Consider the following 288358-nt stretch of genomic DNA (forward strand, 5'->3'; position numbering starts at 1 on the left):
GGAATGGGATGGTTGAGAGGGGAAAAACAGGGAGGGAAAGCAAGGAAAGAGATATCTTGCTAGAAGGAGCCATTCTGGAGCTAGCAAGAAAGTTAGCAGTAGTGAAATTTCCAGGAATCCACAAGGATGACCCCAGGTAAGACCCTGAGCAATAGTGGAGAGGGTGCCTGAACTAGCCTTCCCCTGTAATCAGATTGGTGACTACTCTAATTGTCATCATCGAACCTTCATCCAGCAACTGATGAAAATAGATTCAGAGCGACGGCCTGAGCTCCCAGAGTCCAGTCAAAGAGAAGGAGGAACACTAATATGAGCAAAGGGGTCGAGACCACAGAAACAGCTGACTTGAGCTATTGGGAGCACATTGACTCTGAACTGACAGTGGGGGAACCTGCATAGGACCAAACTAGGCCCTTTGAATATGGGTGACAGTTGTATGGCTTGGGCAGTCTTTGGGGCCACTGGTAGTGGGACCAGGATTTATCCCTAGTGCATGAACTGGCTTTTTGGAGCCCATTCTCTATGAAGGGATATCTTGGTCAGCCTAGGTATAGTGGGGAGGACCTTGGTTCTGCCTCAAAGTGATGTGCCAGACTTCATTGACTCCCCATGGGAAGCTTTACCATCTCTGAGGAGTGGATGGGAGGTGGGCTGGGGGGGGGGAGCAGAAGAAGGGGAGGGAGTGGGAACTGGGATTGGTATGTAAAATGAGAAAAGATTGTTTTTAAAAATATTTTAAAAGCAAATAAAAAATAACCAAACAAAATATAAAACCACAAAGACAGTAAGCCCCAGTCTTGCTCTGTAAACAATGTCCATTCATATCCTGGCACCCTTCAGGGGGGAATGGAGCGTCTAATTGACAGCCTGAGCATGCATGTCTGCTCCCCACCCCCGGCCCCTGACCACCCTCATTCTCCAATTACAGTGGAATAACAAAAATGATATCTACAACCACAGTTTGGGCATTTTGAAGATTTGTGTGGATAGAATTCGACAGACCAATAAAGAAAAGCCAAAGGAAGGCTGCAGCAAAAATCAATGTAAACACGTATGTACTGGAGGGGCTTCCAGCTCAGGGTTGTCAGAGTCAGTTCATGTAGGGCTTAGTCAGTGATTATCTGGCCTATAAACTGGAAGATCACATTGCAAGCTCCCAGGTCCCTCTTATGCTATAGCTCTGAAGGAGTTCTGTTGGCTCCCACGCTAAAGCCCTGACATTTGCTTGAAACAGAGAAACAGGAGTGTCCCTCAGAGGGGTCTTCTGAGCAGAGATGCCATCCAAACAGAACAACACTCTTGTACCTAAGCTAGAGGTGGGGTGAGCAAAGAAGTGGGGAGAAGGCAAGAAATCAGAGGCTTCTTCTGATATCAGAGGTTCCCAGACCTCTTACTCTGGGAAGAGGAAGCTCCTGGACCAAGGCAGTCTACTGCAGACGTGACAGTCCTACTCTGTGTCCCAGAAGCTGGCTCGTCCATCCCAATCTTCGTCCCCTGGTAGGCTAAATCAGCCGTTTGGTAGAAGTGCAACAATGTGGAAGAAACACTCAGACTTCGAGATCATTGAAGACACTACTGTATAAAATCGGTGCATATGCCAATAGACACATGAATATTAAATTAGCAAGGATGCGGGCCACCAAGCTCTCCTGGAAGATGGAGATTTTGGAAGCTTAGTATCTGTCTCAGATTTTGCAAGGGAGGGGGCGTTTAGAAAGAAAACAGAGACGACCTCTCCCATGCCTCAGACAATATAAACTCTCATTATAAACCTTTTCTTTATACTTTGATACATTTCAATCTAAGAAGTAGATAAGAAACTTTTGCCTTCAGATTATCCTTTTTGGCGGTAGCACCATTCACAACCAGGACAATTTTGGTCCCCAGAAGATGTGTAATGCTGTGAGAGGTGGTGTTGATTGCCATGGAAATAGGCCAGGGTCCCTACTAAACCTGGTGCAACGCACAGGAGAGTTCCTCCTAAGACATCCTTAGTGCCAAGGCAGCCGGGAGGCTGCATCCCCTTGGGGTACTCCCTACCCCTTCCCTGCTTCCTCTAGGCACCCCCTCCAACTTTAGTTAACTTCCTTGCTTTGGGGTTCAAAATTATGTCGCCTGTTTTTTGTGACTGAGACATTCAGACATCTCGATTCTGATGCTTGGTGTCTTTTGGGAAATAGTCATAGTTCACAGTCTGAGCACAGCTGAGGCTCTTTGCCGCTGAGCTCTCGTTGCTTCTGAAAGCTTCCTCTGTGCTAGGTTACATGCAGTTTTAAATAAATAAATCAATAAATTATAAATTAATAATTACTTAAGTTCCAATTTAAGGTGATTCATATTTTTCCCAATTCTTTGATTTTTATTTCTATTTCATTTCTCTTGTGCTGGAAATTTTGGTTTTCATTATATGCACACTATATATAATATATAAAAATTTAAATGTTATGAACAACACTATGATGCGTTTTAGAATTATTTGTAGATTTTGTCTTATAGTAGGATCTCTCCCATTAAGTGGAAATCCTTATTTTATGTTTTCTTTTTTTGTGCATATGTGATCTTTTATTATTTTATTACTTAAAAAATACCAGTCCAAATTCCCACTTCCTCCCCTCTTCCCACTGCCCTCCCATTCCCTCCCCATCCCCCTCCAATCCTAGGAGAGGGCAAGGCACCCTGCACTGTGGAAAGTCCAAGGCCTTCCCACTACATCCAGATTGATCAAGGTATACATCCAAAGAGAATAGGATCCCAAAAAGCCAGTACATGCAGTAGAGACAAATCCCAGTGCCATTGTCATTAGTCCCAACTGTCAACCACATTCAGAGGGACTAGTTTTATACCATGCTTGTTCACTTCCAGTCCAGTTGGAGTTGGTGAGCTCCCATTAGCTCAGGCACATTGTCCCAGTGGGTGAGCCCCTCATGGTCTTGACCTCTTTGCTCATATTCTCACTCTTCCCACTCTTCAACTGGACCTTGGGAGCTCAGTCCAGCGCTTCAGTGTGAGTCTCTGTTTCCATCTGTTGTTGGACTAAGGTTCTATGGTGATATTTAAGATAATCATCAGTCTGACTACAGGGCAAGACCAATTCAGGCACCCTCTCCTCTATTGCTTAGGGTCTTAGCTGGGTCATCCTTGTGGATTCCTGGGAATTTTTCTAGAGCCAGGTTTCTTGCCAACCCCAAAAAGGCTCCCTCAATCAAGATATCTCTTTCCTTTCTCTCATATCTGTCTTTCCTCCCTCAATTGCTTACTTTATTTTATGTGGTAACCCTGATAGGAATGTAGATTTATTCTATTTTTCCTTTGAAAAACAGAAGAAAAAAAGGCATCGTTTCACTTACTAGTCTTGGTTTAGTTTGGATTTTAACCATGTAAGGTATGTATCTAGTGCCAGCATCAAAACTATTTTTGAAGGGCACGCTCAAGTCAGGCTGATTTGTCATCAAGCTGGTTCTTCCCACCTGCCTCTCTGGCTCCTCCTAAAAGTAATTAACTTAAAATTAAATTTCTTTGCTAGTTCGTTTCTTTTTGAAAACACAGGCATGCCCACAGATATGTTTTCACAGGATCCACTTTGTTGTTTATTTTGCCCTTTTATGAACACATCCTGGAGATCAAATCTGTATAATGTGGAGATATTTCTTATTCTGTTTTACACTGGACTTGACAGACGCCATACAATGCACAGGAGAGCCCCAGACACAGAGGATTAGGACTCAAAGCATCCAAACAATAGAGGCTGCTGGGAGCCGTTCAGCTTGACTGCTGTCTCTCTAAGCATAACCTCCGAGTTTCTGATATTTTGGTGTACCCTCATTTGCTAATTGGGCCTTGTAGTTTCCTTTCTCTTCATGTGATAAAGCACAAACCAAAACCAACTTAGGAGAAGGATGGGGTTTGTTTGGATTACAGGTCTCAGTCCATCACTGAGAGAAGAGCAACAGGAACCCAAGGTAGGAGCCTAGAGTCAAGAGCTGAAGCAGAGACCATGGCCATGCTTGCCTCAATCCCTAATCAGGAAAAGGCCCCACAGACTTGTGTGCATGGCAATCTGATGGAGGGAACGCCTCAGCTGAGGCAGCTTTTTCCCAGGTGATTCTAGTTTATGTCAGGTAGACAAAAAGCTAACCAGACCCCTTTTTCACTCACTTGACTATTTCCAGTCGTGGACAGTCACAAACAGGGCTGCTGTGCTAATGAGATCTGTACACTGGTAATTTTACACTCTGCCAGAGTATCCTGAGAATCCATTTCCTCAAGGGCAACTAGATGGTCAGAAAGAACATGTAAATATAAATTGCTAGATGCTGTCTTTCTACCAGCAATGTAAGAGACAGCGTTTGTGGTCAGACACTTTGCCAACAGAGCATGTGGTCATGAGAATTTTACTAGTCTGATATGGAAGAAAACATGTTTCACTGTTTTCCTGGTATAAGTGTGGTTGAACAACACTTTAAATAGCTCTTTTCATGCCTCTCGTCTATTTGTCTGTTTCATTTATTTTAAGAGCAGGTGAAATTGGTTATTATTTGGCATTAATGACAATGAGAAGACAGCACGTAAATTTGTGGAATTTGAGCTGAAGTGACAAGAAGATGTGTGACTCTAGTTATATGAGAAAATAAGATTGGAAATTAGCATTCTCCAGGCAAGTCTGGAAAAGAAGGAGAAAACTCCCTTCGAAAGTCAACTGAAGAGATTTTTAAGGTTGGATGCAAAAATGCTGAAATACAAAATTAATTTTAAAAAAAACAAAGCCTTTGAAAGTCCTGGCCAAAGCAGACTAAAGGAATTATTGATAGTAAAAGGAGAAATTCCTAAATGAAAACATGAAACAAGGCCTTTTTAAAAGAGGAAATCCCTGGAAGGCCTACGTGCTGCTTCTCAGTGAGGATCAATGTGAACAAGGCTTTGAAAACATCTCGCAGAAAACAGAGGTCCGGGCAGAATCATCGAGAACATAGAGTGACGGCATCAATGCAGAGCTGAGCATTGGAGACGGGAAACCATGAGTAAACACTACATAGAGCAGCATACATACCGCGCATATATCAACATGCCACACCGTGTGTACTATGCGTGTGTATAGCTCAACTGTAAAACTGGCAGACAATACATGGGATGTTTCTATGAAATTGTTAATTATGAAATTTGATTTAGAAAGAGGAAAGCTTTAAATTTACTAGAAGAATTTGAAGATCTGTTAAAAAAAAACAAAAAAAAAAAGCTAAAAAAAACCTGCAGTTCAAGGTGAGCGCCTTCAGGGTGACCTGGGACAGAAGGCCTGCCTAGCCCATGGCTGAGCCCAGGAAGTGTGCCTCTGAGGACCACACCATTTAGGAAGATTAACTCAGCTACAACTTTAATATTATTTACTTTTATGTGTATGTGTGGTTTGCCTCCATGCATCATGTCTGTGGACCAAACAAGATGAGAAACTTGTTTTAGAAAGAACTTACCTTCCAATGTAGTCTCCACAAACCAGAACAGACGTGATTTCTCCAGATCTCTGGGAAAGGGAAAAGAGTCCACCTCCCATGGCTACCCCAGAACAAGATAGGAACCTCACACTATGGCAAAACCTCACAAGTTTATATCCAATGGCATCATGGCTAGGGACTTGTAAATATGACACATCTCTGTCTACAGACATGACAAGATCCAAACATGAACAAACTTGACAGAATCGGGAGCAGGAATGCCCACCTGAGTTTTCAAAAATTGCTTGAAAATGGAATCTATACTGATTAGCAAGGGGCTTGACTTGCAACTTCACAAGCTCAGTGCTGTGGGACCACATCTCAGGGGCCCCATCCAGTTCCAGACCTGCTCCGGGTCCTTGTCTTGGTGACTTTCCGGTCACAGTGGGCAAGTGAGGGGCTGCCTCCTTCCAGTGCCAGAAATTCCTTGACTTGCTCTTTGTCCTTTGCCGGTGTCTCAAACCTCCCTTCCGTTCAATCTTCTCCTGAGTGGGGGAGGGAGGAGGGGGCGGCAGAGGAAAAGGTTTAAAAGCAAAGAAAACAAGAAGGAGGAGGAAGTGACCAGCGCTCAGTGAACCCTCAAGTGTGAAAGGTTAATCCCGAAAGCACTTAGTAATCACCACCATGAGGTCAGACTGGGTGGCATCTCCTGTTGCGCACACGCTGCCCCCTCCACCTCCTGCAGAGGCTCGCTTCCTGAGCCCAGGTGACCTTCTGAAATCCGCACCTCTGCCTCCGTGCCTGGCATCAGGCCCTTCCTGTGCCACCGCCTCCAGCAGCTACCAGATGCTTCTGAGTTACCCCCAGCCTGTTTATGCACCCTAGAGACAGAAGCTTGGGTGTAGAGGACTGTGCCGTGTCTTAGGGCCCTGTCTGTGTGTACTGCAGAGTGTGAGAAACACACACACACACACACACACTCACACACACACACACACACACACACACACACACACACACACACACGCACACACGAGTCAATTAATTTCCGGTGTATTCTAATGTGAACCCAGAGGCCAGACAGTGCCTGGAACTCAGCGGCACACAGTGTTCAGAACAGTGTTCATGGGTCTGTAGTGCCCAAGGGAACAGTGTTGAAAGTCATTTACGTCTTAAGACGTTTGGCTGATGGCCAAATAACATGTTGCTGTTGTTAGGTCCAAATGAAACACCGATTCCCCAAACTCCAAAAGGAAGTTCAGATATCCAGAAATGAACTCAACCTGGCCCATAGGAAGATTTCTGGGGGTTAGATAAAAGCCAGCATCCCTCAGCTTGTGAAGCCTAAGCTGGTTCTTCACCAAAAGGAGCCAAGTCCCTTATCAATGGCAAAAGGGGACTAATGGCTGCCTGTGCTATGATTAGCATGCCAAAGGGTCATGAGGCTTGAGGCTCCCTCAGTGTCACAGGTGCCTGCTATACATTTCAGAGTCCATGCTAGCTAGCCTCCTCCCTTATCCCCTCCTTCTCTACCCTAAACTGCCCCCATCTTCTTATGACCCCCCATTTTTAGATACGTATTTTCTCTTTGTCTCTCCCTCTCTCCTCTCCCTCTCTCTTGTTCTGCTTCTCTCATGGCCAGGCCCAGTCTGCTGGTCATGGTCAGTCTACACCTTTCTCTCTCTGCTCTGAGCTCCTCCAGATGCCTCTGGCTGTTCTAGCTCTCATATCTACAATTAAAACCTTCCCTTTAACCACACACACTCGGACACCAAATTCTCAGCACAAAGGAGATTTTATTACCCTTGGGGGAGGGGGCCTGGCTTTGGGCTAGGGGGCTGCTTCTGGATCAGGCAAAGACAGCAGTAGGTGTCACTGCTGAAGTGGTTTTTAAGGAGAAAGAGAGAAGTCTGTGCTAGGGTGAGTCAGTAAGTCCTTATTGGCCCTGTTAGCCAGTGTAGCCAAATTCTGATTGCTGTTTTGTTTGGTGTTTTGGTAGCTGGATGAGTTTTAGTTAGGCATAAGGTAATGGCCAAAGGAATTAGACCTTGGTGGCTGGCTTTAAGAATGTAATCTAACAGTGTAGCAAGGCAAAGCAAGGGGGCCTTGATGCCCTATCTCTCATCAACCTCCTAAAGTACTCTGTACCCAGACACGGACTTTTCTTTTATATACATTTTCTATGAAGAAACTGGCCCTTCCTTCTCCTGGTGCTTTCTGGATTTTGCCGTATTTCACCGAAATTCTTAGGAAGACACCACTACCGCTTCTACCACCACCAATACAACCAGACACTGTTCGGGAGTGGCAGGAGCCATCCCTGCAATGCTGAAGAGGAAGAAACCTATCTGGAAAACCATGTCTTTTGTTGGCGCTGAAGGAGGGCGGGATAGGAAGGTGTTCATTTGCTCCTGTGTTCCTGTCGCCCCAGGGACTGAGCCTGATCTGCCACCCTCCGCAGTCGAGTTCCCATATTTATACAACCCAAACAAGCTTAGTTCCATGACGGCCAGTGCTCATCATGAGTGCTCCCCCTTCCTTACCTGACATTTAGTATTCGCCCCAGAATCCTACCATCAATCTGAACTTGGGACCTAATCTTTAGTGACAACCTCAGTCAGGAACCCTGGGGTTTCTCATGGCTTTGGGGACCATCGGTGATGATGACGATGGTGAGGAAGAGCACAGCCCACTTTAGCAGGGTGCTGTGGACCAGATCCTGTGATAAACATAGCACTCATTACTTTGACTTCTTAAATCCTAATGGAACTGGTTTATTTCTCTCTTGCTACCTTCAAATATGTCACAAAAATGTAGCAACTTAAAGCAGAGCATGTTTATAATGCCGTAGCTTGTGTGATTCAGGTTTGGAAGCTGTAACTTCAACGGCTCCTGTTCTCCAGGGTTGCGTAGGCCGAGTGCTGCTTGAATGCCTTCTCCAGAAACGGTTGCGAAAGGAGTTGCTCCTCCCTCTGTATGCTTGGACCGGAGTGTCCTTCTACCTGGTTGATGAGCTAAGGGCTATTAGTGAAGGGTTTGTCAATGACTGTTGACTAAGAAGGTGCTCTCAGTTCTTTGCCAGATGCTAGTATGGCAACCTCATGCTTCAGAGTTAATAATCTACTAGCAGGGTGGATGATTCCCTTCTTTTTAACCTAATCATGGAAACAGCTATCATCTCTTTCTTATTCTACTCTCTAGAATCAAGCCACTAGGTCCAAGCTCACACTCAAATGGAAAGGATTACTTATATAGCAGACAGGAGTCATAAGTGACCATCACAGCAACCAGAACACCAACTGCAGAAAGAGGAAGTCAAAGGCTAGACTGCAAAGACAATTCCAGGCATACAAGATGGATGTAGTTCAAGGTTAGAACTGAAGCTGACATATGTCGGGGTCAGCGGGTAGAAGGACAAAGCGCCTGCCATTGTGTTTGATCTGCAGCATCTTCCTGTCTCCCCTAGCCCTAACACAAAGGCAGAACTAAGGAAATGGTGGGTACGAGGGGAAAGGATATTAGTAGAGATACCACGACGCTGCATAGATAAACACCGTCCCATTGGAAAAGCAGACGACAATGGAGGAGTGTAGAAAGCATCCAGGCGAAAGTGACCCGGAAGCCCTGGTGGGAAGAAGTCTTTTGACCTGGATGTGCCAAGGTATCAACAAAGGTATCAAAGGTAGGAAGCAAGGTGTGAAGCGGATCTAGAATAAGGAGTTTGTAACCAGTCTGACAAGAGGAACAAAGCAAACTTCAGGCAATGTTACACAGAGCCAAGCTGTAGGGGAGAGGGCGAGGAACATTGGCAGCATCTGCAAAGATAACTTTTACTTGACATATCTTAGGGGGAAGGCTTCAGATATTTCAGGGCCTTCAATCTGCTAGTGTACCATGGGAAGCTGTGTGGGGGACAGAGGGTGAGGAATGTAGTAGGAGAACTTTCCTGACATGAACTTTCTAGGGAGACACGAGGCTACAATGTGCTGCAACCTTGTAGGGAATGCTCTTAGATCCAAGGCCTGTGGATCTTTGTTGAGAGCGGGAAGAGACTTGGGTAAAACATTTATCTTGAACCAGGAATGGTGGCCTGCACTCAAGTCGTATAGAATAAATGCTAAGTACCTGTCAGCCAGTGGTGACGATGGGATGGTAACATATGCACCCCAACAATGGGGGATGATTCCAAAGTAGGATTTAAACAGCAGTTGTCACCCCATCCTCTTTTACAGCCATCCCCATGTGCCCCCACATAGTCCCTTCTCCAGAATGTTCCTTTCCTAGAATTCTCTCCTGTCAACAGAAGGATCACCCCCCTGGCTTGCTCCTGGGGAATTTCCCAATATCAGAGCCTTGGAGCAATGAATGGCATAATCACTGAAGTAGCAAGACAAAGACATCCAGAGTCACAGAGAAATGTCTTCTTAGTACAGAAAGAGAAAATGAAATCAGGAAAGGATTCCTTGCCAGCCAACAAAAGCAATAGTTTCTGGAGAGATGTTAACTTCTGCAGCTTTTGGCGGTGAATCACTACAGTGAGGATTGAGAGACCAGTGCCTTCTTAATCCAAAGGTTTAGGGCCTCTCCTCCAGCACCTGGGAGCTCCTACCCACGCACCAGGAGCAAACTGGCTACGTGCAACCTCCCCTTCCTGGAGGACACCGTGTGATGTTTCCAGGTTCCCCCTGGAGGATATTACAGTAACTTTCAGTGGTTAATGAATAGCTTCCTGGTGCCTGCTTCACTTAATTGTTCAAAGGCCATTTATTCCTGTGTATAAGACTGCGACCTAGCTAATGAGTGTACTTCCCTGAGAAAGCCTGGAAGCAGAGGAGTGGCGGAGTCAGACGGGCTCTGGAGAAGCAGGGATGCAGAACAGGGCCAGTCTAAGCCTCTGTGCCCTCTTCCTCCTCGCAGGCTTTCTGATGATCTGCTTGGGGGGCTACTTCATCTCCAACTCTGTAGTCCACTCTCAGAGGAATCTGGTCATGGCCTACGTGCTTCTGCCTATGGGGTTTATGATCCTCCTGAGTGGAATTTTCTGGGCCACTTACCGCCAAGCAAATGAAAACAAAGAGATGTTCAACTACGTGCTGAGACAGCACCTTGCATCCCAGGACCTGCCCCTGGCCACAATCGACAGGTACGTGCTGAGCACCGGAGGGCATGAGAAGGGCTGAGATGAGCTACAATGAGGGAGGGAAGTGAAGTGATGTTTAATTGCACAGTGGATCCACTTACTATAGGGCTGTTTGCTCTGGGGTCACAGTGTGGAAGAATACGGCTGCTATTGGGGAAACCAAGGAGGCAAGGGGGGATTTTCTTAGGGTAAGATCCTCACACCCCTAGTAAAAACTCACATACAGCAAGCATATTAAGGGGCACAACTCCTAGGTTCTTCTTACATTTGGGGGATGATTCTAGTGAAAGGCAGATGATGACTAGGTGGTCCCTATAACCCGGTTACTGAGTTATAAAGAAAGTCCCAGACCAAATTCCACCCACGATAGGTGAGCAAGCAGACATCAAGTCAGTCATCAACTCCTGTGACTAAGGGAAGTTCTATGTGTCCTAGGTCCTTTTCAGTGTTCTGCTCTCACCTTACATGAAGGATGCATTCCAAGCAAGATGATAACAAGTCCATCAATGATGGAAAAATAAATGACAGCACGGAACACATATACATTGCAATATTAATCTATCTTAAGAGGGAACAAAATAATTGATACATGCCGTAGGTGACTACACACTGGAAATATTATACTAAGTGATCCCCATTTGTCAGAAAGGACAACCACTAGACCATTCCACTTACACCAAGTAGCCACCGCAGAGAGGAAACGGGATGGTGGATCCTAGGCCTGGAGTGTGTGTGTAGGGGAGTGAAGAAGAGTTGCTATTTGGTGACTATGGGGTTGGAGTTTGGAGAGATACAGAAGTTCAAGAGATGCTTTGCAGCAATATGAGATCACTCGACACCACTAACACCCTTACAAGCAACACACGCCAAGATATGTGTATTTTACCAAAACAGAAAAGTCAAGGATTTGGGTAACCTTGTGGTCAGTTAATTTAGCATCAATCCTCTGACTCTTGTCCAAACACAGGAACACCGTTCTTAAGAATCTATAGGTCCTTTTGTGCTCTTCACGCAAGAGTAGGAAGTCCATAAAACGTCTTCGTTATCCCATGCACGTTGAATGAGAGTCCTCTCGCCCATGTCTATGCATTGTTATTATCTGTTACGCCGCTCACACGTGTTTCCAAGGTTAATTAGACTAACCAGGAAGAAGCTCTTTGGGTTTAATAAAAAATTAAGATAGCAGGAGAGATTTAGAAGGTGCTTCTGGAGTGATCAAAAGAGAGAGAGTGTGAGTGTGTGTATGTATCTCACCTCTTCAGTGTAAATATTTCTGCTAATAGTAATTGAGCGTCTTCAGGATGCACCTGAAATTTACTAACACAGTCGTATATATTCTCTTGTCTGGAGTACTCAAAAGTAAATAATGGCCATCTTGACACCCTATCTCACTGTCCTTCCCGCTGCATCCTGAGATGCTCAGCCCACAGAGTTAATGGGGAAAAATATCCCTATCTCAAAAATCTGCACTTCAAATAGCAGAGGTATCCAAGCGAATGTCCCTCCGGTGTTGGAATTCATGGCAGCTGTCCTCCTGGAGTCTCTCATGTGGTTCCAGGGAAGGACTCACCTTTCTGTCCCTATGACTCAGCCTTAGCTATTCCCAGGGAAGGTCGAGACTTACGTCGTACAGTAGACAGCTCCTTCAGCGATTTGGCCTTAGGCCTTGTGACATTTGGAAAGGAGCAGTGGCTCCAAATGGCAGACGTTGTAGACCTCGTTCTGTTTTGGTTACTCACTATAAACACTCCGCTGGGCACCGGGTAGATTACCTCTATAAATACACAACTCATGCGTGCTTGCCCTGGCTCTCTTCCGCTCACCCCACCTCCACCTTCATTCATGGCGGAGGAGCCAGAAGCGTTTAGTAATTGCTTAGATGGGCAAGATGATGAACAGGTCCATCAACTGGGGTGAATGACCTTAACCACGGCAGGCCAGCCTAGCAATGCTGCAGCTGAGCGCCTCCCAAAGCACAAAGCTGAAGCCTCTTGAGGCCTGAGCATGTTTCTTGGGTTTCCTCTGAAACCAGCTGCCCAGGGCATGACCATGTGTCAGGAGAGAGTGGTGGCATCTCTTGGGTCAGGGACCTGCATGGAGTTGGTTTCCCTTCTTATTTTGTTGCTTGTGAGGGTCAGAGGCCTTGAGAGCAAGGGAGTGGAGGATGAGGTGTGTTAAGGATTGAGTACTGGCTAAAGAGAGGTTCATGGTCAAAGTCTCCGTGTCACCTAGGGACGCGCACTGATAAGGATAGCGCACCGAATGGCTGCTTCCTGGACTCTTTCAGCAAACAAGGAGGAATAGCTTGGCATACCTGTTTCGAACAGGCGGACGGCTATGACTGGAAGGGGTCAATTCCACAGGAAGGGTGTGCAGTTTTTAGAAACTGGCGGCGTCAGAAAAGTACATCTGTTTCAAACTCAGTGTTTCCTAGCAGTTTAGCTTCACACGACGTGAGCTAAGAGAGGCAGACATATGCTTCTTCACCACCGAGACCTAAATAACACATGCATCTCTGTGGCATTTCATCTCACAGGCCCAGCTTTTATCCCCCGACTTATGAAGAAAGCCTGGATGTTGAGAAACAGGCCTGCCCTGCAGGCAGAGGCCTCCTGGGATTTCCTCCTCCTCTATATTCAGCAACAAACCTGGATCTTGTAGATGAAGACGACCTGCGACCCGAGGCCCCACCACCCTACCAGGAGTGCACGGCAGATGCAGTAGTGTCAGCAAAGACACAGGATGCCGAGGGACCAAGCACAGAGCCAAAGGCAGGGCCTGCTCTCCAGCCCTCTGAACTCACCAGCTGCTGAGGGGACAGGCCGGCCAGGGACTGGGAAGCAGCTCTGCCACCCTGCTTTAGAGCAAGGCCACCATGGCTTCAAGGGACTCGCTTTCAGCCTTGCCAGGGCAGTATGGAGTCCTTGAAGGGACATAGCCACCAACAGGAAGTTGGTGTAGAGAATTCCCACTAAGCCCAACCCGGGTAAACCTTAGACTGAAGAGAAGGTAGAAGGCCAGGCTCCCTTCTAACCCCGTGATCTCAACTCAAGCCTGGAGGGGCCCTTGCTGTGGGTGGGACTGAGACAGCCCTTCACATACTGTGTCAAAAGAGTCTCAAAGGGAAGATGCCTGGGAGGCCACATTGGAGTCACCCACTGACTGTGCTACCTGAGGGACACCATAGCTCACACATACCATGGGAGGGGCCCTAGGAACCAAGGAACGTCATTTTGTATAGTTTTATTTTAATTATCTATATTTTCTTTCTGTGTGAAAGGGAAGAGACTGCAATATTTGTTTTCAAATGGTTCGAACACAAAGTGTGGAGTTATCTCTTAAAGAGGTTCTCATATAGACACATACGGGTTCTTACAGATTCAAGCTGACTAGACAGAATACTTAATTCATGATCCGGGGAGTCAAGGGTGATGCTGATATACAACTTATTACAAATCTTGAGAAGTTTAAAAAATGTTTATAGGCAGTTTCCCAAGATGCCCCCCCCCCACTTTCAAATTCAGAATGTCAGAGATTAAAAACTGTAAGGCCGTATTTCCATTACCAGGATGCTTTCTGTGTCTCAAGATAGAGAACTAGTGGCCGGGCGGTGGTGGCGCACGCCTTTAATCCCAGCACTCGGGAGGCAGAGGCAGGCGGATCTCTGTGAGTTCGAGGCCAGCCTGGTCTACAAGAGCTAGTTCCAGGACAGGCTCTAAAAAAGCTGCAGAGAAACCCTGTCTCGAAAAACCAAAAAAAGAAAAGATAGAGAACTAGACTTCTAGACTTAAGAAACACAACGGTCCCTCCTTGGCTTTATTTTCTTCGTGGGAGATTTTAAAATCAGAGAACAGGTTGGGTGGGAGAAAGTGACAGGACACTTTCCTGATGCTTTTACACGTGGATGAGGATATCCATCTCCCGGCCTCGTGTTCTTTCTCTACCGAGTAAGGCATCTGGATCCAGACTGGTATCTAACAGTTATAACATGTCTTTCAAGGGGTGAGTAGACTCGCCTTCCCATGATGTTATTAGCCCCCACCCCATCTTTAAGAGGTGGATGCTACAACCATTCCTGTTTTAGGGATGTGTCAACCGAGGCTTTGAGCATTCAGGAAATGTATTCAATGAAACAGTGGCCTCAAGAAAGGTGAAGATTAAGGTACATGAGAGGAGTTACTTACCTCAGAATTTTGAGCAGGTAGGCTATTTTTTTTTCTCTTTCCAGGACACAGCTTAGATTTCTTGCTCCATGTCAAAAGTGACCCCTAAGAGAAAGCAGTGTTCCAGGTCACTGCTGTACTATCCACCCCTGAAGAAGCAGCTGAGGTGGCTTTAGGATTATTTGGCTTCTTGGTTAAAATATGCCAGACTGTTTCCTGCCTGTGAAATGAGCCCTCAGAGTGCAGTTTTCCTGAATCCTCCAGAGGATAGCCGCCATGACGGGCACAGGAGAAGAGCCTTTGGAAACTCACAGGGAACATGGCATCTTTCAAGAAGAGTGTCATCAAGGTGGGACTGGGTGTCCATGGTCTCCACTCCTCCACTGGTGCAGAGATAACACATAAGAAGCAAAGAGCAAAGCCCTGGTCCACGAAGCACACCTTTGTGAATCTCCACGTTGAGTCCTTGACAATGAGGGAACCACTGGATAGGAAGGCCACTGATGACTGTTGAGCAGGAAGGTGACCATTTATTGACAACACAATTTGTCATTCCTTTCTTGTCATCTCTTTCCATCCCCCTACCAAGCAATTTTCCCTACTGGCCGGAATGACCAGCATTATTGGACTTCTACCCAGATTTGCACACAGAATAGATAGTTTTTCTACCACTAGGGGTCAGATGAACCCAGTGTTCAGTCTGGTTTGCAAACACTATGTTAGTCTCCGCAAGGCAATAAATTTTGTATTTGAAGTCTTTTTGTAATTTATTTTGTGGGTGTGTGTTGTACATGCGCGTGTATGTGCCCAAGCGCATGTGGGTGAACACGCATGGGATAGTCGGGGCTGTTGTTTCAGATAGGCTGGCTGGCAAGTGAATTTCCAGGGATCTTTCTGGGGTTCCGGGCACAAGTGAGGATTTAAAGCTGCCCTCACACTTTCACAGGCAATGCACGCTAACCCTAAGCCACCTCTCCAGTACCTGACGTCGTCTTCCGAATCCTTTCAGAGATCCTACTCAATCTCCAATGCTGTCGCTGAACTTCGCGGGGGGGGGTGAGATACGTATCGTCCTTACTCATAATCCCGAACTCTGTGGGTTTTGTCTATTCTTGCTGTCCTTCGAAGTACTCTTCCTTCCTTCCTTCTCCCTCCCTCCCTCCCTCCCTCCCTCCCTCTCTCTCTCTCTCTCTCTCTCTCTCTCTCTTTCTTTCTTTCTTTCTTTCTTTCTTTCTTTCTTCTTCCTTCCTTTGGTCACTTTTTGTATCAGAAAAAGAAATCAGTAGAGGACCCTAAGTCATAGTAGCATTTTCCACATTGTATCAAGATGAGTTTATATTCCTACAACCCCAAACACGACTGACACCAGCGGCTGCTTCAGAAAACAACCTGGTGCTTCATTTTTAAAAAGAACAGTAGAGTCGGACATGGTGGGACACACTTTAACTCAAGCACTTGTGAGGTAGAAGCTGGAGCATCAGTTCAACCTTGGAAGGGAGGGAGGGAGGGGGAGAGGGAGGGAGGGAGGAAGGGAGGGAGGGAGGGGGAGAGGGAGGGAGGGAGAGAGAGAGAGAGAAAAGAGGAGAGACAATAAAGAAAAAGAAAAACAAACCAGCACTAAAACATAATCCTTGACATGTTTCTAACACATGTACTCTGATTCAGGAGTCAAGACCTGGGTATCATGAAAAACAATCTTTGCTTTTTGAGTCTCAGCAACTAAAATCCACTGGGCAACCAAACAAATGTGTCCTGCTGTGTGTAGCCAATGGCACATTATTATCCTCGGCAGGATGCAATCAGGGACAACAGTGCTGGCATCTTTCTTCTTTCCCAGGAGTGTGATAAATGAGATGTTGCTGGATTAGGAACTGTGGTCCTGTGGATACTGAGGAGGGCATTTGGACCATGAGACAATGGAGAGAGGAAAGTCTCCATGGCAGAGGACCCTTACCATTCTTCCTCATCCCCAGTGTGAATCATAGTGCCCCCCCCGCCCCCAGTGAACAGTTTCATGTTGTTCTTTTGATCAACAAGTTTAAATAATTGCCACCAGCACCTAGAAGATCAGGAATGCACTTTCACTATACAGTACAATGATGCTGGATCTTTGCATAGCTGAGATGGACTGGCTCTGTCTTGACCCCTCCATGCAAAAACTCACAGGTTGTTCTGTTTGTTTTGTTTTTGTACTGACACACCTGTTTGTCTATGGTTTTTGAAGCATCATTCAAGCCCACCTATGGGGCACGGCACATGCTAGGTGCTGAAAGAAATGGAAAGAGGAGAGAGAATCATGCAAGTGTTACTCCACTGTGGTCTCTCAAGCTCCATGACAACCCGGGTGACTCACACAATAGTGAGCTGGCTATTGCAGGGGCTATTTCTGCGGGTAAAGCCTCCAGCTGGTTGAAGCAGTTGAGCAGGCATTCCGCTAAGCTCTGCTGTCTCAGCTGAGCTCCTACTGTTTGTAACTGTTGATGATCCAAACGCCGACTTAACTACTCATGGGCATGGAGTCGTCTTTCTGTCATCATCAGTTCCCACAAATGCTTTGTCATCTTCTACATCAGTCGTGGCTCATGGATCGGCCACCCAAACTCCCAGGTCATAATACTATGATTCTTGCCGTGATTTAGTGTGGCCAAATCTAGCATAGGGTTCCACCAAGGAGCACTATAAATTTAAGGATTCTTGTATGAAAGCGTTCCTGACCTGCAAATATGGTGGACACATCCTGCAATTTGGAATGGAAAGATCTGATTAATGTTCTCTCTCTAAAGATGGCTACCCTTTCATGTATGTGTACATGCATGTGTGTACATACATGTGGAAGCCAGGGATGCATGTCAGGTGTTCTCCACCTTAGTTTCTGAGACACCTTACCACCTGAACCTTCTTCCTAACCCCCTCCCGTTTTTTTAAAAGCATGATGAAGAAGTTCAAGAGTCTTAGGTGAAACAAAACAACCTTTTGTTTTGGGGGAATGGCTGACATGGCTGACACCTGGCAGGCAGGGTATTGAACATCCAGGTGCCCCCCCCCCCCTTAAGTGCCTCCCTGGCATATATGCATCTAAGGGATCTCCAAATCCCCTAGATGAATTGAATTGGGCACTGCTTTGGTAAAGAACTACTACGTGTGTGTGTGTGTGTGTGTGTGTGTGTGTGTGTGTGTGTAGTGGTGGTGGTGGTTTGCCACCTTCCAGAGCATACATTGCAACGAAGGAACCCCTGAGTTCTAGAAGATCTCCAGAGGGGCCCTAATAGTTACCTCACTACAAAATAGCCTCTTGTATGATTCACTATGCTGATTCCCATAAAATTCTTGTATATCTCATGTCACTTACTCTTAATTAAAAAAATATTGTCTGTGTGAGTGTGTGAAGGGGTGGTGCATATGTCAAGCCACACAGGAAGGCCAGAGGACAACTGTAGAGTCAAATCTCTCTTTGAACTCAAGCAGTTCAGTAGCCATGCATAGTAAGCATCTTTACCTGCATACCCCAGTCATCTCACTGACCCTTGGGTCATTTGATCTTAAATGCTGGCTCTGACTCTCCATCTTTAACAAAAGGAATATCATATAGTGTGGTTTGCTAGCTTTCATCCCTCATCAGAGTGATGCAAGAATTCATATATGCAATATTGGGTTAAGGCAGTATAAACTTGAGAGGGCTCGAACACAGGCTGTGTCCTAGAATCACTAGAGACCTGCTCTTTGTTAGCACAGCTGAGAAAAGATGATAGCCATGGAGATTTTGTTCCATTTGATGCTATATCCCATGTCTGCACAAAGTCCAACCATCACCAAACTCTGGCCCTCAAGGTCAGCCTCTTCTGTAAGCCCTTGACTATTCTGTTTTGCTGCTTCCATTCAGCTCTGGTAAATTAAGCAAACACTATTTCCCAAGGAACCCTATTCTTTAGGAGGTGTCTCCTGTTCCCAGTGTCCCACTATTCCGGAGTCAATTATTCTCCACGTGTTCCCATAGCTCATGCTCACACTTCTAATGCAATATCAACACCTCCCCAATGACTCGTGAGTATTGGTCACAGCCATCTCTTTCCATAGAGTAAGTTCCTAAGAGCAGAGATAACTCCATACATCTTCCTGTTACATCTGAAAAAAAGAATGTGCCTAGAATAGATATCAACCAGTGTTTGCTCAATGGAAGAACAGATGAATGAATGAATGAATGAATGAATGAATGAGCAAATGAACTGATGGGTAACTATACATTGGGCTACTACACATACATAAAAAAGGGAACCAGACTGTTTAAGTTGAATAGCTTGAACTTAAAAATCAGTGATGATTTTAGTTCAGGAATTTGAGGCAAAAGTAATTGCATACCCAGCCAGAGCTGACATGCCAAAGGACTTGTCACATTGCATTGACAATGGCCCCAATGGATGAATGGATGGAAGTTATCAGGGACCTTTATTCTAGAGATAGTGAGAATGACAGCTGCTACGGGTCAAACATTTTCCATTCCTATTCTATCTTCTATAATTTTTTTTCATAATCTCAGCTCAAAGCCATCTTCCTATTATTCTGGAATAAAGACTATAACAATGAAAGAACTAGATGCCATTTTCATTTTTGCTGATTCCCCAAACCAATTTTAAGCCATTCGTTTTTTTTTCTGTCCTATTTTTAAAAATCCAACCCCCAAGTCATTAGAGTGACCCCCAGTCTTCGCCAGTGCTCTGCAAGGCTGATTATCAGTACAGGTGACCACTCCTGGAACTGCAAAGTGGCAGGGGGCACAAAGGAGCTGAAGCCCACAATCTTGTATGGAGGTTAAAATAATGAAGTTTGGTTTTATTGACTACTAAATGTCCTAGCAAGTTTTTCCACAGAAGCACAGAGAGAAAATGGAAACAAACACCTTTCTGGGAATGTTTCCTTGCTGCACTGACCTTGACTGCAGCAATCGCGCGGGCTTAACAGCCAAAGGGCACTAGGTCATCTCCACACAAGTCGTGATAAGTGAACCTGTAGTTCCCAAGGAAGCCAAACATAAGCAAACAGATCCCGTGTCTGACTGAGGACTCTGCCCTAGTCCACGTGCCTGCTGGAGCTGCCAGGTTCCCTTTCCTCACAGGCAAAGAAAGCTAGGTGTGACAATCCACCTGTCTCCTAGGGCCACAACTCTCCCACTAATTATTTCCGCCCCTCCTGGTCTCCTTCATCTAGCCACTGTGAACAAGATGAGACCACACAGTGGTACTCTTCCTTGGAGGATTTATACAAACCCACGTACTGGCTTCCATGACATAATCAAGAAAGCTTTTCCCATCATGCTCAGTCTTTTCCAGAAAATCCTTCCCAACCTGCACAGGAAATGACAACATTCAGAAGGATGCAGCCAGCTTGGTAGCTAAATTAATACTATATGTAAAATAAGAGAAGAAAACACCCTTTTATACGTCTTGTTGGGGGCGTGCCATTGCGAGTCATAGAAAACTCCAGAAGATGTGAGGGAGGCAGTGTATAGATGGTGGGAGGCTGGGGAGAATGGACCATTGGGTGGCTGGTGGGAGAGGCGTGTGTCCTAGACGTTCTAACCCTTTCACCTTGGTAGAACTGATTAGGAGTGCAAAGTTGAGTCCTTCTCCACGTTGGTGAGGTCTTCTGCTTACCCAAAGTCCTTCGAACATAAGAGTCTGTCTCTCTCTCTCTCTCTCTCTCTCTCTCTCTCTCTCTCTCTCTCTCTCTGAATCTTTTCTCACAAGACACCAGATATACACAGGGGCTGATTGATAGTTTCCTAGTGCAGCTGTCTCTCTCCAAGGAGGGAGCTCATGGGTGTGGTGAAATACAGATACCAAACAATAGTGAAGCTTTGACAGACAGCTAAAGACCCTGCTGCATTTGGAGGAACTGAACAAACCAAACCAAGACGAATGCTTACCCTCCCTCCCCACCCTCATTTCATCTTACCCCCTCCCCCAACAGCAAAATAGCTTTTGTTTTCCCAAAGTCCTAAGAGGCACAAACAGGAAGCAAGAAGGCACGGTGAAGCATCTCTCCTCTCTCGTCCCTCGGGGTGCTCTTCTGCCCAGTGCTCAGGTGATGACGGTGGGCCCCCTCCGGCCAGTTCTCTCGTGAATCTGGGAGATTTTCAGCGCGATGGCTATGAGAGGGCTCAACACTGCCTGCAAAAGGAAGGAGGACAATCATCAGCTTGCAATCAGGTACAGCATGGGCTTTGGGATGGGACTCGACCTCAGGCATGGACTAAGATTGCCTTTTACAGCCTGCAGGCAGTGACTGGAATGGGCAGGACACAGAAAACTACTCTGTGAGGTCTCACTCAACCCCAGAGAAATTAATTCATGGTGGGACAAGCATGAGCTTCCTGCTAGACAAGGCTGTGAATTCGGGAAAGCTAGAATCCAAGGCTATCATAATCCGAGCGGTGGAAATATTAATCTAGGTGCATGTGGGGTAAGGTATTACTTTAGGGGCTATTTTATATAATTAAACTGTGTAACTTCAATAATGAACAGCCACAAAATAATTTCACTTTGTTCAAATAATTATACTGAAATAATTTCAATTCAATTTCCCAAATAAATAGTAAGATATGAGTACACGTATAGACGGGTTTTTCTTTAAAAATGAAATTTAGTATTTTAGCGACAATAGAGAATGGTGATTACTTTATCTGCCGAATTAGATATGCATGAAATACGGTAAAGTATCAAAGAGAAATCAAAAAATGTAAAAAGAATTCTTCAGCTTGTTTCACGATCACACTTAGGTTCTAAAGGCACTAACTAAATAAGAATAAAAGCCAGATGTTATAGAGGATGGAACAGAACCACAATCCTAAACAGTGTGCTCATATTCAAAGAAAATTGTCCTGACTCGAAACTAAATGATTGGGAAGTGAGCAATAGATCTGCATATGTGGCTGCAAAGACACAGTGAACAAGATATGTATGCATCTAGTAACTTCTCTGAAGTCAGGGCTTCAAAGACTCAAACTTGTCTCTTGATCTGATTGCATCAGCCACGAGGCCATCAGTGACAGTTATGCTCCCAGAAGTTAGAGCAGGGCCCCCCTTTACCCTTCATGTATTAACTGGGCAGCCCTTACTCAAAGTATTTGGAATCATGCTTCTGTTTTTTTTTTTCCCTTTTCTATTTATTTGGGATTATATGCATAAATAATGAATTTCTTGGGGGTAGAATCCAAGTCTAAAGACAAAATTAACCCCAGGCAATTTCATACAATATTCTTATTACAACTTCATTTTGACCAAAACCATATCACATGAGACAAGGTCTAGAATTTCCCACTTCTAACACATCAGGTTCAAACAGTGTCAAAATCAGGGGCATTTTAGGCCTTGGGATTTGGGGTTCAGTGTGCTACACCTACGCCTACACCACGCTCTCCACTGGCAAGACGAGAACACTTTTCGTTGAGTCGTTCCTCCTTCCTAACCCACTGGCAGTCATCAAGCCCTCTGACCTTATTCCCATAGTAGCTCCTCGACCATGGTTTTCCCTAACAATTCCCTATCATCCATTGCTCATGGGCAACAGTCAGTTGCTCCCAACCTTGTCACACCGAGCTTCTTTCTGGGGGTGTCTTCTGATGTACAAGTCTCAGGTGGCCTCTCAAGCTCTGTGGTCAGCCATTATCACTCAGTCTGGCTGCTGGGCTCCTGATGTTTGGTAATCCCTACCGCTCCTCCTGCTTCGTGCCATATAACCTAGCTCTATTTGAATGCACCTAAAATTAACCAAGTCAACAAGGAAAAAATGCCTATAGATAAGTCAGAATTTAGAGCTCAACTCGGAGAGAATTTGTCTTCTCCAAAAAACAGACCTCTATAAAAATGCTTCTGAGAGGAAAACCCCTCTCTAGACTGAAGCAGATGAAATACTTCCAAAGAGATGTACCACCCACAAAAATCACACAGGCAGGTGGGATCAGCCCCTTCTCTACCACTTTTCCCATTGACTTGGGCCCTTACCTAAGAGGTGGTATTTATATTACAAACTAACAAAAATATGAGAACCATGAAGACACCTGTCCTATTTATTCAGATGTGAGCTCCATTTGGCTCCACACATGGAGGCCTCTGGAGAACACGGGGTGGGGAGTAAGTCAATCGTCTGGCCAGCTCTCTGGGTTCCACAAGTGGCCAAAGGACACTGGGCTCCTGCCCTTGGAATCCTGCTGTGTAGATATAAACTAGCCCGCAAAACGTCCCATTTTAATCCTCATAGAAGTAATCCCCTGCTCCAAACTTCCCCTTCCCTCCCTTCTCTGCCTGTACCCACCTAATTTTTCCTGCCGCCAAGAGCATTGCAAAGGGATGGGGAATTAGCAACTGGTTCAGATCCCCACATGCCCTCCCAAAGATCCCCACTCATGTTTCTATTCACTGGGTTTGTCCACAGCACACTTCAAACTTTTCCTCTGTGTAGCATATACTTGCTAGTTTAATAGAAAATGACCTCTTACCTCTGGCAAAAATTTGTAGCAGAAATAAAAGAACTTAAAGAAAAAAAAGACTGCAATCCATAGAGAGTCTTTTTTCCCTCTCTAAGGCTGCGGAAGCTGAGATAAAGGTTACTCTGTCACTTACAGCAACCTGAGTTCCTGCAGCTGCAACACTGACATGCTTCAGCTTGGTACTCTGCAGAAAGTCGAAGTCCCCACAGGCCTACCTAAGGTTTTCCAGCAGCCTGCTACCCAAGGAACAGCCAAGAATCACCCAAGGGTACCGCTGTGGGTTCTAGTCAGAGAGATGGAGTATTCGTGTTCCTATGAATCCTGGAACGTGCAGCTCTGACAAGCTTCCCAGATGATCCTGGTGCATACCCAGGTCTGAGACCCTCACTGTGTATCCTAGAACAGGCAGAACAGGACAGCGGTGTGTAGTAGAGAGGCCGCTAGTTTGTTTCCTGGTTGCCCAGATTCCCGAAATAATCACACAGAAACTATATTATTTACAATACCGTTTGACCAATAGCTTAACTGTATTGCTAGCTAGCTCTTACATCTAGAATTAACCTATTTCTATTATTTTATATTTTACCACAGGGTTCGTGGCCTACTGGCAATTGACAGCCTACTTCTTTCTCCTTTGGCGGCTCCATGGCAGCTCCCTGACTCCGCCTTCTTTCTCCCAGCATTCAGTTTAGTTTACCCCACCTAGCTCTACTCTATCCTATCACAGGCCAAGGCAGATTCTTTATTCATTTACCAATAAAAGCGACACACATACAGAAGGACTTCCCACACCAGTGGTGAAAAGACTCTGAAGTCAAAATTCCCTGGATCAACTGGCTCTACCTCTTATGAACTGTGTGATCTGGGTAAGTCACCTCACTACTCTGAACACCAATTTTAATTTTGTGGGCTAACAACACCTTCCTCACAGAGGTGAGAGGCTAAGCGAGCTGGTAAGAAGGAAACAGGACAGTCACAGGCACGCAGGGCAGATACATAAGTGATCGTTATTAAAAACTGGCAGTCAAAAGGCTGCTTGGTATACTCTGTGATCTTTTATTATAAAAATCAACCTATACTTTCTCAGATGTCAAATGTATGCCTCTGGTATGCACCCCAGTTGAAAACAGCACCTTTCTTTGGTCCGGTCTCACTATCCTTTTTGCTCTGGTGAGTTATCAGCCTGCCATTTGGATCTCTGACCCCAGGGACCGCCAAAAGGACCATTCTCTGCATTCATCATGGTTTTCTGGAAAGCTGGCCTCTGCAGTGATACGGTGGGTGTGTCAGTGGTGTGGCATATACAAGAACTCTGCTGTTCCTCAGTGCAGCTTCACAGTAAATATATCCTTGAAAGTTGTTGGCCAGAAACAAGTTCCCTGGCTGGGGCTTTAGGGCTGTACAACCCATGCTATGGTTTAGATATGGTTTGGGTTTGCCCCCTTGTGTGTTAAAAGCTTATCCTTGGGTGGTGATTTTGAGAGATGGTGGGCCTCTCTAAAACCATGTCTTCTTACAAGAAAATTTACTGGGAAATTTCCTCATAATGATGCAAAGTTGATTAATACACTAAATAAGGGATACAAATAACAGTAGTTTACATGGCTACACAACCATTGGCACATCTCACACTAGGTGGGGGGTTTGGAGCTGAAGAGATGGTTTAACAGTTAAGGGTCCTTGCTGCCCTTGCAGAGGACTTGAGTTTGGCTCCCAGCACCCATATGGTAGTTTACAACCATCCATAACTTCCATTCTCAGGGATTTAATGGCCTCTTCTGACCTCCACAAGCACCAAGCATTCAAGTGCTGCATCACCATACATACAGGAAAAACACTCATACACATAAAATAAAAGGGGCAGGTTTTCTTTACCCAGCCTTGAAATATAGCACGCTTTCGCGTTCCAGACATAGAGTTCAGAAATGACGCTATGTGACTTTACAGGCTGGGTTCCAAGGAGGCCCTGCAGCGTCCCACCAAGCCCTTAGCAGTCATGTCAAGAAACTTGACTCAGACCCAAAGCATGACTATGAAGATTCCTCCAGAGCATCCCAGCGTCAGCCGTTGGGGTCACCCACCATCCGTTTTCCCACCAGACACTGACATCGTAGAGGTGGGTAGGGCAAGCTATTCCAGAGCCATGTTCAGATTCCTGGCTGTCAGGATCCGCGGGCACACAGAGTGTGTCCTTGCAGTGTGCTGCTAAGTTGTGAGGAAGCTTGTTGAGTAACACCCACTGATGACAGCAGCCAAGGTCACAGGGCTTCCTTAGGCGAGGAAAGGGTTAAGTGTTGAATTATACAGGAGATTCTATGGTAAGAGGCTGACTGCCTCTATAGGGTGAGGTGAGCACGGGCTGGCTTAATTTCTGCCTCTAGCACGAACTAGACAAGACATTTAATCTCTTGTGTCTTACTTTTCCAATTGGAATCTAATAATAGTTCCTACAACCCAGAGTCATGAGCATGGAACCGGATGATGTATGACAGTACTTAGGACAGTGTCTGTCACACAGTCAACATTCAATTAATAGTAGATATTTACACATTATAATATCATTACCAAAGGCTCCTGGGCAGTCTTAAGTCATGATACTTTTGCAAGTATTAAGGGGCTCTCAGATAACAGAATGTTTTCTCTATGGACCGGCAATTTATAAAATCCACATCTGAAAGCCGTACCCTGTCTGCCTTTAAAGCGACACCAAGCCACATTTCAGAGCTGTTCTTGCAAATTGATCCTAAAGAGCACTGGCGAAGGGATCTTTTGATCAACGTGGCAGGGGTCCTCTCGGTCAACACACTCCACAGCTGACAACAGCATTACAAAACAGGCTGGCATCATGGTTACTAGGCAGGCAGATGTGTAAGCAGCTGCATTCCCAGCAGCATCCTACCCTGCAAGTCAGGGCTGGCAATGGGTGGCCAGGAGGCCTCACCCAAGTACATATGTGAATTTGGAGTAGGGACACCTTGCCACCCACAGGAACATAACAGCCTCCACAAGGCAGTGGACTGAAGTATTGGGTTTTTCTTCTTCAACAGCTTTCAGTAATGGACACCGAGTGCCCGCTATGACTCCAACACTACTCTCAAGCCACGTACCAATCACATCACATTTTAGATGAGGAAATTGAGGTCTGGAGGCCGGATTGGCTAGTGCTCTGATCTGAGCCTCCCAGTTGGGCTATTATTAGCAGAGAGATGCCTCATCCACAGGGAAACTTTCCTTTCCTAAAAGGTGTGTGTGTGTGTGTGTGTGTGTGTGTGTTGGGGGGGAGTGTTTTATGTTTTGTTTTTGTTTTTTGCTGTTGTTGTTATTATTTTTAGAGTTGTCTGAACGCCTGTAGTGTAAAAGCGTTCTGTTTCAGGTCTGGCATTTGAAATCTGCCCTTTAAATAAATGTGAACCATTGTAACTCCAGTTCCAGGGGAATCCAATGTCCCCTCAGGGCTTCTGAGGGCATTGCATTCTTGTGGTGCACAGACATACATGCACACAAAGCACCCATACATATAAAAGAATGGTAAACTTTTATAACCACAGAGGAGTTTATTGTTTAATCTACTTGAATTATATGTGAAATTGATGTCCGCACTCTGAGGACAGCCTGAGTGGTTTCACCTGGTTCTCCCTTAGCTGTACAGTCGGCAGCACATACTGCCTGCACCGAGAGACTAAAGGCTTCTCTGGCTCCCTTCAGAAGAATTTTAGCCATAAATGAATGACACATCTTATCAAATGCATTCTGTGCTTTTTTTATTGCTTTGTTTTCTAAGCTAATTGCCTTTGTGATAGTGGCAGAAGCCTTTCACTCCCATCTATCCATAGTTAATGTTTACAGGTGTCTCTGTGTCATGCAGAGAATGTTTATGCCAATTGGGGAGGTATCGATATATGCCCATTAAGTTGGGTGTGTTAACTAATCTATAGTAGCACTAATAGTATGTTTGCTTGGTCTAATAATTACTGAAGCAGGGTTAAGAATATCCTAGGATTAGAAAGGATTTCTTTAGCTTTTTTTCTTATACTTTCTCTAGTCTTTTGGTTTAGAGATTTACATTTGTATTTCCTGGGAGAAATTAAACCATTTTGAAGAGTCCCTCTTTATCTTTAGCAATGAGTTTGACCTTAAAGCCTATCTTATCTGAAATGACAAATGCTGTTTTTGTTATTAGTTGTAAGCACGTACACACGGGTGTGCGCGCACGCGCACACACACACACACACACACACACACACACCTCAGTTTTAAAACACTTAGATTCTGATTTTTTTTTAAAGATCTCTTCCTTTTAAAATCTCTTTTGTGGGGAACGTAAGGAATCTTGAGTGAATGTGTATTGTTTACAACAACACAACCATATCAAGGGCCCCAATGCCTCAGATCCATGGAAATAACAAAGTCTTCCCTGGTAAGATTCAGAGGGAATGCAAAGCCCTCCTCTGGTCCAAGTGCGAGTGTCAATGGTGTGTGCAGAAACTCAACCACAGCTTCCTCTTCAGTGATGCCTGCAGCCTGAGAATGCTCCCTACCGAGACCTCCTGCCCAGATTAGCTAACCCTGCCTCCTTGTTGGGCTGTGGACCATAAACTCCCCGTCCATCTGTATACAACAAGTATTCCTTCTTGATGCAGATGAGTATAAAATAAACATGCTGAGGTTCTGGGCTGCTGCTGCAGTTGGTGCCACTATCACAGTGAGCACAGTCCGCCCCGTCCCAGCTTTTCTGTCTGTCTGTGTGTCCGTCCTCTCTTCAGTTAGGCTTTCAGGATAGCATGCTCTTTGTTTCCATTCCTGTCGCACTGTATTTCAGAATCCATCTGGGATGATGTCCCCTGCCCTGACACGATCTTGGGGGATTTCCTCACGTGCGGGCCAGCTGCTGCACTACTTTCCTGTGTCAGCTGCTGGAAACGCTCTTCTGCTTGCTTGCGTTTTACAAGAAAGGTGTCACTGCATTGGGAACGCTAGGCTCTAAGAGCTTTGACTCTAGTCCTTTGACCTAAAACCAATTTGTCAATAAAACAATTACTTTCTGACTTTCATTTTCTGTTATTTCAGTCTGGTTTATCTAGACATGAGTTAATAATTAATTATATCTTGTTTGGCCTTCAAGTTCCATTGCCCTGACGCTTTTCCAGGTTTTGCCTGTACCCCAGGGCCTTCTCCTCTCCCTTTGAGACTAATTAATCATGCTGGAACTGCTCACGTAACTTTCACATCTCGCACCCTCTCTTCTATTTCCCCCTTCATCTCTCTAGTTGTGTTACATCTGGTTTCTACAAACATAGCTTAAGTTTACTAACAATCTCTTGTGGATGAAACGATAATGTCTTAATGTCAACTATCATTTTTAGTTCTTTAATTTTAACATCTTGCTTTTTTATTGTGAAGATTTATTTTTATTTATGTATGAGTGTATGAGTGTTTTGTCTATGTGTTTGTGTGTGTGTACCTGGCACCCCAGGAGCCCCAAAGAGGGTGTTAGATACCTTGGAACTGGAGTAACAGACAGGAGCCACTTTGTGCTTTGTGGAAACTAAACCTGGGTCCCTTGTGAAAGCAGCAAGTACTTTTAGCTGCAGAGGGCCATCTCTCTAGCCCCCAACATCTTGATTTAAAAAAAATAATTAATTTATAGTTATTTGCTGATAACTTTATGTCTAATGTTTGAATTCCATGAGTATGGTGAAAATAATTGCTTTATAGTTGGTCAGATGCATTCCCATACCTAGGTCTAGGTCTCTCTTGACTGTAGAGGAGGTTTGTTGATTCTGGTACATAGGCTTTGTCTTTCTAGGTGACCTGCAAACCTTCACTTGTGGTCCATCTTATTTGAAAAGAGGTTATACACATACCATGAGGCATCAGACTCTGTCAGCTTCCTTCATTTCCTTCTGTGAGACTTCTAGGGGATCCAGCGGTTATTCAACTTTAGGCTCTTTGGTTCCCACCTTTATCATGTTCTCTTCGTGTTACCACATAACACAGGGTTGCCATGAGGATCTCTTGCCTTTGGTGGGAGCTCTACTTACTTTTCCTTCAGCCACAGGAAGCTGCCTCACTGAGGCCTCTTTGGCTAATCCTTTCCATAGCAGAGCTGGTTGTAACGGAGCAGGCTGTCCACCTGGCCCCCTTGTCTGTCACCTAGACCCTGTGTAGATAGGCAAATGTCCTAGACAGAAAGGGTCCTGGCTCATTTCCAAAACTCTATCTCCTTGTTTCTGCTACTGCCTCATGGGACTGGTGGTGATGGATATCTCCAAAAATATGTTTTTATGGAGGTCTTTCTGTTTGTTTTCATCGTCTGATTTCCAGATAGTTTGAATTACCCAGAAGCTAGCAACCTTTCGTACAAGATTTGTTTAATTGGCAGTAATATAATTACAAAATTAAAATACAATATATATGAAAATTCAAATACTTTGATTATTTTAGAATCAGAAAATCTAGCAACCTTGATGTTATATATTAATATAACTGGAGAGGGGCTGGTGTTTCCCAAATTCCCCCCCCCACTATCTTAAACACCCCAGTAGACACTCAGGGCCTGTGTTGGTGGGGTTCTGAGTTTGTTACCACGAAAAGCAGCAATGGAACAGAGACAGTAAAGCAATGCCAGTATGAGCGAGAGAACATGGATGATACCTCGATAATCACACACCCAAAGATCTAGGACATTCTCATTTATTTATTTTTTCTCTTTTTCCGACACAGATTCTCTCTATAAACTTGACCATTAGGGAAGGCTGACAGATTAACACAGAGCCCAGAAACCTTTAGAGGAAGAAGGAACTGAGGTCCCTGTCACCGGCACTGGTCCCAAGGATGCAAACTCTCAGCACAGACTCCTCTGAACTGACCGTGGCTCAGGCACAGATCTGTAATCTACAACTGTCCCCATGTACCTGGTCCTTCCCCAGGGTACAAGGCAGCCTGACAAACAACAGTAAGACAGTCTCTGATTCTTCTCTTAGAAATAATACTTTTATTTATTTTTTTGAGAATTTTGTAAGCAAGAAAAAAAACATATTTACTTTCCTGTTCAACACTCCATTTCTACATGTCAATAACTCATAGTAATGTAGATACGGTAATAGAAAAGTTCCCTTCAAACCAAAACATCACAGTATCAAGGCTCTAAACATTGGCACATAGTAATATTAGGAGACAGGTATTTAGTATGGATAGACCATCGAACAGGAAGAAAGAAATTGTGCAAGGTAAGGGGAGAAACAGGGATAGGTCAAAATAAAGAGTGACTAGACCACAAAGTGATATTTGGGTATCACTCGGTAGGTCAATCATTTCCTTTGGAATATATGTATTTTAATTTACTACTGATACTTAAATTGGAAGACACAGACAACTCAAACAGAAAACAGACATTATTTTGCTAAATAAATAAACATCTGTAAACAAAAGAACAAGAAAGAAAGACAAACTAGGGTGAGAGGAATGGGCTGAACAGAGACACCCAGGCCCTGGGTCTATGGTGACGAGGACAGTTCTCACTGAGTGGAGCCCTGAGTGTCAGCTCTTTTCTCCTCTTTCTCTTTCATCCTAGGAACTGCCAGGGCCCAGGCAAGGACCTCAATAGGTTCAATATTGGAACACTACCATGTCCTTTCAGGCCAACCCTTGGTAAGGCCATCCTGAATGGGTAATACTGCTTCTGTGTGTGGTGTGTGGGGGGGAGTTAGTAGACTCTGTACAGCTTCTCTCCCACAGCCTGCTTTACACAGCTGGTGCACTGTGTGCTAGTCCCCAGCACCTAGAGGACATTACATCCTAAGAGGGCTAGTCCGCTGGAAGAGAAAAGGGCGTCAGAGTTAGACCCATCGTCCTGCTAATCTGGGATTGCACTGCTCGAGGATGAGACGCGGGAACTCTCCTGGGGGATGCATTGGTTTTCAGTGATTCTGTGCCAGACTGAAGGGTGCTCTGGGTACTCCAGGGCATTTATCAGAGGTGGAGGAGCATCCCCATATTTTTGGGTGGCATGTAGCACAACACCATAGTTAAGACCATAACTTTGGGGCCAGAATCTAGGTTCAAATACCAGTTATGCTATTTTTAAACCGTAGGTAATTTAGATTTTCAGAGCCAATGTTTTCTCTTATGTAAAACATAAAGGGTTTATGTAAGGACCTATGACTACCAAGGACATTGGGATGTGGTAGCAATAAAATATGACATGCAGAAACCCATACCATTCTATGCAGCAAAAACATGCTATATGCTGATGACGACTATTTTTGTTTTTCTCGAAGAAGGAAGTGTACATGCCGTAATAGTAGGTAGGACCAAGAACATTTTCTTCTCTCCTGCCAGGCTGACCTTTAGAGCAGAGACAGCAAACCTCTTCCTTTATCTCCCTTTATCAACAAAATAAAGTTCATTTATCTTTTCTAATGAAAGATAAGATTAAAAAAAGAGATCAAGAACGTGAGAGAGTTCTCAGTTCTTTGAACAAAGGCCACTTAACTCTGCTGCACCCTAGGCCAGTGAGGGGCCCAGCCTACTTTCTGTTCCCTGCCCTGATCCCTGTAGCCAGGGAACGAACACCCATCAGATTGTAGTTGGAGCAGACAATGATGAAAACAGCCGGAACTGACTGTCACAGCCATTGACAAGGTGTTCCTTATGGGTACCAGCTTCCTAGGGCAACAGCAAGGATAGCTATGTTGAAGATTGGATAGCCCAACACTGGGTGAGCTGCAGAGGCATAGAAAAAGGAGAAGGTTTACTATGAAGGCTGCTTGAGTCTCATAAAGCAGACAGCTCAGCAGGGCACTCATTCTGCCACAGATCAAGGATGAAAAGGAACCCACCATAGCAGAGGAGTTTTCCTTGCAGTACAAAGTCATTAGAGGGGTTCCTGGATGGCCACTATACATTTTATGAGTATACTTAGTCATAGGAGCATGGCTTCCTTCCTTCCTTCCTTCCTTCCTTCCTTCCTTCCTTCCTTCCTTCCTTTCCATTCTGTGCCTTTAAGACTCAGCTTTCAAACAAACCTTAAGTGTTTTAAATAATTGCCTTTTCCAGAGTAATCCGTGCTGTGCTAGACTGTCTACCAACAAATTTAGCAAGACTTCCATGTCTTGGAAAAATTTCAAATTAGAAGTTTCCTCACTTCATCCAGGGCTTATTCTGAATCTCTCAGTTTAGCTAAGATAACCATGCAAAGAAAACAAGCTCACTTGTGGATTGACACTGAGGTAAGGTTTCCATGGAGACCCAAAATGAAACTGATCTTGTTTCCCTTTTTGTGAATTGGCCTGAAAAACAGGAAGAAATCTTCCCAGACTCTCAGAAATTTCTTTCCTTGGGTTGTTTTTTACACTCCTGGTAATTTTCCAGGTGTAAGAAGGCATGGCAGAGGTCATTACCCTCATAACTACATGGGAGTTGGGCTGGCATTTGAAGATTTATCTGCTAGGCAGTGGCAGAAGAAATAAGGATCTCAAAGGTCATCTCCAGAAGACTTCTCTGACTTTAAGGTACACATGAGTCACTTGCGAGCTTGTGACAGTGCAGAATCTGCTCAGTGGGTCTGAGAAGAGGCCTAAGCCTGCAATTCTTATATTTTTGGTTGTGAGCCTAGCCTTTAATGGCTGAGTCATCTCTCCAACCCCGAGCCTGCAGTTCTAAGAAGCAGCCTGCTGCTGTGGATCAAGGATCCATTGGGAAGTGAAGGCTCTATCGGGATCCATTGGGCAGAAGTTTGATAAACATAAAAATATACGTGTTTTGTAAATCCTTATCATTTTTTTACTTGTTAAAAGTGAATTTATAATAACTGCCAATTCTGAAGTCTGTTATGAATTAGACAATGTTAACACAAGTCGGAGGGACCAGTTTCTTCATCTATAGACAAACACTCACGAGTCAGGGATAGTGACACATACAGCTGTGGACAGCTGTGGAATCTCAGGACTACATTATCAAAGTGTCTTAACATTCTGGGAACACTACACTGGCCATCCTGACTGTAGTTCCTACACATGGGCCTAAAAGCAAAGAACAGAAAGCGAAAACAGCCCCATTGCTTGTCGGGGATGCTGACTTTGGAAGTGAATCTGGGAGTTACCATTAAGACATCTGTCCCTGGTGGCCCTCCAAGGGAAGCTTGTTCACACTAGTGTAGCTTGGGCAGCTGCTAACAGTTTGGCATGGTTAGCATTCAGACTTTTCTTTCTCCATCCCATTTAACTCTTTCTTCCGGCATAGGTAAATTATTATTTGTCTGCAAATCATGTCAAAGCAACTGTTTACAGTGAAAAGAGGAGGAGGAGGAGGAAAAGGAACTTTCCAATAGAAAATGAAATACCTGAACAAAAATTAGACTTCAAAAACTAAATATATTTTAAAACATTTCCATGTTTGGTTATACTCAAAAGCTAAGAAGTTCAATCTCATTAGGGTCAAGTCTGCAGATTTTTATAAAATCTTGAAATTCATCCAGATTCACAAATACACATATTTGGATGCATGCATCACTGCTGTAACCTGAAACTGTGTACAACTGTCATTTTCAGAAGCTGGAAAGCAAAGGCTCACATGGGACAGCCCTTAGTCTAAACCTGGCCTTCTTTCAGTTTCCGTATAGCCTATGAAATAAAAACAGCTTTTATGCTATTAACTGATTTTTTTTTTTAAATCTACCCAAAGATATTGTCACCTGTTAAAATCTGAAACTCAAGTTTTGGTACCCATAAATGTAGTTCTGTTGGGATGCCAGCCTCACTGGTTTGACCATGTGAACCTGTGACTGCTTTCTTGAGCAGTCAAAAAGTTACACACAGACCGGGGGAATTGTGCCCACCTCTCCGCCCCCCAACATCCCTACATTGCAGTCCCAACTGCCAGTATCACAGGATGCTACCTTATTTGGAAACAGAAGTCATTAAGTTAAACCAAGGTCACTAATTACATTATGACATATGCTATTGTTTGAATTTTAAATGTCTGCCAAAGGCGCATGTGTTAAACTCCCAGTCTCCAGTCTGGGGCATTATTGGGAAGTAGAGTTTAGTAAAGGGAAGTCAGGCCACCAGGGACTTGCCACGAAAGGGACTTTTGTGACGATGGTCTCTGCTGCTGCTTTTGCTTTCCGACCGTCATGGAGGAAGCAGTTTTGCTCTGTCATGCATTTCCCACCCTGACATGCTGTCCTACTGGAAGGCAGAAGAGTCGGCCAAGCATAGACGAAAGAAAGCCTCTGGAACCAAAAGTCTCTCCTCCTCCTCAGCTGACTGCCCCGGGTGTTTTGCCTTGGTGATGGAATGCTGACGTCACTGGTGTTCTTGATGGGGTGCTGACGTCACTAATGTTCTTGATGGGATGCTGTCACTAGTGTTCTTATACAAAGGTGGGATTTGGACACAGAAATATCAGAGACGGAGAAGGCAACTGTGTTCTCACCAGGAAGGAAGGCCTAGAACAGCCCATTCCTCAGAGACCCTAGAACAGGGCTCCTCAACCTTCCTAACGCTGTGACCCTTTAATAGGGTGCTTTATGTTGTGGTGACCCCAACCATAAACTTACTTCATTACCATTTTATAACTGTAATTTCGCTGTTGTTATGAATCATAATGTAAATATCTGATGTGCTGGATATCTGACATTCAACTCCTGTGAAAGGATCGTTTGACCCAAAGGGGGTCGTGACCCACAGGTTGAGAACCACTGCCCTGGAAGGAACCAAACCTTTGGATACTTGGACCTTAATCTTCTCTCCAGACTCATGACATGGTGAGTTTCTCTTGCTCTGTGACATCAGTTCTCGCAAACTAGTGCCGCTAGCCAAGACCCCACAGTTTACTAACAGACCCTTTGAGGGAAGCTTGCTGGCATCTGCTCTCTGATGCTAATCATTCTGGCCAACTCTGTAAATTTAACAAGAACATGCCTGCTGGCCAGCAACAGAGACTTCAGAAATCCTTCCTTCGATGAACCCACCTTCCATCTCCCACCCACTCGGGAGTTTATTTTGTCCACGCATTAGAAATGGCCCACAAATGGCGCATCTGCTTGGATAAATTGGGTCACGGAGCAAGCCCCGCTCCGTATGCCTTGCTCTGAGTCAGGAAGGCACTGAATTTGCACCACACTCTCTGTGGATGAAGGGACCCTAAAAGATGGTAAAAGTGCACTCATAGGCTCATCTCAAACCTTCCCCACAGCACAGAATCAGCAGAATGACACAGGCCCTGGCAGCTTCTTTTAAGAGTCACGTTTCCAGACACTGTCAGCTCCAGGGGAAGCCTCCCTAGAATCCTGCCCACATTATTATTAACTTTAAAGAGGAGGTGCAGGGGAGGAAACAATAACAAAAGCTGGGGTTTATTAAGCAAATTCATGAGGCATGCATGGGACAAACTTTTTACAGGAATAATCCGATTTACAGGTGGTCATAAAAATCCCATAAAAGACATCTGAATAGTCCATTAGAATGCTCTGATCAAATGACCGATATTCAAACAAGCAATTCACTCTTGTGGAACTGGGAAATGGAAGAAACAGAGCTGAAAAACCACACTCTTGGCTCTGAAACTTGACCTCCGACCCAGATACCATCAATATGACACTAACTATATGTAAAAGACAAACAAACAAAAAACAGGACTTTGCTGAGCATCTTCCCAAATTTTAGCCACCTGAAGAACCGGCTGGCTCTACCATTTTATCTCTGGCATTGGTATGCCAGAGCCTCACTGCTATGGGAGAGACTGCCCTCCCAGAGCTGGCTAAGTCTTAGAGATACCCAACAGCTTACACTCGAGTGCTCACCGCCTGCAGGCCAGTGGCTCCCTTCATAAGGTTCAGAAGCCACTGGCAGTTAGGGACAGGCCCTGAGCTCTGGACGGAGCCTCCTGGAATTAGTCAAACTAGTCAATCCTAAACATGCTTGCCTGGCCTAGGCTACTTTTATCCCAGAAAAATAATAGTGGCTTCAGCACAAGGCTTCCCCTTGCTTCTTCTGCCTCCCAGCTGCCGCTCGTACACTCTGTGTGATCTGGTGGGGTGAGTGTGCCCCCCACTTTAGGACTGTGAGTGATAAATCATCTTGTCAACTGGCAGTTATCTCCTGATCTGCTGGCCCTTTTATATCTGACAATAATGGAACCATGACTTGAAGCCACTCTCACAGTCTCTTCTGTTCCTAAACTGTGGAGTACAGAGGCCTCAGCCAACCAAACAGCACGGCACATGACAATTTCTACCAACAGAAATGCTCAAAGATGAGCTCCCTCCCATCCCAAGCTACTTAGGACCAGGACTTAATTACCCCTTTTGGTATTCCCCTCCATCCAGAGACCAAGTACTCTGCCATCAAAATACCCCACCCTCACCCCAAGCTCCCTTTAGATCCCAGCATTACTGGGAGGCGAAAACAGGGACAAGGGACTCCCCTGTTGAGTATCTTGCACAGAATTACTTCTCAATATGGCAGTAGGCTAGCAGACTTCAAACAAGCTGAGCCAGCTGACCTCCTCTCTGACAGAAATGCCATCTCCCATGCCGGTGCATGGCTGTGGTGAAGTCTGACTCCCGTTGAATACACTGAATCCGGGGCTTTCTGCCAAAGACCTCAGGCCCTGACCAGGATTCCTGTGGACATTCATGTGCTGGGATGCACTCCGGCTTCTGAGCAAGGCAATGATTTACTAGCCACACCAAAAGGCACTGCCTGAAACAAGTCCTGGGTCACCACCAGCCGTGAGACTTGGGCAGCTTTCTATGAAAGGGCAGGCATGGAAATGCTGCTCAGCTGTGCCGTGGGATTGGAACGAAGGGTGCTAGAAAAGCCAGACTGGACTAGCCACAGCTTGTCAAACCCATTCATGCGGCCATGAGTTGTGACTAGTGACCTTCTGTACCTGCGCGGCCAGCACAAATTCATTCATGCTTTCTTCTGAGGCCGAGTAAATAAGATCCGGCAAGATTTGATGATGTGTGGACATAGGCCGCGTGGGGTTAACCAATGGCTGGTTAACAGCTCGTGTGCCGTGGACACAGCCATGCTGAGGCTCAATGGAAACTGGCTAGTGAGAGGTGACATTGTATCTGAGTTTTAGAAAGTCAGCAGAAGGAACAGAACTTAAATGCTGTATTTCCTTATAGTCGTTTAAAAGTTAGTTTTGTTTTTGTTTTGAACTATGTGTATCAAGTAAAAATGGGACAGTTCATTAGGATTTCTAAACCTTAAGCTAAACCCAAACTGAATCCAAGGTCCAGGTACAATACTCTACTCCTTCGTGATCTTTTCTTAAGGCCACTAGGTTTTTTGGACAAGTTGTCAGCTTGAGAGTCTGTTGTGAGCTTTGGAAAGAGAGCCTCTTCTGTTTCTGCTGCTCTATATGAGATGTAACATGGGCTCTGTCCTAGGACTGGCATGAGGGATAAGCATAAGCAGGTGTCTTGTTTTTCACAAGTTCTAGGGAGGGGACAGTGTGGGTGGACAGGCTCATCACACACTCGGTACCTTGAAGAGAGTTCTGATGACAAAGGCTGATTGAGGAAAAAGTCCATTGTCATCAAAACTCTAAACAGCTCTGGTGTGTGACACGCTGAGAAACGGCAGCCAAACTCCCAGCCCGTAGGAGGTTTTCACATAGACTCGCAGCTCCAGAGAAATAACACAGAAATGGCTGAGTTGGAGTCTGGATTTCAATATTAAAGCCAGAAAAAGGAGAACTGTGGGTCTGGTAGGTTTTTAAAAATTGCTTTTGTTTTTGTTTTCCTCAGGATGTAATTCAACTAAGCCAATAGAAATGTAAGAAAACCTGTACAGAAGAGCCAGGGACATGGCTCTGTGGGACAAGCGCTTGCTGGGCCAACACAAGAAACTAAGTTCATATCTCCATTACCCACCACCCACACCGACTATACACACATGCATGGGGCAGGTGCACACACACACACACACACACACACACACACACACACACACGGGAGGAGGGAGGAACAAGACAGTAACAAAAACAATAGAACCTATATAACTTTTTCTTTGTTAGAAGATTAATTCTCCAAGTGGCAGATTTGTGAAAGACAGTCAGTTTCTTTTTGCACCACTAGAGGGAAATCTAACCCACCCCACCCACTAGAACATGTCTCTCTCTCTCTCTCTCTCTCTCTCTCTCTCTCTCTGTCTGTCTGTCTTTCTCAACAGTATTGGCATTTTAAGGCTGAAAAATTCTTGGAGACATTATCTTAATCAATCCTCTGCATTCTTGCCCATATTTTAAAATTATTATTTGAATCTACATGGTTATAGAGACTTCGGAAACATACAAACCAGCCGTCCTAGTGAGTCTAGCTGAAACATCACTATTGGGAACCAGGCCTGACAGCAGATCTGAATCTCTCCTCCTTCAGCTTGAGTTTATTTCCTCAAATTACATATTCATTAGCTATGGCAAACAGCTGGTCATCTTTCAGCACCTCACATTATTTTTAAATTTCTGAAGATGTCTGGGTCATCCATCTCTTCCACGGAAATGAGCCAGCTCCTTAACTCAGCCAGGGAGTTTATAACTCAACTCTCCCTCCACGTCTTCCTTCTCTAAACTCAACCCAGATCACTTCCCCCTCCAGCTCTGTGCCCCATCACAGCCACACCTACTAAACTCTGCATAGAAAAGGAAAACAAAGTATTTCCTCAAGGATTTCTTCAGACAAGTGGCTGTTAAGACATCCCTATACAGATTTTCTTTCTAAATAACAAAATGGTATTTTATTATATGTTTATAGTATGACTCAAAAATCATGCTCACTCTCCCTCACAGACATATACATACACATGCATACACGTTCATAGCCACACATGTTTTCATTGTATCATGAAAACGAACTGGCTAAGGAATGCCTGTTTGTGTCACTTTGAAGTCTGTTATGTTTCTGACTCTCACATCATAAATACTTCAATTTCTAATTCAGCTTTTAATTCTGTTCTTCAAGCCACTGCCTAATAATTCCAGGCTCTTTATTAGCTATAAAACACAACCAGCATGTACTGAGAATATTATCCTTTCAATAAGGTTGTAAAAAGCTACTCATTGCTAATAAAAGTAATGGGGAGAAAACTTGACATTTCCCCATGTTTGTATGTTTGAAATGGTGAAACCCATATTTGCTTACTGGCATAGATATTATTCTATTGGGACTTCCTGGGAAATGAGTGTCTGTGTTGATTATATTCCAACCACACCCAAATTCATACTCACAAGGTGTCTTCAGGCTGGGCACTGCCTGACAAGGACACACCCACATGGTTAGACAGTTTGAACTTGTGGTGACTCCCTGACCCCTAAGGGTAAGTTCAATAACCAAGGACAATGGCTTTATCAATAAATCAAGTTTAAGTAATGAAGCTTTCATTAAATCCCCTAAAGACAGCTGGGAGAACTCATGGGAAGGTGAGCACAGAGAAATATTGTGTGGGAAGTGGAAGTGGAGGATGTTGAAGGGGTACAGAAGCTTCTCATTCATCTCCATACCTAGCTTTACCTATTCTTCGTTGGCCATGCCTGAGCTCTACCTTCTAGAACAAACCAGGAACAGTCAAGTGGAGCCCTTTCCTGAGGTCAGGCAAAATGGAATTGAATTGAATTTTACTGAGTTCTTGGGACCCGGCTGATGTTAGAAGCTCAAAGAATTGATAAATGTGGAAAGATAAACCTCTAACTACTGAGCCATGCTTCCAGGCCCCGAAGGCAAATCTTTTAATAAAATCGAAGTAAACTTCCAGACACAGCATTGAACTCAAGCTCAAGTGAGGAGTCCTCACCCTTTTGGAATTAACCATTAGTCTGTTTGGGAGTTTTTCTTCAAACAAAACCAATCCAGAAATGACCTGTTCCATTAATCCAAACAACTCCTTATCTCAGTTTTCTCTTTTGCAAAACTCGACGATAATCCCACCCTGGGGGAAATGAAATGGGGTGGGGGGGGGGCAACAGTGTATATAAAGTATCTAGAATTGAGCCTGGCACACTGCTGATACATTAAACATCAACACTGTAAGCATCTTGACGCCTACATCAGGCCAACTGAATCTTTTCACTCCTGCCCTCTTCCTCAGAAGTCCCCATCTGAGAAGCCATACAGTTCTAGACCAGGATGGAAGGATATAGCTGGAGTAACCACATGCCCAGCTGAGAGGTGCCAACCACGCTGTAAGGATTAATAGATACTTTCACTCTCGAAAGTGCCCTGGCCTGTCCAGTCTCTCCATAGACAACAAAGAGTCTCTATAGTGTTTATTTCTGAACTATAAATTATTATATGAACTAAGAATGAAATGGCCAGTGGGCTTGGGTGATGCATGAATTAAACGTAAAAAGACTCCTGGCGCTAGATGCAACTCATCAAAAACACATCAGTTCATCAGTTTCAAGAGTATTGGCTCCTTCCCAAGACTGGAGTGGGCTGGGGTGTGGTTACATCTTGATTAGTCCCAAGTTGACCTTCATTCTCTGATAATCTAGCCCTTAATAAAACTTTCTTCCTTTTCCCTTTGGCTGTATTTTGTGCATTAGCTACTCCACCCATAGGCTCCTATGGACAGGGAGTGTCCAAAGTGAACATAATGAACACAACATTAATTTAGCAACCCGGCAGAGAAGCGGGATGGAAAGAATATAAAAACAACCTTACTGTTACCTGTAGGTAGCTATTAAATTCACAGGCAACCATTCACAAGTGAATTTAATCCATCTCGGTTTGACCCTTTCTACAAATTTCCACCAGCTGGCTCGAGAGCTCACTGGTGTCCTGATTGCCAGTAAAATGAAAGCAACAGTGTTTGAAAAACGATGTGAATTCTCAGCATCTGCCTTTGGGAAGGAAAGCTTCCTTCATATGCCATCGCTGGGGAAACACCTTCCCTCCTGGGGCCTTTCCCATGTCCTTCCTCTGCTCGCCACCAACTCATCGGTAAGTATGGAGAGAATATTTTAAAACAGTTTGTGTTGGTGACTTGGTTACTTGACATCAACTTAAACCAAATGGCATGATCACCCCTGCAAAAGGGCATGGCCCAGACTCTAGCTGTAGGGGCCGAGAGTAGAAAGTGAGTGCGCAGGTGTCCCGGTGGGATCGCTAGGCTAATTTGAACACTTCCTCCTTGTGGTCAGAAGTCTGAATGCTTAAAGCTGCCTTCCTCGTGTGCTTTAAATGTCTTGGAAAGAAACAATCCACGTGCAAAGTAAAATAGCCAGATATCAGTGTGGTATTTGAAGGGAACTCTGTCCTCATGCCAAATAACTAGATATAAGTGACTACAGCATTGGGGTGGGTGAAACATACAAAATTACCAACTAGAGCTGTAGACTAGAGAGTACTTTAACAGAGGTGTGTGTGTGTGTGTGTGTGTGTGTGTGTGTGTGTGTGCACGCGCGCGCGCGCACCCGCGCGCATGTGCAGGTGCACATATGCAGGAGGGTGTTCTCTGCAATCTAGGTGACAAAACCAAAGTACAATCTAAGAAAGTACAAACCAGCTCTTGCCTGTTAGGCCACTCATCAGTACTGACCCTTAGCTTGAATGTCACATCTTTATCTCTGTTAATAGCTAACCAAAGCTTCATCCTCTCGGGACTCTCAGGAGCAAACAGCAGTTCGTGGAGGAAGGCAACATTGCCCAAAACCTCCAGTGGAAGGGCCAAAATGGAGCTGAGCAGTGATTAATGTGGGTAAGCTACCTATGCCTCCCTCCCCTCTCCTCCCTTCTCCCTCCCTTTTCCTCTCTCTTCCTCCCTTCCCCTTTCCTTACGGGGCTAGAATTCTTTGAAATTTTGACTATTATATCATGATTGCAATGTATTATGCAATAGGGCTTCAGTTAGTGAGTAAAAGATATGTGCTATTTTAATCAGAAACTCTATTTTTGATACAGAACTTTTAGCTAGATCATATGCTAAAATAAATGTTCTGGGCCCCATCTAGTTGGGTTTAGGGAAGGACTTACTTGTATTAGAGAAGGAGAAAATGACCGGGATCCTAAGAGAAACATTAAGGAAGGGATTCCTCAGCCATTCAAACTGGCAAGCTAGTACACCAACAGGGTGGAAAAAAAATGCAGTAATGGGGACTAAAACAAGCACTATTTATGACTTATTTACCCACACAACCGTCTAAAAGCAGGCCCGTGGAGAACTTTTGGCTTCAAGGAAAACAATTTCCAAAAGTGCCATTTGCTTTCATGGACCACCTTGGAGAGACATTTGTATACAGAAGGCCTAATGGCCTGGATGAAGTCCAGCAAGAGAGGTAAATAAAAATAAGCAAGTGTCTTAACCACTTGTCCTGTGCAAATAGGGGAAAGAATGCTAAGGAAAAAAAACCAGTCTCAAGTCAGAGTGACTCAGAGCTGGGGAGGCCAGGAATATCATTCCTCGCCTAGCGCGGAGCTCCTGCCTTTCATCTCGGGTTTCAACACAAGTCTTAGAAGACAGTTTTATTCGGAAAGAGAATGTAAGTCTCCATCTAGTTCTTGCAGGGTTTGGTCCTATCTCGGGTGAAATGTGCTCACTAACAAGTTATTTTGGCAGAGCTTGGCCCATCTCTGCATGGAGAGCTCATGATCCTGAGAGGAAGGGCCAGGACTAAGTGTTGGTCATGGACTCTATCTACTCATGCCCTGGTGACCCTGAGAATGACTCCCAGGCACCTCTTTCCCCACCTGGGATGATCTTGTTCTCACAGACCTTTGAGTTGTGGAAGCAGGTAGAAGAATCCACAACGTGGTGATGACCAAGCTTGTTGAGAGTCTCCAGAGAAAAAACAGCATGAAGAAACTCTACTATCGACAGACAAAGGGATTGTCCCAGGTGACAGAACAGAGCTGGAAATGGTGAATAGCTGTCCAGTGAGAAACAGCCTGAATTTCTGCCCCTCTACTCTCCCAAAAAGATACACAGCTAATGTTTCACCCACAAAACCAGAACAAAGGGAAGTCACAAGAACACCTGACAGAATAGCATGAGGCACCCAACGGAGTGGGTTCTTTCTGTCTACTCAGTCAGTCTGTCTGCTGTGTTAATGGATACAGAAATACAGTGCTTTATGGCTAAAACATTTGTGAGTACTTCCTCAGTCTGACAGAGGAAGCCCAGAGTGGTACTTGTATGGTTACCTCAATGCCATGGTTCAATTCAGGGTTTTCCTCATTCCTAAAGGTTAGTAATTTATATGAGCACAATCAAGGGTCTAAGAAATTTGACTTTCTTATGTGTACAATATGCCTTTTCCTATTAAAACCTACGCTAAGCCACAGGACACTGAAGAGAGGCGAGTTATCTGGGTATCATCTTGGCCTGAATCATCCTGGATCCTGGAGAGAAGTTCTGCTTCAGACACTTCAAGGAGTGAATTGAATTTGTTTGAGGTCACACACAACTCGCCTCCCACTGAAGTTCTATCTCTTCCCGTCGAAGGCCCGCGGGAGCTCTAAGGGAAAACATGCAGTGCCAGGAGCAGAGCTCTGATGGTGTACCTGTGGTTCCTGATCGTGACCGCTGGGATCCCTCTCGTAGCTCTCTGCATACAGTCTGATGGTGGCCCGCACACCACTGGAGGAACTGAGCCGGAATATGAGCCGTGATGCATCTGAGAAAATGATCCTCAGGCCCTGAGACCAAGAACATCCAAAATGGCTCAGTGAGCAAGAGAACACACAGGCAGTGATACTCAATGCATGTTGCAGAAATCGGAATAGTTCTATACACCAAAGCCCATCATGGCCATGCCAATCTCTAGTTGGCTCTGGATGTTCACTCGAGCGCAACACTGCGGTAAACCCAAAAGCTACTTGAGGTTACCCATTTGTTTCTTGATTCTATATCTGCTGCTTTGTGGCTAATGTGGGCAGATGTTGAAGAGCCAAACTATGACCACATGCTCAGATTTTCTTGGTCTAGAGATATGAGAATTGGAAAAAACAGTGCATACAATAGAAATAGGATAGCATTCAATAAATGTTCTCAAATCCATGGTGTAATCCTTATAAATCTGAACATAACAGGCATTAAGCAAATTATCTATTGCAATAAGAAATACTCTGCTCCATCTTTCCCCACCCTACCCGTTTTTTTTTTTTTTTTTGCAGACTAAGTCTTGCCATGTCACCCAAGCTGACCCTGAACTCAAGACCCTGTTCCCACCTTACAAGAGCTGGTATCACAGGTGTACACCAAAATGCTAAGTAACTGCCCTTGTTTGAAGACTCAGGTAACCCCCATATAATTTTAAGCTTAGATTTACCCCTTCCCCATTATCATAGTAGTAGAACCCCATGACAAAATGCTCAGGGTTACCCCCTCATCCAGGCTGTGAGTGTTGATGAGAACAGCCTCATCATCTTCAAAGACCATTTCTTTCTCCCCTAGAAATGCTGGGCACCAGCTTGGGGGTCAGAACAGAGTTGGGGCCAGGCGAATTAAGTGCTACCCAATATTAAATCTGTTTTTAGCTTAGAACATCCCTGTTTTATGTAATGTTTCTCATTAGTGACAGGAATAGTCAAAATATGACCAGACTTTTATGACCATAAGATGTATTTGGACTTCTGATGGAAATACATTTTAGGGCAGCTAACAAAGTCTGATCAGTAAAGAATTAGGGATACCAGAGGGAGAAAAAAGAAGCCACAGAGTGTCTACCAGTCACCACTTCATAAAAAGTAGGTGTCTTAGGTGACCTCAGTGTCAAACATTTTCCCTACAAATTTATCATGGAAATGTCCCCGGCCTCCAGTCCTTCTGGCTATGAACCAACTGTTACTAAGGTCACACCGTTTCTGCTATGTGAATCTGAATGCCAGTTCCTTACCCCATCCCAGACCTGACCACGTCTGATACAAGAGGGTATATGATCCCATATGCATTGTTGTTTACTTTTTAAAGGTTTGTCCCAATTCCCAAACACAAAGCTTTTGCTTCTTTTAGAGTTGTTCAACACAAAGCAATGGGAATCAGCTCCCTTACTGGAAACCAACTACCAGTTTTTCACTGGGTTAACATATGAAAGTGACCTATGGAGTAAGTGCGCTGGGCTATGTCCTAGGTATATGAAGGTAAAGGTGCAATGCTTGTCCTTCATCAAAGAGGAGTCACCTCTTACAACCATCCGAAACTCATTTCCCAGCTAGCTACCTTTCGCCACCAGAGAGCTGAACATTCAACAAATCACAAATGGAGCAAACCAACGGTGAACATGGAGCTAAAGAATGCATTTCCTACGGTCCAGAAAACGCCTGCTGCAAAATAATGTTCACACCAATCACAGGCCACTGGTTGTACTGCACGCTACACACACAGGAGGCCATTAGTAATTAGTAGGAAGGAGGAGAGTTTGACTTGAAGAGGTGATATTGGAGTGAATGGCACGCATCTGCCTACTGAGAATAGCTTACCATCATCTCTCTTTCCTAGAACACCAACCCTAACAGCTTAATTGAGAATAAGTTGTTTGAGAAGCCATTACAGACGAACAGCATCAGAGTTCTCTGCTGCATGCCTTTTCAGACCTTCTCCACCACCACACTGCAATTTCACATCCATGTGTAATGTTAATATCCACTGTTGACTTCATTTAGAATTACCTAGGAGACACACTTCTGAGTATGCATCTGTAAGAGTGGTTCCAGAGATGATTCTCTGAGGAGGAAAGAGCCACTCTACATGTGTGTGTGGGGAGCACCATCCTATGGCTTTGATCCCAACTAGTTAAAATGCAAAAAAGGAGAAAGATATTGGATCAGCATCATTCCCTAGCAAGTAGCCTTGCAGGCCTGTTGCCACGCTTTCCCTACCGCGATGGACTGTATCTATAGCAACTGTGCTACAAAATTAATCCTCCCCCTCTTCAGTCATTTCTTCTCAGGTCTCTGGTTTTGGGGACAAGAAACAGAACTAATACACCACGTCTGATGAGGACCACTTGTACGTGTGAAGAGTTGGACTGGATTTCTCTGAGATCTGCATGTTCCTTCAGTGAACATAATGACTTTGCAGTCCACACGTGAGCCATGTTCTTTCCAGCATGAATCGTTATTACTATGAATAAAACAGTAAGGCCAAATTCACTATCAAACAAGACTTTCCAAGCTTATCATTCCTTAACGTCACCAAAAGAACAACAATAATATGCTTTTCCTTCATTTTTGTTTTTGTGGTTTTTAGGTAGGTTCAGAGGTTGGCAATAGACTAAGTTACCTATAGGTGAAAATTTTCAGGCCCTCTTTGTTTGTTTGTTTGTTTGTTTGTTTGTTTTGAACTCAAGTTTTATTGGGACACAATTATGCCTATTTAGTTAGAGACTGCCTATAGATATTTTTGCACTATAGTTTTAGAGATTAATAATCATGGCAGAGATCATCTAATGCATAAGACCTAAAATATTTATTATATAGTTCTCTACGAGAGTGTTTGTTGGACTCGGGTATAAACAATTACATCATGCACAGCCTGGAAGATTTACCCTTTAACCTTATAGCAGGAAACAGAAAATGTGGCTAGCTGCCGTATCAAAATTTCAGTAAGGAGAAATGACGGTGATGAAGATTATCATCACGGGATTCAACCCCGTCATTTTCCAGGGGTTCCAGTTCCAACTATAGATGCCTCTGGACTGTATTCGACGTGAATCTGCTGACTTCTGACCACCTATTCCTGCCCTAAGCAGATTTAACGAATGGAACTTTGGTTTGCCATTCTCGCTCTTAGTGCACGTGGCTGCACCACACTGTCTTCTACTGTCCACTTTCCCAGTCCTGTAGGAATACTGCCAAAGACGGTATGAAGCTAGAAGCGAGACATTCTCTCACAAGCCAAGGGTTTTGAAAGCCTTTCCTTCCCGGAGGAATTGGTCACCTTTTGCTTTCTGACAATAAACACTTTGTCACTAACCATATTTCCCTTCTCAATATGGCTGCCAGGACACCTAACACTCAACTTGAAGCTGAGCCCAAGTAGATCTCCATGACTCTTGAAGCTATGAGTTTTTCTTCTTCTGTCCTTGGCGCTCTAATTTATACATTCTCCAGCCTCAATTTCTGTTCCCTATTTACATTCTAACAGTTTCATTATGCATTTCTGCTGCCATAAATCCTCTCTCACAGACAAGGCCCAGAGCAAATGGATAAAACAAGTTCCCATGGCAACTTGACACTGAAGGGTCTGACCCACTGTGTTTTGTCTTTAGGTCATTCATTGGCTCCAAGAGGAAGAGCCACACACACCTTGTTCCACCTCCACTTTAGCTGCAGAGCCAGGACAACGCCAGGCGCAGAGTAGGCCCTCCAGAGACACTAGTTAATGTCACTGAACCTCAACACCTGGAATGAGCAATGCTAGGGACCTCACCAGGCAGTCCCAGGAGGATCTTGGGCCCTTTAGCTAAAGAAAAACAAAAGCATGCTCTTTGGGGTGAACTGGGCTGACGGCTCCACCTGAGCAGGTGGTTGTAGAAGACAATTATAGACTGAAATCCCCAGCATGTTACAAATGCATCAGCCTCCTACACTGCCTAGCCCATCCTTTAGTGCCACAACGCACTCAAACAAAGTAAGTTTGTCTAAAGCAATAAAAGTTGAGCCATGTAGCTCTCTAGCCACACAATTGCGAGCAGACTGCAAACTTTGCTGCACACTGGAATTAGCTGGAAGGGGAATTGTCCATACAAGACAACAGGGATAGGCCCTTGGTCCAGACAGGGTGATTGGATTTGTACGGGGAGTCCCTTGGGCACTGGGATTTAGTGGCTCCCTGGTGAAGTGAAGGGCCACTGCAACTGTCTTTTCAGTGAGTCTCCTTCCTCATGCTGCAGATGGCTGGATTGTGCTACATGTTAGTTTTAAGATTTTAGCATAATATTCTAAGGAAGTCCCAGAATAGTCATGAAGGAATCTATGACTCCTCTGTAACCTTAGTAGCTAGAACATCGGAATGACACCGCCGTGATAAAAGATAAACATACATAGGAGAGCGTGCTTGTCTCCTTCAGGAGATAGGGTAAATCATGGGGCTGGGTGGTACAAGAGTTGCTGCCTTAAACCTGCCTGCAGTGCCCTCCTCGGTGCTGCGAGCAGAGCTGGACCCACCCTAGATCTGTTGCAGTATCACCTACTGCATAGAGCTCTTTCCTCACAAATCCAGACACTACCATAGCCTTCCTCTCTCTCTCTCTCTCTCTCTCTCTCTCTCTCTCTCTCTCTTTTTCTCTTTTTCTCTCTCTCTCTTTCTTTCTTTCTTTCTTCTCTTTCTTTTCTCTCTCTTTCTCTCCTCTCCTCTCCTCTCCTCTCCTCTCCTCTCCTCTCCTCTCCTCTCCTCTCCTCTCCTCTTCTCTTTTCTCTTCTCTTAAATCCAGATTTACCCCTCTTTGATTTACTGTGCACAGGCAGTTTGGAGATGGTTCAGGAATAGCAACCAGATACACCCAGGCTAGAATTCTGGCTTGGCCACTCACTCAAGCTGGTGGTCTTAAGTAAGTCCTTTAAGCTCTCTAAGCCTTAGTTTCCTAACTTGGATGAAAAATAGAACAGCCTTGGTTATAGGGTGGCTGGGAGCATCCTTTCAGAAACAGTGTGAAAAGGGCTTTGGAAAGTATCATTCATCATAAAAGACTTGTGATCCTTCCTATGTTAAAGTTGAATGATTCTGAATATGATTTCCAAATAAGGCCTTCATGCTGGTACCTTATGATGCAATAGTGCATACTTGTTTATTTTTTATTATATTTTCTTAATATTGTATGTGTGGTGGTGGGGGTAGCACATGCCACAGAGCATACGTGGAGGCCAGAGGACAACTTTTAGGAGTCGGTTCTCTTCTTCTCCATGTGGGCGCTGGGGATTGAACTTAGATCATCAGGCTTGTTGGCAAGTCCTTGACCTGCTAAGCCATCTCCTGGGCCTTTGTAAAAATTAGGCAGATTAAGATTAGTTTTCAGAATGCTGCCTTCCTCTGAAGTCACTATTGGTTTTTTCAGTCTCCTGCCAATTATCTTTACTATGTTTGCTGCTGAAATGGATCCTTTAGCAATAAAATACCCCTTCCTTAATAGTCATCAGACACAAACCTGAAAGCCCTCGGATGCGATCCTGGCCATTTTCCTCTGCTTATGGAGAAGAAAGGAAATTGTCAAAACTGGCTCGGTGTTGAAACACAGTAAGAGTCTCTAGGTCTTTTGACTCCAGGGAAACTATCGGATGCTACCCCACATGAAAGTGCTCGTGTTCACGGATCACTTCTCATGATCTGACCAGTTCCTCCTGTTTTGTGTGCTCCTCTAAGCTGGCTGAGAGCCTTATGCAGAGTAAGTATCTGATAAATGTTTGACAAATGAATGTTGGAGGGGTTGTTGTTTGGGTTTTTTTTTTTTTTTTTAAAAAAACCCACATGTAAATCAAGGCAGAGAGATCTGCTAGTTGCTAAATCCACGCAGAGCTGCCAGATGTTAGCTTGGAGATTGTAGGACATGTTGCAGCCAGGCAGGAGGAGGAACTATGTATTACCAGCAACTGCTGGCAGCATCTGACTTGCTCAAATGCTGATGTGGGATGAATTCCAGGGGAAAACAGCATATGGCCCTGAAATCTGGTTCTGGTACAGCATCACATGTACAGTCTCATGTGGTTGGCTGCATGAGGCATGCGAACCTGGAGGCAGAACAACCTTGGAAGATACTCTGAGCCTAATGCAAATGTTATCTCCCACAGGAAATCCCGGCCATTTATCTGGAAAGTGTCAAGGTGAAAACATTGCCATGTAACATCTGAACCATATTTTGTAGAAGAAAGCACGCAGCCCATAGAGCAGGGGATTTGGATGGAACATACACAAAACTACATGGATTGCCTATTTTCCTCTATTTAAGTCACAGCATTAATTGGAAACATGAGTTCAAGAATGATTGAGTAAGGCTAGTCCATATAGGGCCTTTGCATGAGTTACAAAATGAGATCCCCTCTGGGTGGAAAAGGGAAACAAAAGCATCTCTCCTCTCGACTAACTTTGGACTTTGGCTTCATCTTCCTGATTAGGCTAGGGGTCTTTATACAGTGCACTGACCACACATCTACGCCCAGAGACACAGTCTCACTTAGGCTTTGTCTTAGTTACTTCTCTATTACTATGATAAAACACCATGGCCAAGTCAACTTAGGAAAAGGAAAGCTTTAGGTGGGGGACTCAAGGCTCCAGAGGGTTAGAGTATATGACAATCATGGCAGGAATCATGGCAGCAGGCAAGAAGGTTTGGAACTGAACAGTACCTGAGTGTTTGTATCTGGTCCACAAGCATGAAGCAGAGAGAGACAGAGACAGAGATGGAGGAAGAGGGAGGGGGAGAGAGAGTGGTCAGTAACAGGGAACAATGTGGGCTTCTGAAACCCAAAGCCCATCTCCAGTGACACACCTCCAACAAAGCCACGCCTTCTAGTCCCTCCCAAGCAGTTCCTTCACTACAGACCAAGCATTCAAATATATGAGCCTATGGGGGCCATGCTCATTCAGGATTTTGTTTTTAAAGAACCAACAAGCCCCTTTGGGTACAACAATTAGAACGAGTTAAAGAATTATCTAGGAAAAATCAAAGCCAAATCGTCCTTAGGTGGGTTTTCAAAGCACCTATCTAGCAAATGCAACCTTAAGCCATGAGAAGCTGCTTGGGTTTTCCTCATCAAAATCCCGACCATCAATTGTGGGCCAGTGGAAACAGATCACATACACCTATCCATTTCTTTTCTAGAATTATTGCTCGTCCCTGTTCACTCCACACCACACTGGCCCTGGGTCTGGGAGACTTTGGATTCAGAAATACTTCCTCCAGTCACAACATGTCCTCTCCTTCAGTTCCTGGGAGAATATTTGGCCTTTCCTTCTGTACTGTTTTCTGGTTTGGGTGACCCTCCTGAACATAAAGAGATATTAACATTTCAGTAAGAAGTTCCTGTTACTGAAGAACACTTAGATGTTCCTCACAGTTTAGAAGACAGCCCTAAATCTACCAACTTTTTCCAGGAGAGGTTAATTTGTTATAACTGAACTCTAGAAGCAGAAGGGGGCCTTCAAGCTACCAAGAAAGCATATTCGCATCACTCTATTTCCCTAGCAGTGACAAGTAGGCAATTATAAAGAACTAACTCTGTGTTTCGTCCTTGAAGGACAAATAGAAAAATTTCAGGAAAACTGCATACTAGAAAATATTTTTCTAATAGTTTCCAAGATGTCCTACCAAGAGGCATACTTAACATAGCAGATAGCTAAGTTGTCTTCCTTTGCCATGACTACAGTGTTGCAGAAGTGTTGAAGTCTAGAATTATAACTGTAGGTATCATAATACCCCATGAGATTGTCTAGAATGCATCTCGTGTCAAGAAAAATAAAACAGTCATGCAGTTACGTTCGGTTGAAGAAAGTCACAGAGCGTGATGCAATGATCTCACCTGAGCCAGCTCCTGCTTACTCTCCTGGGCGTGGATTAACCGTCATCTCCCTCTGAAGAGCTTTCTATAATCCTGATCTACATCCGTTCCTCCGATATGTACGCCCAACTACCTAACACTGTTCAGTCAATTCTGCAATAATTACAAGTTCAACATCAAGTTACCTCCCCAGCTAAATTGTAATTAAGCAGAGGGCAGGATTCTCAACTGCCCTGTTGGATTCTCAGGACCAGAAGGCTGAGCGGCATGCAGCAACTGTGTGGTAAACACTCATCCAATGGGTAAGAACATGAAAAAAAAATCAATTCAACTACCTTCTTCATATTTTCCTAAGTTAGGACAGGAATTCATATTTATCACAGGGATTGTTTTTCAACACCACACTAGACCTATTATGGTAACTACACACTTCTGTTCCTCCACACAGGAGGATTACTACATCTGAGTGCCAACTTTCAGACTTAAATAAACTTTATTGGTGGCTCATAAGTCCAACTGAATCATTTCCAATGCTCTGCTTCTAGATATGCAAACCACACTCCAGTAAATGGCACATGATAGAGCAATGGCTGGCTGTCACTGTCAGAGTCTCTCAGATGATGCATTGATAATGATGTGATTGAAGCTGACAGACAAAGCTGAAGATGGACCAGTTATCCCCGGAGAGAGAAGCTCTTGGCTTTGGAGTTCCAGCATCCTCAGTGAACACCATTCAGTGGCCCTTGCATGATGCAGTAGATGCTGGTGGCTCAGTAAACATCTCTAGATGGGGGTAGAGAGGATGATGGCACAGAGGGACAAAGTCCAGCACCACATTCCAGAACTGAAGTGTGTATTCCAGACTGCCAATTTATGTTCTTTATTGTTTCTAAATGCTGAAATTAAAAAGGATAGACCTAGTCCTTACGTGGTAAATAACAAATCTGAAAACAAGTACCCTTCACAGTAAGCTTTCTGTTGAGTGGACTTCTTTCTCTCAGGTTGAGGAAAACAGTCAATTGTTTTCATGCAGCCTGCTTAACTCAGAGCACTATCATGCCTACAGTGAGCCCAGAGTCACACGTGAGCAGACTGGATTTGGCTTTCCTTATTAGCTAGCCGGTACAGATTTATTTATGCCAATTCTTAAATATCAGCTGAACTGATAACTTGCAAATTATTTCATCACCGGTAGCATTTTCTGAATTTTGAGCCAGCCAAATGGAAATACAGACAATTTGGGTGGATGAGTAGAAAAAAAAAAGTCTCAGTTGCTTAAATTTTGTTCCTGAAGTATCAAGTTTTCTTATTTAAAAACAATTTTCTGATATAGGTTATAGTTCTGGGTTGAGGTGTCAATATGCCAGCTCTCAGTGTGTAATCACCTTTCCCAATGGCCCTTTGTTCACAGGACCAAGACTCCAGTTTTCCTACTGATATCATAGCTGTGGGCACTGAGTGGACAGGACTGAGGCTACAGGCAGAAGGGATGAGGCGATGGTAGGAGAGTGTCTTGGTACTAAATCATTCCTTGGGATGCTGGTGGTAAAAGGGGGAGACCCAGCACCAACAGTGCCCTGGATATCTGCACCCTTGAAGCAATACTCAGACCTCCAGGGCTTGCCAAACTTTCCCTCGTCTTATGACAGGGCATGCTGGGAACATCTTAAACTACTCAGTGATTTGATCAAACTGCTCTCCTACAAAAAATTGGCTTGGTTTCCCCACTCATATTTGAAGAAAGCAACATTAGTCACCCATGTGACTCAATTTTACCTGAGAGTAAACAGTGACAGACCCCCCTGCCCCAGAAGACCGTGGAAAAACTGCCGCAGTACCACGCCTTATCTAGCTGTGGTTTCTAAATCCAAGAGACTCTTGGTTCCGACTTGAATAAACAGCTGGCACCTTAAAATCAGCCTTAGCAAGTCCCATGAAGCCTGGAGACACACAGGATCCAGGAGGCCCTTGGAATTCAAAACGGGGTAGAAAGCTTCAGGGCTTCCTTCTTGCCTCTGGAGTGACCCTTGCAGGATTTCAGGCAGGGCAGCCTTCCCTAGATATTTCCACAGCCAAGGGGCTGGCTGGGACTTATCACTGCAATAGGATTTTCTCTTCAGTTTGGTTGGAAAAGCATTTCTACTTTATCTCTAGAGATGCCCGTGGAATGGCTCTTTTCCTGTTATCTGTTTCCTGACTCTGACCTCGAATTAAGGACAAAAAGGGAGGAATAAGCCGTCCTGAATCAGACGGCTGTGTTGGTTGGGGGAGGGGAGGGAGTATGTGAGTTGAATCACTGAGAGATGATTCAGACACCAGAGGCCTGCTCACATCCTCACAAGACATCCCGACAAGTCTACCTTTCCTTTGTTTTTCTTACTTTATGTGGCTCTCATCAAAAGCCCATCACAGGGTGTTCTTTTTGTTTCCTTTGTTACAGTGTCAAGGCAGCAAAATGCTCAATTAACCACTGCTACATCCCTGGTGGTCTTGAGGTTGCTTAAGTAAGCTTAGTTAATCATTTACTAACATTCCTTTTGTACCTCTGAATTCTTGAATTCACAGGTGTATTTCATTTTCCCAGTGACTATGTAATATAGCCATTTATTATTCTTATTTTCTCAGATAGGATATTATAGGGAGAGTAAATAAGATAATTCATCAAGAAGGTGGAAGATCATCTAATTGGATTTAAGGTCTACTCAATATAAGGGAGTCCATGCCTGGTAGTGTAAACTTAGCCAACTAACTGTGACTGGTGAGGTCATGGACCTTAAAGGAGAGCCGACTACTGCCAGCTTCCTAAGCCAGGTTAATGCCCAACGGCATTCTAAACACTTAGCCTTATACCCACAAGGGAGTATAGCCTTCACCCCGAATCAAAGACACTTCTGTTTGCAATAGACAGAAACCATTACAGAAACCCACAGCTGGTTGAAATGAAGAGAACAACAGACTGTGGGGTACCCATCTCCAGCTGATACCTCTAGAGCACAATCCCTACACCTAAGGCTCAGAAAATAGCACAAAGAGGGGGTGGAAAGACTGTGGATCGACACGTAGGATTAACATGCATCTTCTGTATGTCACAAGGTTGTACCCATGGAATCTTAACAATGTGGTCACCTTGACAAGATCTCTACAATAACAGCACCAGTCAACTTCTGAAAGTAGATAGAAAAATCCTACAAGGTCCCATCTTTGGAGGAAGAGCTACAGATCACTGATGGCTACAAGAGAATACTCAGCCTTCTCCAGGGCTCAGACTCTGAAAGGTTATCCAATCCCAAATGGTCAGCCCTAAATAATGTGCATATGAGCAAAACTAAGTGGACTCATTGTGCTTATTATGTTACACACACACAAACATATGCAACAATAATACTTAAAGAAGAGGAGGTCATGGATTTGGGGAATGGGGAGACATGAGACATGGGTGGAGTTGGATAGGGGAAAGAGTAGGGAAATGATATATAGTACTCAAGCATGAAAATGAAAAAAGTTTTAAAAAAAGGAGGCAGAAAGCTAGGCAGTTGACTCAGCAAGTTCAAGGTCATCCCTAGGATATAAAGTGAGTTCCAGGTGAGCTAAAGTGAGCTATAGTATGAGACTCTGTTTCAAAACAAATTTTTATTGGTTGATTTTGGTGAGACTGTGGAGAAAGATAATGTATTATTCATTGCTGGTAAGAGTGTAAGTTGGAACATGCACTATGGTCAAAGAAAACATTAAATCCAACAAATTCTTAACACAAAACATCCAGAAAATCTGGGACACTATGAAGACCAAACCTAAAAATAACAGGGGTAGAAGAAGGAGAAGAACTCCAACTCAAAGGCACCAAAAATATATTCAACAAAAATCATAGAAGAAAACTTTCCCAACCTAAAGGAGGATATCCTTATGAAGGGACAAGAAGTTTACAGAACAACAATAGACTGGAAAAAAAAAAGCCTCCTTCATCATATGACAATCAAAATGCAAAACATACAGAATAAAGAAAGAATATTAAGAGCTGCAAAGGAAAAAGAGGTCAAGTAACATATAAAAGTAGACCTAGCAGAATTACACCCAACTTCTCAATGGAAACCATAAAAGCCAGAAGGTCCTAGACAAACGTGCTGCAGACACTAAGAGACCACGGATGAAATCCCAGACTACTATACCCAGCAAAGCTTTCAATCACCATTGATAGAGAAAACAAGATAGTCAATGGCAAAAACAGATTTAAACAATATGTATCCATAAACCCAGCTCTACAGAAGGTACTAGAAGGAAAGCCCCAACCCAAGGAAGCTAACTGCACCCACAAAAACACAGGCAACTGATAACCCCCACCAGCATAACCCAAAGAAGGGAAACACACAAACACTACTACCAAAAAATAACTGGAATTAACAACCACTGATCATTAATATCTCTTAATAACGATTGACTCAATTCACCTATAAAAAGACACAGGCTAAGAGAATGGATACAAAAACAGAATCCAGCCTTCTGCTGTATACAAGAAACACACCTCAATCTCAAAGACAGACACTACCTTAGAGTAAAGGATTGGGAAAAGGTTTTCCAATCAAATGGACCTCAGAAACAAGCAGGTATAGCTATCCTAATATCAAATATCAATATGTAAAAGAAACATTACTAAAACTTAAATTGCATATCAAACCCCATACACTAGTAGTAGTAAACTTCAACACTCCACTCTCGCCAATGGACAGGTCAACCAGATAGGAACTTAACAAAGAAATAAGAGAACTAACAGATGTCATGAATCAAATGGACTTAACAGACATCTAGGAGAGAAGGGGAAGGGTGAGGAGAACTTGAGGAAATGGGATAATTGAGAAGGAGGAAGGACAGAAATGAGAGCAAGGAAAGAGATATCTTGATTGAGGGAGCCACTATATAGTTAGCAGAAACCTGGCTCTAGAAAAATTCCCAGGAATTCACAAGAATGACCCCACCTAAGACCCTAACCAATAGAGGAGAGGGAGGGCTGTTCTTGACTTGCCCTGTGGTCAGACTGATGAATATCTTTTTTGTTGTTGTTGTTGTAGGATTTATTTATTTATTTATTTATTTTTTTTATTTAATAAAAATTTCCGCCTCCTCCCCGCCTCCCATTTACCCCCCCCTCCTCCACTCTCCCTCCCTCTCCTGTCCGGAGAGCAGTAAGGGTTCCCTGCCCTATGGGAAGTCCAAGTTCCTCCCCCCTCCATCCAGGTCTAGGAAGGTGAGCAGACTGATGAATATCTTAAATATCACCATAGAACCTTCATCCAGCAACTGATGGAAACAGAGGCAGAGACTCGCATCTCAGTCACTGGACTGAGCTCCCAAAGTCCAGCTAAAAAGTGGGAGGAATGAGAATACAAGCAAAGAGGTCAAGACCATGATCACCCTCTGAAACAGTCTGCCTGAGCTAATGGGAGCTCACAAACCCCAGCCATACTGGGAAGGAACAAGCATAGAACCAAACTAGTCCCTCTGAATGTGGTTGACAGTTGCATGGCTGGGGCAGACTGAGGGGCCACTGGCAGTGGCACCAGGATTTATCCCTACTACTGGCTTTTTGGAAACCTATACTCTTGGAATGGATACCTTGCTCAGTCTAGACATAATAGGGAGGGCCTTGGACCTTCCCCAAAGTAATGGGTCTTACTCTCTCTGATGATTGGATGGGGATGGGGTGGGATGGTGTGTGGAAGGAATGGGAGGAAGGGAAGGAGTGGGAACTTGGATTGGTATTTTTAAAAAATCTAATAAATTTTAAAAAATAAAAACAAACAAGCTAGACAATCTCTGTATCAAATAAGTAGCATAACTTCTGTATAAAAGATATTTTTGAAAATTATGTATGATATCTACTTTTTTCTTCTAGTAAGTTGAATTTAGACCAAACAAGAGGTAACTAGGAACTGCCCACTACCATGGGATCATGCATATTCTGGATAAAGAAAGAGAACTAATATTTCACGAATGTGGATTAGCTACCATCCCCTGCACCAGAGCTCTATAGAACTTTTTCCCTCAAACATCCTCTATTATCACACATTCTGATTATCATCATCACTGCCTCTCAAGCTGAGGTTCAACCCAAAGTCAAAGATCTGGCTTGTGACAAAGACAGTCTTTAAATCTGTGTCTCTCTGATCTCAAATAATAGGGTGCTGAAGAGGAATAGGATGCAAAGAGGACCATAGTAAGATGCATCCAATTGCTAAAGGGGAATAGGATGCCAAAGAGGACCATGGTAAGATGCATACAACAGCTGAAGAGGAATAGGATGCCAAAGAGGATTACATATTGCTGAGGAGAAATAAGATGCTGAAGAGGACAGTGAGCTGCTTTCTATAGCACATTCTTCATAGTTGCAGAATTATCTTTGTGTTTTGAATACTGCTGTTTTTCCTTACGATTATAATTAAATTGCCTTTTTTAAAGGCAAAGTCTCATTATATGGTCTAGCTTGCTTGAACTCAGAATCATGATCCTCCGTTTCCTGAGTGCCAAGATTGTGTATGCATGTGTGTATGTGTGTGGGGGCGGGGGAGAAAGAAAGAGAGAAAAAGAAACCATGCTTAGCTCTGCTTCTATCTTAATTTTAAAAGAATCCACAGTTTAGTATATTGTTTTAAAACAACAGTATTTAAAACTCAAAAAGACAGTAATAAATATTAGCAAAGGTGTGGGAAGCTGGGCCCCTCACATACTGCTGGCAAGAATATAAAGTGGTGCCGGGCGGTGGTGGCGCACGCCTTTAATCCCAGCACTCGGGAGGCAGAGGCAGGCGGATCTCTGTGAGTTCGAGACCAGCCTGGTCTACAAGAGCTAGTTCCAGGACAGGCTCTAAAGCTGTAGAGAAACCCTGTCTCGAAAAACCAAAAAAAAAAAAAAAAAAAAAAAAAAAGAATATAAAGTGGTAGAACTGGATTTGAGGACTAGATGGCAGTTTCTTTAAGGTTTAGCCCAACAGCCCACTCTTCTCGTATACCAAGAGTGATGCAACCCATGCCCGTACAACTGCATGTGAACATCCCTACCAGGTTCATTACAACAGTCGAAAAGGGAAAAACTGCACCACTAAAAGGAAATCCATCACTGGACAAATGGAAAACAAAATGTGGCATCCACACCACAGAGCACAACTCAGTCAGTTAAAAAGGGGGTGAAGCTGTGGTGGCACACACCTTTAATCCCAGCGCTTGGGAGGCAGAGGCAGGTGGATCTCTGAGAGATCCAGTCCAGCCTGATCTACAAGAGCTAGTTCCAAGAAGGCTCCAAAGCTACAGAGAAACGCTGTCTCTAAAAACACTGAAAAAGAAAAAATAAGAGATAAAGTATTGGTGTACAGTACAATATGGAAGGCCACGGAAATAGTAGACTAAGTGTGAATAGAGAGTCAGATCACCAAGAGCACACATGATTCCACTTAGAGGCAATGCCCAGAATAGACAAATAGATGTAGGTCATTGATGCCAGGACCTGGAGGCTGGAAGGGAAATTGCACCTAAAATGAGCAAGGTCTCACTGTGGGGTGATGAAAATGTTTTAAAATTTAATGAGATGGTGACTGCATTACTTTGTCAATGTAAAAACCATTCATTGAAATCTGCACTTTAAATGAGCTAATTGTATAGTGTGTAGATTATATATGACCATAAAGCCATAATATATTTATGTTTGGAAAACTGTATAACGAACAAGTGCACAAAACCCCCCAAATTGTCTATTTTGTAGACGCAGTAACTATCTACTTAGTGAGAACACCAAAGAACTTCATGACTATTTTGAAGTCATACTAGGTCATTTAAACCCAAGTATGTCTCTTAGGTGTCTGATACTTAGAAAGTATGCTGATTTTGCATAACAGCACCTGAAGTGTGCCTTGGACTGAACTATCCTTGAGTTGAATATTAGTGTCTGCTGATAAGCCAAAAGGTTGTTTTGCTGAGTCCCACTTACACAGCACCCACCAGAACACATTGTGTTAAAAGAGTCACAATGCATGAGTTTAGTGTCCCTGATCACCCTCACTAAACCAAACCCAGGCCTGTAGAAAAGCTCCAAGGGGGCTCACAGCTGCCCTTAAATGAAGCTGTCACTCACGAGGCTCTGATATGAGAGTAAAGGAGATAGTCTTTTCTTCTACTTTATGAGGAAATTTCCAAGAGCAGGTCCCGGCAACACTGATTTATTTATAACGACATTTGAGTTTAGGTGGAACAGTGTAGAAAGGAAAACATTACTATATTCCAGAGTTCAAATGAAAACCGCCCACTGTGGTTATGGAGGGAATGGGGAGTGGAATAAGCCCACATCAGAATATGAGATCCGGCTGAAAAAAATGGCCTGATGTAACTGATTACAGAGTATCTAAGAAGATGGCATCCAAATACTGAATACCTCGGGAAAGAAATAAGGCAGAGAAAGTTGTATCAAAGAGCAAATCGATTAGTTCAACAGCTAAACTTCCCTTGATGAGACAACATCATTAGTGTAGCTGTATCTAGACCAGTACCCACAAAAGATGATCCTATGCTTTCTCCAGGGACCAGAAACCTCATAGTACTTTGGATAAGATGGGGCTAGGAAATTCAGGGTGTTAGAGCTGGAGACCAGAAATATATACTTTAGGAAGTATATATTTCAAGTCTCTTGAATCTTATGACAAAAAAACAAAGTGAGCCTTGGGCATGGGGAAGGCTGGTCCAGATGGAAAGGGAAACGAAACTGGAAACTATGTGTTCAGGACACAGGAACTCAAAGATGCCAGTGAGCATCCATTTCCCATAGCCACTGACGGCTGTTATTTCAGAGTAAGGCCATAGGCGACAACTATCCTTGGTGAAACCAAGAGCCACAGAAGCGTGTGGGGTGCTCCCTAGCAAAAAGAAAACTAGTGTTTGCCTACCTTAGAAGAAAGCTTATACTTTTTTCTATCTTATTTTGTTTCATTTCTGAAGCAGTTATGTGCAATGGGTATTCTATGGATGGAGAAGAAAGTATGGGCCTAAGAAATGAAGAAACTTCCCTGCAGTCCCACACAGCAAGGGGCACGATTCCATTCTGCCTTCTAGATCCTGACTGCTTGCTTGCTTACTTTTGCCTTTCTCAGCTGACCTTAAGGACTTCTAGAATGAAGGACTGCTTGTTTTCACTATTTGTTTGTTTAAAAAATTTGAGGCAAGGTTTCTCTGTATAGTCCCGGCTGTCCTGGAACTCACTCTGTTTACCAGGCTGGCTTCAAACTCAGAGATCCACCTGCCTCTCTCTCTCAAGTGCTGGGATTAAAGGCATATTCCACCAATGCCTGGTGCTTGTTTTCATTTTTAATGCATATGAGTGTTTTGCCGACCTATATGTCTGTGCATCATATGTATGTCTGGTGCCCATAGAAACCAGAAAGGGCATCAGAGCCACTGAAACTAGAGTTTCAGATGGCTGTGAGCTGCCACATGGGTGCTTGTTACTGAACCTGATCCTCTGTACTAGCAAATACTCTTAACTGCCGAGACACCTCTCCAGCCCAAAGAATTGATATTTTGATGGAGAGTTAAAAATAACTATAAAACTAAGCCAACTGGAGGGAGTCCCAAGAGAATAAAGAATGCACCAGGGTTTGGAATATCCACAGTGCTGGGACTTTCATATCCAAGATGACAGGGGAAATACTAGTTAAATTAGGACAGCGCATCTTATCTAGCCCCTGCAGCACCTGCCTTTACTGTTTTCACTTATAAAGGATGCATAAAGAGATAGGAACGTGGAGGTCGAGGAACTGAGCCGCTCTTAACATTACTCGGGTTGTATTACGTACTCTGTAAATGTACATGTCTGGGATTACTCCCAGAGGGGTCAATACGTGCCTTTGCCAACAAGACCGAGAGGAGAAAGAATCATTACAGAGACATCCAACTTTTCCCACACAATTCACAACCACAGGAACATAATGGAAGCTGCAGTTGGCTTCGCTACTTGCTGGAGATTAGCATCCATCCATGAATCTTCTGGAGATTTCTGGGCAAACTTTCCAACTATCCTCTCCCTCCCAGAGACACTGAACTTATCTAAGCCCTTACAGTTCCTTGATGACATAACGCAATAAAAGATGAAGTCCCCCATACGCTGGGAGATTCCAATGACAGGGATGTTTCGCTCTATCCATGTCTCTGAATTTATCACCAAGAACAGCCACCACATAGAAGCATCTGTGGGCTGCTACCATTAAGGAAGGAAATGCGTGGCCTATTCCACTTTGAGGGCTTGGTTCGTCAGTTAGAACGTATACAGGTGTAAACAACACGGGACCAAGAGGCCCAGGTTCTAATCTAATCCTTAGGGGCTTCCTCTTCCTAGATGGCGAACTCTGCTTTCAAAGTGAAGAGCACAGGGAAGACGAGCCCTAAAGATCTCTCCAGCTCTGCATACTTTGCCGACCAGCTTTGCCCTATCCACTTATTTCTGTGATTGCCCAGCAAGTACCTGTTTCTTGGTCACGGTGCCATCCACAGGGTCCACATACTCAAAGCTGTCTGTCTTTGCGACGCTGTAAATGTGGCTCCCCACAGCAAACTGTTGGCCGATGAAGGACTTGTCTGTAACCAGGGCCTCCAGGTCCCTCATGATGTAGTATGTTGCCTTGGGCTCCAGCCCCTCATAGTCAAACCTGCGGGGGAAGAAGGCAGAACACAGAAATCACAAAACCCAGTCAGAGAACCAACAGTTGGGCGGACTCCTCATGGTCCTGATTCCAGGAAAGGAAACAGAAAAGCATGTTTGAGGAGTCTCACTTTCTCCTCGCAGCCTTATAATGCAGTCTCCGCATGGGGGCCAGGGCAAACTCCAATTATGTTGCTCCTTTCTTATAAGCCCCTCCCCAAACTCCTGTCATGTTGACAACGAAACCCCAAGCACAGACTATCACACACTATGCGATCCAACCCTGTCTGCCCTACCTGGCTTGATCTGAATGAACTTTGTCCCTCTTTGCACTTTAGCTCACTTGTTTGAGCCACCATGGCCTCCACTTCAGTCCCTGGTGACCCCCTCAGCCACTCCTGACCCTCTGTTCTTGCTGCTTGTCCCCTCCATCTTGTACATTCTCCGGTTTCTTTGTATCTGGTATACTCAAAGCGCAGACTCATTCTTTTCTTCCAGTCTTCAGGTCTCCCGAATTCTCGAGTATTCATCCATCTGAGTAGTATCCCCTGCTCCCCTGCCTGTCACCACCTGTACATCTTCTTTTGCCCTGTCTTATGGATTCCCTCTGGCATGTTTTGCATTTGCTTACTTCAAGTCTGCCCTTGCTCTAGGGCACAGACCTTAGTTCTCCTATTCTCCGCTGTTTCTGGAGCACAGGACGTGCTCTATGTGTAGTCTGGGATGAGGAAGCAATGCGGAGGTGGGGGGGAGATCAAAGAGGAAGAAAGTGAATTGAGCTATAAAAAAAATCCCTGGAACCTTGAAAGAAACGTCATAATTGTTCCATTTAGAAAGTCTTCCTACCCACAAACATCAAATATAATAGTAGGGCTGGGATGTTGATCAAAAGTGGAGGGGGCGGGATACTAAAAATTATCCCTGCCCTGTTTATTTTGGAGTTTGAAATAAGATGATGCATACCACACAGTTGACAAAATGCTAGACATCAGAGCTTTTAAAAAGTATCTGTTCATTGGTTTGTTTGGTTTTTTTCTCCTTTCTCCACTAATGTAAAGAGATTGTCTCTCCGAACATCAGATAATCATCTCCAAATTCGACTGGGGCAACACAGAGGGGATGGTTATTTACAAAGGGAGCCAGAGAAGGAGCTCTGAGCCCAGGTGGCCTCAGAAGGACGTCACATCTGGGCTTTCTGCAGACAGAGAATGCTCAGGGCAAGCTGCAAGATAGAAGCCCTGAACAGTCGCTAGGACGACTCTACCAACTGGAGAGGCCAAAAGACAGCACCACATCCTGCGCATCCTTTCTTCCCCCTACTTCAGCACCAAGATAACAGGAAAGCCCTTAGAACACTGTCAATGTGTTCAGACATAGGATTCTTATTAGAGACAGATACTCTGGGTGGAAGTGGGAGTCGGGGAGAGGAGGGAAGATTGACGAGCCAGGCATGGAGGCTCTTGTTTGTAATCCCCACACTCAGGAGGCTCAGGCAAGAGAATTAAAAACGAGTTCAAGACCAGCCTAGCTCCATAGTAAGATTCTATCAATAGATAGATAGATAGATAGATAGATAGATAGATAGATAGATAGATAGATAGATAGATGATAGATAGATAGATGGTAGATAGATAGATATAGATATAGATAGATAGATAGATGATAGATAGATAGAAGATAGATAGATAGATAGATAGATAGATAGATAGATAGATAGATAGATAGATAGATAGGACAAAGACAAGCAGAAAGTTGCAGAAAGACAGACAAGACAGGATAATGCTGGGAGCAAAATTCAAAACTTGAGAACATTCACTGAAAAAGACCATGCTGAGTTTAAAGCTGAGATCACGTACAAGTGCCAGACTTAGTGGGTTTGTTTTTTCACACAAGTAACTCCTGAAGCTACCCTCCCTTCTCCTTTTTCCCCTCTACATCAAGCTGGCCCTGCAAACCTCCACTGCCAGCACCACATTTGCAAGGGTTATAACCTCTAAGTGGAGACTTGCTTCTGGGGTTTACCCAGGCAAAGAAAATTGAGAGACTTCCCTTAGCTGCAATGCTAGTCTCAGTATCAGCGACTCTGAAACTGTTTTATTGTTTCCTCCCTGCCAAGAAAGCTGTCTGCTAGAAATCACTCATTTCCAAAACCCCTCCCCACAATCGGCCATTTGCTGGGATTGCAGGAGTCTGGTCTTCACTGTACCTGCCCCCATCCCCTTCTTCTCTGTGATTTTTTTCTGAACAGAAATTTGTAATACAGTTGAATGTCCTGCAAGAAATTAAATCTCCATTGCATAGTATTCTCTAATATGGTATTGTTATGAAAAAAAGCAGTTAACATTACAAGCTCTTGGCCACAAAACTTGAAGTATATTATAAATACCCTCATCATCGCACCGTTTCTTCACAACACTGGCAGGAACCTAAACAGTCATTCCACAAATTACAAGGTGCACATCTCTGACTCAGAGTAACCACTCAGCTAGCTAGCGAGAACAAAATATTTTTATCAGGTTGGAATCTTTATAAGATCCTCATGCAACAGAAGAAATTCATGTGCCAACTAATTTTTGGATATAAATTAAGCAAATATATAAATCAAAACCCCCTAAGAATTAGGGGTGTGTGAGCCATGTTAGAAATATTGATGAGCAAAACAAGATCCCACCTGCCTTGAGAATTTGTTTTATGGCTCAATGTATAATATGCTAGTTTATTTATTTTTCACATTCCCAGTCTTCTTGACTAACCAGGAATCAAAGCTATTATGGCTGTTGTCTCTATTTCCCAGAACATTGCAGTCCCTTAGAGTTTAATAAAAACCCCTTGCAGCCTTGCTTATCCTCTGATATTTATCTAAGTAGATGCTTCTTGAAAGAAGAAACAGTCGCCATATAAGGGAAAAGACTAAAGCACTTTGTCCCTCAAGCTCTCGAAACTCAGCTAAATACCCAAAGCTGGTAACGACACACAAGCAAAACAGTGTCTTTAACACAGAGTCTGTGGCTCCCAAAAGTCTCCTCTTCCCACACATAGTTACCCATAGTCAACAACTGTTTCTATCACCCTATCCCCTAAGCCTGGCATGGTAGTGGGTACACACACTTGGCACACACCTAGGTGCCATAACCTTGGAATGTTCTTTCTTATTTCGACAACAGGAAAGGGACAGACCAGCAACCCTGAGTTCCGGCCCACCAGACTTCCATCTGCCTCCTTCAGAGATAATAATATTTCCCTTCCCTGTGTCTCTTTTCAGCAAGATAAGCCTTGAGCGAAAACCTAGGGCTGCTGAGCCATGTGGGCCATGCAAAGGGTCTCGGTTCAGCCATGTCAGAGCCCTTCCGACCATTAGTGTGGAGGTTAGATCCAGGGTGGGAGAAGATTCCAAAAACATCAAATTGTGGGCTTTTGTGTCTGACCACTCCTTTAAAAAAATCCATATAGAACAAATAAGAAATGTGTTTGCTTTGACTATGGGCTCACAGCTCCCAAGGATCAGAAGGAATTTCTCAAAACTCTGCATTTTGATAACCTCTTGGCATGACTACCTACTTGCTGCCTTCTCGTTTGAAGAAAAGATTGGGAGGAATGTCACCAGGGCAAGTAAAATCTGTCATTTCGGTGTAGTAGCCTTGACACTACTCCCAAACAGCCAACCCCAGCCTTCCAGTTCCTCAGATGTTTCTACAAGATGCTTTCTTCTTCAATTCTAGCCCATCAGTTTTAGAAAACATCTCTAAGAGTAGTTCTCAAGACACATGCAGAGACCCTGCCCGTTCTCACCTGCAGTAGTAGTGGCGGCCATATTTGGCCCAATGATCCCTAACGATTTCCTCCACGCCCTGCTTCCGGGCAGCGATAATGGACAGCCAGACCAAGACAGCCCAGAGGCCATCTTTCTCTCGGAGGTGATCAGATCCTAAGGCAAAAAGAGAGATTCTGTTGAGAGTTCTCTCCTGGAGAAAAGCAAAGGTGACGAGACCCTTTAGCAGCTTGGAGTTGTACTGAAATGGCTGTATATTTTCACCCACTGTGCAGAGTTGGAATGTTATAATATAAAATAACAACAAATGTATAATAAACTCCTAAAATTGTTGAAGGAATTGAAGACCCCAGATGACATAATATCATCACATAGTCATGCTTTTCCTCAGTAAATACTTGACAGCTCCTACATCGCCTAAGCATTTTTCTAGATCATGGCAAAAAAAAAAAAAAAAAAAAAAAAGTGAGCAAGAAAGTCCTTTACTTAAAGTCTGAATTCAACTATATGGAAGCAGGTAAGACAAAAGCAGACAGAAGAATATCATGCATCAAATCAGGACAAATGCTTTGAAGAAATTAGAGTAGGTGCTGGCATCACGGGGCAAAAATAAAGGCTGCAGTCAGCACAAAAGACACCTTCTTCTGTAACCTATGAATGGGGATTTACTTGGCGGAAATGGTCCTTGCAGGTGTAACTGAGTTGAGGATCTTGAAATAAAGTCATCCTGGAACATCCAGTTGAATAACCAATGACAGTGTTCTTAAAACCAAAGACACGGAGAAGGAGAAGGAGAGCCACAGGCTACATAGACACCGAGCCTGGAATTATACTGCTATGAGCTCAGACGTACACAGAGGCGCTTGAAACGGAAGAAGCAAGAAGGGATGTCGCACGCTAGTCCTCAGTTGGCGCACAGCTCTGGCAGCGCCTTCCTGCTGTTTGCCTCCGGTGCTCTGGAACTAAAGAGAGCCCATTTATGCCCTTCAACCCACCCGGCTCATGCGGAACCATTATGGCAACCGTGGAGACTTAGGCAGCGGTGAGGGTCAGGTTCGGGGAGCTGATCACACCCGAGAATTTCATCAGGAAGATGAAATGTACTCGGGCATCTAGAGGAGAAGCAGCCAAGCCAAAGGACAGCAAACTCAAAGTCCCAGAGGCAGGGATGACTGAAAAGCTGAGTGCTGGAGCTATTGATGCGGAAAAGAGAACACTTCTCACTGTGGCCCTCATACAAATCACTCGCACAGCTGGATGGGAGTTCCCTGTGCCACGTAGCCCCAGGGGTTTGTGTTGCAGAGGCACTGAACATCTGTCTCTTGGCCAGCTGCAAGCGTTCTCGGAAGGAGACAAAGCTCTGTCTCTAAAAGAATGTGTTGCAGTGTGAGAAAAGCGTGAGGAAGGCTTCGGAACGAGGAGCCCAGCAAACCTCTGCTGCTTGCCGGGTCTGAAATGCCATTTGGAAGTTACTAGACCCTGTCAGGTGGTGGTGGTGCACACCATTAATCTCAGCACTCAGAAGGCAAAGGCAAGTGAATCTCTGGTCTGTAGAGTGAGTTCCAGGATGGCCAGGGCTACACAGAGAAACCCTGTCTCAAAAAACCAAACCAAAGCAACAAAAATAAAAATATATAAAAAACAATAAAACCGTAAAAACAAAAATAATAAAAAAATTAGAATTAAATTTTTTAAAAGATAAAAAAACAGTAAAATAAAATAAAATAATCCTTCCAAGCCTCAATTTCTCATCAGTAATAGAAACCCTGCCTCAAAAAACAAAGCAACAAAAAAAGATTTAAAAAAATAAAAAAATAAAAAAGATTTAAAAAAAACAATAAAAAATAAAATAACCCTTCCAAGCCTCAATTTCTAATCTGTAATATGAAACCTGTAATACTATCACCAATCCTGTGATCCTGTAACAATTAATAAAGTTCAAAGGGCAGGCACTATGATGATGATGCTTGTCTGTATTCCCAGCTACTCAATAAGTTGAGGCGGTGTTGGAAGTTCAAAGCCAGCCCAGGTAACATAGTCTTTTAAAAGGCAGCAAGGGAGGCATATTCTGGAGACCAGTTTTGCATGTTCAGATCCTGTCTTAGCCACCTACTTCTGCTTGCTATACTTGTTTGTACTACAAGAATAGTAACAGCCCCTACCTATGGCGTCTCCTGGGATTCATCAACTAAATAGCCATAAGCGTTTTAGAAGGGACTAAGATGTCACAGAGGCTTGTGACTTAGGGTCATTCTCATAAATTGCCAACAACGCTGATGCTTCAAAACTTGTTTTAAACAAATCATTCTGTTACTGACAAGAGCCTCTTTCTTCTTCTTCTGACTCGAGCAACAGCAACATCTTAGGAAATGAGACTGGGACCAGAAGTGAGCCATTTCCTACTGCAATCAGGCAGCCAGAATGGACAAGCTCACACTTGCTTTTAAGGTGATGAAATAAGACACAGAAAATCAGCAAAGCAGATTCATGTCACGGAGCTCTTAAAACCTTGTAAATGGACAAACTGTTTTCAGTTACGTCAAACATCTGTGAAGACTAAAGCTGAAACCAGACTGTTTACCATTGCTGTTCGACCCACAATACTGCATGTTAAATATTTTCTCTAGGGGAGAACACCATGTAGCCAGAGAGGGCAGCAAAGTCACTTAAATCAATAGGAAAAAGAATCGTGTCTTTCCTTAGCACATGCTGATGGATGGTCTGCCAATGACACTGTTGGATGTCCCTCTGTGGTTGGCTCCAGGTTAAGAAGACCCTGGGCATTAATCATCACACCGTAAAGAGACTTGTCCCAGCCAGTGAGCTCTTCGTGCTGCTACAAGAAATGGAAGAAATTTGGAAGACTCAGGCATAGCAATATGGCCTGCTGCCAAAATAACAAGCCTAGGAAACCCTGCCCAGTACAATCATCTCAACCCCTCTTGTCCTTTTATAGCTGAAAAAAAGTCACTTTTACTTACTGGCTGGAGAAAAATACGCCTTTGTCTAAAACAAGGGCTTTGCATACCTTGGATCTCCAGCTGGATCACATTACCAGAGATAGAACCATTAGGTGCTGTTAAGTCCTAAAGAAAGATGTCAGAATTTAGTGGCATGGAGACACAGAGAGTTCTTTTAGATGGATAAAAACCCACCCTGGTCATCTGCAGATAACGTGTAGTAAATTGCAAACTGGTCTGGACATCTTTGCCAACAGGGGTAGCATTTGCCAAGAATCATAAGGGGCAATGATCAAGTGCAGTTAGCTGTGCTCTCTAGTCCACTGAGGAAGTGAGGGAGACAAGAAAGGATGCTGCAATTGCTTACATGTTGCCATTGGAGTATCACAATGCTTGGTGGGGTGCAGTCCTTTAATGCATCTCTAAGGCACATGAACTCCAATACCCTAGTAGTGCCAGGTAAATTATGTAAGGAATGTGAACACACAGAGAAGCAAGTGGTTTTCTAAAAGCCTACTATCAACAGGGGGAAATGTACACAGACACACACACAAAAAACTCTAGATGATAGATAGATAGATGATAGATAGATAAATTATAGATACAAAGAAAGAGATAGATAGAGCTATATGACATAAATAATTAAACTGAATACTGTAACATTTTCAATAAGAGGGGAACCCCAAGAGTCAGTCGTGGGAAAGGCACAAGTAATTTTTTTTTTTTTTTTTTTTTTTTTTAGGACCGTGCATCATAAGCCACATCCCAAACTAGCAACTGTCAGGAGGAACATAACAATGGCCAGCGAACATCTGGACAAATGTCCAGTCTCACTGTGGTCAGAGAAAAACCAATAGAGTGGTACAGCATTTGAAGGCTGCCGCACCAGCCAGGGCTGACTTAAAAAGGAACTTTTCCGGCAACGGTAAAGCACCGATGTGGATGAGGGCAGTTTTGGTCCAGCAGCTAGAGAGCAATGATCAAAAGCCTTTACATGCTGAGGACCTTTGGACTCTGCTGCTCTCTCTCTGAGCCTTGACTCTTACAGATCTTCACTCAGAAATAACTTAGAGTTAGAGAGGGAAAACTTGGAAAAATAACTAATCATTGTTGAACAACAGAGTAATTTTGAAAAAGCCAAAGGGAAATCTCTTGTATAGACAAAATATTAAACAAGAATCTTCAGTAACAGAATGATGTTCATGCAATTTTAACAAATGGAAACAGTTTAACAAAATAATATCAAGGGTATTCTTGTGGGAAATACATGAACACATATGGGCACAGGTGGATAACAGAACCACTAACAATGGTTATATAAGTCTGAAATGTCAGGGCTCTGGTTGTTTTTCTTCTCTGCCTCTTGTTTTATTTCTGCAATAAACATGCACATATTACTTTCAAAAGAAAACTTCAACTTTTAAATTTGTCAGTGGTATATAGATATTTAGATGTGAAACACATGTGTTCCAGAATGTTGCACAATTAGATTCAGCCAGTATGCAGAATTTTGAGGTGGACTTTTTTCACTATGTAATATGCTTGTTCATGTCCTTCCTGCCTTTTCGTGGTTTGAGTCAGGGCTCCCCTTTGGAGTACTGAGTAAAACCAGCATAATTTTTGAAACTTGGTTCCTCTAGTTTCTTACTGTTCATACAGCCAAAGACTGCCATTCAGTTGGGATGAAGCAAGGAGAATTTATCCCCAATTTCAAAAATCTAGAAGTACGATTCAGCTTTCCTTCCTCAATCCAAGCCAGCCTAACCCAAGGCCACCTCACTGTCATCTGCCCAGCCTGTACTACAGCCATCAAGCCAGAACCCACATGCCTGAATGGGCCACAGTTCTTCACTGCCAGACTTCAGCAAAGGCAGCACAAAAAGGATCTATTTTCTTGTCAGAAATATCACTGATCCCTCTCCACTCAAATCAGACCTGGAACATTTTCAAGCTTTAAAACCACATTCCTTGTGCCTGTGTGATGTCTCTGTGGGTTTAAGTATCTACCACACAAGCCTGGTGACCTGAACATGATCCCTAGAACCCACAGAGGAAGGGGTGAACCAATGTCTCAAAGTTGTTCTTTGCATTTACACAATGCCTGTCACATCATACATGTGTACACCACCACCACCACCACCACCACCACCACCACCACCACCTCCACCTCCACCACCACCTCCACCACCACCACCACCACCACCACCTCCACCACCACCACCACCACCACCTCCACCACCACCTCCACCACCACCACCACCACCACCACCACCACCACCAGCACCAGCACCAGCACCACCACCACCTCCACCACCACCACCACCACCACCACCACCACCACCATCAGTTCCTTAGGGTCAGCAGTCACCAATGCACGTATTGTACTACCCAGAGGAGAGAATAGATAGAAAAAAATGAAAGAGGGCAATAAAGGGAAAGTAGAAGGAATTTCTTTAAGTGAGCAAATCAATAAAAAAAAATCACACACACACACACACACACACACACACACACACACTGCTACCAGGTCAAATCAACACAGCTAAACCTCATGAAAACTAAATCTGTCAGTTAGGAAATCCATGACATCCTGCATATGGTACAGCTAGGAGATCCAAGGCATCCTAAACCCACAACTGGCACAGCTAGGAGATCCAAGGCATCCTAAACTCACAACTGGCACAGCTAGGAGATCCAAGGCATCCTAAACTCACAACTGGCACAGCTAGGAGATCTAAGGCATCCTAAACTCACAACTGGCACAGCTAGGAGATCTAAGGCATCCTAAACTCACAACTGGCACAGCTAGGAGATCCTGGGCATCTTGCACTCAAACCTGGCACAGTTAGGAAATCCAGGACATCCTGTACCCACACTTGGCACAGCTAGGAGATCCAGGGCATCCTGTACTCATACCTGTCATAGCAAGGGGCATCTAGCACTCAAACCATGCACAGCTAGGAAGTCCGGTGGTGTCCAATGTGAGGCATGAATCCATGATCCTGAGATTAAGAGGCTCATGTTCTACCACTGTTTACTTAATGGCACCAACCTGAGGCATCTACATCCACATAAAATCTGAGAAAGCCTGGGAAGTAATTCTAGACACAAAAGAACAGAGTTAAACATGGCTTCTTGGTAGTAGCATTTTCTCAGGTGGGCTCTGTTTGCTAGAGGCAAGCAGAGGCGTGATTCCTTTAAGAAAAGGCTTCCTGACTCAGAGTTAGCACCAAAGACTTCAAGGCTTCTTTAAGAGACAATTTCCTTGTTCATTCAGGGAGCAATAACTCCAGCTCTTTCAGGAAGTCCTACATTAAGATGGGGTCTGTGAGCAGCCTGTTACAAATTGCTTAATGGAAACATGAACCCTCTGGGTCCCTGGAGCTGGGGCGGTGAGCATGGCTTACAGAGAAGGTGAACATGTCTCCGCCATGTTGGACTGGGTGAAGACAACAGGCAGGGTCACAGAGTTGGTCCTAGCCATGCCTGCTTGGCATTTTTTAAAAAAGGTGTTCCTAGTCATAAAATAATTACAGATATGCAATAAAGACAGATTCAGATTTGAAAAAGACCTCTAAATGGGTCACAGTGTTGGATAAATGTACATGGGCTATGAGAGAGAAAAAAGAATACAGAAGTCATACATTAAAGGAGTAAAGATAATTACATCTTAAAAAGTAATAGGGTAAAAAAAATAAGCCCCATAAAGATGGAAAATAAACAGAGTCTGGATTATGTATTTGACTATAGAGAAACATTTTGATTCTGGGGGATGCTAAGCTAACTCAAAATAAAAGTATCTTGATTTCAAAATTTGGGTCCAAGGTATATGTTACTTTGGAAAGGAGGGTCTGCTTTTATTTCCACAGAGGATGGGAACCTGTAGATTCCTTCCATGTTAATGTGGTTTGATGGAACAACACTCCCTCCAAAAGGTCTCCATGAAGCCTAAAAATACTTCCCCCAACAAGCAGCAAGAAGCAGTTTGGAGTAAACTACACCCATATTCCCAGAATGATTGTTTATAAATGTTTGCTTTCATTTAAAGGGGGGTATGATATACAAATGATATTGGTATAGATTTTTGTCTATTGATACAAATTTAAGGTCGATTTGTTACATTGTGTATATATATTCCTGCTCTTGTTTTTGTGCAGCTCATTTAAAAATGTAATGTATAATTAAAGATTATGGATTAATAGTCATCTAAAATAGTCAAACTTGTAGTCATGTTAATTAGATGTACAGAGTTATATTTCAGATGGATAGATATTCTTTAAATCTTTCAAAGACCTAAAGAATAAGGCATTGAAAATATTTTAAGAACTTAGACTTTTCTCAACAGTGAGGCAGCACCAATTACTTCAGAGAGGGCATTGATGGGCGTTAAAGAAACTCATGGAATTTGTCTTCAATGTGACAAGGCTAGCCATTTGGGCAAGAAGCTGCTCTTGCCTGGACTGCTTGATGGTTGCTATATGAACTGGACATGGAGGACCCACAGAAAAATGACTGCTGAACTTTCCAAAGGAAAGGATGGTCCTTCAGGGTTCCTGATTCACAGAAGAAACTGCCAGATACTTTGCAGGACACAGAAGAAAGTGACTGACAAACTGCCAATATCGGCAAAACGGTCTTTCAAATTTTCTGCTTCATGGAAAAATCTGCCAGATACTATGGACCTGTAAGCTGAAGATGGATGACCCAACATTACAGAAGAACTTTGGGTGACTGTCCGGGCAATGAGATGTCTCTGTCCATTCTACAGTTTTAGAAGTTGCTTACAATGTACTTCCTGTTTACTTAGCTAATATTATATTCTTCTGGGGTCTTTGAAGAGTTGAAGACATATAGTTACAGTTTTCCTTAGCTATGATAAAGGATAAATTAGATATAAAACTTTAGACTCACAAAGATAGGCTAGATGATACTAGATGATAGAGTATTTTCCTTAATTTGTCAAATGTAAATAGACTAAATATTGTAACTTTAATTCTTGCTTGATAATTTTTGTATATGTAATTTTGCTATGTTAAAGTTAAAACCTTCCTTTTTATTTAGACAGAAAAGGGGAAAAGATGTGGGATGTCCTTCTGTATATGTGTTGCTCTTATTGGTTAATAAATAAAGTTGATTTGACCTATTGCAGGGCAGAATATAGCCAGGCTGGAAGAGATATATAGAGAGAGTAGGTGGAGTCAAGGAGATGCCATATAGCTGCCGAAGGAGGAAGACACCAAAACAGAACCTTACCCAGTAAGCTACAGCCTTGTGGCAATTCACAGATTAATAGAATTGGGTTTATTTAAGATGTAAGAGTTATTTAATAATAAATATGAGTGAATAGGACAAACAGTGTTGTAATTAATATAGTTTCTGTGTGATTATTTGGGTCTGAGTGGCTGGGAAATGAAAGAGCAGTCTCCCTCTACAATTCAGGGCATCCTGCACTCGCACCTAGCACAGCAAGGGGCTTCCTGCACTCACATGTGGCACAGCAAGGGGCATTCTACACTCACACCTGGCACAGCTAAGAGATCCAGGGAATCCTGCACTCACATCCAACATGGCATGGATGTCAAGACTGTAACTGATCTCTAGCCCCAAGCTAGCAGTTCTCAAGCCTGGATGTCAAATTAACATCACTGGAGAAGTTTTTAAAAACACCTATGTTCAGAACTCCATAGGGCCAGTCACACCAGGTATTGGGAATCCTTTCAAATAGCTCCCTGGGTGAGTGTCACAGGTGACCAGGGCTGGGAGAGGCTCCTTGGGAAGGAAGTGCAGTCTCATGCTGGCCTAGGGGTCCATGTCTGCCTCCTTTTGCTCTATGTAGGGACAAAGATAAGCTACTGCTTTCCAGCTCAAGAGACACCGCTGCCCTTGTCATGCAGGTGATCCTCACTCCAGTCTTACGGGTTCTTTCTGTCTTTTGTATCAGGAAAAGTGAGAACTTGGCCAGATTTGGAGTGACCAATTCATTCCAGGACTTTCGCAGGTTGGGTGTGAGAAGTTCCATCTCCTAAGAAGTTTCGAAGTCCCCGGCAAAGCAGAACAGTGGCCATCCAATAGAACGGACCACTTGTCCAAAGAGGTGCTGGGTAAGTAAGGAAACGTGCACATTTAGCATGCGCCTCTGTGTATTACATTCCCTGGAACCTGAAATGACACATGGCATATACACCCACACGCAAATATATGTAAACATCATGCTGGCTATGAAAGCAGAAATCCTAACAGAGTAAATTATTCCTTTCTATGATAACATAGAAAGCTAGTTTATACACTTTTTTTCTAAGGTTCACAATTTGACAACCCTTTCCTACAGACAAGGAAACAGAGTCAAGAAGTCATCCATATGAGGTCGCACAGCTAACAGAAAGAAGATTTGAATCTGCACAGCTTGACTCTGAAAACCTATGGGCTTCCTGACTACTGGCACCATACGGTGATGACAGCAGTCCCAGAAGCAAGTACGGGAAGTGACCATGTGGCAAGAGCTGAGGCCATCCATCTAAGGATCTGGGGAATGAACTTGCGACTCTCTCTTTTCATAGTCTGCATCTCAGGAGCTTCTGACTGCTCACTTCTAATTCTCATTCAACTGCAAAGTTCTCTCCATCTTCAGGTTATCTGCCCAAGACAGGGATTTATTTTCTTTACTCAGCAGGACCATGAAGTAAAACCAGGGAATCAATATCCTTCCGAATAGACTCCAGAATGTGCTAAAGAATCGGGGCACAATTTGTTTCGTTCATTTCTCTAACCAATTACATTCAACCCTCTCACATCTGGCAGAAAGAAGGCTCACTGAAAAACAGTCACCTTTCTGTTCTAGAAAATACACTTTCTGAAATGCACAGATGCTCATCAGTAGGAGAGGAAAGTTAATCTGCTCGGAATAGGACCAGAGCCTGCTGGAAGGTCAGAAAGGCCGTGTGGCAGCAACCACTGCCTTCATGTCCTCTGCACTGTAGGCTTCATTCATCTTGATAAGTCAGAGTTGTAAAAGATGAAGCACATGAAAAATCCATTGCTACTAATGAGGCCCAACATGACCAGGCTCATGGTCCTTTCAGTACTGCGTTGCAAACTCTCCGGGGGGGAAGGCTTGCATCTAAACCTCCTCTTCACTGTATTCCTGCCCTGGCTCCCAAAAGATATAATGGGAAATATTGCTGGATGAACCAATGAATGACAGCATAAGTCTCTGACTCCCTCCTAAAAGGGAGGCTAGGCAGAGAGAGCCCACCTACTACACTGAGGGAAACTCCGCAGGTCATCTGCCTACTACACTGAGGGAAACTCCGCAGGTCATCTGCCTGAGCGGATCCACTTCACAGGTGCAGAGAAGCAGAGCTGCCCATCCGAGCCAACAGAACCACAGAGCGGGGTGTCAAGACCAGAGCTAGCTCTGCCAGCTCCTCATGCTGGGCCATTTACAGGATACCATCCCACAAGTTAAGTGGAATTGATTCCATCTCCATACAAAAGAGTAAAAAGGACCTTGGGGAATGACTTTTTAGCATTAGAGAAAGAGCAGCAGCAGGTGTTGGAGAACCAGCAAGAGTAAGCTTGAATCCTTGCTTGGTCAAGGTGCCTTTAGCCAGTGACTTGAGCCTCCCTAAACCACAGTGACTTTATCTATAAAACAGGGGCCATTTATGATCCCTTCTTCATTTCAGGGTGGAGAATAAAGCATGGGGTGTGTGGGGGGGAGAGTGCTAGGCATTGTGTCTATTGCTTAAGAGGCTTCTATGAGTAACATATATTCACATTATTTTATTTACTCATTCCTAGGCAATTGACCCTCCAGAAGAGAGAATGGAGCATGCTAGCAGTTTCATGGCCAGCGGTGGATGTACTTCTCTACAGGAACAGAGATCTGTGAACTTATATATCCCGCATTATTCCTGCATTAACTAAGGCTCATCGGAACAACGGAACTCCCTAAGAATTGTTCCCAACAAGTCATATGCTAAACCAGTGGCTTTCAGGCTCAAGACCTTAAGCTCGGTTATTGCACTCCCTCCTCAGTAAGGTCTCTTAGTGACAAGTAATCTCCCAAAAAATCCACTAGGGAGGCTCAAAGCACAATTTTAGGGATTGCATCTAAATCCCAAAGGACAAGAAACCTTCTTTAAAAGCCCTTTAATAGACACTGTGCAAAGCAATGCTCCTTCTATATGGAAGTCTTAAGCCTGTGGCCCAGGCCATGCTCTCCTAGGCTCTGGGTCCCAGAAAGCACTGGAAAATGTGGGTGTAGCTCAAAGGCCCCAATCCCACGATTCCATTTACACAGCACTCTTGCCATTTTTCAGCAGCAGCACGCGGGATTCACTAAGCAGTCAATGGAACATGTCCCATGAAAACCCCATGGAAGGGGATCATGTGATGGAGACATCCCTCGCACTCCAATGGGAGTTTGGTTCCCAACACAGCGGGCGATGGCTTGCAGAGAATCCAAAGAGTTTCAGCTTTCTAACTTCACAAGGAGGCTCTTGGGGATGCCAGTCACAGGGCCTCTACACTCTGCCTACTCTAGATTGAATGGCACACAGCCCATTACTAACAGGCCTGCAGAGAAACCGTTCTCCCAGTCCTGATAATGCTGTCATCACAATCGCTCACCCCTTCTGCCATCTAGCCAAGTTTAGAAGCGCTGGCCACAGAGAAAAAAAGTCACTCTACTTGATCATCTGAAACTTGGAGATACAGTGGCCTCTTTCTCCTGCTGACGGGGCAGAATTGAAAACAGACAGATGTGACGTTAAGACCCCTTGGAAGGAAGCAGACATAAGCTTTCCTTCATGTGACTTGGAGAAACATAAAATAGTTGGACGAATGCTGGAGACCTAAGCCTACTCAATATCTGTGCCTCGGCGCTCTTGTGAACCCGGTCTTGAGTTAAGATGTGCGTAGCTCATATGGAGTGAGAGTAGAGACAAAGGAGAATGACCTGAGCGTGCTACGAACTGGACAATTGAACTTTGGGAAATAAAATTTCCTTGTGGAAAGGAACTGGAGAATAAGTCGACGATGTAAAGCACGAAAGAACGGATCACAGAATGACTGTGCTAAAGACCGAGATTTAGTAACATCGAGACCTGAATCACAAAGGCTGAAGCCAGGCCGTATCAAGCATAGCCACATCCGAGTGAGCATGAGCACCCACATGGGAAAGGGACAAGTTGGTGGCACACACTACCAATACTTTACAATCTGACCATCAGTATGGGTTTTGGAAGGGGAGATCTTTCTAGAAGGGTTTTATTAGCTATGAATTTGTGCTGGTAATGATAAGACAACAAAAGAAATCAAAACTTAATTTTATAAAATTTTATGTAATTTTCTTTTTATCATTCTTTACTACAACCTCTTGCAACTGGGCTATCCTCGTACAGTTTGTGTGTATATTTAAATTGTTCCTGTGAGTCCTCCAAAGTGTTAAGATATCCATATTTCCAGACCTTAAGAATGATAAAAATACAATTATTGATGAGAGAAAGAAATGGCAAAGTTGAAATTGTCTCTCCTTGCCTTTCCTCTTTCCCTCCATCTATCTTTCTGCTCTTCCATGGATCCTGGAAGCATTTTCTCGAGACCTACTCTATATCAAAGAATGAGGTCCGAAGAAGACAGACATGGCCCCTATCCTCAGCTATTTACAGTGCCCACATGACAAACTGAGAAATCCAGCAGACCTAAGAAAATGGGAAGAATGCTGAAGACTCTCTGTGGCAAGATAAACCACAAGCCTCTCTCTGTTATGCTAAAATCCAAGACATGAAAGTTACAGATTCAAGAACATGGCGCTGTACTCAGGAATATGCAGGGCAAAAATTTGATCATGGTATTATTGTCAGGAGTTCTGTATGGAGTTCCAAATTTCCATAAAGAAGTGGATGTATAACTTAGGAATGCCTTGACTCACTTAAACAAACAAACAAGACTATTATTCTAGAAAATTCAGTGTAGCATTCTTGCTTAGAAATGATCAACATTGTTGAACTGCAGGTTTTCTTTGGCAGGTATGAGGGCCTTTGTTGCTATGCAGCTAAAGCTGGAGGTCGAACCTGGAGATCTTCCACATAGACGGCAGTTCTTCAGCATTGCCTGTGCCACGGCAAACTCAGAAACTCTGGGTTAGAACAACCCAGATGCTCTGAAAACAACATGGCCTCTTAGAAAACCGATGCTAATGATGAAAAAACGGAGGAACACTCAACAGTGCAAAAAAAACCCAAGTTTTGGCTTTTTAAAAAAAAAAATCCTAATTTTAGATTATTAGTACATTCTCTGTGTGTTTGGAATAAGTCCAGATTCCTTTAAAATTGGAAGAAGAAACCCAAATGCCACTTAGATGAATAATCCTCTGTTTGACTGAGTATGTACAAAATGTCCCACCCCAGTGAAACAGCTTTCTAGATCCTTCCTGGGACATGGTGGACACCTGGTCCTAGCACTTGGTGATGACTTGGTCTCTATTATCCAGTTTCTTTGATATAGCAATGAATGTGGTGCCTACTGCCTGGAGCCTGGATCTTCTCACACAAGAGAAGCCTGAACACAGATCGGTCTTACCAGACTGCTACTTTGGCACACCCTGTGAACCAGAGACGCCAGCAGGGACATTTCTATTCGGGATATATCTTGCTCCTTGTGGACTTAACCCTGGGCACTATCTTGGCATCCTTGAACTGAGGTCAAGTCTTATTTCCACGCTTTCTTGGCACTGCACTGTACATTCTTGGTTGGTACTCACTTCCATGCCCCAGGGATACTGGCAAAGGCCGCTACTTTTGAAAGTTGAAGTACACTCTAGAAGCTTCTCTGAGTCTATCTATCTCTCCATTCCTCTTCCTATGCTTGGCTATTGATTCTGAAAGCCATGTTTTAACATAGACAGATAGCTCTTATGATCATCATAATATCTATCAGTTGGAAATGAGGGACATAGAAGCCATGTGTCAAACAAAAGCCCTGGATGTGAGTCACAGCCTTCTGTGTCTGTGTTCTTGTACTGACTGCTTAGTTCAACACACTGTGGAAACTCAGACACACTCTCCTGGTCCTGATGCAAAGCAAAATACTGATATCTCATCCCTCTTCCAGAACTACATAAATATTCTTCTTTAAAATGCAAAGACCCATGACACAATTTTGAATCACTCTCAGGGATTCGAAGTTGGTATAGGGCAGAAACATATACATATATATAAAACCAAGCTTCCCTGTGATTCTGATACAGCCGGCTCAGAGAAGCCTGATACAAGAGCTGAAGGAAGCCATTTCTCTTTTCTAGATTCAGCACCATGTTCCTGCAGGCACTGCACATACTTCCAACTACTTCAGAGGCAGAAAGATTGACAAGCATGGTAGAAGCAGTCTACACCAAAGAGACAGAGAACTGTTTTAGTTCTGCTGGATTTAGTGAAAATGCAGACTTCTTCCAGGCTCTGGCACCCTGGGAGAGCCATTCCACTCTTCCCTGGGCTCAGAGGCTCCATCTATTGAAGTAGGCTAACATTTTAACCAGCTGAAGTGGCAGAGGATGCAACAATTTTAAAGCCCTTGACATGGGAAAAAAAAAATCTCTTGTGTTCTTTGAAAGGAAAATGACAGACAACTCCCAAAGTGTAAGTTTTTTTTATCTCCCCATTCAGTCTGGCCTTCGTGTTGCAGTCAGCATCACTAGCCCAAAGCAAAACTTGCTGAAGGCGCCTTCAGGCTCACCTCCCACACGCGGGGGCGTGGCGTTCCCACTGCCCAGCTAGCTGAGAGTCTAAGCTGGGTCTCCTTGGGGCTCAATATCTAAGGCAAAAGGCATCAGAAACGCCCTTATCGTGATATTTCCAGTTCTCCTTTACCTGACCCTGTGTTCAGAGGTACCAAATGCCAGCCCTTGGGCAAACTCTGAACTCTTTCTTGTGTCCAGGACTACCTCTTTTCTGGAAGGCTTAGTCATTCTGGTTTGTTCATTCAGTCGTCTGTAACGACTTTCTGCTACTGTCATGGAGCAAAGTAATTTTGACAGAGACCCCACAAGGCCCTATGACTGGTAGAGCCTAAAATATTTACTGTCTTGCCTTTTATGCAAAGTTTTGTGATTCTGACCAAGGTTGCTTACAGATATTTTCACCATGATCTATAGTAAGTGCATTGTACCAGGAGAACTACTGCACACATACATGTGCATGTGTACGCTTACATATACTCAGAACTTTGGCAAGGAACATCTGTATAGCAAGGCATTCTCACAGCTTCTATCCCTTAGAGCAATTGCTGCTATCATATTAATCTCATGATCCATATAAAAAAAACTACCACGCCAGATAAAGTGAGCAGTTTTGGCTACCTACAAGACACGCCCCTGCTCTTCTACCTCCCTTGGTTTTCTGACATGAATATCATCTGGCATGGCCTTCATCTTTCATGTCTGTGTCTAAAAATCCTCCCCATGCTTCAAGTAAAAGCTCAGCTGCCATCTCTTTCAAAAAGCACAAGTTAAACTTCCAGTCCCAACGTATTTTTCTCTTATCTTCTATAGCACATTCTCTATGCCTCTTGTGGTCCTTCCAAGTTTCTGTTTTGTAGATAACTTATTTTTCTTAGGAATGCAATCTTCATCCCTTTATATTCAACATATCACCCAATCTTATGCTTTATAATCACAAAACAATTAATAAATGTTTATTAAGTAAAAATGTGCATTAGTAAGTTGTCCTAGTTTGCTTTCTAGTGTGGCAATAAAACACTGACCAAAAATCAACTTAATATGAAAAGGATTTATTCATCTTACAACCTCCAGGTCATAATCCATCACTAAGAAAATCAGAGCAAGAACTTAAGGCAGGAACCTGGAGGCAGGAATGAAATGAAGGCCACTCCCCCATCCCCACCAGCAGCGGGGACCAGGATCTATCCCTGGTGCGTGAGCTGGCTTTTTTTTTGGAGTGCATTCCCTATGATGGATGCCTTGCTCATCCTTGATCCAGTAGGGAGGGGCTTAGGCTTTGTTGATGTCCCATGGGAGGCCTTACTCTTTTGGAGAAATGGATGAGGGGGGCTTGGGGGAAGGTGGGAAGAGTGAGAAGAGGGAAGGGAGAACTGTGGTTGGTATGTAAAATGAATTTTAAAAATAAAAATTTTAAAAAAAGAAAGAAATGGAGGCCACAGAGGAAAACTGATTACTGGCTTAGCCTTCATGACCTGCTCAGCTTGTGTTCTGAGGACCGCTTGCCCAGGGAAGCACTGCTGAGAGTTGTCTGGGCCCTCCAACATCAATCATTAATTAAGAAAATGCCCCACAGACTTGCCTACAGACCATCTGATAGAGGAATTTTCTCAGCAGAGATGCCCTCTTCCTAGATTACTCTACCTCAACAAATAAAACAAACAAAACATCTCACAACATCAGAGTTTCTTCAATAGCCATATTGGCATGTTAGAAACGAAGGAAAGAATAGATAAATATAAAGATAAGTTATCCTGTTTCTTTCTTTCTTTCTTTCTTTCTTTCTTTCTTTCTTTCTTTCTTTCTTTTTTTTGTCAGCCTTACACAAGCTAGAGTTTTTTTGGGAAGAGGAACTTCAACTGTGAAAATATCTCCATCAGATTGCTTGAAGGCAAATATCTGGGCATTTGCTTGATTTAATGACTGACATAAGAGGGTCCAGCCAACAAGAGGTGGTGTCATTCCTGGGAAGTAGTCCTGGCTTGTTAAGAAAGTGGGCGAGGCAAGCCACGGGGAGCAAGCTAGTAAGCACCCTTAGCAGCATTCCTCCAGAGCGCCTACTGCAGTTCCTGCCTTGAGCCCCCACCTTGACTTCACTCATGGTGGACTATAAGCTGTAAAAGGAAATAAACTTTTCTCCTCAATTGCTTTTTCTCATCATCTCTATCAAAGTGACAGAAACCTAAGACGTGTGTCAATAAGGATCATCTAAACGTAAGCACAAAAAGAAAAGAATGAACCAAATTAGATGAGTGCACATGAAATCTTCAAGTCATCGTCTTTGGTCATGGGGGGGGGGTCTAATGGTGTATCTGGAGTTGCATAAGAAAAAGAGACTTTGAAGGATAAATGTTTGAAAAGGTAGTGATTATTTTCCACTACCTTTAACTACAAATATAGACTCAGCAACATGAGAGTTAAAAAGCAGGACTAAACACACAAATACACACACAACACACAACCCCCCCCATAGACAAATTAAATTTCAGACATTGAAAATCAAAAATTAAAAGAAAAAACTGAAGGTAGCCAGAGTGTATAGGCCTTGGAAAAGGTACTTTATATAGACGAATAAAGACATAAATTATAACAGAATTCATGGAAATATGCAAAGCAATGGGGTGACGTCTTTAAGTTATTAAACAAGTAATTTTAAACGTTTTAACTGTGACAATGGTACCATGATTATATGATTTTTTTTCTAACATAGCTTTATATTTAAAAATTCCCACTAAAATATTCAGGAATAACAAGATGAGCTTTGGGGCAGGAAGTTACTTTATAACAGTCAGGAAAGGTAACTTTGTGGAGAGAGTAGAGAAAGCCATGTTGATGATTAATTTACCAAAACAGGGAAGGAGGGGCATGGGAGCACTTGCCAAACATTTAGGAGGCAAAGGCAGGAAGATAAAAAGTTCAAATTTGAGGCCAGCCTGATTTATATAGTGAATTCTAGACTAGCTTCAGATACACAGAAAGACTTTGTCTAAAAACAAACAAACACAAAAACCAACATAATGAAGCTCACCTGTAATCTATTCTGGAGGCCAAGATCACATGTTCAAAGCCAGTTTGTGTAGTAAGGCCCTAACACCAAATTTAAAAGGTTTGAAGGTATAGTTTAGTGGTGACAGAGCACTTGTCTAGCAAATGAAAAGCCCAAAGATCAGTCTTCAGTACTACAAAATAAAATTATTATCAAATAATGATACAAATACTGACCATGGCTGGGCAGTGGTGGTGTACGCCTTTAATCCCAGCACTCAAGAGGCAAAGGCAGGCAGATCTTTGTGAGTTTGAGGCCAGTCTGATCTTCAGAGCTAGTTCTTAGACAGCCAATGCTACACAAAGAAACACTGTCTCAAAAAAAAAGAGGCAGAGAGAGAGAGAGAGAGAGAGACACGGAGGGAGGGAGGGAGGGAGAGAGGGAGGGAGGGAGGGAGAGGGAGAGGGAGAGGGAGAGGGAGAGGGAGAGGGAGAGGGAGAGGGAGAGAGAGAGAGAGAGAGAGAGAGAGAGAGAGAGAGAGAGAGAGAGAGAGAGAGAGAGAGAGTGGACTGACCATGAGTTGATAATACTGGAAATTGGGAGGTATGATTAATATAATATTCTGCTACACTTACTTTTAAATTCCCATAACAGAACTTTTAAAAAAGGAACTTTTTTTTAGTGATATCTAAAGGGATGAATGTGCCCATATACACATCCTAATGGGTTTCTCTGAGTTTTGTTTGTTTGTTTTTGTTTGTTTCTTTGGTCTCTAAGTAATTCTTCCCCAGCCTTTGGTGCACAGAAAGATTTACAAGTCTCCAATGGGTTTGCAGAACTGCAACTACCCTCGCCAGTAACACATAGCCCCACACAGCCTACCAGTGCCAAAGCTTTCTTCTCCACACAGAGAGCATCGTCCAGAGTCCATCAGATTCGAGAAGAATCTCCATCCAGCAGGGGTCTCATACACAGGGACCTTCATTGATTTAGCCACTCTGAAAAAATGAAATTTGAGGCAACCATCAATTCACATGCCTGGTTTCCTTTATTTTCTCAGCTCCAAAGGAAGTCTTTTGATATATTTGTTCCATAAGTACTTTTCAGAACAATTTGAGTAGTTGTTGGCAGTGTTGATGCTGTAAGGTGCAGAATAAGCAGCATCCTAGTGTTCTCAACTCTGCTTTCTCTATAATACAATAAATACCGAATCAATATAATTCTAATATCAGTGCTCCCATAAATTCTCTTTGTCATTTCGCTAAACGTCTACTAAAGATGCAAGAATCTAAATTAAGATGGCATTTGACCACAAACATTTAGTATTGTTTACAATAAATACTCTATAAATCTGCCTAAACCCTACGAAACAGGAATTCACCTCTAGAAATGATATGTAGTGGACACTCTGTATGTATTCACTGCTCCTGGTGAATTCAGCCTATAACACACACACACACACACACACACACACACACACACAGAGTCTAGATATTTTATGACTGGAATCTTATTCATTCTAAGAATGCTGGTGGCTTCCGGCTCACAAATATGACTCTCTTTCAATAAGAGATGTCTCCACTAAGGCTGGAGAGATGGCTCAGTGGTTAAGAGCACTGGCTGCTCTTCCAGAGATCCTGTGCTCATTCCCAGCAACCACATAGTAGCTTACAGCCATCTATAAAGGGACCTGATGACCTCTTCTGGAATGTAAACATGCATACAGACAGAGCACTCATACCTTCAATAAATAAATAAACAAGCAAATAATCGAATAAATCTTTTTAAATAGATGTCTCAAAGTCAGAGAGTCGCTGCTATGTCAACCCAGTTAGTGTCTGATCCATGTGGAATCATCAAAGGCCTGCCATTTCTCCTCATTTTAGTACAACTCTGAAGCTATTTCAGTTCCAGTGTTGGCTGAGGCCTTTTACGAGTTTTCAGTAGTCAGGTGTCTGTCTGTCTGTCTGATTGTCTTCACTGTCCCGTTCCTAGAACTTGATTATGGCATATTTCCTAATTGCCCACATGTTAAATAAAGCCTGGTCCTCAGCTTAACACTATTAAAGATTATGAAAACCTTTTAGTAACACTCAGTGGGAGGTTTAGAGAATTGGGGACATGCCCTCTCTCAAAAGGACTGCACGATGTTGGTCTCACCTTCTTTCTTTTTCTGACTTCTTATGAGGTGATCAGTTTCCTGAAACACAGGCTCCCATTAATGTGGGCTGCACCACCCTCACCCTAGGCCCAAAGGCAACATGGTCCAGTGGTTATGGAATAAACCTCTAAACCAGAACAAACATCTCTTCTTTCTATGTTGAATGCCACAGGCATTTTGTTACAGTCACGGAAACCTGACTGACAGAGTGTTGATCAGGGAGGCAAACTTGACCTTTAAAGCAGAAAGGAATAGGGCTGGAGAGATGGCTCAGAGGTTAAGAGCACTGACTGCTCTTCCAGAGGTCCTGAGTTCAATTCCCAGCAACCACGTGGTGGCTCACAGCCATCTATAATGAGATCTGGTGCCCTCTTCTGGCATGCAAACATATATGGAAGGAATGTTGTGTACATAATAAATAAATAAATATTAAAAAAGAAAGGAATAAACTCCCTAAAGGCAAATTTCTTTTAGAGCCATTTCCTGGAGAGCCTAGGGTGTGATATTACTCAACAGAGTGTAACATGAGATTGGACAAGACTGATCAATAACCATTTACAATAACTGAAACAAAATAAATCAATGTCCTGGGAGAATGGACAAATAACTTATGATACCGAGAAGGTTAATCTTAGTTGTCTATTTGATTAGGTTAAGAGACACCTAGAAGATTAACGAGGCGTGCCTTTGGGTATTTGTGGGGGTGTTTCCAATGATGATGATGTCGTAAGGGTGTGACACTGACAGATTCACAGTTTGAGTAGAATGCTCAGAGGGAGCAGAACTATGCAGTATGAATCCTAGATGGAATCAGTAGGTCACTTGGGCCACGCCCTTGGGTATCGTATCATTACTTTGTCACCATAAGGTGAGCAATTACTGCCATATATTCCTGCAACCATGATATTCTTCCTCACCTCAGGCCTAAAACAATGGCTCTAGTAACTTGAACCAAAACTTGAAACTATGACCTGAAATAAGTATTGCCTTATTTCCAATTACCTTCTCTGGTATTTTGTCATGATAATGAAAAGCTTACTAACAAGGATGTATAGATGTCATTAAACAAACGATTTTGTTAGGCACCACCCTGAATGAATGGAGCACATAAAGAAATGTGTGTAGTATTGTAATATTTAGATGCTTAGACGTTCATTCAGCTCAAAGGTTTTAGCTTATCTTCTTTTTGACATCTTAAGAAGAAAAATATACAATTGCACTTATACCCTGGGAAAAACAACGGAAGAGCCTTTCCACAAACTTTAGAACAAAGGAGAATGTTCCAAGCTGCTAATTTCATCGTCAAGAGCTGAAGAAAGAATAAATCACACAGAAGCCCAGTGGAGCAGATAGGAAAACGTGGGTCATAGTTAACCTAACAAACGTAAACTCACGAGAGTGGCAAATAGAATGTACAAAACAGGGAGAAGGTGCTGATGAGAGAGAGCGGGGAGCAGGCGTGAGGACACATAATCTTTGTCCGAAATACTCTTGTGGGTTCAAAGCCAACTTGGCAGAACTGAAGGGAGGGGAAAGGATTTCCCCAGGTCCCACCCTCCCCAATTAATCACTGTCAGGAGGGCACCAGGCTGTGACTGCCCGCTGGATTGTAAAGAACCAGATACTTTTATAACCATGAGCCACGGTTGCAGCTATGCGAGCTGAGATAAGATGGGTAATTAAATTCCAGGACCCTGTGTGTATAAACTGATTGTGCCCTGGGGTCGGAAAGGAATTCCCGCTCCTACCCTGAACTTGGGAATCATCCCAAGCACAGCAGAGGACTCTATGGGTTAGACCTCCTGCTGGCAGGAAGCCTCCCATGGCTACAGTCCCCTAATACAAAAGCTGAAAGTGAAGCAGCCGCTCCCCCAGCCCTGCCACCATGTGCCAGGAGCAAATGGCAAGCTCTGCCAAGGAAGGAGAGAGTATGACCGTTAGGACTGTGGAGGCTGCAACCCTTCTGCCAGGGAGAATAAGCCCTGGTGGCTAACGGAACATCTGCATTAAGCCCTCTCCTCAGCTGAGGTTTGCAGACCTCCACAAAAGGGGCTTCTAGTTGGGCAAGGTCTTAGTCTCATTTTGCAAGAGCTTCCCCCTCACTCCCCTTTGTATTCTGCACTCTTAAAGCTCTTCTCTGTTTCCCAAAGATGCCCCTGCCTGCCTTCTGTTATTGCTGTATACCGTTAGTCCTTCCATGCCATTCATTTAACTCAGATTAGGCCTCTGTTTCCAATTTCTGTCTAAATCTATCTTAAATGATCTGCCATCAGAAAGACTGTCTAGGTACATTTTGTCATGCTAAGAACAAAATACCTGAGACTGCATGATTTATAGAGAACAGAAAGTTATTTCTTAGAGTTCCGGAGGCTGGGGATGTCCCAGAATGCAGTGCCCATATTTGGCCTAGTGAGGGACTTCTTGTTATGTCCTCACAAAGCAAACTATGGGAAAGCAACCTTGCCACCTGCTCCATGAAGCTCCATATAGTTCTTTCATAAGAACTATAAATTCATTAACAAGGAAGGAAGGAACCCTGCTGACCTGATCATCTCTTCAAAGCACCCTCCCCCCTTTTAAATCCTTTCAACACCTGGGCTCTGGAGGGGATTAACTTTCAACATGAATTATGGAAGGGATCTAAGTTTCTCCAGCACATTAAGTTGGTTGTATAAAGCCTACAGCAAGAAAGTTTTAACATATTTAAAGGTGACAAGATCTGGGTCCCTTTGCCTATATCCAAATGTCTCCTTTATATTCTGTGTTCTGAACCCTCGGCCCTCCTTTAAAAGCCTTCACCCTCCAGTCTGGGAGAAGATACCCGCACATCACACAGACCCAATAACATTCTCACGCGCTTCCCATATTTTAAATTCCTATGAATCACTTTTAAAAATTAAAAGTCCACAAAGAAAGAAAAGCAAAATGTAGCAAGCACACACTTTATACAAGATAATACCCAAAGGACCAATTAGCATATGAAAAATACTTGGAACTGGACGCTAAAACCACAGTGAAGTATCACGCTGCCCACAATCCTGTAGGAAAAGAACGGAACTGCCAGTGCTGGAGAAGATATGGAATCACAGCACGGAAGAATACAGAATCATACTGACTGCAGTATATTTATTCAGAACAGTACAGTGCCATACCATAGGACAGCAAAAAATGAGAAAACCAGCACAATGTAGAATAACGTAAGCAGTGATTGGTATCCTGGAGCAAAGAAGCCAGACAGAGGGATGCTGCAGAATTCCACTCAGACGCCGTGCAAACTAGGAGAGAGGAATCACTGGTGGCAGCAATCAGGGTGCTGGTTATCTGGAGATGGATGGAGAAGAGTGATGGGCAGGCTTACTTCTTCATAGCAGAGGCTGCTGCACGTGCGCATTTAGTACGTGAAAATTGCTTAGGCTATGGACTCTTATGCACTGAGCACATTATGCTTCATGAATATTAATAGTTTATTTTATATTAATAGTTTATTTTAAAGCTAGGCCTGGTGGCACAGCGCTCAAGAGGATGAAATAGGAGGACCAGGAATTTGGAACCATCCTGACTTCAAAGAGTAAGGTACTATGGGGATGAGAGGGGGACCACAACTATTTCACTATTTTTAAAGGTTTATTTGTATGAAAAATCCCTCCGGAGTCTTTAAGATTAAATGCATGTTTGAATTAGCCGGATTTTCATGCTCCTAGGAAAGAAGCGAGCCCCCATGTGTTGGTAATGTCCAGCAGACAAGGGGCAGTCTTCAGGTTAGCTCTCTAGCATCTTTACAGGTTTGTGTTCCCTCACAGGGCCCTTTGATGTCTGGCTCTGCTGTCTGGGGATGCTCTCTAATAAAAGGCTGATATGAGCTTGTACTTTAAAATCCCCTTTAAACGAAGCCTGCCCAGATCATAAATATGAATGAGGTGGAGTTCATCTAAAGCTGGCTTCCTAACAGCGGTCTCCCCCGACTTTCCTTCTTTCTTCTTCCAGTGATAAATCTTAAATTCAGGACCTTGCACACAGCAGGCAAGAACTCCAGCACTGAGCTACACTCCCAAACCTTCTCATAGTAATCTTAAGTCTATTCTTAAACTGTTTTTGTTTTGATGGAACGACCTACACTCGCAGTTAAAACAGACACAAAACATTGAGTGACACACTAGCATGACTGCTTTTTTGTTTTGTTTTGTTTGTTTTTTTGCCAAGCATATATAAACTTGAGCAGTGTTGTGTGACATGGGGCCCATCCCATCTCAGCATTGTCTAAACCTCAAGCCCCACATGTGAAACAGCACCTTTCTGCTTGTCTTCTCAGATAGGCTGTAAGGATCAGATGAGGCAGGGCCCAAATGGAAAGAAAACCCTCTTGCAGCCGTAGAAAGGCCTCCTGAGAAACAACACTATCTATCCCTTCTCAGTATGGGATCTTCAGTGAGCCCAAAGGAAGCAGGCTTATCGCCTGAGAATATTTAAAAGGCAAAGATTAAGATAACCACGTGTCCCTTGTTCCTCTGACTTGTAGGTGTCGGCCAACTATAAAGCGAAGGAGAATTCCCAGCCCAGGAGCCTTTGATGCCTTCACACTTCTGCATATTCATTTCACGGCTGTCTGTGCCGGGAGAGAAAGTAGAGGACCCTTCCCTGTCACATTGTCAAGTGTCTGACAACATAAGGCACACAGATTTCTGAAGATCCTGACTTAACTTGAAAGAGAAAAATAATCTTGGCTGCAGAAAGCTGACCTAAGAGCCAAGGAAATAAGTGTGCAGATCTGAAACCACCTTGACTATGAAGAGAGCAGGCTGCCTCTGTGCAGGCGACCGAGTTCGTGTTCGCAGCCCAGTGCCAGAGCACTTTGGTGTAACCACCTGGCTCTGATTATCTTCACATAACAATTTGAAAAATTCCCCAGGAGCTGAAATCAAGCAAACTTAAACTCTGAGTTCTCCAACCAAGCAAGGGGTGACCACGAGACAGTTGTCCTGAGTCCTTCAGACTTCTGTATTCTAAGAATACAGAAAAAAAATGTATCATCTTATTTGGTTTCATATTGCTTTCTTTTCTGATTTACAGGGACTTCTGATTGAAGCTATAAAAAGCATGTTGAGAGCCGGGCAATCCTGGACACCGGTTTAATCCCCAGCACTCAGGAGGCAGAGGCAGGCGAATCTCTATGAGTTTGAGGCCAGCCTGGTCTACAAAGAGAGTTCCAGGACAGCTAGTACTGTTACACAGAGAAACCCTATCTCAAACAACAAAATAACAACAAGCAAGCAAACAAACAAACAAAAAGCATATTTAATGCCTTCAGGAGACTTAGAACCAGTTCATTTGCTTCTAGAGTCCAAAAGTATTGAGAACTGACAAAGACAGCCCTGACCCAGGAGGAAAAATATTTCAGTACAATAAAACCTCCCAGGTTTGTAGAAAGCTCGCTTTTCTCCTCTTCCGGAGTCTATTAGCATCTTTTCCTAAATGGTACCCTAGAGATCTATGGAGCTGACATTGTAAGGGGGTGGGGAGCAGAGACACCTAGGCGCTGGGTAAGATGAACACAAAGAGATTGTACACAGGTGCTCGCTCTAAGGAAAGAACAGAGACCAGAGAAAATTAGCATCTGTATAAGGCTGTGCCGCCAACCTGAGGGCAGCGTGGTCCTTGGGGGGCAGCAGTCACTGAAATGTCACGGCTGCTCAGTTTTCCCAAAGCAAACATCTGCGCCTGATTCTCACGGTTCATACTGGGCTCAGCTTCAGTGGGGCCACAGAGACCTGAATGTCTGTCCCCCACGGGCTATGAACCCACCTCTTACCTAAACCCGTCCATGTGAAGCCTCGTTTGACAGAACAGCATCTACAGTTGATGCCCAAGGATGAATACAGAAAGACTTTGAGTGGACACGGGGAAAATCTGTGTCTATTTAAACATAAAGGAAAAGTGATTGATTTAGTTGCTTTAAAAATTACAAAATGTTTCCATTTCTGCTGAAGGTACCTGAAAAGAGGGTAAGCTGGAGATTTAGAAAAATACTTGCAATGCTCACTGAAGGATTCAGCAACCTCAGTAAAATCCTGTAAATCAGTAAGAACGGCTGAAACAACCAGTGCAGTTCACAGGAAAAAGACTGACTGGCCAATCTGAAAACATACAGTAAATCGTAGGACAATGGTCAGAAAACATTTCACAACCATGAAGAAAATAGCAAAATAGAGGGGCGGGGGAGAGAGGGGGGATGGAGGGGATGGAGATGAGGAGGAGAAAGAAAGCTAAGGAGAGAGAGTGAGAGAGAGAAGTGGGAGGAAAGAATGGAGAGAGAAGAGGGGAAGGAGGAAAACAGACTCCAAACACTGTCAGCGGGAGTATACAGCTATTTGAGAGTTTTTACTAGAATTGATCATGTTCTATCCTCCAGCAAGCCCACCACTAGGTAACTCTCCAGAGAAACTTAAAGGCGTGTGTCTATTCCAGCACTTTCCTGCTAGAGAAACAAAGCCAAGTCCCAGGCAACCTTACTACCCATCAAACAGGAACTCGACAAACGACATCTTACTCATGCCAGAGCTCATAGATGGTGTGACTCAAGGGCACTCAAGTTCACAGGGCTAAAGACTTCAGAGAAGAAATTGCACCATCTGTTTCTTAGCCTCACCACAGACTTTTATCTTCCAATTACTGCCTCCCCTCAACAGCCCTAGCAGAGAGCCTAGCGGGATAGCACCCCAACTCTCTAGTAAAGGGTTTTATGTATTTGCAACGTTGAAGAATTATTTTTTTAAAAGAACTATTTAACTACAGAAAGAGATCCAGCATCCTCTGGCTGAACATCCTCTGGCTCCGTTTGGCAGCCAGGGCCTCCCAGTGCCACCATAGCCACACGGGAACTTGGAATTTACCCGTCCCATGGCTGTGTCTCTCTGGTCGGAAGGCAGGTCCAAGCATGCTAGATGTGGCCAGCTGTAGGTAGTTAGGCTGGGTGTTTCCTGAGAGTCCTCGTGCTTTTTACTTGCATGGATGGAACACAAGCCTCTTCCTACTTTAAATCAAAAGGCTTTTTGTTTTTGTTTTTCCTGTGTACTTGTACTAGAATCAAGCAGTTCCCTCCTTTCCTCCTGTCCATCAGACCAATGCCCTTATGAAAGAAACGCACCGTGTCTGTATCCGGTCCCAAACAGCTCTCTGTCAGGGTCCTGCTCCTTATACACGAAGACCCAAAACCCTTAAGGGCCCAAACACTCCAATTTTTATAAGTTGGTTCCCTGAGCAGGGCCATATGCTGACCTTCAGGGCCCCAAACCTTCAGGGTCCCAGCAGGTCCCTCCGGGAGTGAGAAGCAGCTGCCATGCCAAGTTTGGAAGGCCAAGGACTGAACAATACTTCCTACCTGAATATTCTCTCCACCACATGACTCTGACCTGTGTCCTATCAGGTGGCTCAAGTCACTGTTTCTCTTGAAGCCAGACCAAGTTACCAGTCCACCATCTCCACGTGGGCTCTGGGAAAATAAACACCCATCAAGGGACTGTTTGAGGCTGGGCCTACCTTTCATGGTTTCTTCTGTCTCTCGGGATTGGGCTCAGTTTGGCCAGCAAGGATCAGAACAGGTCAGCCCACATTAGTTCTGCTCTAATATTATCTTTAAAAAAGACTTTGTGTAACGAGTCAGCATGATAAGGAAAAGCAACTGATGAAAAAGCCAACAACTTTTTGTGAGAAATCGAGCTGGACACTAAAAAGGACTGTGGCATGGGCAAAAGAGCAAGCAAACACGGCGTGCTCTGTCACGTCCAAATGCCTTGGCTAGGATAGGCAGGACCCCAGTCCTCTTCCAACTCCACCCCTTCCTGGTTTTATGAACTTGGCTAAGACATTTGTACTCCGTAAACTCAACTTTTCTACCTGTGAAACAGAATAACAAGCGGTCCCTCACTGAGAGGGGACTGGGTGGAGAGATTCCTGGGAAGTCCTGGATCCTGGGACCGTTAGCTAGAGTGAAGAGCTCCCCTGCCCCCCCCCCCCCCGCCCGCCACTTCTGACCCCAGACTCTCTCCTCTGACGTAGAAAACTGCCTTTCTGATGGGGCCTCCTTCAATCCTGCAGCTTCAGATTCTTGTACGTGTCTTTTATGCTGTGTCTTGATGCAGGTCCCATCAGGAAGAGAGGAGACACTCCATTTGAGATATTAAGAGTTGGTACAGGAACTGCCCACACAGGCATGCAAGGTGAGGAAAAGCACAGTGGAGAGCCCAACCCCCCCACCCCCACCCCCGGGCAGGTACCAGATAAGCTAGATCCTCTCATCCAAATAGCTATAACTGGAATCCAAAGGTTCTGCCTGGCACAGGCCAGGACCTTCCGAAAAGCATGTGGCCAGCTCATGGAAACCTGTCGGGAGAGATATAAATGCCTGGCCACTTTCTCTTTTGCCAGAACTCCTTAAAAGACAAACATGAAGAGATACACAGAATGAGACGAGAAGTCCAGAGTAGATCTAAGCCATAGTGGACAACTCAAAATTTGGACACAAAATTCGGCTGAAAATGTTCACAATCACACTGCTTTCATGCGCAGTGTGTCTGTCGGTTTACCAAAACCAGAACTGTAGTTCGGTGTGAAACAGCCCAGGAGTCTGCAGAAGCCTTTCTCCCTGTAGAGAGCAAGGACGACTCATCTCACTGCACTGCTTAGAGGAACAGCATACCCTTCTCACAGACCTCTGGGGTTGACAGTTTTGTTCAGCGCATGTTGGAAACCACTGGCTCAAATGAACGCAGCAACCTGTTGTATGGATACGACACGGGTGTGGTCCAGAGGCCCCGTTCTGTGGCTATGACACGGGTGTGGTTCAGAGGCCCAGTTCTATGGATATTCACAGATGTGGTTCAAAGGTTTCTACTTCCGCTGAACACTTGCAAGGACCAAGAAGAAAGAACGTGTCAAATTCTGTTCATTCACCTCAGAGATCAGATCGTGAGCAATTTGCTTTTTCCAAAGAGGCTTAGAAGAAAAGGTTGAAGAGAATTCCAGGGAGTAGCAAGCCTACCCACTTTAATCCTGACTTGTAAAATACTCTGAGCTCAGCAGAGAAAACAGACAACAGGAGAGTCTACCCTCGGCCAAGCCAGTGGGGATACCCATGGCCAACACATGTGATGGCAAGGCTCTCTAGTATGAGTGACCTGATCAGTCTAGCCCTGAGCTGAAATCCCTAAGGAGTTGGGGGTAGGGTGAGGATGGAGGTTGGCAAAGCAGCTGCTCACAGACAGGGCGACTGTGCCAGCTACAACTGAGACAGATACTCTCTGTGGGCCTAGCTGTCGCTAAGGGACAGAAACCAAAATAGGTTGGCAAGAATACAGAGTTCCTGACATTAATGGGAGAAGCAGATGCTCCCAGGAAAATAAGTAGGCCATCCACTGTCCCATGGTTCCTCTCTGGGGACCTCGTGGGAGAGTTTGTATTGGTGAGGTTTCATTCCAGGTGGAGCCCCTTGGGAGCTTAGGAAAAACTCCAGAACAGGGCAAGAGCAGAGAGATTTTACTTCAAGGACTTACTGCCAGGAAGCAAGCCAGCCTGCAGGTGAAAAAGCATGTAGAAATATCAGGGCCTCTGACTTTGAGAGCTCTCTTCGAATCAAGATCCCTCACCTAGAGGAGAGGTGGAAATGGCAGAACAGGGCAGTACCCCAGCAGGCCAGATCAAGGGCCTAGACAGTGCCTTCAAATGCCTGTTACAGCTTCAATATTGGTGCTCAACAGGCCTATGCACTGAAGGCTTGGTTTGCAGCCCACACCCTACTGGGCAGTGGTGGAGTCTTTAAGGGCCTGGGAGAAAAAAATTAGGTTATTAGGGAGTATTGAGACCTTGGACTCTCCTTCTCCCCGAGCCCAGGTCCCCCAATCTTGCTTTCCAACTACCATGAAGTGACCAGGACACCTCCACTATGCAACGCAATCATGATGCACTATGGCCACTACAGGCCTAAAGCAGGGAGGCCAATTGACCATATGTACTAAAACCTCAGAAACAAAGTGGTCCTCCCCACATCTCAGGCATGCATTATAGTGAAGGATGAATAGCATCTTTCTTCCAAACCTCATTTCCAACTATCCAAGTGGACTGCGCTGAGTTCCTTAGACCAGAACACATGAAAATCGTCTGCTAAAACTTCACGATAGTTAGCAACCAAATGTAGGGGACTATCCATGTGACTCTCTCTTTGCTCTGTGGTGCCCTTATAAAGGGTGCATCTGACAGCCCTGCATGCAGCAGCTCTTCACTGGCTCACCCAAGTTCAGGCAGGGTACATATGACCTTTGCAGTCCCTTCAGGACATATCTGAAGTAGAAAGGGGATCATACACTCCCAAGACGGTCACATCGCTGAAGGTATCCCTCAATGTATTTCGCTATTTTCAAAACCATTAAGGATAAAGCATTTCATTTTCCTGCAACCCTGTGGCCGGTTCAATAGTATTGCATTATGAGAAACTCTGTGAATATGTCTTTAAGTGTGTGTGCTTGTGCGTGTGCGTGTGGGGGGGGGGGAGAGAAGCCCCACCCAATTTCAAACATTAAAACAAATCCACATTTCACATACAAATCTTTACTTTTTGCTCCAAAAGCATCTTGAAAGGATTTCTGCAATTCTGCATTTGAAATGATGAACCTCCAAGTCACTCATCTAATTAACTATTGGCAATGATCTCTCATCCCTTGTGCACACTCAAGAATCCTTTCAGAATGAGAAAATACAGCCTATAAATTATTTTCAAGTGTTATAATGAGCTCTTGAGTACTAAATTTAATAATAAAGTGACATGTTACATTTTTCACATATTCAGTTAGGCAGCTAATCATGGGAGAGTTGCCGTTTCTTCATTTTGGAGCTCATAGTGGGATTTATTTAGGTCACTTACAGGCGTATGGATAGCAAAAGCCTGAGGCAAGAGACTAAATATGGCAATGAGAAATAAATAAATGGCCCTGGTGTATGTAAGCATGTGCACAGGTGGGTAGTCGTATGTGGGGCAACAGAGAAAGGTGTAGTGACTCTCCTCAGAACCTTGGGCTATCACCTCTGTGGCCAAGCTGTAAGGACAAGGCTGTGTCCTGCCCCCACCACAGTCTACAATAGCATACATTATACTTGCTTCAGAAGATCCTAAAAACTTACTTCTGATCACTGCATTCCACAGTCTGCTCAGTCTCTGCTAACATCCAGTGTGATTAAAGATGCCCCATTAGGAATACTAGACCCATGTGCAAGCATCCCCAGAACTTCAGCCTACTGCTGAAATACTGACCACATTTCTTGAAAAGTTCAAAATATTTGAAACAAAAGGCAGCCAGTCTCATGAGGTAGAAAGATTTTTCAGTGGGTGCAAATGCTTTCTGTATAAAAAAAAGAACCGAATTCAAGTCCCCAGTACCCACAAGTCAGCTTGATGGCTGCCAGCACAGCCCCAGGCTTCTTGAGAAACCCTGCCTCAAAGGAATAAGGCAGGGACTAAGAAGGCAAGATGACCAATATCCTCTTCTGGCATCCGCATGCGTATGCGTGGTGTGCATGCATACATGTGCACACACACATAATCATACACACACATACACACATACACACCACACACAAACACACACATACATACTCATATTACACACAAACACACCTCTAAAATAAGCAAGCAAAGTTAAACAAATGGAATGAAAAACACTGTCGATTCCTTATGATGGTTCATGCGGACAGTTAACTTGACAGAATCACCTGGGAACATACTTCTGGCATGTCTGTAAGGGCTTTTCTAGAGTGGGTTAATAGAGGTGGAAAGACCCACCCTCATTGTAGGCAGCACCACCCCTGGGCTGGGGGCCCAGACTGAATGAAAATGAGACAATGAACTGAGCATCAGCGTTCATCTCTCTCTGCTTCCTGATAGTAGATGTGGTGTGACCAGATGCCTCCTGCCCCTGCAGCCAATACTTCCCCACCATGATGGACTGGACCTTCCAACTGTGACCCAACAGAATTCTTTGCTTCTTGCAGCTTCTTTTGCCCAGTACTTTGACACAGTAACCCAAGCAACTAATTGATTTGTAACAGATTGTCCAGAGGAATGAAATAGGACAATTAGCTTTAGTTCCAATAATGAAAGCAAATGTGTATATCCAAGCCAAACAAGACAGGAGGCTGACATCACACAATGTAACTGGTTTTAAACTTTAAGGCAAACATGCATGTATAGTGTCCCAGATGGTGGCCTTCTAGGTCCAGCCCAGGACACCAGCAAAGACAAGGTTTCCTTCACCATTGTCAGGTTGGAAAACACTCTTAGCCAGTGGGGTGGGTGGGTGGGTGGAGGTGGGGGGTGGGTAGTTGGGGGATGGGGGTGGAGGTGGGAGTGGGAGGGTGGGGGTGCGCTTAACCACTTGGCTTCTTAGATCCTTCACACACTTTCTAGAGTTATCCAAGAAGCTCTTTTAAAATGTAAATGTCAAAGCCTCTCTTCTGAATAATTCTGAATTACTTAGCTTTTTTAGATCCCAGGAGTCTATACTTCTATCAGGTAGCACTTCTTATGCTTAGAGATTCTTCTAGAACAGGTGTAAACCCTGAGTTAAGGAAAATGATTGTCTTTTGCTTCTCTAGAGGTAGACAGTATATACAGTGTGCACACACTAGACAAAGGGGTAGACAGTAAAGACAGTGTGCACACACTAGACAAAGGGGTAGACAGTATATACAGTGTGCACACACTAGACAAAGGGGTAGACAGTATAGACAGTGTGCACACACTAGACAAAGGGGTAGACAGTATAGACAGTGTGCACACACTAGACAAAGGGGTAGATAGTATAGACGGTACGGACACACTAGACAAAGGGATGATTCACATACCAGCATGAGATTTTAATCTCACTACTCAGAAAAACAGAGAGTTGAAAACGTATGAGCAGTTTATTTATGAAATTTTCTTTTAATGTTTTCATGGTTGGCCATAGATAACTGAAACTACGCCCTCCACACAAATGACAGTGACTGAGTAACCTATGGAAAAGAACGTATCTATTCCCACTTACAAACGGCGCAATGCACGTTACAAACAGGGCAATAAGCCATCAGGCAATATTAGCTGGCTAGGAGTTCAGACACAGGTACTGCCCAGAAAGCCTACCATGGGATAACCAGGCCTGTGCATATGAAGAGTTGGATTCAACATCTATGCCCATGAAAGGGGCTGGGTTTCCTTCTTTGCTGACTTCCCATGCGCTGACTGGGCTTCTTAGTTACCAAAGCCTGGTCACAAATTCTGACACCCCCCCCCCCCATTTCATGCGTCTGTGGTCTCCAATGTGCCTCTGTGTGCTGAAGCCAGGATGAGTCATGGCTGTGATACGCAGACACTATTCCACAAACGCAAGTAAGGCTTTTATAGGGGAAAGAGGTACTCTTGACAGAATCAGAGGAAAGCGTCCACACTTGGATGACAGCCCACTAAGATCTGACAGGAGGGCGTGTAAGACATGACTGTGTGGGCTCAGGATTGGCCCCCACCCTATCCTCACCAGCCATGGAACTGCACCCCATTGCTTCCCAAAATGCTGCACAGGAGTCCCAGGGTTGTGATAGGAGAGCCCCAGCAGGGGATACCCTCCCTGTGTCTGTAAGTGATGGAAAGAGTGTCCTCCCTGGCAAAACACAACCTCACCTGGATCTTCAAGGCCCCAAGCCTTGCCCTTCTAGGACCTGGTGATGCCACCTTCCTCATTTCAGCCAGCTGATTCCTAACTACGCTTTGACTCTGCCTTCTGGGACACTCCTTTGGCATACAGGGCTATGGAGCTAACTGTGACGCAACTAGAATTCGCAGTTAAGTCCCACCCTCACGTGACAGAGGCAGGGCCTTAGGGAGGAAACGGAGCAGGAATGCAGTCCTCGGTTCTTTATTCCTTCTCCATACATGATACAGAAAGAAAAGTGCCACCTAAGAGGCAGGAAGCAGGTCCTCACTGTACACTGAATCTGCTGGCACCTTAATCTTGGACTCCATATCCCAATCTATGAAACTTTGTTACCATAGTCCAACTAGACTAAGGCATCCAGAGTGGAAAATCACCCCCAAGATAACACATCACCATGTCACAATTACCCTTTTAGCTCTCTCATAAGATATAAATCCCCTTATTCTAGCTAGTTCTAGGCATCTCTAGTAGCTTCAGGCAGAAAAGGCTCTCAGCTGAGCAGTGCCATTGTTGAAGAAGTTGCCGTGGGGCTCTCGGGTGCTAGGTAGAAGGTCCATGGAACCTGGACCTGGATGACATTGATGCTGGTTGCTCTGAGGGCAGCATCTTGACCACTGTGATTGTCCCAGAAAAGGGGAGCATGGGTATTTAAAAACATATACTATCACCTTTCTGTTTGTGGTAGTTTGAAAGAAAATAGCCCCCAAAGGGAGTAGCACTCCCTTTGGACACCCCAAAGGAGGAGTGGCTTTTCTGGAGTAGGCCTTGTTGGAGGAAGTGTGTCACGGGGAAGCAGGCTTTGAGGTCTCATATATGCTCAAGTCATACCCAGTATTTCAGACCACTTCCTGTTGCCTGTGAGTCAAGATATAAGGACTATTAGCTCCTGTTCTAGAACCATGTCTGCTTGCATACTGTCTTGCTTCCTGTCATGATAACAATGGACTGAACCTCTGAACTATAAGTGAGCCACCACAATTAAACTCTTTCCTATATAAGAGTTGCCATAAAGTCAGGAGGTGGAGGAACATGCCTTAATCCCAGCACTCAGGAAACAGAGGCAGGCAGATCTCTGTGAGTTTGAAGCCAGCCTGGTCTACAGAGCAAGTTCCAGGATAGCCAGGGCTACACAAAGAAACTCTGTTTCAAGACACAGGGGGAAAAAAAAAGAGTTGCCATGGTCATGGTGTCTCTTCACAGAAATAGAAACCCTAAGACACTGTCCTTTGGGCCTATCAAACCGACCTGACCTTTTGTTTGCTGCAGAATAGAACTCAAGAAGGTGGATTTCAAGACAGAAATGAGTCTAGGATTGGATACTACCTTGGGGAGGGAGGGAGGTCATTTATTTGCTTACAAGAAGGAGCTCCACCTTCTGAGATGCCTCTTTGTCTTCTACCTTCCTCATCTTGTGAAAGAACACATAGTTTATTTTTTAAAAAAACCCTACAGTTTTTCAGTGAATCATTTCTTTTTGCCCTTGCTCTGATTTGATTTGTTTCTGCCCCTGGCAACCAAAAATGCCTGGATTTAAACAACTCTCAACACCAGACCACAGGCTACAAAAATGAAGGTGCCAGGAGATTAGTTTGTCCAACACCATAAACTGAGGGGTGACTGGGTAGAGAGCCAGTCCCTGGCCCACCTCACCTCGTTTGCTATGCAGAACCCTGCCAAGACATTCTTGGGGATTCTAAGACTATTTATGAATGTGTTTGGCCCTTAAAGAAAAATCTCTTTGTCAAAATCGTGCTAGATCAGAACAGCGGGGTTCCAGAAAATATTACCCACAAACACCAAATCTATAGCTCTTGTTCAGCTAAGACAGTAATGCCAACAGTAACAACAACAACAATGGCTACCATTCATCAAGCTTTCGTTATGTTTCCAGCTCTATGCTAAACACTTTGATTGCATTTATCACATTCGTTTTCTCTATTTTTAGTTGAGAACATTGAGTCCCAGAGAGTTACATGACTTATCTAAGATCTTGGAGCCACTAAGGGAACTGTCTATGAATTAAAGCAGTTCTATCCATCCATGCATCCATCCATCCGTTCGTCAGTCCATCCATTCATATCTATCTATCTATCTATCTATCTATCTATCTATCTATCTATCTATCTATCATCTCTATCTATCTCTCTGTCTATCTGCCTATCATCTATTTATATCTGTCTGTCTGTCTGTCTGTCTGTCTCTATCTTTCTCCATCCTTCCTTAGAAGTGAGCACAACAGCACAGACACACCTATCAGAAGCTTAAAGGAGCTGGGAAGAAGGGAATGTATCATTACGGCCATCATCATCATTCACAATAGACAGGGGAGCACCCCAGTGAAGGGCAGGGTGTGGCACTGGTAAAGTTTTCACTAAAAGTCAGAAATTCAAGTGTGAGTTGGGTCCTTACTAGAAAGTGCGATGCTGACTGCACTCAGTAGAGAGCATGATCTCTGAATGGTCCTCCCAAAGCCTGATGCCAACAGGCCCCCGTGATTTATACTTTAGAGCCACACACAGCCTGCAGGCACCAACTTCACAGGAACATAGAAAATGGATGGACTGCCTTGAGATGGTTTCCCTGCACGCACCACGTTTCCTTAAAAGGCCTCCAGTGTATGTACAGTTCTGACACGAGGGAAGAACTGAATCATAGCTGGGCCTCTCTCCCCCCCTTATATGGTCAAGCATCACAATGACTTTCTCCTTCTAACTTATGAAGAGAAGGGACAGAGGAATGCTGATCAGGGCTGCGGGGTTGGTTCACCAGGGAGGAGAGAAAGCTCATCCGCTGGCAAAGGACTCGCAAGACCAAGTGGGACAGAATGCATCTTCCTCAGTTGCTTCCTTTTAACTCTGAAGAGTAAACACATCCATCTCTTGAATGTCAACATTTCGTGAAGCCAAAGACTAAGCAGGGCTCCTCCCACATACTGGGAAAGTGAAAAGCAAAGCAAGAACCAACATTTCTAGGCGTTGGCCTTCATAAAAGAGGTTTTCCCTACCCATGTTTTGTTTCTCTGTTGAACATGCACACAGAAATGCATTCTCTCTCTCACACACACACACACACACAGAGAGAGAGAGAGAGAGATGCAGACACACAGACACATGAAGGTAGACATGTCAATACAGACAGAGCCAATTGACCATCTGACAAAGGGTCAATTTCATCTTAAATAGAATACAGAAATGGGACAAAGGATCACGACTCTACAAAGAATTCTTTATATCTAAAAGGCCTTAGTCGTGTTCGAAGTTAGGTACCAAAAATTTCTATCCAAATTCTGTCCTAAAATTGGAGCTAATGAGGATAGGGGGCACAAACACAAAGCAAAGGTATGGGAGTTCTTTGATCTCTAATTCTCACAATGGGTTGCTTGAATGAAACCAAGCATAAATGATGTTCTCATTTAACCTATATTCCCCATAGTGATCATTCATTTTTAGTTGGTCAAGACTCCGAATTGACCTGATTAATGTACACTCTGGGCCAAAAGATCTAATTCTTGTGCAAATGTAGTAGAACATGCAGAAGAGAGGTTCATGGGAAATGGTGTGTTCCCTACAGTGACTCACTCTCATAGGAATTATTCTTGTCCACAAGCTCTTTAATAATTCCTTCCAAGGATGGTGACCTAGCGGGTTAATTATATTCCACCAGGCCTCAGCTCTTAAAGGCTGGACCACCTCAATCCTGCCATGCTGGTGACCAAGCTTCCAACACATTAACTTTGAGGGACAACTTAAGCCATATCCAAAACAGAGCAAGGCTCTCGAGGACCTTCCATCACTAACTGAGAAAAACAGAAAGGGCAGGAAAGAGCAACCTTCCTTGAAATCTTCTCATCAGCTTCCAATAGGGAGATCTCATCTGCATATAGTCCCTAGGACAATGCTTTTTCTCCCATGACACCCAACACTCTCCCTGTTCCCAACCCATACCTATCCAAACACTCCATAGGAATGTCTAAAGTGTGCAATGGAATCTGGAGGCTGTTGTTTCTTCCTGAGCAATCCCAACCTCTGTCTGAGAAATGAAGACACCTGGGTTACTTCTGTAGACGTTCCCTTGACTGCTACCTGTCATTCAACACAATCTCCTTTATCATGCTAAGAGTGGGCATCTGACTTGACCTATGCTGAGAAGATGATGTATTGAGGTGAAAATGGAGGTGATGTATAATCTCCCTTTCCTGGTCTGGAAGGCTACCCATCAGGGTTCCTGCGTTTTATTTTATTTTATTTTATTTTATTTTTTAGCTCATTCCATTGATGATGACTCTTTATACTTTTATCACATCCTTTAAGTCACCTAAAATTGATCTTACTACTTGCATCCAAAGAACCCTGCCTGACCTCTTTTTCCTGACCCCATAGCCATGAATGTCTAAGTATTTAATCCAATCCACTGCAAAGGGAAGCTGGTGTTAGACGGCTCCCTTTGGGAAGTACAGAGGATGGCAAAGACTTTGCATCTGGATGGGGGGGGGGAGTGTTAGAAACCACCGCCCCCCTCAGTACATCCACAGTCACCCCAAATTGCCCAGTATTTCTGCCTTTGATACCCAAATACCTCAGCTCCAAACTAAAATCTTGAGTCTATCTTTGCAGCTGGAAATAGAAATAATCACGAACCCACACGGCACAGTGATCCGACTGACTCTTCTAGGCAGTGCACACAGCCCTTCGCAAGCCAAAACCGAGAGGCCATAGGGCTTTGCCACAGCTTCACAAGGAGATGGATTGCCCGGCTTGTCAGTCTGGGCTTCTCTCCCTGGGATAGCACCATGGTCTCTGACATACGTACATCTGCATGTGATTTCCACATAATGGGAGCAAGGCTCAGTTATTTTAAAGCCACAAGTACCCTTAAGGCCTCTCTGCCAAAACCCATATTTCTCCTTTGTTACAAAGCTATACAAATATTTGTGTTTTCTGTTTAACTTGGCAGCATGGGGTGCTTTCAAATTCCCTACTGCTCTTGCTTTGAAACAACTGCCTGTCTCTTGCTGCAGGTTTCTTGCTATGAGCTGTGATATTTCAAAACAGGTTCAACTTTTAAGAGAGTTTCTGAAACTCTGCTGTTAAAGGGGGACATCCTTAGTATTTGCCCAGAGAAGTAGGGGTACAACCTGGACAGCACACTGGCATTCTGAGAAAAGACTTTAAAATAAATCGCACTTTTTAACGTACTTTTTACATTTTGTGTGCGTGCGTGCGTGCGTGCGTGCGTGCATGTGTCAGCGCATGCGCACAGGCCGTGACGCGAATGGAGGTCAGAGGACGAATTATGGGAATCAGTTCTCTCTTCCTAGGATCCAAATCAGGTCTTCAGGCTTGGCAGCAAGCTCCTTTCTCTACTAAGTCATTTGCCAGGCCTGCGTTTGTTTGCTGTTTATTTTTCTTAATTTACCTGCAGTGAAATTGCCTTTTTGGTGTGTTTAGTTCTTATCAGTTTTAGACGCGAGCAGATTCGCCCATCCAGCACCATAATTGGGGCACAGAGCATCTCTGCCAACCAGGGAGGGTCTTTCCCGAGTCACAGTCACCCTGTCTCCAGTACTGCTCTATGCAGGCCCTTAGGGCTTTGTCACAAAATAAATGAACTCATACAGCAGGGGACATTCGAGTCAGGTCCTTTTCACTGAGCAAAATCCCTTAAGAGTCTGCCAACTTGGGCAAAGTATTAGCTCATTTCTATTGTGGAACACCGTAGGAACACATCAGTATGTTTACTCCTTCACCTATTAAATGGCTTTTGGCTCTTTCCAGTGCAGAGCTATTATGGATGAGCTGTTATAAATATTTGTATACAGGTTTTATGTGGAGAGAAGATTTAATTCTCCAGGGTCTATACATGGGAGTGGGATTACAGGGTCATATGGCAAGCATCTGTTTAACTTCATATGCATTTGGCAAACTATTTCCCAGAGTGACTTTCTGTTCTATCTTCATGCCTACAAACACCACACTATATACAAATCCCAATGATGTGAAGATTCACCAGTCCTTGGCTTGGTATCAGCACTAATTTTTATTTTTTGATATTCTAATTGTTCTGTCGCAGTTTTAATTTGTGTCCCCTACAGGCTAACAGAGTTGAATATCTTTCTGGGTGTTTATTTGCGATCCATGTATCCTCTCTGGTGAAGTGTCTGTTCCAATTGTCTGTATAATTTTTATGTGAATAGCTGTGTTAACTCTTCCGTTATCCTAGAAACATTGTGCTTTGTCCTATGAATTACTGCAGGACCATTTTCAAAAAACAGCTAGTCACGTTTGTTGAGGTTTGTTTCTGGGTCTCTGTCCTGTTTAGCTGAGCCTTCCTTTCACCATCACCATATTGCTTTTTATCCATCAAAAATATGACTCTAGGCCGGGCAGTGGCGCACGCCTTTAATCCCAGCACTCGGGAGGCAGAGACAGACGGATCTCTGTGAGTTCAAGGCCAGTCTGGTCTACAAGAGCTAGTTCCCAGGACAGGCTCCAAAGCTACAGAGAAACCCTGTCTCAGGAAAAACAAAACAAAACAAAACAAAAACAAAAAACCATGGTTCTAGCAGCCTCCCTCTCTCTCCCCTTCCCTCCTCCATTACAGGTGACCTTCCTCTTCCTCTTCTTCCTCTCCTCTCCCTTCTTTCCTTTTTCTTCATTTTCTGTGATATTTTTTCCTTAATGATGGTGAGGACCAAACACAGGCTCTGCCTCATAATGCAAACCCAGCACACTAGCACGGAGCTCCTTCCTCAGTCCTATTCTTTCTCAATCAAGACAGTCTTTAATAGGCACACAACAATCCCAGTTATCAATCTCTCCTTGGGTTAGTGTTGGTTGTGGTCCTCAAGGAACCAGTTCATTTCATCTAAGTTGTTGGATAATTTTTCCTAAAGAATTATTTGTAGTACTCTCTTTTTTATTTTTCCAAAGTCTAAAGACAAATATTGCTGAATTACGGGAAAAAGTGAGATCCCCCGTAACATTAGGACTACAATTTTTTTTTTTTTTTTTTTTTTTTGGTTTTTCGAGACAGGGTTTCCCTGTAGTTTCTAGAGCCTGTCCTGGAACTAGCTCTTGTAGACCAGGTTGGCCTCGAACTCAGAGATCCGCCTGCCTCTGCCTCCCGAGTGCTGGGATTAAAGGCGTGCGCCACCACCGCCCGGCTCAGGACTACAATTTTTAATAATATGCCAATTGGAACTTTCATATGAAATACCCAACTTTTTAAACATTAGTAACATAATTCAAAAGCAAATTTTCCAGGCTGTAAATTTTGCATCTTGAAAGAAACTTAGAATTTCTGTAAGATAATATATATAATGTGTGTATCTATATAATGTGTGTGTATTCCTTTAAAATATCTCTAATGTTCAGATGCCTGCAAATCTCTCATATAGATTAAGAGTAACATCATTCTTCAGAAATTTAGTGATGAAGTCATGTGTATCAAGAATAACACATTCAGAAAGACACTCAGCAGCTCGGCAGACTGTTGTCATTGCACTGAAGTCCCTGGGCATGGCTGGGAAACCCTTTCTCTTTAAGGCATATCATTTCATGGAAGTTACTCGGCTTCCTTTTCTGGACTAACAATGCCTTTTATCAGAACCTCTTCCTTCAGTACAAACCCAGAGGAAATGAAACAAGAGGAGAAAATTGGTAAAAGGAGAAAAATGAATCTCAATTAACCTATGCTGCAGAGGGATTTTAATTTGCAAGTCACAGAAAAGAGGGGACAATGAAGCTAGGTTTGTCCTACAAATGTTTCATCTACAATGCAGAACTTACTACTGTCAGTAAGCAGGACTTGGTGGGGCAAGTAGCTCTCAGGAATACTCAGAAGAACCAGGACAATGACAATTCAATCATAAAATCACACCATCACCGACACCTAGGGAATGCTGCACAACCAAGCCTCACGAAGAACACTTCGTTGGGCTTTGACCCGGAAGTGCTTCCCATTGGCTTAGGGTCTTCCTTTATAAATGTAGATGTTTTTGATCCTTTAGGTTCTGCTTTCTTGTCCTGCAACTTCACTCATAACCACCATCATTCCACCAGTTTCTCTATACACCGCAGACTTTAAAAAGCTAGAGTTTATCTTGCTAGTTATTAATAGTTGGTGGTTTGAACGAGAATGGCTCCATGGGCTCATCTATTTGAATGTTTGCTTCCCAGTTGTTGAACTATTTAGGAAGTATGGTGTTTTGAGAGGAGGTGTGTCACTGGGGGTAGGCTTTAAGGTTTCTCTCTCTCTCTCTCTCTCTCTCTCTCTCTCTCTCTCTCTCTCTCTCTCTCTCCCTCTCTCTCTCTCCCTCTCTCTCTCTCTCTCTCTCTCCCCGTCTCTCTCTCCCTCTCTCTCTCCCCGTCTCTCTCTCTCTCTCTCCCCCTGTAACATCCAGCTCAGACATGAGCTCCCAGTGCCATGCCTACTTGCCTGGCACCATGCTCTCCACCAGGATGATTATGGACTTGCTTTCTGAAAGTGCAAGCAAGCCTCCAGTTTAAAACTTCCTTCTACAAATCGTCTTGGTCATGGTGTTTCATGACAGCAATAGGACAGTAACAAAAACAGTCAGATTACTTGTAGCACAAATTGGTCTTAATAATAAAAACCCAGAGTCAGCTATCAGAGGCAAAAGCTGAAGGATCAGAGAAGCAGAGCAGTCGGCCACTGGAGAGTTCTTACCTCTACCAAGGCTCAAACAAAATGGGTGAGCCTGTTTATTCTAATCCACAGACTGAATGCTCTCTCTAAGAAACCTCAGACTGCATCGTCAGACTGAATGTCCAGATTGCATCTGAGCTCCTGTATCTTCATCCCTTATATTCCTCTTTAACCCAGCCATATGGCGCCCGTCTCCACTTTCCTAATGCTAGGATTAAAGGCATGTGATCCCAAGTGCTGGAATTACCTTTGTGGGAACTCTGTTTCTCTTTTAGACAGATTCAATCTCAAGTAGCCCAGGGTGGCCTTGAACTCAAGGAGATCCATCTAGTTAGCCATCTATCCTCTATAGCTAACTAGTGGCTTAGCTCTGTACTCTGATCTTCAGGCAAGCTTTATTTGTTAGATTACAAACAAAGTAACACTACAATTACTAAATTCAAGGTAATTAAAAATAAGACCTTTACAGAGTTCGAATTCTTGCCTTGGGCAGAATTTTTATTCTCTGTCTCAAAAGATACTATAGGTCTAGAGACCCATTCTAGACTAATCACTATGAACAAAGCTAGTGTCTTGTGAGGGAAGTAAGTCACTTAGGGATGACATTGACAGGCATGTGGCAGGATTAAAGCCTTCAAAATGTGTAGATGCTGGCACTGGGGTTGTCATTGCTGACACTGTCCTCTTCAGAGAACATCAGATATAAACGATTAGCACATGTCAGATGCCTGACCAATTCAATGTATATTAGCTAAACAGCAAAGTCATCAAGTACTACTTGCCTGAAAACCTACTGTGTACAGTCACAGAAACTGTGACAGTGACTAGTCAGATGTGATTCTCACTTTTATCAAGTTTATAATCGAATGGGGGAGGCACTACACAAGTCACAAAATTTACGAGAAACCCAGTGAGTCTACTCAGGTGTATCACCAAGAGAGGAGAACACATATTTCCATGCACAAACTTATCGTTATCGTGCACAATAATAACCCAAATATTCATTAGTAGAGAGAAGCCAAATGTGGATTGTGCATGCACACACACACACACATGCAATGCCATCAAATATTAATGCATGCCATAACCCAGTGAACATTAAAGAAGACAGAGTCAAAAGGCCTCATATTACACGAGTCCATTCATATGAAATCCTCCAATCAATCAGGAGAACTAGAAAGAGAAGAGACTCATGTGTGCCTAAGGATGGAGAAGTAATGGGCAATGGGGCAGTGATGGTCAATGGGAACAAGATGCCTTTGCACACTCATGATGCCTAAAATAATGGCAACGGTTGCCCAAGTCGGTGAATATGGACAAAGAACTCCATGTGTATAAATTAAATGGTGTGTGAGCGATATCGCAAGCTGTTAAAATTATTTTAGAATTTCCAAGAGACTGACATAAGGAGTAACTTAGAGGCTCTGTTAGGGAGAGTGGCCAAGGAAGGGCCCTCTAAGGAGGTGACAGGAATGCTGTGAGAGGAGCAGTGCAGGCACAGCCACCCAGAGGCCAGAAGCAGAAAAGGACTCAGCAGCAGACTCAGCAGCGTGGTGAGCATTCTCCTCTCCCACTTGAGTCAAGTGTGGAGGCCCCAAAAGGCCAAAGGTCAGAAAGTTGGACTAGCTTTTAGTTCCTTCAAGGTTATTGTGCTTCTACCTCAAAGGTCCCACCTAGTAGTAAATCAGAGAGTTCTGCTCCCTCAAGGCTCTTGTCAACAGGTGTGGCTGACTGCCTGACCTTGTACTCCTGGAATAGGGAAGTAGTTTGCTCCTACCTCAAACAAAAGTCTAAGGATCTGACCAAGTTCCAGTTCCCTTTATGGAGAGAACTTGGGATTCCACCCAGGGAGTGGTTTGCCTACAGAGTGTTTGGTCTAGGGTGTGAGCGTGACTTGGTGACTCTGAATGTAGCCCACAACTTTCAATTGGTATGTTCTTTTCCTTGTATCATGTTAATGCAGTCTTTTGTCTTACTCTTAACTGTTGGGGTAAAGGGCATTTTAAGCAGTTGGAAATTAAATGTGGGCGAATTTTCGGTACTCATTGAGAAATTCCCTCCCGATACTATCCTATATGTTTCTCCGTTTTATTATTTTCATTCACGTCTTCATATTCTTTTCTTTATTTCTAATCCCCATGCCCTTACCCTGGCGAGAGGTATTTTTGTAGAGGCTGTTCCCCAACAGGTAACTAAGAGGGGTATCGAGACAAAGGTTTCTCATCATTCCTCCTCTTCTCTGAGATGAGTCTAGCTGTATAGCCCAAGATGGCCTCATTCTCCACGACTCTTCTGCTTAGGCCTCACAAGTGCTAAGACAGCTGCTGTATGCCACCATACCCAGCAGAGATGGTTTCCATTAGCTCCAGTTTGTTTTTAAAACTGTATTAATACCACCCTCTGGCACCTCAGCTCTAAGTACTAAAAGAAATCATTTGTAAGTTATAGTCACCTTGTCAGGGATACACAAATTCTAAAACCAGACTTCATAACTGTTGGCTGAATTTGCACACAGGGATTACTGACTGGATCTCATAACCTGGGCCAGAACGTAACCTATTCATGTGAAAGCCAAAATCTTACTTGGATTGGCTTAAGTAGATTTTAGACGTGATCTTTGTCAGCTGAGCTAAATGAGGAATGTTTCCTTAAGGATCTCTTAGGACCATGGTTCTCAGCCTTCCTAATGCTGCAACCCATTAATACAGTTTCTCATGTTGTGGTGACCCCAACCATAAAATTACTTTTGTTGCAACTTCATAACTAACTTCATAATTTTGAATCGCAATGTGAATATTTTTGGAGCTAGAGATTTGCCAAAGGGGTCCCGGTCCACAGATTGAGAACCACTGTCTTAGGGACTCCTGAGCGGTACACAGTTGCCCTCAACCTTCTCTCACTGTTTCAGTTACCCAGGGTCAACCACAGTCCACATGGTAATGATCTGTCCTATCTCTTTAAGAGACAAACCACACCCACTCCCTCCCCTGTCCGCTGAGGCAGGCAGTTCTTTCTTCCTGTTTGCAGCCTGAGTCTCTTCCTTTTCAATCTCCCTCTTGAAGAGGCAGCTTCTCTCTCTCTCTCTCTCTCTCTCTCTCTCTCTCTCTCTCTCTCTCTCTCTCTCCTCTCTCTCTCTCTTTCTCTCTCTCTCTCTGCCTCTCTGTTCTTCTCCCCTTCTCCCTTCTCCCTCCACAACCCACTAAATAAATATCCAACCTCACTCTGCATGGCATGCCTATCCATGTCTCTGTCTCTTGTCTGCCGCCCCGTGGTTCCCTGCCCGGAAGCAGCCACCTTTGGAGACCTGCGGCGTGGTCTCATGGCCTGCTGCCTGATGCAGCTTGGAGACCTGCAGTGTTTCTGCCGCTGCAAACGTCGGGGATCTTGCAGCATTTTTAGTTAATCCATTACACACATATACTTATTTAATAATGATTCCCAGAGAGTTTGAGTGGCACTGTTTGCTTTCATTATTATATTCCATTATTATAGTGAATTGTTAATTTCTCACTGTGCCAAATTTATAAGCCAAACTTTATCATAGGTGTATGTGTATAGAAAGAAAACAGTCGATTTAAGGGTCAGTACTATCTGCAGTTTCAAGCATCCACTTAGGGTCTTAGCTCTTTGCCTCAAAGAATGAGGGCAGACTATTGTATTGTCCAGAGGGAGGTCCCAGCCATTCTGCAGCCTTACCCTGCTGAATACAGTAACAAGACACCTGTGGCTCCTACTGCCCCCTCCTTTGGGCCCTGATCCCTCAATAAGCAGAAGGTTGAAATAAACCAGCCCAGCATCTTTCCCAGACTCTTCATTTTATTTGTGGATGATTTTTACAAGGATCGGTGAGCAAAACATGGCCTTCGGCTGAAGGATCGCTAGCACATGAGTGATGTTCCAGCTGACTTGGAACTTGATTCAAACTAAATCTGTTCCCCAGCCAACAGGTCAAACATGCCCCCCCCCATCCAAGCACTGCAGAGTACTTGAGAGTACGTATAAACACACAGTCATCAAACTGATTTGAATCGGACAAAATAAACACAATCTGGCCTAGAAGGCGTTGCTCAGCAGCGGTTCTCAGCTTTGAAAAGGCTCTGAAAGAAAAATTCACAGCTTGAAAGTCTCAAAAGAACCTTCCAGGGAGGTTAATGGATCTGTTTACTAATCAAAGCGACCTTGGGAGGAGCTTAAATTCGTTCTGCTCCCAGCAGTCTTGTTTGGAACAGCCCTACATAAGTCTCAGAAACTGGGCAGCATCTATTTGTATGTAGTGAGATTCGGGGGATGTTGGAGTTGAGCATTCACCCCAGTAAAGTCACCTGTCCAAAGAGCAAAGGGGGTTGACAGCTAAATTTCATTTAGGACTCTCACCTTCTGTGTTTTTGTTTTGTTTTTAGAATACATATGTAACAAAAGCACACTCTTTGATCCAGAAATTGCAACTTTAGAAATCAAATAGTAACATGTGTAAAAATAATGTACATACACCTGAACAATCACTGCACTGCTGTGGGGAGAATGAAGGCACTGGGAGCTGCCTCTGTGTCCAACAATAGAGGAATTATTGAGTACAGGATGCCACCCCAGTGCAGGGCAGTCACACAGCTGCTAAAAAGATTGTTGAGTATTTTCACGTTGGGACACGCACCTCCATGACGGACTGCAAAGTGTACCTGCGAGCTTCAGAGCAGAGAGTGAATACGACCTCATTCTTGTTTGTTTAGAAGACAAATTAAAACGCTACGCATGTGCCTGAGTGTGTACATCCACGTGTTCACATAGACGTGCATATGCAGCCACGGGTTCGGAACAAAGATAGGGAGGGGATTTTTTTTTTTTTAAAGGAAAGGGTAACCCAGTCAAAAACTCCCCAGACGATAAAGTAAGCTAGGTTTCCAGAGGCATGCTGCATGATGTGCACACGACTCACAGAAGCTCCGGCAGCGCCAAGCCGTGGAACATACAGGGCAGGTTTTAACGTGGCGATGGCCTCCACCGGTCTCATCCCCGATGCAGAAAATGCTGCACTCTGCATCTAGCGTTCATCGGCCCCAAGCTGCACTGCCTCCAGCAATGCCCTTCCTGCCAGCTGCCTCATCAGCTGCTTGCAGAAGGAAATTCTGAAAAAGTGTAGCATAGGATCCAGGCAACCAGGCCAGCATCCTCCGATGGGACAGACACAGATCCGTAAGGGTAGACTTTTTCCTTCTAGCTGCCAGAATGTAATTCTAGAAGATTCTAAATGCATTATTTGAGCTTTCTCTGAGCATACAGCACACTCCACTGCTAGTGGCTTGAGAACTGGGGGACAGGTGGCCTCTTTTAGAAAATTTGACCCCTGCTAAGCAATGCAAGAACTTTAATAGCTTCATCAAATCCCGTGCTCTTTGTAAAAATGCTTGTGTGACAGAGACAAAATTTATTATTATTTGAACATTCCCAGCCTCACTCCAAAGTCCTTAAAACCTCCACTTCCTAATACAGATGCTTTCTCTTTGCCTGGTCAGCTTCCCCCTCTGCCTCTCCTCTCAGGAGGCCATGTCTTACTAATTTGATCCCTGGGGTACCTGATTAGTTGGTTCCCGGGCTTCAGAATCAGGAAAAGGGGAGACAGGGCAAAACCAGACACCAATAAAATAAAGTCGGAAATGATGTGTTAGGAAGGAGAAAGAAAGTGGAAAACACAAACCACGCAGGGCCTCGAGGTGCAAAGAAATGGAGAGGGCATGGTGAATCTTACACAACATGGCTGGGATCTGTGAACGGTACGCTCTTGGAACCGGAAGTATACTTAGCTTGTCTGAATACCACACTGCACTGGTCACACATGGCCAGGATTCACTTTGGTTACGTTGTCATCTAGCAGGGGGGAATGTCAGGGCTGATGCCTTTGAAAGGAGCCTGGTTGCTGTTGGACGAGGGCTCTTTGCTGAAAACTGTAAAGAACTGATGCATATTATGAGGATTATTCCAATCTCAAGAGACAACTTTTATTCAAAGCAAAGACCCTTCAAACAGACAAGAATAATCACGTAAAGTTTTTTTTAGCCCTCTGTTGGGCTTCACTTTTGATTATAAAAGACAATTGTCTTTAGAGCTAATGTCCACATACTAGAAAGTACTGAAAAGGAATGGCTATGCTTACAGTTGGGAAGCTGTACCCAAAAAAGTTAGCCTCCCTCATTAGGCATCCCTCTGGCTTCACTTGAACTCTGACCCATGACAGAAATGGGGAATCAGTCTTTTCCCCAAATCTCTGTAGTAGGGGCTAGATGACTCAGAGGTTAACAGCAGTGGCCATTCTTCCAGAGGACTTAAGTTCAATTCTGAGCATCCACTTGGTGACTTACAATCATCTATAATTCATCCCGGGGGGGGGGGGGGTGGGTCTGATGGCCCTTTATGGCCTCCACAGGCACCAGACGCACATGTGTTGCACATACATACATGCAAGCAAAACACACATCACATGATATACAAAAATGATTCCTCTTTTAGTGGTTGCTGTTTGGCTGTGGCAGCTGCAGGAAGGAAAGTTACACGGTGCAACAGAACTCGCGTGGGAGGTTTATTGAAGGCAAGGGGAAAGGGGTCAGAGAGACCAGCCTCTGGCGACGGGAGCGAAGGGAGAAAAAGAGTGAGGATGAGGAGGGTCGCCTTTTATGAGGGGATTAAGCACATGCTCAGAGAGTGGCTGTGGCTGATGATCGCATCCTGCCAGGTCCTGAGGGCAGATCAGTGTAATGTCTGAATCCTAACGAGCACACGCGCACAGGGAATGCTCTTGCTGGTTGCAGTTGAGGACCCTGAGTGCAGGCTAGCATAATGCCTGAGGACCAACAATGTTGGTTCTGGTACTAATAGTTCATTCTGTGTTGGGGGACACTCTAAATGCTTTCTGGTATTACTTTATCTAATCTTTAAAGCAATAATGCTGTAATCCTTCTAACTTGGTGCATTGATGGAGCAGACACTGGGTATTCTACCGACATACTCCCGGACTAGAAATGCCAAAGCTAGGATGTTCTCCCTCAATTCTGCAGGTAGAGAAAGCACAGGACTGAAAGATCAATGAGTTTGTCCTAACTAGTAAATTACAGACGAAAACAACAGTCAATACAGCCTCACTCGCTGTAACTCTGCCCAATGGCAAGCTCATATATAGCTCTGTTTCTAAGCGTAAAAGTGGAAGACAGCACAAAAAGAAGCTGTCCCTAGTTATGCATGAGATAATTCAATGTGTGAAATCCAATTATGGGGGACATTCTATAAAACATAAATACTCATAGAAATTCCCTAAGTGTTGTTGAATGTATGTACATATGAACTTGCAGGATGTGGAAGATGGAGACAGATGCTTCCAGGACAACCCAGGCTCCTGCAGCTGCTCTGAATTAGCATTACGGCAGGAGACACACAAAGCAGAGTTTCCTCTAGCAGGGCCCCCTCGCCATCCTAATTCCATGCAGAATCGCAAAGCCCATGCCGATACAGATTTCCACACTCGTCCTGACAGGCTGTTTGCTTGCAGCTGAAACATGATATGCGACCTTGGCTCAGGGGAAACAAGCATTGATGTGTTTGCGGGAAAGCTAATCAACAGAGGCCACGGAAAAGAGGCAGCCATGTTAGAAATAGAAGACAAAATGTAAATGCTTGAAGCAATTTGCTCATTAGTATAAAATACAGATAATGGAGCCATCTATGAGGGGCTAAAAATAAACATGTCCCAAACTAATACATGTGTACTTGTGAAAGAATGGTCAGCATCTCATGTACCACAGCTATTGTAGAACAATCTCCCAATACTTAACCCTGGATAATTAGCATTCTCTGAAACATTGCATCCTCAAACCCGGGGATGATCATTGGCTGAGAGTTTGAGGCAGATGATATCTTCCTAGTCAAACCAGAACAAACCCTGTAATAAATATTTCCAGACTGACATCTGTTTGCAGATTCAAGTGCATTTGCTTTAACTGAACTGGACAGATGACTGGACCAGGATGCACAATAAAAGAAGCGTCTAATTGTTGAACCAAATTTGGAGAGCTCATAGCAGCACTGGGAAAGGAAAGCCACTGCCTTCTTGCTCACAAAGAACCCTGAGTCATTGCCCGGGTGTTCAGTGTGGAGTCTCAGAAACATCCGGGTGTTCTGAGGGGTTTCACACAAAGCAGTCATTGGAAGTCTACAAGAGGACTACACTCAACAGTCTTTGCCCTTAGAGGAATACAAGCTAAGCCAGCACTACAGGAGGCTTCATGGTAGACCTGCCATTGGTTTTCAGCCAGCCTTCAATAAATTACACAGATTCCCTAGGAACTGGTTGCAAAACAACCCAGATCCCAAGGCCAAACAAACCAACAAACAAAAAACTTTTCTACACCCCTTTCAGAACTATTTGCCCAATTTCTATTCCCTTTATCAAGTTTTTCAGCAACAGCCAAGTGGGGAATATAGGATGTCCAGAAACACCTTCTCAGACACAAGTTGAAAGCTCAGAACTAGATCTTGCCTGAATTGGATGCCCCTAGCATCCATGCCCCCAGCAGGAGGCTTTATGATTCTCAATAGGATCACATAGGGATTTTCTGCTCCAGCGGGGATTTGGAAACCCTCCCCAACCTGTTGCGTCAAAGAATTCTGTTCTCACATCCTGGCTTTCACAACCCAGCTTGGGATTCTTTGACGTGGGATATGGTTATCTAACAACACGGCAGAGGCCTTGTGTCATCTCCAACTCTGAAACAAGATCTGTGCCTCAGAATGACAGCCATCAGTGAAGCAGACAGTGACAAGAATATTTTACTGAAGCAAGGGCATCATCCCCTGTAGTTACAGCACATAGGTCAGGTAGCTTCACCCCAAACCCCTTCTCAGGCGTTGCCAGAGCCGAGACTGAGATCTTCTGTCGCAGGCTTGGGGGAGTGGGAGCTGGCCTCGCTAGAGTGATGAGACCACCTGTGGCACATTGGCCCCTGCCAGCTCCTAGCACCTGTGCCCGGCCTGGCATCTTCAATAACTCTTTAATGAATGACCAACTTGGCGAGTTGGGTGACAGGAAGGAACCTATCACATGCTAGCCATCTGCGGAATTTATGGCCATTTAATCGCCAGTCACTGAGCTCTTATGTCCAGCCTGGCCAGGATAGGGTATAAGGATGATTAAACTACAGGTTTGTCCAGGGAAACTTACACTCCAGTAGGAGGCCCCACAGCTGTGTGGTTCTAAGAGCCTAAAGACAGAAATACGGCCACCAAATGTCGATTCCACATCTCTCTGGCTGTCTTCAGACAGGCATTGAAATACTTAGGGACATTCTAGAAAAGCTACCACCAAAGGGAAGCATATCTGAATGAAGGAAACCTCAAAATATTTTAAATATGCTCATTCACACTGACTCCATAACCCCATCCTGGAGAAACTAGTTCCCAAAATAAATGAATAGGAATAAATAGAAAGAAATGCCTAAGTGTGCAAAGACTTGTATCACTGCGGGCACTAATGCAGAGACCATGGAGGGGAGCTGCTTATTGGTGGACTCTTCATGACTTGCTCAGCCTGCTTTCTCATAGAACCCAGATCACCAGTCCACGGGGGCTCCACCCACAATGGGCTGGGCCCTCTCACATCCGTCACTAATTAAGAAAATGCCTACAGGCCTGCAGTCTGATCTTAAGGGGGGGGCATTTTCTCGATTGAGAACCCCCCTCCTCTCAGACGACTCTAGCTTGTGTCAAGTTAACATAACAGCAGCCGGCACAGAAGCCAAAGCTTTTCTGTTGCCGGCTTGGATAAAAGCCTCTGAGTGGGTTCCAATGAACCTGTGCCTCAGTGGCTCACAACAGCTGTGCCTGGGGATCTGGGGTTCTTTGCTCAAATAAGCACGCGCAATAGTGCATTCTGCTATCCTCTACCAGAAAACCACAAGAGTCCTTGGAAGCTATCAAAAGTGAAGGGATCAAGACATGCGCTGCCTTTTTTTCATCATTGTCTAGACTGGCTCTGTCTAGGGAGATCCTCTGTGCTGTTTCAGAGCAGCCACTAACTGTGCTCAGGAACAGTGATATGATCTGAATGCTTGTGCCCCTTGTAATGGTCTGTCTTGTTCCTTTAAGAGGCAAGCCCCGCCCACCCTGAGGCAAGCAGATCTTCCTTCCACTTCCGAGTTCCTCTTCCTTCCATATCTCTCCTGAAGAGGTAGCTGCTGCCATGGCTCCTCTCCTCTCCCCCCCACCCGTTTCACTTCCTCTCTCCCTCTCCCCCCCCCCCTCTCTGCTCTTCCCCCTTCTCCCCTTACCTCCTTTCCATTCCATAACCCACTAAATAAATACCCACTTTCTTTGCATGGCACATCTCTGTCTCTCACCTGCTACATGGCTTCCTGCCTGGGACCCGCTGGCCCTCCTGGCCGGTGGGCCACTCGGGTATCCACAGCATTTTATTTTTACCATAACATTTGGTGCTCATGACTCAGCCAGGCTCTCTCCACATCCCTCCCATCTGCAGTTGGGCCAGCTGAGAACATGTGGAACCCTGGGCTTGGAAACCAGGTTTCTTTGCAACAGCTCTGCATTCTATCTGCCTGAACACCAACCTCTATGCACACCAGTAGCTTTGATGGTGAGTTTTTCTCCTTCTAGCCCCCAACCACAGCCTTCATGGCTATGGTTGAGCCCTTCACTGACATTCATCTCTGGTGCTTCCCATAGCTAAAAATGTGATTGGATTACCCAGGGTTGGTCCTCCTGCACTAGCGTTGCACGTGCTATGTGGTGCATTCAATTTGGGGCCCAGGGTCCCTCGGATATTTCTTTCTCCTTTCTTTTTCTTTTCTTTTGGACCACTCATAAGTTGTCCCTGCCATAAGAGACCACTCGGAGCAGGCTCTAGCCTCTGGTTTCTGAGTCACCCAGACCCAGAGCCAGTCAGGCTTCCACACCCTACCTGTAGAGAAGAGACGTTTTCCTATAGGCTTTCTGGTATCGCTATTTCATTAACACCCTGCCTGTAGGGAGGGACATCCTTCTCTAGGCCCTGTGGTTTTTTCACATTTTCAGCTATGGTATAAACCCTCCAACTACCAACCACCTATCTGTGTCCTGCCAGCTTTGCTTTTCCTTGAACTATCCATCACTACCACTGGTCCAGCAGAAACCAGCAAGATGGACAAGATTAGTCAGATATGCAAGGCAGCTGTTAAAAATTCCAGCATTTGCTCCCCACCATGGCTTGTGGCGCAGCTGCTCAGTGACAGGGTGGATCATGCCTCTAGGTTTCTCTTGTTATTATGTTTAAAACTCCCGCAGCTCAAAAAACATGGCTTCTCCATACAACATGTGACCGCTGCCATTTTGACTGAGGTCAGGTGACCTTACTGCCATCTTAACTGAGGTCAGGTGACTTCACCACCATTTCAACTGAGAGCCAGGTCAGGTGACAATGTCCTGCCATATTTACTGAGGTATTCCCTGCCTGATCCCCTGGTGCTGACTCTGTTGCATGTGTGTTTTGTGCAGTGGCCTGCCTTTAGTAGAACTTACCAAAGCATCTACTTTGCCCAATTCCTGTTCACTGTGTGTGTGCATACACGTAACTTGAATGCACCTATGTTTACTGTTAAATGTTATAATTGTCTATTCATTATATCTCATTCCAGACTACAAAACAATAAGTCTCATAGTTTAAACTGGTATGCACTTTTTAAGTCTCTTAAAAAAAATACTATATCTGTAATCCAACCCTAATTTAAGACATATTAAGATGTTCTCTACTATTGTTGGTTCTGCCATTAACCTTCTATTGCAAGCAGTTTTTTTTCCTTCTTTCTGTCTTTTTATGAGTGTAAGTCTTACCTGTTAAGTTGAGAGCCAGTACAGTCAAGCTCTCCATGCAGATTCTATACTGTAGTTATACCTGATAAACAGCCCTCAACTGCTCAGAGATCTGGGGAATATGGCATTTAAATATTTAATTATTAAAAAGCATTTGATAACAAAAAGAGACAGGCTGGCTCCTAGCAGCAGCACTCTACTTCCTCCAAAGAAGACAGAAGACAGATGGGCACAGAACAACGTCCATCTACAATTCGCTTCAACTGCCAAGCGCTGACCACTGGGGAAAAACTGCCTTTCATCTAAGCTGAAGATCTCCAGACGTGGACAGAATCACTGGAATCAACAGCCTAGCTGCTCAGGTCAAGGTAGGCTTGTCTTCCTACAGATTTTTTAGCTACACGATCTTCTGGAGGCTGGCAGGCCCTGCACTATACAGCAAAAGGCAAATACAACCTTCAGCATCCATGGAGGACCCTGAGAAGTAGTTCTAGGTTCCAACCTCTGTCATTTTTTAATCAATAACTCAAGTAAATTTGTATCCTTCTCAAAGATCTCTGATATAGTTTGATAGCTGAGAGGTTCTGTCAGTTTAAAAGGACAACCTCACCAAACAAATTGCAGCAAAATACAAATACAAGTTATCAAGGTGTGAGGACAAGTGCACGCTATCAAATTTCCCTTCCACACTGCCTTCCAAAGTCTTAAAAATACTTTTCATTGTGGAAAAAATCTGTCACAGTCATTCTGACATAAATATTCTACTGTTTATACAACGCATATGTCTAAAACTTTTGTTTTCACAAACCCAAAGAATTCTTGTGAGTTCCAGGAAGCTGAATTGAAGGATCTACCTTAAATAGCCCAGATACACCCCTCTCAATTCCCTGGTTCTAAAAATTGTTTTTTTTTCCTAAACTTAACTTTATCCTCTGTTCTGTCAATACCTTAAACAGGTATAAGGGACACTAGACATTTCTATACCACAAACACCAGACAGGAGCAAAGAGACCAGCTACTCTAGGATATGACCAGCACCCAGCTTTCTCAGGTTCCCCCCACAAGATGATGCCCACAAATAAGCAGGAAGCAGTCTTGAAATTCTGCCGTCTCAATTCCTTTAACATGTTGTGCCTAACCTCCCACCTTTTTATTATAAAAAAGAGATGGAAATGTAATGGTCTGTCCTGTCCATTTAAGAGACAAGCTCCCCCCCCCAACTCCCTACCAGTCCTTTGAGGCAAGCAGCTCTTCCTTCTGCTTCCAGCCTGAGTTCCTTCTCTTTCCTGTCTCTCTCCTGAAGAGGTAGCTGCTGCCATGGCTCCTTTCCTCTTCCCCCAACCCCTCTGCCTCTCTCTGTTCTTCCCCTTCTCCCCTTACCCCCTTTTCCTTCCATAACCCACTAAATAAATACCCACTTTCTCTGCATGGCACATCTCTGTCTCTCACCCGCCACATGGCTCTCTGCCTGGGACCTGCTAGCCCTAATGGCCTGTGGGCCACTCAGGTATCTGCAGCATTTTATTTTTTACCATACACCCTTCCCCCATCGACATATTGATGCCAGGCCCTTCTGAATAGCATCAGTGCCCTCACAAAAGATGCTGCAGAAAACTGCCTAAAGTTCTTTCATGTAAGGATCCAGCGAGACAGAGCCATATTTGAACGAGAAAGCAGGCCCTTAAGTCTGCCTTATTCATACCTCCCAATCTCCAGAACTGTGAAAAATATATTTCTTTTTTTTTTTAAAACAAAAAGTCGTGGGGGGGCAGATAGCATGTATGTGTACCCATGTGCTCATGTATGTGAATGCGAGTATGTATGTGGAAGCCAGGGAACAGCCTCGGGGCTTGGTCTTCCCATGCAACCTAGTTTGAGACATTTTTCCATTGAATAAACCAGGGTAGCTGGCTCAGGAGGTTCCTGGGGATCTCCTGTCTCCACCCCGCCCCCACTCCCACTCCCTTAAGAATGCTAGGATTACAGAGGTTTAAGCAACACATCTAGCTTTTACATGGGTTCTAGGGACTTGAACTCAGGTCCTTACACTTGCATCACCATTACTTTTGCCCACTGAGCCACCCCCACAGCCTAAGAAATCTATTTCTGTTGTCTGTAAGTCTGTATTTACGGCAGCCCAAACGGACTAAACAAGTAGCACACGGTGTCTCATCTTGGGTTTTGTTTTATGCTTAGCCTGTCCTAGGAAAACTTTCCAGACACTCCAACCTCGTTAACTTGAGGTCTGAGGTGTCTGCAGGGCAGACGTGGGTTGGGAGAAGGAAAGGGAGCTATGCAGTACAATTAGAAGAGACATGGTAACAGGGATGCCTGCATCTTACTTTCCTAAGGGACACAGCGGTAGTGACACCAAAATGAATTCAGAAGACTTAGAAACTCATCCAGGTTTCCTCCTCTAGGTAGGGATTGCCTCCCACTTATTGCCCTGGCCCTGGCGATTCCTTTCTCTTCCCACGGTGAGGAGGGACCGAGAAGAAGGCAGTGGAGTCGGACATCAGTAAAGCCACAGTGCCCCACGTGAGATAATGGGGTCTAATATTTAAGGGATGTCTCTCATTGTTTGTGGAGTGGTCATGAGTTTTCAGGGTGCTTAGCCCTTAAAAGCTAAAATGAGAGAAAGGTGGGGAGAGAGAAGGAGGGATTTTCTCCATGTGGGAAAAGAAACCACCTTTCTGAACAACCACATCCCCTACACTCCACAAAAAAATTGCTGCCCCAGATAGAAATCTTGACTGAACAAAACCTTTCTGTCCAGCTTCTGCCCATTGCCTGATCCACCCCACCCCAGGCCTTCAGCTCCCAGCAGGTCCTTTCAGACTCAGCTCTGTCCCTGCAGACCGAGAGTCTCACCTTACTTATTTTCTATTGGTGTGCTTGCTAATCTATTTCTTTTATCTCACCACAGTGTTTACCCTTTCACTTCATAAATGGACTGTGTGTGTGTGTGTGTGTGTGTGTGTGTGTGTGTGTGTAGGGGGCTCCATGCTGGGGAATCCTGATCTAGGTCCTCTGACTTCAGCTCTGCCCCAGAAACTCATTCCCCGCCCTGGATGAAAACAGCCTTTTTAAGAACAGGCAGCTTCTAGCCAAACCATACCATCCACTTCCTCAAAGAGGGAGGAGCCCCAAACCCCCTACAGACACATTCTAGAGCCAACTAACTCTAGTAAATAATTCTTTACTAGAATTATTAAAGTACAATAATGGCATTATTATTATTGTTATTATTTTATTGTTGCTGGGATTTCTCCCCACTCCCAACCCTGCCACTCTCTAGACCTGTCAAAGTTAAAATTGTAGTGAGATTTCTTACTCGAACAGAGTTCTGATTTTTTTTAACATTAAATAATCATTTCTTTATATATTTTGGTGTTTAATTTTAAAATTTCATGGTAGCTACTTAACATTAATAGAGAATCACCTTTGCTTTATTTAATATTGTATTACCTGGATTCTTGCATTATTTGCTCATGATTTTATTTATTAATATGCTCATATATATACATATATCTATGTATATCCTAATTTTTTGCTTTCCCATCATTTTTAACTATTTTGTTTTTGCCGCATCTTTTATAAAGAGGATAAAACTAAATCCTGCACAAATTGATAATACTTATTCTAACATCCATCTATGGAGAAGGCATTCTTATCATTCAGAGTTCAGCAAGAAAGCAGCATCAACTCTAGGTATTTCAAACAGAAGGAGTTTAATATAGAGAATCTGTTCCCTGGAGAGGGAAGAGCAAAGAAGCTAAACCGAAGAGAATGAGCCCACCAGGCATTAGCAACATCAGGACCTATCACAACATCAAGACAGGATGCCACCTGTGAGCAGAAACTGGTGGCAGGTGGGACTTAGGAAGAACTGGGCAGACAGAAGAGCAAAGGACCTGGGCTGGAGAGTTGGGGGTACAGGGCAGGGTATGCTAGACATACTCAGTAACAGGTAGGAACTGAGGGATGCTGGGAGAACCTGGTGCCAGGTCCACTTTGATATGTTAAATAAGGACCCCAGCAATTTGTCCTGAGCTTGAAACTTAACGCTCTGGTACCTGATACACGCCACACACACACACACACACACACACACACACACACACACACACACACAATTGAAATAAATGAGAGACTTGAACTTGCCCTACATCCTTTGTTTCCACGCGAGATGTTCTGTCTGAAACTGAGAATACAGGGAGCAAGGTAAGGTTCCATACAGTTGACTGACACTTAGGCTAAAACTTAAATGCTATATTAAGAAGATCAAACAACACTAGGTCCCTAAAAGGCCTCTGTGCGAAACCCGTTAACGGGGCTGATCTTCAGAGAAGCCGTGGAGCCCACTGGCTCTAGTTAGGCTCTCTGCTCCTGCTTCCATGGAGGAGGGCTTCTTCCACTGCAGCTTCAAAATGTCCCAGTACACCTAACATGATGCTTACTCTAACCAAATCTTGCCCCACACGCCAGTCTTGCTGGGCAGGCTGCCCCTCCTGTCTGACATGCCTGGAGGTAGACAGGGAGGGGAACAAGCTGGGCTGGGTGCTAGCCATTCCAGCTATTGGTGCTTTGCTACTGTGCCAATAAGGTGCCCAGCAATAAGGATTCCACACAGTCATCCTTCATGATGTGATTTTTAGACTCGTGGTGCCCTATCTAAAGACATTTAACCTTCTGTTCTACCGCAGGCAACTCAGTGTCTACACCAAAGCTGATACCTAACTCCTAATTAACCCAAAACAGGAAGCTAAGGAATTGCAGTCAATTGTCTTAGATTGAACCAAACAAATCTGTCCGTGTTTAACTGAACAGACCTAAGGTGGTCGTTTACTTCTGTATTTACACTGGCACGGGGGCAGGACACTTGGTGAAGTGACTATCTCTGTGAAGCAGGCTTCCTGATCCTGCCAGGTTCCACATAGGCTATCATTTTACCCTTGGACTTTTCATTTCCTAATACTTTCTCCTCCTTCCAGCTCTGACACCCAAAACTAGAAACCGGGTGCAGGCTACCAGGGTAGTTTTGGCAAGCAGGCAGAGCAGTACTGAGGGAAAGAGAGAGACCCAACTACAGTGCTATCTCAGCCAGCAAGCAAGACCTCCCCCGCCCCCCAGGTTCCAGTGAGGTACCACTGCAAGTCATGCAGGGCTGTGGGCCAAGAGCAGGGAGCCATCCTGCCAGGCAGCAGGCAGAGCAAAGCCAGAGGCAGAGGGCAGCTTTAGAAACAGGGCCTGGCTCATCGCACAAGCCATCCTTTCTCCTCAGTGGAGGACAAGCTATCAGTGACGGAGGGCTGGAAGGGCTGAGCTAAAAACAGCTCCGCTTCTCTCTAAAGCTGAGTACCACAAGACAGTCTGAGCCCAAAGGTGTCGTCGACCGTTCCTTTGGGCTACCAGCTCCCAAATAACAGCACAGAGACTGATTATTAATTATGGAAACTTAGCCTTAGCGTAGGCTATTTTCTAACTAGCTCTTATGACTTAATTGACCTGCTTTTATTAATCTACGTTCTATCATGTGGCTCAGTTACCTTTCCTCCGTCCCAAATGTCTGATTTGTTCTGCATGCCTGATTATCTCCTCTTCCTCTCTCTGCCTAGAAGCCCCACCTAACTCTCCTGCCTAGCTATTGGCTGTTCAACTTTTTAGTTCCACCAATCACACCAACACATCTTCACACGGTGTACAAACATTCTGCAACACAGGGGTGGCAAGCAGAGTGGGAGATGTCAGGAAGTTCAGAGGTAAGTTCCCAGCTGATCCATTTCTCCCGTGAAGGAAAATGCCTGTGCTGACCTGCCCAGGGACATGGGATTGTGTTGGGCTGACAAGCAGGTGTCCCCTGGAGCTCTTTCCACAAACTCAGCAAACTCAAATGGAACCAGGCAAGCAGCACATTGTAAGACTGAGATGGGCCCTAGATGAGCCTTCAAAAACAGCTCTGGCCTTTGTCAGGCCTGAAACAGGGTAAGAGACAAAGAGACCAAAGGCAGAGAGTCAAGTTCCCTGCTCCCTGGAGGCATTGGGGAGGGCTTTGGCAACTGTATGTCTCCTGAGAAGTGAAGCCAAGCTGAGAGCACATACTATCAGAGGGTCTGATACCACAGAAGGTGCAATTAAAGCCACTCAAGGAGCCAGTGGCAAGGCCAATATGCTCCAACTGAGGCAGAGCTAAGAAGTCTCCTCAGGCTCTCCCTAAGTTTTGGTTTCTATAATCAAATTCCAGGAAATCTGGATTGCAATATAGAAGGATGACAGCTGGGAGCACAGCCCTGGCTCTCACCCTTCCTAACATCGCGACCCTCTAACACAGTGCCTCATGTTGTGGTGACCCCCCAACCATAGAATTATTTTTGTTGCTACTTCATAACTGTAATGTTGCTACTGTCAAGAATCATCTGTGTTTTCTGATGGTCTTAGGCAGCCCCCGTGAAAGGGTTAGTGACTCCCAAAGGGGTTGTGACCTTGACAGACTGAGAACTTGTTTGGGACAGGTTTACAAGGCAGAGATGTTGATCCAGAACCTAGCAAGATTTGCACGTCCCTAGCCTTTCCTGACTTACGCCTGTAATGAACTAATTCCCAACACTAACTTTGCATCTTAGGCCAGTTTTGAAGCTAAAAATGCCTATCCTGTATCTTAGATACTGACCCCAATAGGGAGAACAAGAGAACAGTGTTGCACGAAGTAGATCATCCAGGGTGACATCAACATTTCCCACTAATAGAGACACAAGAAGGGAGCCCAGAGCCAGGACAGAATTTCCGCTTCTGGCTGACTGCTTCCTTCCTGAGGCCTCCTGGGCTGGGCAGGGATCTGGATAGGACTGAAGTGCTTCGGCTGTATTAACCCCTGTCAAAGAAGGGGGTCTCCAGATACAGTCTCTACAGATACAGTGAGTCTCTGGGTGTTCTGATAAGAAAAACCATTCCGTGAGAATTTCTGCTGACTCAGCTTAGAAGCCACACCAACTTCTCCTAGCTGTGCTAATGGCAGGCAGAGAGTGACAGAGCTGTGTCTGCCTGGAAGGAGATGATTTTAGCAGGAGGGGAGCCGAGCAAAAGACAGGGACACATGGGACCTGAGCTAGCCAGTCTTCTCACTTCCATCTGTCTTTCGTCCTGGATTTCCTGTCAACCCACTGAACCCCATTAGAGAAGAAAAAAAATTGTCAGCATTGTGAGCTGAAGGGAAAATCCCACTTTTAAGATAAGACTTCCCTTGTGGCAGATGTATATCTAGTTGGCTTTCTTAAATCTCTTTCCATAAAATAGTTCACAGCAGCTAATCTCATAAAATAATAAAATTAAAGATAATCATCAAAGGTAGACATGTCCCTTTGGGACTACCTATTCAAAGGGGCCCAAGATAATTTCCCAGAGCCAGGGTCCTTTCTAAGTTACCTATTGTAATTGTGGGAAGTTTGCCTGCAGGTGTGAACTTCTTCAAGCCTACTTTTCCAAAGCCAAGCTCAGGTCTGTGCGCAGAGTGAAACTTGGCAAGGTTTTAAAACATCTCAACCCCCAAATGAGAAAAAAGAAGAAACATCCTTGTGCCTTTGTTTGCATTCTCTGGGGGAGAGACTTGAATCCTGCAGAGATTCAAATACACATAGCTTATTTTGATCGAGAGGGAAGCAATGAGAACACAGATAAACATGTAAAGGAAGAAAATTAATACAAATTAGAATCTCAGGCCGGTTATCTCTATGGGTGACAAGAATTTATTCCCACGTGGGCTCTCTGAGACCTGGGGGAAAAAAGGCCCATCGTGAGATCCCTCACAAGACGCAGAGGAGTTGGGATGTTTTTTACAGCATTCTCATCATGAGCTGATGGCGGGTGCCATCGGAACCACACATGACTTCCTGCATGGACTCCTTTGGACTAAAAGTACTTCACCCAATATCTGTTTTTCTCTGACTCTTCCAGTTTATTGTATGGCATACAGTCATTGCTTGCCTAATAACCAGCCAGACCACTTATGGAAGGAGCCTCTCTTCTCCTCCATCTTTCCTGTGCATGGCTACCTTATCTCTCAGGTCTTCAGCCAATGCACTATACTCTCAAAGGACTTGGGCATCCTTCAATACACACCAGCTGTGTGTATTGATTGGAACTGATTGCTCAATCTCAGTAACAATATTGGTTTCTTCTGCAATCATTTCTGGGTCCTAGGAAATAAAGATTTTCTGAAAGAGAATAAATTTAATTCAACAAAAGCAAATGTATATAGCATATGCCTATCTAGACATAACTATTATGTCTAGAAACTATTCAAATCAATATGTAATAGTAAAGCATAGTACATAATATTAAGGTATCTTCTGCCTTAAGGATTGAAGTGAAAGGACCAGGGAGATGGCTCTGTTGGTAAAAGTACTTGCTGTGCAAGCCTGATAACCTGAGTTGAGATCCCCATAAGTCGTGTGTAAGGCAAGGTGCAGTGGCATCTGTAATCCCAGCATGCCTACAGTGAGGAGGCAGAGGCTGGAGACTCCCTCAGAGGCTTGCAGGCCAGCTAGTCCAGAGTACAGAGCACAGCAGCAGAAATGAGAAAGACAGAAGGCAAGAACCTTTTGAAAACTGTCCTCTGACCTACATATACTGCATTCACATACACATCACATATAATACACATGTGTGCATACACATAAGCATGTCTGCACACACACACAAAAGAATTGAAGTATAAATCTATTACAATGCTATGAGGTAAAAGTGAAGGAAATATTATGAAGCAAAATGATTAGGGCTGTGCCTAAGCCAAATCAATCCCTGTTCTGGACCATAAAATTTCTGTCCGTGCTCAGAGCCCATCTTCTGCGGCACAGAGACCACCCCCTTCCCACCAGGCTCTGGGTTGTGTTTTGAATGTCCTGACTGTGGTCGGGCATCCGCAGTACCAAATCCTGATCTCTAACTTAGTTCTCCTGGTGCCTTTTGCTCTGTTTGATGCCCTCCTTTCAGGCTTCAGCTTCAGGATCTCCCAGATACCGCCTCTCAGAATATTCCCCTCCTTATGGGCACAGGGCTCTGCCCTGATCTTCATGTTTTGATCTAGCCGGGTTTTCCATCTGCACGTGAGGAGCAACTAGACATTTGATTTTTAATGATCAGTGACCATTTAAAAAGGGACTGGGGCTTTTTGTCTGGGAGAGCCGGTCCCGCATTCGTTAGTTGTTTATGCTGTCTAGGACACCATGGGCAATTATATTTCAGAAAGAAATGACAGAAGTGGGGAAGTGAGGTCAGGACTGTAAGCCTACATTTCCCACCTTATCAGCCACGTCATGTAGACAGATTTTTCTTTGGGTTTCCACCTCAGAAAAATGACACAGAGACTTATTATTGATTATGAAAGCTAGGCCTTAGCTTAGGCTTATTTCTAACAAGTTCTTATAATTTAAACTAACCCATTTCTGATGTGGGAGTCACCTCTGTGTGCTGTGATTACTATTAATGAATAAAGAAACCGCCTTGGCCTGTTGCTAGGGCAGAACTTAGGTAGGCGGGGAGTACTGGACTGAATGCTGGGAGAAAGAAGGGTAGAGTCAGAGAGACACCATGGATCCACCACTGGAGATAGATGTGCTGAAACTTTGCTGGCAGGCCACGACCTCGTGGTGATATATAGATTAATAGAAATGGGTTGAATTAAGATGTAAGAGTTAGCCAATAAGAAGCTAGAGCTAATGGGCCAAGCAGTGATTTAATTAATAGAATATCTATGTGATTATTTCAGTTCTGGCAGCTGGGATGAACAAGCGGTTCCTTGCAACACATTTCTATTCATCTACATGTGCAGCATGGCTCATCACTTTTACTTCTCCTCCTACATGTCCTGCTTTCTCTCTGTGTCCCCCACGCCTAGTGTCATCTCTTCTTTACTTTCTGCCCGGAAGTCCTGCCTAACATCTCCCTGCCTAACTACTGGCCATTCAGCTCTTTATTAAACCCATCAATAAGAAGGTGCCATGGCAAAGACACATTTTCACAGTGAACCAAAAGATTATACCACAACCAGTCATAGTAGTATCACAGGGATGCTGATCTAAATCGTTTAGAGGTCTAGTGGGGCTGGCTCGGGCAGTAGAGTATCTGCCACACATGTATGAGGACCTGAGTTCAGATCCTTAGTAACCACATAAAAAGCTGAGTACACCAGCGTTGCCTACAATCCTAACTCTGGAAAGGCAGAGACAAGGAGGACCTCTGGGGCTTAAGGGCCAGTCAGTCTAGGAAATCAGCAAGAACAAGTCAACAAAAATCTCAGTGATAACAACACCAACCACTGGCCTCCACAAACATATATATATATATATATATATATATATATATATATATATATATACACACACACATATGCATGCACAGACATACATATATAATGCTTAGAATTATTTACAGAGGCAAAAGTGAAGCATCAGTCACCAACACTACTTTTTCTTATAGTGAGAAATAAAGTACTTTTCCCAAAAGTAACATTGTTTTTTCCCCAATTATTATTCTCTCTCTCTCTCTCTCTCTCTCTCTCTCTCTCTCTCTCTCTCTCTCTCCCCACCCCTCTGTTTTGTGAGGGCGCGATCAGAGAAAACCTTTGGGGGAAATTCAGTTTTTCCTTCCACCTTAACATGAGTTTTAGGATCCAATTCATGTAACTAGGTTGCATGCCAAACCCCTTTACCTACTTCACCACCTCACTCGCACATTTACCTCTAATTATATTTGATTTCTTTATGTACATGAGTGTATGGGTGGGGTACACATTACGCAATATACATGTGGGAATCAAGGACAAGTCGCAGGCGTCAGTTTTCCCATCCCACTGTGTGGATCAAACTCAGGTCTCCCGGCCTTGTTGGCAGGCACCGCTACCCTGCCAGTCATCTTCCCAGCACAGTAAGTGACTCCTAGGGCAAAAGGAGGTAGATGCATCTGTCCTAGGTGCAGTTGACAACCTCCATGGTTATTGGCTGCATGAGTGTGCCTGTGAGTTTACTCAGTGATTCCAACACAAACCCGCAGCACCCCAGGGAGCCTCTGTTACTTGTGTGGCTGTAGAACCCAGCATGAGAAGCATAGACTTATTTGAAACCCAGGATGGAAATATGCCGAGAGGGGAAAAAGAGAAAACATAAAAGGAAAAAGATGGAAACAAAGATAGCTGACCAGGTCTAGAAGAAAACAGTTCCTTAAAATAGAAAAATAGCCACAGGATATTCCCAAATACCGCCGCTTGTTACATCCACGGTTTGACAAAGGAGACCACATGGTGCTGCCTGTCCTAACAGTGCTGATCCCGGCCAAGACCTGGCTGGAGAAATGGAACCCGCACAGTAACAACAGGTTCCTACCACATCTATTCTGTTGATGTTGGAGCAGATTAAAACAGATGTTTCCTGTCGGACTGGGACTCTCTTCCCAAGAGCACAGCAGCCTCCTCTGTCTCGGCAAGAGCCTCGTGCCACTGGGTTTTCCCTTACCCTCACCATACTATGTGTACATCGTGTCATGTCATCCCCCACCCCATCCCCCCACCCCATAGCCAGGAGTTCCACACTCTGGAATCCTCATAAAATGGAAGATGGTTCATAGTTCAACAAAGGAAAACTCTATTAAGAAAAGTACCCTGTAGTCCCATGGGAGGGACTGCCATGGCCAGCTGTGCACAGTCATTCAAAAATACTGAACAGTTTTGGTGGAGGAGGGGTGGGGTTTGAGCATGGTCCCCAAGATCTAGAAATTCTGGTGGAAATTGATCTGTTGACAAAGGGTGGGGCCATCAAACCCAAGAGGAGGGAATTTGGAATGTTTGACCCTTAACCCTTTCATCTTTTAGGAAGTAGAGAAGGTAGGAAATTTAGTGCATGGTGGTCATCGGAACCAGACCAGAAATGTAAACACCATGGCTCTCAGCTCAGGAGCCACAAAACCTATCACATTTAGGTTAGCTTCCAGTTGTCATAATGTTATGATTATGATTTTGAGACAGGATTGTCTTCAATAAACAGTTCAATAATACAAAATTCTTAAGTGAGGGAGAAAATAACAAGGCAGAGGATATTACTAATGATTTAAAAAGACAGATAGCATTCACTGAGTTCTTATTCCATATGGACCTCATTATTTTACCACTCCCCTCTCCAAGAGATGGGGATGGATCCAGGGCTTCCTGCATGGCAGGCAAGCACCAACATTAATAATTCCATCTGAGTTCATGACAACCCAACAAAGTCGACTTTCATTTAACAAATGAGAAAAAAAAAAGGTTAGATAGTGGTGAAAGGTTAGATGGGGTGAAAGGTTAGATAAGGGTGAAAGGTTAGATGGGTTGAAAGGTTAGATGGGATGAAAGGTTAGTTGGGGTGAAAAGTTAGGTAGGGGTGAAAGGTTAGCTAGGGGCACATCTACATGACGACCAGGAACATGGATCTCGTGCTCAAGCTGGGACCATTGTGAAACTCAAGCCTAGGCTTTGCCCACTGCACTCTTGTACTCTGTGGCTTCAATGGGTGTCTTGTTCCAGAATGTATTCTGTCTTCCTGAGCTAGCTCATCCTCTCTCACCATATGGGGCACTGCTACAATCAGAGCACTCGGCTCAAACGGACACAAAAAGCAAAGAAGATGCGGTCCATTCTTAAGGCGCTTAGTCAAGGTTTCCCGTGAACAGCATTCCTAGTGTAAAAGGAGAGAGAACTGGTACACCAAGGCCGGATCATTGTGGCCCGACAGCGGGACTTTTATCCACTCCTTATGGCCTTTGTAGAAGGAATTCCTTATAGTGTATACCTGGCTCTCTCACTAAACCATAACTACGAGTCTGTTTGCTATACCACCAGACCAGTGTGACGCTAATCTTGTCCACTTTGCACACCTGGGACCAGAACGGCCTTAATCAGATTGGCCTCAGGGCATTTTCTTGATTGATAACCAGTGTGGGAAGGTCCAGCCCGTTGCAGGCAGTGCCATCCCTTGGCAGGTGTGCCTGGGCTGTGTTAAGAATGGTAGCTGAGCAAGCCAGCAAACAATGTTCCTCCATGGCCCCTGCTCCAGCTCCTGCTTCCAGTGTCCTGTCCTGAGTTCCCAGCCTGACTTCCCTCAGCGATGGACGGTGACCTGAGTTGAAAGCACGGATTCCAAGATGGTAGAACCATTGGAATGTGGGGCCTAGTAGGGGGTATTTGGGCTATTCAGGGTCCACTCATAAAGGGGTATAGGTCCCCATGTATCTCTGTCTTCCCAACAACCTGCCTGCCAAGATTAAACACTTTCACCATGTGCCTGTGCCATGATGTGACTATCACCGGAAGAATCTTCAGCAGGACTGAAATCATGCTATACCCTTGAGCCCTCAAAACTATGATTCAAACAAACCTTTTCTTTTCCTAACATTAGATGCCTCAGGGATTTTGTTGTAGCAACAATGCAGTGACCTCAACTTAGTCAAGTCTAGTCAGCTCCAATCCAGCCTGTGCCCCCCAAAATGTCAGTAGATGAGAGGTTTCTCTAGAAATTGCTAAGACCTTGTTTTAATCACTTGTTACCTTCAAGTTTCTAGTGCTTCTGGCCTCACCTGACTGGATAAGATGCCCTGAAAGAAATTCTGTATGCAAGGCTGAATACTGCCTCTTCCACATCCCAAGTCTGTCTGTAATGCATCAGGAGATTCAACCATTGCTTCGCATAAAAAAGGGGTAAAGTTAATATAAAGTCAGAAAGCAAACACTATTATAGCCATAAATTGAGGGTGACTGCTGTTTAGAAATTACAGAGCAACAAAGAAATCCATTCTCCCAAATCTCTCTGTGAACAAGTTTATCGCAAAACAGTCCATTATGGTGTTCCTTGTATTTTACTTTTGTAGCTTTTGGCTGAACTACTGACCAGATTAGGAAATGGGCAAATGCTTACAATGTGTACACAGTTCACATATGTTTTAGTGGGATGTCTGTAAGATTCAGTCAAAACCCTATCATCACAATTAATGGGAGAGATAAATGTTCAGGGGATTTAATGGATTTTGGCCGGCATACAGACAGACACAGATGTGTCTTAGAAGAAAAACAAAACAACAACAAAAATCCTCCCACCAACCAAATTTTCCAAAGAGCTAGGCTTGTGGCGTCCAACATGTCTCCATGAGAGTACCTAATAGAGGGAACAAAGAACACGGAATTTCTCACTTGTCATAACTTCATACGATGTTAATTAAAAGATGGACCAAAGGGCGATAGACCTAGTCCTAGGTCACTAACTAAAAGTTTGATATCCATACAAAGAAGACCTAAAGAAAAATCAGCAATCATTAATTAGTAGGTGAGCAGAAAACCTGTTGATAGGTGACGCTCACACAGCAGTCTTCCTAAAGCCTTGCTGTGTTGTGTACAGGGCTCACAGCAGGAGCCTCACAATCTACATGGAAGACACAGAAGCCACATCAAGCCACTGGCCTTTAAAGGCTAAATCCTAATGTGGGATTCCCCTCTGTATGTTGTGAATATCATTGGTTAATAAAGGAACTGCTTTGGGCCAATAGCAAGCTATAGGGGAATAGAGGTAGGCAGGGAAAACTAAACTGAAGCCTGAGAGAAGGAAGGTGGAATCAGAGAGAAGCCATGTAGCCCCCACCAGAGACAGACGCCGGTGGGAATCTTGCTGGTAAGTGACAGCCACGTGGCAATACACAGATTACTAGAAATGGGTTAAATTAAGATGTAAGAGTTAGCCAATAAGAAGTTAGAGCTAATGGGCCAAGCAGTGTTTTAAATAGAATAGTTTCTGTGTGGTTATTTTGGTTCTGGGCAGCCAGGATGAACAAGTGGCCTCCTCCCACAAAATCCTACATGTGAATTGTATTTTCATTTTATTTTATTTTATTTTTTTTTTATTTTTCTCGAGACAGGGTTTCTCTTTGTAACCCTGGCTGTGCTGGAACTCACTCTGCAGACCAGGCTGGCCTCGAACTCACAAAGGTCTGTTTCCCAAATGCTGGGATTAAAGGAATGCACCACCACAGCTCAGACTATGAGTTGTGTATTGAATGTGTTTGAACTCTTGCCCTCCAGCTGATAGAGCTGTTTGAGCAGGTTGTGACACACAGAGATGATGGAGACTCCCCAGAGGACGTGGGTCTCTGGGGTGAGTATTGAGGTTCTAATGCCCAGTCATGCTTCCTGTTCTCACCCTGCTGCCTGACTATCGCTATGTTGTGGCCTCCTGGGCCCCTGATCTTTTCGCCATGGCTTCCCTGCTGTGATGGAAAGATCCCCTCGAGCTGTAAGCCTGGATAAACCCTGCTTTCTGTCAATATTTGTTCATAGCAATGAGAAAAGTAACTAACACAGTATGGAGCTGAGACCCATCATGCCACTAGCCTACCATGCTTCAGCATGATGCCTGTAAAACTTCTGATAACTGCCCACCTTCTCTGAGCTCCTACCATGGACAACACTGCTCTAAGCAAGTCCGTGTATTTCCCCATCTTCTACTCATGAAGGAGAGTGCTCTCACCATCCTCATTTAGGAAAGATGAGCAGAAGAATCAGGTATCCCAGGCCAAGGTGACAAAGTCAGAAGCATCGAAGTCAGAGTTCAAACCCAGGTAGTCCACACACAGATTCCAGGGTAGCGCGAAGAAGACCACACCCCAGTTTCTGCAGAAGCCTAAATACCAGGGCAGCTCTAAATGCTTGCTCTTCTCAAATTGTGCTGCCTTCCCCCTCCCTCTTCTGGCCCCTAGGGGAGATCTTTAAAGATAAAGGGTGCCTAGTCTTCCTGATTTCAGAACACTTCCCTTGCCTGTCCTTGAGATTCAGATGGACAGTCCTTAGCCCTCTCTGAATCTGGTCAAACTGTGGAAGAGAGAGTGTAGAGAGGAAAAGATCCAAGCCCGAAGTAATATGGTGGACCAAGCAGTGGGTCATGAACCCAAGAAAGGCTCAAATGGCTTTGCTTGCTGGTTTGTTTGTTCATTTTGAAAAGTGAAAAAAAAAAAAAAAACGAAGGTAGGCAAGGAAAGAAGGATGTAACAGAGTAAAGGAAATAATGGAGAGATGGAAGAAGAAGGGAGAGCGTGAGATGACGGAGGAGGAGAGGGGTCAAGGTGGTATGGACAGGAGAGGGCAAGGACTGTGTGACCATGAGTATGTAAGGACTACCGACGAAACCAAAGACCAAAGACCGGAGGGGAAAAAAAAAAACAAAGTCATGAGCAAGCACTACCATTCTCAGTGAATAGCATAGTAGATGATTCGCAGGGGCAAAATAAAAGGAGGTAAAAGGAAGGGGACTCTGAATCCCCTTCTGAAACTGTACTCCTATACACTTACATACTTCACAGCCCAAAGTGGCTGCAATTACTGCTTTTAGTGGGCAAAAAGAACAAAGGTATCCATTAGTCATCATTTGGTCTGAGAAGGGATGCTTATCATCCTGGCTCTCCTTACGGAGGGGAGAGGCATAGGCTGTCCACCCATCCTACTGGCTAAGGCCCTGGTGAAAACTCCAACCAGGGTCAAGACTCAAGGAAATGTGCTGTTTCTTTGTCTCTCAGCCTCGTAAGCAGAGTGCTGCAGGGTATAAGGCTCAGAAATCCTGTGGGCATTTGCTACATCAACTCTGCCCTAGAGAGTCAGACAAGGAGCCTGAAGATGTGAGTGACACCTTCCAAGGGAGAGCAGAAAGGGAAATAATCGGGTCAATGAGTTTCTGGGTCAAGGTTCACCTGAAGTCAACCTATGCTTTGGCAGGCCAAACACTGCTTAACTGTTTAGGTCCCATTTCATCTAGTTTCTCTCCTGTTGTGTACAAAGACAATGCCAGATACCATCTGAGTCCTGGATAGAGATCTTGCTGTCTCAAATGCAGGCCTGAACTCACCAAAGAGTTGTCCTCAATGCTGGGATAGGAACCACGGATGCAATCGGACTTACAGACAGGGGACTCTAGAAGAATCCATAAATCCAAATGACACAGTCACACCTCAGGTAGACACCAAATCTGATATGCGATGAAGGATGCTCAGGCCTGGCCTCCACCCTCACCTGTGCAGAGACTGCCTAGCACCGTTTTTATTAAAGGCATGGGTATCTGACACACAACTGCTTGCACATTCCCTACCTGAAGAAACTCATCACACTTAATCAATGCCACTATGTTTTGGGTCACCAGTGTTGTTTGTCTTGGATTTAAAACTCTCAGAAAGAAGAAATCTTATCTGCTTACCCTACTTGCAATGAAGGCAACCTGGCAAAGCCGCTGAAACCAGATCAACACCCTCGGCACAGCCGCTCATGCTGATATTGCAGCTGGGGTTTGGGTGTCCGTTCAAACTTTACCTTGAACTCCTGTCAATATTTTCCTGGAAGTGTCAAGTTAAAGCCAGGAACAGCTTCCTCTCAGGCTTGACTAATAAGAGAGGCATGCTCATAAATCAAACAAACAGACAAAAACCAGAATCAAACTTACAAGGCATTTTGTGTTAAAATTATTTATGTGTATCTGGGGTCACCCACCACCATTTGGGCAATATGTATCTCCTGCCACCATGGTCTCCAGGCCAACCAACACAGTGACATCCATTCATATTACAGGCAGAACATTGGTTGTTAGCAACATCAGGAATAGTAAAGAAACAAGACAAGACGCAGACAATCTGATGGTTACAGCCTTGATGACATTTTTGTCATACGACCTTGGACCAGTTATGCAACCTCTTGGCGTCATATATTTTCTATAAATGCCATGTCTGCACTACAGCCTGCTCCGAATATTTCTGGGGGTTGTGTGACAGATGGCACACTTACACCAGAGCTCACTGGAGATAAAAATGCAACCACTCAGGGAGCTTCTGAATCCCCCTGCGTGCCTCCCTCACAACCCATTCCGCCTTCAAGCATTTTGAGCCCTGTGACAAACCCAGCTTACCCTGATCCTGGGAGGTTAGCACTTACAAGTCATTAATTTTTTGCTCTTAGTTAAAGTTACAAAAAGCATTTCAAAATAGAAGCACATGCAAAAATCACAACATTCTCATGTCCTGGAAAATGCAGAGGGCCTGAGATGGCTTCCTCATTCTCTCTTATATAAAAGCAGTGCTACACGCCAGTACATGTGTCAGAGTTACACAGCACTCTCGGGCTTCTCTGTGTCTTTGTTGTGGTCAGTAAATTTGATGACTGATCTTCAAATCTTAAAAACTTCTAGCCCTAAATAAAAGGAAAGTCTTCGTCAAAGAAGACCAGATTGCTCGGAACACATACGTGTTCTGGTGTGACACAAAGAGAAAAAAATCCAGAGGTCTCTCCTGTCCTCTGACTCCAACCAACATTTTCAGAAGGTCTCCGTATGAAATCCTCCATAGGGAGACACCCACAGGAAGTGATGGTTCCTGATGCTGGCCATAGAGAAAGGATCAAAAGAAAGTCTCTCTTTTCTTTTACATAAATGGGTTTGATTCTTTTGTTGCTCTTCTTAAAGTATTACTTACAATACTCCCGCTTTTCCTTCATTTTACTTGTGTATGGGTTGTATGAAATGTGTACAACTGTCACCATCATCAAAACACCAAGTGTCCTTATCTGCCCGGTTACCTCATTGCTCCTCACAACAGCCAATAGGATTGCCTTCTAAATCATGAAGCCACCTCTCCAGCCCTTAGATTGCTTTCCACAATAGATAAATACTTTAAGTCATGAAGAATGAAAAGAGGTTATTGAAGCAAGCACCTCCTCCCACAAACCATAATGAGGCTCAAATAATGGCATACCCCTGATTTACTGGCATTCTCTGAGACCCTGCTTTAGTCTTAAACCCAGTCAATATCACGACGATGCTAAGGGGATTCACTCGGTATGGCTAAATCTGTCGGTGGTCAATATGATTTGCCAAAGGCCAAGGAGGCCGAGTCAGTTAAAGGGCTGAAGATGGGGTTTTGGACTCCTTCACTGATCTCAGTGCCCATCCAGGACAGGATCAGGAATGACAAAGAAACCTCAACAACACAGCAGACCAGAGAGAGGGGACTTCAAAAGTCATTCATCTTTCCACTCCCGTGGAAAGGAAGGGGCTACAGAGTTTGGAACATAGATTGCCTGGTCAACAGCGACAATGGTTTTCTGACAATCTCACGGAGCAGAAACCTAAGGCGACTCTTAAGACTTGAAGGAAAGATGGTTTACCCAATGTCTTCAAAGCCAGGAACCTTCTTTCAAAATTACTCGCTTACTCCTCTTCCCCTAACCACATACACAAATGCCCTCCACTAAACCACTGTCCCTCCTGATACCTACATGCAGAACTACTGGATATCAGGTACACACTATCTCAGCATCCTTCTCAGGAGGCAAACACAAAGTCCACACAGGGAGTGTTAGACATTCTCTAAACCAGCAGTTCTCAACCTGTGGGTTGCAACCCCTTTGGGGAGGTCAAACAACCCTTTCATAGGGGTCACATACCAGATATTTAAATTATGATTCGTAACAGTAGCAAAACTCCAGTTATAAAGTAGCAAGGAAAATAATTTTATGGTTGGGGGTCACTGCAATATGAGGAACTGTGTTCAAGAATCGCAGCATTAGGAAGGCTGAGGACCACTGTTCTAAATATCCCAATAGTGAGCCCACCACCGCTCCTCTCATTTACCAAGCCATGCAGCCGATCATCCTGAGCTGAAGTCCGGCTGGGGGCAGATTTGAATTATTAACTAGGAAGTGATTGTGTTCATCTCCTCTCACATGAAGTCACACATAACATAAGCTTCAGTTCTCACCTGCCATTATTAAATGCCAACTAATGAACATGAAAACCAGAGTTTATTACACCCAAATAAGATGGGGTCTTCAGGCATCCCTCTGTCGGGATCACTTGGGCTATTTTTCCTCGTATCCTAGTAGTAGCATTGCTACATTTATCTTGGTACAAAAGTCAAAGGAGCCCTGCTGGCAGAGCACAGAAATCTTTCAGAATTGTGTGCATCGATGTGTGGTGTTCTACAAACCATTTTTCCAAAATGTTAAGTACCAAAAAGTGAAGGAATGTCACTCATTTGTTTAATAAGTATATATCAAAAACATGTACTGTGCCAATTTATGAAGAAAAGGACAGCGTCTGTAGTTCCAGTTACTACAGAGACGTAAGATCCATGAAGTTAAGTCTCATACTTTGCTATAAGGTGGAGGAACTACGACACTGAAGACTCACAGTGAAGACTCCAGACTTAAAAGGAAAAGGCCGAGCTGAGCAACAGGCAAAGGCAGCACACTTCTCACAGAGAAGCCCCTGGAAGGGCACCGAAGAGGCCATGGACAAGGGCAACTGTAAGCAGCACATGTCTAGAAGGCTGAAGATGTCATAACAGGGTGTGGGAGGGATCCCCTTATAAAAGCACGAGAGGCCGCCAGTCCATTTTCAGAAAGGAGAGAGGTGTGATTTTGTGCTTTAGGACAAGTTCCTTGGGAGAATCCAGACTAGGATGAAGATGAGCAGGAGACCAGTTTATCAATTATTTCAATAGCAGAAGGAAGAAGGCACATGGGAACCAGAAGCAATAAAGGCAAGACTGGAAAGGAGAGACTGAGTCAGAAACACAACGGGACACTCAGGCTTACCACTGTGGTCTGCGGTGGAGCAGTCAATTCGAGAAAACACAAATATTAGATTTGTTTAAGTAGTAAAAAATAAGCCCTGCAGGCTAGACCAGCACTTTGCCTGACATGTGCAAGGCCCTACGTTTGAGCATCAGCACCAAAACTAGTTTATGCAAGAAACCAATTTTTAAAAAAGGAAAGGTTTTCTCATTGTACCAATTATGAAAAGATGGGTATGACCAACTTCTCTGTCTGTGGGGTCCCCCAAAGGAGAGAGCCTGAAAGTATTAGAGCAAGTTGAGAGATCCTGGATGGCTGGTGTGTCGGTTGCCCTGATGATTGATACTTTGGTTGCCCCATCCCATTCCTTGATCCCCACTTTATTTAGTGTTCCACTCTCCTTCCTAACAGGAACCCCCAGTTCCCTTCTGGGTTAGTCAATAGGAGGTACCAGCAGAAGACTGGGAGTCAGAGGGCAGAGATTTCTCCCTCCCTGGAGTTCAGCCCCCTCTGACAGCTGGCTTCATAGCTCCAGAGCCCAAACGTAGAGTTCACTGATCCTTGCCCTTCAGCCCCCCAGTCCTAAGGGATCCTCATTGCTCCTCACATTGGCCTCCCTATTTTTTTCCGGCCTTGCGGGGTGGCGTTCCTTAACTTCATTTATGCCTCCCTAGACTATTAGATTCTTTGGTAAGCCTCTTGGTTTTTAGCTGAATTTTTAATAATGTATATGCAAATATGTTTGTGTGGGGGTATGGGCATGTGAGTGGAGGGCAGAAGAAGGCATTAGATTCCCTGGAGTTCGAGATATAGGCAGCTGAGAACTGACCAATGTGGTTGCTAGGAACTGAACTCGGGGACCTCTGCAAAAGCATCTCATTTGAGAGCATTGTCTCTTTCTTTCCTTCATCCTAATGGGCGAGAAGCGTTTCACGGCAACCTATGATAAAGGCTTTCTCAATTTTTCTCTCTGCTGTCTCAGTACAGAAGACAAAGCCATATTTATCTGCCAAGGCAAAATGCTTCCATCATTCTGTTGCAAAGGCAATCTATGGCAGCTGAGTGGATCAGGCCCTAACTCTTCACTGTGTTTCTTGTTGCCATGTATATCATGACTGATGCAGGAGATGAAAGAGCACAGAGCTGTGGACGTGACAGGGGTTAAGGTCACCATACATCAGTAGAAACTTGCGTACTTGCAGGATTAACACTGTCTGAATTCCAGGAACCAGCTGAGCATGATCAAGATAAGCTACAGCCCGTATTTTAGGCTGGGGATTGGCAGCAAACCACGGTAAACCACAGCCTCAGGGGTAAGTGGTTTCATATGCGTTGTATGGGACTTCTCATCCTCGCCTGCAGCCAGGCCCTGCTGAATGTGTCTGATGGCCCACAACCTATCGGTGACCTCAGAGAGTCTTTCTGTAACAACCCTCTCTAAGCAAGACAGCCCCTCCTCACCAAGTTTTTAGTGTATCGATTTCACATCCCCATACCTTACATTACAATTTGGGTGCCTATGTTTTTTCTTTACATGTTCTTTTCGGCCTTTCCCATTAGACAGTGAGTTCTGCCATAGCAGGGGACCACATCTAGGGCATAGAAAGTGCTTGGAAAATATTCTCAAGTGAATAAATACTAAATACACAGGTGGCTCCCAAAGTAAAGAAAAGGTTGAAGGTCACTAATGGGTCACTAGCCCGTCTGGACATTTGTGGCCTTGTTTGTAGTCAAAACATGATTCTCATAGCTGGGTCCTTAGGATTTCTTCAAGGAGAATTCCACTCTAGTGAGTGGATCTTGAGGCTGCATGTTTGACTTGCTTTATGCAGCCTTCGGCACAGTCCCAAGCACAGATGGGAGCTTCATAAATATTACTGAATGATGATGACACCAAGGATTATTTAATACCTCCATGTGGGTGGAGACGGACCTTGGGCCACAAATATATTTTGAATGTGCATTGCTTCTCAAATCATCTGTACCAACAACGTAACTCATCTGTGCCACAAATCAGACACATTGAGATGACAGCGTCCCCAAAGAATGCCACTTTCCAAACGGAAACTTATTATCCAGGAGTAAATGCAATCTTTGCTTTAGTGACACTGTGAGAATAGAAATCAGAGACAACAAAAGTCTCTTTTTGGGAAGCACCAGTTTTATCTGTGAATAATGAAAGTTTGGATAATTCCTCAGTTTCAAAGATGCCCACCCATTCTGAAGTACCGGGCGTTATGCAGGCCTTCGGATATAGCTCAAGCATTCAACTATTACCCTGGCATTTGTGGATACAATCCCACGGTTCCATTCATTTAAAATAATATTAATAAGTCATTTGGGAAACCACAAGAAGACAGACTTTTGAATCTGCATTTGTTCACCAGGAAGAAAGAGGCTTATAAAGTGTCCATCATGGGGATCCAGAGGGAGCGACCCAGCAGATCAAATACCCAAAACAAATCAGCACGTCAGAGCCTCACGGAATTCTGAATCCCAACCAGCAAGCATGAATAATCCTTTAAAACGGCCACTCACATATCAGAACAGGCCCTTTGTGCATCTCTAGGCAAGGCCTCTGGTTTCTGACTGAACGGAGATTTTCTTGGGAAAGTGGATGAAGGGCAATCAAGAGCTACTGGGACATTTCCACAAGAAAAGGGGACGAACGGTTTCTGTTGTCAGAATGAAACTTCCACTCCTGGCCATGGCTACCTTGCAGGAGAGCTGGGCAACGTTTTCAGGGATGTTGACTGGGACTCTCTGGATCCCTGAGAAGCCGCGACAGTAACCTGCATCAAAAGACATGGGGTCGAATCCTGCCAGTTTCCAATTAGCTGTGGGACCCAGTACAAGGCTCTCAACTTTCCTGGTGACTGGATAATATGAAGAGAGGAATGACTGGCACAATTTCCTCACAAAACTATTGCCAATTTAAGTAAGTTATATAAAAATTCTGCCTAAATTATAAAATCGGGTTTAAGTAGAATCCTGTAAAATTAAAATATCAAATAAGTTGCATAGTGCCCAGGATCCTTTCCTTGGCCACGTGTGCCATATGGCATTCACATGTACACATAAATAAAAATAAAAAATAATAAAATTCTTAAAAAAAAACTATTCTACGTACAACAGGATCAAAATATGGAAACAAACAAATTTAACAAAAATTATGAAACATCTGCATAAAAAATTCAAGTTTATATGGAAGAGAAATCAAAGAAAACCTATTTGGAAATTCATCCACATATTGGAAGATCCAACATTATTAAAATGCAATCCTCCTCAAATGGCTTCACAGATTCAACAGGATCTCAGTCAAGGTCCCAAACGGCTCTGGTGTGAACTGACACATCAATCCTAAAATGTATGTAGTAATGGGAAAAGCCTCGTAAATATATATGTATTGGCTAGACAAAGAATGAAACTGATTGGATGGTTGACCTGATGTCAGTGTAGCATCTCTGTAAAAGCCAGTAAAATAAATGGAATAGGATAAAGAGTCCAGGTAGATCTACATATACATATGATCAGTCGAATTTTAACAAAGAAACCAACCCCATTCAGTGGAAAGAAAAATTCCTCCAATAAATAGAGGCGGGGCGACTGAATATGGAAAAAAATGATCCTCACTGTTACCTCACGGCACACATTAAAATGAACGAGAAATTGAAAGCACAAATGTAAATGTTAGGACTGCAGTTATCCACAAGAAAAACATAGGGGAAATATCTTTCTGCTCTAAAGAATGTTGTGTAGCAATTTCCTCTGAGAACCATCCATCCTGGAGGGAATCTCATTAAGATCAGGAAGTAAGTCAGGCAGTGGTGGCACACGTCTTTAATCCCAGCCCTTTGGATGCAGAGGCAGGGGGATCTCTGTGAGTTTGAGGCCTGCCTGGTCCAAAGAAGTAAACAACTGAAGGGCTTCAGGAAGCCCCTGAAACTGGCCGGGTACACTAGGGCCCTCTGTCCCCACACATATCTAAGCTGTAAGGACTGTTGAGAGACTGAGATAAGGCAGACTCCTTAGGTGAAGCTCAGACCAGCCAGCTACCCGGAGAGGCTCAGACCACCTCAGGAGTTGGAAAGGACACTTGCCAACCTTTCGAGCTGCCTGCAGGCTGTGCAGGGCTCCAGAGCTCTGATGAGCTGTCACCCATGCTGAAGGGAGGGTTTGGTGATGCAGCTGTCTTGGAGTCACTTCTGCTCCTGGGAGTAACCCCTTTCCCCAAATTCCTTTAAGCAATACCAAAAAAACTTGGTTCACCAACTTTGAATTTGGTGGTATCCTTACCGTGGTCTGTCTTCAGTTCCTTATCTGGGGTGAGTAGATGCTGGCTCGTGTCTCCCAGGAAGAGTATCACACAACAAGAGTAAACTAATAGTCCTCATAGAAGTCAAAAGCATTTATCGTAACAATATAATTAGTGAAGCATATGAAAAAAATTAGCAAACTGGATTTCATAAAAATTTAGAATCTTTGCCCATCCAAAGACACTAATTAGAAAATGAAACGTAGAACCAGTTCAGTCAGTAAAGCGCTTGCCTTGGATTGAATTCCCAAAATCCATATTAGATAGCTGGGTATGGTGGCAGCCTGGTGAACCCAGCCCTGGGGAGGCAGAGACACAGAGATCCCTAGACCATGTGATGATTTCCAGGCCAGTGAGAAACCCTATCTCATAACTGAAATGTGACCAACATCTGAGAAATGATACGTGCAGTTGACTTCCGGCCTCCATATGCATGTGCGCGCACGCGTGCGCATACACACACACACACACACACACACACACACACAGACACACACACAGGTACAGTGGAGGCTGACTACAGGAAGGGAAAATACAGGCAATACTATATTTGACAAAAGACTAATCCAACAAAAACAAAATCAGTAACGGAAACCACAGTAACCCTACTTTAAACACATGCAAATACCCTTTGGATGAATATATAATGAAAGAAGGTAACAAGCAGCTGATAAGCATATGAAATAATTCAAAATCATCAATTATTGGATGGTGAAAAATTAAACTATAATAAAATGGTATCTAGCATACATATAGCATGTCTTAAGTTAAAAGTCTGTCCCGACCCCCAAATATTGGCGAGGATGAAGCAACCACAAACTCCCACATTGCTGAGAAACATGTACAAGAGAAAACAGTTTGTCTGCTCTCTGGATGTACAGCTACCCTAAAATTGACATTTATTCTTAGACATTTACCCAGGAGTAATTGAAATGTGTCAACAACAAAACCTTTAAATAGCTACCAGCAAAGAGAGCCCAGATGTCTATCAATGAGAAACTGGAAAAAAACAAATGGTGAGAGCCTCACTTATTAATAATACACTGCATGACAGGGAGAGACGTGCCTCTGGCATAGGCAAAGATAAGGATAAATCAAAAACAAGGAGGATGACATGGCAAAGGATCCTGCTGTGTCTAGTTGAAACAGGCAGGCCTCCATGGTGATATAAATTACGGCAAGGCTGTAGGGAGCGGAAGAGCTGGGGAAATTGGGGGAGTTATGGGAATAACCCACACCTTTATGCAAGTGTTGGTTAAGCGCATGCTTACACTCTCCAGACTCATTGATTTAAACTCTCAAACATATAAACTTTACAGTATACAACTTTTACATTAGGAATGATTGAATAAATAACACCTCAAGAAAATAATCTGGAAGGTGGAATTCTATAGGACAACTGACCCGATCTCTCTAAAGTCACTGCCAAAAGGCAAGGGTTTTGCCGGGCGGCGGTGGCGCACGCCTTTAATCCCAGCACTCGGGAGGCAGAGGCAGGCGGATCTCTGTGAGTTCGAGGCCAGCCTGGTCTACAAGGGCTAGTTCCAGGACAGGCTCCAAAGCTACAGAGAAACCCTGTCTCGAAAAACAAAAAAAAAAAAAACAAAAAACAAAAAAAAAAAAAAAAAAAAAAAAAAAAACAAAAGGCAAGGGTTTTACTAGATAAAGAAAAACTGCAGGACACCTGGGAACCCCTCTAGAGTCAAGTCTCTGCCAACCCTAGAATGGCTCCCTTAATTAAGATATATAATTCCTTGTTCCCATATCCACTTTTCCTATATCCCAACCATCCTATTCCCCCAAGCTCTTCCCATCCTCCACTTCACACTTTTCTCTCCCCATCCCCCCCCATCCCACCCCACCCCCATGTTCCCATTTTTTGTCCGGCAATCTTGTCTACTTCCAGTATCCAGGAGGATAACTATATGTTTTTCTTTGGGTTCACCTTCTTATATAGCTTCTCTAGGATTTTTTACGAATTATAGGCTCGATGTCCTTTATTTATGGCTAGAAACCAATTATGAGTGAGTACATCCCAAGACGCCCCCAGCTAGGTCCTTTGGGCAGCTGAGGAGAGGATGCCAGAAATGTACAGATCCTATTGCCATACTCATGAATATCTTGCATATCACCATAGAACCTTCACCTGGCATTGGATGGAGAAAATGACAGAGCCCCACATAGGAGCACCGGACTGAGATCCCAAGGTCCCGATGAGGAGCAAAAGGAGGGAGATCATGAGCAAGGAAGTCAGGACCGTGAGGAGTACATTTACCCATTGAGACGGTGGGACAGATCTAACGGGAGACCACCAAGTCCAGTTGGAATGGGACTGATGGAACAAGGGACCAAACCGGACTCTCTGAATGTGGCTGACGGTGGAGGAGGACTGAGAAACCAAGGACAACGGCAATGAACATGAACTCTACAGCATGGACTACATCTACTGTGAGCCTTGTCAGTTTGGTTGCTCACCTTCCTGGACTTAGGGGGAGCTGGGAGGACCTTGGACTTAACATAGTGAAGGGAACCCTGATGGCTCTTTGTCTTGGAGAGGGGTGGAGTAGGGGTATGGGTGGAAGGGAGGAGAGGGAAGGGGGAGGAGATGGAAATCTTTAATAAAAAAAAATGAGAAAAAAAAAGACTGCAGGATATAACCAGACCTGATGTGTGGCATGGGATTTTTTTTTAGCATATTATCCTTTTAGTGTCTTTTTTTTATTGATTTTTATTGAGCTCTACATTTTTCTCTGCTCCCCTTCCTGCCTCTCCCCTCCCCACTTCAACCCTCCCCCAAGGTCCCCATGCTCCCAATTTACTCAGGAGATCTTGTTTTGTTTTTTTCTATTTCCCATGTAGATTAGATCTATGTAAGTCTCTCTTAGAGTCCTCATTGTTGTCTAGGTTCTCTGGGATTGTGGTTTGTAGGCTGGTTTTCTTTGCTTTATGTTTAAAAACCACCTACGAGTGAGTACATGTGATAATTTTCATGGGATGTGGTCTTACTACAGGAAAACAAACCTTCAAAATATTTTGGGGATGTTCAGGGAGAACCTAAATATCAAGTTGGTTTCAAATGATTAAAAAAACTTTAATAAAAGAAAATTGAAGCCGGGCGGCGGTGGCGCACGCCTTTAATCCCAGCACTCGGGAGGCAGAGGCAGGCGGATCTCTGTAAGTTCGAGACCAGCCTGGTCTACAAGAGCTAGTTCCAGGACAGGCTCCAAAGCTACAGAGAAACCCTGTCTCAAAAAACCAAAAAAAAAAAAAAAAAAAAAAAAAAAAAAAAAAAAAAAATTGAAGATTATAAATTGATAAGAAAAAAAGCACAGCAGTATGGACTTTCTGGTCTTTTCAGTACTATGCATCATGCACAGATATGGTGTATATTTTAATTATATCTACACATTTTAATTATATCTGTACAATACATACACAGAACAAGACTCGGGACAGTTAAAAATCCACCTATCGCCACAGGTAACTCTGGGAATGGTATGATAACTTCTGTCTTCTCATTTGTCAGTGTTTCGAACTTCTCCAGTGCATATGCTCTGCTCTTTTAATACCGAAAACATCAGATGTGGGAACAAGAATGTAGCTCACTGGCAGAGTGCATCTAGCACGACCGAGGCTCCAGGTTTGACTAAATCCAGGTCCCTCTAACAAGGGCCTCCAGAGTGGGCCTCCCGTTGTATGCTCTCTACCCACAGTGACTTCATTCTTACAACAACCTGTGATGTAGCATCCCTGCTTCTACGCACTTATGACCGTGAAAGCCAAGTCTTGTATATAACATAATCTGACCTCAAGCTCCATGTTCTTTTCATTTTACTCATATATACCCTCAGATTGGGGAAGACTACACAGTTATGAGCTATTCACTATGTTTCAATTAAATGCATATGGATGAACAAAACAAGATTAAATGATGCAAAGAAGCCCACAGTAGAGGATTCTACTTATGTGACTTTTGGAACAAGCAAGCGCCTATGGTGGCAGGAAGCATGACCTCATCCATACCTCCCCACAATCTATGTGAGGATGGTACTGTTAGCATCCCCATATTACAGATAAGAAAAGTAAGACACAGAGATCGAACAAGAAAGAAGAATCCAGCTCAGGCCACCTGCTTCTCACAGTGCTACACCACACCATATCCCTAAGTCCCCAGGCTGCCACTCAGCTTGCAGTGGAGCAGGGGGAATGAGTGCCAGCTACCAACAAAGGTCGATCACACTAGCATCTTTGCTTACCTGTCCAGAGCCATGCTGGTTGGCATACTTCTCCCGAACCCTCGAACCCCGATCTGACGGAAATACGGAATGCAAGAGAGGTTGGCGGCGATGACAGCAAGGGAGTCTGAGGGACTCACAAAGAAGCCATTTTGGCCAAGGATCATATAACGGTCCTGTGGGAAGGAATGTGTGGAAAATTATCAGGGAGAAGCATCTGTTCTTCATACCCAGTTCCTATCACCAGTGCAAGCCACTTTCCTGCCGTTTAAACAACCTAAAACAATCGGATAGACCAAAGGACGCATGGGAAACCATATACATTCCTCAGGGGCCCAGAATCTCGGTAGAGCTGGATGTGTTCCACCTGCCGAGATATGTGCACAGCTGCTCCATGCCTCTGTGGCCTCCACAGCCTTAGGCCCTCTCTTCCCCCACAGACTCGAGAACTGTAGCAACTGGTGAATAGCTGCTTCTTTCACGTGGTGCTTTCAACAAAGCTAGCAATGAATGGAAATTAATTGCCTGACTATTTTTTTAAAGAAATAGTATTTCTCAAGAACTGAGAAAAGTTGTGGACGTTTCATGGTCTATCTAGCCCTGAACAGCAGAGCAGAGGCATGTCCCATGCATGTCCCATGCACATGCATTCCAGATTCTCTGGCCTCTGATACATCTTCCTTCACATGGGGAGCAGGTCACAGACTGGGAGCCCTTCCCCTTACCCCATCAGCATCAAATGCAGCTCCAAATCCATACTCTCCTCCTTTCATGGCTTCCAGAAGGGTGGTTGCATATGTCAGGTTTGGGTCTGGGTGCTGCCCTCCGAAGTCTTCTAGTGGGACACAGTTTATAGCAGAGTTGGCAGGGGCCCCCAGCTCATCACACAAAACTTTTCTCACGTAGGGTCCCATCACTAAAAAGAGACAGATGAGAATGTAAAAACACTTGGAGGACTGCTCTGCCCTAGGTATTTTCTTCTGGTTAGAAAAAGACAAAAACAACTCACTTAATAGCCCAGAAGAAGAAAAGAAACTATACTGTCATTTTTTAGGACACAACATAGAATAATAATCCTATCAATCATCACTTATTGATCGTCTACCATGTGTCAGGGACTCTGCTAAGCAGATAAAGGATGTCAATCATCCAATGAGGTGAAATTTTTTTTCCTTGTGGTTTCCTAAAACACTGCCTTAAGTGATGGAGGACTCTCATTGGTTAATAAAGAAACTTCTTGGCCTGATAGGTTAGAACATAGGTGGGTGGAGTACACAGAGCAGGATGCTGGGAGTGAGGCAGATGCCTCGGGCAATTGCCCTGCCTCTCCTCTCTGGGACAGTCGCCATGAAGCCAACCACCAGGTCAGACATGCTGAATCTTTCCCAGTAAGACACCACTTCATGGTGCTACACAGATTATTAGAAATGGGTTAAGCAAGATGTGATAATTAGATAATGGGAGGCTGAAACTGGTGGGCCAGGCAATGTTTAATGAGTACAGTTTGTGTGTTGTTATTTCGGGGCATAAGCTAGCCAGGCCGCTGGGAGCCAGGCGGGATGAAAAGCAGGCCTGCCCGCCGCTCCCATCACTACACCTTAAGGATATCAACTCTATAATATGATTTATTACCTGCTGGTTTTCATGTTGTAAGCACTTCAACTGAGTATATCAAAAGCACTAAAGGGCACAGGTAATTCTCTTTGTACAACTGTTGTAGCATTGCCAAGTTAAGCATCCAAATCTCAGAAGCTTCATGTAAAACAGAGGACCCCTTGCACAACAACGAATGCAATGCAATAAGAGCCATGGTGTGGACCAGGGGACCTAGCATTGAACCCCTATGTTAAGAACTGAAAGGATCTGATTAAAGAGGGTGAGGTGCTGAGTCTTACATTCCTGGGCCCTCATCTAATAGTGAGACAAGCCAAATCTGCAGATGAGTGAAGAGGTGAGACAAAGGGGGGAGCTATCTAGTGGGGCTCCAAGACTTATAAAAGCGATACCCAAAGTGAGGCTTCCCAGAGAAAGCAGTGTCTTGAGTAGGACTTGAAGGAAGAAGAATACAGACTTGAGAAGGGTGGTAGACAAACCGTGATACATCAAGATAGCAGAATACTGCTCAACAGGAACATAGAGCAAGCAGAGCCACACGCGCCATGAGCATCATTTTAAAGAATGGTACTGAGTGCCACGTGAAGCAAAAGACTCCGGAATTTATTCTTCCATTAATATCCCCTTCTAGAAAAGGCAAAGGAAAAGCAAGGAAAAGCAGAAGAAAGATAACTGGAACTGGCTGCCAGGGACTGCTGAGAGCGATAGAGAGTTGACCATCGAAGTTCAGTAAGATGCCCGTAGTCTTCACAAATGAACAATTAATAAAGAGTTGTGTGTTTGTGCTATTCAAAACAAGGCAATGAATACTTTTTAAAATTCGCTAGAGGAACTGAAAAAGGTTGACACTGGAAAGTAGGGCATTGACTGCAGAAAGAAGATGGGGATCCATGTTTTTCATAATTTATTCAGCTGTTTGAATTACAGAATATAACATTTTTAAGTCAACAAATAGGTAGTCTTGATCTACTCCACACTCACATGATACAGTCCCAAATCTACTTGTTCAATTTTTGTTTTCATTTACATCAGAAGAAAGTAACTGGAGTCCTGAAATTTTCTAGAACATTCCACATAGCTGGACGTGTAGCCGTCTCCTTAACTGTTCTGCCTCTGCTCTCAGAAAGGCACAAGCTCACCTCCATGCATGGCATCAACTCGGATCTTCAGCTGGCTAGGCCCAGTCAGCAAACTCTTGATGGCATTAAAGTCAAAGATGGTCCGAAGAAGGTTGAGATAGATATCAACGGGGTCCACGATCTCCACTGATGCCAGGAAGAATGGAGGAAATGTCAGTGAGCATGCCTGGAAATCATCTTTAGGGGCACAAAAAAATTTACTATCCCAGTGGTGCAAAATTCTGATCCAAATCCCATCTAACTGTATGCTACGTGGGCAGGGAAGAGTCCATTTGCAAACAAAGACTCAAATCACAGCACAGCCAAAATGTGATAAACTCCAGATAAGTAATGGTACAAAGACTATTCTCCTTTCTTCTTGCAAGGGAAAATTAACCACTAGAAGAATTTAGGATACAAATATGCTCATCCCTGGCCACACCTTCCCAGTGCCTCACTCCCCCAGCTGCACACACACCAGTGCTAACAAGCAGCCCACATGTGCAGTGGTCTTTCCTGTGGGTTTGCCCAAGAATGACTCAGCTGGTGGAGAACACATAAAGGAACTGTGGCCTCAGCTGTGGCCCTCATTTCCCAAATGCTGTTATACACACTGGATCCAAGCACAGAGCTGGTGACGTGGGATGGATTCTGACTTTGCAGAAACCCTCTCTCACACCCAGCTCACTACCTCACTTCCAGGGGAATGCCAAACACCTGCAGCTCCTCGGGAAACACAAGAGCTCTCCAGTGTGTTACTGGGAATCCCCACAAACCTTTTTATTTAATTAGTGAAACCCATTACACAGAACTTGGCATTCTTTTCAAACATCTACCTGTACATAATTAGTGCTCAGAAAGTACTTTTCCTAGGAAAAGCAAACTCTTGAGATTTGGGGAATTAAAATTTTGTCTAGAAAAAAAAAAACTTTTTAGATTTGTAGTTACATCTCTTTATCTGTGTCTGTGCTCACACACGTGTGCCTGAGTATGTGGGGGGGGGGAGTGTACACACATTTGGGTATGTGCACGAGCACAGGTACCTGCAGATGCCAGAGGCATTGGATCCCTTGAAGCTGGAGTTGTGGGTAGTTATGAACTGCCTGGCTGCTGGAAACTAAACTTGGTTCTCTGGGAGAATAGTAGATGCTCATAACTAGTAAGGCATTTTTCCAGCCCCTTATAATTAAATTTTTAAAGTTACACATCTATTAACTTTCAATGTCATACTACTATGGAGCTGAAATACTTTGTACTACATTAAAGATGTTATCAATGAATAATTTTTCAATAATTTTTTCAGTACATCCAGGTTTAATATTTAGTATGTGATATAAATTACTCTTTCAACTGCCTATAAATGCATGTCTCAAAATATTTCCCTTACATTTAAACTGACATATGAATATCCACTCAAATTTAATTACTTTTTAAGGGGCACAGGCTATATTTGATCATCCTCTGAAATGAGGAGAATATTAATTTAGAAAATAATTAAAAACTACTGTCTGTAAACTATACATCTGAAAATGCTTGATATTTTGCTTCAAATGCTTCAGACATTTTACTTACTCTATAACATATTTTTGGAAATTTCATTCTGGTTCTTCAACTCTTGAAACATTTACCTAAAAATATTTGCTATTCACAAGGGACAGCTCAAGGAAGCAAGGCATTCAGGAAAATCAAATACTCTCATTATCTATACATGCTTTTGACACTGAGGACAATTTGCTTCCAATTTGCTCATCACTTAAAACAGTAAGAATATAGCACATAAATTACCTCATAGGATTATCTCTGCATTATTTTGAGGGGAACAGAGAAACATCTACCTACTTCTAGATGTTCACCAGCACTTTACAGCAACCACCCAAAGAACAATGTGGCTGTAGTAATGAGTTCCCCAAAGACTCAAGTCTCAGAAACTATAAAATCATAAATATTCCCTAAACAATTAAAATGCATATTCCTGATGTTAATGTTTGATAGTTCTCATCTCTCTTATAGTCTTAGTCTTTTTAATCATATATAGTCAGACATATTTAAATTATTTTGTTAGATATAACATAATTGTAATTACCTAGAAAATCCATGAGTACATTTTTTATGTGTGCATCTCCAACTAGATCAATAAAAATATACTTTTCAGTCAGGTGGCAAGAGTGCACACCTTTACTCCCAGCACTTGGAAGGGAGAGGCAGGTAGAGGCCAGCCTGGTTTACAGATTGAGTTCCAGGACTACCAGAGCTACACAGAGAAATCTTTTCTTGAAAAAAGAAAAAGGTAGACACTTTCCACTGGTGCAATAGTGGCATGGAGGTTATAGTGATAACCAATTTTTTTGCATTGGATTTGAGGTCTGCTCTGTAGGACAGAATTAATATCTGATACTATAAACCTAGTCAAAGGCCCATAATCTAGGAGATCATAGGCTCTAGGGGGAAATCAACTACTGTTATCTTGCTAAATTGAAATGCTACCAAACTAACAAATATTTATATTTATACCCACAGATTAGTGCTGCTTTCAATGTTGGCTCCAGAAGCTTCTTCTGCAGTGGAAAATAGGTAATGTAACTCATAACTGGTACATTAATTATTAATAAGTAATTATTAATTATTAATTATAAATAAGTAATTATTGAGTGCTCAGCCCCAAATAGGATACTTTATCAATCCTCTTCCTTCTCAAGGTACAGAGGAGGGAACATAAAGAATATAAGAGCTAGAGGATGTGGAAGAGAGTTGTTGAATACTGTCTTCTATATATAGCATTGCCATTGTACTTCCCAAGTGTCATCAGAGGTTTCTGTCTCAACCAGTCCTACAGCCATTCAGTCCCAAAGAAACATATAGAGTCCTACATTAATTATAAACTGGTTGGCCTATTAGTTAAGGCTTATTATTAACTATCTCTTACATCTTAAATTAACCCATAATTCTTCTCTATATTAGCCACATAGCTTGGTACCTTTTATCAGTCAGGAACTCTCATCTTGCCTCCTCTGCATCTAGGTGATGACTGCAGACTGAGTCTTTCCTCTTCCCCAGAATGCTCCTATTCTGGTCACCCTGCCTGTACTTCCTGTCTGGATAGTGGCCAATTGGCGTTTTATTAAACCAATACAAGTGACAAATCTTTACAGGGTACAAGACCATTGTCCCACAGTACTTAAGAATTCACTGCATCTACAGTTACCCACACAAGATCAAACGAACAAGATCAATCAACATTCCCACAGGGAATCACAAAGTAGCCTCAGTGGGTGAAAAATAAACATGACCAACAAAACCAAACCAAAGAGAAGAGAGCATAAAGACCAAAGGAGGGTAAATATGTTAGGGTAAAGGGTGGACATGTGGGAGTGGTTGGAGGTGGTACGATCAAGATAAATTGTTTACATGTATGAAAATACTGAAGAATAAATAAATGATACTGTATTTTTAAAGTGGGCACTGTTGCTTCTAGTGACTATCACATGACTTTCAATAAATTCTCACTATCTGAGCAAATGATCAACTCAAAACTCTCCAAGAAAGTCTTGGGATCAGTAGTCCAGAGCTATTACCACCACCCAGTCTATTTTAAGGTTTCTATGACTTTAAAAACCATGTTCCTAAGTTGGGAGAGTAAATCCAGGAGAATTGATGAGGAGGAGGATGGGGTGGATGAATATGATCAAAGTGCATTGTATGAAGTATAAAATTCTTAAAGAATTAATAATATATTTTTAAAAAACGCATGCTAATGATAGTTCATCTTTTCAGTCTAGTTGAATTACTTGGAAGATGAGGACACCACTGTGACACAAAACTGTACCCAGTCTTGTAGAGGCCCTAGAAGGACAACATATGGTGGTTTTATTGCTTCCTATGTGCCTTCTATACAATTTTAACTGATACAAGGGTAAGGTAAGCATATTCATGGTGTGAATGTTGCTATAGTATTCATAATGAATGGGTAAAACAACAAATTGTGCTCTTAGTTCTTCAAAAGTTTCACTCATTCTGGTTGTCTTTCTTTCTTTTCTTCTTTCTTTCTATCTGAGACAAGGTATCTCTGCAGACTTGGCTGGCTTCCAACTTAAGACCATGACCCTGCTTCCTTAGTCTCCCAAGTTCTGTGGTTATATTGTGTGCCACTGTGCCAGGCTTGGGTATTTAATTTTTGAACCACTTACCAAAATACATTTGGTAATTACCGAATTCCTTTGAAAAATCTCTGGACACAGTGCTTGGTATAGAGCAGGTAGTCAACCATGATGCGCAAAGAACTGCATGGCTTTGGCCTGCAAAGAAACTCCAACCTTCCACAGGAAGTTTAACGACCCACTGATTTTTTTAGCTCTTAATTTAAAGTTTCCCACATCTTCACCTTAATTGCTTAGAACTTATTCAAAGACAAGTTTGGCGATCCACAGTCTTCTCCTCATACACTATGATGGAGTCAGCTACAAACCTTTTCCTATGTGGAAAATGATACGGTTTGGATAGTCGCTTTTAAAAGTATCAAAATCTAAAGACAGATTTCTCCAATCTCTTTCCGCATTGTATCTACTTTCTAACCACTCACCAGGGCCTCTCTCAGATGACTAATTCAGTACTTCTCATGAGAATCCTTCCTACAGAAACCACCAATCACCAACAAGGACTGCCCCAGCCTCATGCACGCCTAGACTCCAGCATATGCGCCCCTCCTGGAAAGCTGCCCCATGCGTGGAATTTTTCTGACTTCTTCAAACTATCTATTACCTCTGAATGGTTTGAACTTGTTCTCCAGGTCAAACTCTTGTCTTCCTAGTCGAGACAGGTCAATTCGAAGATCGGGACATATGGCATATTCCTCAATTGTTTTGCTGATCTGGTAGATTTTGTCTGAGACCACATCTGGTGCAGGACCTAAAATGTGACATCCAAAGTGTGTTTATTTTAAAGCCCTCAGAATTTCAATCAGAGAACCATTACCGGCCTCCTACACCAGAGAGAAGTGTAGACTCATCTGGTCGCTACACGATGAACAAAGACCCACAGCTCAATTAGACCAGGTATTTCCCAGGTTCATTCATTCACCGTGAAGGATATTTAATCAGCCCTGTCTGTTTGTTTTCATCTACTTCTAAGCAATGACACATATAGTCTAAAAAGAGTTTTGCACCTGCTGGGGATACCCGGTTATGTAATCAGCTTTCTTCGGGCTATGACACACAAACAGGACATGCCTTCCTCAGGAGTGAAGGCTTCCAGATCTCAGCCACTGCTCCCCAAGTGCACCTGAAAAGAATCATTTCTGCCTCTCACAATTGTCTCATTCACATGTGACCTTTTCCAGATAAGTCAATTATTTTCTCCAGCACAACTAAGCTTTACAATGAGGGGTCACTAAAAATACTGGATATATTTCCTCAGAAGGTCAAGTTGGCAACAGTGGTAGAGAGAGATTTTAAAATGAGTTGGCTATGAAATCAGTTGTTGGTTTCCTCCTCTTTTAAAACACATGTATCTCCACACAAGGCTTCATTGGGTTTTGTTTGGTATTGGAGAATGTTAGGGATTAAATAAATAAATATACCAAATAGTCTTAAATATAAAAATCAGCTAGGTAGTTCTGAGTGTGCATCATAGCTGCTGACTACATTTTAACTTCCTACTGGACAGAGGTGTCTCTAGATTCATCTCATTTCCTACTCCACAGGGCTGTACTAACTAATACAATGACCAGCCACCATATTTAGCTACTGAGTACCTGAACTATCACTAGTCAAGCTGAAATTATAAATTGCTACAATTGTAAAGTGTATATCAAAATTTTAAGTTAGTACAAACAACCATATAACAGGTGATATTAACATTTTATACTTATATATTGAAATATTTGAATATAGTATGTTAAATAAATTATATTACATAGACATTCTCTTTTACATTTTTAATACAGCTATTAAAAAAATTTTTAAATAATATATATGGCTCATAATACATTTGTATTGAACAAAGCTACCTTCTTAGAATAAGAAACAATGTCTATAAGAAGAAATGGCAATAGCCCCACTCCAGCAGGTAGGGCAGAAGGCAGCCTCGTTGGTTACTTCACCAGCTGTCTTACATGGGGTGAGTGAAAATCGCAAACTCACAGAAGGGCCTGGGAGATGGATCAGTCAGTAATGTTCTTTCCATACAACCATGAAGACCTGAGCTTGCATCCTCAGCACTCACATAAAGTAAAAAGGCAGGCACGGCAATGTATGCCTATAACCCTAGTGCTGGGGACAAGGGTAGAAAACTAGAGTTCTAGGAGTTCACTGGCAAGCTAGTCTAGCCAATCAGTGAACTCCTAGTTCAGTAAGAGAGACCTTGTCTCAAAAGGCAAGATGGACAGTGACAGAGGAAGTCACCTGATGTCAACCTCTGGTCTTCACATATACGTATAATTACACATACATACGTATGTAGGTACAGACACACACACACACACATACACACAAGGAAATGCAAACCCTTTTTCTTTTGTCATGTAAATGTTTTTAAATGATTTGTTTTTATTGTTTTTAATTGTGTGTACATGGTGTGTGTGTGTGTGTGTGTGTGTGTGTGTGTGTGTAGGTATATGCACATGAGTGCAAGTGTCCACAGAGGCCAGGGGTATTGCATCCACTGGAGCTGGAGTTACAGGCAATTGTGAATATGTGACATGGGCGCTGGGAATCAGACTTGGATCCTGTCTCAAAGTGGGGAGGGGGGAAGAGATGGGGAACTTAGGTAATTTAGTTTTTGTCTGTCTTTTAAATAAATTTTCTTATGTATATTTGAGGTTTACAACATGATTTTTGTGGGATATCTATATATAGATATAGATATATCTTCCAGAAATATCTTCTTCTGTCCCTTTCTTTTCATAAAGCTTCAACGAGTCAATTACAGGCAACAAGGAGGTGGCTCTATGCCATACTCATTCAGTTACTCTACACATTCTAACTGAAGATGTCAATCCATTTACATTCTAGGGCATTACTCATAAGCATCAACCCCCACACTTAGTTGACTGTTCTCTGCTTCTTTCCTAGGCTCTTTGTTATTGTCTTCCACTTTTTGTGTCTACTTTTGTGACTTGTTGATTTTCTATACTATTGTTTACTACCTAAGGTATAGACTTGAGGTATAGACATGTTCTAGCTTTTCCTTGTAGTGTGTATGTGTGTGTTTAACATTCAACATGACTTGTTTATGAATAGTTTATTCTTTAAATAATGTGCAAAATGGCTACAGGGAAAGAAAAATAATAAATTCTTCTTTGCAATATAGCTTATGCTCCCATATGCAAATATGTTTGATATTCTAGATTAAAAGAGACTAAAGAGTCTTAGCAAACAAATGTACAGTTCTGAGATGCATCATTTTTTAAGGAAATAGCTGTAAATAACATTTTGATAGTCACTGCGAGGAAAGGCAACTGGAGATTAGATTTCAAATGATGTTATAGGATTAGTGCTACTTTTGTTAGGTATGTATGATGACTAATCTTTATTGCCTACTCCACTGGATTGGGGGTCAATTAGGAGACACACCTATTGAGGTTGTTTCCACAGAGGTTTAATTAAGGAGGGAAGGTTCACCCCGAGTGTGGATGGCACCATTCTGTGGGCTGAGGCTTCACAATGGAGGCACCAGCTTTTTCTCCCTTTCCCCCACTTTTTCTCTTCCCACATCAACAGCCTTGCTTTCCTCCCCTGCACACCTTCCCTTCCATGATGGACTGTATCCCCTCAAACTGTGAGCCAAAACCATCCCTTGCTTCCTTCCCCAAGTTGCTTCACATCAGGAGTTCATCACAAGAAAAGCAAATAGCCCAACATGTTACTCTAGTTGTGTGGAAATGTGTCTTTCTTTTAAAAAGTGAACACAAACGTATTTAGGTACAGAATACCTTCATGCTGAATTTTGCCTTAAAATACCTCAAGGGTTAAAATGATTACTGAAATGAGAAAAGCACAGCAGTGGATACCTGGAGTTCATTTATTACTCTCCCTACTTTTTGGCACATTCTGTTTTTAAAGGAGTTCATCTCACCCATCACTAGGACTCCAGACTATACATTTCTATAAATTTAAAAATAAACTATATAACTATGTATGTAGTGAGAGAAAATATATATGTTCTAACTTTAAAATTTAGAGTTCTCCTGTATCAGTTAAGTTTCAGTCTTTCACCTGGCTGACACACACAGGAGATCCATAGATAGCCCCGAACATTTAAGAGACCATATGTTACTTCCTTAGGAGCACATCACCTTGGGTACCTCACTGGATTTTTTTCTGAGCCAATTTCTCTCCACTTTTCCTGTTTATCATCATAGAGTATGATAATGAATGAGGAAAGAAATCAGGTAAGGCATATTCAGAGCCACATACCTCCATTAGCAACATTAAACTTCACTCCAAACTCTCCCCCTGGTCCTCCAGGACAGTGGCTGGCCGTGAGGATAATTCCACCAGCTGCCTTGATCTTCCTGATAATGCAGGAGACTGCAGGTGTTGACAAGATGCCATTCTGCCCAATAATCAGCCGTCCAATCTAAACCATCCAGGAAAAAAATAAATCAACCAAAGGTTCATGGAACTGAAGGCATTTCAACCAGGCTCTTTTAAGGGGCAACCAATCTCCTATCCAAATGAATTGAACATGTTTTATGTTAGGAAAGCTGAATAAAAGGAGTTCCAGCATTGTCTGCCCTACCCAAAGTCTCCAAGTACATTTATTTGAGCTGCTCATATCTAGTTTTCCACTAGTAACCGATAAGTACTTAAGGACCACTGATCTCTGGTAGTCTGAGATATGTACTTTTGATGATCAAACAGGTTTGCTGAGCCCACATAAATTCTCAGTTTGTTTCGGACTTAGAAACTATAATGGTGAAGGTGTTAGAAAGGGAAAGAAAGAAAGAAAGAAGGAAGGAAGGAAGGAAGGAAGGAAGGAAGGAAGGAAGGAAGGAAGGAAGAAAGGAAGGAAGGAAGGGACTACTTCCTACTTCTCTCGCTTTTTCTGTGTGATACTTGAATCTTGAGTGCCACATTGATGCGATTTAGAGTCACCATGGAAACAAATCTCTAGGTATTTCTTGAGGGATGATCTAAATTATGTTAGCTGAGGGAGGAAGACCTGCCTTAAATGTCTGCACCATCGTATGGGCTGTGGTCTTGTACCAGATAAAAAGAGGAGCAGCATACATAACTCTCTGCTTCCTGATTGCACACTCAGTGTGACCAGTCACATCCCACTCTTGAGGCCGTGCTTTTGGGTTTCTTCTCACATGTGTGAGAGAAAAACCATGATAGCCCTATGAAAAGCAGTACTCACAGTCCCTACCTTGAATTGTCTTCTATTTGTCCTGAAAACATTTCCTGTCTCATATAGTATCACCTAATAGTTTTCATATTATTTATCTGCCCACTGTGTATAACCCCCAAGAACTACTTATTTCACTGTTTCTAAATAACATAGAACAAACCTGCCAGACAGTAAGTGTGTAGCAAATATCTGTGCATAGCAGTCACTATCTGTGAATTTGTTAGCATTGAAACTAATGAATAAAATACCAGGAGAGATGGCTCAGAGGTTAAGAGCACTGACAATTTTTCCAGAGGACCTGGGTTCAACTCCCAGCACTCACAACCATCTATAATGAGATTTGGTGCCCTCTTCTGACATGCAGGCAGAATACTGTATACATACATAAAGAAAGAAAGAAAAGAAAAATACATTGGGAAAGGGGAAGATGGCAGATGATACCCATGAGGGTATAATGGTTACCTTTGTCAACTTGACACAATCTAGAACCACCCAGAAAGTCTCAATAGGGTGTTGACTACACTGAATTGACCTATGGGCATCCCTGTGGGGAAACTGTCTTAATTACCAGATAAGGGAAGGCTCAGCCCACTGTGGGCAGCACCATTCCCTAGGCAAGATCCTGAACTGTGTAAGAGGGGAGAAACCAACATGAGAAGAAGCAAGCAAGCATGCATGTATTCATTTCTCTCTGTTCTTGACTGTGGGTAAGATGTGACTATCTGAAGTTTCTGGCTTGACTTCTTCATAATGATGGGCTGTCGCTGGAAGTGTACATGGCTTTTGTTGGGGTACTTTATCACAGTAACAGAAAAGAAACTGGGATACACGGACTGCTAGACTGTCCCATGTTGTGGGGGGCAGGGATACTTGGACATAAGCTATTCTATAGAAGAGTGAAAGAAGAAAAACTAATCTAAGTAGAAAAGAAAGGAAACTTAGGAACGCCGAGGAGGAGGAAAAGTCCAGAGTGCACTCTAAAGGGCTCAGTCCTGGCTGTGAGCGCTCTCCTCCCAGGGCTAGTCAGGGCAACAGCAGGGTTTGAAGCACAGTTTCAGACAAGGAGTGAATCCCATAAAAATTCACACTGGATTTTCAGCAATAGAACATTTAAGAGCACTGAGGACAGGTGATAAAAGCCACATCAAAGGCAGTTGCACTGGCAGAGGATGCTGAGAAATCTTCTCTTCCCAACACTGGACCAGAGCAATGGCAAGAAGTCATTATGAAGGTAATGGGAAAGGGTATATATATATATATATATATATATATATATATATATGGATATATATATATATGTGTGTGTGTGTGTGTTGGTGTGTGTGTATGTATGTATATAATATATCAAAATATATTATATACTTGTGTAGAAATGCCATAATTAAATATATTAAATTTATTAATTATTCATAGATTAGGTAATAAATAATATCTATTAAACCATACTAATCAACTTTGAAATGAAAATTAAAAGACCCCCCACTGTGCATACTCACTCTGGGAATTCAGGGAAACATAAGATATTTGAAGGAATCTTACACACTAAGGATACAGACAAACATGTCCATGAGGCCCCAGGAAAGAATAAACTAGAGTAGAGCAGTAAGTGAATGAGGACCAGGAACATACTAGATATTACCAAAACAACAAGAATTTAATTCACTGTGTAATGATGAATGGAACAAGTCACAATTACAAAATGATAGAGACGAAACGCTGACATACCCAATTCTATAACACAAGGATCAATAACGCTTGATGTAATAGTACAGAGTGACCTCAATACAATTACGGGGGTGACTTTAATGACACTCTCACCAACTGACATCACAGTTAAGTAACTCTGATGAGGTCAAAAGGGCTTAATAGACATCTACAGACTATTCCACCCAAGTACTGCAGAACGTACATTCTTCTCAGCAAGCCATGGAGACAAATATTAACAAATATAAGAAATCTGAAGTAATTTCCTCTACCTAATCACAATGTCATATACCAGATATCAAAAGTAAGAGATCATAGAATGTACAAGCCCATGGAGATCAAGTGACAAGGTACTGAATGATGAACAGGTCATCAAGAAAATTATGAGCAGATTTTTAAAGTTATTAAAACCAAAAGAACACAACATATCAGAGTATATGGTATGTGATATAAAGGAAGTTTAGAGCTATAAATATCTACTTTTTAAAAAATCAATAAAAAGATCAGAAAGTAATAAAAAATATCTTAATGATGAACTCCAAGGTCCTAGAAAAATAGAAACAAGACAAAATCAGTAGGTGAAAAGAAATCCTAAGATAACAGTAGAAAATAAATGATTAACAGACTATACAAAACATCAAAAAGAGTTGATTCTCTGATAAGATAAATATGGTTGCTAAACCCCTAAGTAAACTGAGACAGACAGACAGACCGACCGACAGAGACAGAAACAAAGAAAAAGCCCAAGTTAAATCTTAGGAACATGCACACCGAGAAAGAAATCAGTAATTCAATCCATTTTACAAGAGCTTCAGAAAACTGAGTTAAGCTGGGCAGTGGTGGCGCACGCCTTTAGTCCTGGTGCTTGGGAGGCAGAGGCAGGCAGATCTCTTGAGTTTGAGGCCAGCCTGGTCTACAGAGCAAATGCCAGGACAGGCTCCAAAGCTACACAAAGAAACCCTGTCTTAAACCTAAGTTAAAACCCTAAGTTAAAAGGCTAGGAGTAAACCTGCCTACTGAGGAAAGGAAAGATTGCTATGATGAAAATTTTAAAACACTGAAAAACTAATTTGAGGAAGTCACCAAAAGATAAAATGAATCAGCATTGATAAGTGGCAGCGGCTGTTACTAAAATCTATTCAATGCAATCTCCACTGAAGTTCCTATGACATTCTTCACAGAAATAGGAAGGCACTCCTAAAATTCATGTGGAAGCACAAAGAACTGCAAATAGCCTGAGAAAAAGGCAGAGTGACCCACCTCCTGTCTGACCAAAGCCGAAGAGAGTAAATCCATACTACTATATAAGCCAGCAGGTTATGCTCAGTTTTTAACCAGTAAGTAAGACTTTGGCTCTGCAGAAGCAGGAAGGAATAATGCCTGGTTTTCTACTATTAGTAACTCAATGCACAGTAGTGCTGCTGACCAAGACAGGGAGGACAGAGGATGATAGAGACATCTCATTATTATCCAGGGCCACGACAAAGCATCTTCCATATACTTCCACTGAAATTCTCACTGTCATTCAACTCATGGGAATGAAATTATCTACCATGACATTAATGATTACCTGCTATGAAGCAAGCAATGTGCAAACAGGAACACAACCGCTACCCTCAAAGATATCTGTAAAGTGCTAATGATGTCCATTCGTAACTGTTTGCCTGCCCCATAGCTTGAACTTATTTTTAAAGAAGTAAGTTTTTAACTGGTGGACCGGAGGCTGAGGTAGAGCTCAGTGGCCGAGCATTTGCCGAGTATGCCTCATGAAGTTATGGAGTCCATCCCTGGCACAATTAACTAGTTAATGAATAAGTTAATAAAACTAGAAAAGGTGAAATCGTGTAGATATGTCTTATGATACATTTATTTTAAAATGAAAATTTGAAAACAATCTTATCCAGAAGTGAAGAACCAGTTAGACAAAGTAATGCAAAAAAAAAAAATTATGGAATACTACTCAGTCATTTAAAAGTAATGAGTTCTTAATAGCCCAGGTGTGGCAAACATAGTTAGCAGCCCTCCAAAGTTCAGTAGAGGGCCACAGCAGAGTCGTGAGCACTAGAAGTGAGCAGAGCAAGCAATGAGCTTCTGTTCTAGTTGGGTTTCTGCTGCTGGGATAAAGCTGTGACCAAAACCAACCTAAGGGGAAAAGGGTTTATCTCAGCTTACAACTAGGAACTTTCCTTCGCTGAAGGAAGTCAAGGCAGGAACCTGGAGTCAGGAACTGAAGCAGAGGCCTTGGAGAAATGTTGCTTATTGGCTGTTCCCCTTTATTATATGACCCAGGCCCACCTGACAAAGGGATGGCACCGCCCTTAGTAGGCTGGGCCCTACTACATCAATTAGCAATAAGGGGAAAGTCTTCACAGGCCAGTCCGAGGGAGGCAATTCTTCTGTTGTCATTCTCTCTTCCTAGGTGAGCCTAGCTTGTGTCAAGGTGACCAAAACTACTCAGTACCATAATCGAGGTGTGAGGGCCCATTCTGTGAGTTCCCGTCAGACTCTTGCCCTACCCACTCCTGCCATAGTCCAAGAACTCATGAGGAAAGTGACCACTCTGGTAAAGACGTATGGATGAGCTTAGAAACCTGGATTTCTGTTCAGCTAGCTTGACTTGCCCTCCTCTCCTGCTGACTGTCCAATCTGCCAACAGTAAAGATCAACCCCAAGCTCAATATGTCTGCATTCCCCTGGGGTGGTCATCCAGACAGCGGACTCACTCATCTGAGGCATTTCCCGGATGGAAGGTCAGCATAATACACAAGCATGGACACACGGAGGGGAAGACACCCAGAGAGAAGGCGAAGACAGAGGCCAAGATGACCGTGGCTGAGCAATGTGGCCACAAGCCCAGAAAGCCAAGGAATGCCAACCACCATCAGAAGCTAGAAGAGCCATGGAACAGATCCTTCCAGAGAGTCTCCAGGGAGCCCGGCCCTGCCAAGGCCTTCGTTTCAACTTCTGGGCTCCAGATCTGTGAGAAAACGAACTGCTGTTGTTTTAAGCTAAGTGGGTTCATTTGTTATGGTAGACTTAACAAATTAATACAAAATCTGCAAACTAATATAAAACCAGTACCCTTCCCTACGGCTGCCACAATGAACTGTCAACAGCCAAGTGGCTAAAACAAGAACATGTTGGCTTCTTGTAGTTCTGAAGACCTGAAGTACAAGACCAAGGGGCCAGCAAGACCACACATCCTCAGATGGTCCCAGGAATGGGGCCTCCAGCTCCGCTCTGATTTTTCATATCTACCCATTACTCTGGTCTCCGCCCTCCCATCTTCTTCTCCTCTGCATGTCTCTATTATTCTCTTTTCTGATAACCTGCCCTTTTCCAATTAACCCAAGACAAACGTCGTCAGAAAAGTCACAGTTTTCAACATCTAGCGATTGTTAAGATGAAGGCACATTTGAGACTTACCAAGTAAAGGAAGGCACCCAATTTGAAACTACATATGAATCTTGTGCCATGTCCTAGTTCTGTTTCTATGGCTATGATAAAACACCCATGAACAAAAGCAACTTCGGGGGGTTAAAATATTTATGTCAGCTTATGAGTTATAGTCCATCAATGAGGAAAGTTAGGGCAGGGACTCAAGGCAGGATCCTGGAGTCAGGAGCTGAAGCAAATGCTTACAAGCTGTTCCTCTTCACTGGTTCCACTGCCTTAGCTACACAGCCCAGGCCCACCTGCCAAGAGATGGCGCTGCCATTAGAAGGCTGGGCCCTCCTACATCAATTAGCAACCAGGGAAATGTCTCCACAGATGCAAGAGCTGAAGCAGAAGTCATGGAGGAACATGGCTTACTAGGTTTCTCCCCATGACTTGTTCATCCTGCTTTCTTAGACGTCCCAGGACCACCGGCCCAGAGCTGGCTCTGCCCACAGTGAGGTGGGCCCTCTCAGATGTGCCCACAGGAAAATAGGATGAAGGCAACTATTCCACTGAGGTCCCAATTTCCAGCTACATCTGACTTATGTCAAGTTGGGGGTGGGAAACAAAACAGGACATACCATTGAACCCCTCTGAGCTTGAAGCCAAAAAAACTTAAGGCCCTTTAAAGAACTCTTTTCAAGTTAGACATGACCCAATATAATACAAATGTCTTTCCCAAACCCTGCACTTCTTAAAAATGATGTTTTTCTAGAAGATTCTCCTTTAATCTATTGTTTCACTTTCTGGGAAAGTCCTAAAAATACCATCCTCTGCCAAAGTAGCAGACAGTTGCCTTGCAAAGAAACCATGGTCTGCTTACCTAACTGGCTTTGATTTTGAGTACAGCCCTGAAGGACATCTGCCTTGTATTTCTTGGGTATGCTGGTATTCTGTAGTCCCTACCGTGAACCTCCCACTACATGGCTTTGGCTGGATTTAAGGGTGACCCCCCACCCAGTCCTGCAGAACCAGACCCCCTCAGAAGGGTCGTTATTGCCACTACAAAATAATTCAGCTCTGCCTGGAAAGAAGGTGAGACAAACCCTAGTTCCCTGACACTTCACAGCACAGAAGGAAGCCAGGCAGAGGCAATCCCGCACGAGAGAGACATCATCACACAGGTCTCTGCAGATATGTAAGTAGGGCACGTGTCTTCCCAGATTCAGAGCTACGTAGGGAGATGGGTCAGCTGGCTCCCAGTCAGCTGGAACTTTAAATGGTGGAGCAAAGGGGCGTGGTGAAGGCTCGTAATGCTGCTCCCTGCTTGTTCTCCTAAGGACACTAAGCCCCCCCCCCCCACCAACCCTTAAGTCTCACCTGCCTGTATCAGTATTGTCTTCACCCGGGAAGGTCCATGGCTAGTACTGAGGAAAGTAAAATACCCCAGACCAGTGTCTAAGATGGAAACAGTATGACCCAAAGGCTTTCTCCTCAGCACTTCCATTCCTTTACTTCGTGTATATACTAACTTATTATTTTATTCCTATTTTCCTTTTCTTTCAGAATGCTAACTGTTCTTCTAAATTAGATTTAGTGTGAGTTCATTTTCTGATTAGTTCCAATTAAAGTCCTTGAGAGCAGAGATGTACAGTTTCCACCCTGAGGCTGAAATCTGAGAGTAGATACAGAACCTCAATGCCGACTTGAGTTCTCCAGTAACATAACACTAATAAGAGCACATTGGTCTCACGTGTGAACTCTCTCAAGAAGAATGCCCCGCTGCAACTCCCTTTTAGCTTTTAGTAAGTCATTTATTAAAGGGGAAAAGAAAGGTAAGTATGACATCCCTCAGTGTCTCCCACAACTGGGGTCATGTCCCTAAAATGCAATCACATCACTTTAATGGGATCACATCCCAGAATGACTCAAGGAAAGTAGAGAGAACAATAGATGAACACTTACTTCATGGTCTACAGAGTATTTTACAGGACCACATGGATGTCACCATGTCCACCCATTAAGTGTTATGGCTAGTAATATATAAAAGACCTGTTTCCTCCCCTCTTTGTTCACACACACACACACACACACACACACACACACACACACGAAGCCCAAAGCCAAGCTGCCATGAAAATGAACACTAAGCCTTCAGATTTTAAGTCCCAGCTGTCAAGAGAGATGCCAACCTTAAGGAGCGCTGTGTGGGTAAGGAGATGGATGGCTAAATTCAGTGGAATTTAGAGAAATAACAGACTTGGGGCCAGGCATGGATGTGGTTACCCAAACATCAAGGGACTTCTCCATTTGCACATGGATAATTGTCAGCTATGTGCTTTCTTACATGGGGACCAGATGGGAACAACCGGATACATCCCCAGCTTCCTGGACCCTCAGAAGGCATTATATACACTCTGGAGCTGGAAGGAGAAACAAGGATGCATCTGAAGTAAACCAGCACAGATTTCTCATGCAATTCCCCATGTCTGAGCATGTGAAGACGGTTCACAGGCATATAGAAGTCTGGCCCCAGTTACGTTGTTCCATCAGCCCATTGTGAAAATCTCACTGAGATGGGAAATCTAATTGTCTTCAGCTACAAATTGGAGTAAAACCTGGAAGTTGTGTCCTTCCTCGGAATCAGGTATTAAGTTCTTGAAGAACACTCTGCAACCTTGTCCTTGAACCTGACTCAGTAAACTGCTCACATTCTGTGAGGTATCACCACCCCAGTACACCAAGGATTAAAATTGCCCATGTCCACTGCATCTCCCTGAGGGAAGAAGGCGGAAGGGAGTCGGCAAGCTGATATTACTTGCCAATAATTATGAAGCACTTCAGTCCACAGAATGTGTCCATAGCTTAGTCTTTTAAGCCACCAAACCTGCCCACGAAGAAGCTGCCAAAGTCTGTGGAAGGGAATGATAGCCCTACATCAGACAACTCTTCCTATATTGTCCCGTCTAAGCATCTCACTGCCCCTGTCCACTTGAATGTACCAGACTGGGCTGCTTGTTCATCACTGACATTGAGCTCAGCCTCGTGAGAGAGAGAGGTCTGTCTAGATCCATCAGATTCATACACCTTATATTCTTGCTCTCAGTCCATCACCAGGTCTACTGAATGTTCTAGAAACACAGATCAGTAGGAAGATCTGGGTATGTCGTCAACATTTCTGACATTTGGAATCTTATTCTACCCTCTGTGATAGTGTTATCTTGACTCTAAAATCATTTGGAGAGGGGTCTCCGGGCTGTTGCCTGATTTCAAACGCAAAGGGACCAGATACTTCAAGCTCCCGCCATGACTTCCCTGTCATGACAGACTGCACCTTGACCCCTGAGATACAATGAACCCTTTCTCCTTTAAACTGTTTCAGTCATCGCTGCTTATACAGCAATAGAAAAATAAATAAAGACTCCTCTTAAACATACTCAAGGGGAAAATACAGATCTGGGGGGGGGGGGGAGAACGGTAAGGCGAATGGAGCCCTGGGCACATGCTACAGAATACACACACACATACATACCCACACCCAGCTTTTACATTAAGGTGTAATGTAATATGTATGTATTTACATACATAGCCACACCCACCAGTTGGGCAGCTTTCACATTAAGGATGGTGCATAAGATTTTAAAAATCTCTTTAAACTTACATATCTTCTCTGAGTAGTTATCACAATCAACTTTAAAATTCATTTTTGCGTGTTTTTTAAGTGAATCTCCTCAGACCAACTTCTGCCTGACTGGGAAATAATGGCTGCCCGTTTTCTTAGCGGCCCCACCCTTTATCCTATGTTCCAGTGAACTGGTGAACTAAAGACCTCTGCAGTCAGATTTACAACTCGGTAGGATTAAACCGATTACTATTATTTATGACAGCCATTCTAGGCCTTCCGTGTCTGCATCTGTCACTGTACATTTGAGAGATCCTCCCAAAAAAAAGAATAGCACGCCTCCTAACCAAACACTGAGCAAAGCTGCAGGCACAGGCGCCTGACAAACATCCTACCCAAGTGCCCGAAAGTGAGGCGAGCTTCCACAGCTGTGGATTTTCAGACTCCTGGCTGATTAGTGAGATTAGCGTGGAGTCTCCCGGCTTCTGCTGGGCCTGTTCCTCCCGATGAGCTCTCACATGACCTAGCCCGTTAGGTCAGAAAATCTTCGTGAAATGAGCAGATTAACGCCTGGCTTCAGGAAAGGGTAGTGGGGTAAGCCTGGAGGCCGGGCTTGGTGTCTCCTCAAAGACTGAGGAGCAGAAAGGCTAAACATGGAAAAACATGGTGTTGCCCCAACTAGCTCCCTTCAGGAGACAATACACAGACTGTCCCAGGAAAAGTCCTTTGGGTTGAGTCACTCTGGGGGACCAACTGCCACCACCTTAAGGGCCATTCAGAGGAGTGCATGTGTGTGCAGGCACAGCTGGGGAGAGAGGGGATGGTGTCTTCAGCAGTTGCCACCCAGCTTGTCGGCAGCGTGGAGAAATGCCAAAAGTCAAGAGGGAGCCATAGGAAGCAACTGTGGTCACCAGACTAACAGGAGCCTCTGCTTAGAAAAGCCAGGGTTAACAAATGAACACACGCTACTTCCTTTTCATCAAACAAAGCATTTCTGTAATAATTGTGTCATACGAGTATACAAAAATAATTCTTAATAATTCATTACACTAAGCCACTGAGCGACCCAGAAAAGGTGGAGGCAAGTCTTACTGCTCTCCCCGTTGTTATAAACCAACCCCAAGGCTGTGGGATTTCCCCTGATCATGCAGGTTGTAAGCAACAACACCATAGATAAACTCCAGACCTCTCCCTGGTTTTGCTTTGTTTATTAAATGCTACTTGTTGGTAGTGGTACGTTAGTTTTTGTGTATGTGTTTGTTTGGCTGGTTAGTTGGTTACTGAGATAGAAGACAGCTTGTGTTGCCCAGGCTGGCCCTGTAAGTTTATACAATCCTCTAGCCCAACTCCCCTGTACCTGGTTATGAATGTCTTTAATTATGAAATCAATGAATACGCATATGTATGTTTTAATTAGAAAAGCATGTAAAGTAGGAAGAAAAGGGGGTCTTCTTCCGCCCCACCACAGACACTCAAAGATGTGCCCAGTGTAACCTTGGAAGTCCAGTCCTATTTGATGACCTTATATACAAAAACTGGGATCATGCATTCCAAGGGAATACTTTTCCAGTTAGCGAGCTGCCATTCACATATTTCTCAGACCATATTCCCACTTCTTCCGTTTTCAGATTTTAATAGTATCATTGTGTAGCCATGTCATAAGTGCCTCTTATCCACTATGGATATAGATTGTTTTCTGATGTTCTCTTAGCAGAGTGCTACAGTGAGCATTCTGGAATACAGGCTTGCTCATTTATACTAAAACATCTACGGAACTCATTCATAGATTACCACACTCCTGGGTTGTTGTATAAAGACTCTATTAGTTAAGATACATACTGAGAAACTGACTGACCAAAATGCTGTGTCTATTAACAGTATGTGCTATAACGTAGTATAATATAGCATATGTAATGTAACAAATGTAATGTGACATATAATATTCATCATCAACAATATGTAATATAAACAGGATGACTTTCCCATAGCCTCACCAACTCTTGAGTATTTTCAATTTTTGACGTACTAATTTTTTTTTTTTTTTTTTGGTTTTTCGAGACAGGGTTTCTCTGCAGCTTTAGAGCCTGTCCTGGAGCTAGCTCTTGTAGACCATGCTGGTCTCGAACTCACTGAGATCCGCCTGCCTCTGCCTCCCGAGTGCTGGGATTAAAGGCGTGTGCCACCACCGCCCGGCTCGTACTAATTATTTTTATTTAGATTTATCTGGTTACAATGAGGTTGTTTGTCATTTTTGTGTGTTTTGTCGGTGACAACTTTTGTTTTAAATTGTTTGGGTTATCTTCTTGATTTGGAAGGGTGTGTTCTGTATTGAAGATATGAACTGTTAGTTTTAAAACTCTCCTCTCAGTATTTTTTGAGATCTCTTATTGGATAAACTAAACTCTGTACCTCTGATTTCAGTTATTCCTCTCCCCCCGCCGCCACTATGGAAATCCTAAATATAAAACTAGATAGCACTAGCTAGAAACCAGGACTCTTATTAAAGGAAAACAATAGAAAGGCAATAACTTAATGTTTATACAAAATGCTTCTCAGTAAAGACTTGGAATGGGAAAAGTCAAAAACTCCCATGATTCCAGACCAAGGAAAAGCTCTTCCCTGATGGTTGATTGTCCCTGAATTATTTTCTCTTCATACGAATACAGACATTGCATCAAAAGTTGGTGTCACTAAAAGCATACAAAGTATATGATATTTAATGACTCAGAAAATGGGGAATCTTCACTTCTAAAAGTCTTGTGCATATCACGGATATGCTTTTATTCATAACTAGCACGGTGAAATCAGATGGGAGGATTGAAAATGCCCCTTTGGCTGTGTGAACACATACTGGCCAGTCTTGAATGTTTGAGATCTACTTACAAGGCTAGCATTGTATGCCTGACCTTGAAGCCCTAGCTCTCTACCATCATTGTTATATTCCTGGGATAATCAGATTTATTTTCTCCTGTGTATTATTCCCAAGTAATCTTGCTAAAATTCTATTCAAAGCTTATTTATATTGCTGTTCTCTAACAACAGGCGGGACCCTAAAATGCGAATTAAGATTGATGGATTCAATACCTATGTTTGGGCTGCTCCAAAAGTTGACCCTAAATTCTGGTCCTCAAGTCTTTGAAGAAAGTGACACACTTTCAGAGTTCACAGAGGGTCTATCCAAGCAGACTTTTCATCAAAAATGATTCCTTGGGCAAGTTTTACACATAATGCTACGGATGCGTGTCTGCCTTTTCAATAAACATCATTCTATTTTATCACAAGATTTAGCAAAGCAGCTTAGTTCAAGATGCCATCTGGGCCTCTGGACACATTAACCAAAGCTTAAAATAACCTCCCAGCAGCTGGGAGGGCCCAGCTGTTCTCAAGACTCTCCCACTCCTTCAGCGTCCCCATAAAAAGTGAATGAAGAGCAGAGGCTAAAAGTGTCAACCAAACACTGGTCACACGGGAGATGGAGGCGGCCGCGGGCTCCTGAAGTGTGGTGTTGCTCCCAGGAAACATGCCTGTTCCGTGCTCAGGTGTGAAGATCCAAAAAGGGCAGTGAGACAAGATGGAAGGCCCCTTCAGGTTTCTCCTGAGTGTACCGTGAGCCTGCTTTTCCTAACGTCTGAACTGTCGTGGTTGATCCTGTCCACCAGTTCTACAATGAACACCAGCTACAAATATGAAGCAATCACTCTTCCGCTAGAGGCAGGATCCTGGGCCACCCAACCCGTTGTCAGCTCTAACGCAGGGAAGAGGCCCTAGGTGTTGAAGCACAGGGGAGGGTCTTCCTTCCTTCTCTGCATGCCCACCCACTACCAGCAGAGCCTACTTTGTTTCAACTTCTAGTCTGTGTTAGTCCTCCTTGGAACCATACCGAGATCCACTCCCCAGACAGTTGTAATCAACGCCAAAACAATTATGTTCTCATTTAGGGAACAACCAGCTTTTCATGGACAGTGGGGATCATGCAGCTTGTGGGGGAGCACCTGTCTGGAGGACAGTCTCAAATCTCCCGCTGACCCCACTTTTCTCAGGTGACTGCAATTCTGCTTCCACCTCCGAAAGGTCTGGCTGGCATTGACTAAGGTTCATCATTGCTGGCCATCCTGTTGTCAGTACAGTTCATACCTCACCGGCACATGGATTTCCTCTTGGCTGCAATGTACAACTGAGCTGTACAGCTTTTGTTAAGGGACCCATGACCGGCTCTATTCAGTACATGTGGTTACATTATAATTATCTACATCCAGTTGGCCACAACAATACTTTCTTTTTTGCTAAAACGTGTTACGGCCTGAAACTGAGATGTCTCCCAAAGGCACGCATGCAGAGAGAATGAGCTGTGGGTTGATGGACTGTGGGAGAAATGCTCAAGCCCTGGGGTTTCCACCTTCTTGGGATTAAGCCCTTTAGCTGTGTAAAGGTGTGTTTCTTACATTTATGCTGCATTTGTTTAATAAAGAAATGATGGGCTGCATTTTTTTCACCTTGCCTGCCTATGGCATCTGATTGGTCTAATAAAGCACTGAATGGCCAACAGCTGGGCAAGAGAAAGGACAGGTGCTAGGCAGAGAGAATAAGTAGGAGGAGAAATTTAGCATGAGAAAGGAAAAGCGAGAGGAAGATGGAGGAGAGAGAGAGAGAGAGAGAGAGAGAGAGAGAGAGAGAGAGAGAATAAGAGCAACGCCTGGGGCAAGAAGCCAGGCAGCTACTGACAGCCAGAGAGATAGAAGAAGCAGTGAAAGTAAAAAAAGAAGAAGAAGAAGAAGAAGAAGAAGAAGAAGAAGAAGAAGAAGAAGAAGAAGAAGAAGAAGAAGAAGAAGAAGAAGAAGAAGAAGAAAGTAAAAAGCCTTGGGGCAAAAGGTTGATAAAGTGAAGCAGGGTAACTTAAGTTAGGGGAGCTAGCCAGAGACATGCCTAAGCCAGACCCAGCAGAAAACTAACTTGTTCCAGCTGTCATGAAGTTCAGTTGTGGAGATGGGCTAGTTCCTTAAATCCCTACTCCAAAGTTGGAGGTGTGAAAAGAAAGAAACAGAGTGTCTCCATTCCGGGAGCAGTAACTAAGAAGCCCAGTCCTGAGGACAACATCCAGTTCATAAAAGAATGCCCCCAAGGCTGGGGAGAGGACACAAGGTAAGTGCTTGTACTGCAAACGTGAACACCTGAGCTCAACCCCAGTGCCCACGTGAAAAGCAAGACACGGGGCTGAGGAAATGGATAAGCAAGTAAAGGTATCTGCTGCCAAACCTGTCATCTTGAATTCCATGGCCAGGACCCACATGGCAGCAGAGAACCAACTCCCAAAAGTTGTCCTCTGACCTAACACATGCTATGGCATACATCACACACACGCACGCTAACACTATTTTGAAACCGCCAACAAACTAGTTTAAGAGACGATCATTAGTGATCGTAAAGCCACTGGGTAAAGGCTGATAAGAAACCAAACATGTACATAGTCTATAAAGTTGAGCCCGCAGCTGACCAGAACCGAGGAAGGAACGGTGTGGCACAGAAACAGTGACCCCTGGGAGTGGCACAGAAACAGTGACCACCGGGACTCTGCGGTCCTTCAATTGCCACTAATGCTGAGACCACGCAGCTTGTACTTCACATGATGCATATAATTCAGAACCCCCCCACACACAAAGTGTTGATTGTTGCATTTGATGTGCTGCTGGGTTGGGGTGAGGGGTGAGAGTGGGGAGACTGAGTAAATAGACCAAAAGGTGACTCTACCTGTAGGGCATGGAAGAAGGAACAGAGGAAAAATCTAGAGTTTGGAAAAATAAAGTCACTGCATTAACTATGGCTTTTCTTGCTTTACCAAGTGGACATCAAACTCACAATCCTCTTACCAGAGATGGTATCAGAGGCATGCATGGCCACACCAAGCTTTGAAATACTCTTATTAAAAAACAAGTTAAAACTGAATTAATTGAGCTTTGCAAAAGGGCTGGATGCTCATATCCCCAAAATTCATGCATCAAAATCCTAAGCCCAAGGTGACAGTTGGAGGTAAGGCATCCAGGAAGGGTTTAGGTGGTAAGGATGGAGTTACCATGATTGGCATTTAGTGCCCTTAATAAAAGAGAGCTTAAGAAATAGCAAGACCCTACCACTACATGAAGCTACAGTAAGGAAGCATAATTCTGTGAGCCAGAAACTGGGCCCTCACCAGACACCATGATAATCAGAGCCCTGACCTTGGACTTTCAGTCTCTAGAACTGCTTTAAATGAGTTTCTGTTGTGTACATGCTATACAGTTCATGACATTTCATTACAGCTATGCACATGGACTAAGATAGGTCTTCAGAACCAACATCGAATCAACACGGGGCAGAACAAAAAGTGCAGTGGCGCCCTAAAAATACATTCGAAGAGCCCAGAAGAAACAGTCTACCAGGTAACTGGTCTGAGTCTTTGGCAAGTCAGCTTCATAGGCAGACAAGCAGGCCAAAGACAGTATTTTGTAGGTTAAAACTTGACCTAAGTTACCAAATGCAATGTTTATTCCTTAATTAGGAGAAGTTGGTTTGAATAAATCTCCCATAAAAGAATTTCAAAACAACAGAGTTAACTCAACCCAAATGCAGAGTTATAAGTATATGGAAAAGGGTCCTTTTTTTAAAAAAAAAAGAGATCCATACTTAAGATCCATGCATACAAATGCTAGTTTTCTTAAGGAAATGTAAGTCCTGAAGCCAAAAAGAACGACACAAACATAACAAGGACCTATTCTGTCTTGGCTTTTCTGAAAGCTAGAGATTTTCATAAAGTTTAAAATTTTTTTCAAGTTTATTTTATATACATATATGTATGTGTACAATGTGGATGTGTAGGAACGCAGGCATGCACTATCCCAACCATAATTTTTTTTAATTTTTATACTTATTTATCATAAATGTGTGTGCACACATGCACACATGTACACCCTTATATCACAATTCACATGTGGAAGTCAGGGGACAATTTGCAGTGGTCTGTTCTCTTCTGCCCTGTGAGTTCCAGTTACCTGCTGAGCCATCTTTTTGGCTCCACACTCATAATTTTATCCAAGAAATGGTCAAATCCCAAATTACACACTTACTAAGTGTGAAATACGTCCATTTGAAGCTTGATGAACTAGTAAAATATATGTAATAGGTTCACCATCTAGAAATTTCATAGTTCTGTTCTTCTCTAGCAAGTATATTACCAAATACCAAGAACAGCTTTTCTCAGAAAAGTTCCTTGTAAACTTAACTGTCTCGGTCAGTGTTCTATTGCTGTGAAGAGACACCATGACCGTGGCAACTCTTATCAAAGAAAGTATTTAACTGGGTGCTTGCTTACAGTTTCAGAGGCTTGGTCTCTTGTCAGCATAGCGGGGAGCATGGAGGTATACAGGCAGACCTGGTGCTGGAAAGTAGTGAATGTTCTTTATCCTAATCTACAGGTAGCAGGGAGAGAGAGACTGGGCCTGGCCTAGGCTTTTAAAAACTCAAATCCCATCCCCAGTGACACACTTTCTCCAACAAAACCACACCTACTCCAAGAAGGCCACAACTTCTAATCCTTCTCAAACAATGCCACTTCCAGATGACTGAGCATTCAAATATATGAGCCTCTGGGGACCATTCTTATTCAAACCACCACATTAACTTTTCAATCAAAACCAGACCTTTTTCAGATGAAGGAATGACAGGCCAGTTGATAATCAGATTTCCCCATTTGGCAAGAATAAATGCTAATTTCTGCTATTTTTGTATCCTGTTTATGAACGTCCAGTCAGGAATCTGTTTAAAGGTTTTAGGACTCGAGGTTGGTCACCCTCTCAGCCTAACACAGCATGCCGGTTAGAAGACAAATGAGCTCCCCAACCACATGCAGTCACACAGGGACTTACAGTGCTTGTCATGTTCTACCCCTGCCAAACTACATTCCTTCCAGAGTCAACCATCTGACTATTTGCCTCAGAACAAGTCCCCCAGAAGATGAGAAAATGAAGAGGAGGCTGCTCCAAGTCAGTGCTTGAAATGCAAATCAACAACTCTCTTAGCAAATATTCTGACCCATAGTAAATACTGGATAAGCGTCTCCTACCCCCTGACAAACTGGAGCATGGGGGAGGGGGTGAATGCTGTCAGAGCTCTCTCGGGGCTCATTATCCTCCCATCATTCCCAGGAATAACCCTGTCAGACAAGAGGGAACGAGCGTTTGTCAACCTCTCGCCAACCCCAGACTCCAGCCAAGATTCATCAATCGTAGGTGAAGAGCCAAAGATAAATGCCAGTCTGGAATTTATCTGGTCTCATTTCCCCCAAATGTTTTTTGGATATTAACACACACACACACACACACACACACACACACACACACAGAAACAACAACAACAAAAATCTCACAAAGCATCTTTTCCCCCCTATTTCAAGGCTAAAACGCTGAGAAGAGACAGTCACAGTAGAAAACCTGAAGCATGGGCCATGAGCATCTCTAAAGAAACAGTAAGAAGAATTGAGAGCACAGGGAGCTGTGGGGATGGCCAGAATCCACACAACAGGTTAAAGATGTTTAACTCTGTACATCTGCAAGGGATTCCACTCAAAGGAAAGTCTCACTGTTGTGAATCTGGCCATGTTTAATCAGGGACAGATAATGTTTTAAAGCCATGTTTCCTACGGATAATTCAAAGGCCCCCTAAAGTTTGGTAGTTCTAAGTTTTGGTAGCTGTATTTGGAGGTATGGGGAAACAGTGGGGAGAGCAGAGCAGATTTACCGGAATGTGCTTCTGTCTGTAGGATAAGAAAGAGGGAGCAGAAGGCAAGAAACTCAAAGTCTGAGAAATCAAGTTGCAGAAGAAAACGGCAGAGGTCTTGGGAGAAGAAAGAGGAAATGAAGGTGCAGATGAGTTGGAAGAGGCCTGCCTTGTCAAACGCCAAAAGCATCTTCCCAGAGAAGTTGGGAATTGCGATACCCTTTGGAGATATGCCTCCTGGGAACTGAGAGGCCAGGCTGCAATGCTCCCAAGCCATTCACCCCATTCCTGTCCCAAAGTAGTCACTAAAGGACCACGGAGCTAAAGTAATTTAGCCACCTCCAGGCAAATAGTTCACCAGTTCAATGTGCGTGCAGATATTTGTTAAGTTTGACAAGATTTGGAAGAGGATCGTGGATAATAATAATAATAATAATAATAATAATAATAATAAACACCGGGGTGGGAAGTAATGTTGACAGACATGTCTGTGAGGGGAGGAAGGCTACTAACTGGTTGGGAGAATACTGGAAACCCAGAGCTGAGATGGAGTGGAAAATGGGCGAGGAAGGAAATACAGAAGAAAGTGGAACAGGTGCGGGAGAATTCTAAGGTTCCAGTCCCAGGGCTTTCAGAACAGCCCCCTTTAAGGCCAGTGTCCCAAGTGTGCCTAGTGGCTGCCAGTGCGCTGGTGTAGGAAGCTGAATAGAGCACTAGGGAGGTGGCCCGGGCGCGGGGACCGCAAAACGGGGCGTGAGAGTCACTCACCCCGTTGGCGGCAGCCATCTGCACCACGATCTCAGTGGCCGTCCTGCTGAAGTACCTGCCGTCGCTGCCCACCACCATAGTACAACCCTGGCGATCGCGCAGGTCGATGGACGACAGCACACTTTGGATGAAGTTGGGCAGGTAGTTGCGCTGACCCTCGAAAAGCACCGTGGGTCGCCGCAGCCCGCCACCGCCGGTTGGCCGCTGGTCCTCGTAGGGTGCCGTGGGCACTGTCAGCACCGGGATGGGGCTCCCCTCCATGGCGCCGCTGGCCGGTCCTGAGGCGGCTGCGGGAGCCTCGGGGATCTGCCGCCCCGCCCGGCCCCCACCGCCTAGACTCACTCCCGGCTCCGCCTCGCGCCCTCCCCGCCCCTCCCCGCCCTCCCACCGCTGCTCCCTGCTGGTCCCCTCAATGCCCCGGAATGGAGTCTGCCTCCACTCTCAGATAAAGTTTTCTGCAGCTCAGCTTCTTCCCAAAGGATCGCCCAGCTGTCCTCGGTTTCTTTCCCCAGCTGGCCTGACTTTCCTAGTGTCCTAAAAGTTGGACTCCAAGGCCAGCCACTGCGTCCCCAACTACACCTTCAGACCAGCTCCAGACTTAGGCCTCCAGCTGCTCCCGATCTAAGCACACTCTCTAGAAGATAGCCTAAGACTGGAGTCGGGTCTAGCCCAGGTCCCCTCCTGCCGTCAGCCCTCTCTCCCCACACCCTGAGCGGCAGCTTAACTCAAGCACCAGTTTCTCTCCCTAGTAAGGACAGAGCAGGAGGTGGGAGGGGGCCGAAACCTTTTGCCATCAGAACAGCCCTAGCCAAAAATAACCCTGGAAAGGAGAGCTGAGAATTGTTAGGCTCTGCCAGAGGTGAAACTGGAGGCTGGGCAGTGTGTGTGTGTGTGTGTGTGTGTGTGTGTGTGTGTGTGTGTGTGTGTGTGTGTGTGTGTGTGTGTGTGTGTGTGTGTGTGTGTGTGTGTGTGTGTGTGTGTTTCTGCGTGCGCCCGCACTCAGCAGAAACATTTGTTGTGGGGAATCACAACATGTCAGGCCCTTCAGTCCTCAGGACTTAGCCCAGCAGCCACTTTCGTAGCTTTTCTTTTCTTTTCATTGTAATTGAAACAAACACATTGTTTTCTTACTCTTGTCCTGCTTGTCCTTCCTACACATCTGCTTAGGAACCGGCTCCCTCTACACTGCTTCTGTCCACACTATTGAACTTTTCTCTAGACAAAGCACCTCCAATAGGAGATTAAAGCACATTTAATGTCATCCAGAAACGGATGGACAAAGCCAAGGGAAACAAACATGAGGTGCAACCTTCTGTGCTGAGTATGTTTGCCCGAACCCTTTCCTTCCGCAGAACCTAGGGGTGTTCTGCCTTCTCTCTATAAAATCTGCCTCACATCCCAAACCAGGAAAATCCTCACTGTGGAGAGGAGTGAAGAAGGAGGGAATAAGAAGGAGAAAAAGACTGATCCTGGCAACACAGCTGTAACCCCAGAGCCCAGGAGGTGGAGACGGAGTCAAAGCCAGCTTCGGTTACTGCTTTCCTTCCCAAAATATTAGCCTCTTTTTGGGAGTACAACTGACTCGCTGCCGGGAGTGTATAGTGTTTGATTTTGGTGGTGTAACTAAGTGGTGGTTCGCATACAACCTAAAGGCTGTGTATCTGTTCCACCCCACCCCCAAGGCTAAGAACAACCTAAAGGAGTAGGAGTGATGTTCAAACTGGCCCACCTTATAAATGAGGAAAAAAGAACCTTTTGTGAAGTCAAGGAAACGGCCAAGACATCCCTTGCAGCCAGCCCAAATTCTCCTAATACCCCTCCTTGTCGTTAGTATCCTTGAACTGTGATGGAGAAGCCAGTGGAACTATCAACTGAAACCCGCGAAGACCTCTCCACTTCTCCTTTTTCCTATGCGAAGGTTATTTATTTGGGGAATTTATAAAACAAGGTATTAAGGACATGCTCTTCTAAATAAAGTAAAAGAGACAAATTATAGGCAGCAAGATTACAGATTGTGGAAGCATGGGTAAACAATCGATATATACACATAAACAAAACATTTTTATGAAAATACACACTTCAGATATAATATACATGAGTGACCACAAAAATTCTACCAGGGGACTCCTACAATTGATAAGATTAACTCAAAAAAAATCAGTAGCCCTCCTATCAGAGAAACATCACCCTTTACAATAGCCACAAATAACACAAAATCTCTTGGAGTAACTCTAACCAAACAAAGGAAAGACCTGTATGGCAAGAACTTTAAGTCTTTGAAGAAAGAAATCGAAGAAGATATCAGAAAATGGAAAGCTCTCCCGTGCTCTTGGATAGGTAGGACCAACATAGAAAAGACACACTTCACAGTAATAATCTTTCACCCTACATGCCTTTTTTAACCTTTTTCTCTTAATTTTCATTTAATGCTAACAGATTTATTGGACTATGAAATTACGTTCATTGGGGTTTTCTATGGTTAGAGTTATGTTTAAGTTTTGTGGTGTATGTATGTATGTATGTATGTATGAGTCCACTAATGTTAAGGCACACATATTGAGATCCAAGGGCAACTGCATACATGTTTGCTAAATGCATCAACACATTTATGTACAAAGAACTTTCATAGACTTAAAGCAATATTACCTTAAAATATCCCCAAAGCAATGCTGAGAGGTATGGATGATAAAGGTATGGGTGGCACTTGATGTTAAATCTGAAATCCCTGAGTTCAGTTCCCAGAATCCTCATGGTGGAAGGAGAGAACTGATTCCTGATTGCCCTTTGATCTCTCCATTTCTGAAGCAGTAAGGAACGGGCCTGTTCTAGAGTGGGCAGAGAGGCAGGTCAAAGCACAGAAAGCGTTAGCTACGAGGGACTCATGTGTTTTCTAAGATCCACCACACCACATGTGAGAGCAGGGAAAGGGAGCCAGGCTAGCTTTGTGAGTACAGCTGGTGACACCTCCTGCCATCTAGGACAGATCAGGGACAAAACCTGATCTTATCCTCAAGGCTGGTTGTTCCTCTATGCTGAGCTCAGAGCCACTCTGCAGGGAGAGTCACAATGAGCGTGAGGCCCCCAGGCCTAGAGATGTCTCTCAGCCTTCTCTGAGTCCCCAGAGGTTAGCACCACACAGAAGACCTGGCGTGAAACTGGAGCACCTGCTGTCACCTTTTTTCCTCAGTATCCCTTTGCCATCAGACAGCACCAACCACCATCCTCACACACAGCAGACACTACTCAGCAAGACCTGAATTTCCCCAGTGAGTGCTGACAGCCTCGCAGGGCCAGAGAGCGTGTCATTGTGGTGAAGACATGGGAGGCTCTGCAGAAAAGAGCTTGCTTTAACTTCCAATTTTTGCTTAACCATGAGGTCCTTTTCTAAAACACCAGTGAGCAGATCAAAGGCAAGAGAGTTCCACGAGATGCTTTACATCTCCGGGTCCTTCCCAATTACATCGCTTTGATTTCTTTCTTTTTTTCTTTTCTGAAGCGTTACGACATTAATCTTATCTGTATTCCAATTAAAAACTTGTCAAATTATAGGAAAGGCAGCATGTAAAACTGCCCGGTTAAAACCAGAATCTAGCTGTGGTTCTGCATGCCTATAATCACAGATGAAGGCAGGAGGATAAGAGGCAGGGGTTCACTCCTTGGTAATAGCTGTTACTGTGTGTCCATGACCCTGTTGTCTGCTAAGAGGGACTTACTCCTGAAAAATAGAGTCACCTTAAGAAGAAGCATACAGAAATGTGTGTGTGTGTGTGTGTGTGTGTGTGTGTGTGTAGCGGTGTGTGTCTACACATTTCTGTATGGGTGCTTTGCCTCCATGTATGTCTGTGTACCACTTGTGTACCTGGTGCCAGCAGAAGACCACAAAAAGGCACCCTGGAACTGTGGTTACAAATAGTTATAAACTGCTATGTGGGGGCTGAGAATCAAACCCGGGTCCTCTGGAAGAGCAGCCAGTACTCTTAACCACTGAGCCATTTCTCTAGGCCCCTGGCATGCTTTAATGTTCATTCAACACTTATTTAGAACAAATGTTTCATTTATTTCAATGTTTTCTATTGTCATATGTTTGGATAACATGAAGATATTTTATATATGATTGGATTTTATAAATCTTGTGATGTATCTGATATGATAATGATATAGTGAGTTATATATTTGTTATTATATCTTTTTAAACAACAACAATGACAATAACAACAAAAACACCAAGACTTCTCTTATAATCTTCTTACAGGAAAGTTGATTCCTTGCCGATTGTTTTCATCATTTATTACCTTTCAAAAATATGTATTATAGTGCCAGGTGGTGGTGGCACACACCTTTTATCCCAGCACCCAGGAGGCAGAGGCAGGCAGATCTTTGTGCGTTCGAGGAAAACCTGGTCTACAGAGCAAGTTACAGGACAGCCAAGGTTATACAGTTAAACCCTATCTCGAAAAACAAAAAACCACCAACAAAAAACAAGTATTACAAAGAAAGACCATAGGATACCAGACAAATTCAGAAATTCCTAAGAATTCTCAGAAAGTGAGAGGCCCCATTAGTGAATGTCTAAAGCCAAGGGGATAAGAAACAGTGAAACTGGGAACATCTTCTATGAACAGCTGGATTAACAGGCAGAATTAACAAAGAAGTACGGTGAGTTGTTCTCACTAAGGACCACCCTGGTGAACCTTAGCCTTTCTAAGGACCACAGAAGCCACCTGTGCTGAGAGGATCTGAGAATCACAAAGCATTTTTCACTGTTGTTAAGAGAGTCTTACAGGTGGTTGTAAGAATCAATCTTGTGACAAAAAGTAACCACTTTTCTGGGAAACAACTCTCACTTTCTGAATTCAAAGGAAAGACCAACACTGCACAGTGAAATTCCAAGTCTTTGGAAGCCCTTGGGAAAGCCCAGCTGTGGCCACACACACCTTTAACCTTGGTGCTCAGGATACCGGGCAGGTGGATCTCCTTGAGCTAACAGTTTGAAGAAGAACTGCAGGCAGAGTTTTCCAGCTAGACTGTCAATCAGTTCTGTCCCACCAGCTGCTCCCCAAATAACCAAACAAAGACATATTATTAATTATAAATGTTCAGCCAATAGCTTAGGCTTGTGTCCAGCCACCTCTTACAACTTAAATTAACCCATTTCTATCAATCTGTGTGCTGTCCCAAGGCTCGTTTACCTCACCTATGAACTTCCCATGTTGCTTTTTCTGTATCTAACTTGACTCTGGTGACTCTCTGCCTCTGCCCTGTCTTCTCCCCAGCATTCTCTTTGCCCCAAAAGTCCTGCCTAGCTATCGGTCAACCAGCTTTCATTAACAACGAGAGCAACACATCTTCATAGTGTACAGAAGGATTATTCCACAGCAGGGAACAGATTCCCTTGGGTTAGAATAAGAACTCTCTTAGGTATGAAGAATTTGATGAGACTATTTCTGAAATTTTAAAAATCATCTTACTCTGCGTTGTTGATGTTTCTATCGAGGACAGTGTGGGAATCAATCTCTGTCCTTAGGCGAATGAAAGCCTCATCTCTTTATGAAAAATTGAATTAAAATGAAACCATTTGCTTTACACAGATCATAATTTTCTCAACACAGTTAATTAACACTAAAGGCTTTTCACATTGGGCCGAGAGCAGACAGAAGTGGGAAATCATACCTACAGTAATTTTCCTCATTGACTTCTTGTACTGGGCTCTAAAGACTTATGAAAACATAGTCTATGTATCTTTGGCTATCTCCAAAAACGACTGCTAGAGAATTTATTAAATAATACAAGTTTATTTATTGCATTGTGCATGTGTTTGATGCATGCATGCATGTGCCACAGCACACATGTGGAGGTCAGAGGATAACTTGCCGGAATCTAGTCACTCCTTCCACCATGTATATTTGGAGATCAACTTTGGTGTCTAGGCTTAGCAACAAGCATCTTTACCTGCTAAACCGTCTTGCTAACCCCCTGAATTTCTTTTAATACTTTGGGCTGGTGGCTCCTTATGTATATTTATTTTGAGACCATATATGAATCAGTAAGAATGTTTTCTTCGATCATTAACACTAATTCTCTAATTTATGTTATTGTCCTTGATATCAGGTTAAAAGGTTAAACTGATGTCCTCTCAAAATCAGAACTCTTTGATGCAAAGAGCAAGAATCATCCTATGGCAATGGGAGAGGTCTGTTAACCACTATTATTTTAATGATACTAACCGAGCGATGGTAACAATCACAGTAGTAATCAGACTTCTTTTATAACAGTAAGAACAGCAAACCAGGCGCTGTGCAGGCTCTTTAGATCAGACCACCAACCCTAACAGGTAGGAAGCACTGTGTGTACTTGAACGACATAGAAACTGAGCATCTGAAACGACCAGCTTGTTCAAGGCCACATGTTGTGGATGAAGAAATGAAAGCCAGAATGTAAGGACGCTGAGCCAGGTGCGCCAGCGTTTTCAGGTACATGTGTGAAGCTCACCTTTTTATTTCTTAGCATTCACCTTGTGACCTCACCATGAAGGGCTTGAGGAAGCTGTGTGTTCTATCGGAATCTCCCTAGGCTGTTTTATTCTTTGGGAAAAAGAAGGCTTAATGGAAGGTGGTAATTTAGATGTTGCTTGAAATATATGTATATACAATGTTCCCCCCAAAGAAGCATTCAGGCAGGCTAGGAAAGGAATGCGGACTTCCTTGGAGGACTGCCCTGTGGCATTTTCCGCTCACTTTTCTGCCTCCTCTTGCCCTGTGCTCCTGGCATTTCTCTGTCCTCAGAGTCAGTGCGTCAGCGGCATGTTTTTAGTGCTCCCTGTGTGTACAGAAGTGGACAGTGACTCAGTGGGAATATCTAACTCCTGTGGGCCAAATGCATCTGGGTTTCCCTGAGCCAGGGGAGCACCAAGGGGAGCATGGGAGAACAGAATGTAAACTCTAAAACCCCACACAGTTATGTATTATGTATATATGTATGTATGCCCTCCTTACCCTAACCACAAATCCAACCCTATCTGAGCTAGCTCATACCAGGGTCTCTCATATAAGCTTTGCTAGGCAAACCCTACCATAGCACTAGACCCCAAGGGTATCCCCCTTCCCCAGACAGAAGATACCAGCTTCACTTTTTTTTAACCTAAATGTATCTAGTTTGCTTAGAAAAAGAGTCAGGCTAGCTTTGTGACCTAGGCTGGTAACTCCTCTCCTGTCCCCAGTGGGCAGGGGTGAACCCGAATTCTGATCTCAGGAGCTAATTACTCTTCTACACCCACCCTGGTTCCCACCATCATGGACCTCAACCTTCAACTCCGCCTGTAAATGGAGTCAGCGGAGGTAAGTCTTCAAATCAAGAGCACCCTCTAAACTGGCTACTGGGAGTTTCTTAATTCTCGCAAACAGTAAGTCTCGTATGAATTAACAATAAATCATTTTCCTTTGTCTCAACTGATTTTTCCTCAAAATTCAGAAGCCCAAATAAACTAAAATACCAGGTAGGAGCTCCCAAATAGTAACACTTTTCCTTTTGTTCTTTTAAAAAAGAAATTGTGTTTTCCTTCTCATCTCTAGTTCTTCTCTGTTCCCACACGGGCTTCACCTGCTCAGGAGCCCAGTTCACAGACCTCCTCAGCAATATCCCCAGTTCACTGGGGAAGGCTCTGATTAAGGTGACCCTGCCACGCCATCCTACATCCCTGACCATATACAGGGGTAACTCAGGGAAGAATTCCTAGCTGAATTGGATTTTTTTCACTGTCTCAGGAATTTGAGGACTGGGACCCAGGCATGCAGAAGCTGGGACCACTGCGGTTTGTTCATGCCAGCAATGAGGACAAGAGAGTTAAATCTCAGCTACCTGCTTTTCATGTTCCTGGAGCGGCTCTCAGCTGCCTTCCCTAGTCATGAAGTGTTTAAGTAATGTTCCGCTGAATCCCTCTGTAGTTTAAACCAGCAGAATTACCTTCCGATGTTTTCAATCAAAAGAACCCTAGTCAATGCTCATTATCCCATGGCCCTGGTTCCTTTCATTTTGCCTTACTGGCTTCTAAAAGTGGCATGTGAGACCATTTATGTAAATATGCAGAAACACACAAAAGAATACTCTGTATGGCTTCTCGCGCACACATGTGCCGTGTGCGCGGCAGTCACAGAAAGTGTACCAAGAGTGTGGTTGTCATGGTTGCCTTGATGTAAGGAACATTCATGTTCAAATTATGATGGCCTAGAAAGAGGCGTAGGGGAGACTCACCAGTCACAACACTCCCTAATTCTAGGGGACTGTGGTTTAAGTTTGTTATCCCACATATTTATCAAAAGCACCCAAAGTATGCATGCAAATGCACACAGGTACTCATACTTTAAAAGTAAAAAAGAGATGATATATTCCTAGACACTTAAAATCTACCAAGGGGACTGGAGAGGTGACTCAGCACTTAAGAGCACGGCCTGCTCTTCCAGAGCACCAGAGTTCAACTTCTAGCAGCCATATGGAGGGTCACTGCCATCTGTACCTACAGTTCCAGAGGATCGGATGCCCTTGTCTGGCCTCCTGGATTGCTATATGCATATGGTGCACATATGCAGATGTGCAGGCCAAACACCCATACACATGAATTTTTTTTTTAATCTTAAAAAGAACTGACTGGGACTTAATTGTTAACAAATAACAAGTCTGAACAGACCAATAAACGGGTGAGAAGACTGATTCAGTAATAGAATGCCCCCCACATCTAAGAAAAGAGCAGGACCTAAGAGTTCCATGATTAAATTCTACCAAAAATTTAAAATAATATTTCTCAAACTTCTAAAAATAGCCTGGAGGCCAAATGAAGACACTCACAAAGAAATGAAAATGACAGGACGGTATTATAGATAAACACAGACTTAAAAAAATTCCTAACCAAACACTCACAAATCAAGTTTAACAACATGTAAAAAAGAATCACTACAATCAAGTGGGATTTATCCCTGGAATGCAAGGACAGCTCAACATATACAAAGCAATAAACTTGATATACCACATCAATAAAATGAAAGATGAAAATCATATGACCACTTTGACACATGCAGAAAAAGCATTTAGTATCCCCTTGCGATGAAAACTCTCAACAGATTAAGCATAAAAGAAATATACCTCAGCAAAAAAAATAATTTAAAACACAGTATCATGGTCAGTGATGAAAAATTGGCAGTTTTTCCTCAGCTTGATTAAGACAAGGATGACTGCTCTTGCCAGTTTACCCAACGGATTACCTCACCTGAGCAACTAGTGGAAAGGGAAAGAGGATGGAAGGAGAGGAAGGAAAGAAGGAAGTTAAGAAAGAGAGGAAGGAAGGAAGGAAGGAAGGAAGGAAGGAAGGAAGGAAGGAAGGAAGGAAGGAAGGGGATCCATAGGGAAAAGTGAAATTGTCTCTGTTGATGGCATGGCTATTGTAGGGTTGTTTTACTTGCATGTATGTCTGTGCACCACATTTGTGCAGTGCCCCAAGGGAGCCAAAACAGGGCATCAGATCCTCTAGGACCGGTAGTAAAGAGGGTTACAAACTGTCATGTGGGCGCTAGGAATTGAACTGGGGTTTTCTAGAAAAAGAACCAGTGCTCTGAGCCACCCCTATAACCCTAGTAGTGTCATGGTTTTGTTACACATAGAAAACACAAAAGAAGCTGTGTACACACACACACACACACACACACACTGTTAGATTTGATCAAATCAGTAAAATTACAGGCTACAAAATCAATACACAAACCCTTCAAGATAACGGCATTCAGTTGTTCTACAAGACTGTCCCAGAGGCAGGAGGGATCCAGAGGAAACCTGCACATAATTCACTCAGGAACTACAAGCCAAACTGTGCCGGGTCCGAACATGCTGTGTCATTCCCTGGAGTCCGTCTGGAGAGCCAACGGGGTGTTTATTCAAAACTTAAAAGCTGACTGTCTGGAGGGAAAACAAGGGTAGGGAGGCCTTACCTTAGAAAGGGCTGGTGATTAGCTCGGTGCAATATTCAATATCTGTTCCCGAGCCAAAGGCTTGTCTAATGACTTGAATATTCCATGCACAACCAGAGAAATCTGTCACCAGTGGAGAAAATGTGCGGCTGTGCTGGGGCTCGGCTAGCCAACAAGAGAAGGTAATATTTTCAGTGCACATGAGGGTCGCTGTTTGTCTTGGCTTATCATTGTGAAGTCCACAGCCTCTCAATAGTGTTGAAGTGAAAGACATACCCGCGCCTACCCCCGTATTTCCCAAGGGATTTCAGCTGCATGAAGTTTTGCTGAAATCTAGTTTTCCAGAGAAGACTACCCCGAGACAGAAGACACAGATCGGAGGCCTTCCTCCCAGAGCTGCTTCAGTGTAACTTGAAAAATCTCACACCCGGGCCCTAATGGCTAACTCTGAACCAGCAGGCCTCCTGTAAGCAAGAGTCTTCACGCTCCCTCCGTTCTCTTTGCGAACCACAGGTTGCTTGCTGAGAAATGCAAGTCTGCAGGGAGAGCAAAGGTCCACCATCCTCTGGTGACAAGACATTTTCTTGTCCTTCCCTGAAACAGCTGCAAATATCTTCCTCTTCTCTGGGGGTAACGCATCAAACTCTAATTGCCGAATCTCTTGATTTAAAAGTCTAATTCATTTCACCAGACATGGATGTTGAGGAAGCGGAATATACCGGGTCACTTCCCGATCCCGCCACACAAAAGGCACTGCATTCTGAAAAGATAGTAGCCCAAATATGCCTTCAAGAGGTGCCAGACCAGTTCAGTCCTCTCACTGGTGCCACAGGATGTTGGCCACTGGCACCAGAGGGAAGGGGAGCAAGTCTGTCAGTTACATCGTCCCCTCATCTCACTCCTCTGTGAAAGACAGAAATGACAAGCCCAGAGTCACCGACTGTTGAGTTTCTTCCTGCGGCTTGTGTTTACCGCGGAGTCGGAGGGAGGAACCCGGGACTCGACCACGTGCGTGGAAAGGTTGTTTATTAGGGAAGGGAGTGTTCCACAGTGGGGTAAAGGGGCCAAAGGGGGGGGGCGAAGAAAGAGAGAGAAGAGAGAGAAGAGAGAGGGGGGGGGGGGAAGCAGAGAAGTGGGGAGAGAGGCAGAAGCGAAGCTGCCTCTCTGAGAAGAAGACGGAAAAGAGAGTGAGCTCAGGCCGGAAGCTGAAGATCAGCCTGCCTCAGCGGAAGGGGGAGGGAGTGGGCGTGGCTTGTCTCTTAAAGGGACAGGGACCAAAACCATAACACCTACGGCTTTGAAATCTGCAGTGCAAAATTATAGAGAGCCACACTTGAGTTTAGTTTTGTGCTGCGCTGTTTTGAGACAGGGTGTCACTGGAGTTCAGGCGATCGATTCTGCTTTAGCTCCCAAGGGCCACCATGCCTGACAGAAGTCACAACTTCAAGAGTGACATCCCTTCCCTCAGCAGTGAGCTCTGAGAGGTGCTATATTTCTGTTGCCAGCCCCACTTAGGGTTTTTGTCACTGTGAAAAGACACCATGACCACAGCAACTCTAATAAAGAAAATATTTAATTGGGGTGGCTCGCTTACGGTCTCAGAGGTTCAGATTATTATCATCATGGCAGGAGCATGGCAGCATGCAGCCACATGGTAGCTGAGAATCCCACATCTTGCAGGCAACAGGAAGTCAACTGAGATACTCAGCAGTATCCTGAACATAAAAAACCACAAAGCCCGCCCCCACACTTACAGGCTTCCTCCAAGGCCACACCCACTCCAAAAAAGCAACACCTCCTAATGGTGCCACTCCCTATGAGATTATGGGGGCAGTTACATTCAAACTACCACAGCCAACTAGAGCCAGGGTCCTGACGTTCAACTGTCCTTTAGTATTCTGGAATTAAATGATAATTAAACATATATCAATATTTCATATATATTTATATATAACATATATTAAATATATATTTTAAAACAACAAATAAAAGAGCCTTCCAAAGGCTGACGGCTTTAGGAAGAAGACCATGAGAAGAAGAAATAGATTATTTTGCTGACTATAAAAGAAAAAGATGAACAACTACATGGAACTGTGAATGCACACATACATAGTACACATATACATACATGTGAATTTAAAATTAAATTAAAACTTAATTTACATTTAATTTTAGTTTATGGCTATCATCGAGCATGTAACAGCCCATGATAATGTCTCCTGATAACTCCTCAAGGCAAAAGCCAGGCCCCTTCTGCAAGCTTATTTTATATGTAAATAATCAGCCCAAACCGTGTGTTTTGTAGATCTCCCCATTCTGTAGCGAGTCTTTCTCTGTCCCACCAGCCAGCTCCCAAATAACTACACAGACACTTATTAATTATGAAAGCTTGGCCTTAGCTTAGTCTTGTCCCTCTGCTCTTATAACCTAATTAACCATTTAAATTAATCTATGTTTTGCTCATAGCTCTTTACCTTTCTTTCATTCTGTATGTCCTACTCCCTCCATGTCTCATTGGTGTCTCCCTGAACCTCAATTATCTCCTCCTCCTCCTTCTTCTCTCTGTGACCAGAAGTCCCGCCTATGCCTCCTGCCTAGCTATCGGCCTTTCACAGTTACACATTTCACAGAGTGTACCACTATCCCACAACACCAAACTACTCCTTCACTATCCATCTATGCTTTTTATTGATATTATAGTTTTAATAAAAAGCAAAATACAATCATTAGATCAACCATAACGAATTATAAAAACCAAAATGTAAACACTATCTTTAGCTCTAAGGATTCCATACACAAATTAAAAATTTGGTAGCTATCAATTGCTGCCAATGCTGCCTGGCACCCACAGACCCAGCAACTTCAAACAGATCAACAACGTCACAGGTAAGCTCTACATCATTCAGAAGGCTTTATTTGCTTTGCAACTGAGAGGTGTCTCAGGCTTGAAATCCAGAAAGAGCACCAGCTGTCTGTACTCAGTGCAAAGAGAGCATTGTGTGAAAAAGTGGATTCTGTCAAAATCAGGCAATTCCTCGGACGGCACGCCGAGCAATGGAGAAAAATGGTTAAACAGCGCCACCTAAAGCAGAAGCCAAGAAGTGCAACTGAGCGATATGTCCTCGAAAAGAAATCAGCTGGTACCATGCATGCCCCTCATCCCCAGTAACAGTTGAAAGTGTGATTTCGACAGGAAGGCTGTGTGATTAGCTTGTCATCACTTGAGCGGAATACAGATTCTAACATATATTAGGAAGGAAATATTATATCAGGCTCTACTAAACAATGGGAAGAAACTCCATGTTGGAAAAAGTAATTTTTCTCCCATTCAAGATTCTTAACATCTGAAATGATAGCCTAGGAAATTCTGCCTTACATCCGGACTACTAAATGAAGCATTTCTTCTTTGTAATCAAGGTTCCCAACAAAACTCAAAACAAACTCAGTCTTTAGGGGCTGCCTCTTTTTGTTCATAACTAGCTTCTTTTCAGGGTCTTCCAATTAAAAGGGAACATAACACAAAGACACAACTTTATGGGCAGAATCTCTCCCACAGGGGGCAGCACTGCCCTCGGCCTCCCCAGCTTCTCTTTGGACCCTTCATGGCATCCTTCCTTTAAGCTACCTGCCCACCCCAGGACCTGCTTCTAAGCCAGCCTAAGTGGGCACATTCACACAGTCACCATCACCTTCCAACTCCTGGACCCACAATTAACAACAGAAGTCTTAGTCCTTTGTAAATGTGTGAAGGGTGGGAATTTAAACCCTTCCTTCAACAGGTTCCTCGTTGATATCCCATAATGATTCTGGTTTCATTTTCCCTGGGAGGAGCTTTCCTCACAACTCACATTGAAGAGAAAAATTGACATTATTGCTAAGTTCAAATAAAATTGATTTTATTGTTCACTTTAATGCAGCCATTCTCCCAAGTATCATCTTCTTCTGATAAGGTCATAAGTTCTGACCGTGCAAAGAAATTGCCATGAAATTCAGGTCTTAGACTTCAGAATCTTGCGGCACCATCAGCAGCCCCACATCCTTCTCATGTGCTCTCTACCGGATGGCTGACATCAGTCAGCTCTCAGCCGCTGTAACTAGGTGTCTGACGTAAGCAATGAAAGGAATGTTTGTTTTAGTTCACAGTTCTAGAAGTCTCAGCCCACATCCTCTTGGCCTTGTTGCTTTGGTCCAGTGGCAGGCCAGTCTACCATGGTCAGAGCATGTGGCAGAGAAGCCTGTCTGTCTCGTGATGGTTCACAAAGAAACAGAGGAATTAGCAAAATAGTTGTTGTGTGGTTGATATGCCAGAATGCCCTGTGATGATGAATAAGCTCAGTGAGCGGGGAAGGGAGTCACAGATTCTGATGCAAAAGTTGTCCTCTGACTTTCCTCATGTACATATGCATTCCTGCCTACACACACACACACACACACACATACACACACACACACGCATGCATGCAATAATAAATAGAAATGTTTGAAGCTAGGGCTCTGGAGATGGCTCAGTGGGTAAGAGCACTTGCTATGCAAGCATGAGAACCTGAGTTTGAATCTCCAGCACTCACATAAGAAGTAGAGCACTGCTGTACTTGCCTATAAATCCAGCATTGCAGGGGGGCAGAAACAGGCAGATCCCGGGAGCTCTCTGGCCAGCCACCTCAGTCCAAACTATAAGCCTCCAGTTAGGTGGGATGCATGTGAAACAGATCCTGTCTTGGGGTAAAAAGGCAGAACGGTTAGAGTCAGACACTCAATGTCATCCTTCAGCCTCCAAATGGAAACACACAGACAGGCAGGAACATGCATTCACATGCATGCACCACACACATCATATACATACAACACACACTGTTGCGGAATATTCTTTTACACTGTATGACGATGTGTCATTGTGATTGGTATAATAAAGAGCTGAAAGGTCAATAGATAGGCAAGAAGACATTAGGCGAGACTTCTAGGGACAGAGAGGTCTTGAGGAAGAAGAAAGGCAGAGTCCCCAGCCAGATGCAGAGGATGCAGGTCATGCAGAAGGAGAGGCAAAAGCCACAAGCCTTGTGACAGCACATAGATGAGTAGAAATGGGTTAGTGTAAGCTACAAGAGCCCATTAGAAGCAAGCCAAAGCTAAGGCTGAGTTTTTAAAATTAATAATAAATCTCTTTGTCATTTTTTGTGAGCTGGTAGCCCAAAGGAAAGTCCGACTACAAGACACACAAATATACACACAAAAAAATTCTAAAAGAGCTGGCACTATGGAAGTACATACTGAAGGCAATATCATCATTCTAAATACTCACAACAATAAACTCACAGCTATTATTAATTTTTTTAAATGCATGTTCATATTAAATTTTTTAAATGTATGTTCATATCAGGTGTGTATACACATTTTAGGAAATTGTCCTGCATGGTGTAACACCCGATTCTGTGTTACCCCCTCGGTACAGTTCGCGCGCCACTGTACCTTACGCGAGTCGGACAAGGGCCTGGAGATTGAAAGAACACACAAAGAGACCTGGGTCATTCGAAAGGAGATCAGCCGAATGCCGTTTATTTAGCCTTGGGGAAAATCTTATATACCCCACTCCTGCCCAAGGAATTCCACCCAGGCAAGTGGGAAATTACCATATCTAACTGCTGCACAAGGACTCCCACCTAGGCAGGTGGGAAATTACCATACCAACAATAGAGTCAACAATGCCCTACAACAAATCACCAGGCGGGGCAGAGGGAGCACAGGAACAAACAGGATGCTTAGTCATCTGACCAGAAACCGTCCTCAAGGTGAGCCCCAGGAACAAGGGCAGACCCGGGCCCTACAGGTCTCCCTTTTTATATAAATTATGACTAGGCCTGTCTTGGGTGGCATTGGACGTCAGGCAATACCCCTTACCCGTCATGGGAAAGCATTCAGGTCAAAACACATTTCCTGTCTTAGGTTGGGGTAGCCCCCCAAAAACCTTTCCCGTCATTGGCTCACTAGTCACCCAACACCGAGTTCAGCCAGATTTGTGCTGAAAGATTCTCTGGGGCAATTGCTAAGAGGACTTGCCACGTGGCAACATTGACCTGAGTTTGCCTTAGGCTCTGGCACCATGAAACCATGAAGATGATGCTCCAGTGCATATAAGCATTCCTTAGGAGACTGTGCCTGCTAAATAAATCTGCCCAAATTGGAGTCCTTTAAGTAAGGTCTCAGCACTGGTGAAAGGAACCCTGGTATAGTAAACTAGAATAATCTCAAGAGCCAATTAGTAAATTGTATACTCCAGGGTCCACGAAAAACAGCAATAAGCCTTTACTGTAACCTAGCAGTGGACTTTAACCACAACCAATAGCAAAATTAACTGCAATATTCATTTGTAAATTTAGCTCAATTTGAATGGCCAAGGCATTTGCAACCTGCCCTGAGAGGGTATCCATTGTGCAAGCAGAAGCAACTGACTGACTAATGGAAAATCCAGCAGCTCTAGCTGCTCTGGCAGCCTCAGCAATGGCTGCATTATCACGGGATGGGTAGATAGGTCCTTAGCACTCGGACCACCACAGCTAGCTCCTCAGGATCCCAGCAACTCTTCAGTTGACAAGCCAGTATCTACTTGATCTCTTGGCTCTGTCCTGTCTTCAGGCTTCTGGATGGGAAAATCCACAGCACGCACCAGACGCTCAGGTACCCATATTGGATTGTCAGCATCCTGTGGGAAAACACAAACAGCTCCTCTTCCCCACACCAGTACAGGATCTGGACCATACCAGGTGCCATCTGCTAGATTCTTCCATTTAACATGAGGCATCCCGGAAGAATCTGGCCGCCAGTGCCGGTCAGCAGCGGTATGAGATTGACCATCAACAGTCAAAAAATTTAAAATGTATAAAATAAAAGACAAATGGTCTCTGGGGGTGGAACCATATTCCCCCTTTCTTGTTTTATGCAGATAGGCTTTGAGCGTACGATGCGCTCGTTCCACTATAGCTTGTCCTTGAGGATTATAAGGTATTCCCGTTTTATGGGAAATGAAAAAGTCAGAACAAAATTTAGTAAAGCCAGAGCTGGTGTAGGCTGGCCCATTATCAGTTTTTACAGTTTTTGGAACTCCCATGTAGGCAAAGGCCTGGAGACAGTGACTTTTAACATCACGTAATTTTTCTCCTGTATGAGCTGAGGCAAAAATAAGATGAGAATATGTATCCACGGTTACGTGAACATATTGCAAACGCCCAAAAGAAGGAACATGGGTAACATCCATTTGCCATAAATGATTAGGAGCAAGCCCACGAGGATTAACTCCCAAATGGGGAACAGTTAAAAGTTCTGTACACAGAGAACATTTTTTAACAATATCAGTGGCTTGCTCTCTAGATAACTTAAAATGAAATCTTAACGACCCAGCATTGAGATGAAAACGATTATGAGCTTTTTCCGCAGCTTCATAAGATTCTAGACTAACCGCACAAATTTGGCGGGTAAGCTGATCAGCCAATGCATTCCCCTCGCTCAAGGGGCCAGGGAGGTCAGTATGAGCCCGTAAATGCCCTACGTAAATGGGAACAGACCGGGCCCAAAGCAAAGTTTGAATAGCCAATAACTGCGTCTGGACTCGAGATACAGAGGCAATATAAGCTGCAGTTTCCAAAGGTGCAAGAATTTTGCTTATATACTGACTATCAGTAAAAAGGTTAAATGGAATATCAGCATATTTCTTTAAGGCCATTTGAACAGCGATCAATTCAGCCACCTGAGCAGATTTAGTATCAACAGGCTGAATATCAAAATCAGGAGGGGAGGCTACCACAGCTCTCCCTGTGGAAGATCCATCAGTAAACACATTCCGAGCCCCTGCCAGAGGCTGCAAAGAAATAACTTTAGGGAAACATACCGGATGATTTTTGAAAAAGGTGACCAACTTATCAGAAGGATAATGATTATCAAACTTGCAGGGATTAGTGCATAAAAACAAGGTCCAATCTTCAGCAAAATTTTGTAACCAAGTCATTTCTGCCTGGGTATAAGGCGTAATAACCTTATCAGGCAACATTCCAAAGGTTTGCAAACTAAGTTTATACCCTTTCTGAATAACACGTAGCACAGCTGATGGGTACGAGACAACAATTTTTACAGGTGATACGCGTTCATGTACCCATAGGATGGGTCCTCGCTGCCAAAAAACTCCAGTAGGACTATGCTGAGAGGGAAAAATTATCAATAGCAACGGCTGACTATAGTCAATATAATGAGTATGAGCAGAGGCAAGCTTTTTCTCAATTAAAGTAATACATTTCCTTGCCTGAGGTGTCAATTCACGAAAGGAGGTTGGGTCTGGATTTCCCTGCAGAATGTCAAAAAGTGGTTTTAAGTCTCCAGTAGGAATTCCCAGACTAGGCCGGACCCAATTGAGGTCTCCAAGCAATTTTTGAAAGTCATTCAAAGTTTGTAATTTATCTAAGCGAAGAGTAACTTTCTGAGGCTTTACTCCTGTCTGCAACAGCTGATGCCCCAGGTATTGATATGGAAACTGTTGTTGGACCTTTTCAGAAGCAATGATCAACCCAGCACGTGCTAGGCATTCTTGCAAATCAGCAAAAGCCTCAAGGACTATCTCTGGGTCCTGTCCAGCTAATAGAATGTCATCCATATAGTGAGTTACATACAATTGAGGATATTTATACCTTATTGGGGCAATAACCTGGGCCACAAACATTTGGCAAATGACAGGACTATTGGACATGCCCTGGGGCAAAGTTACCCATTGGTAGCGCCTATATGGTTCTTTGAAATTTATAGACGGTACACTGAAAGCAAATTTATCAGAGTCCTTTGGATGCAAGGGAATGGTGAAAAAACAGTCCTTCAGGTCAATAACTAAAAGATGGTATCCTGCAGGAATACCCACAGGCTGAGGCAACCCAGGTTGAGTTGTCCCCATAATTTCCATACAGTCGTTTACTGCTCTAAGATCTTGCAGCAGCCTCCATTTACCAGACTTTTTCTTAATAACAAAGATAGGAGTATTCCAGGGAGAAGTGGATGGCACTATGCGTCCTGCCTCTAGCTGTTCCTGAACCAGAGTATGAGCAGCCTGTAATTTCTCCTTGCTTAGGGGCCATTGCTCTATCCAAACAGGTTTTTCAGTTTTCCATTTTATGGGAATGCTTTCTGGCTGCTCTGCAATGGCCCCTAAGAAAAATTTCCTAACCCTGCACGCTGTCCAGGTAACTGTTGTATTATATTCTTGTCCGCTAAAATCTGCACATCTCCCTGTAGATTTTTGCCCAAACCCCGACCAGGGACAAAGCCCTGGTTAGATAACATGCGCTGCACAGGCTCAGTGGTCAGAACTGCTCCCATAGCTTGCAAAACATCTCTTCCCCACAAATTAAGAGGAAGGTGTTCCAGGACAAATGGTTTAAAAATGCCTTTATGGCCTTCTTCATCCTCCCAATTTAAGTACTGAGTACTGCACTCTGGAGAACTGGCCATACCTATACCCTGTAAAGTCGTGGGGGCTGGCTGTAGAGGCCAGGCTGCAGGCCAGTGTTTTTTAGCAATTACAGAAGAATCAGCCCCTGTATCTGGAAGGCCTTGGAACCTTTTTCCATTGATTGTTAATGTAAGCGTGGGTCGGTTCTCTAAACTAGAGACCCAAAAAGCTCCAGGGAATCCTGTGGAGCCAAACCCCTTGTCCCCTCGTACTTGCTTAAAGAATGGATTAGTAGAGCGAAACATGGGCAAAAGCACTAGTTGAGCTATTCTCGCTCCTTGAGGGATGACAAGGACTCCCTTATCAGCTTCAATCATAATTTTAATTTCTCCAGTATAATCACAGTCTATAATTCCTGGTAAAATTTTTATTCCTTTAAGCACAGAGCTACTTCTACCCAAAACTATACCTACTGAACCCTTTGGAATAGGTCCAAATACTCCAGTCCCCAAGGCCTGCACACCCATTTGCGGGGTCAATACTGCCCTGGCGGAGGTACAGAGGTCTAGTCCTGCACTTCCTGAGGTGCCTCGAACAAGGTCGTAGACTGTGAGGCGTTCCTTTGAGGAATGAATCTGATGGGAGCAACTGTCCTGCTCATGGCCCCGTACACTTGTGTTTTGGGGGCCCGGGGCAGGCCCCTCCTCCCGTTTCCCGACACGGGGATGAGATTTCCTTGACTGTCAGTCTTAGAGTGACAGTCGTTGGCCCAATGAGCCCCCTTTTGACATTTTGGGCAAATACCTGGATCTCTTCTGGGCTGATTAACTGCCCTTTTACCCGCAGGGCAGTTTCTTTTGATGTGTCCTGACCTTCCGCATTGAAAACAATTCCTTGACCTAGCTCCGCCTTGACCTTCCTTAAGGGCAGAAACAATTACTTGACCCATCACGTGAGTACTATCAATGTCTCTGCATAACCGGATAAAGTCATTTAAATCTCCATCTCTATGGGGACGTAAAACCTCTTGGCAAAATCTATTAGCATTTTCGTAGGCCAGTTGCTTTATGGCTGGCATAGCTGAGTCCACATCCCCAAAAATGCGACTCCCCACCTGAAGCAGGCGGTCAATGAACTCAGAATAAGGTTCTGAAGATCCTTGAAGGGTCTTAGAAAGCTGATCTCTTGCTCCTTTGTTAGGTAAAGTTTTCCAAGCTTTAACAGCTGCGGCAGCTATCTGAGCATAAACCGCAGGGTCATAAGCAATCTGTGCTGCTAAATCAGCATACTGTCCTTCACCAGTTAACTTGTCAAGGTTATGCTGGGGGAAACCCGCCTCGGCATTTTCCCGTGCTGTCTTTTTGCAATTTTCCTGCATTTCACCTCTCCATAACAAATAATCTCCCCCTGAAAGACAAGCCCTGCAAAGCTGCATCCAGTCATTGGGTATAAGGTTGAGTTCTGCAAAGGATTCCAAAAAGGCTATAGTGAAAGGAGCATGAGGTCCATAATCCATAACTGCTTCTTATAACTGCTTAATATCCTTAAAGGCCAGGGGGTTATGCTGCCTGACCTTCTGTCCTTGCGGATCAATAGTTTCCACAACAGGATAAATCTGCCTCTCTCTACTTAGATTATTTAATCTGTTTTGGATCTCTCGAATTTCTGCCTCTAAGTCTATAGGGGCGGAAGCACTGGTATAAGGATTTGAAGTGTCAAGAAATGTATTTTGCGGCGGAGGTCTCATGGAGACATCTCTGTTTGCTTCCTTCCTTTCCTCTTTTTCTAACTTCCTTTTTATCAGTGCGATCTCCTTTTCTAAAATTTCTTCTTCCTGTTCTATATCCCTTTTAATACTCTTAACTTCCTGTTCCTCAAAACTCTTAATAGAACTCACAGATTCTTCTTCCTGAATCTCCTCAAGGGTTTTGTTCAAATTCTCTAATTGCTCTTTTACTTTAACATCATCACTGAGAAGAGCATCTCTGACTAAGCGCCATAGCGAAAATATTGCTATGGGGAATTCTTCTGGCCCTCGATCTTTTAGAGCATTTTGAAGGTCAGCCTTTACCTGCTCCCAATCAGTAATATTAAAACCCCCTGCATGTAGAAACCAGGGACTAAACTCTAAAACCGTCTTAACGATCTCTTGTGCTGTCTCAACTTTAATACCGGTGCCTTGTTTCTCCAAAAGACTTAACAACTGGCCTGTTAACCGGCCCCTTAACACTGGAACAGAATTACTTGCACCCATAACCAATACACCCTCACCACTCAATTTCTTACCTGCTGGCCAGACTTCCGAGGGCGACCTCTCAGGAATCCCTACTTCCCGATCTCGCAGATGGGTCTCCGACTGTAGTTGATGATCTCGCTGGGGCCTCCAATTGTAACACCCGATTCTGTGTTACCCCCTCGGTACAGTTCGCGCGCCACTGTACCTTACGCGAGTCGGACAAGGGCCTGGAGATTGAAAGAACACACAAAGAGACCTGGGTCATTCGAAAGGAGATCAGCCGAATGCCGTTTATTTAGCCTTGGGGAAAATCTTATATACCCCACTCCTGCCCAAGGAATTCCACCCAGGCAAGTGGGAAATTACCATATCTAACTGCTGCACAAGGACTCCCACCTAGGCAGGTGGGAAATTACCATACCAACAATAGAGTCAACAATGCCCTACAACAAATCACCAGGCGGGGCAGAGGGAGCACAGGAACAAACAGGATGCTTAGTCATCTGACCAGAAACCGTCCTCAAGGTGAGCCCCAGGAACAAGGGCAGACCCGGGCCCTACAGCATGGCACACTCCACCCTCTCGGTATCCCTGAAGCAAGATACATGCTGGGGAAGATAGAATATGCAGCAGGCCAGGCAAAATGGCAGCCAGAAAAGCCCTGACCAGGAAAACAGAACTAGTGACCTCTGAGATCCCGTTTCCCACATGCCAGTGTCTCCATATGAGGCTGGAAGTCCAGACAATTAGCAGATTCCAGAAGTTTGTTTAAAAGCACAGATGCTCAGGCCCTATCCAGGCCCACTGTGTCTGCCTTGACTTTTTTTTTTAGATTTTATGTATTTATTTTTATATGTGCATGTATGTCTGTGCACATGTGTGCAATGCTCTCAGAGGCCAGAAGAGGGTGTCAGATCCTTTGGAACTAGAGTTACAGATAGTAGGGAGACTCCAAGGCCAGGTACTGTGGAAGACTAGCCAGGGCTCTTAACTGTTGAGCCATCTCTCCAGCCCTGCCTCTTCATTTGAATAAGATCCAACTGATTCCTTTGCACGAGGTTATCAAGTCCTACTCTGGAGAAATGATCTCTGAGTTGGCAACAGGCTAGGCCATTTAGGGGGACTTTTCCAGATGCTGATACCAGGATTCTACCCACCCCCCCCCCCGAGTGAGATATAAGCATCTAGAGTTTAGGCTGAATTTAGGTCTAGATAGATAGATAGATAGATGATAGATAGATAGATGATAGGTAGGTAGATAGATGATAGATAGATAGATAGATAGATGATAGGTAGGTAGATAGATGATAGATAGATAGATAGATAGATAGATAGATAGATAGATAGATGATAGGTAGGTAGATAGATAGATAGATAGATGCTAGATATTTAGATAGATAATGGATGAATGGATAGATAGAAAATGAAAGATTACAAGGAGCGAACTGTTAATTATAAAAATAACCTGGAGTGTAGCCCTCAGACAGAGCTCAGGTGGAATTGGGACCCACCTCACGTGAGCACTGTTTCTAGGACAAAGCCCCGGCCCCATTTCCCCACCTGGGCCCCCAAACTCTGCTACAGGCAGGGATCTAGTTCTGCCATTTGACTGAAACACAGCTCCTGCTCCCTCAGGAAGCCATCCTAGACTTCCCTCAGTGGTTCCCCAAAACCACGGTCACACAGAGACAGGGCGCTCAGTGCCAGACTGATTTTACAGAACCATAAAGAACCGGGGCTGGTGGGGCGGTTCAGTGGGTAAAGGCACTTGCGGCCAAGCCTGACCACCTGACTTGGGTTCCCAAGCACCACATCATGGAAGGAAAGAACTGGCGCCCGCAAGTTCTCCTCTGACCTCAACACCCCGGCACTACCCCACCACACACACAATATCAATAAAGAAATCTAGGCAGATTTTTTTTAATAGAAAAAGAAACAGCCTGTGCGTTTTCTCTTCTTAAAACTCACTCCTTATATCACGGCGCAATCGTTATCTGGTACAAAGCCCTCTACTGCTCTATCCCACTTCCCCACACTGATCCACGGGCTACCTCTCCAGTTCGCTCCATCTATGTCCTCAAATATGCTCACATCTCTGTAGGCAGAGGGCTGTTCACGTGGGGGTGGGGCCTTACACCACATAGTTACCGTCCCCTCTGCCTGTGGCCCTCCGCATCAACTGAGCCGTGCAGGGGTTTCTAATTTAGAAGTTGTCGGAGTCCATCTGGCCCTCGTGCTGAAATCAGCTGCTTGTGTCTGACACCAGGTGCTGGGTCCCTCCTAGGACTGTGACTGAGTCTTTTCTGCTGTGTTTGGGCATCACTGGTATCTTTGAGAAGAAAAAGATGGGGTCCCTCAGTCTCTTCCTCCTCCTCCTCCTTCTCCTATTCTCTCCCCCTCTCTCCCTCCCTCCCTCCTTACTTGGCACCCCACCTTCTCACCTTCTTTTGGATTTTTTTTTTTTTTTTTACCATGGAGTTCTTACCAAAAGAACCGGGTCAGACTCCTCCAGGGAATCTCCTCTAAGACCTGATGTTGCTTAGAAACATTTTGGCCCACGGAAGAGTAATTTTTAAAAATACAGTTATCTCAGTCTCAGACTAGAGGAGGTTTCTTAACAAAATGGGGAAAACATAGCTCATTCCCTTATCAGAGAGCATGCTGGTCTTAATCCTTCTACACAGATGTGGGTAATAAATCAAAGCCACAGCCCACGAAGAGGGAGCTTGGCTCGCGTAGTAATCCTTAATTGAAATGTATGCTGTTCCTACGTACATGAGAGATTAAAAAAGAATGCATCGTCAAGCATGTTACCCCGCCTGTCTTTCAAATGTTAAATGGCGTTTCTTTTCGTAAAAAGAACACTTCTTCACCATGTTAAATACAAGATATCAAGAGGCCACATGTAAATGATGCCCTTCTTGGCTTAGGCGTTCTGGAGAAGTTCGTCACAGATTTGCTGTAACAAAACATTAGCGCAATCAGCACCCACTAGGTGTGCCAGGCCGTGTACCACGCCACCAGGTACGCCCTCCCGTTCAATCCTCAGAAGCCCGTAACATGGGTCCTCTCTGTTTCAGAGGCGAAAGCCTGAAACCCAGATAAAACAAAGGGGCAACGGTAATCTCTTTCTTCAAGATCAGCCCGTTCCCCACCCAGACAGCGAAAGGGTTTGCATTACCACCCTCCTCCAGCTGTTTCCTCCCAAGCTCCAACCCTCCCTTTTCTTCCCTTCCTAGCTGGTCTTCGGACAGCTGAAAGGCTCCATCCGCCATCACTCCTACTCACCCCCCACCCCCCCCCACCCCACCCCCACCCCCCCCCCCACCCCCCCCCCCCCCCCCGCCTCAGCCCTCCCAGTCTGAGGGCAGGGAAACGGAAAACCATTTCCTCAGCCAGCCCAGGTGGCAAAGGCTCTAGGCTCTGGACTGCCCCCTCCTCCCCTTCAGACACTCTCTGGAAACCTCTCAAAACTTCTCTGCGGCAAACACTCGCTCTTTTCCTTTCCTCCCAGGGACTGCTGGGCCGCTCTGCTGAGAAGAGCCCAGCATCTACCTTGGCCTCTCCCTTAGCTGTGACCAGTGTCCCTGAGCCCTCCAGCCCCAGAGCTCCACACATGGAGCTGGTCGCTTCCCACAGCATGGCACCCTAGCCCCCACTAGTGGAGTTGTCACGGGTGCCCGCTAAGGACTCGGGCCCTGCCTGCTACATGACTGCCCTTAGTGACCATTGTTAGTGTGAGCAACTCACCTCAGGGTCTTTCTTTACAAAACATTCATCTATAGCATCCTTTCTCGGTGTTATCATTCTCTTATTAAAAATATTTAATTGGCATGTTTTAATTACACATAGCATTAGGTTTCATTATATTTTCATCTACGGATAGAATGTGTTTTACCATAGTCATCTCCTGCCCCCTCCAGCCCTCGCGGTGCTGCTCCATCCTCTTCTCAACCATTCTACTTCCATGTCGTTTTCTAATGACTCCTGAGTTATTAGGGTTGCTTATAAGAATACAAGTAAGAGGTTATTTACAGTAGCATGGGCGCCTCACCAGTGGCTCAACACAGAAGAAAATGTCTCCTCTTCTCCACGAATCATTAGCTACATATAAATCCCCAGGGATGGGTGGGGACTCCTGAGCCCTTCCCACCTCCAGGACAGGGTGTTAGCAGGCCTGGTCTTATGCAGGTCTTGGGCAGGTAATCAGAGAAGCTATCATAGTCACTTTTCTGTCGCTGTGCAGACACCACGACCAAGGCAGTTAGCTCATAAAAGGGTTTATTAGGGTTCACAGTTCCAGATCAGTAGGGTAGGGGGAGCACGGCAGCAGGCAGGCACTGGTACAGTAGCTAAGAGCTTACATCTTTGATGGGGGAGCTGACCAATCCCTTTGTCTGAGGGGCGTGCCCCCTCCGGGGCCCCAAATACCTTTAAAAGATCCGTGTGCTTTTGTTTTCGCTCTCTTTATTTCCTGCGCTCCTCGCTGGAACCTTGGCTTTTCTAAGTTCCCTTTTCTTTCCTTTATTAAAGCTGAATATTATATATTAAAGCTAGTCTGGTTAATCATAATTGCCGATCGACCACGCCCCTTCATTTGGCACCCAACGTGGGGCTCGAACCCATGACCCTGAGATTAAAGAGTCTCATGCTCTACCAACTGAGCTAGCCGGGTGTGCAGGAGCCGGGTGGGACAAAAACCAGGCCTGCCCACAGCACTTGACTACACATCTTATCCATAAACACTAGGCAGATAGCGAACTCACTGGGAATGGGTGTCAGCTTTGGAAACCTCAAAACCCACCTCCAGTGACAAACCTCCTCCAGCAAGACACACCTTCTAATCCTTCCCAAACAGTCCCATCAATTGTATGAACCTTACGGTGGGGGGGGGGGACATTCTCACCCATCTGCTGCAGATGCTGACTTCAAGAGTGCAGCAGCCATAGCTTGTGCAGAGGTAAGCATTCGATATCACTCCCTGTCCATCTTCTGGTGCTGGCTTTCTTCTCACCACTTCTTTGACAATGTTCCCCAGGCTATGAAAAGGATGATGCAGATAATCTATTTATGGATGAACTTTCAATTGTCATTTACTCTCGATACTTTGATCCGTTATAAGTCTCCATAGTTAGCACTGCCCACTGCTAAAAGCACACTAATATATGGGCACAAATGTGCTTATTTGCAAGGGAATCTTATGAAGATATATGCCCACTTAGCAAAATAGTTATAGCGTCCCCACTAGGGCCTATGACCTCCCTATCCATGGGCTGTTGGCCAGGTTTATAGTATAATTAATTAATTCGCTCCTGTGGTGCAGGCCTCAAACCAAATGTGAAAGCCGTTAGTCAACCTTATAACAGATATGCCAGAAGGGAACTGGAAAGCCAGGGGCCAGCTGGTGGCCCTCTTCAAGTTCATCCGCGGGCTTGGGTAGACTGAGAGAGGTCAATGAATAAGCATGACCTCAAGATGAAGGCTGTATTTTTTTATTAGTTCTTCTTTGTAACACAGGTTATGTGCTCACTGTCCCTACCAATTCTGCTGTGACACACGTAAAAGCCAGCGTCCTGATGGCCCCGCAAAGCTGCACATGTCACCACACCCTGATCCCCACTTCCCTCACTTTTCTTACAAAGCCAGACTGCTTGCCCCTAATTTTCTGCTTCTCTCTTTTTCCCCCTACCCTCCTCCTACCACACTAGCATCAGCACCTCTACCTGGGCCTCTGCGTTTCAGAATTTATGTCCCCATTCCCTCCCTTGAGTGATTTCTTACAGGATAGATCTTGTTGAGGAAACAGAAGTTCACTGCTCACTCGCTCTCTCTGTGGGGTGGTGTGTGTGTGTGTGTGTGTGTGTGTGTGTGTGTACGTACACATGCCTGGATATGGTGGAGAGTGTGGGATTTAAATTTATAAATTCATGATTTCTATCATTTATACTTATCCTAGTGATAATATATACAGCAGCTAACATGCCTGAAGACTCGGTAACTTTGTCCGCTTTGTGAATGGTGCTGTAAGACAGAGAGCTGAGGGCATTAGTTGAGTGTGTATGTACATGTGTGGGTGTGTCATGTGAGTGTATGAGTGTGTGCATCTTCTAGCGTACAGGCATGTGAGAGCTGTGGTATCCATGTAGAGACCAGAGGCAACCCTAAGGGTCAGTCCTCGGTTTCCCACCTCGCTTGAAGAAAGGTGTCTTCGATACTGCACTGAGCCAGAATAACTGGCCCATGAACTCCCAGGTAATCTCCTGTCTCAGCTACCCTGGGGGTGGGGAGCACTGGGATTACAAACATATTAGCTACCATGTCAGGCTTTTACCTGAGTTCTGGGGATGCAAACTCGGGTTGTCACTAGCCACTTCCTCAGCCTACAGGGAATTCAACCTGATGTTCTTCAAGCCTACCCTTCCCTGGGCCCTTCCTGATTCCACAGGGGATGCTTGAATGGCTGGAGAGTCTCAAAACTTCAGAACTGTGATGTGTGACCCTTTTTCCACTACTCAAGCAAAACCATTAGGTACAAGGACTCTGATGAGATCATGTCACCTCAACAGCTTCGAAAGAAGAAGAAAGTGTTAAGAAAATAATCGGATAAGGACTGTAGAAACAACTCAGTCAGCAAAATGCTGGCCTTGAAAACACAAGGACCTAAGTGTGATCCCCAGAATCCATGAAAGAAAAGGGGTGTGGCTGAAAAATGGCTTAGTGGGTAAGAGTAGCTGCTATGCACACATAGGGCCCGAGTTCAAATCCCCGGCACCCATTAAAAATAGGACATGTGTCCCTCACCTCAATAATGGGGAGTGGAGACAGGAGGATCCCAGAAACTTGCTTTCCAGCCAGCCTAGCTGAAACAGCAAGCTTTAATCTCGGTGAGAGAACTTGTCTTAAAGGTGTAACATGGAAAGCAATAGATGAAGACATTCACATCTCCTCTGGTCTCCCACGTACCCCGGTGAATGCCCCCACACACCGAGAAAAAAAAAAGAGTGTGACGGGATGACGTACTTGTATTTGCAGCCTGGGGGTGGCAGGGAAAGGAAAACGGGGTTTCCCTCTGGCCTTCCAGAACAGTTTTTAGGTTGATGAAACGGTGCCCCTGAGGTGCCATCTGTCAGCATGAGTAGGTTGCCCCCTCCCGGTTCCCATGGTCAGAGCCCTTACCTAATCTTCTGCCCCAGCTCATTCCACAAGCTGTTGTTGCAGCTGCTCGCACCGACAACTGCTCTTGATTTACTTGCTGAACGCCTTCGGCATTCCCAGAGCTGTGCCGTTGCAATCCACCCAGCTAGACCATTTGCTTCCTCCTTCCCCATCCACATCTGCACCTGCACACATCCCTCCCACTCCCTACCTCTAGGTCCGTGACTGACCCACCCACCTGCACTCAGACCCCAGTCCCTTGGGAGCCGGCACCATCAATCACTCACTTTCTGCCTGGACTCTTTGACTTCCCCATCCCTAGGGCTCTTTAACATATTCAGCACAGAAAGATGCTCAAACCTCTTCCACCTTGAAAACAACAGAAACTGCCTTTAACCCCGTCTTTCTTCGCAGCTCCTTCAGTCTGTGATCGTTCTGCCCTTATTTGACTCACGTATCAGTTTGAACAGTGCCCTGTTCATACAAATCTATGTCCCTTCAAGAAACCCCTTTATTTGTAAATAGAGGCATTACGGATACAGCCAGTTAAGTATAAGCCCTTAATCTGCTGAGATTAATGCCATAAGAAAAGAGACACAGACACGCATACCCAGAAAACTCCTCGGTGGAGGCAGAGGTGGGAGCAAATCAGCAGCCATGATAGCTGAAGATGGCCACGTAGCATCTTTCAGGGAGAGTGGTCCAAGGATGGAGTGACAGAAGCCCGCCCAGCCTGGCAAGCCACACTAGAAACCAAGAGATGTGCAGCAGACCCTTCCTTGCAGCCTTCAGAGAATACGTGGAGCTATCAGCATTTTGGATTCCTAGCTTCCAGAACAATGAGACAATTGTTTTAAGCCACCCAGTTTCTGATGCTTTGTTTTGGCATAGTCATGAAAGGGATACGCCCCTTAGGTCCCTTCTATCTTCCTCCTGGATCTAAGATTCCTTTACACATAAACTGCTGCAGCAAATCCAGCCTGCATTCTGTGTGGCCCTCTGAGTCACACTGTGTCTCTAAAGAGCTGCTTGAGAGTTCTCGTGGGTAGGCAAGGAGAAGCGCCTCAAATGCAGGTGGCTCTCATCTCTTATGTTGAGATGCAGACACCACCGACACTAGGCAGGAGGAAGCAGTGTAAACGGTGCCCTCTAGTGGTACAATCCTGGTACAAGCCACAGCCAGTGATACTCGGCCCTTGGAATCAGCTCATGGTCTGGGGTCTGAGACCTTCGACCCTAAGGACTTGACAGTTCTCTGGTTTAGCATCCAGAGCTACAGGTGCTCTCATCTGACTCCTTACAGACTTTTATCCTCCCTATCCGATATAGAGAGCCTCCCTTGCCATCTCTCTCCTTCACCTCCCTTCTTCCTGCCTGGCTGCTCCAGAACAGCTCAGCTGAGAAAAGCCAGATGCTTTGCGGATTTCACAACCTGGCCTACTGATTGCATAGGCATAGCTCTGACTTCCTTCTCCATCTGCCGGTGCCACTTCTATTCCCACCGCTCTGCTGTCTCTCCTGCTTCTTCATGCTCCCAGCTCAGTCCGCAAAACGAGAAGTTGACAAGAAAAACTCATGTTCCAACACCAGAGCAGGAGGCAGCACAGGACCGTGTTTTATACCTCTTCACTTCTGAACCCTTGGGGTTCACAGCCAGCCGCAGAAGGGCTGTATAGACCAGTCATAACCAGTTGTCTGGGCCAATTACCTTGCCTCTTGAGCACCAATCAGAGTCATTGAGGCTTATCTTTTGGACCAACCACAGCCTTGCCTGAGCAGCAGCCGCACAGGCCTCTAATAGACCACAAGAAGTAGCCCACTCTGGCAAAGGTGGAAATGTCCCCGGGGACTTGGGATAAGCGGAGGTCTGATTTCAAGCAGCCCTGGCCAATGTGGGGCCTCCAGGGCCCACGGCAAAGCAGCTACACGTAGTTTTGACATAGCTATCTCAAGGCATCTGTGGAGTACTCAAGACAGCTGGTCCTGGCACAAGGGTAGTTCAGCCAGCTGTTAGACATTTAGCCCTTTTGCTCAAGAGAGCCAAGATAGCACGAAAGAGTCCACATGCAAACTGAGTCAGTTTCTCCAACCCCCACCATCTTTTCTTATTTACAGGAAGACGAATATTGGGAGGGCTTACCACGGAGACATAAAGTCATTGCCCAAACACTAGCTGACTTTAAGAGAGTTTATAAAAGGATTTTTTTTTTTATTTGTGTGTATGTGGTTGGGGGAGGTATGTGCTTGTGCATGGCAGTGCCTGCCAAGGCCAGAAGAGGGCACTGTGTCCCCAGGAACTGCAGTTACAAGCAGTTGCAGGCTATGAAGAGTGGATGCTGGGAACCAAACTCTGCCAGCACAGTAACATTCTTAACCACTGAGCCATCTCTCTCCGGCCCCATTTAACAGATTTTACCAGTGCTTTCTTCATAGCTGCCCAGTGCCCACAGAAATGGGTGTTCCGGTCCTAGGATACCACAGGAGAAGGCACATTGACAGCAGGCCCAGTTAGCATGGGGTGGGGGGCAGAAAATGCCTATGTGGGAAGAGCTGGTTAGCAGAATGAAAGGAGCGAGGACATGAAGGGCAGAAGGAGGCGGCAGCAAGCAGCAGGGACCAAAATCTGCTTTTCTTCTCATTGTTTCACGCTCTTCAAATCTCATCTTGTCTCACGGTCCAGTTGCCTTTGAGCTGTACTGATCCCAGGTGTGCTATCTTCCAGAACTTTCTTTTTACACAACTATTCATTCGGGTCATAGATCACAGGTTTGTGATGAGCTCTATGCCAGGCACTAAAATACCAAGAGCCAAGATGGCATTTCCCAGGGGATGGCAGAGATCTGCAAACAGGTGTAGCGGCCAACTGTACTTGGAGGGAAAACTCTCTAGTCTCTCCCTGTCCCTTAACTTATGTGCTCAGGGTAGTCACCCCTCTCTCTCCATCCATGCTTCCCTTATCACTCTAAAAAATAGGATAAGATCTTTGAGGGCAGAATACAGGTCTCCAGGTACCTAAAGGGGATTTGTTAGCTTTGTTTACATGATAGCGTCTGGGAAGTCCAACAATGTCTGTCTCACACTTGGAAAGGCAGAGAAACCTTTAGTTGCAACTTTTCTTTGCGCCTCCAGCCAGCTCCCAAATAAGGACACGGAGATTTATTATTGATTATAAATGTTTGCCCTTGGCTGAGGCTTGTCCCACTAGCTCTTTTAACTTAATGTGACTTATTTCTGTTCATCTGCATTTTGCCTCAGGGCTTTTAACCTTTCTTTCATCCTGTATGTCCTACTTCCCTGCTTCCTCTGTGTCTGGCTGGTTGGTCCCTGGTGTCTCCCTGTCATCTCCTTTTCTTTCTTCCTTGAGCCTAAACTCTTCCTCTTACTTACTCTCCTGGCATGGAAGTTCCGCCTATATGTCCTCCCTTGCTATTGGCCACTCAGCTTTTTATTAGACCAGTCGGGTGCCTTAAGCAGGCAGGTAAAACAGCAGCACATCTTTACCTAATTAAACAAATGCAGTACATCTTTGCATAGTTAAAAAATATTCTGCACTAGTTTCTCAGTTCACAGCCTGGGTGCTTCAGCAATTCCAATCTGGTGTTGAAGGCCTAAGGAATTCCTAGAGAGCAACAGGTCTCCAGTCTGTGTTGGAAGCCCCAGACTGGTCCTAATATTGTGGGGTAACCATCAGAGAGTATTGCTCAGACATGGGTTTAAGTCAATAGAAAGTCTTTTTCAGCCAGCTGCGACTACAGTGGGTGTTCGGGACCCCAGGGTAGCGCTGAGCCTTTCTCAGGGTGAGCTTTTAAGCACAAAAACCGTATCTCAGGTTGACATACTTCAGTTCACAAGAGCAGTCAGCCAGAAATACAGCTACGGAAGCCGAAACGCAAGGTTAGTGCATTTTGAGACTTTCCCAGACCTCTGGACTTTGATGAATTGGGTCCTTGTTTTCATTCCAGCAGGTGGTGCTGTCTGCGTGCTGTTTCGTGGCCTCGACGGTACTTCATTCATACAGTCAGCTGTTCTGAGGTCTGCGGGCAATCCTCTGGAGAGTCTCTGTCACACAACACAACCTCAAGTCAGGAAATTTAAAATGTCAGCCTTGGTGATGACCAAGTCTTTGTTTGCCCTTTAGCCAGCAGTCAGACATGCCCTGAGGGGCAGGGCTTCTGTTTCTGCTCCCTAGTTCTCCTCCAGCTTGCTAAGGTGTAGCATGAGCCCTAATTGGTCTTCAAAATAAAAACCCAGAGGCAGATATTAGGGGGTGAAAGCTGAAAGATCAGCGAAGCAGAGCAGCCAGCCACTAGAGTTCTTACCTCTGCGAAATCCTCAGACTGCAAAGAGGCTGACCGCTTGTCTCCTCCTGACTTACATTCCTCTTTCCACCCAGCCATATCACTTCCTGTCTATCTGTACAGACCTCCAGACCTCTATGGTTAACTAGTGGCTAGCTCTGCCCTCAGATCTTTAGGCAAGCTTTATATGTTAGTGTACAAACAAGATATCAAGGGGGGGTGTGTTCTAATGCCTTCCAGAGTTAGGTTTCTGAGAGGACCAACTATCTTGTTCTCATGCACGCTAGGCAAGCCCTGGATAGTGAGTGACACCCTGGTCCTACCTACTATGACTGTAGCATCCATGCTTCTGCATCTGGCACGTGGTAAAGCAAAGTCTCTTCTTTCTCTCCTCTACCATCTTCCCTTTTATTCCCTTCCCCTCCCTTCTCCTTTCTTCTCCTCCTGCCACCCCTCTCCCACACCTCAGATACATACATCTGTGACTCTTTAAATACCTCTTTGATTGCCAGGAAAGACTAACCTGTGGCTCTCACCAGGGTGGGCAGATGAATTTCTTCCCCGGCTGGCCTTTTATCCCTCCACCCACAACCCTAATATCTCTTTTTCCTGAGGCCCCCTTGCACTTCCAGGTGGCTCTCTTGATCATGGAATAGGTGAAAGCACACAGCTTTCTTGCTGAAAGTTACTTAGTGTCTATGAGAAATATTTACATATCCTTGCAAAACCGTAGTGTCACAAGTGTCACAACCATTAAGCTGGCTGGTCACACATCCGCTCACAGCCCCTCTCTTTTGCCTGGCAGCTCCTCCCCAACCTTCAGGACTCTTCGTAAGTGTCTCCTCCCTCAAGAAGTTTTTCCATGTATGCTCAAAACACCATGAGTTCGTGCACGTATGCACACATCTGTATATCAACATGCGTGCACACAACTAAAAATAAAAAAGTAAGACCTAAACAAACAAAAGGCTCCACCGTGGGTTTGCACAGCACGCATTTATAGCTTTATAGCTGTCCACTTCTGACACTGAGTCCACTGGTTTGGACTTTCATTCCCGGACCATCTATACATGGCACCGAAGTGAGCATGTCCCCACAGTGATGTCACAAGATATAAACTATTGCTATTATATAATTTGGGAAATTAATGCTCAGAGAGGTTAAGTTGCTTGCCTCAAGTCACAGAGAGATTGAAGAACAGGAGAGCTAGAAAAAACATACAGTTTTCACACAATAATCCAATTCCTCTCAAAGGCCTAGCCTTGAAATTTGAGCTAGTACCCAAGAAAACACAGTCCAAGCTTGATTTAATCAGAAAAATGATATATCTTTACAGTAAGCATCTAAATAATTTAAAATATATACTCTATCCAGGATTAAGGATTCAAAACTATTGAATATGTTTATTAAATTTATTTATGAAATATATTTATTTGCACATATATGTGATATATGATATTAACTGCCAAATGTAGTGAATCAGAAAGTATAAGCGAATGAAACAATAGTCAGCATTATATGAAATATCAGCTGCTTACCAAGTGAGTCTAAAATGATTAGGAAATGAGAACTGTTAAACACCGAAGAGCTGGCATATGCTTTTAAACCCAGCACTCAGGAGGCAGGAGCAGGAAGATAGCTGAGTTCAAGGCCACCTGGTCTACAGAACAAGTTCCAGGAGAGCCAGGGCTGTTACACAGAGAAACCCTGTGTCTTAGCTAGGGTTTTAGTTGCTGTGAAGAGACACCATAACCATGACAACTCTTATAAAGAAAAACATTTAATTGGGTGACTTACAGTTTCATAGGTTTAGCCCATTATCATCATGACAGGACATGGTAACATGCATGCAGACATGGTGCTGGAGAAGCTAAGAGTTCATAAGTCTTGATAAGCAGGCAACAGGAAGTGAACATGAACATGGCTTGAGCATATATGAGACCTCAAAGCCCGCCTCCACAGTGACACACTTCCTCCAACAAGACCATACCTACTTCAACAAAGCCACACCTCCTAATAACACCACTCTCAATGAGCTTATGGGGGCAATAACATTCAAACTACCACACCCTGTCTTGTGCGGCAAACCCCCCTGGCCAGCAGGGAAGAAACACCACCAGTCAAGGATTCTTCTCAAATCACGCTTTATTGGAGCCTCTTGGTTGAAGGGAGAGCAGGAAGCAAGGGCCCCCCCCCCCCCCAGGACTAAGCGGCAGCTGCTTATATAGGGGGAATGGACACGGGTCATGCCTGCGGGAGGTTCTGTCTAGAGCCTTACCTAATATGGAGTTGTTTACTCAGCGCTGCAGGGGCTCGGTGCCATCTTGTGATGGCGACTGGCAAATCGGCTCCCTACAGTCTTGAAAAAAAAATTAAAGTGAGATTTTTTTTTTTACATAACAAGCTAGCCTTTCCCATTTGCTCTAGGTGAATAATACTTTTTAAACAAAAATATTGGTCATTTGAACAATACTTATATCCAACTAAATTTAAATTTTACATCACTCATTTACACACTTGCCATTTTTACAAACGCAATAGATTTCAATTAGTCAGCATATGCATTTTCAACAATGTGCCAGAGTTCTTTTGAAATAAGTAAAACATGTTTTGATTCCTTCCTTCTCGGAGACTCTGTGGGCACAGAACCCTGTGCCAATAACTGCAGAATGTGTGTAAATGAATCACAGAAGCCAGTGTCTACTGAAGAATGGAAACGGAAGTTTGATTTAGTTTGCAAACTCATTCATAAGAAGCGAGAGTAGTTAGCTACCTTCAGATTTCATTAAACTTGCTTCTTACATGCAAGTGATTGCTTTTCCATGCAATCTGCTTTCTTTTTTTTTTTTTATCCTAATTCTCTTTCATTTGGAGTTACTTGAAAATGAATCTTTATACAAATCCAGAATCCGTGTTCTTAACTTTTCATGACACTCAGAGAGATTTTAGCATTTACCTCCTACAACACAACGCAATATAAAATGTTAAAACAAAAATGTAAAGAAATAAAGGTCTTTATTCTCACAAATAAAACTCAATTTGAATTGTAAATGATGTATTTGATTAATACTTTTATTTGTCTGTAAATGCACCCCAAATGACAATTTTTAAAAACATAAGAAACATATAAGAAGGATTAACGTAAGTTTTTCGAGCCCCGTGCTTGGGAATATCCAGAGGTCTGCAGAAGAGGCCAGGGAGTGCAGGTGTCAGCTACTCTGTGATTTCAAGACCAGCCTGATCTACACGGAGTTCCAGGTTAGTCAGGGTCATGTAGTGAGACTGTAGGGGGTGTTTTTGTTTCATTTTGTTGTTGCTATTGTAAAGTCTGTAGGAACAGCGTTGTCACTGGGTATATTTTGCCATGAAAATATCATCTATGGGCAGAAAAGTCTGGAATGCTACATGTCTCAGTTACTTTCTCCAGCTGCTCCTACGTCCCTGGGGGCAATGGAAGCTGATGGGACACCCTACAAGAACGCTAAGAGACTAATCAATCAGACGTTAGCACCATCACTGTTCAGGCTAACAAGCTTTGTCGTCCCATTTTGTGTTTTCCTCTATTTTGTTCTGCATCTGTTTTTGTTTTGGGATGCAGGGTGTCACTATTGTACCTTGGCTGGCCTGGATATTACAGAGTTCTTCCCCGCTCTGCCTCCCTGATGTCTGCACCACCATATTCTGCTCAAACTAACGAACTCTTTAAAGCTTTCTTTTGAGACCACTGAGGCTATTTAATATTACCTAGATAAATGGATGGTCAGTGAATTATTTTGGTGTGAGGATAATAGTAAGGTTACATTGATAAAATTCTTGCCTTTTCAGAAATATTCAAAAAATATTTATGGATGAAAGGATAGGCTCTAAGAGGGGCGAGGACAGTAAGATGGGAAAGATGAAATGAGTTAGTTGTGACAGAATTACTACAAATAATCACCACAGAGGCGAGTTACAGTGTTCTCTCTATGAAATGGAATAGAATAAATTAGCATTTGAAAAATGGCGCACTACTCGGTGTGGTGGCACACACCTTTAATCCCAGCACTCAGGAGTTAGAGGCAGGAGGATTTCTGTGAGTTCCTGGCCAGCCTATTCTATACATCAAGTTCCTGGACAGTCTGAACTACATAGTGAGAACTTGTCTCAAGAGAGAGAGAGAGACAGAGAGAGAGAGACAGAGAGAGAAAGAGAGAGAGAGAGAGAGAGAGAGAGAGAGAGAGGAGAGAGAGAGATGAGAGAGAGAGAGAGAGAGAGAGAGAGAGAGAGAGGAGAGAGAGAGAGAGAGGAAAGAAAAGGAAATAAGGAAGGGGAAAAGGAAGACAGAAAGGAGAGTAAGAAAAGGGAAAGAGAGAAAGAGAAAAGGACAATGGCATAGATAGCAATAACAGTCACCATAACTTATACCCCGTGGGATATAAGTACTGCCTTAAATAGACTCACAGCTATGCGCAGAAAGTGCATAGCTTTAGGCTTCTTTTAATCTCATTGTTTTCTTTACCTGACTCGGGAAGAGAAACTGAGTCACTATAAGGAAGTCGGTAACTTTCCTAAAACGTTCTTAGTTACTGACCGCAGTAGACACGTGCCTGGACCCTGTGGAAAAGGAGCTGGGGTTTACATCCGGTACTGTCAGTTTGTTAATGGAGCTTAGCAGAGGGAACTAAGGTGACTGTGAATTTCACACTGGGGTCTCAAATGCTTGCTCTTTTCCTACCTGGAAGTTTTTCTTTGGTGGGAAGTCAGATTTGGTACGATTAGCTGCCACCTGCAGGGATTCTTTTCAGTTAGTACCAGGACATACGAAGTCAACCAAGCTTAACATTAGCAAGTCAAACATTTCCGTGTAGATTGTAATCATATGTTGATGTCAGAAAATTTTCCTGAATAATCTCTGTAAATGCTGAACAATCTCCCCCAGGTCCCATTTTAGAAGACGCCATTCGTTTCACCAGGCAGCCAGCCTTACCTCTGTTGAGGCCAGTGTTTGTCCCTCGTTTTTGGTGCAGCTGTAGACTGTCTATCATCTGTCACAGACTCTAACCCAAAGGGGTATTGATTGGTGTCTGAGTTCTGTGTCTAGAGACGAAAGCGGTTTCAGGATCCTAAGCTCTCAGTTCAGTAGATATGCAGGTAGTTGTGCCCGCTGATCCCCAGTTTCAAACTTTCTTCCTGGCACTTTTCAAAGCACCTGGATGCCCTGTCCTGAGCAGCAAGTAGCAGGTGGGAGAGCAAATGACTTTCGGGACTGTTCCCAGGACCCAAGACGGGAGGAGATGACTCTGGGCATGCGGGTTGGGTGTTGGGGGAAACCTCTCCTACTCCAGGGTGCCAGGTTCTTAGGAGGAACAAAAACAAAAATCTTCCAGGAGAGGCAAACTCCTTGACTTCTTTCCTGGTTCCCTCCTAGCTATTTTGGTTCTAGTGACCTGGTGGGCTCCTGGTCTTGACCTTGAGCCCCTACCCCCCATCACCACCACCACTACACACACGGGAGGCCTGGGGCCCTGACGCTACCTGTCTCCTTAGGAGACAATTTCTCCTAGTTGAAAAGGTTCTCCTCTACAAAGGGTGTGTTCTATGGTGAGTGTTCCTCAGTGAATAAATGTTAGAGGCACGACCGTGAGTTCACCTGATGCACTAGGTGTAGGGGGCCAAGAGCAACCAGTGGTGTATATCATTCATTCCTAGAAGACAGAGACTGTGACAGTCCCCTCCAGCTCCCTGTGGCTGGTGGGAATGGTCCGCACTCGACTCTGGGCACATCCAGTCAGTCTGTCCTCAGGAGACCCTCCAACCTTCGCGGTCTCAGAAGCCACTGGTTTTTAAAGCCCAGCCCAAGATGCCCACCAGTGCTACGTGTTAACCCAGAACCGCCGGATGGGGCTCCTCGTTGGCCTGGAGGAGGTGGTGCGGTGCGGGTGACCAGACTGAGCACGCTGAGTCCCAGCCACGCGCCCCCAAGTGTTCCAAGGATTTGGCGCGGTGGGGAAGCCTGGTCTGCCGGAGTCGGCTGCTGGTGCGCGGGCCTTCTCGTGTGTTCGTGGGTTTCCTGCGGGTTCTCAGGAGCGGCCACCACGGCAGCACGGTCCCCTCTGACAACTGGCCGCGCTCGGTGCAAGTCGCACCCGGAGGAGGTCCGAGCTGTCCCAGTCCTCAGAGCGCTCTGGCCTAGTGGACCCCTGGGATGACCTTCTTTTTACCCGCCACCCCAGCATCGGTCTCAAAGCTACGACTTCAATAGAGAAGCATTACAATTTAGGGACCGGCCTGGGCCAGGCTCTGGCGGCTCGTCCTCGTGTCGGGCCGGGTTCCAGCGCTTAAGAAATGGGAATTCGGCGCGCTGGAGCCCAGACAGGAATCATCCCTGTCCAGGGGTCGTCTACAGCACTAGCGGGAGGTTCGGGGCGGGGGGGGGGAGGGTTGGGGACAGTGTTAACTGAATACCTGAAGGTGACCAGACTGAAGACATCTTTGCAACAAAGAGCAAAGCGGACATCGGAGAAGTGGAAAGAAGAACCCTTATCTTTTTGATCTGCTTCTAAACTCTGAGACTGCTGCTAGCCATCGAAGGTGTGATATTATGAGGACTGAGGAGCCAGGGGCCAGAGGCCAAGTGGAGGAGAGCTGCCTGCTTGAATGCTCAAAACTACCAAAGTCTGAGTTTAGGAAGTCCCCACAAAGCACTCAAGTCGGAAAGGGTGGATGGACTGTGGGAGTTCTGGGCTATGGAGTGTGAGCAATGAGATGTGGCCTTCGTTCCAAACGGTAGGGAGTACTCAGAGTCGCTTTCCCCCAAAGTCTCTAATTACAGAACCCACTTACCATTGACCCAACCTCTAAAATCCCGCCTTTTCTGGCAGTCCTAGGGCATGGGCATCCTCTTGTTTTCTTTGCACCCTGAAGCTGAATCCCTGTTGCAAAGTCCTCTCAGAAATGGTTTTTCAAGGAAACACTATGAAAACACTAGTATTTTAAATATACCTGATAGCCGTTTATTTTCCAAGAGTAGATGCTCTTTGTTTCAAATTGCTCTCCACTCACCCTCCTGTTTACCTCAGAAAACTAATCAACTTTAGAAAAATAGAGAATAAACCAGGCATAATGCAGCATGCTAGGAATTCTGATTCTGGAGGCGGAAATAGGAAGATCGCTGGCTCCAAGCCACGGAGAGCTACCCCACAGAAATTATGAGAGAGAGAGAGAGAGAGAGAGAGAGAGAGAAATGGATGGGTGGGGTGGGATAAGAGAATGGAGGTTGGATTAATTCCTCTATTTTCCTTCTAGAAGTTTCGTATCTATTAAAGTATTTTATAAGATAAACTTTTCAACCACAAATATTTGGAATTTTAAAAACCCATACTTAAAATGTCATTCCTGGAATCTATAATGGACATAAAGCATAAAAACGAATTGTGAGATAAAAAATGTAAATTTTAAAAGACATTCCATTTATGAAAAGGAATAATGAGACATAAGAGGAAACAAGCGATGTAGCATCCTGATTTAGTATTTTATTCAATCTACATGACTAGGCTTAATTGTTCCGGAATTATTCTATTTATATTACATACGGATTTTGGGGATCAGAGCGTGTATGCATTCTGCATTTGACTGGGGACCACTTGCAGTCCCTAGGGAATGAAGATGGGGGTGTTTCGTGTTTCCAGCTGTTCTGATTTTTATTAACAACAAAACATCGCACTCACGTTCACAGTTCATAGGTCCCCCGGGAAGTATGCAAATGGAAACGCCGTGGAAGCCACAACTGAAGAGGACAAAACAAGGCGAGACTTGAAGCTCCCAGATTTCCCTGCGTTCGGGTCAAGAGAGCAGAACACAGTAGTAATAGTTTGGCGGGACTTATTGCATGCTGCGCTGCTGGTTTTCCACGCACAAGTCTAGCAGGCAAGTGATGCAAACCTAGACAGCGAGTGGTTCCGCCCTACCTCTTGACTCCAGGTGTGCCAGGGTGAATCAGCCTGGAGACTGGGCTTGGACACAGTTTAAAATGCAGGCAAGGTCCCCTCTCTGCCCGAAAAAGCGGCCAGAGTTGTCAGTCTGCTGTCCTCGGCGGCAGGTTGGTGCTTCAGCAGCGAAGCGACCGCCGACAGGTGCCGGCCCAGCCTCGCGCCTTTACCTGGAGAGCAGCTCCTGGAACAGTGCTGCTGCTCCTGCTGAGGCTGCGGCTGCAACACTGTCCGGGCGGCGGCGGCGGACACTTGCAGCAAAGGGGAAACGGCTTGGGGGTGCAGCAGGCACGCTGGGTGCTGCAGCAGGTGGCAGTAGCTCCACGGAACCGAGGGCGGACTCTGCACAGCCCCAGTACCTCCTCCTCTGACCCCCTGCATGATGCTCTCGATGGTGAACGAGGTACTCCCACGTCCGGGCCGAGATTTCGCGTCCTCGTCCTCGTCCCCGCCCCAAGGCTGGGAACTCAGTGCAGGTGACAGTGCGGGGATGGCACGGGGTGCGGCTGGGTCCTCATCTTCGGCTTTTCTAGGCGCTTCGGCGTAGGCGGGGGTGGAGAGTAGCAGGTAGCGGAGAGGATGCGGGTGCAGCGGCAAGCCGGGGCGACTCCCGGGCAGGGCGGTGGGACGGGTTCCGAGGCCAGGCTGCGGCGGGGCAGAGTAGCGGAGCAAGAGGCTTGGGTGGGAGACGTGCAGGGTTGCGGGCACAGCGGGTGGAGGGAAAGGACAGTGCGGGTGGCCTCCCGGGGGCGGGTGGTGGCGCTTGAAGCGCTTCCTGCGCCGTAGGAAGCTACCATTGTCGAACATGTCCTGGGAGGCGGGATCCAGGCTCCAGTAGTTGCCCTTGCCCGGGTGGCCCGGCTCGCGGGGGATCTTGACGAAGCAGTCGTTGAGCGACAGGTTGTGGCGGATGCTATTCTGCCAGGCGGGGAACTTGCGGCGGTAATAGGGAAAGCGACCGCTAATGAAGGCGCAGATGCCACTGAGTGTCAGGCGCTTGTGCGGGCTCTGCAGGATGGCCATGGTGATGAGCGCGATGTAGGAGTACGGGGGCTTGGCGGGCTGCGTACCGTCCGTGGCGGCGGTTGCGGCTGTCCGCGGCGCTCGGAACTTGCGGACGAGCCCGGAGGAGTTGCTCAGGTCGCCGCGGTCCTCCGTGCTCCTCCGGGGAAGCGAGCGGGCCCCGGACCCCGGCAACTGTGGCTCCAGGCACATCTGGCTTATCTCCGCCTTCTCTTCCTCGTCCTCCGTCTGGTCTCCATCTTCCTCCTCTGCCAGCACCTCGATCTCAACCTCATCCCGGTCGGAGCTTAGGGGACTGGGCTGCGGAGTGGAGCAAAGGCGCCCAGCTCTTGTCAAGTTCATGGAGGATGGGAGGGAGAAGAGGGATGGACGTGGTGGCAGCTCACCTGGTTTGGGGTGGGTGGGTTAAATGGGCTGCGTCTGCCAAGAAGCTGGAGTCCTCCTGGGTTAGACTTTCTTGTTCCTTCTGTTTCTTCTTTCCAACACCGCGTGGCAAGGTGAATTTACTGTTCTAAGTTTCTCTGAGACGTGTCCGCTATATATCCCTCTTCCCGTTCCTCAGAGTGGGGCTGCTTCCTCCTGACGCGGTCCAATGATGAGGGTCCTCGGTCCACCCTCATACCCACCCACTTACCAAGGAAAGATGCTCTGATCTTGGTTTAACCAGACAGAGTGCTCTGGCGTTGTCTGGGCTCGGTTAATTTTGCTCTAAAACTGCACAAGTAAGCTTCAGGGAGGAAACTGTCACCACATCGACATTCAGACCTACTGGCTTTGGCGCGGGAGAGGTAAGAATGTATTTCAAACAGAATGGCTCACTGATTTAATGCTATATGCCCCGTTCAAGAGAAATGGCCCCTGGCCTCCACGCAAATGTCTCCAGATGTTCTCCCTAACTCGATTTCCCTAAAGATGAAAACACCCTAGTATTAAGCTGTGAATGTTCAGAGTGGATTTTAAAAGGTCAAAAACAAACAAACAAAAAAGATATTTCCTTAGTTTCTTTACAGTCCCGATCTCCAAGTTTTTAATATTTACCCAGAGAAAACAAAGGTGCATACAAACAGATAAGCCTAGAAGAGACTTCAGAAAGCAACATACTTGAACCCCAGTGACAACTGATATTTTTCTTTTTCCTAATAGTCTTGACCTACACTGGTTTCATCATTTAAATACTGTTTTACCAAAGTAGTCCTATAAATAAAGGAATGCCCTCAGTGTATGGGTGTGTTTGCCTGCCTGCCAGTCCTTGTCCTTACCCCTACCTACGACCCCACCCCCCAACATCCATCCAGAAACAGGATGCAGTATGAAAATATGTTTCTCTTTTTGGAGGACAACTCCCTTTCAAGCCTTTAAGTTAAGCTTTATGTTCTGTAGAGGTTTCTAACCCTCCGAGCTCTCTATTTCCTGTGGCTTGAGGTAGAACAAACAAACAAACAGATTTGGGCTTGACAGATTTGCTTTTGAATTCAAAACTGACCAAGGACTATTTGTGTAATTCTAAACTGCAGGAGGGCAGGGCAGGTGTCCCATTCAATCTGACTCCCCCAGAAGCTGCCCTCACCCCTGCTGGAGGAATGAAGTGCCCCTCTCTGATTACCTGAGAGAAAGAGTATTGTTGGTTTTCCTAAAGTCAGCTTCTTTGGGGAATTGGGTTATATACAAATGAAAGGGTGTAAGGATGTACTCAAAAACAAAACAACCCCCCCACAATATGGGTGGATCTCAAAGGTGACCCAAGAGTCAAAGCTGGGGCAATCTGTGCAACCAAAAACAGGAGCTGGGTTATAACTCAATGTCTAAAATATGTTTGTGTGTCCACATTGCTAAAAATAAATGATTAAATCAATAACAGAAATCTCTCTTGCAGAATTTCTAATGACTTGCATAGCTTTTCAAAGTGGAGCCTAATTCCCAACTACTTTTATGTGTGAACTGCCCGTGTGATTTTCTCCCCAAAAATAAATACAATAGAAAGAGGGAAGGGGTAGCCTTTCTTGTGAAGAAATCTAATCAAACCTCAGTCAGGGGATGTCCAATGGTCACATCTGTGAGAGATTGTCTGGACTGGTCACACACGGTGGCAGGTAGGTGGGCCTGGACTGTGCAAGAAAGCAAAGGTAAGCATAAGGTAGCAAGCATTGCTCCACCGTGGTTTCTGCTCCAAGCTCCTGCATGGACTTCCTGCCCTGACTTCACTCAGTGATGGATTACTACCTGGAAGGTCAATTGAAATAAACCGCTTCCTCCCCTAAGTCACTCTGGTCAACATCGTGCAAGGGACTTATAAACAGAAGGACCTAAAAACCCAAGTATCTGTCAGCTGATCATACAGAGTATGATGTAACCATACAATGGAATATTGTTCAGCAATACGGAATAAAGTACTCCTACATATTCATCCAAGTGGGTCTCGAAGGAACATGCTTAGTTAAAGGAGTTTGAATACACAAGTCTTCAGAGATTAGTGTAATGGACATGAGAAATACTTGCTAAGGGACATGAGCTTTTTTGATTGTTAAATATAATGTTCTGCAATTAGCTATCAGTAATAGCTAACTGTGGACTATTTACTTTAGTAAAGGTGTCAATTGTATGGGACTCTGAATTGAATAAAAAACAAAGAGCTATAGTGATGAACACTAAGTTGAATGTCCTGGGGAAAGTCCATTGTGGTCCCTCATTCTGAAGAACAAAACTCAAGACTCTCACTGTTCCACCTCACTGATGTTGCTTAAGCTTAGTCTTCCTTTCTTTTCCCTTTTCTTAGTTCCTGGACATCTGAAGTGATCCCAGAACAGTGGGCATTCAACAGTGCTTGGGGATCAACTCTCCTGGACATTTGAAGCCACCCCAGAACAGTGGGAATTCAACAGTGATCAACTCTTGGTGATCAACTCTCCTGGACATCTGAAGCCACCCCAGAACAGTGGGAATTCAACAGTGATCAACTCTTGAAAGATTAAACAGTTTTGCTGTCATTGTTTTTTCCAGAACAAATACTAGTTTTAAAAAGTCTCATTCAGAGAAAACAATAGCATTTTAAGGCAGACTTCACTGTTTTCAACACCGTGCCCACAGATATAAGGCATTTCTAAATATGGAAAAGTCCTTTCAAAGCAATCTAAATATACAATTCTTCCACCTAGACTGGTAAGCAAAAGGTAGTAATTACCCAGTTCACAGATAGCCACCAAGCCCTACTATCATTGACTATTGGTCATCATTGCTTTAGAAACCTTTAGTTTGTTAATTACCTTCAATTCAGTCTAGGGATTAAAGATATAAAATTTCTTATTTTTTTGTTTAAGTAAGTTTTGGTACTGGAGATTGAACTGCATATATAGAGCTATATCCTCAACCCCAAAAAGATTTTAAAGCCTTTTTATATTTAATATATATTCTATATTATAAATACTTGTTATAAGTATATTAATATATTATATATATCATCTAATATAAATATATAAATATGTTATTGATTTATTTTATTTATAGATTATATCATATTTAAACTATATTAATCTATTACATAGTATTATATAACATTAAATATATAAATATGCAATAAGTATATTCAATGTATAAATACACATTAAATATCTAATAAAAATATTTATAAGTATTTCATAAATAATAATTTATGTCTTAGGTAAATCATATCTAAACCTTGATCACCATTATCAGAATACCCTGCAAGTCTCCCATAGCAAACAGTGACCCACATTATTTTTATATGTAGGCATTTCTTAGTTTATTAATAATGAATAAACACTACAGAAGGAGTTCCAGGACAGGCCCCACAGTTAGAGAGAAACCCTGTCTCAACCCTCCCCCAAAGAATAAACAGTTTATTAAGAATAAAGCCCTCTTCTGTATAGACCCCTGAGCCTCGAGGGGAGGAGTGTGACAGACATCCCATTTATTGTTGAGCCCTCTAAAGTCTCTTACTCTGTACGTGTTGTTCATCTAATTGTCTGTGTCAGTTATCATCTACTGCGGGAAACTTCTCTGCTGAGGGTTGAGGGATATACTATCTATGCATATAGCAAATGACACCAGGAGTTATTGTTATGTTTCTTTAGGAGAATAGTAGTAGTAGCATGTCTTCCCCTAGGGCACAGGACCTCTCTAGTCTCAGGTTCTTGGTCTCATTAATAGTGTCAGGTATGGGTTCCGACTCATGAAATGGGCTTTGAATAAAAAAAAAACTGGTCCTCTAATAAAGTCTGTGCGACCACTGCACCAGTCTATCCTATAGGCAGGTCATTATAGCAATCAGGGTTCATAGTTGGGTGAGACTGACAACTCCCCTTCTTCGCTGGTAGCATGCACAGAACCTTCCAGCACTGTAAGTGCTGGCCAGTAGGGAGGGAAGCACCAGCTTGGTTTTTCTATGTTCTGTGTCCTCAGCAGTAGGGCTTTACCATCTGGTTGTGCAGAGTAACCAAAAGCATTTCCAATAGTCTGTGATGTTTGGGGATCTATAGGACCACTTTGGTGGACCACATTATTACTGCATTACAAAAAAACAAAAGCCCAACTCCTTAGAATAGCTAAAGCAAGGTACAGAGTCTCCAGAAGGTACAGTTAAAAATAAGACTCTGATCACTGGGAAATCCTTCATTCTGGGAAAAATTAAAAGAAAAAAAAAAGCAGGACAATATACCAAGGAATAAGAATAATATGCAGTACAAAATAAAATGGTGATATGCTTGTCCCCTTAGATCAACAAATGCTGAAATATGGTTTAACTGTATTTAGGAAAATGGGGACTTTCATACACTAGTGAATGAAGGGGAAAGATAAAGATTTGGTAGGGCAACATATCAGTATTTATTGAAAAATTGAATGAGCAAATCCTATACAGTAGTGACTTCCCACATACTCTAGAGAAACATTCACACAGAGGTGTGCACAACGATGCTCACAACATCACCACTCTCAAGATGGGGCAGCTGCTTGACTCACCTTCTCAGCTCCCATGCTCTAGCTGCAGCCAGTGTCTTCAGAGCAATCCGAGGGTCCATGAGATGACCCAGTGAATAAAGCCAATGCCCTGAGTGCCACACCAGGAACTCATGTGAAGGAGGAAGATGATCAATCCCATAAAGCTGTCCTCAGACCTTTACACGTGTGCCACATCCGTAGTTCCCACTTTTTAAAGTATAATCTGGGCATAGTGACATGCCTTTAATTCCAGCACTTGGGGGTAGAGTCAAGCATGCTTGAGGCCAGTATGATCTAAATAGCAAGTTTCAGTCCATCCTGGGCTATACAGTGAGACCCTACCTCAAAAAAAAAAAATTCCCAATGTTTAATTTTACCCCATAAAGAACAGCAAACCTGGCCGTTCTGTATTATGCCCTTGCTTTTTTGTTTTGTTTTTGTTTTCGAGACAGGGTTTCCCTGTAGTTTCTAGAGCCTGTCCTGGAACTAGCTCTTGTAGACCAGGCTGGCCTCGAACTCAGAGATCCGCCTGCCTCTGCCTCCCGAGTGCTGGGATTAAAGGTGTGCGCCACCACCGCCCAGCAATGCCCTTGCTTTTTAACATTCAGCCACCCCTGCTTCAAACCACATAGCTCCTATTTTCTTATTTATGTTTGCCTTTCCACCAGACAATGTGGTTTGGGAACTTGGCTGTATCCATTGTGCGCCATTATTGCCCAAGCACAAATACCAAGCAAATTTGAGAGCATTCGAGAAACTGTTAAAGCATGAATATGCTGGGCGGTGGTGGCGCACGCCTTTAATCCCAGCACTCGGGAGGCAGAGTCAGGCGGATCTCTGTGAGTTCGAGGCCATCCTGGTCTACAAGAGCTAGTTCCAGGACAGGCTCTAAAAAAAAAGCTGCAGAGAAACCCTGTCTTGAAAAACCAAAAATAAAAAATTAAAAAAAAAAGTATGAATATATTCTATGTTGTACTCTGAATTTTTATGAAGCAGTTAAAGAATAAAGTTTATTTGGAGTGTCATAGAAATATCATAAACTGCTAAGTAAACTTCACTGTCACATATGCTTTAATTAACACAATAAATAATAACTTCAGGCTATCCGTGTCAAGTTTTTTAAAAAAGAACTTTAGACTATGACTCTGATTTCTGGAAAATTATTCACTTTGGAAACATAATGCATAAGCAAAAAGACTTCTGAGTGACCGGGATGAAAAGGAGGGCCCATATTTTTAAACCAGTGTATGTGTGCAATCCCTGTGCAGTGAGAAACACTTGAAGGCAAAGCACACACATGCGTCTTACAGAGATAGGCTGTTAAGAGCATCACCGGCTGGGGAGCACCTGGTGGTTAAGAACACTTGTTCTTGCATAGGACCGGATGTGGGCTCCCAGCACCCACATCCAGCAGCTTGCAATTGCCTGTAATACCAACTCCAGGGGATCCTGGACCTGGCAGCGTGGGGCAGTGCACTCACAAATGTGTATTCCCACACACGATACACACATACACAAAAATAAAACTGAAAGTACATTTTTAAAAAGAGTACTATTTTATGCATTTCTCCCACAAGATATACAAGCTACAAGTTCCTTTTCATGTTCCAGAACACATATATTTAAAAACTTATTTGCCAAGTAATATTATTATGGTGTTTAAAACATAATTTTTATGAATAAACTTAAAAGCCCAGACCTGACTGAAATATGACTAGCTTTCTACTGAAAAACTCATTGCCATAAATTAAATGTATTTTCTAAAACATGAACACAAGAAAGGACTTCAGAGACAAGTGAGTGCCAAGAAAAACTTTAAAAATAACGCTAATGTGAGGGAAGGCCAGGCTCTCCTTCACTGATAGGGCCACAAGAAAACAACAGCAAAACCCAATCTGAGATCTTAATGATTAGCCTCCCCTTTGCAGCCAGTATAACCATTCAGCGTTTGGGAGGCTGAGGCAGGAAGGTCAGGAGTTCCAGGCTTCTCTAGCTAACATGGTGAGACCCTTTCTCAAAAGTAATTAATTAGGCTAATTAATTAATTAAATTCTGGGGGTGGGTGATCCCTAAAGCCATTTTAATAGCATTCTTTGGTATTCAACTAATAGTTTGGGAAAGCTCTTCATTATATCCCACCTGTACAATCTGATCAGTTAATGCTGGCTTGGCTTTTAGTCAGAGTAAGAGAAAACAGTTGTGCGCGCACATGCGCGCACACAAATCATTAACTATCAAAAGTTATCTGAGAGGTTGGAGGGCTGGCTAGACAATTAAGAACTCTTATTGTTAGGTTAGGGCCACAGCACCGACCCTGCCATCACTGACATGGAGACTCTACCAATTCTAGTTCTTTGTGTTCGAATGCCCCCATCTGAAGCTAAAGAAGCCATCTGGGGTGCACAGGCCACTGGCCATGATGGTGAATGCCGTGGTGGGGTCTTTATTACAAGTCACAGGAAGAATAATCTATGATCTTTTTACTGAGTCTCCAAGGGCTGACTCAATGTCTGATAAACACAGGCACCAAAGGCCATCGAGCAAACAGACAACAGATTATGAAAGGCCATCGATGGCTTAGGTTTCTGCATCCTGGACCTGGATCTCAGTGCAGCAAATATTCCAAAATTCAATAGGTTTTTTCTTCTCTTAGTTGGCTATGTCTGTGTCACATTACATTTTTTCATGACTACTGTACTCATGAGAACGAAACTGCCAGGTTATCTGGTGGGCAAATGCTTTTAAGGAATCAGTGGATCCTGCATTTATTCCTATTAACGGGGTTTTAAAGGCTGAATCATTCCCCTGTGCAGTGTGGGAAAGAATGAACAGCAGAGTAAAAGCAGCACTGAATGACAACCTAGCAGGCCCATTAAAGTTCGGGAACCCCTTGGTATCTGAGCTCCTTGCAGCACTTTTCCTGATGATCTACTCTGTACCAGCTACCACGGCATCAACTACACTAACAGCATTTTCTTCTTAGCTTTTTTATTTCTTACAGGAACTACACTTCTAAAACTATAATGTTGAATACAGTGATTTTTTTTTACAACCCCTTTGTGATGGTTAATTTTTGTTTGTCAACATGACTACATCTGAGTCAACTAAAACCCAAGCTGTTGGGTACGCCTGTGAAGAATTTTTCTTGATTGGATCCTTTGAGATCAGAAGATTCATCCTAACTCTGGGCCACCCCTTCTCTTGGCAGTCCAAATAAAGGACATAGAAAAAGCTTTTGTTGTTTGCCTGCTTGGCCTCATTCTCTCTGGCAAGCTCATCTATCCGGCTGCTGAGGCATTCCTTTGCTGGTATTAGAACCGACTTCTTTGGGACCCCCAAAATATATTAAAGACCAACTGAGAATGCAGCCGTGTGGACTGAACGACTGCAGGAGTCCTCCTATCAGGACATAACCATTGCTGGCATTCTATCAGTTCTGTGCCTCCAGAGCAGTGGTTCTCAACCTATGGATTGCAACCAAATGGAGAAGTCAAAGATTCTTGTACAGAGGTGGCTTATCAGGTATCTTGTACATCAGATGTTTACCTTATGATTCATAACAGTAACAAAATTATAGTTACGAAGTAGCAATGAAAATAATTTTATGATTAGGGGTCACCACAACATGAGGAACTGTATTAAAGAATGGCACCGTTAGGAAGGCTGAACACCACTGCTCTAGAACCTTAACTAACATACCCCTAGCCATTTTTTGGACCAGGTATTTCAGATTTTCAGAGTTAATGTAAATTGAGAAGATTCTGAGGTCTGAGAAGTTTGGACAGCTGGTCAGTTCCTCCAGTGGTCCTTCACCTTTAAACAATCTGTGTGGTATGAAGCAATTCAGAAACATGCAAGAATGTTTCCTGGACAATAAGATGCATGAAAAGAGCATAAATATTTTTTTTCTAATTAGAAAAAAAAATCTCTTACCATTCATGTACAGAAGACCTGAATTCAGTTGCCAGCGTGCACAGCAACCCACAACTGTATGTTACTCCAGTTTAAGGGGGTCTTGATGCTTTTTTCAGGTCTCCACAGAACCAATACACATGTTCACATATGTGAACATACATATATATAAATTTTAGAAATCTTTTTTAAAAGTTATCTGTGAGACCAGCAAGATGGCTAAGCTACAGGTAAAAGTGCATGCCATAAACCTTTGGTAACTAGAATTCAGACTTCTTTTGAGTTTATAATCCCAGCTCTGGCAATTCCACAGTGAGACGGGAGACAGAGACAGGGAGTTGGCTACAAGTTCCAAAGGCCGGTGTGCACAGCACAGTAGCAGAAAGAAGTCTCAAAACAAGGTGGAGGGAGAGAACTGACTCAAAAGTTGTTCTCTGATCTACATGTGTTTATTCACACGTGAGCACACACACACATAGTTATCTGCGGTTATGGTAAGTAAAGGTATTACACCTCACTACTTCTCAGATTATACAAAAAACTAACACAATTCAAAATAGGCAAGATGAATTTAATGCCAGCAATAAAACTACAGTTTAACATTCCACAATTATAATCTTCTAAGCATAATACAGAGAACAAAGAGCCAAAGTATCATTACACTATCAGTACGGTTTGGCACTGATTCTAAGAGACAGTTTAATTTCTTTGACTCAGGTTTCCTCCTCTTTAAGTCTTTAGGAACACTAGAGACTCAGTCCATTAAAAACATAGCAACAGGGCTGAAGAAATGGCTCAGTGGTTAATGCTGGCTGCTCTTCCAAATGACCTTCCAGTCCCAGAGGATCCAGTACCCTCTTCCGGACTCCTCAGACAATAGATGCACATGGTGCACAGATATACATGCAGGCAAAACACCCATATACATAACATAAAAATAAAGGGTAAGCCAGGTCGTGGTGGTAGACACCTTTTATCTCAGCACTCAGGAGGAAGAGACAGGCAGATCTTTGTGAGTTCGAGGCTAACTTGGTCTACAGAGCAAGTTCCAGGACAGGGTCCAAAGCTACAGAGAAACCCTGTCTCAAAAAACAAACAAAACAAAACAAACAAAAAAGATTAAATATTTTTAAAAATACAATGACAGCATTTGTTTTAATATTTTTGTTACTATCAATACAATCATTGTATCTCTGTAATTATCTGAAGTTTAAAAGGAAAATGAAAATGTTAAAGTTTGGCACATTTTTACAAATATAATGAAGCATAAGTTGTCAGTATTCATGCTTAAACTTGAAAGAAAATTCTGGAATTGTTGTGAAATATTGTCTCAAAATAACCCTTAAGAGGATATATTTTATTATATGAATATCAAATGTTTTATAATGATTTACTAAAACCTCATATATTTTATAAAATAAATACTATCATAAAGTACACTCCTAACTCCTAACAGAGGTAATGAAAAAATTCAGGATTGAAATACATCCAGTATTATCAGTTCTTTTTGGTAAGAAATGGCTTCTAGTGTGATGGACAAACTTGATCTTTGTCAGGTGCTGTCCTCTGTTCTTCTGTTTCTGCCACAGCAGTGAGGAAGAGTTCTTTAAGAACTTCCTTATCTAAATTCTTGCCTGAGAATAAAACAAAATAGCGATTACATGAAGCTTACGAAAACAACATCTTGATTTCCAGTGTTTAAATTGCACAGTGCTCTCTAGTGATCTACGAAGTCCACAGTAACTGCATGATTCCTTCTACAGCTTTCTAGTTAAGCCTTAAATCCAAGATAGCACTTGAAGTAACCACTTTTCTAAGTCATTTGAAGAACAAAGTTCTAGCAAAATCTTACATTATCTGTGATTCAGACAAATACACTAGTATTGAGTTAATACTGGTTCAATAGCACATTATGTCTCCTACAAACCTAGTTGTGTGTTTTGTTGCTTACCAATAAAGACCAGCTGACTTCTTCTCTCAGCATCGTCCTTCCAGCCTACTAGGCTCTCTTCCAGGTCATACAGCTCATGGATGCCTTGCACAATCACTTGCTGTGGTTTGTCTTTGATGGATACCAGCCCCTGCTCAAAGAACAATGATCACTCAGTTCCATCTCAAATTTGCAAGCAGAAATAATACATCAAATTTGAAAATATTGCTTTTCAAAAGACAATCTCATAATAAAGGGAGGAAAAAACCTGACTCAATTATTTGCTTATTTTAAGCTTTTAAAACTTCTAATGAGTTTGAGTATATTGACCTCCCCTCCCCAAGACAGGATTCTCTGTATAGTTGTGGCTCTCCTGCAACTCCCTCTGTAAACCAAGCTGGCTTCAAACACAGAAATCTGCCGGCATTTAGCTCTTGAGTGCTGGGATTAAAGGTGTGCAACACCACACCTGGCTACTTCTTGAAAATAAAGAATTACTTTCTCTTTTCTGTTTTGTTGTCTTGTTTTATTGAGATAGGGAATTGCTCTGAAACCCTACGTGGCCTGAAACTTGCTATGCAGGCCAGGCTGGCCTCGAACTCACAGAAATTCACTTGCCTGACTATACATCATGCCTAACAATCACAACAAAAAACTGAAAGTGACCAAACTGTTATTGCACCATATCACACTAACTTCTCTGCCTTAAAGTTCTCGTACTTTTTTCACAAATTAACAAGAAAATTTGAGAAATTAAGGTATTCTGTCGGTGAATCTGTTTTGGAAATGTATTACAATAAATTTAGGTAATGATAAAATTGAAAGCTATTATATTCAACTGTAGTTCAATGTGGGGGTGGCAAGGTAGTTGACTCAGAGGGTAAACACACTTACCTCTAAAACATGACAAACTGAGTCTGATTCCCAGAACCCACAGAAGGAGAGAACTGACTCCCACAAAGTTATCCTCTGATCTCCACCTGCACATTGTGTTATATGTTCACCCACATTCAGACAAACAAACACAAACATCCAAATGTCAAGTAATATAAATGGCTTTCCAAACTGAACAAGAATTCCAGTGTTTTGTACCTCTGTATAAAATATGGCAAATTCTTATAGTGTCTGCTAAATGCATCAAGTAACATAAGACTCGGCAGTGGCAGAATTTTCAACATTACTTCTCTGTTAAAGGAAGCTCTCGTAAAAATAAAGCATTTCTCTAAGTGACCAATCTGTGCAAAGAAGAACAGTCTTGACAGTGCCAAGCTTATAAGCCAGATAACTGCTGGGAACACCTGGCAGAGGAGATCCGGGCTAATGAGCCAAGGCACACAGGTTGTTTGAGGTGCAGCACTAAATGAAGCTATGCAAATAAACCATGATTTTGTTGTTGTTCTGTTTTGTTATTGTTGTTTTAATAGTAATTTCTGAAGTTCCTTTTCAGCAATGGAAATTATTAGAATCAAGGCAGACAAAGGTTATTTGTACTAAAAATAGTGTTTCTGTTTAAAACCAAGTATGGTTTTTATATAACAGCCAAGAAAAGGATTCTCTCTGCCAAGTCTGTGAGGGAAAACTGCATACTATACCTTCAGTCGTATGACCTCCATGCAGTGGCCGTCCTTGTTTTGTACGTTCTTTTCCCACAGGAGATTCTGTATTGGGCAGCACAATTTCATAAGACCAACCACTGCAAATGCAACAACTATGCAACAAAACAGCTCATGAATCATTAATCAGTTAAAATTGCATTCACCTGGATAAATACATTTAGACACTCTTCCTTTGCACTTCCTGGTACTTCAAATGTGACTGTAACAATACTCTGCAAATCAAGAGAATAATCCGTAAGTTTTATTGAATCATCCACCTATTTTTAAAACTATAACCAGTTTGAAGATGAAAAGAGAAAAGAGGTATACTTATGGAGCTTTAGCCGACTAATAATATTATTAATCATTATTTTCCTCTTTGGGAATTATCAATTCTACAAAGTAGATCAACAGTATTTAAAAACAGAAACAAACAAACAAAAACTCTTTCATGAGTCCTGAGCAAAAAAGGAGTGTAGCATACATTGTGTGCATCCTGCCAGGGTCATTGCATCTTTTCCTCTGCTCATCACAGCCATCCTGGGAAGTGGGGACTGTTTCCCTTTATAAGTTGGGCAAACAAAGCTCAGAAGAATAAACTACCCTGATGCAGAAGCACTGCTCAAAACGACGGTGCGGCTCTGCTCTCTTGGAAAGAGAGGCATGGCCTCTAAAGGAGCCAGCGCTGTGGTGAGTGAAAGGAAGGCGTTACCAGCAAGGCTGGCAGCAGTGCCGTTTCTGCTGAGGTCCTTGGAGCATCGCTTACAGTATTCAGATTTATGCTTCCTCCTGATAGCAAAAGATCTGTCTTCTCTAAAGAAGCTTAAAGTTTCCTCTAATTGGTTATTTAATTAAAATTCAGACCTCCCTTTGACAACAACATAAACCCAAACCTCCATCTCAGCAATGGAAATGCACAAGGCTAAGCACGTTGTTAAAACGACACCCTCACCCTGGACAGTGAGATCACAAGACAAAGCTCAGAAGTTTGTAACAGGAAGACAGAGGACGTGAGTCTGTGTAACATCTTAGAAATTCATCTCCCCAAGCATTTTAGAAGACCACTTAAGACTGCAGAAGAAAACATAAAAATGCTGAGTAGTTTACTTTAATTTTTGCTTCATTGGTTTTGAAACAGGGGTTGCTATGTATTCCAAGTTTGCTTTGAACTCATAATCCCTGTCTCAAGCTTAGCATGCTGGGGCTTCAGGTGTGCATCAGCGTGCCCACCAGCTTCAGAATTGTTTTTATGCAAACTTAGAGACTAGCTAAAAGCATTAAAGATCAGTGCAGGGCAATCAATATGCTAACACTTAATCCTCTGATATTGTTAATATGCAAAACAGAATGCTTTCTTACTCAAATATCAGAAGTAAAGTCAATTTTATTTTTTTTTATTTTTTTTTTAAAAATATTTATTTTATTATGTATACAATTTCTGTCTGCATGTATGCCTGTAGTCCAGAAGAGGGCACCAGACCTCATTACAGATGGTTGTGAGCCACCATGTGGTTGCTGGGAATTGAACTCAGGACCTTTGGAAGAGCAAGCAATGCTCTTAACCACTGAGCCATCTCTCCAGCCCCCGTAAAGTCAATTTTAAAAAGCATGCTGGACTTTAAAATGTAAGGCATTTAAAGCACTTCCCTTTATCCATGGGTCATACAATAGAGTATTTGTATGAAACTACGGGTAATACTGAGACACAGCTAATGCCTTTTCAGTTTAACTAAGCGCTTACGTGCTGTAGTTATAACTTCCAGGTTTAAATCCAACTGTAAAATTAGCACAAGTTTCTTTTTCTCCCTCCACAATGTCACAGATAGTAAATTCATTCTGAGCAGATATCTTACCAATCTCAATATATGATTTCCCTCCTTTCTTATTAAATCACCTTTTCACATAAAGGAAGCACTCTACAGCTTCTCTTTGACACACTGTATTGTCAAAATTATTAGTCTTGGCTTTGAGATGAGATTCAGTAACACAAGGGTCACATGAACATAAGCATTATGATATTGCTACAGTAGATCTGGCAACAGAGATGCCAACTCAGTGAGTAACGGGGAGGTACTGAAGTCAGTGTGGATCCAGCAGGCAAAGGGATGATTCAGACAACACTCAGGACGCAGAATGGTGAGGTGATTCATAATGCTACTCAGAATAGTATGCAGTTTTACACTGATGAGTTATTTATTTATGGAATTTTTCCACTTAATATTTTGGACTGCAGTTGGCTACACAGAATGGAAACCATAGATTGTGAGGGCTCTACCTATATTGTTACAATACTAAAGCAAAAGCTAGAAATTATCTCAATGCTCATCCACAAGTTTTTTTTAAAAAGTGATATGTACATACAATGGATTATTATTTGGTCTCAGGAAGGAAGGAAATCCTGCCATATAGTAAAATGTGAATAAACTTGGAGGATGCTATGTTAGATGAAATGAGACAGTAATAGAACAAATATTGTACGCTCTCATTAAGTGCTTAAAATAGTTAAACTTATAGAAATCAGAATATAAAATGGCAGCTACTTGGGGCTGCAAGGGCAGCACTGAGGAGCTGCTGTCCAGTGAGTCCATTTGAGTCCCACAAGACACAAAGCTCTGTGTACAACATACACATCACAAACACTGCACACCTAGAATTTCTTTACAAGGCAGAGATCAACTTAAGGAGTTTCTCTTGTTTTTTTCCACAAAACAAAGGACTTATTTTAAGATCTTAGTAAACATATCTTACTTTAAAACTATTTGGGTTTTTTGTTCAAAGTAATATTATGAATTTAAATTAAATGGTGATTTTTTTCCTCATTAAAGAGATCACTCACTTTGAGTGCCTAGAGTCTTATATCTAGCTAAATTATAAAAGATTCCCAAATGAAACACATGTCAGATTCAAAAGAAAATAATTTGTCTTCAAAAACATATAAATGTATTTCATTCAAGTTGAATAACAAAGCTGAATAAGTTTTTTTTATTGTTATTGAGAATGTCTCAATACAGAACTCAGTACACTTGCTGCTTTATTGTCAGCTTAAAGTCTTGTATAATAAGCATTTTTTTTTCTTTTGCAAGTTAGTGATAAGACTTTGTTCAGTTATTTGTTGTTTTCTGAGACAGTCTCAAGTAACCCAGGGTGGTTTTGAACTGTTGATACTCCCGCATCTACCTCCCCAGAACTGGGAATACAGGTAACATAACACCTTGCTATTACCTACTTATTTTAAAAGGGTATAATTAACTCCAGCAATAGGCACAAATGAGTCTTGAAATTAAGACAATACCTAATAGGGTTCAAGGTGGATGCCTCTACTTTGGAACTGTGGCTTTTCATACTAGTTAAAGTCTTTTCATATAAGGAAAACTCAAAAATGATGAAAGCTGTAAATTGTGGTAAAAACTCAGAATTCAAAATTGTCTCTATAAATAAAACTAGCCATAGGCCGTCATTTGGGCGTTCTTATTTATATTCCCATACCAGCTCACCTTTTTAGGATTAAACAAGGAATAATGCAAAATAAAAAAGGTGAATTATAGTAAATACTTCTCAGGAATAAAGCTTCAATAACTCATAGCATATCCTAGGTATTACCACCCTTAGACTAGATTTTGAAATTTATTTCTGCTTTGAATCTAAAACTGTCTCTTCTTATGGCTAGTAACACAAAAGCAGAAAAATGAGGCAATAATTCAGAACAACTAAAGCCTAAGAAAGAAATCCTCTAAAATAAAATTAATAGTAACTCTGGTTTGTTGACTTGGCTTATTTTCCCAGTTAACTCACTAGATTATCAGTTTTATAGCCTGTGTAACACGATTTCTTTATCTGGAAAACCAAGCTCAGCAATGCAGTCAAATACCTCTGTCTCCAACGCTCCAGCCCTTTACTGTTCTTTGCCTCTGTGGTATCTTCTGCCTCCAAATGCCCAGCAGAGCACGTGGCATTCTCATTCAAATCCCTGTCCTCCAGATGCTCCTAGAGATGTCTAGGCTCCTCTAGTTCGTCTACATTGCCCACCACTCCTCCTCTTCTTACCAATCCATGCACAGAGAGATCCCTGTTTACCCCGTTTCTACTGCAGGTATTCGTTCCATGGTATAGCATCTTCATGCTTGGTCTCTAGATCCCAAAGACAAGTCTTTCTTTGCCTTACACGTTATACCTCAATGCCTTAGAACAAATTTCCAGTTCCAGTCATCTAAAAAGACTTCTGCACTAAAAGCCTGCTTCTCTGGGACTATGTTCTCACTTTCCAACATCAGGATTGGCTTTCTCCTTCCACTGTAGCTACTAAAACAAACAAACCCGTCAATCAGTCAACAAAACCCTAACTAGTTCAAAATTCTCTTTAGTATTCAAGCAAAATGGCAACTGTCCATTCTCTGACCAGAAGGTGCATACAGAACATCTATACATTTTTAGATACACATTATATTGACCTGAATAGATTTGTACACATGGACGAATATGTGTGTGTACATAAATAATGCTGAATTATACACTAAAACCTGAATCGTTTACTTTATATGAAAAAAACTATCTTTCCTAAAGCTTTTGATGAGGTTAAAGTTAGACGTAACAGTTAAGCTTCACTGTCATTTGACTAGATTTAGAAACACTATGGAGGGGCTGGAAGGTTGGATCCGTGCTTAAGAACACTGGTTGTTGTTCCAAAAGACCTGAGTTCAATTCCTAGCACTGATGTGGCAGCTCATTACTTTCTGTGGCTCTAGTACCAGGGATCTGACACTCTCACACAGATAAACATGCAGACAAAACACCAATGCACATAAAATTAAATTAAATTTTAAAACATTACGGAAATAATTAAGCGTGTTTCCAGAAAGGTTTAAGTGGTGAAAGACACACCCTGAATATGCCAGTACTTCTCCACCAGCTAGGGTCTTAAATGGAAGGAAAAGGATAGAACAAATTGAGCACCAGCATCCATCTCTGCGTTTCCTGACTGCACATGCCATGTGACCAGTTAGTGCAGGCTCCTGCTGCCAAGACTTCCACACCTCAAACTGTAAGCCAAACCAATCCTTCCTTTTTTAAGCTGCTCAGGTCAGGTGTTTTGTTAAAGCAACAAGAAAAGTAACCAGTACGATATTCTAGATCAAAATGTAGCACTTTGGCATTTGAAAAACAAAAGCAGGAAAACCAGCTCACCCACTCTACCCCACCCCACCTTTCCCCCTTTTCTCTGAAACAGGCCATAGACATAGGACCGCTTTTCTGTGCTTTCCCTGTAACAGATCTTAAGATACTCATGTGAGAAGTACCAAGAAAAGAGCAACCTTATTTGTAGGGAAGGGAGGAAGTCTTGAGCTAATATGTGTTGTTGACATACGCACAGCCATGTCAAGGTATAGCCTCAGGTTCAGATGAATGGTAAAGCCTTCTTTGGGGGACCAAGTGTAAGTGTTGACAGTATATGCAGAGAATATATACCACTAACCAGATATTTACGGTCTCAAGTCTGCTTCCCTACAGAGATCATGCCTACCAAAATTAGCTAAACATGTCTCCTTGGTCATGCTCTATACCATAAATTCTGTTCAACTTTATAAAATAAACCCTGTGCTTCTCACCTGCTGAAGTTTTTTCAGTCAAGAGCCCAGACCACCCAATCTCAGCTTTTCTGTGTTTTTTTCTGACTGTGTCTGTCTTTTCTTCATTCCCTCATACCCCAGTAAGGTCCAAATCCCTGGAGCAATGAATGGACACTATACTTGTGTCTAAAGATAAAGTCACAAAGAAGATTCTAAACAAACAAACTTTTGCTAAATCTTCCAATTTAGTATTGTTAGACCATATTCTTTCCCTAATTTAGTAATCTACTACTCTCTGTTTTTAATCAAACTTAACACAGAAACATTCAGGTTTAACCAATTCTTAATGATTTCATTAAGAAGGCTTCCATATCATAAAAACTAACAAGTTAAAAACTGCATGCTTTCTTCTTGCTAATCTGTCTTGTGATGAAGTCTTCAGCCCTGAACTTGCCAATGAGTGAAGAAGTAGTGCAGTTCCTTCTCTATAACTCTGATCCATTGAACCAACAAAAAGGTCCATGCTTGAATCTTAGATCCCTTTCTCTGGAATATTCCTTTGCCCTATGTTTATGCATTTAAAGCAGGGCAGTATATACTCACATTGAGTTTTTATAAAAAAGGACATGCCCTATTTACTGGAGAAATGATGTAACGTCTGGGATTTGCTTTAACATGCTGTAGCAGGAGTCGTAAGCTTGTACAGGTTCTTTATGCCATTCTCCTTTTATATATGTCTAAAATTTACTATTTAAAAATATACATTTCAAACCAGCAAAGGAATATTGGGAAGACGGATAAATTAAATTGGCAAATGTTGATAATTTTTAAACTGATGTATAAAGAGACCCATTTTAGTCTCTTTCCTTTGCATAGCACTGAAAATATTCATAATAAAAAGTTAAGCTATGATTAATATTCATGTTTCTAAGCCTCACTTCTGGAGGAACTATGGAGTATCTGAATTTGGACAGCAAGAAGGGCAGAAAGGTAGGAAGGCAGGATGCTCCGTAAGTGATTCTGAATCACACGACTGTTGGAGCATCTCAGCTTTCATTCCTTTGACAAATATTCACCAAGATACTATTACATATCAAATCCTATGCTATGCAATGAACAATTATTTTCAATAGGGAAGAGTTTCAAATCACATTGTATGATGTGACAAATACCATGATGGGGTGCATTTAGGACACCATGACCGTAGATACTGGCCATCATAAAGGTTCTTGTGAGGACTCCACTTTCTTCATCTTTAAAACCCAGATTCCTAATGTAGTATCTTGAACCCAGAAGTTCAGTAATATGTGCTTAAACGTCATCCTAGGTCTGCTACTAAATGCCATCTACACTTAATTTCCCCTAAAATTCCACTGTCAAGGACTTACTATTTCTCTCACTTACTCATTTTAGAGGTAATGAATGCCATATTCTCTGAGAAATATGCCATGCATATGGTGGTACAGCCCCCTAGGAACATGAGCCAAAATGAAGACAAACGTACAAGTGACTGTTGCTATCCTGGCCCCATTACAAGTGATAAAGACCTGAGAAGTCAGTCACAGCTTCCAGACAGAGGAGCCAGGTACACAGTTCAGCACAAGTCCTCTCACTGCTTTAAATGAAATCAAGGAGTTACTCTAAAGTTCTGCCCTCCAGGACTTGCTTAGGAGAAACATGGTTAAAAGAAAACATACTTACTTTGTTCCTAGCATCTTAAATATCACCCTCAGGAATCACAAAAAAAAAAAAAAAAAAAAAAAACCTCTAGAGTTCAAATTTACAGTGCTACTGAAAGTAAAATTCAAGGTGAGTTTTTATTTAAATAGGCCATCCTTTACTGTCCCCTAATAAATTAGTTAAATACAGTTTAAGCAGAAAGCAGAAAGAACCTCCAGGTTTCATTTAGGTAGAAATTCTCCTCAAAATAAGTTTGAATACAGAATTTTATAAAATATCAGGAAACCTGAATGTTTCTTAACACAGAGCAAATTCTCATGCTAAACTAGATTACATACCCCCAAAGACGTGTAAAACTATCAACACTGCCAACCTAAGCTATAAATAGTATTTTAGAAAGAGATCTAACAAGAAGTATCCTAAGTAGAACTGACTTAGTTGAAAGAAACACTTTATAAATATTATAAAATTTTAATTTTACCTGATCAAGGTGGGGTGCTGTTGGCACATGCTGAAGCTTTTTCTGTAAACTAAGAACAACCAATTACAGATTCAAAGATCAGCATATTTTCGATTTAATATTATCCATTACTCAGAGACACAAGGCCAATTAAGGAACAAACATTTCATAATTAAATCTATCACAAAGTTCCAATTTACCCACTCTTCATATATTCTAAATTTATACATATATACAATATTTGTATAGAACAACTGAGAGATCTAAGATATATGTAGAGAAAAGCTGAAAGCTCTAAGATATAAAAAAATGTTTTGAATGCACACCCAATCACATGATAAGTATGATTCAATGAAGGGAAAAACTAATATTTTAGCAATATTCTGTTGCTAAATATGTAAGTAGATTTCTTTATAATTCTAGTAGGTTAATACAATAATTTCAACAGGCTTGGGAACACAGGCATGGCCATTCTGTAGTGCTCCAAGTTTCCTTGATATGAAAATATGTTGGTAGCTTTAAAAAGTTAGAAATGTAAACTTTCCTTTGTTAAGGGTTTCCATTTGAATATACATATATATTATTAAAAGACAAAAAGAATCCAAGTAAAAATTTCCAATATAATCAGTTACCAGTTAAGAAAAAAATGAAGCCAGGCATAGTGATGTATCCTGTTAATCTAGCACTCAGGAGCCAGAGCTGGAAGTCAGCCGGGACTACATAGTGAGTTTCAGGACAGTCAGAGTTACATAGTGAGACCCTGACTTTAAATAAAAAAAGGCAGTCAGAATCTTAAGAATGCACTGTTCTATTATGAGAAGAGCCATAAGATTGCAGAACAAATTACCACCATAACAACTGGAGCACACAGTTAGACGGTGATGGCGACAGGGCAGACGGAGGGGAGGGACTTAAAGTCTTGCAGATGTTCTGTCTTGAAGCACAGTGAGGGGTGAATTAGTAACAGCAAGTCTAGGCTGTAGGAACCATTGTGGAAGGAATGACTCACACGGGGGGGGGGGGGGGGTCGTCTTAGTAGGGAAAGTGTCAAATTAAATTCTTCCCAGCTGGCTGCTTAGGGAATTCTCCTATTGAAACAGCTAAGCAAAAAGAAAGCCAGGCAAAGTCTCATCTACAATTGGAGGACAACATCACATACATACTCCTTTTGGTATTGCTAAAATATTATAACTGCTCTTAACCAAAAGTCGAATAAGATCAGAAAATTGTAGGAAAATCATGTTTCAGTGTTGCCGGACAGTGAGTACACACAACTTCACATCCAAGTAAAAGTCAAAAAGATTAACAAGGAATCTTTAGGGTTAGTTCCTAGTAAGTCTCAGAATTGTCTGCCTTAATAAAAAGAAAAGAAACTATACTCTAGTATAGCAGACAAGCATATACTACTAAAACCTGAAATTCATTATCAGAATCTTTTGTGTGAAAAATAATCAATGAAATTCCTAATGATTTTCATATTCCATATGCACTCATCATTAAGTATAAAAACTCTTGAGTACTCAAAATGTATAGCAGGAAAATGGGCCAGGAAAACTTCACCCTGTGGAAAGCAGCAATCAGGTGCTCTGATCATACCATCTACACAGGAATGTATTCAAATGAACACATACCATAAGTGATTCCCATGCACCAGACACTCCCATCCTCCTACGGACTGGACCAGGGAAAGCAAGCACAGATCTATCCACAGCAGCAGTAACTTTAATTTGTCACTGAGTTACTCTAAACGTCCAACACCAGCAGTGAGTGAAAGCAGCTCCTTACTAAAGACTTAACTTCTAGAATGGCTAGTTCTAGCCCTTGACTTAAAGATGAAAATCTACCTCTCTGGATTTTAATTTAAAACCTGAGGAAATAGCTGTCTTGCATATTCCACACTTCTAGGCACTAAAGTAGTTCCACTTTTAAAAATCATAGTAAATGGGAATTAAAATTCTCTATAAGATAAAGAGTTCCATTAAAATACCATGTTGTATCCTCATGGGTTACTTCAGAAGCTGTTTCAAAGGGTGCACAATACTAGAGGACCATCTAGATGCCTACTTGAAGCTCACAAGTACCGAGCCACTCATTATGCCTACTCATAAGAAAAACAGCCTTACTAATTAAAAATACTCAGAGAAGAATCCATTTTCATGATATTGAGTAGACATAAAAAGATACTTTAAGCGTTGTTTACAAGAGCTAAAATGTGGAAACAACTTAAATGTTTATTTTTGGATGGACAAATAAATGTGTACTCTTTGTGTATATGCATGTCTGTGTATATGTAAGTACACTTTAAAAAGAGTCCATGCAGGCCTCTGCCTTTGGGTCTCTCTAATGACCTCTGATTTTATTTTTTTTTCTTGAATCATCAAGGGGCATTTTATAGTTTTGTTTTAACCTTCCAATGGTGAAACTGAACCCATACAAAAGGGGGGGAGGTCCTGTCCTGTCCTGTCCTGTCACTGAAGGACAAAATAGCACAGCCCACAGAAGCAGGCACTTGAATAGATTTGGTTTCCAGGAAGGAAAGATAAGGACATGCCATTCAGCAAGTTGTACAAGTCTGTGTTATATATCATCATGCCTAAAATTAATAATCCTGTATTATAATTTTAAAAATCTGTTATGAAAGATCTTATGTTATATATTCTTAGTACAATTAGAAAAGTAAATAAAGAACTGAGTTGAATGCATTGGCACATGCCTCCAATTCTAGTACACCAGAGGCAGAAGCAGGCAGATCTATGCGAGTTCAGGCCAGCTGGTCTGGTCTATATATATATATCAAGTTCCAGGCCAGCCAAAGCTATATGTAGCAAAATCCTATCTCAAAACAAAGCAAAATAAAATAACAAGAACAAAACACTGATGTCTAAGAATAAACTTTTTCCATCTCTTACCATAAAGATCCCTCCAAAAGGAGACAGAAAATTGATCTATTACTAAAGGGAAAGAAGTAGTCTATGAGAGCACTCAGTTAGATTTTTCTATGTATTTTACAATTTTTTTTAAGAGTGTTATAATGGCCGGCACAGAAATACTGGTGATTTCCAGGATACATTACCATTTACATTATAATTATGTAGAGCCAGCTTCCATGATCATTATTAGAAATGGTCTTTTAAGCCAAGTGTGTTGGTGCATGCTTAGAAGTTGGGAGGCTGAGGCAGAGGATCACAAGGTTAAAGACCAGCTTAATTTACAAAGTAAGACTTTCTTTTTATTCAGAAAGTAAAGAGCAAACTTGTATATCTAAGAAATGGCATCTAAATAATGAGAAACAATAAAAAAGTTTACATAAAAATAGCCAAAATATTGAAAACATACCTTATTCCAGAGAGACTATCATAGGCATGAAGATCTAATATATTTGAGAGATGAACTCTAAAAGGAAGAAAATACATTTAAATAGTTGAAAATTTTATAAAATACATGCAATTGATCAAGAATAAAATTTCAAATTGGGCAACAGTATTTAGGAGTTAGATAAAAGGATTAGAAGCTCAAGGGCATCTTTGGCTGCAATAGTGAGTTCAAGGCCTGGGCTATATGAGTCCCTGTCCCAAAAAGAAAAATCTCTAAGGACTTTTAATCAAAATATGTAAGCATAGAAACTAATCAGCCTTGGGGGTTGGAGAGAGCTAAATGTTTAAAAGTATTTGCTGCTTTTATAGAGGGCCTAGGTTTGCATCTCAGCTTCTTGGTGACTCAGAACTGCCTGGAACTCCAGTATCAGGAGTTCTAATGCCCTCTTCAGACCTCCATGGGTATCAGGCACAAACATGGTCCACATATATACATGCAGGCAAAACGATCAAACACACAAAATAAAAATAAACAAATCTTTTTAAAAACTACATACTATACTTAGGGAGAAACATTAAATGACAGGAAAGGAAAAAAAAGAGAGATGGTAAAAGAAGTCTACCTAAAATTTCTAAAAGTAGCTGAATGGTAAAGATCAGGCAAAAAACAGAACAAAAAACCAAAACAAACAAACAAAAACTTGTTACTGCTCCAAAAAAAGTTTCCTTTCCACTTCTGATTGTCCTTCAGTTATAACTCTATATGCTTTAAAATACTTTCTGAGTTAAAAATTAGAACAGGGGACCAAACCGGACTCTCTGAATGTGGCTGACGGTGGAGGAGGACTGAGAAACCAAGGACAATGGCAACGAACATTAACTCTACAGCATGGATGGGCTCACTGTGAGCCTTGTCAGTTTGGTTGCTCACCTTCCTGGATTAGGGGGAGCTGGGAGGACCATGGACTGAACATAGTGAAGGGAACCCTGATGGCTCTTTGTCTTTGGAGAGGGGTGGAGTGGGGGTATGGGTGGAAGGGAGGGGAGGGAAGGGGGAGGAGGAGGGGAGGAGATGGAAATCTTTAATAAAAAAATGAGAAAAAAAATAACCTTTTCTAAGCAGCTATTACCCCAAATGTGAAATAAAAGAAGTAACAAAGGGACAATAGTTTACACACATTCCAAAAGCCTTTGGGATTTTCCTAATTCTTTTACAACTTCTCTATGTTAAATATGTAATAGAAAAGTACTAGAGCTGGTGAGTTAATATAAAAATATGAGGCTTAGCAGTTAAAGGCACTGGCTGCTCTTCTAGAGGACATAGGTTCAATTCCCAGCACCCACATGGCAGCTCACAAGTACCCGAACCTCCTGTTCTAGAGCATCCAATACCCTTACACAAATACACATGCAGACGAAACATCAATGTACATAAAATACAAAGCAAAGAAAACCAGCCGACAGTCCACAACTCCAGAGAACCTAGACAACAAAGAAGACCTAAGAGAGACATACATGGATCTTCAAAGGAAGATGAAAAAGATAGGATCTTCTGAGTAAATTGGGAGTGTGGAGGTAACAGGAGAGGGTAGAAGAGGAGAAGAGTGGAGAAAAATGTATAGTTCAATAAAAATAATTTAAAAAAATAAAAAAACAATGTATATAAAATAAAAAATAAATTATAAAAAAATACTAGAACTCTAAAGCTGAGCATGGTGGTATACACCTTTAATCCCAGCATTTGGGAGGCAAAAGCAGGTGTGTCTCTGTGACGTTGAGACCAGCCTGGACTACATTGTGAGAATGTCTGGTGGAGGTAGGGGATGTTAGAACTCTGGGGCTGGAGGAGCAGCACTTTGACAATGCATGTGTAAGGCTCTGGAATCAATCTAAGTATCAACAAAATAAAAATATATAAATAAAACCAAGAGGAGTCAAACCACCAGGGTGTGAATTAATATTAGCTCCCCCTGGAACCACATGTTTGATTTTACTTGTTCAGAATGAGGGCTCAAGTAGAGTGAAGCTTCCCAGTTCACAATGCTGTCAGAACGCTTTCTCTGAAAATTATTGATGACTGAACCTTATTATGAATGCAGTGATTCAAATCACTAAGAATCAACCACAGCCAGCACTTGGTTTGGTTTAAATACATAGAAGTAAATTTACAAAAATGGATGACTGATTTTCCGTTTTAACATAAGTACATGGGAGAGCAGAGAACAGTGACTTTATAATTAAACTAAAATGAATATTTAAAAGAACACAAAACTACAATCAAAAGTACAATTACATTTCAACACTAGACCCAAGCAGCTTGTCAGACATTTCTACATGGAAAACAAAGTTCATTTGTCACAAGATGTTTGATTAAGCACACAAATGCAAGACAAAATACTTCCTTTAGCTCAGCACTGGCCAGCTGTGCCTGGCCTTGTTCACTAGCAGCAAACAGCCACACACTCAGGACAGTGCACGACAAGGTTATGAAAGCTTATCTTGGCATAGACAAACAAAATTCCCATCTTATTAAACAACAAATACCACTACTCTATATTAATATACTGTATCAATACTTCAAATATGGGACATGCTAGATGTTCTGAGCCAGGAAAATGATCAGGCAAGGAAGCAAATATTCTGAGAATGAAGAAAATTTTGAGTATCAATTTACACTAAGGGATCAAAATCCTAGCATTAAACATACTTCCTTTTCCACTAACAGTTAAACAAATATTTATAAAGACAGGTTAAAACTACCCAAGATTATCATCTCCACTGCAGCAAATAGTTTCAAGGAAAGTCTGTATGTGCCAATTCTGTGAATATGCAGTTCTGTGTTGTTAAAAAAAAAAAACCTTTGAAATACACCACTGCCCCACTGCAACAGTGTCCTTGAACACACTATCATTTAGAGAATTCTGCTTTATAGCAGATCCTTTAGGTACTTACTTCTAAGAATGAAAGGACCAACAACAAAATAATAATAAAGTATCAGAGTCTCTCAGCAAATTTTCAATGGTCAGTATAAGGGGATAAGGCATAAGCTTCCACACTTAAGTTTTATGAACTTTTGCCCAAACTAGCACTGCTTTGGAGAAGAAAGTCTATACTCATTTAAAACATGTCTAGAAAAATTTTCATGGTTTTAAATGTGTTCATTTAATTTCTTCCTTCAGAAAATAAAAGCATCAGATATTTTCCCAGACATTCAAATAGCAAGATCAAAAGACTATCATCATTTTAAATTAAATAGGAAAATAAATCAAAGGGAAAAAAATCTTCAAAAGTTCATTCTTCTATTGTCTTACACAGTCTGAAGCTGTGGGAGAACTTTAGGGACAGTGCCTAAAGGCCACCTTTCCAAATTCAGTGAGTCTCTCCAAGGGTTCAGCTTATTTCCAAAAGCTAGGAGCTAAACTCTAGCACTAAGTTTCCAAATGTTCTCATTAACTTTTCTAAGCCCACACCCATCCAACTCCACCCAAGTTTTTCTAATCTTCCTGTATGCCCTAAACTTCAGAGACCAGACCACAGAGAGTCCACCCCTCATGTGTCTCTTATTTTATTTTATTTTATTTTTTTTTTTTGGTTTTTCGAGACAGGGTTTCTCTGTGGCTTTGGAGCCTGTCCTGGAACTAGCTCTTGTAGACCAGGCTGGCCTCGAACTCACAGAGATCCACCCGCCTCTGCCTCCCGAGTGCTGGTATTAAAGGCGTGCGCCACCACCGCCCAGCCATGTCTCTTATTTTTAAATCTTTCAGGGCCTCCTTGTTGCCACCAGGAGAAAAGTCCTATGTATCATAACAATCATGGTCTTTGTGGAAGACTCACACACCTTTCCTCTTAGCTACATGCAGCCATGTGTCCTGGTCATTCTAAAATATCATCCCTGAAATATTAAGGCTTCAGTACCCCTGGAAAAAAAATCACCTGTACTCCAGGCAATCTGGAAAAAAAATCAATTCACTGTTTAAGACTCTAATCAAATCATTTTCCTAAACAAGTTTTCCTGACTCTTCATCAAGAAAATCTGGTCATTTCTCTGCCTTCTTATTCTTACAGAACTCTGTGCAGTCAATATTTCTATTGTGACATAGTAAGAAGATATCTAAGATGTTGTTTTTTGCTTGTTCACTTCTCAATTTTTCCCAAATGACTGATCCACCCAGTATCTTAAAAGTACTTTTGTCTTCTCTGTGGCTTAGTTCTTGAACCCACCCTAATGTGCCTGGAATCAATGGAAAGCTGAAATGGTTAACTTATTATTGACCAGCTGCATTTTGAAGTTTCTCTGTTCAATTCACTTGAATCTCTAAAATTTTAAAAAGTACAGAAAAAAATAAGAATGCATGCCTTCTATCTGTCTGCTCCTTCTTCAGAAGTCTACGCAGTCATTAGAACTTGTATTTGCTGGCCAATCTGCTTAAACACTAGTAAGAAAGCACCACACATGATTTTTCCTTCCTTTTCACAAAGTCAAGGTGAGCCTTTGCTTATGCATGTTTATAGCATTTTCACTTTTGCTAGCTTTTGTCAACCTCAAAACACTAATGGGATTAAATGCTAAAACAAACAAACAAACAAACAAAACAAATCACTCCAATTATTTTGTAAGAACTAACTCCCTAGCTTCTAAATTGGGAAGCCCAAGTTGTCTGTCTCAAGAAATTCGGGGAAATACTTAATGTAAGATTCATAACCCAATAATAAGACTCCTATTTACAGCTGATCTTCATGGAAAAGGTCTCTAACTCAACTCCAGTGTTCCCAGCAAGGACAGAGTCTCAGATCCACTGCCAATAAACAGATCGTGAAGAATGAGAAGATAAAGATTTTCTTCACTTGCACCCTCATAATAAACACTGCATGACTAATATTCTTATAAGGGAGCAAATTCTAAAAATATATGATGAATGAAACCATTACATAATAAGCTAATCAAGAGGGAACTTTATTTAGAACATGGATCATCTCGAAGTGGAAATAAAGGAAATACAAACTGAATACATGCAGTCACAACAGAAACACAGTTACTGATAAGTATGATCCTTAAAGTTATGAAACGTCTGTCATTTATAAAGGAAAGAAAATCAGGGAGAAAACAAATACAGACTATGATAGGAAGAAGACATATGAGGAATGGCTCTGAGTTTGTGTTAGATTATCATGTTTCTGTAGTAGAGTCGAAAAATCTAGGAAGCCATTTGCTTGCACAGTGCCTGAAGAGGGATCACACCAAAGGCATTTGTGGCTCCTGCAAATGCATACCAAATTCATTCTCCAGCTGCATACATGCTCAGAGCAGCTGCTGCTATTACTGCATCACACTTCTGTCAGTCTGTCAGCACCTCTAATCTGTGCTATTGCAGCAAGCCACTCAGCTAAGGCTTCTTCAGCATTTGACAATAGAAGACTCTCAGCTACAGGCTGGGTGGCACTAGGCTGCCAGCTGTGAGTCTCAGAGGACTCTACTGTCTACCAAGCCATTCTTGTCCCCAACATTAGCGTAACAAAATACCCTTACACTGAAGTTTTCTGAAATCATGACAGCAGTTAATGGAAAACAGTTCAATCTACAAAAGTACAGTTCACAGAGGGTTTTTTTTTAAAAGAGTACAACTATTTTAGAAGATTATGCACATTTTTATGAACAGAACTACAAGAAGAAGCTATAGAAGATATAAATAAAGGGATGCATTAAGAACTTAAACATTACAAAAACCCATGTATTCTTACTGCAGTTTTTTGCAACACTAAGGTTTTAAAGTATTAAAACCTACTTAAAGGCCTTAAGTTAAAATTCCTGAATATGCTTTTCCAGATTTATTTATCATAGCTCTGTAGTTCTTAGCAAAAGTACTAACTAAATATGGCAAACTAATTTGTAAAGAGCATCCAGACAACTTTTGGGTCTTACTTTAATGCACCTATGTCTTTATTATATTATAATAAAGCTACTTGTCAACTTTTAACAACTAAAGGTTGTTATTTGTGTTGGTATTAGTAATAGATCTTTTTCCTTTTCTTCCTCCCTCTTCAGGTAGCTCAGCCTATCCTTGATCTTTCTACACAGTCAAGGATGACCTTGAACTTCTAGTCTCCTGCCTACACATCCAAAGTACTGAGTGTATAGGCATGTACACTATGCATGGTTAATGCAGTGATACAGTCAACTCCAGGGTCTTATTCATGTTAGGTAACAACCTTACAACTGATATATACCTCCAGTCCTAGTAATAACTTTAAAAAGTACCTTGATCTTTGAGTTTCTAAAACTTTTCCCAGTCCATTTATTGATCTGAAATAAAAAACAAAAGGAAAGGGTTTAAAAAGTAAATGGTACTTTTTTTAAAAAGCATACAAAATCAATTATTCCTAAAACAGAAAAGAAAACAGATACAAGTGTAACCAGAATTAGTAAAACTGAAAATGGAAAACAAACTTGTATTTTTTTAATGGCTTAGGTTCTTTCTCTTCAAACTACAAATCTAACACAATCTAGTTGTGCATTTAAGAAAACTTGTTACTCAAAGCCTACCACACAACTGGAAGGCTAGTTATGACTGTGAGTTACAGAAGGTCCTTCACTTTAGGAAAAGGGTAAGGATGTGGCTCAGTGTACAGTCCTTGCATAGCATGTAACTTGGCACAGTGCTTGCCTACACGCACAACTCCTGGGTGTGACCCCAGCACCACCAAAATGAAAAGGAAGAAAGAAGATGATTCATAAGTAGCAGGGATTCCTAATGTTCTTGTATACTCAAAACTTGCATGACAGCCAATTTTAACATATACACACTGGAGAAACAGTAAACACAAAACACCAAAATAAAGGAAAATGGTTTCCTTTGTATGTCACAAGATACTTTAATTCCCTTAAACACTGCAAACACCTATGCATTTTTATTGCATTAATTCTCTTTTCTGTACAGACACATATCCAAAATATGCGCTGCTTGTTCAGTATGTTCTCATGGGTAAGCCTTCTTGTGTACAGTGATTCTGACGTAAGTTTCACTTCTGGACTACTTAATAAGAGAAGAGTCTCAATCTCCTCTTCAAAGAAACGAATCTTCATTGTAATAGCAGCTCAGGAAGCACTCACTGTCAGGGATGGTTCATCTGCAATTTCAGATGGTCTCAGGTACTACTTAAAGCAAACTTGTCAGGTTTTATTCAAGTTTTGAAGATGATGTTTAAGAAGCTTAAATAACCCCCATAAGAACAGTGATGGCAACCAAGGCAGACTTCAACTCCATATACCTAAACACTATGCAATATTATCTGCTTTCTACAGAAAACATTACTTCTTATAGTAAAACCTAAGAATATTATTATTAAAATAAGAGAAAAATAGAGGAAAAAAGTATGAATTTCTTTCTCTTGTAATCATAATCACTATAAATGACCTCTTAATGAGTTATATATTTTTGATTCAGTTTTATAGCATATATTATATTAACTAGTGGTACTACAGTCAACATGTAAGGTCAACAGAGATTTTAAATATGGTAGTGCCAATCCATTATAAAAAAAAACTCCACAGTCACTAAAAGTGAACATAAGGAAGGTTATTAAAATATATGACCGTATCTAATTTAGGTCTTACAAAATAATTCAAGATACAGTCCCTGGACTTTACCTCATTTGAAAAGTCCATCGTTGGCTTAAAAAAGAATGGGACTCTCCAAGATAGCCAGCAAAATGACTGTTAGATTATTTATTAATAACAGTATCATTCATAATATTCTATTTTGATTAGCCATACACATAGGCAATGTTCACATAAAGCAACCTGGAAGACAAAGCACAGTTAACAATTAAGGAAACCATTAAAATCAAGAAGGGTTCAAGTGGAAGTGAAAAATTTGAGCAAGGAAGACTTTGTTAAGGAATGGGAGGAAAAGAGAAAATAGGCTCTACAGATGAAAATATATAGTATTATATATTATAAAGGAGGGGATGGACTCAGAAACTGGCAAGTGAGAAAACATTATGAGTAGGTGATACCTGGCAAGACATACACATGAAAAAGTAAATTAAATGTCTTAGGGAGTTAAGGAGGCTTGACCTTAGGAAAGAGTCAAAGAACAGACAGGAAATGAAAACTTATAAAGGGAGCTGGTAGACCTAGAATATCAGCCTAAAAAATTCCAAATTTTGCTTTGCAAGTGCTGGTGCATTGTTTCATACATTACTATTTATTTTTAACAGTCAATTAGTCAAGAACAATATATGTGATTTCTTAATGATCCTTGAATCTTATCTTATGTCCTATAGAGCAATAATCAAGGTGAAAATACTTTATATATATTAAAATTTAGATCTGAAGGCATTTAACATACTTATAATTTTCACTGTTCTTTAAAAATGGATTTAGGTCTTTTTTAAATTTTATTTTATTGAGCTATACATTTTTCTCTGCTCTCCTCCCTGCCTCTCCCTTCCCCTTCAATCCTCTCCTATGGTCCCCAGGCTCCCAATTTACTCAGGAGATCTTGTCTTTTTCTACTTCCCATGTAGATTAGATCCATGTATGTCTCTCTTAGGGTCCTCATTGTTGTCTAGGTTCTCTGGGATTGTGATTTGTAGGCTGGTTTTCTTTATGTTTAAAAACCACTTATGAAGCCGGGCAGTGGTGGCGCACGCCTTTAATCCCAGCACTCGGGAGGCAGAGGCAGACGGATCTCTGTGAGTTCGAGGTCAGCCTGGTCTACAAGAGCTAGTTCCAGGACAGGCTCTAAAAAAAAAAGCTGCAGAGAAACCCTGTCTCGAAAAACCAAAAAAAAAAAAAAAAAAAAAAAAAAAAAAACCAAAAAACAAAAAAAACCACTTAAGAGTGAGTACATATGATAATGTACTTTCTCACTCAATATGATGTTTTCTAGCTCCATCATTTAGCCCTATTTTTAACTGACATATAAAAACTGTCCATAAATATGGGGTCCCATGTGACATCTCAATACATGTACAGACTGTCACACTTAGGTAAACAAATCTATCTCCTCCATCATTCTTTCTCTGGCTTTTACAATACAATAGTCAAGTGCTGTCTACTGTACCTGATAGTTGTTCTTAATTTGTTGAGCTCCTCTTCTGAAACCAAGTCTGTTTTATTGATAAGAATCATGTCTGCCAAAGCAACTTGCCTAAAACAGCAAAGAACAATTGTCAGAAGAAAAATTTTAAGAAATCACAAAAACGTTTAGAAACAACATTTCAATTAAGAACTAGCTTGGCCTCAGTTTATTCCCAATCTACTCATTCTACAGAAGAATTTCATACATTACTATGTAAGCTCATCCAAAAATTATTTGTTACTGATTCTATAAAGATAAGCCTCCAGAGTTTTTAATAAAGAATAATTTTCAGTTTGCAGTGTGTGTATTAAAGAAAAGCAAAAAATTCATATCTATCTATTTAATATGATGGGAATAAGGATAGCCTATTTGATAAAAACTGTAAAATTTACCATAATTTTCAAAGAAAGACAAAAAGTTTACTTAACATTAAAAAGTTTGCTTTATAATACTATATAAAAAAATATATCAATATCTTGTGTAAATATCTTCTTCATCCCATGAATATTATTGTTGTAAAATAGACAGAAAAAAATCCCAGTTAAAGACTCCAATTGATAAAATGCTACATAACAGATTATTTTCCTCAATTCTTCAGGAAATTCTAATCACTGAACTACTAGTTTCTAAGTCTGTTATAAAAATACTAATGAAAGATCACAAGCAAAATTGAAAAAAAATAACTACAGACCGTATATCATAATCCTATTTAAGTAATCTGATGTGACTAAAGACAGAATGTCCACATTTTCAAATACTAACAGTCACAGTCTTTAAATTGGAGACCTTCTATTTAATTTCTCATGGACTTCACAACTTTCGGATATTTTCTATTTGGCTTATGTATATTTTCTACAATAACCATTTTGTGAGGAAAAAGTTACAATCATATTAAAATTCATTTTAGTTTAAATCACAATTACAAAAAACACAATATTTAGGAAGGGTTACCAAAGAATTCAATTATCAAATTCCAAGATAACAAGGAATCATTTGCTTAGTCTTTATTTCCTGTGCTGGGATTATCTGTGGAAAATCCCAGAAGGCCTCGCTCTTAAGCCCAGCAGCATATTTGGTTACAAAACCTTCATCTCATTAGTGAAAATATGCTTGGGGTAGGTAAACTAATTTAAATACTTGTAAGTCTACAGACAAAACAATTAAGGACATAGAAATACTTAAAAATTGTTTTAGTGGCCAAGTCAAAAGTATTTCCATATTTGTTCCTCTGTATTAAGTACAGTGAGGAAGTAGGGAGTTTCCAAGGAAGCGACTTACTATCTTCAATTTCAAAGAATTGGCATGAGAATAAAATGCTTATAATAAATGTTAAAAATCTTCTCAATTCAAGCTGGGCAGTGGTGGCACATGCCTTTAATCCCAGCACTCGGGAGGCAGAGGCAGGCGGATCTCTGTAAGTTCGAGGCCAGCCTGGTCTACAAGAGCTAGTTCCAGGACAGGCTCCAAAGCTACAGAGAAACCCTGTCTTGAAAAACCAAAAAATAAGAAAATAAAAAATCTTCCAAGTTCATCAAAATCAACTAAGTCCTGTGCCCACCATTTACTTTATCCCACAATATAAACGGCTTAAATAAAATGCTGGTTATGAGTCCATGACTGGTAGACAGCAATGATGTGTGAGAGGAAGAAAAAATGTTTGCCTTAATTATCTTGATATTTTTAATTTTTTTTCTGTTGTTTTGGTTTTGTTTTTATGTTACTGATTGTCTTCCTTCTAGCTGGTTAGTAATCAATATAAGCTTTAAATATGAATACCTAGTAGCTTCATTGACAAGGCCATCAGGTTTTTCTTCAGCTAAATGCTGAACAAAACAAACAAAATTTTAAAACAATTACTATAATGCAATGCAGAAATCTAATGTCAACTCAAAAAAAGGATTTTACTTTAAAGCTATCTTTTTTGTCTTAATGAGACTTTAAGTTCCACTACTAAACATAAATGGAGAAAGACTTACCTAGTTAGTTACTATAACGACTTAGAAAACCAAGGTACTTTTCACCTCCAGAAAGCAGCCCCTCTCTCAACACTATTTATATCCTGAAGTCATCTCTACTATAAGGGTTCCCAGGGGGTTGTCTTCTGAAAATTCATGTTTTCAACCTTATCACCTTACCTCTCAACAGAGACTTCCTATCATAACAAAAAGCTGGCTACTGAGGATTACAGACAACTAGATATTAACATTTTACATTCTAATCAAATTGGATAAAGTATTTAACTTTGGGCTCGAGAGATGGTTTAGCTGTTAAAGGCTAGGCTCACAACCAAAACCAAATTATTTCACTCTAAAAACATTTTAACTCATTTAAATATCATGACATGAGAAGCAAGTATTTTCATTTTACATATATAAGAACTTAAATCTAATGTCCTCATCATCACAGCATACCACCACCAGACTATTTTTAATTAAAAGCATACTTGATAGAAGTAAACACAATTTAAAATCTTTTTTCAAAAGCTTTTATGCCATGTACAACCAGTCTCACATAGAATGATGTTTAATAATTACATAAGAGTATATACGGAATTATGTACAAATTACATCACATTTTGCCAGGCTAGTTTCACAATTCACGGGGAAGTCACTATTACAGCTTAGAACTTAAGATACACTGATGATTATTTAATAGACTTTGTTAAGAGGCAATCCTTTTTTCTTCTAAAGATCATAACCAAAGTCATGACAGTGACATAGTTATCTCATTTTTTAATATAATTTTATAAATTCAATCACATATTCATTCCCCAGTTAGAGTTTACAGAACTGAGTTTACTGTATCAATAATTACTCAATGCCAAAAGACCAATATTCATGTTTTCATAATTACCCATGGCTTTTTACTGTCAACAAACCTACTTAGCATGATATACTCTGCATCTAGAGAATAAAGCTATCATCAGGCCCTGAAACAGTCTACAAATTCATAGTTAACACTCCCATTTGTTGACATAGACACATAAATTCTGTTATTTGAAAAATGTTCCACAACATATCTCTTTCCACTAAGCAGTCAAAAATCATATATTTCCATCTAGATGATCCTTTCCAATGAAAAGTTTTATGAAAGTAAAAAATAAATGCACCTATCTCCAAAGGATTCCTCATCTCTGCTAGAGACTGCAGCTTTTGTTTATATTTCAAAAAAGGCAATAATAATTTTAGTACTAATGAACCCAACAAACCAAAATATTCAAAGAATAATCATTCAAACTCCCCATGTGGCCTACCACAGCAAACAAAATAAGGAGGTGAGATGGTGGACAATGGACACAAGTTCTAGCTTCTCAGGAGAAGTAAGTTCTGGAAATTTATTCTGGAAAGCTAATTACAGCATGGTAACTAAAATTTGGACTAAATGATGGAACAACAGAAATTTCCCAAGTAATCTAACCCTATATGCTAGCAAAAACTATGTAAGCTGATGTACAAGATTAGTATCTGACTGTTTCACAATGTTCTTAGAAGATATACACTGACAGATTAGGGTAGCAAATTGTATACCTTAAATCTATACAATGTTTATTTGTGGTTTATGGCTCAATAAAGTTTGGGGACAAAAAAATTATTCAAATAAATTACTACCATAGTCACAACTTGAGCTACAGAAGTTCTTTCCCGCAGAAATAAAAAAGCAGGAGCAAACAAAGAAAATAAATCAAAATGGTCTAAAAATTCATTAAGAAAGAACTGAGCTGACCACAGCAGAAACAAATCCAATGTCAAAGATGTCAGACATCAGACAAAGAAAAGGGAGAGAAATAACAGCACTTTTTTTCTTTTCTTTTTTTCTTTTTAACAAGGACTGGTTAGAGATCTAATGTGGTCTCAGCTTTGGAAAAAATTATCACATAATGTCAGTCTATTTATTTTTCTGGACTTTTCCAAGCCAAACTGATTTCTGACTGGATAGTTTCAATAGCTTGTGCAATACAACAGAAGACTCAGAAAGAAATCTATTAGTTGACCTTTTCCATGTAAACTTCATTCATTGATTCTATAGCATTAAATGCTGTCACATCTGTAGAACTGAAAAGAGCAATGTCAGTACCTAGATGTCAAGCCTTGAAAACAGAGAGCTGTCATTTTAAGTTGTCCAATTCTTTGCCCATGATTAAAAAATGAATATTTCAGATCAATGGGTGACAATCCCATTAGAGTGATAGCCTATGATATCAATTACCACTTCAGTTTCAATTTGGCTGGCTGGCCACAGGGTACCATTTCTCAGCTGTACTTGTGATGGGCTGGCTCTGTGAAGCATGACACCCTTAAATTGCTGCCCATTATCCAACTGTCATTACTTGTACTGCCTCAGAATTCTCTGAATCACAAGCAGCTACTGAGGTCAAGCTTTGCAACCAGAGGAATTGGACAAGTTGGCAAATTCTTTATATAAAGGCAAAGTTATTTATCTGACATCTGACTTGGAAAATCTAAAGTTTCCATTATCCTGACAGTATGTCAGTTTTGTGTAGGTATATTGATTTAATAATTTAAGAGGTTTTATCAAGGTGGCAAGGGGTTAAACATATACTGTGTTTGCATTATTCAGAACATTGCTTTGTTTAGGGGGTCTTTATCATGCCAGTAAAGATTCTATTTAATTCCTCTCTATATACAACTAGATATATAAAATTATTTCTATAAACATAAAACACTAAAGTTTGACTTTGAGTAAAGCATGTTAAATCTATACAAAAAAAAGCAAATAAAATGTCCTAGCTGCTATCTTATGTATTCCAAATTTGTGAATCAACTTAAAGAGGAAATTAATTCAAACATGCCTATAAAAAATTTTCAAAATGAGGACTTTAAATTTTCTAGTGAGTTTTTGATTTTTACTATCTTCATTCACATTTTCTTGAAATATAATTTGAAAATAGCCATTATATATTTTTTTCTATTGAAAAGCCCATACCCACACAAGGGTACATACTGTCCTTTTCCTAAATCAGTCTGCTTCTCTCTCTTTTCCTCCCTCCCTCTAATTCTATATCTGAATGCCTATAGTTAAATCTATGCTTAATTTTTTTTTTTAACAAATTACAACTTTTCTTTAAGAAACCCACTGAGGTTGGTGACCCACAGCTATAATCCCAGCATTCAGGAGATGTAGAAGAAAGATTATGAGTTTGAGGGCAGCCTGGGTTACATACTAAGTTCAAGACTGCATAGGCCAAACAGTAGGGCCTTCAAACACACACACACACACACACACACACACACACACACACACACTAGAATCTTTCTGAATAAAACTAATATTTCTCAATATTAACTCAATTTTTCTTTGAGTCCTATTCTATTCATAAGTTTAAATTGTAACTCTAGAACAGGATTCAAATGTCTCAAATTAGAGTACTGAGAGTTGGGGGTATGAAGGGCCAGTAAAGTAGACTTTTGGACAGACCTGATAAATTTTCCCACAACATAATTTCGTTGAGGAATTCGAAGAAAGAACATAAAAATGAAGTTTAGATACATCAACGGGTAAAATACTCAACTAATGTTTAAATGATTTTTAACTCCCAAGAAACTGTGTGTTTCTGAAACAGGTTCTCACTATGTAGCACTGGATGCCTGGAACTCACTATGTAGATCATGCTGTCCTCAGCTCACTGACATCAACTTGTCTCTACCTCCCAAGTTCTGAGACAAATGGTGGGCGCCACCATACCCAACCTCCATGAAATTACTACTTTGTTCCCAATCCATATGCTCAGATAGGTGTGGGGGTGGGGGGTTGGTGCTAGGACAGAGGTAAGCTTATTCTCCAATGCCTTTTGCAACATTTCTATTTCTTTAAAATTTTCCTCAGTTCACTTGAAAATTGGTCGTGCTATATCATCTTATGCAGCAATAAGCTTTTAAGCATTTGAGTGTATTTATATATATAAATTTATATATAAAAATATACTTAAACACATCAGCAGCTAGCAAAAGCATTCAGAGAAGAGTATCATTTAATGAAAAATCTCTTCTTGGGGCTGGAGAGATGGCTCAGTGGTTAAGAGCATTGTCTGCTCTTCCAGAGGTCCTGAGTTCAATTCCCAGCAACCACATGATGGCTCACAACCATCTGTAATGAGGTCTGGCGCCTTCTTCTGGCCTGCAGGCATCCACACAAACAGAACATTGTGTACATAATAAAATAAATATTTAAAAAAAAAATCTCTTCTTATTATATACTAATTTTTATTTCTTCAAAATTAAATAAATCAGTAGTTTGTTTAGAAAACTAATTATAGTTTGTGTTTGCAAATAGTTAACAAAAACTAAGAACTCATATATTTTATTAAGCTGATTTTTTCTATAAAAAAGAAAAGCTAATAGTAGGAATGGATTCTAGTGAGAAGTAATACATATACAAAGTTTATCCTGACTCTATAACCTTATTATAAAATATTATAGTAACTATAATTTTTATCACAACATGAAACAAGACTAAAATAAATACTAAGTTTAAAACCATATAATATACACACACACAAAGTGTATAAGTTACTTGAATTATTATTTTGAAAAAGGTTTTTCTTAAGATAAGTTTAACAGAAACAGAAAATACAACTAACCCCTCCATTCCTACATTTGACAATTAGCAAGTTATATTTGCTCAACTTACTTTCAATCCATATTTTGAATCTACAACAGTTATGATACCTACAAAGAAATAACATGGTAGTCACTCTTTAAAGTTACCATACTTGAGAAGGAAAATTAAAACACCTTCAGTTCACAAATACCATTCAATAAAGTATTATTTCTCTTACCAATGTGGCAAATTAACTCAATCTCAGGAATATGCAAATATGTTTCAAATATATAATGATCTCTGTTTCTAAGAAACTAGAAAATAAAAATTTAAGTCAACAATAAAATAAAACTTCTTTGGTATTTAAAAGTTTAAAGTCCAAACTAAGACACATTCCATAATCATAGAGAAATAAGACTAGTTATACAAGAGACAGGTTATTTTTATTTTCACAATCAAAAAGGGGCTTTTCTAAATATTTAAATTACTATTTAAAGAATCTGAGACATCTTAAGACACTATATTCCTAAACTCTGCTAGTACCTAAATTCTCAAAAGATCAACTAGTTCAGCAATTTCTGAACATATGTCAAATCGTTTTTAAAAATATAATAGGAGAATGTGATAATATTTATGAAATTCAACAAGCTACATTCCTAATAAACCTATCTTCTTTTTTTTTTTTTTTCTTTTTTCTTTTTTTGGCTTTTCGAGACAGGGTTTCTCTGCAGCTTTTTTAGAGCCTGTCCTGGAACTAGCTCTTGTATACCAGGCTGGCCTCGAACTCACAGAGATCCGCCTGCCTCTGCCTCCCGAGTGCTGGGATTAAAGGCGTGCGCCACCACCGCCCGGCATAAACCTATCTTCTATGATTCTTACCCGATAGTCTACATGGCTGGTTTAAAGAAATATAAAGAAAGTAGAAACAACAGGGGAAGGTGACTAGAGTTGCTACAATAAGAAAGTGGTACCAAGCTTACAAATTTATATAGACTGACAAGAGCTAAGTAGTGTATGTATGTGTACAGCATTCTGAACTCTTCAAGTAAAAATGAAAGCAGTTATATGACCTTTCTGCTGTCTTCCTGACTACCTACAAAGCTCTAGCATTATACTAAGTGTGTCATGGCAACAGAGGACACGGGCAATCTACAGAGCATTCTGAAAGGAAAATTTTAGTAGAAGTCCTGGCAGAGTTGAGAGCAATCCCTAACAATCCAGTTTTATCACTGTCTAGAACTTTAGAATCCCTATGATCAAAAATTTGATTCATCAAAAAATAAACAAGTTTAAAAAGAACAATGATGTAGGAATTAAAACTGCAATATAAACAAAATGAGCTCAACCATAAAATAAATCTTACTTTAAAATAAATTATTTTAACTTACCATCAAGATAAATATCACTCCCTAACTCAGCATCAACCCAAAACATAGACGCAACTGCACCTGAAAGTACATAATATGATAATATTCATCAAATAAAGTATTTCTTCAAATTGCAAAACACAATTTTATAAGTCTTTTTTTTTAACCAGTAGGATCAGCTGCTAAACACACGCACACACACACACACACACACACACACACACACACACACACACAAATGATTTAGTTTAATCTTTTTATGAGAATTACAGTGACAGGACTTTTCAAGACCTGCAGTCACCCCATTCCTCTCCCTTTTTCTACAAACAAATTTTTTCTACAAAATCTGGGCACTCATCAAACATGCTTCTATTGATGTCAAAATAATTTACCAATAAATATTGTGAAACAATTTGGACACAATAGCTGAGTATACACTGGACATTTTTCTTATTTCCTGAATATAATTATCCTACAGTCCACAAATAATAAACTCCTCCCCCCAAAAAAACAAATAAAACACATTAACTCCAAAAATCACTTGCCCAAAATAAATTCACTTGTAATCTTTACAGAAGAGAAAGAACAAGAAAAATTACAAGTTTTTTGGTGGTACTCACTGCCATATATTTACTTAGTACTGGGCATAAAATTTGCATCTGAAGAAAAATTATTTCTAAGAAACAAATTAAAATTTGTATTTGACAGGAACTGGTTTAACACAAAACCACATATTCTGATTAGTGTGCGACAAAACAAGAAAAGGAGACTGACAGCAAGGGAAAGCATCGCTGTCCCAGTTAGTGATGGTGCTGTCTAAAAGAATGAGCATAGGGGCAAACAAGGACAACTGAACTCATTCCACTGTCCAAAGCTGTCTGCCTACTCTGACAAGATGTGGTCCCGCTAAGCATCACTCTGTGTCAACAGTGAAACACCTGTCAGCTGTTTACAGTGATTACTCATGCAAGACATAGCAAGGGCCACAAGATCTAATGGTTTCCTGATACCTATTGATTTTTTTCCCAAAAACTTAATAGTTTTCCAATTTGACTGAAATAGGATTTGTGAGTAACAGGAGCAGAATCAATGTCTGTCCTCTTCAAGAAAATTACTTTACCATGACAATTATTTAGCTAAGAACTGGAGAGTGTCAGTCTCCTAAGCGAGAAACAACTGAATTGCCAATAAAAATTATTTCCACTTTCTTGGCTAAAAACATGGTTTTAATTAATAAAGGTGAAAAAGAGTAAATTTACAGCTTCATGATACCAAACAATATGATACAAAAAATGATTAATTTCTTTACTTAGAGCCAAAAACATAGGCATGTTAGCATCACAGTTTTATAACTTTAAAACCTCACTGGTTTTTATTCAAATAAATGGCTTTATTTTATTCAAATAAATGGTTTTATGTCTTACTTCTAATGAGGATGAATTGTAAATGTGTATTACAGCTTTTATTCTTTTTTTTTTTTCAAGACAGGGTTTCTCTGTAGCTTTGGAGCCTGTCCTGGAACTAGCCCTTGTAGACTAGGCTGGCCTTGAACTCACAAAGATCCAAAGAACCGCCTGCCTCTACCAAGTGCTGGGATCAAAGGCGTGCGCCACCATCACCCGGCCTACAGCTTTTATTCTAAACATCATTTGCATCTGATTCAATTCTTACAGGATGCTCAAAAAAGAATGATCTGAACTATAGATGTAGGTGCTTAGGAATAGCAAAGATGAGGGAATGGAGTAGGCAATTCTTCTCCCCAAAGAATATTAGGCGACGTCCGGAGATAATTTAAGTTGCTTCTAGGAATATGCTACTGGTAGGCAGAACTAGGGATGCTGTTAAACAATCTACAATGCTCAGGATAGTATTCCTCACAGAAGATAACTGGCCATCCAAAACATCATTTGTGTAAAGGCTGAGAAATTCTGAACTATATTACAGAATCTTTCCTTAAAACCTGATAAAACAAGAAATTTTCTTGCAAGTATCAAAATTATATCAGAACAACCAAAAAACAAGATCAGCTCCCTAACCAAAAATTTAGAAGTGTAATAGTCAAAGTTAGAAACAAAGTTCTATGTGAATGTAATGGTTTGAATAGGAATGGAGCCCTATGGGCTCACATATTTGAATGCTTTTTCATTAGGGAAGTGGTGCTACTTGACAACAATTAGGAGGTGTGGCCTTGTTGGAGGAAGTTATGTCACTAAGGATGGGCTTCAGGGTTTCAAATGCTCAAGCCAGGCTCAGCGTTGCTCTCTTCCTGCTGACCGCAGATGCAGAATTCTCAGCTACCAAGTCTGCCTATGTGTTGCCATGCTTCCTGTAATGAGGATAATGGACTAAACCCGTGAGGCTGTGAGCAAGCCCTAGCTAATTGTTTTCCTTTATGAGTTGCTGTGATCATGGTGCCTCTTCACAGTACTAGAACACTGGCTAAGACAGAGCTACTGTGGCCTTTCCTAACTCAACTCCCACCTCCAAAAGAGGTTGCAGAAGAATAGTTTACAAAATCCTAATACTAATCAGAAACATCTTCCCAAAAGACAAGATGTAGGACTAACTGGAAAGCAGTAAGGGAGGGAATGTCAATGATAACAACAAATACTTCAAGACTAAAAAGTGTTAGTCACTTCTATGTCAGGAGTTGTTTTGTAGGACTAAGAGCAAAAGGAAGAAGAGCTATGAGGTCTAATGATGCCCCACAGCAGCAAGGATTGACTATGTACTATTAGGTGAGTGGAACAAACCCAAGACAGCCATACTGGATATTTGAGGCCAGAAGCTAATGGCCACTTTATCTCATCAGTCTGCCTGGTCACCCATTTCCATTAGCTTCCCTCTTCACGTGTCCCAGTAATACTCAGCTTTCAAATTGGGGCTCAAAAATTTGGGGAGGGGGTAAGATAGTGAAGATATTAAAAGGAATTCCTCATCAATTTTTTACAAAGGTAAAAGATAGTCCTCCGACCTTCCCATACCAGACACAAAAGTACACATGTGATTTCAGCAGAGGAAAAGAAATACAGATAAATGTCAGGAAGAGGAAAAAAAGAGTAACTTACTAGCATGACAAATTGCAAAGGATTCATTCTGCAAGGAAACAATTTAATAAAACAAATAAAATTTGAAGTAGCTCTTTATAGCAAAAAATCTGAAAACAATACAATACAAAAACAAGCCTGAAGACAAAAGAGCAGAATAATAATCTGAGGCCTTGTATCACTATATTTAGAATCAATTTAATAGCACCATTGTCTGGCCAATAAATTAATTTACAATAGTGAGGAAGAGATAAGAAACGAGTATGAGGAGGATTATTGACATAAGGAAAGCATAAGATTATCAGAGTAAACATAGCTGCAAAAAATAAATCAGAACAATTAAGGGTATAGCTTAGTGGTAGAGCACCTAACATGCGCAAGGTACTCAAAAACAGAAAACTAGAAGCCAGAGAGATGGCTCAGCAGGCAAGGGTGCACCCTACTGCACACTGCCATGCCTGGGACTTGTGTTCCAGTCCCAGGACCCATATGGTGAAGAGAGAACTGACCAACATGGTGGAGAGAAGAGCTGACTCCTGCAGACTGTCCTCTGAACTCCACACATGCCACAGCATACACCTTCATATTCATTCTCATTTATTCATTTGCTCTCCCTCTCTCACCCCCTCAAGCCCCTTTCCTTGCAATCAAAAATATATAAACAAATCAATATAATTTTAAAAAGAAAATTAGACTAGCTAAAAGAATAAAATTTATTATGAAGAAAATTGGTCTCATTAGTATAATATGACAATAATATGACAGAAATAATATTCACAATAATAAAAAGTGGAAATGTCCTTAAATAAAGTGTAGGAAAAAAATAACTGAAAATAAAAACAAATTCCCACATTATTATCAGATCACATCTGTTTGGGGCCTGACATCAGTGACTTTTGATGTATTGTACAAACATTAGGGGTTTAATTATTTTTAAAACTTTTTATGTATATGAGGGTTTTACATGCATATATGAACCACATACATGCTTTGGAGGGAAAGTTGGCTAGAAGAGGGCACTGAATCCCCTAAAACTGGAGTTACAGATGGTTATGAGCTATCCGGTGAGCTCTGGGACTGAACCTGGGTCCTCTGGAAGAACAACTAGTGCTCTTAATTGCCAAGCCATCTTTCCAACCCCTGGAGCCTAATCTTAATGACCAATGATATCCTACCCAATCTCAAGAGCACCCATGTCAGGTAGTTCACAGTCACCTGTAACTCCAGTTCCAGGGAATCCAACACCCACTTCTGGCTTCCTTGGGTACCTATACACATATGGCACATACTCATATAAACACACACACATAGATACACATAAAAATAAATCTTTATAAAAAAATCTTTAGTTATTCCTACCAATAACTCTAAGACAATTAACATAATTTTAAATTCTATTAACAGCTTAACCATCTCAAGAAGTACACTGACAATTCTTATGTGACACAAGCTACAATTTCTCTTCCTCTGAACAATGGCAAAAATTAAATACAGAGTAAAGTGTTAGCGCTGCTGAAATGACTCAACAGGTAAAGCACTTGCTGGTCAAGTGCTAGACCCAAAACGTCCACACAGAAGCTGGGTTGCATGGCCCACCTGCAACTCTATCATAGGGAAGTAAATAAAGAGACTGAAGATAGGGAATTTCTGAAACAAGCTGGATAGCCAAACCAGCAAAAGTGACAAGCTCAGCTCTTTGCTCACTGAGAGACTCTGCATCATCAGTACCTAAGGTAAAAAGCCCATTCACATTTGAATATGCATACATACATGGATAGCACCACATAAACATATACAAAACATAAAATCTGAATCTCATTTTAACTATCTCTCTAAGGTATCAAAGAACTATATGCTGGTTACTAATAATATAATTTCTTACCAGGATCTGCTAGTCCAGTGGTCTCTAAGAGTATGTAATCAAATTTCCCCTTTTTCTGCATCAGATTCTCTATAGCTCTAAGGCCATTGTCCCTGAGAATACAAAAAATATAGTAATAACTGACTACCTGAACATTTTAAATAGTCACAACACAACACAAAAATATTTTCAGGTACACACAAATTTAACTCCTTCCTAAGCTTCTAATAAAATGTCCAATATTTAAGAATGACAAGAAGAAAACAAGTGCAAATACAGCAGATATGATATATGTGTTAATTTTTTATTAAAACTAAAAGCAAAGAAAATGTTATCTAACAAAAGTCAATATTTAATTCACAGATTTACAAAAGGAAACCAGTATAAATAATGATGAAATTTATCATCTAGAGTAGTTCAATATGAAATTAAAGGAACACTGTTGCCGCAAACTTTTTAACTCTAGTCTGAATTAGGGTATAGTGTAATTTCCTTAAAAAACAAAACAAAACAAAAAAACCTCTCATTATACAGTTCAGCCTGACCTGGAACTGTCAATCTTCCTCTTCCACCTCCCAAATGCTGGGATTACAGGCTTTTATTACCTGTTTTTATTCTTAATACCAAAAGCTAGGGTAAATATTGAACGTGGTGATTTTGGTTAAGAAAATATTTATAACTACTTCCTCTTTCCAGAAAATTGTGACTCGGTGTCAAACATCTACAATTGTAAATAACTCAGGAGAAACTCAATTCACTATGATATAGAAAAATCAGAAGCACATGTAGTAATTATGATGATTTATCAAAGAGCTTATTTTATTAGATAATTTATCCAAGTTGCTGTTTTATGTCAGGAACTCTTCTAGGACCAATGGTAGCTTAGGAAACTAAAAAGACACTGCCCATGGAAACTTAAGGAGTAACCTAACCACTTAACAATTTAACATAAGGTTCTTTCCCTGTTTCTGTGTGTTTGTGTGTTAATACTCGGATCTGAACACAGAGCCACATATATGCTAAGCAAGCATGCTACTAATGAGTTACATTCCCAATCCTCTTTTTACTTTTTATTTTGAGATAGGATGTCATTAATTTGCCCAGGCTAGATTTGACTCACTTGGTAGCCCAGGTAGGCCTTGAATTTGGGATCCTCCTGCATTAGCCTCTCAAGTAGCTAGGTTTACAAATCTGTATCACCAGGCTTGGCTGATTCTTCCCTCTTTCTTATGTATTTGTATGTGTAGGCATGTGTGATGTGTATATGCACATGTGTACATGTAGAGGACATGTTGGTGTCTTTCTCAATGACTTCCCACCTTATTTTTTTCTGACAGGGTCTCTCACCTAGACTGCCCAGCCAGGAAGCTCCAAGAATCTACCAGTCTCCCTGCCTACCAAGCATTGGGATTACAAGCTCACACTGCCCTGCCTGGCTTTCCATGTCAGTACTTGGGTCCTCAAGCTTGTGAAGGAAGCACTTTATCCACAGACATTTCCCAGCCCATGGTTATTCTCTTTTATGACAGTCATTTATTTTTTAGTTTAAAGAGACTGAATACTTAGGAGTTGGGAGAAATGGCTCAGTGGGTAAGAACAATTGTTGATCTTCCAGAAGAACAGAGTTCAATTCACAGTACCCATATAGTGGCTCACAACTGTCTGTCACTCTCGTTTCAGGCATTCAGTACCCTCACTGGACTCTGTGGGCACCATGCATGAATATAGTACACCAGCATACATAAATTTTTTAAAAGAAAAAAAAGAGGTTGAATACTTGGAAATAAGACTAATGACATATTAAATTCAGAATAATCTTTTTCTACATGTGAAATAAGACACTGAAAATAATTTTTAAAAATTCAATGAAAGAATAAGAACAACAAAACAAATAGAAAATAACAGCAAGAAATACTTAAAGAAAGCACAACCTAAAAAATATATATTCTACCCAAAAATACAATGGTACAAGCTATGTAAGTAAATTCAGTTAAATTACACAGGAAAATCAAAGCTGGAAATAAAATCAACAGACATCTTAAACCAGCCAACAAGCACACAGTAAACCCACTCCTTACTTCACTGAACAGCAGAGACAACCGTTTCTAAGTTCCAGCCACTCTTCATAGAGTTCTCCACCTTGACTGATGGATAAGGATTTCTCTACTGCACTCCCTAGAAACAGGAACAGGCAGTCTTTAGATTACGTTCGCTAGCCAAGAAAAAACAGAAGGATGTTCAGAAACAAGAGAACATTCCAATGAAGAAACTATAGCTTAGAATATGTATTCTTTTATAACTCTAAATCAATCAATAAAACTTCAAATTCTATTAACAGATTAAAAGTTTCAAGAAGTAGTATATTGATGATTCTTCTGTGATGTAAACCAGAATCTCTCTTCTTTTGAACAATAAAAAGTAAACCTAAAGTCAATATTTAATTCAGTAAACATTTAAATTATTGTACTCTAGATGACTTTAACTTTTCCTGTAAGCCTTAAATAAAGCCAGGCATGGTATACACCTATAATCCCAACACTTGGGAGCCTGAGGCTGAAGGATCTGGATTTTAAAACACATCTGGGCTCCAAAGGAATTTACAGATCAGCCTGGGCTACACAATGAGACTTTATCTCAAAAATGTAAATAACAAAGGCTGAACAGATTGGCTAGTGGTTAAAAGCATTTGCTGCTCTAGCATAGCACTGCAGTTCAGTTCTAGCACTCACACTGCACATGGGACAGTTGACGACTACCTCTAACTCCATTTCTAGCCTCCAAAGGGCCTGCATACAATGCACACACACACACACACACACACACACACAAATAATTTTTAAAAATGTAATGAATAGGGCTGAAGAGATGGCTCAAAGCTTAAAAATACTTGCTGCTCTTGCAGAGGACCTAGATAGAGTTGATTCTCAGCACCCACATGGCAGCTCACAACTGGCTATAATTCCAGTTCCAAGGTATCTAACACCCTCTTCTCCAGTCACGAGGCATTCATGTGGTGTATAAACATACATGCAGGCAAAACACTTATACACATAAAATATTTATAAAATATTAAATAATTTAAGTTTCTAAGAAGACAAATCCAAAATTAATAAACACATCACCTTCCTCCTTCGGACCCTTATTTGTCTGATTCCATTTACTAGAGGAGCTACTGTGAAGGCATTTTTCTTCTCATCCATTGTAAACTTTCTAAATATACAGACAGGCTTTTTAAATACTGGGTTTTGTAAATTCTTCAACCTCTTATGAGGTTTTTCTTTTAATTCTTCACTAAATTGATGGTTTCTGTTATAAGGTTGCTTCTAAACATAGTTTAAAACCCTATTTCAGGGGGCTGGAGAGATGGTTCAGAGGTTAAGAGCACTGCCTGCTCTTCCAAAGGTCCTGAGTTCAATTCCCAGCAACCACATGGTGGCTCACAACCATCTGTAATGGGGTCTGGTGCCCTCTTCTGGCCTGCAGGTATACACACAGTCAGAATATTGTATACATAATAAATATTTAAAAAAAATAAAAAAAATAAAACCCTATTTCATTCTAACAAAGGCTTTTAAGCCATTTAAAAAGTCATCTAAAATTAACTTTTATTCAAATAAAAAGTATCTTAGTAAGGTTTACCTGGGAAATAAGTAAAAATAAAAAATGGGATGTTTATCAAAAGAATAGGTTTAGATGTTTTACAATGTACCTGTAGTGATATTTTATGTATGTTTTAATAAATAAAGCTTGCCTGAAGATCAGAGGGCAAAACAAAGCCACTAGAGGACAGGCAGTAGTGTCACACACTTTTAATACCATGATTTGGGAGACAGAGGCAGATGGATCTCTGTGAGTTCAAGGACACCCTGGGCTACACAGGATCATTGCAGAAATAGATTCAGGTGGTGGAGGCTCACACCTTTAATCTCAGTACTAGGGAATCACACGACTTTAATCCCAGCACTAGAAGGGAATATAAAACGGAAGGAAACAGAGCTCAGGGCTCAGCCTGCAGTCACCCAGCCTTGGTAGAGGTAAGACTTCTCTAGTGCCTGGCTATTTTGCTTTTCTTATCTTCCACTTGAACCCCAATATCTTTCTCTGGGTTTTTATTATTCATGTTACCAATGCCACAGAAAAGTTTTAAATAGAAAAAAAAGATTTTCCTTTTACATTTATGTATTTTCTGTTCATATTTTAGTTGGGTGATGATAGTTTCACATAATTCATCATCAAAACTCATTAAGCCCCAGCAATGCTTAACCATGCATGGGCAGCCCGTTTATGGCAGTTCTCCAGTTGTTCCTAACCTGGGTAGTCCTAGATGCTTGTGCTATTGTCATACCCAAGGTTCCACAGTCTTCCTTTATGCTGTCCATCCAGCGTTTTGGGGGTCTTCCTCTTTGCCTTATCCCGTGCAGTCCTCCAAGCAGTGCTATCTTCGGGTATCTGCCGTCATCACTCATTCTCATAACAAGGTCCAAAGTCTCTCAAGCACCACTGTCGTATTCTGTAGTTTACTTCCTTCTGTAGATGGAGATGCTGTTTCTTAATGTCCTCTTTGCACAGCCTGTCTCTTCATGGGTCTCCTAGAATCCTCCTGAGACATGCTATCTCAAGCACATTCAGTCTGAGGAGCATTTTATTGTCCAGGTTTCAGAGACGTAAAGAAGGCAGCTCAAGACAAGTGTCTCATTACTTGCAATTTTGTTGTTATTGTTATGTCTCTTGCTGACCAAACCTTTCCTAGTACCTAGAATGTAACCCTCACTATCGTTATCCACTTCTTGATGTCTGAAATGGTTCCCTCCTCTGAGCTGAGGTTTCCTCCCAGACAGACAAAGTTGACTGTTGGCTTGAGGTTCTGATTCTTTATTACAGTGTTAAAATCCTGTGCGTCCTTCCCATGTGCTGTATCTCAGTCTTCTCCATGTTTACTTTCATACCAAGGTTTTCACTTACGCCCACCACTTTATTTACCAGGGCCTGCAGATCATTTGGACTTTTAGCAAGTAGTTCTGTATCATCGGTGAAATGTAACACGCAGATTCAGAGCTGACAGGAGCACAAGTGATCAGATCTTCACTTTGAGGCAATTGGCAGAAAAATACAAAGAATTCACAAAAGACTTATGTCTGTTATATTGACTTCAGGAAGGCATTCGACAGCATTTGGTGGAAAGGACTTTGGGAAACAATGAGGTTCTATGGGTACCCAGAGAAAACCATAAGAATACTAGAAAATGCTTATAAAGGTATCTTTGCATTAGTCAACGTCTATGGAGAACTAAGTGATCAGTCTAAGATAATCATAGGAATATTACAGGGATGCGTCCTCTCACCACTACTCTTAATATATTCCTGGAATTAATAATAGCAACAGCCCTGGAGGATGAGGAGATAGTGTGCAGATCAACAACTGACAGGTGTGTGAATCAATAACTTGCATTTCACCAATCACATGATACTAGGCTATATAAAACATTAAAAAGGACTGAGGATGTTGCAAAAGGCAAAACCATAAAAACTATACAAAATGAAGAAAAACAGTAAGAAATAATAAATAAAACCAGGGTATAATGAACTACCTATTAATAAAAAGCTGGAAAAGGACTATTAGAATCGTCCAATTATTAAAGGCTAAAAGCATAGTTCAGAAAGAAAAAGAGAAAAAAACTTCCTTAGTATACAGCAAACCTTGCACCACAATCAGTCAGTCTCTTTAGATGTATTTTACTTACTATGTATGAGAGAAGGGCTTGTTTTTGATGTGGGCAGACTGTATGTGAAGGTCAAACTTTTGGGAGTTGATTCTTGCCTGGCTGGGCCACAGTCTCTCTTGTTGCCTTTGCCACTACACTGCACACTCCAGGCTAGCTCCCACTACACTGCACACTCCAGGCTAGCTCCCACTACACTGCATACTCCAGGCTAGCTCCCACTACACTGCATACACCAGGGTAGCTTAATAAAAAGTAATCCTAATTTTCTGAAACTATTCATAGTGGCCTCATATTATAATACCATCCAATCTAATTTTCACCAGTAGAATAAAGGGTCCCAAGTATTATTGCAACATGACAGTTACTGAACTTTACTTACCCTCTCCAAATTCATTTAAAATAACTGCTATTTTTCTATTATGTTGTTCTGTCAAAATGTAGTTCAGAAGTGTTGTCTTTCCAGCACCTATAAAATATATTAAAGCAACAAAACTCAAAAACTAATTTTCAAGACATATCTAACAACAGTACAGAGGACTTTACAGGAGAGATTAGAACAATCTTTAAAAACTATCATAATATTCCTTATGCATATTTTGTAAATAATTACAAATAATCTTACAAGTTGAGTTAGTTTTCTAACTTACTATGACTAAAATATACCTTCATCATAATTTATAATACAGCAATAAAGGGCATCTAAAATTTATACTTAATAAAAACTTAATGAATTATGGTTTCTAAGAAATGTCACTTCTAAAATAAAAAACTATGTAGATTTCTCACATCATACTTTCTTTCTCAAGTAAGAATACTTAGTTACTTCCCTAATCTTACTCAACCTATTTCAACATCCATGAACTAGCAATAAATTCAGGTTGATTGTAAAGCTATTTTTAGTATGCATAAGCAGTCTATTACCATAAAACTGATTTTATAAAATGGGGTGCAGAGATAACAAGCAACAGACTATTCAGTCGAGAAATTCATAAACTACACTCACTTTATCCAGTAGGTGGCACAATAAACCCAATTTGTTCATCTCAAGCAGAAGGAAAACATTAATCTTGTGAACCAAAGATTCCAAATTTCATAATGGAATATTGTTTTAAAAAAATCAGCAACACCTTAACTGCACAGCAGTGTAGTTCAATTATTGGACTATATCATTCACTTTTCTGTAGGTAGACATTCTGACAGTCTCCAATGTTTGACTGTCACAAGCAGCCATGCTAAAAAGCTCTACACATCGTTTGCACAAACCTACTAAAACACATTTGCCTGTTTCCTAGGGTCCAACTAGGAGAAAGTCAGGGAGTACCAGGGTACTAATAGCTTCAACATTTTAGGTTATTCTCCTTTTAAGAGTTTTTGAAGAGTTGACATGAGAAGCTCGACATAAACGGGTGGCATGTAAGGAGAGCCAGGTTTAAGAACACAGAACAATGAGGAATTTCTTAAAACAAGAGGCCTGAACATAATTATGTACAGGCCAATGACAAAGTTGAAACCTATGAATGTAAGATATTTCCCCCAAAGAATTATTAGAGCTTAATAATTAACCATGCTATGAAGAAAAAAAAATCAAGATATAATTGACATTCATTCAAAGTATCTACTGTGCATCAAATTTAAGGCTCTGCCTCCATGGTTCTTAACAATGTTAAGTGGGGCAGGGTGGAGAACTTAGATATGAATTAGGAAGTTATTTTGTTGCAAGTTGATCATTCAACAGGAGACATACGGAATACTCCAGAGGACCTAAGAGGGCTATTTAGCCAGAACAATTACAGGAAGAAATATTCCAAGGAGAACCTTTAACACAGCAGTTCTCAGCCTGAGGGTCACGACCCCTTTGGGAGTCAAAAGACCCTTCCACAGGGGTTGCTTAAGACCATTCTGCATTTCACAGATATTTACAATATGATTCATAACAGTACCAAAATTACAGCTGTGAGACAGCAATGAAGATTATTTGATTTGGGGGTCACCACAACACGACGAACTGTAGCAAAAGAATGCAGCATCAGGAAGGTTGAGAACCACTGCCTTAAAAAGTAAGATGAGTTCAATATGTTGGGGCATCTGACAGACGAGGGAGGTAGGCAAGAACCAGATCAGAGGTTCTTGAACTCTTCCTTAGGAACCTGAACTTTCATCCAAGTGGAGCCACTAAAGGGTGTGACACAATCAAGGCAACACTTTGTAGAGATCAGTATGGCTAGTATCAGCACATGGCTATCCTAAGGAGCAGGGAGACTCGGGACTACTGTAGTTAGGAGACAACGTCAGTGCGGCAGGTGGCTGGGAATCTCAGGAGCAGGGTTTGAGGAGATACTTGCATTTGGAGTGTTGGACATGTGAAGTCTGGAGCTGTCTGTAGGACATCAAAACAAACTATACAGAAATAAAACTAGAGGGTGGGAGCTGGAGCAATCAGTGGGAAACTAAGAAGGAACCGTAGGAGGCCAGGACAATGGTGTTCCCAAGTTTTCAAAAAGAAAACAGTGGCAAAGGAGGAACAAGGAGCCAGCACCAAGGAGGTTGCTGGGGTTAGTTCTGACCCCAGAGCTTCAGGCCTTTGCCTGCATTGCTCCTTTCACCTAGCAGTAAACAAAGTGCAGAATGGCCAAGGGGCAAGTCTGAAGTATGCTCTTTGAACGAGGAATTCGCTCGACTTCAATGAAGCAGCCTTGGAATCCAAAACGTTATTCCCTTATAAAAATTAGGTCCAAGTGAAATCTTGAATATACTTGGCCTGACTGGATAAGGGGAAAAGCAATTGGTGGTGGGCGGCACCAGTGATTTCTTAGTCATCTGTAAGGTCTGCCAAGTCCCAGCTTGTGCCCTGCAGCACACAGGGCTGAGAGCACTTGATTCGCATTTTTGGTCACTTACTTATTGTGGCCCTGTTACCTGCACTATTTTCAAAGGCTATTTGTAAACGTTTTCAACAAGAAATAGGCACATGAGCTGTCTTTCAGAAATCTGCACCATGTTAACAAATCTGTGTTTTCGGGTAACCCCTGTGTACCCCCAACACCCCAGCCTAAGAAAAACTTCAAGGCAAAGATCTTATTCTAAGACGATGTCCTACAAGGCTTTGCAAGCAACCCTTGAAAGGAGGGTGGCGGCAGTTTACGACAGTAAAAACTTCCCACTAATGGCTGGAAGAGTTCGGTTCCTGTGAAGTGCAATCGCATGAGCTAAGCAAGGTGTGAGGCATTTTACATACAGGGCATCTTATTTTTTTCTTCCATTTTTTTTCTTGATCGGGGCATCTTTTAATAACAACACACGGTTGGGTTTTGTTGTTGTTTTTCTCAGATGAGAAATCAAACTCAGGCGACTTTTATTATTTTCATTCTAAATTGAGGTGGAGGAGCTTCACAAAGAAGACAGCTTTAGACGCCACAAGGACATTAAGGTGAGTCTGGGTTTCAAAACCACCTTTGAAAAACGAGAGAAGAGACCCAGCCCTACCTCGAAGACATTCGTCCCCGGACAGGAGGTCCGGGTGCCTGAGGAGACACGGTAGACCCCCCTCCGAGAGCACAGTTCATGGCCTTTTCGGAGCGACCGTTAATTACCTAAATACCCGGTGATAATTGTGACTGGAATCTTAATGATGAAGTCAAGATTTTCCGCTTCTTGGTTGTTGGTCTCAATGGGGACCAATTCAGGACAATCCTCCGCGTACTCCTCTTCTGCCTCCACAGTCTCCATAGCCGGTAACATGCCACCGGCGGCACACCACCCCTCAGCGAAAAATCTGCCACAGTCGCCCTCCAACGACGGGATCCCGTCGGCGCGGAGCTGATGACGCCACCGCAACGTGACGCTAGCCTCTCAGTAACGAGCCCGCCCTCCAGCCACGCCCCTACGAGAACTAGACACGCCTTCTTGGGAAGGCACGCCCCTAAACCGAGACGGGCACGCCCACACACGCGGTGGACACGCCCCACAAAGGGCGGGACACACCCCCGGATGTGAGGCAGGCTCTAGGGGCGTGTCCTCTGAGGGTGCGCCAAGCTGCAATGTGCCGGTAGGACGCTAGGAGCTCTCTTTCCTCCAAGCTGTGGAAGGCTCCCCGTCTGCTGTTGCTAGGGCTGAGGCTAGACAGGTTAGGACTTGGAGCGGCTTCGAGGGCTTCACCAAAGCAGTTCCCACAGGACAGACTTTCTCAAGTTGACATCTTTTTAATTCTCAATTAAACCATTTTTTCATTCACAAGGAAAAGAATGATTATGAAGTCACGCTATGAGTTGTAACTTTTCTATCGGAAGGATAACTAGCGAAACTTTTTACAATTGTAATTACATATTATCGCTATCTGATCTTTTACAATGTAATAACATTAGTTTTGTTTACTTTTTGTTCTTGTTATTTACTTAGACATCAGTTAAAGTAAGTTCACTATTTTATTTTTGGTTCATAATATTCTTATTAATCCATGGAGAACAGTCCTTTGTATTTGTTTATTATGAACTCCTTGACAGCATCCTAACCCGAAAACATTAAATTGCACCTCTTCTATTCCAACCTAGAATCATGAATTTGATAACTAAATCATGATAACTAAAATCATGAATTTGCTTGCAATTGCTGAACATTCCTTTACATATTTGTTTTGTCCTTATACACATGTACATAAATAATGTGGTTCAATTTTGCTTGTTTTTCAACTTTATAAGAAGAGTACCATACAATATATATATAGTCTCTTGGGGGTTGCTGTATTTCCAGCTTCACTACTGAATTTCCTGTCAATTGTTTTCAGGTGTTGCTGTTTTGTTTCATATTGAGACATTCATACATTTTCCCAACAATGTAAGAGATTGTATTGATCTAGTGCCAGTATAAGCAGACATTAATCCTTTACCAATTACATACAAAATAATAGTCCAACGTGATCACAGTTGCATTTTGTTGGTTTATGAACAATATTGAGCATCTTTTTATGTGTTTTGGCCATATTTAATACTTGACCTTAGGAGGACACTTCAGGCCAGAAGCAATGCTGTGTCAAAATGAGGCTTTACTCAGAGTAAAAAGAGTTTGTTATAGAATCTTATTTTAACTAGGCAAAGATGTGTTACATTTGTTTATGCTGTGGAGTAGAGTATTACTTTAACTGTGTAAAGATGTGTTACTTTTGTTTATGCTGTATTTGTTTAATTATGAAAAGATGTGTTGCATTTGTTTCACCTTGTGTGCCTGAGGACCTGATTGGTCTAATAAAAAGCCGAACAGCCAATAGCTAGGCAGGAGAAAAGATAGGCAGGGCTGGCAGGCAGACAGAATAAATAGGAGGAATCTAGGCTCCAGAGAGAGGAGAGAGAAAAGACAGAAGAGCGAGAGGGAGACGAGGTGATATTTTGTTTGTGCTCTGACAACTAAAGTTTGCCTGAAGATCAGAGAGTGAAGCTAGCCACTAGTTAACCATAGAGGCCAGACAGTTTATCATTGAGACCAATTAGATTCGCTCTACAGAGATGCCTGGGGCCAGAAGACAGCCAACCAGCCAGCCACCAGCAAACCAGACAGAGACAGTGAGAAAGTAAGAAAAGGTAAAAAGCCCCAAGGCAAAAGGCAGATAAAGAGAAACAGGTTAAGTTAAAAGAGCTAGCCAAAAAGCATGCCTAAGCTAGGCTAAGCATTCAAAACTAATAATAAGACTCAGTGTCATGATTTGGGAGCTGGTTGGTGGTCCAAAAGAAAAAGGCTGGTGCAAGAGTTACATACATTGGGTGTTCAATGTACCTCAAACACCCACCAACTGATAGACAAAGTGGTATATCCACACAGGGAAAATTAATTGGCAACAACCAGGTACAAAGTACTGGTGACCTGCTACCAGGTGAATAAATCTCAAGAACATGCTAAAAATAAAGCCATTCGCAAAGACCACACATTGTATAAGTCCATTTATATAGTATGTCCACAATAGGCAAGTCTAGAGAGACAGAAAACAGGCTAGTGGTTGCTAAGGACTGGGGGTTTGTCACTTCTGATGGGTACCATGTATTTTTATAGTAATAAAAATGTTCTGAACTTGATCATCATTATGGTAGAACAACTCTGGATTTACTGAAGACCATTGCATTGCACACATTAATTAATCAATTTTATCTCTTAACTATTTTGTTTTTTTTAGTTAAGCGCCATTATGTGCTCAAATTTTGGGAAGTTGTTTTTTGTTTTGTTTTTCACAGAGAATTGGTGACTTTACCAGCTTAAAGTTTTGACCTCAGGTACAAACAGAAAGCTTATACCTTGGTAAAATTGTTCCTTTAGTCTTTTTACATATTCCCCACTAAAAAGATAATTATCCATTTACTCTATGAATCTATTTTTTTCTCTCACTCTGATAACTGAGCAGAATTCAGCAAGCAAATTTCTGAAAAGCGAGGTTTTAATCTATTAAATCTTAAGACTCAGAGCCTCAGTTCTAGGTAGCTAGATCTGACTTTATCACTTTAATTACAATGGAAGATTTACCATTTTTCAATGAATCTTTGTTGTCATTGTTTAATTTAAAATGTCCTTTAAAGTAAGTAAAAACAATTCCTGAAAATAATATGGTAGAACGTATCACAGTTTTTTTTATTTATCTTAAAATTCTATCAACACTTAGCTTTGTTATTTTTATTTCATCTCAATAAATCTATGGTAAAACAACAATAATTACAATGTGTAGTGTCCTTACTGTCTAATGAATAGTTTATTAAGCATATTAAGTAGATTTAACGCTATGGTAAATACTACTTGTATGCCCACTTCATAGATGGGAAACTCAACTTAGTAAATGAATATTATGCTCAAGGTCATACAAACAGTAAGTGACAGTTCTGTGGCTCACTGTCTGACCAGAAATTCCATGCTCGGCCAACCCAGGGATCTGCAAGCTTTAAAAACAACAAAATAAAACAAACAGGTAATAAACACTTTAGACTTAACAGACCCAAAAGCAAACACAGGGGCGATGTGTAAGTATAATAGAGAGGACAGATTTCTACAACCTTTAAAATTTAAATTTCAGTTTACTTAAAATGTGCAAGATATTCATCACTTGTAGTCTACACAAAAACAAAAGAGGCTATGGTTTATCAATTCTTGATCTAATATGATGTAATATTTTCTTGCACTGTGCTAAATAAAGTTTAGTGAAAAGAGCTCACTATCTTACATTTGAGTTATAAATCTCTCAGCATTTCAACAAACTCTTGCTCGGCAGTCTGTGCACCGCAGTTACCATGAGCCTAGCAACATCCGGAAGAGGAGCGGGAGCTTCAGAAGTAATGTAAATTATTACATTATTCCTGCCTGGCTGATGAGAGATCTACGTTGGATCGTATGTGATCTTGTCCCAATAGGATCCCTACTAGTGAGGAGCAAAGCAGAGACGCTCCCAGGGAGTCTAGATTCTAGCAGCTCAGCTCTGGGACAGTCACCTTGCTGTACCAAAGTCCTAGCGCACATTCCCTGTCAGTCCCATTGCCCCATTTTCCTCCCTTGAATAGTTACATCTGTTGCCAGGAGCAAAGGTAAGCATTGGGGGCAATGTCTAAACCACAGGGAAACAATGCCATCTCGCCTTTCTTTTTTCTCTCTGTTTTGCAACTTCCTGCAAGGGCACACTCATGGCCAGCAATAGCTACTCGCTTAGAGAAAAGGAAACTGAGAGTTTCACAATCAGCCCACTTCTTCTTATTTAGCAAATAAATAGACAAAGTATTTTTATAGATATTTAATGTTTACCAGTTTGTTTACTACATTTTTGAGTGCACATGAACATGTTAGGAACATATCTGAAAGACCTCAGAATAACGGCAGCTATTCTTGTGACTGCTTTAGTTAAGGTTGACTATTGGCATTCTGTACTTGATAATCTTGTGTTAAAATATGCAACCACTCTAAAGAAAAAATATCTCCTCACTAGAATATTGCAATTGGCTGGCAGATGAAATATGTATATTTCCCTATTTTAGAAGGTATGACTTTCAAAGGCTATTGGTAATACTTTTGTACTTTTTTTAATCCTGCAGTGGTTGAATAACGCTTAGCTTACATGCCAGACACTTAAAAAGCCAGCTTCCAACCGGTTGTGATGACGCAAGCCTTTAATCTCAGCACTTGCAAGGGAGGCAAAGGCAGGTGAATCTCTGAGTTTGAGGCCAGCGTGATTTACAAAGTGAGTTCCAGGACAGGCTCCAAAACTACATAGAGAAACCCTGTCTCAAAAAAACAAAAACCAACCAAACAAACAAAACAACACCAACAAAAATCCAGCTCCCTACAAATTCAAAGGAAAACAAAACATTAATGAAAGCCTGCAGATAGACCAGATGGAGTGGTCTCACACTATTGTCTCTAAGATAGAGCACCAAGCAAGGAGCTACCTTGAGCAACACAACAAAAAGAAAGTGAAATCATTTATGTTGTAATAGCTTAGGGAGCTAGTTTAAGCAATAGCTTAGCAATAGAAATTTGAAGCTATCATTTGTGGCTTCAAATCTTACTTTCTAATATTTACAGCTTTAAGGAAGTTTACTTCAAACACACAGGTGCTTGCTCACTACTTCTTCAATGTAAATTTTAAAAACATAGAAATGAATGAAGCCTCCCCACCTTTCTTCCTCACGCTCCTGTCCCTGAGCCTCACTTAACAAATATTGTGTGAGCTACTTGACTTAGAGACCCCGGTCTTCGGATTCCTCCAACTCCCTCTGTGTAAGTTCCCCACTGTCTTAGTTCCTCCAGGATGTTAGAACAGAACACGGATCAGGGGAACTTGTAGGAGAAATTTACATCACACAGTTATAGAGACCATGAAGTCCAAGAACCAGGCATGAACAGGTTTGTTGTCTGCCGAAGGCTTAGTTTTCTGTGCCCTTCAGAGGAGCTATGCGCTATTTCCTCGACTGGCAAACAATCAAAAGCTCCCTTCCATATTTTGTTTTATGAGATCATTAATCCCCTCCATGAGGACAAACTTTGTCACTTACCCCTAAAGCCTTTACCTTTTTGGGGTTTTTTTGGTTTTTGGGGTTTTTTTTTTGTTTTGTTTTTGTTTCTGTTTTTTTGAGATAGAGTTTCTCTGTAGCTTTGGAGCCTGTCCTGGAACTAGCTCTTGTAGAGATCCACCAGCCTCTGCCTCTGGAGTGCTGGGATTAAAGGCGTGTGCCACCACTGCCCAGCCAGCCTTCACCTCTTAATTCTAATACCTTGGTGATTAGACTTCAACAAACAAATTGAGGGGATGTATTCAGAACACAGCAGTCACCAAAATATTACTGGAGAGATGAATGGATTTTTTCCTTAGATTAGTTTACTTCCTTGTAATTTAACATTTCCTTCCAGTCCTTGTGCCTCAGTGTGGTCCTGCTCCAAATTCGAAGCAGGATAGATTTTCAAGTCTCTAACTTCTCTCCAACTCATTACATCACCTGTCTTTAGGGAACTTCCTTCAAATTAGCAGCTTTCTTACTCTCCTACCTAGTAACTGTATTGTTTTTGTAGTACAAAGAATGTATGCCCTAATTGGAAAGCTCCCAAATTAAGGACGCTATTACTTGACCTCCCTTATTTACTTAAAAAAATAATTTTTGAGAATTTACTATATTGGGACACTGCGTTTACATCATCTCAAGCCTTCCCTCTCCCTCTCCAACTCCTCCAGCATCTTCCCACCCTCTCTCAGATTCACAAGCTCTTCTTCTATAATTACTCTTGGGAGTGTGTGTGTGTGTGTGTGTGTGTGTGTGTGTGTGTGTGTGGCCATTGTCTGCCTCGTCGTCCATAGATGAGGTCTTCTGAAGCTTTTCCCCATCCGTTTCTACTGCTGTGGTCACAATGCTTATCTTGTGCAGGAAGAGATTCTCTGAGTACAGCATCCTTGTCATCATAGCTAGAAGACTCCTTCTCACAGCAGGCATCCTGGTCCCATGGTTCTTACAATCTTTCCATCCCCTCTTCCATGATGTCCCCTGAGCCTCAGGAGTAGGGGGTTGTATTGTGTATGTATCATTTGGGACTACACCCCCAACTGTCACTTATTCTCTGGATTATTACAGTTGTGGATCTCTGTAGTAGCCACCATCTGCAGCACAAAGAGGTTTCTTTGGTGATGGCTGAGAGCTACACTTCTCTGTGGGCACAGTATTTAGTATACGGTACAGTTGGAAGCTAGACTGGTTTAGGAAAAAGGCATTAGCACGTTCTCTGCTAGGGTCTATGACATCTCCAGCTGTAGGTTCTTGGCTAGGTTTGCAGTACCAGGTATGAGCTCTGTCTTAGTTTGCCTTCTATTGTGATAAACACCATGACCAAAAGCAACTTGGGGAGGACAGGGCTCATTTATTTCAGCTTACAGCTTATATATATAGTCTATGGTGAAGGAAAGTCTAGGTAGGAACTTAAGGGAGCAGGAATTAAAGCAGAGATGATGGGGGAATGCTGGCGCTGTAGTACTCTTCATGGCTGCCTCGGCCTGCCTTTTTAGACCACCTAGGACCATCTGCTCAAGGGTGGCATCACCCCCAGTGTGCTGAACCCTCCCACGTCAATCATCAATTGAGAGAAGAAGGCCTCCAGAGACTTGCCTACAGGCCAATGTAATAGGAAGGCATTTTCTCAACAGAAGTTCCTTGTTTCCGATGAACTTGGACTGTCAAAGTGACAAAGAACTAAGCAGCCCAAGTAACCAGCCCTCCTATGGAGCTAGCTTTAAGTCCAACCAGACAGCTGTCAGTTATCCTCAAGATAAGAGAGTCACTGTTGCACCATTGGGGATATCTTGCCAGGCCAGCCATTGTTGTGATTCCCAGGCGCATAGCATCTTCTGATCCTATGAGAGCTTGCCTTCAGGGAGGAGGCTTCCAGATTAATTCCAGCTTGATTCCTCCTACTCCTGTGGCTGAGGTGGGTGGTATCTTGAGCAACAGGGTCCTACCATCAAGTTCTGTGAGGTACCCAAAGACAATGGGAATAGCCTATCTTGTTTTTGGGGTCCTAATCAGCAGCACAAAGGAAGATTTCCCTTATGTGGCACTTTTGGGGTTTTGTTAGTCTATAGCTCTTATAGGGAACACTACTACCTCATGTGGGGTAATTCCATGTAAATGAAATATGTAAATATATGATACACATATATGTTATATGTATTTTTAAGTATGCTTATAAAATATCATGTTTTCCCATGTCACTTATCTCTGCTTCCTTTCTCTCCCTTTGCATTAGCCTCCTCCCCTCACCACTTAAATTTGCCCTATTTTTCCTTTTCTTCCTTCATAGCACCAGCGTCCTCCTAACCCCTCCTCTGGCACTCACCCCACCCCATGTGCGGCGAGCGAGCCCCGACCAGCGGGGAAAGATCACCACCGACACAGGATTCTTCTCTGATCACACTTTATTGAAGCGCTGCTTGGTTGAGGGAGAGCTGGAAGCAGGGCCCCCCCCCCCAGCCGGGCTGGGTGGCGGCTTATATACAGGAGGACGGGGCGTGTCTACTGATTAGGTGACGTGGCAGAAAAGGATTGGTGGAAACCTGTTGCTAGGCAGATGTGGCGCGAAAAGTTCGCGCCACATACTTGTTTACTTTAGCCCTCGGCGCCATCTTGTAATGGCGAAATGTAAGTGCGGCCGCCACAGTTCCCCCCTTTTAATTTTATGACATTTAAAAGACAGTCAAGGCTGAGGTCAGAGGACCTTACCCTGAAAATGTAGACATGTCCCGTTTTTCTCAGGGATGGGAAAAATAAGCGGGACTACCCATATGCATAAGGTCATGATCTCCTGAGTGGATCTACTCAGTGCACTCTTAGGTGCAAAACCTCCTGTCCAGGACAACACATCCCCAGATTCAGGGGAACCTCATCGATCCCTCTTTCCGAGTGCAATGGCTCAATGGCCTTCGGGTGCAAAAGCAGGGATCAGGGTCAGGAGTCCTGTAAGATGCTGATCCAAGCTTGGGGGGAGTTACCGGCCTCCAAGGCTGCGAGGGCACGTGCAATGGCCACCTTTTCCCGTTTCCTTACCCGAATCAGCCTTAGAATCAGAAACAACGCCAATATCACTCCCGAAGTTAATATTAATCCTAGCACGCCAACCCCTGCCCATTCCTTAATATATGAAAAGGTATCTACCAGCCAATCTGTAAATTCCCCCAGCGAAACCATAGTCGCCTGGGTTTGATTCAAAGCCCAAATCTTCAAACTAAAATTGGCTTGCAATTGTTCCAATTCCCTTGTCCAATTGCCATTTAGATATTGAGAAATCGCTCAACAAAAAATTGTGGCAATATTGTGGACTCATTGTGAACAGGAATTGGAATGGGCCATGTACGGGCCACAGCCCAGAAATAAGATTCTTCAGATTCAACTGGAACCGGCAGGTTCACCAACAGGATCAGGAGCAGCAACATCTCCTTGCTCTTCGTCAGGCTGTTCCAGTGTTGTCACGATTCTTGTCAGTCTGGTAGGGATCCACACCGGATCTGGCCGATTCTGAGGAAAGACACAAACAGCTCCCCTGGACCTCTGTATCACAGGGTCCGGTCCATACCATTTATTATCAATTACATCCTTCCATTTTACTAATTCTGTATTTCTGTGTCTGTGGTCCATATGTCTTTCCGCGGCTGAACAGCCATTGGAATCCAAGGTCAAAAAATTAAATGTAAAGAGAGCGAGAGATATTCTATCTCGCGGGGATGCGCCCTTGGCTATTCCCCCTTTTTGTTTTTGAAGCAATTCCTTAATGGTGCGGTTAGCCCTTTTCCACTGATGTCCTTGTCCTTGTGGATTATAGGGCAAACCAGTAATATGATTAATTTCAAAAATAGAGCAGAACTGTTGAAAACTTTTAGAGGCATATGCCGGGCCATTATCAGTTTTTAAAGAATAAGGCTTGCCCCAAGCAGCCCAGGCTTCTAGGCAATGGGTCCTTACGTTAAGGACCTTTTCACCACATAACGGGGTGGCATGTATAACACCTGAACAAGTGTCCACTGGAAACATGCAAATATTTTTGTTTACCAAATTCTGAAACATGAGTAACATCCATCTGCCAAAGGGTAAGTGGCTTCAACCCACGTGGATTAACCCCAATATGAGGCGGATGATGAAAGATCACACAGGAGGAACATTGTTTAACTATCTCACGCGCTTGGTCGCGAGTAATATTAAACTTAAGGCGAAGGGTATTTGCAGGCACATGAAACTTTCTATGAAATTGTTTCAGCCGATTGTATAGGATCCAGGGCAACTAAAGCCATTTTCCTGGTAGCCCTATCAACCATATCATTAGCTTCAGTCATAGGTCCAGGAAGACCAGAATGAGCTCTAATATGACCGATAAAAAATGGTTTAGCACGTTGAACTATACAACTCTGAATTTGTAATAACAAAGATGCAACCATGCTACTAGGTTTAACATATGCAGCCACTTTCAGATGTTTTACAGCATTAACTACATAGCATGAATCAGAATACAAATTAAAAGGCTGATGGGGAAAGGCCTTAAAGACCTCCAACACTACTTGACACTCCACGACTTGGGGTGCTCCAGAGCGAAATTTCAGAGTAACAGGCGGGGAGCCATATACCATATAGGCTCCAATTTCAGTTTTGGACCCATCAGTAAAAATAGTCAAGCCATTATTCAAAGGAGAAGCACTGGTAATCTTTGGAAAATATACAACATTCTGTGCCATAAAGGACAGCAATTTATCAGACGGATAATGATTATCAATAACGCCTGAATATGAGGAAATCAATACGGCCCAATCATCAGTAGTCCCTGTCAAAACCTTAATTTGATCTTTGGTATAGGGCAATATTAACTTCTCTGGCATTTTTTCAAAGGAGGTCAAGCTGAACCTCACTTCCAATAATGTCTGTTGTGCCACTAAATCAGGATAATAGCTTAACGTGCGCGAACCAAGTGTATGACCATGTATCCACCAAATCGGGCCTGTCTGCCACAATACTCCAGTAGGATGACCAACAGTGCGCAGAATGTAAAGCAATAATGGTTGTTCTGGATCAAACCGAAGAACCTGCGCTTGTTCTATGGCCTTTTTCACTATCTTTAATGCTTCTTTTCTTTTGGTGTAAGCTCTCTAGGTGACGTTACATCAGGATTTTCTTTTAATATTGAGAACAACGGCTGCAAAGCTTCACGGGTAATGGGGAGATATCCTCTCAGCCAATTTATATCTCCGAGCAACTTTTGAAAATCATTTAAAGTGCGTAAATGTGATGTGCGAATGCAAATTTTTTGTGGAAAAATCTGTTTTGGGGTAACACGGGCTCCTAAAAACTCTACAATACTTGTCTTTTGAATCTTATCGGCGGCAATAATCAGCCCCTTTTGTTTTAAGGATGCCTCCAGGGCAACTAATGCCCGTTCTAGCATATGCTCTTGTATAGATTTCATTAATTTGTTGATAAACCTCCACTGGATAGGCTGTTTGATTAGCCGTCCATTGCCCTTGCCCTAATAACATGTCTGCATTCCAGGGAGCTCGATTTGGCGTTTGCGCATTTACTCGAGCCTGAGTGTGAGCAGCTTTTACCACTATAGATCTATAATCTAGATATTGACCTGTAGAAAGGCATGCTCTAGCAATTTCCCACCAATCTGTTGGTGTCATAGCTCTGGTGGTCAACCGAGTCAGTAATGTGCGGGTATACTGCGCATTAGCTCCATAAGTCTTTGCTTGCTTCCACTAAATCTTTTAACTCTTTATAAGGGACTGGCTCATGATATCTTTGTTGATTTTGATCCTCAAAAACAGGAAATACCACCACTGAAGGTGGATAATGCATAGCTAACTGCGCAAGAGTGCCCCTGTCAATGAAATGGCAGCTACTCCTGGGCTGCACGTAAGGAGGGGGAAACTCTCTAGTGGGCACTTTTAGAACTGGCCCATATCTCTCCTCCTCATAATGTGCATCTTCCTCCTCTAAGCTCCCCTCCTCTGCCTCTAACAGCTCCTCTTCAGCCAGCCGCAAGGCTGCGAATTTATCCAGCACCGGATACAGGGGAGGTGCTGAAGGTTTATTTATCTTAGGATCCTCCTTTTCTTTTATATCTTTCTTTTCCCCTTTTTTGTTTCCTTATTACCGTGCACTTTTCTTCAGTATCCTCCTCTGTCTTTGAACCTGCTTCTGAAAGGCTGTCCTGGTGTCTTGCCAACATTTTCCTTCCTTCTCTTAACTCCTCTACATTTTTTCCGTCTTTCAAACAGGAGTGTACTAATCTCCAAAAAGGATAAGTTCCCTTCTTTAATTGCCCCTGTTCCTTTGCTGCCTCCAAATCTTTGCCTAGCTTTCTCCAGCAATGCAGATTTAGATCCCCAGACATCACAAACCATGGCGCCATGCGATCAATATCCCCGACAATCACCTTTATGGTGGATTTCGAGATTTTCAATCCTCTCTCCTGTAGTAACCGCTGTATGGGATCTACAAAATTGCATGCACCGGAGACAGACTGATCGTTGCCCATCTTTGCTTACTTTTCTACAAGAGGCTTACAAAAGGGCAGAAAAATCGCATTATCTGCCACGGACTTACTTTCGCTTTAGATGTTACAGCAGCGACATTCCTCTCCTGGTCTATGACAACGGAT

General features: G+C 42.8%; 4 protein-coding genes, 1 long non-coding RNA gene and 1 pseudogene across 7 annotated transcripts; 3 read left to right on the forward strand and 3 right to left on the reverse strand.

Annotated features, from left to right (window-relative positions):
- Nucleotides 1-10294: 10294 nt before the first annotated feature.
- On the forward strand, nucleotides 10295-13379 carry Tmem252 (transmembrane protein 252). The gene is made up of 2 exons (XM_038319401.1): nucleotides 10295-10569; nucleotides 13103-13379. Exons 1-2 carry the CDS (start codon nucleotides 10295-10297, stop codon nucleotides 13377-13379), a joined length of 552 nt encoding a protein of 183 aa, XP_038175329.1.
- A 6583-nt stretch (nucleotides 13380-19962) lies between these two features.
- On the reverse strand, nucleotides 19963-179942 carry Pgm5 (phosphoglucomutase 5). The gene is made up of 11 exons (XM_038331263.1): nucleotides 179627-179942; nucleotides 160473-160635; nucleotides 156820-156966; nucleotides 152086-152211; nucleotides 150058-150248; nucleotides 149354-149508; nucleotides 84655-84770; nucleotides 66110-66245; nucleotides 62144-62327; nucleotides 43724-43858; nucleotides 19963-20893 (listed from the first exon to the last, which is right to left on the reverse strand). The coding sequence occupies exons 1-11, from the start codon at nucleotides 179885-179887 to the stop codon at nucleotides 20804-20806; spliced, it is 1704 nt and encodes a 567-aa protein (XP_038187191.1). The 5' UTR covers nucleotides 179888-179942; the 3' UTR covers nucleotides 19963-20803.
- Nucleotides 41859-46320, forward strand: LOC119815089. The gene is made up of 3 exons (XR_005285500.1): nucleotides 41859-41921; nucleotides 44336-44457; nucleotides 46097-46320. It is a non-coding gene; the product is annotated as an uncharacterized LOC119815089 (long non-coding RNA).
- A 40330-nt stretch (nucleotides 179943-220272) lies between the features above and the next one.
- LOC119827786 (forkhead box protein D4-like) lies at nucleotides 220273-222209 on the reverse strand. Its single transcript, XM_038349682.1, has one exon. The coding sequence runs from the start codon at nucleotides 222016-222018 to the stop codon at nucleotides 220690-220692; it is 1329 nt and encodes a 442-aa protein (XP_038205610.1). The 5' UTR covers nucleotides 222019-222209; the 3' UTR covers nucleotides 220273-220689.
- Nucleotides 222210-228396: 6187 nt separating this feature from the next.
- On the forward strand, nucleotides 228397-230960 carry LOC119806005 (annotated as a pseudogene).
- A 131-nt stretch (nucleotides 230961-231091) lies between these two features.
- LOC119816565 (COBW domain-containing protein 1) lies at nucleotides 231092-276540 on the reverse strand. 3 transcript variants are annotated; one of them, XM_038333317.1, is made up of 15 exons: nucleotides 276313-276540; nucleotides 273102-273188; nucleotides 269079-269175; nucleotides 267022-267113; nucleotides 262114-262173; nucleotides 260816-260853; nucleotides 255944-255990; nucleotides 254150-254236; nucleotides 251341-251385; nucleotides 245107-245163; nucleotides 241792-241840; nucleotides 234231-234299; nucleotides 234064-234129; nucleotides 232493-232622; nucleotides 231092-232175 (listed from the first exon to the last, which is right to left on the reverse strand). In XM_038333317.1, the coding sequence occupies exons 1-15, from the start codon at nucleotides 276458-276460 to the stop codon at nucleotides 232066-232068; spliced, it is 1182 nt and encodes a 393-aa protein (XP_038189245.1). In that variant the 5' UTR covers nucleotides 276461-276540; the 3' UTR covers nucleotides 231092-232065. The 3 variants fall into 3 exon arrangements, with proteins under 3 accessions (XP_038189245.1, XP_038189259.1, XP_038189254.1); XM_038333331.1 differs by having other exon boundaries at nucleotides 276206-276328; XM_038333326.1 differs by lacking the exon at nucleotides 251341-251385.
- Between the last annotated feature and the right edge of the window lie 11818 nt (nucleotides 276541-288358).

The sequence above is a fragment of the Arvicola amphibius genome, chromosome 1, assembly GCF_903992535.2.
Source record: "Arvicola amphibius chromosome 1, mArvAmp1.2, whole genome shotgun sequence".
Lineage (NCBI taxonomy): Eukaryota > Metazoa > Chordata > Mammalia > Rodentia > Cricetidae > Arvicola > Arvicola amphibius.

What these genes read in the sequence shown, in the direction of transcription:
- Tmem252 (XM_038319401.1), top strand. Translation starts at nt 10,295, where the DNA reads ATGCAGAACAGGGCCAGTCTAAGCCTCTGTGCCCTCTTCCTCCTCGCA. An exon ending in CCCCTGGCCACAATCGACAG is followed by an intron (nt 10,570 to 13,102) that starts GTACGTGCTGAG and finishes TTCATCTCACAG; the next exon opens with GCCCAGCTTTTATCCCCCGA.
- Pgm5 (XM_038331263.1), bottom strand. Translation starts at nt 179,887, where the DNA reads ATGGAGGGGAGCCCCATCCCGGTGCTGACAGTGCCCACGGCACCCTAC. An exon ending in CAAGTTCAAACCATTCAGAG is followed by an intron (nt 152,212 to 156,819) that starts GTAATAGATAGT and finishes TCCTGGCATCAG; the next exon opens with TGGAGATCGTGGACCCCGTT. An exon ending in AGTTGATGCCATGCATGGAG is followed by an intron (nt 150,249 to 152,085) that starts GTGAGCTTGTGC and finishes GTCTCTTTTTAG; the next exon opens with TGATGGGACCCTACGTGAGA.
- LOC119827786 (XM_038349682.1), bottom strand. Translation starts at nt 222,018, where the DNA reads ATGAACTTGACAAGAGCTGGGCGCCTTTGCTCCACTCCGCAGCCCAGT.
- LOC119816565 (XM_038333317.1), bottom strand. Translation starts at nt 276,460, where the DNA reads ATGTTACCGGCTATGGAGACTGTGGAGGCAGAAGAGGAGTACGCGGAG. An exon ending in TTTAAATGAATTTGGAGAGG is followed by an intron (nt 269,176 to 273,101) that starts GTAAGTAAAGTT and finishes TCCTGTTTCTAG; the next exon opens with GGAGTGCAGTAGAGAAATCC. An exon ending in GTCTAAATGTATTTATCCAG is followed by an intron (nt 234,130 to 234,230) that starts GTGAATGCAATT and finishes TGCCCAATACAG; the next exon opens with AATCTCCTGTGGGAAAAGAA.